This window comes from Onychomys torridus, chromosome 5 (genome assembly GCF_903995425.1).
Source record: "Onychomys torridus chromosome 5, mOncTor1.1, whole genome shotgun sequence".
In the NCBI taxonomy this organism is placed as follows: Eukaryota; Metazoa; Chordata; class Mammalia; order Rodentia; family Cricetidae; genus Onychomys; species Onychomys torridus.
In genome coordinates, this window is record NC_050447.1 from 64,106,499 (window position 1) to 64,394,856 (window position 288,358).

The 288,358-nt window shown below is 42.4% G+C and overlaps 1 protein-coding gene, 1 non-coding gene and 1 pseudogene across 4 annotated transcripts; 1 reads left to right on the forward strand and 2 right to left on the reverse strand.

Moving 5' to 3' along the window:
- Positions 1-12,477: 12,477 nt before the first annotated feature.
- On the reverse strand, positions 12,478-12,643 carry LOC118584950. Its single transcript, XR_004945116.1, has one exon. It is a non-coding gene; the product is annotated as a U1 spliceosomal RNA (small nuclear RNA).
- Positions 12,644-33,635: 20,992 nt separating this feature from the next.
- On the forward strand, positions 33,636-34,271 carry LOC118584587 (annotated as a pseudogene).
- A 15,843-nt stretch (positions 34,272-50,114) lies between these two features.
- Positions 50,115-179,286, reverse strand: Prkcq (protein kinase C theta). Of its 3 annotated transcripts, none has more exons than XM_036188605.1 (18): positions 178,910-179,286; positions 128,678-128,804; positions 123,655-123,854; positions 122,264-122,324; positions 114,566-114,728; positions 112,997-113,028; positions 112,821-112,906; positions 111,546-111,675; positions 107,113-107,222; positions 106,223-106,340; positions 104,272-104,432; positions 100,069-100,242; positions 77,711-77,802; positions 75,690-75,752; positions 68,830-68,968; positions 61,767-61,955; positions 51,850-51,978; positions 50,115-51,349 (listed from the first exon to the last, which is right to left on the reverse strand). In XM_036188605.1, exons 2-18 carry the CDS (start codon positions 128,793-128,795, stop codon positions 51,191-51,193), a joined length of 2,124 nt encoding a protein of 707 aa, XP_036044498.1. In that variant the 5' UTR covers positions 128,796-128,804; positions 178,910-179,286; the 3' UTR covers positions 50,115-51,190. The 3 variants fall into 3 exon arrangements, with proteins under 3 accessions (XP_036044498.1, XP_036044500.1, XP_036044497.1); XM_036188607.1 differs by lacking the exon at positions 178,910-179,286 and adding an exon at positions 140,408-140,429 and having other exon boundaries at positions 50,131-51,349; XM_036188604.1 differs by lacking the exon at positions 178,910-179,286 and adding an exon at positions 131,971-131,994 and having other exon boundaries at positions 50,131-51,349.
- Between the last annotated feature and the right edge of the window lie 109,072 nt (positions 179,287-288,358).

Genomic DNA, 288,358 nt, shown 5'->3' on the forward strand with positions numbered 1-288,358 from the left:
TAGTAAGTGCCATTCAAAGTTGATGTCTCTTTTATTCAAGTTTGGGTGAGTCATTCACAGCTAACACTATATTTAGTATTTGCCAAAATGGGCATAATGTTACATGGAAGCAAATAACATTGTAGTCACCCAGCCTCCCACACTGTGTGTCCCAGATGGGCTTCAGGAGGCTGTGATGGGTTTGCACATCTCAGACTTAGCCTTCTAACCCTCCCCAGCAGCTCCTGCCCCCAGGATATTGGGGTGACCTTCCTGTCCTTGTACACATCACACCCTCCCATGTGACTCTGGAATCTGAAGGCCCCTTTGAGATCTAATTACAGCCTAATCTTATGGAGGAGTTTTCTCAATTAAGGTTCCCTCCTCTTAGATGACTCTAGCTCATGTCAAATTGACGTAAAAAGTAGCCAGCATAACAATACTCTAAATATCCACCATGCTATGACAAATGACAAGATTCACGTATAAAAATAACCCGACTAGAAATAGAACTTCCACAACAAGGAATGAAATCAGCATGTCCAAAGGGTGCTGCTCCCCCCCCCCCCTTTATTGCAGTATGTCCCAATTTGCTTTTCTGTCACTGGGATAAACACCATGACCAAAAGCAACTTGGGGAAGAAAGGGTTAATTTCATCTTACAGCTTATAGGCTATGATGAAGGGAAGCCAAGGCAGGAACTCAAGCAAGAACCTGGAAGCCAGAACTGAAGCAGAGACCACGGAGGAGGCATGGCTTGTTTGTCTTGCCTTGCTCAGCTTAATTTTTCTATACAACCCAGGACCACCTGCAATGGACTGGACCCTCCCAGAAATATGCACTATTGTTACAGGCTAATCTGATGGAGGCATTTTCTCAGTTGAGACTCCCTCTTTCCAGGTGACTTTAGCTTGTGTCAAAGTGTCAAACAACAACAACAACATACAGTACTATTCACCAGAGCCAAGATCATCCTATGGAGAAATGCACAAAGAAAATGCTGTCTATAGATATAGTGCACATGTTATCAGTGGACTGAATCAGTGATGGAGTCCTCCTGAAGGGTTCCAAAGGGTGCTGCTCAGCCTGTTTACTGACAGCCTTATTCTCAGAGGGAGGCTGCTGGGACATCACCTATGTGATCAAATTTCCAACTACGTATCCCAGGGCCTCATGAGTCATTGAATTACAAGAAACTGGAAGCTTGTTATTGTTGTGATGAGCAAGCCATCTGTGGTCTACTCTCTGTCAGCAAAAAGAGATATGGTAACATCACACACACACACACACACTCACTCTCTCTCTCTCTCTCTCTCTCTCTCTCTCTCTCTCTCTCTTAGCATGTTTATGCTTCCTTGAGATATTAACATTTTTCTAATGAGATCCTAATTCTTGCCATGACTCCTTTGTACTCTTGGGGTTCTCAGTTGTGAATTCCAAGAACTCGGGATTTTTCAAAGATGGAGTAACAACCTTTGAAAGTAGAGAGCTTTCTTCTGCCTACTCATGGTGAAATAGAATTGTAGGCCGCAGGCATTACAGAGATCCAGCCATCATTTTATGGCGGTTACTAAGGCCTTTTGGAGATTGGCTGCTGCCCTTGATGTACTAAGAGCTATTGCCCAAGCAGGTGCTGGAAGCCAGTTTTACCAGGTTACCCATCATGCATCGCTTCCCTTAATCCATATCCTCATGCAGCCTCATGTCAGAAAGCTCAGTGAACCTTACATTTCATGTCCTGATCTGTGAACACTGAACTATTCCAAGAAAAAAGCATAATGAAGTTTTATAAACATGCATGTTACTCTGCCTTCTGTTGACATAACTAGTCAGGAGACTGTCACCTTACGAAGAGAAAACTTTGCTTTGGCTTACAGTTTTGAAGGTTGCAGCCCATAGTTGCCTGGCCCTGTTGCTGTCAGTGCTATGGAGAAAGTACCACATCATGATGTGAGCGTCTGGTGGAGGAAGACTTCACCTGCCTCATGGCCAAAAGTGAAAGGGGGAGAGAGAGAGAGAGAGAGAGAGAGAGAGAGAGAGAGAGAGACAGAGAGAGACAGAGAGAGAGACAGAGAGAAACAGAGAGAGACAGAGAGAGAGACAGAGAGAGAGACAGAGAGAGAGACAGAGAGAGAGACAGAGAGAGAGTGAGCAGGTGTCTTCCAGAGGAGGAGTGGCAGGCTAGAGAGTAAGTCCCTAATACTGGGGCCTTTGCTGGCATTCCAGATCCTATCTATAGTATCTACCCAGGAGAATATAGGATTTTGGTGACAAGCCTAGGAATCACTTGCCTCAGACATATACTGGTCCTATGAAGACAGCAAACACATTTTTTTGTTTGTTTTTGTTTTTGTTTTTGTTTTTTGTTTTTTTTTGAGACAGGGTTTCTCTGTGTAGCTTTGCGCCTTTCCTGGAACTCACTTGGTAGCCTGGGCTGGCCTCGAACTCACAGAGATCCGCCTGGCTCTGCCTCCTGAGTGCTGGGATTAAAGGCGTGCGCCACCACCGCCTGGCCAGCAAACACATTTTAATGTTATTGGGCACGTGGCCTGAGAATCCATCACCTCTGAATGGAGTGTACAGTGTTGGGATATGGAAATGTTGGACTGAGGGATGCTGTAGTAAGATGGCTCAGGCGGAATGTGTGAAGTGAGACAGCTTCGATGGCAGCTGACTTTGGAAGTGATTTTATCTGGCACTGGAAGTCTAGGTAAGACAAGAGTGAGAAGAACTTGGAATAAGCTTGAGTTGGCTTTATTTGACTTTGAGACCAGGAAAAGAGATACTTATTACTACAAGTGCAACTTCATTCCCTGCATTGGAACTATGTCTATTTCATTAAGCTTAAAAGTGCTTTTACAAGCCCACATGAGTGAGGTCACTTAACTAGAGAGGGGCATATTGACTGGGTGTGATGCCACACATCTGCAATCCCAGCACTCTAGAGGCTGAGACAGGAGCATCATGAGTTCTAACAGAGACTCCTAGTGAGACCATGTGTAAACAACAAACAAACAGACAAAAGCAGCAACACAACAAGGCATATTGGGCCAAATAATACCTACACTCCCCACTATTACTTGGTTCCATCTACTTGCCATCTGCTCTGCAGTGGGGCTCTTTTCCTCATCTCCATCTCTGCTCAATGGTGTCATGGGAGTTTTGGCTGCTCTGGCCACCACTGTGCTTCAAGGAAAGGCCAGGCTCCACCACAATACTGCTTTAAGGAGCTCCCACCCAACAGTGCAAAGATGCAGAGTCCCATGGAGCTCATTGGAGGAGAGGGGGTGGGGGCCTTGTCCGACTCTACTGAATTCAGTGGGAGAGCAAACTTCATACAGTACTAGTGAGTGTGGTTTCCTGTGCCACAGAGGCAGAGGCTCCAGGTCCTGGAGCTGTTCCTACAACTGGTTTGTTTCTATTGTAGAGATGGAGCTTTTTCCAAAGCCTTCCCTTTAAGAAAAGGCTGCAAGATGAGCAAACAGATTCAGAGGGGGGGAAAGCCGGGACCACTAGTCCCAGATGATTGAGACAGAGATGACAAGAATCTAGCTTCTAGGTGGTTCAAACAGCACCACTGTCTACTTTCTCTAGTTCTGCCTCAGCTCCCCTCCTACCAAGTCTTCAACCCTGAAACACTCTGTCTATGGGGAACAGAATGCTAAGGTCACTACAGAATATGCTTTTAATAAACAGTTTACTGTTGGTAGTGAAGCCTATGACCTTTCTGATAGATGTCCAAGACATAGCAACAGCATAATGCCACAATTGCCTGTTTACTGGATAGGTCACTGTGGATGAGCATCACAGACCAGTTTCACAAGCTTTATCAGAGTTTAAAAGATTAATATTAGGCTGGGCATTGGTGGCACACGCCTTTAATCCCAGCACTTGGGAGGCAGAGGCAGGCGGATTTCTGTGAGTTCAAGGCCAGCCTAGTCTCCAAAGCAAGTTCCAGGAAAGGCATAAAGCTACACAGAGAAACCCTATCTTGAAAAACCAAAATTAATTAATTAATTAATTAATTAATTAATTAATATTAACTATGTATTTGGAAATCCAGTCACTTATCTATCCATCCATCCATTTACCTGTCACTCATCCATCAATCCATTTATTTACCCATCCAACCATTTAGCCATCATCCATCTATCCACCCATCACCCGTACATCCAACTAACCATCCATTCATCCATCCAGCTATCTATCTTTCCATTCACCCATCCACCATTTTCTATCATCTAACTATCTGGCACATACCTACTGAGCTTCTGTTGTGTAGTATGTTGTAAAAAGAGTGATACCCTGAGTCAACAGTGAACAAAATAGGGTACTTGTGGTAGTTTGAATGTAATTGGCCACCATAATCTCATAGGGAGTGGCACTATTAGAAGGTGTGGCTTTGTTGGAGTGGGTGTGGCCTTGTTGGAGGAAGTGTGTCACTGTGGAGGTGGGCTTTGAGGTTTCCTATGCTCAGGATGCCACCCAGTGTCTCAGTTGACTTCCTGTTGTCTGCAAGATGTAGGACTCTTAGCTACTCATCCAGCACCATGTCTGCCTGCATGCCACCATGCTCCCTGCCATGATAATAATGGACTGAACCTCTGAAACTGTAAGTGAGCCCCCTAAATTAAGTGTTTTCATTTATAAGAGTTGCCACGGTCATGGTGTTTTTTCATAGCAATAAAACCCATAATTAAGGTAGTATTGTTTACAGGTTCTTAGATTTGTACCCTCATAACTACCAGTTACTGATAAGCATGGAACACTTGATTCATTTGCAGTCCTTACTGAGTAAACTGGTTTACTATACAAATACAATAAAGTACAATATCTCATTGATCATTTGTAATATCAACTACATATTGAACCAATAATATTTTGGATGTATTGGGGTAAATAACATATTATCAAATTAATTTCATTCTTCATTTTTCAAAAATGTAGTTTGCATTATGTAGTTTAATGTATTATATTTCCAGAATGGTACACATCTGGAAAGAAAGCTGTATTCCAAATAAATAGATGAATTTTGAGTGATTCTCGTGGGAAATAAAAGATACTCCTGAGTCAAGAGAATAGGATATACCTTGGTCTTCCCTACAGAGGTGGGAAGAATGTGTGAAAAGAAGTACGTGTTCCAGTAAGTGTCTGATTTTTGTCTTCTTGTGTGTGCGATTTTAATAAACAGGGATTTAAATTGTGATGCCATTTTAGAGTTTGCACATTTGTTCATTTTCATTGGTCATGGTCAGTTATTACATTAGTTGTGATGGCAATGATGCCAGCCCTGGTGGTAATTAATGAGGGTTGGACTGCATTTTGTGGAGAAGTTATAAATGGGTGTGTGTGTGTGAGTAAATGTGCATGTGTTGTGTGGAGTGCATGTACATAATACGTGATACCAAGTGCATACAGAGACTTGAGGAGGATGTCAGGTACCTTCCTCTATTGCTCTCTACCTTATTCTCTTGAGATGGGGTCTTACCCAAGAGGGAAGCTTACCATTTCACCTAGGCTGGTTGGCTGACGGGCTCCCAGGAACTCTCTGACTTGGCCTCCTAATGCTGGGGCTACAGGCATGGGCAGCCATGCCTGGCTTTTTATGGATGCTATGTAAACATAAGGACTTGAGTCCCAAACTCCTAGTACCCACAAGAAAGCCAGGTACAATGTGTTTGCAACCCCAACAATGAAATAGGGCAGAGACAGGCAAATTATAGGGGCTTACTGGCCAGCTAGTTTACATGAAAGAGTAAGCTCCAGGTTCACTGAGAGACCTTGCCTCAAAATAAGGTGGAGAGAGATAGAGGCAGACATCACAGGCATTGTGTGGCTACCTCTGGCTTCAGCTCATACACATATAGGGGATCAAACCTGTACACAGATGCACACACCCTTACACACACACACACACACACACACACACACACACACGCCTCAAAATATCTAGCTAGGATTCACCTTTCATGCATCCTGCATTATTGCTGGGACCTGCTGTGCTCCAGGCACTTAGGGTGGTGCTGGGGTTCAATGGACAAGTGAAACCAGGGAAGTCTCTGTGCCGGACAGCTGGTAGACATGAATCATTCCACTTGAAAGCCTTTGGTTACACAGAGAACTTCTAAGGTCTCTTGTGGCTCTCTAAAATGAAGTATTTCTTTTTCGTCTGGTGCTTATAACTGTCAAAGAAGAGACTCATCAGTTCCTGGCATCCAAGGACCCAGAGCAACAGGAATTTGCCTGTCAGGCTGTGGAGAGTGTCCCTGTCCTGGCTTTGGTCCACAATGCTCTCTGAAGCAGAAGTCACTCTGGGATCCTTGCCTCCTACCTTTCCTCATGCCCTTCCTCCCTCATGCTGGTTTCTGTGGTTATTGAGTGACACTTTTTGCCCACTGAGCTTCTCCTGAGCTTGCTGCTGCCTGTGCTGAATTGGATTTCTCTTGGCTCCAGTCCTGGCCTCTTCTCTGAACTTTCTGGCCATCAGCCTGGAGCTGACTGGTGCTGGCCTCAGGGGGTTTGACACCAACACAGCTACACCCCTCCCCCAGAAGAGCTGAAGAGGGCCTCCTGGCTGAGCCCATTCTTTCCTGCCTTCTCTTTCAGCCTCATCAACCGTGGTGCTGTCTGGGCCTCTGCAGAGGAATGTCTGCCCAGCTTTGGGGTCCACTCGTCTACCCAGTATGAAACAAATGGCATCTGTGTACTTGGCATTGACTAGAGGCTGAGACTCTGCCATCACAGCTGTAGAACTCCCTGCTTCATTAGGAAGAAAGGTGGCAAGGACATCCACCCCCATACTTCCCGTTTCTGAGAAAATTTAAAGGGAGGAAAGGATGATTTTAGCTCAGGGTTTCAGAAGTTTCAGCTCTTAGTTGCTCAGCCTGTTGCCTCTGCCGATATCTGCTTAAAAGACCTGCACTCCATGATAGAACTCTTTTCCATTAGTTTCATCTGCTGGTGTTTCTGACCTCCCCCAGGACACTCTGCAGGTCCCAGGGATCGAACTCAAGTCACCAGGCTTGGCAGTGGGTGCTTTTATCCTCGGAGCCATCTCTCCATCCTGTGTTTTCTTTTTGAGGGTATGGGAAGGCATGAAAACAGATGCATATGCTAAATCCACCATCCATACCTAAACCTTTGTTAATATTACACAATCCACGTTTTTCTCACAACATACAAACACCACCTTTCTCATTTACTAAATTCTTGCGTACACTGGGCTGTAGGTCAGCTGTTCTTTCTCTAGTAGTCTAACTTGGTCAAGCTCAAGCTTATTGTATCATAACACTTTTTTTCAAAACCATTCCTATTTGACTTTAAAAAAATATTTTTGATACCTTGGACAAATCCTCACCCTTCTCACTTTAGATGTTTCCATGTAAATTATTCTTAAATGTTTATTTTTTTCATCAAACTGTTAAGTGATAATAGAAACAATAATCAAATAGAAACCAATGTAATAAAACAACAACAAGAAAATCCCTTGACTCCATTGAGATGCTCATTGGAGAGTCAGCGACTTTGTATTAGTGAATGGGAGAATTGGTGTGTATTTATGCTAAAGTTTTTCATCATGCACTATGCTTCCAAATATTTAGAACATTTTAGTCCAGTCAGTCAGGTTTTATAGTTTTATATTTCTGAGGCCTTTGCTGTTCCGTCTTTTGAAACTTTGTTGTTGTTGTTGTTGGGTGGATTCTTTGGTGTTGTTTGTATTTTGAGTCAGGATCCTGGGCTGGAGAGATGGCCCGGCTGTTAAAGGTTAGGCTCACAACTAAAAATATAAGAGACAAGATCTTACTATGTAGCCCTGGCTAGCCTGGAACCAGCTAAGCAGAATAGGTGTATAACTCAAAGACCTGCCTCCCAAGTGCTGGCATTAGAGACATGTGCCACCAGACCTGGCCAAATTTCTATTCTTAGTACAAATTTTGGCAAGGTTTTTCTGTAATGGGCTTTATTGTCAAGATATCCTCCCTTGTGGGCATCTAATTTACTTAACTCTGGTGCTGTAGTGTAAATTTAGCCACAGAGGATACCTACATGAATGAAAGTGGCTGTGTTTCAACAAAACTTTATTTATAAAAGCAAATAATGTGCTGGGTTGCTGTACCTGGGCTATACTTTGTTGATTCCTGACTTTGGAGATGTTTCATAGAAAAACAATCAATGGGAGGCTGCTATGGCTGAGTGGGTGAGGTCCCTGCGGAGAAGCCTGATAACTTGGGTTCAATCCCTGGGATGCACGATGGGGAAGAGGAGGCTGATTCCTGGAAGTTGTCTTTGACCTTCATGGTAGCACTATGGCAGGTATATACACACAGAGCACACACACACACACACACACACACACACATACACAGACACACATATACACATACACGTAGACACATACATACACAGACCACACATGCTCACACAAAGACACACATGCACACACACATATGAACACAGATACACATGCACACACACATACAAACACAGACACACATGCACACACACAAACACACAGACACACATGCACACACAAAGACACAGAGACACAAGGCACATATACACTTACAAACACAGACACACATGCACACACAAAGACACACAAAGACACATGCACACACACGTACAAACACAGACACACATGTACACACACCAACACACACTAAATAAATGTAATAATATTTTTTTAAAAAAGTAAAAGGACCCATTAATATAAAAATAAAGGAGGAAGTACAGGTCTTGAATCAGTTGTCCTCAGGAAACGTCCCAGAATGAGGGGTGTGGTATTGTGTTCCCCCAAAATATTGTGTGTTCCCCAAAATAAACTTATCTGGGGTCAGAGAACAGACAGCCACTAGAACAGAGCCAGAAATGGTGGCTAGAAAATGGGTCAGAGTGAGCCATAGCAGAAGCTGGGCGGTGGTGGTGTACGCCTTTAATCCCAGCACTTGGGAGGCAGAGCTATCGGATCTCTGAGTTCAAGGCCACTTTAGAAACAGCTAGGCAGGTGAAACAGCCTTTAATCCCAGGGAGTGACAGCAGAGAACAGAAAGATATATAAGTCGTGAAAACGAGGCACCAGAGTTAGTTAAGCATTTAGCTAGTTAAGCATTTTGGCTGGTTAAGCATTCAGGCTTTGGAGCAGCACAGTTCAGCTGAGAGCCATTTGGATGAGGATTCAGAAGCTTGCAGTCTGAGGAAACAAGACCAGCTGAGGAACTGGCGAGGTGAGGAAACCATGGCTTGTTCTGCTTCTCTGATCTTCCAGCAGTCACCCCAATAGGTGGCCTCGGGTTTGATTTCATTAATAAGACCTGTTAAGATTCATACTACAGAGGGGTCTAGGAATTGTTTGGGGGAGCACCTTATTCCCTCACAACTTTATGCAGCACATTCAACTTGCATGGGGCATCTGATCTCATCCTATCTGTGTTCAAATTTCCCCCTTACATTATAGAACTGGTGAAGAGCCTATGCTTTGCCTGTGTCTGAAACCTTCTCAGCACACTGACATAATGCAGAGAGTCAATACACATCATTTAATGAGTACATGAAGTTGTGGGGAGAGGCGATTTCTAAGGACACACATGAGAAGAATCCTGTTCTGGTTCCTTAGTGGTAGCTATTGGGTTCTGGTTGGTGTGTCTATGGCCCTCTTCCAGTCTATCCCTTATCTTTGCTGATAACTGAGTTTAGCCTGAGTCTCCATTCTTTGGTGCTCTAAGCTTCCATTGTCTGCAGCGTGGAAAGCTGCTCTGTGCTGTGAGGCTAGACTGTGTTTCTGCGGTTTGCACACTGATTTGCTGATTCACGGGACATGTATTGCACCATGGATGGTGTGAGTCCTTGACCTAGGTCAGTCATTTTTCTACTCTCCCATTTCTCTCCTAAAATAGAGGAGAAGAATTAAAACACTTTTTAAAAAAATGTAGGACAGTCTCCCTTCCTTTTTTGATAATCAGCTTTCAGATTGTCAGCCTCAGCCAGCAGGTCCTTCCGACTGTGCACACAACATGGTACTAGCAGTGCTAGGTGCCAGGGGAATCCGTTTGCTCAGATGCATGTGGTAAATACATGTGCCCACGTGCTGGGACAGGAATACACGCAGAGCCATCTGCAGAACTGGATAAACACAGGAGCAAGTGAGGAGGATAAGTGTTACATTTGCAAAATGAGGAAGGGAAATCCAAAACCATCTAGCCACCAGAAAGCAGGGTGATTTTCAAAGCTATTTTCTCAGAACCAAATGCTGACTGGGCTGGAGTGAGTATGGTTGAGAGGCATAGAGTTGTGTTCTTTGTTCCAAATACTCTTCTGCTCTTTCTCCTTTCTTTTCTTTCTTTCTTTCTTTCTTTTTCTTTTTGTGCTTTTAATTGAATGTTCTCCCCCCAGAAGCCACCAACTATCAATAGCTCCTCAGCTAGAGGTGGGAGCCCACGAGACCCTCCCCACTCTCTACCAGAATGTTGACTGGCTTGGTCTTGGGACAGTCACAGGGGTGTATGAATTCATGAGTGCAACAGTCCCTGTCTTGTCCAGAAGACACTGTTTATCTCTGGTCCTCCTCAGCCTATGGCTCTTGTAATCTTTCCACCTCTTCTCCCGTGATGGTCTCTCAGACTTGGGGGTAATGGTGGATGTGATTCAGATGTCCCATTTGTGCTGGGCACTTCACAGCCTCACTTACTCTCCACATTGCACTTAATTCTCCACACTTTGACCAGCTGTGATTTCCTTCTTTCTTTTCTTTTCTTTTCTTTTCTTTTCTTTTCTTTTCTTCTTCTTCTTCTTCTTCTTCTTCTTCTTCTTCTTCTTCTTCTTCTTCTTCTTCTTCTTCTTCTTCTTCTTCTGTTAATCACTGTCCACTGATTCTAATGCTTTCCATGAATACTTCTGGAAGATCTCCCATGTGTTAGGATAGCACAATTCTTGCTAATATCCACTTTACAGAGACCGTCTCCTGATGCATTAGGCTATCCTTGCATTCAGAAATATCTCTGTGGCATCCTCTGCTCCCACGCTTTTAAGCCGTCACAAGAGGTCTGGCAGAACTCTTTGGTATTTTTCCAGTTTTCTTTAGAAATAAGACATAGGGAGACACAATGTAATCCTTAAATGCTGAGAACTCCTGGCCCAAGGGAAGAACTAGCAGATATGAAAACATCCCCATAGTCTTAACTCCACCTGGAAAGTGGTTAGTTACTCCCATGACGATCATGCCACTGTTGTGCATGTTGTAACACATGGGGCTCACAGCTGAGTAGGAATATTAGTAACAACTCTCTTCCAGAAGGCCACACAGCACCCTAGATACAATGAAAACCAGCCAACAAGGAGCAAAGATTTCTGCTTGGTCTCAGCCTAAAACCGAAGTGCATGGTTCAGCAGTAGTGCCTTACTGCCTATTCTGGTGGGCAACCAACAGCAGCGGCAATATGCTGCATTGTTTTGGATGACTCAGAAACCTCCCTGACCAGCATGGAGCTGATGTTTTTATAAACAACTTTTATTGAGTTATAGTCCTCATAAAACAATCATTTTTAAACTGCATTGTGACATGAATTGCTAAATGGTCTTTTAATAAAAAAACCCAGAGCCTGATATTGGAGTGACAGCTGAAAGATCAAAGAAGCAGAGCAAGCCACAGCCACCACTTCTTACCTCACCAATTCCTCAGCCTGAAAGAGCTCCAGCCGAAAGGGCTCTAGGCAAAAGGGGTTCCTCAGCCAAAAAGGCTTTAGTTCCTGTCTCCTCACGACATATACCTTTCTCCGCCCACCATATCACTTCCATTATAGTGCTGGAATTAAAGGTGTGTGACTTCCTAAGCAAAGGCATGAGATCTCAAGTGCAGCACCACTGCCTGGCTCTGTTTCTCTCCTAGACTGAGTCAATCTCATGTAATCCAGGGTGGCTTGAACTCACAGAGATCCATCTGGATCTCTGCCTCCTAAGCGCTAGGATTAAAGGTATGTGCCACCACTGTCTGGCCTCTATGTTTAACCTAGTGGCTTGTTCTATTCTCTGATCTTGAGTCAAATTTTATTGGTGTACACAATATATCACTACAGTACATAATTTATTGTTCTCCATACATTTTCAGAGCTATGTAATTATCACCATAACCTAATTTCACAACATTCTGATCACCCCTCCCAAAGTGTCTGTGTTCATTAGCGCTCATTTTCCCCATCCCCAGATCTAGAAATTGTTAATATATTTCTTATCTCATGTTGTACTGGACATTTCATGTAAATGAGTACACTGTGTACTCATCTGGGCCTTTCTTCTCCTACACAAGTTAGTGGTTTTGAGACATATTAATATTGTATAATGTATTAGCACTTCATTCCTTTTTATTGCTGAATAGTATTCTATTGTATGGGCATACCATATCTGCCTATCAACTGATGACCATTGATGTTTCCTTTTTGGCTATTATGAATAAAGTTGCAATGAAGCTTTGTGTATACCTTTTCCCCCCTTTCTTTCTTTTTATTTCAGGGGAGAGCACCAAAACACAGTCCCCCACTACCACAAATTATGCAGTTGAGTTTCCCGAATTTGGGGAAATCTCAGGGGTCAGCACATTCAGAGTGCAATGGACAAGCCTCGCCCTGGGAAAACCACCTTCATGATCATGGTATCTCCCCTGCCAGGTAAGCATTGTGTATACCTTTTTGTGCAGACATGTTTTCATTTCTCTTGAGTAAATGAATGTAAGAGTAATGGTAGCTCATGTGGTAAGTGTATTTTTAATATTTAACCGCCAGACTAATTTTTAAAAACACATTGCCTAATTTCTTCAGTGTAATGACTAATGATATTGAACATCTTTTCATGTTATTCCTGGACATTTGCACATATTTTTAGAAAAATATCTGATTACTCCATTTTTAGCTTGGGCTTTTCTTAGTTTCTTGCTGAGTCATGAGTCATTATGTATTCTACAGTGTCCACACAAGTAAAGGCCTGTGAATACAGTATCTTGCACATAGTAGGCCCTCAACAAATATCTGTTTACAAGACGGTATGAAAGTAAGTAGCTGGAACCTTTGGCTATGGATGTACAGAATCGTAATATAAAGAATAAGCTCAATCTTTTTTTTTTTTTTTTTCAGTACAGACTTTGAATTTAAAGGTTCGTTTGTGTTGTCTCCCTCCATCTATTGATGGAGCCTTGGGCTGCATCATCCTCGCCTAGCCCCGCAGCCAGTGCCCCGGAGCCTGCACAGGGCCTTTCATTCTCTTTCTTTTGCTTTGGCACAGAATGTGTCTTGCAACAGGTTGAATAAGGCAGCCTGAAGTTTTGCCAGAGTCATGAGATGAGGAAGCATAAGCAAGAGAAAGAGCAGCTTGGGAGGCTGGGCAGTCAAGGAGGGCCAGAGGAAGCTTGCCATCATGTGGTTTAGATGGTTCAAACATGATTAAATGCCAGAATTAGTTCAAGCCCTTTAGACTTTCGGGAAGCCTGGCCCTTCCCCTCAGCCATTTGTTTAGTACAGTCTAGTGGGCTTGTTAGGTCACTTCCCCAAACTCATGAGCAAGTAGTTTTTTTTTTTTTTTTTTTTTTTCTAGGTAGAAGAGGAATGTGGTCATTCCAGCCACAGAGGCAAGAGGTTCTAGGGGACCAGCATGTAATGTGAACTTAAAAACTAGCTCCAATCAAGTTGCCACTGTCAAAATAGCCTGGCACAGAGGGGACCATCCTGAGTAGAGCTTGCAAGAGAAGTGCTGGAGTTTTTTGTGCCACTAGTACGGAGGAAATAAATTTGAATGCATGTCTAGTTAGGTGCACATGGGAATTGAAAGAGAAAGCAGGTCAACAGTAGGAACTACGGTTAGATTGCTGGGGTTAGATTTGAGGCTGTGTTAGCGACCACATGGAGATGTTGACAGTGCCTCTCAAACTGTCTTCCTAAGTTTTCTCATTCAGTACTCAAATCTTCCATGCCCCAGCTTTCTTTAATTTACAACACTATTGCCTTTTAGTGTATTATGCAACTAGCTCATTTATTACGTTTACTGTCCACTGTCTATCTTCCTCACTCCCAGGTCTTCAGGGGAGAAACCTCATTGTGTGTTCGTTGACTCTAGAAGGCCTGAAACACACAGCAGGTGGCTACTCAGGAATTGCTGGTGGTGACAAATAACAGGGCCACCTCCTGGAACCGTTAGGAAAAGGAAATGACACGGTGTTGTAGACAACTTGCATTACAACACAGGAGGGTGAGCACGATCTCAGGAGGATGACCATGTCTCAGTTGGCCATGGACAATGCCATTCCTCACCTGTTCCTGGTAAAGGACAAGAGTGGGGCTCATTTTAGTTGGTAAGCTTATGAGTCTCCTGTATGTGAGCATTTTACTCATCCATTTAAGAAACTCAGCAACAGTTGTCTCCTGGTTGTGAAGTATCTTTGACACTAAAAGCAATGACCTAATTAGCTTGTTGCCTTCTAGAACCTTCCATCTGTGGGCTCTTATTGGGGAACTGTAAGAAGAGAACTAAGTGGATGAACTTGTGACCTAAATGCACAGTCAGCAACAGTACATGCATTGTCATCTGTAGGGTCCTTTGCTCACTTGGGAGAGGTTTTCACTGATCAGTTTATGGGACTGGAGCATTTTACCCAATGAATAGAATCAACACGATCCTTTTGTTGACGAAGAGGCTGAGCACAGGAGGACAGATAACTCTTCAAAGATACCTGTCTGCTGAGAGCCCTTGATCACATGACCTGAGAGGCTCCCTGTCGGACTTTAACTCAAAGTTCTGCATTTCTTTATGACAAGCAGACTTTTCTCATTATTTCCTACAATATACTCCATTCACTAGTGTATATTCATTGTACAAAACAACAATGGATTTCATTGTAACATTCTTTACCGCCATCATACCATACTTTGACCATATTCCACCGTCCCTACTATTGTTGCTGGTCTCCCTCGTGCCTTCCCTGAAGGACACCCACTGCGAAGGCAGGCAGGCAGGCTGAAGAATGGCATTCAGTTCTAATTCCATCTAGTCCACAGCAGCTGCATTTCTTGTCATGTTCCTTTGCTTCCCTCTAGTGGTGATCTAGCCTCAAATTACCTGTGCGGTGTGTATGTGTAAGTATTTGTGATCAGTATGGTGTGTGTGTGTATGTGTGGTGTATATAGTGTGTATAGTGTGTGTATGGTGTATGGTGTGTATGTGTATGCTGTGGAGTATGTGTGTGTATGAGAATGGTATTGGCATATGTGTGGTATGTACAGTGTATGTGCGTGCACATGATTGCTAATCTTTTTTTTTTGTTTTGTTTTGTTTTTTTTTTGTTTTTGAGACAGGGTTTCTCTGTGTAGCTTTGGAGGCCATCCTGGAACTCACTCTGTAGCCCAGGCTGGCCTCGAACTCACAGAGATCCTCCTGCCTCTGCCTCCCGAGTGCTGGGATTACAGGTGTGCACCACCACCACTCAGCTGATTGCTAATTGTATTGTCAACCTGATGGCATATAGAATCAGAATGGAAACAACTACCTAGGCTTGTCTGTGAAGGACTGCCTAGATTATATTAACTGAGGTAGGACCCACACTAAATGTGGAAACGTGAAATCTGTATTACTCTAAGAAGCTGACTGTACAGGGTGTCTTTTCTGTATGAGTTGAACTATAAGCAGATTTAACAATTGCCTAGGCCAACCTTTCTAGCTAATCTTGATCTTTTTGCCTTCATTCTATTGTCTTCTATGTAGGATGTAACAAACTTACAGAGAGGTAGAGGTGTACACAAAGGCAGCTAGAGAATTTCTCCAGTCCCAGCTGCATGCTTAGTGGCATGGTCTCTCATTATTTACACTTTTCTTTATTCTTGAACAAGGACACATGATCATTTCTAGTGTTATTTCCAGCCTCCAACTCCCTTTTTATCCCCACTAGACATCCTCCTCCTCACCCACGCCTTTTCTTCTTTCTGATAACCCACTCAGTCCAGTCAGTGTTGCCGGTGTGTGCACAGGTGTGGTACTATCCCCTGGAGCCTAGGAATCCTACCAGTGACACTCCCCCAGACAGAATGCGTCTCCTTTCCCAAGCAACGGTCAGCTGCCAGTAACTCCTCATTCAGGAGTGGGGCCTGAGTATGATCTCATCTCCCCAGCTGTGCTGGGATTTTGGCTGGTACTTGGGTTGGTCATATGCAGGTAACTATGAGTTTATGCATGTAACAGCCATGTTGTGTCCTGAAGGCAGTATTTCACAGTCCTCTTCCCCATCCTCTACTCTTACATTCTTTCCACCTCCTCTTCCTCAATGTCCTCCAGATGATGGTTGGGATGGGGGGTCTTCTTATATCAGTTTAAGTCTCCCCTCTGATGCCTTTGCCATGTCCAGCTGGTGTGTTCATGGTTCGTTAGTGCCTGGAGCAGTAAGGACCTCCTTTTCCTTATTCAGTTTCATTCTGACGGCACTAGGAAAATCTGCCTCTTTCCAGAATGAACAGGAACCACAAGAAAGTATATCTACGTCTTTCTATAGAGTTAATGCCCTCTCTTTTCTTAATTCTGGTGCCAAAGTCAGGTCTGTTACTCAGCTGAACAGAAATTCGGTCAGATCAATGTACTTGATATTTAACATTAGCTGTGGAATTGCACCTGTCAACACACCATGAAGGACCCTTTGGCTAGAGTGTGTCTAAGTTATTAGCTCCAAGCAGTCTTATGTTAGAAACTCCGTCATCTAACACATACAAGTTTAGACAACAATTAGGTTAAGTGTCTGGCAATGTGCTTAAAGTCAGATGGTACTTGTGCCTGGTCTTGTAACATTTATCTATTAGATGGTTGTCTTTCTTCAGAAGATTGGGAACCTGGCTTGAGGTCTAGATGGTCAGTGACTGTCCTGTAGTGCAAGTAGTAGATCTATTCTTTTTTCTTTCTTTTCTTTTTTGTTTTTTTGAGACAGGGCTTCTTTGTGTAGCCTAGGGATGCTAGGCACAGACTGGACAGCTCAGTCTGTCCTGTGGCTTGCTCCCAGGCCTGGAGAAATTACTCCCCTCTGAGCCACAACATCCAACTTCTAGCAAGCTGTAGATGGTAAACACTCAGAGATTGGGGAGAGGGGGAGTCAGACTTTTCAATGACCCTAAGGGATTTGCAAAAAGCATGCCAGTCAAAACAAGGCCAGACTCAGTGTAGGTAGAGCCGTGTTTGGAACTGGGGCAGAGGGAAGTGCTCTGTATGTTCTCATGCAAAGGCCCACACAGCTCCTTTTGATCTTCTGATAACTGTGGAGTCCAGCTCAGTGTCCAGGACTTTATCACTGCCATTCTGGATCATGAGTCTCTCGCTCACTCGTAGGTTGCTGCTGACCTTGTGAGATATCACATGATAACCACAGAAACAACTCTGAGTGCTGTGATGGTAGCCTGGAGGACCTAGGGTGTCTGACACACTGTCTCAGACAGTTCTAATCTAGACACACCTTATTCTTGTACCTGAGTGAAGTCTTTACTTCTCCTGCTAGAGTAGAAACAGCTAAGGGCCTCAGTGCTGCTAACTGATTTTTCTCTTCCCAATGTTTGGAACATGGTTGGGGACCAATAATTTCTTATTTCACATAGAAAGAAAAGAAGGAACGAGTTGGGCATGGTGGTATAGACCTGTAATCCTAGCACTTGAGGCTGAGGCAGGAAGGCTGAAGGTTTCAGATCAGCTCAGTGAGATCAAGTTTGGGCTATATAGCCACCCCAACAACCCCCCCCCCCAAAAAAAAGCAAGCACAAATAATTACTGGTCTCAGCAATATTTTCTTCTCTCACACAATTATTTTTTCCTAAGTAGAGTTGCTAGGTCAACAGGTATGTGCAGTATGAGGGCTTGAGGAGAGGCCTCTGTAATCTGATAAATCTCCATAGCAAGGTCTATGACATAAGAGAACATTTGAAGAGAAGGCAAAGGACACCAGGCTGCAAAAACCAAAAAGGGCCAGGAGACTGACTGGTAATAAAAAAAAAAGGAGGTGGGGTGTCATAGACTCTCCTGACTGAGAGACAGGGTTCAGGTCTAATTTTACCAACAGAAATAATATATAATATATATTATATAATTATATTTATAATATATAATATATATAGTGTGTGTGTGTGTGTGTGTGTGTGTATAAATTTCACATCATATGAAGTTAGAAGGGAAACACATTGTGGGTGTGGGGTGTTAGTTATGGTGGAAATAAGGTACATTGTATAATCTATGAAATTTCCTAAGAATAATTTTGTTTGTTTGTTTGTTTGTTTTTTGAGACAGGGTTTCTCTGTAGCTTTGGAGGCTGTCCTGGATCTTGCTTTGTAGACCAGACTGGCCTCAGACTCACAGAGATCCATCTGCCTCTGCCTCCCGAGTGCTGGGATTACACACATGCGCCACCATATTTTTTTTTAAAAAAAATACTGACTTGTCACACACAATGAAAAGCCAAAATCTAATGGGATTGAAAAGAGAAATATTCAGGAAAGAAGACTGTATGCATACAGTACTTTTCAAAAGCAGCTTAAGGAGTAATTGATTTTTGGATCTGATTTTAAGAAGGGATTGTGCCCAGTACGGTGGGGAAAGGTATGGAAGCCCCAGTGTGAGGTGATGGGTACGTCATGTCACTCTAGGAAGCAGGGCAAGGCTGTGAAGCTGCAAGGCTGCAGTGACCCGCTTCCTTTAGAGGAGCTGCATTCTAAAGGTTCCACAGCCTTCCCAAACAGGCCTCCAGCTGCTACACTGCCCCCTCAGAGGGCAGCTTGGCTATCCATCCTCAGCGTTGGCAGCAACTAGCTCAGCTTTTATTTCTGAAAGTGGAGAAAAAGAGTAACTTTTTTGAAAAAGAACTTTCTTTGAAACTTCTTTTGGTTTGTTTGTGAAAAGGCATCTAAATCATCATGGAGGTTTAAAATGTACAGTGCGGCCTGGAGAGATGGCTTCGTGGTTAAGAGCACTGGCTGCTCTTCCAGAGGTCCTGGGTTTGACTCCCAGCACCCACATGGAGGCTCACAACTGTCTGTCCCTTCAGGTTAGGTGGCTCTGAGTCCTCTTCTTGACCCCAAGGGCACGAGGCACATACATAGAACACAGACATTCATGCTGGCAAAACCCTCATGCACATTACAAAGTTGTTTTAAAGTAATAAAACCAACAACATAAAATGCACAACACGTTTAGAAAAATCCTTGTCTTAGAATTAATTTGTTCAAATTGGAAGTAGTTTTCCATGTTGACATCAAACCATCCTAACTAAAATTATTATTTTTTAATTCAGAAATACATTCTAAATGTTACTGATAAACCAAGCATTTTTATCTCTGGAACGTTTTTTTGTCTCTGGAAGGATGACTTTGCACACTGTGCACATATGTGGTTTTTTGGAGACAGAGTGTCATTCTGTAGCCCTGGGTGGCCCTGACCTCCTGCTGCCTCCGCCTCAGCCTTCTGAGCACTGGGACCCACAATCTCACTTTTTTTGTTGTTTGCTTGTTTTTTGGTTTTTTGAGACAGAGTTTCTCTGTGTAGCTTTGGAGCCTGTCCTGGAACTCACTCTGTAGACCAGGCTGGCCTCGAACTCACAGAGATCCACCTGCCTCTGCCTCCAGAGTGCTGGGATTAAAGCTGTGCACCATCACTGCCCCACCCATATTCTGACTTTAGTTATGAATTTGGCAGTTAAATAATGTTAAGTTGCCCCTCCCTGAGAGGGGGACAAAAATTAAACTTGCATATTTATTCTCTTGAAGTAGTAGCTGTGGTTGTAACAAAAACCTGGCAATCACATTTTTAAATGAAATAAGGCAAATAACAGCCTTCGTCATTCTAGTGCCCAGGAGGTGGCAAGCTAGTTCCTTTTTGTTTGTTTGTTAGTTTTTTGTTTTTTTTTTGAGATAGGGTTTCTCTGTGTAGCTTTGCACCTTTCCTGGAACTCGCTTTGGAGACCAGGCTGGCCTCGAACTCACAGAGATCCACCTGCCTCTGCCTCCAGAGTGCTGGGATTAAAGGCGTGCACTGCCGCCGCCACCGCCGCCACCACTCGGCCCTGGCAAGCTAGTTCCTTACACTTCCTGTTCCTTCTGTCTTAGAAACGCCTGCACCTCAGTGGAGAAGAAACTGACCACTGCTGTTCATTATCAAGTCACACTCTAGAGTCATCTGAAGGGAGGAGGCTCAGCAGTGCTAGTACTCAGCTCCCTCTCTCCTAATCATTCACCCCAGGTCCCAGACCTTGCACTGGTTCTGCCCGTATTCAGGGCAGGACTTCCCACCTCAGCACACCCAAGCAAGAAAACCCCTCACAGGAATGTCCACAACCCAACCTAATCTAGAAAGCACCTCATTGAGATACCCTTCTTAGGTGTCTTAGTTAGGGTTTCTATTGCTGGCAAGAGACACCATGAACATGGCAACTCTTATAAAGGAAAACATTTAATTGGGGGTGGCTTGCTTACAGGAGTTTCAGTTCATTATCATCATGAAGGGGAGTATGGTGGCATGCAGGCAGATGTGGTGCTGGAGTTGAGAGTATTACATCTTGCAGGCAACAGAAAGTCAACCAAGACACTGGGTGGTATCCCGAGCAGAACATAGGAAACTCCACCCCCACAATGGCACACCTCCTTCAACAAGGCCATATGCACTCCAACAAAGCCATACCTACTAATAGTGCTACTCCCTCTGAAATTATGGTGGCAAATTACATTCAAGCTACCATATTCATCTCTCTGGCCTCCATAAACTTGTAACAATATAATGCAAAATGCTTTTAGTCCAACTTCAAAAGTCCCCATAGTCTATCACAGTCTCAGTAATCTTTAGAAGTCCAAAGTTCAAAGTCTTTCCTGAGATTCATGCAATCTCTTAAATGTAATCCCGTATAAAATCAAAATTAAGAAAAAGGTCACAAACTTCCAATATATAATGGCACAAGACATATATTACCATTCCAAACCATAGGGAAGGGAGCATAGTGAGGAAATACTGGACCAAAGTAAGACCAAAAACCAGATGGGCAAACTCCAAACTCTACATCTCATGTCTGATGTCAACATGCTCTTCAGATCTCCAATTCTGTTTTTGTTTTTGTTTTGTTGACTGCAACACACTTCTTTCTCTTGTGCTGGTTCCACTTCCTTTTAGCAGCTATCCTTTGGAAGTATCCCATGACTCTCTGTTAAACCAGAACCATGTGGCCAAAGCTGCCAAGTTCTGCTGCTTGCTGGGGCTGGAACATGGCCTCCTAGCTCAATTATATCTTCACCAGCTTTCTGTCTTTTATTGTGTAAGCTTGGCTGTTCTGAAACTTGCTCTGTAGACCAGGCTGGCCTCAGATTCAGAGATCTGGCAGCCTTCTCAGTGCTGGGTTTAAAGGTGTGCCCCACCACATTTGGCTCTAATCTTTTCTTTAGTTTCTTTCCACAAGTTGGAAATGTAGCTGGGTGGGATCTTACCCTAAGGTCACCACTCCATTTATTCTATTTCTTAATCTGTTTATCTCCTTGAACACAGGATTTAGCTGCATTCTACTTCCTGGTGCTTTTTCTCTCCTTAAAATTCACATTTTGTAATTTACCCTGCTCAACATGCTCCTTTTCATGATAAATCTTCATTAGAATTACCACTAATATCCACATGACAGAGTCTATACTAGGCTGTTTTGAGATTTATTCTGCCAACAGAATTAATCCAAAACTCTTCACTTTAGCCTCAGGCAATAATGAAAAACTCTTCACTTTAGCTTCAGGCAGACTCTCAGACAAGGGCAAAATATCACAAGAACGATCTTTAGGCTACACACTAAAATTCCTCTCCTCTTAAACCTCTTGAGCAAGCCCCCAACAGTTCATATGACTCTTAGCACCTCTGTCATCTATGCTCCTACTAGTTTGGCCCATTAAGCATTTTAGTGTTTTTATAACACAAAGTACCAAAGTCCAAATTCCTTTGAACAAATACATGGTCCAGCCTCTCACAGCCATACCACAATTCCTGGTATTAACTTCTGTCTTAGGGTTTCCATTGCTGTGAAGAGATACCATGACTATGGCAACTCTTGTAAATGAAAACATTTAATTGGGGTGTCTCACGTACCGTTTCAGAGGTTCAGTCCATTATCATCATGAAGAGGAGCATGGCAGTGTGTAGGCAGATGTAGTGCTGAAGCTGAGAGTGCTACATCTTGCAGGCAACAGAAAGTTGACTGAGACATTGGGTAGTATCCTGAGCATAGGAATCCTCAAAGCCTGCTCCCACAGTGACACTTCCTCCAATAAGGCCACATCTGCTCACTCCAACAAAGCCACACCTTCTAATAGTGCCACTCCCTATGAGATTATGGGTGAAAATTACATTCAAACTACCACACCATGTGATTCAACATTGTATCAAGTTGTTAATCAAAATTAACCACCTTAGTTAGGGCCTGGAGATGGATCAGCAGTTAAGAGTGTGTCCTGATCTTACAGAGGATCCCACTTTCCATCACCCAGGTATGCTCACAATCACATGTAACTCTAGTTTCAGGAATCTGACACCCTCTTCTGGCCTCTGAGGACAGCAACTCACATACAACACTCCTGCCCCCCCCCCCATAACACATATTTAGAAATAAATAAAACAATAACCATCACAATATGCATAATAAGTTTTCAGTAGTGACATTTTATTCTGGGCTTGTCTTTCCCCCTTTTTAGAGCTTATTTATTATTTTTATTCTTTGGCAAGTCCACCTACATTCCCCTCTCACCTCTCTACCCCTTCCACTGAGCCCCATTCCCTTTACCCAGTGAGTCCTCCTCCTGGTTTATTGTCTTCCTGTGGCCCACTGTGTCTAATTAATGCAGCTTGCATGAGTGCAGATTGTTTGCAGGACTGTGGGCAAGTTCCTTAAAGTGACTGCTTTTGTCCTGGAGAAAATTACATTTTGAGCTTGAGAGATAGCTCAGTCAGTAAAGCATGAGAACCTGAGTTTGACCCCTGGATCTGATGTAAGAAGCTGGCAATGTCAGTGCTTGTAATCCTGGTGCTTCAGAGGGAGAGATGTCCAGGTCTCTCTGGCTCCCTGGCCAGCCAGCCAACCAGTGAGCTCTGGGCCAATGAGTAATCCTGTCTCAAGAAACAAGGTGAATGGCTCTTAAGGAACAGGGGATAACACCTGAGATTGACTTCTGGTCTCCATAAGTACAGGAGCACACCCACATGAATATGCACCCTCAACACATACACACACACACACACACATACACACACACACACACACACACACACACACCCCAAAAAGAAAATTTGCATTTTATTGCAGTCAGAGTTGTGCTTTACAGACTAATTGTGTGTATGTATATGTGTGATATTGCATGTGATATAGAATGTATGTGTGTGTGTGTGTGTGTGTGTGTGTGTGTGTGTGTATGTGTGTGTGTGTTAGCATGAATGGGAGTGTGAAAGTATGAGTAATGTGGATATGTGGAGTGGCAAAGTGTGTTTGTGTATAGATGAATAGGTGAGTGTATATGCTTGCAAGAGTGTGAGTGTGTATGTATGTAAATGCAGTAACCCCACATATCCACATGTTACAGAGTTTCAGTTATTTGTGGGTATTGAATGGAAATATTCAGAAATAAAATAATCTAGCTTATGCATTGTATACCACTCAAAGAAGCAAGATAAAACCTTTCTTTTCTTTCCTGGGACATGAGTTATTCTTTCACCTGTTTATATGCAGTGTATACATGAATTATTCTTTTACCCATGTACATGCAGTGTATACATGAGTTACTTTTTTACCCGTGTATATGCAGCATATACATGAGTTATTCTTTTACCCATGTATATGCAGTATATACACTACCTTCCCATTGGTTACTCAGCAGTCATTTCAGCTATAGTCTGGAAGTACTCATGTACCAGTAACTCCTGTCTTAGTTAGGAATGGTCCTCAAGTTCAAAAGTAATGATGATAGTATCTAACCTAAGCCTACATGATAAGCCTGTGCCCTAATCCAGCTTCTAACCCTATGCCCTGACCCTAACCTTATGCACAAACCCTATTCCCTGACCCAGCGCCCTAATCCCATACACTAACCCTATGCCCTAACCCTGCACCCTAACCCAAAATCTAACCCTATGTCCTGACCCTAGTCCTAATTCTAAGCACTAACCCTAACCCTAAAGCCCAATCCTAACCCTAAACCCTAATCCTAACCCTAAACCCCAACCCTAACCCTAACCCCTAACTCTAACCAAAGGATATACCAAAGAATCTGCAATGTGTTTCCTTTAAGCAAAAAGGTGAAAGTTCTTGATAAGGAAAGAAATAGTATGTTGAAGTCGCTAAGATCTATAGTAAGTGACTCTTTTAATCTCTTACTGTGCCTAACTCTGTGAGTGTGTGTGTGTGTGTGTGTGTGTGTGTGTGTGTGTGTGTGTGTGCCCTTGTGCATGTATGTGCATGCCTGCATGTGTACAAGTGCACGGAGGCCAGATCAGGATGTTTTCCTGTATTCTCTCTGCCTTACTGCCTTGAGACAGGTCTCTCACTGAATTAGCAGCTCACCGTTTAGGTTAGTCTGGCTGTCCAGGAAGTTCTTGGGATCCACTTGTCTCCATCTCTGGTGTAGAGGTTACAGGCATGCATGCATGTATTCTGGGGACTCCAACTTGTGTCCTTATGCTCATAGAGCAAGTACTTTGACCCACTGAGCCATTGCTGCAGCCCCCACAGTCCTAATTTTTCAATAAAACTTGACCATGTATATGTGTGTACAAGAGGAAGCAAACTGTGGAGAGGTTGGTACCACTGGCCGGGCAGTCACTGGGAGACAGAAGTGGACTCTTTGTAGGTAAAGTTGATGGTTATAAGGGTTGCAATCCATAAAATAGTGTAAGCATCCAAAAAGCCCATATAAATATATCAATTGGTAAATATCCACATAAATATAATCAAGAAGCAGTTGCAGTAGAGAAACCCGGTGTATTTCCAGTTTGACAAAATGTAGTTTTTTTTCTCTTTACTCTTTTCTCTTTACACCCAGATTCCAAATAATTATACACACATGGAGGCTTATTATTTCTTATGAAAGCCCAGCCCAAGCTTGACTTATTTCTAGCCAGGTTTTCTTAACTTAAATGATCCCATCTATCTTTTGCCCACCTTTCTTTACTTCTGTATATCTTTTCTGTCCTTCTTATTTCATTCCTGGCTGTGGGGCTGGGTGGCTGGCCCCATCTTTTCTCTCTCCTTGATCTCTATTTTTCTCCTTCTATTTATTCTCTCCATCCACCAGCCCCACCTATCCTTTTTCCTACTGAGCTATTGGCTGTTCAGCGCTCTACTAGACCATCAGGTGTTTTAGATTTAGACCATCAGGTATTTTAGGCAAAGTAACACAGCTCCACAGAGTTAAACAAATGGAACATAAAAGAATGCAACACATCCTTGTATCTTTAAACAAATGCTCCACAGCATAAACACATTTAACATATCTTAAAATAATATTCTACAACAAGAGCTCAAAGATTATGGCCAAAATACAGCACGTGCTGACAACTGTCTTCTACTCTAGTTTGCTGGAACCTACTTGAAAAGTAAAAAGACTGCCTGAAACAGTCTTTAGGTGGGTAGGGGGTACTTTTACAATTACTTTTAATCTCATTGCAGACATGTCACAAAGTGAACACACATACACTTTTTCTTGGTTTGGAGTTTTACAATGTTTTTGTCTGTCCACTGTAGTTTCATTCTGTTGCTGGGATAAACTCCACTGAGTATCTTGGGTAAGGAAAGGTGTTCTTTGTCTTACACTTCCAGGTCACAGTCCATCATGAAGGGATGTCAAGGTAGGAGCTCAAGGCTGGACTTGAAGGTTGGCCTGCTTGCTATTCTGTACATTGTTACCTTGAATTAAAGAACCCACTTCACAGCCACAGAAATACATCAGGAGCCATGGAGAATGCTGCTTGCTTGCTGGCTCATGGGTCAGTTTATACTGAGCTTTCTGATATAGTTCAGGGCCAGTTGCTTAGGGATGCTGCTGCCCACAGGGGGATGGGCCCTTCAACATCAGTTAACAATTGAGACAATCCCTCACAGACACGACCCAGGCCAGTCTGATCTAGGCAGTTCCTCAATTGAGACTATCTATCCTCTTAGATGACTCTAGGTTTCATCAAGGTGACAGTTAAATCTAATCAGACACTATTAAAAGAAAATCAAAACAAAACAAAATCCTCCTCACAGTTGTAATTCTCAGTCCTTTGACACACAGCTCAATGTGAATCTTCTTATGCTTTTTCCCATACACATATAATCCTAAAAAGGTACATAAACAAACCATGGTTTTTCTGATTCCAAATGGGAAGCTATTGCTGCTGAGGCAGGCAAGCCTAGGGAACAGCTCAGTAGCTGGGACTCCGCTTGTCTTGGGCTATGCACACATTGTTTTCTAACAGCGTACTTGACAGCCTGAGACAATTACCTAAACACACTGAGCACACACCCCTTTCTGAACTATGTACTGGGCAACTTGTTAGCAACATAGGACCCCCAGGCTGTATGCACAACCCTCTCTGAACAATGGGAAGTTTCTGCTTCCCTTAATGACAATCAAACAGCCAGATCCCATTTAGTTATACTTTAGTTATGTCTGGTTGTAAGGGTAGGGAGGACAATCTTGTCTGAACTGGTTTAGGTTACATGTAAAATAAGGGAAACTATCTGTAACATGTATTTTTTAAGGGGGATCTCCTACTTGCTGTTTTATGCATGTGGGCATACACATGATTAATCCAACGCATTATGGAAAGAGACATACACAGAGAAACGGTTATATAGCTGGACAACTATCAATCAAAATGGAGATGCACCCAAATTATACCCTTAGTAACCAAACTCCTCCTTCTCTTAAACCCCATAAAAGAATCCCCAAACAATAATCTGTGCCTTGAGTATCCCCACTCACAGCCTGCTATCAATTTTTAAATTGCATTTATTTATTCATTTGTTTGTTTATTTTCATTGCATGTCTGTGTGCATTCAGGTTAGAGGATGACCTTCAGGAGTTGGTTCTCGCCTTTCACCATGTGGATTCTAGGGAATTCAGACCATCAGGCTTAGAGGCAAGTGCCGCTATCCACTGAGCCACCTGGCTGGGCCCTGCTGTCAACTTGACAGCGTATTTCTTCTTTCTTTTCTTTCCCTCCTTTCTTTATTCACTTCGAGACAGATCTCACTATGTAGCCCTGGCTGGTCTACATAGTAAGTAGATCAGCCTGGCCTTGAACTCACAGAGATTGGCTTACCTCTGCCTCCTGAGTGCTGGGATTAAAGGTGGGTGCCACCAGGCCCGGCTCACAGCACATTCCTGATTTGCATTATCACTCTGCTTTGAACAGACAAAGTATTCATACTGCTTTTTGATCTGAGTGCACTTTTATTTAGTTCTTGAACAAGATACCAAGAACCTAGATATATCCAGCCCAGATCCCCAACACCAATTCTAAATAATAATAATAATAATAATAATAATAATGACATTTGAGTATAAAAGTGAACTTTGTTTGCGAAAGATCACATAAGCTACAAACTTCTGAAACAAACAAAATAAAAACAGAAGACGTAATATGAGCCAATAGAAAATGGGATAAATGACATTAATGGGAAAATATCATGGAAGACCAAATCCAAAAAGGCATAAAATGCATGAAAATTTCATAGCTCTCAAACAATTAGGGAAATGCAAACTACCAGCAACACTGAACTACCATGTTCTCCCCATCAAACCGGCAACAATGAAAAGCGCCTGACAGCTTGTAGGAACATTCTCTTCATCTGCGTTCTTTGAATTGCAAAGTAAGTTTCCCCGGCAAGCAAATGGCAGTATAGTCAGCCCAGAACTTCCTCTCCAGAACCTGACTCCTGCAAATTAAAGCAAATATATGAGGCTATTTATTATTACATTGTTAGCAGCAGGCAGGAATGGGAAAAACCTGAATGCCCATTAGTGAGAGAATGGCTGCAGAATTATAATTATTTACTGTAGGCTAGCCAGCCGTGAAAATAAACAAATTAAGAAATTTACCAGATGACTTGGAGAGATTTCCATGAGGAACTGAGAAATGCATGCATGAGCAGAGCGATTTCATGACTGTTAAACCAAGGGAGCCCCAAGCATTGTGTGTGTGTGTGTGTGTGTGTGTGTGTGTGTGTGTGTGTGTGTGTGTGTGTGTGTGTGTGTGTGTGTGTGTGTAGAGGCAGAGATCAGTGTTAAGTGAATGGCTTTCTCAATTACTCCCCCTTTTATTTTGACACAGGGCCTTGGTGAACCTGGAGCTCACAGATATATCTAGACTGTCTGGAGGCACCCTGGCTTCCCCTCCCCAGTGCCCAGGACTGCAAATGTGTGACTCCATTCCTGGGCTTTTGTAAAAATGTGGATCCTGGTGGTGGAACTTTGGTCCTTTTGATTGTGTGCCAAGCGCTTAACCACTTGAACAATCTGCTCATCCTAGAATCTTTTTGTAGAATGGTTTCTCTCTGCGGAACCTGGGCTGGCATTTTGAAGCTTCGGGCCATCCAGACTTTACTCTCCCTTGTCCATGTTCACCCTTTAACGGAGTCCAGCTCGACTTTCATCTCTACCGCTCAGAAAAACTTCTGTGGTCAGTCACCGTCACCGATCACCTCAGAGTCGCCAGAGAGAGCTGCCACTTCTCAACGTTTAGCCCAATAGCTCTCTAAGCAGCGAAGAATTCTGTTTTTTCACTCTGCTGATACTACATGCGTCTCCTGGCTTTCCTTGACTCCTTGGTTGATCTTTCGTGTGTGTGAAAGCATATGTGTGTGTATATGTGTGCATGTGTTTGGAGGCCCAAAGACCAAGTCTGGTATTGACCCTTAGGTGCCATCTATCTTTAATTCTGAGACAGGGTGTCTCACTAGTCTAGGACTCAGCAAAAAGGTTATGCTGGTTGGCCAGTGAGCCCCAGGGATTTATCTGTCTTTGCCCCTTATCCCAGTGCTGGGATTTCATGTGCACACTACCACACCAGGATGAAAACTAATTTTTTTTTTACGTGTCAGGATGCTTTGCCTGCACGTGCCTGTGTGCTGTGTGTGCTGTGTGCTCTTAGGGGACAGTGAGGGAATAGGATCCTCTGCAGCTGATGTTGCAGACCGTTGTGAGATGCCAAGCAGGTGCTAGGAACCAAACCCGGGTCCTTTGGAAAAGCAGTTAGTGCCCTGAGCTGAGCCATTTTTTATCAATCCAAGCCATCCTTTTAAGTACACCAACTGCTTTCCTTGGGACCATGCACAAGAATCTGGGGAACAAACACCGGTTCTGGTGGGTTCTCGAGGAAAAAAGTCTACCAGCTGAGCTATCTCCCCGGCTCTTTACTAATCTCTTGACCTCTAAACTAAATAATCTTGTGCTTAGTCTTGGGTCTCCTTAAGTCTTATTTTTCTGTAGGAAACACACTTCCCAAGGATTTTGAACAGCATCCAATACTTTCTTGGAGAAAATACAACTTGCGGACGCTAGAGGTCGCTACTGTACCATAAAAACATGGCCTGTCAGTGGAAACAGTATGTTCCTTGATAACAATGATGGTGTCTTATTCCCAGGGGTGGAAAGGGAGTGGGCTACGGAGAAAAACTACGGTTTGAGAAGAAAGGTGAGCAGTTTCTAGTTTCTGAGGGTGGCTGTCACCTGCGGGTGTTTTGAAATATCAACTTGAAATCTAAGTAAATACCGGGGGACTTAGAGTTTCCACTTGGTTTTCAGATTTTTATCTTTGGTCGAACATCCAAACCTTCTCACTGCCTGAAGCGCTGGAAACACAACAAAACAAAACTCAACAAAGACAGACTCTGTGGTGGTTGCTGCACAGACTGCTGAGAAATTATCACCCCTCTGGGTTTCATTTTGGTAGTCCAGAATTAGGCTTGAGGTAATTGAGTGAATGCTCTCATATTTAGAATGCATACAATTTAAGATTATTTGGGAGCTGTGGAGGTGTCTCCACTCACGAAGCATTAGGACCTGAGTGTAATCTCCAGAACCCATGTACATGGCCAGACATGGTGACATGTGTTTGTAATCCCAGTGATGACGAGGCAGGAGGCAGGCACGTTAGATCCTGAAACTCCTTGCCCAGCTAGCCTAGGCTGTTTAGTGAAGTTCCTGGCCAATGAGAGACCCTGTGTCAAACAAAAACTGGCAAATGCCTGAGAAACAGCACCCAAGGTTGTCCTCTGATGTCCACACAAGCACCCACACCTGCACCTTCCCCCGCCCCCGCCGCCACCACCACCACCACGATGCTCAGTCTCTTGAGATGATGCTCTGTCTCTTGATCCATCCATGCTGGTCCTGACCCTCCCTGTCACCTCAGCTGGTGTGGGAAGGGTATGTGATGATTTCTGTCCCGTGGGGTCCTTCCTGTTCCCACCCTCCCCAGTCCCTGCTCTTGCCTCCCTTTGTATCATCACTTTGTATCATCACTTATGTGCCTGACTGCTTGCTTCCTTACAAGGGTCTCAGGCCCTTCACTGTCTCCCAGAGAGCTGTTTTCATGTTTTACAAGCTGCCTATGATTCTCTCAAATGTGTTTATTCATTCTGAAAGCCTATCAGAGAGCTGGAGCTTTAAACTGTCATTTTCCAATGAACAAGGTCCTTGCTTTTTAAATTAATTATGTAGTATTTACATTTAAAATATCACATGAAAATGTCTGGTTCTAACTAACAATCCAGACATGTCCACAGACATGCCCACAAGCCAGTCTGATCTGGGCCATCCTCCCGTTGAGCCTCTCTTCTCAGATGACCCTAGACTGTGTGAAGTGGACAGTTCAAGCTAAACAGGACGTGTAGACAGCGTGAGAACCCAGGCTCCTCCCAGCCGCAGGTCTACCTGCAGTGTCTCTTGCTCCTCAGAGGAGGCAGGAGACAGCAAAGCCTGATTCCTTGATTCCATCCTCTGCTCTCCACCCCCTGCGAGCAGGTCTCACTGCCTGTAGCAACTCTCACTGCCTGCCCTCACCCAGCTCGTGGCCTGCAGCTCAGAAAGCCACAGGACTTTCCATCTGAATTCCCATGGCTACTTACAGAATCACAGAGGTTAGAGGGAAGATTAAAGATGAAATAAATTAATTATCATGCTTGAAAAGCTCTCTAACTACCTCTGACAAAAGAGTTATACTTCTGTACTTAATTTAGATCATAGAAACTTTGGCCTCCCTAGGAGGCTTATCTGTCACTTATCTATCATCTGTGTATATATATGCAAGATGCATACGTATTTTCTATCTATCTATCTATCTATCTATCTATCTATCTATCTATCTATCTATCATCTATCACCTATGTGTGTATGTATATATGTACATATGTATGTACGTATCTAGTTATCTATCTACCCATCTATCATCTATTACCTATCCATCTATCTGTGTGCCTCCTTCTATCCACAGAGGTTCCTTGACTCAGGTTAACATTATGTCCCAATAAACCCAGTATAGGCTAAATAATGCACCTAAAACACCTCACCCTGGGCTAGAGAGATGACTCAGAGGTTAAGAATACTTGCTCCTGTCCCAAGAGAATTTGAGTTCAGTTCCCAACATCTATATCAAGTGACTCACAACCACCTGGAACTCCAGCTACATGAGATCTGATGCCCTCTTCTGGCTTCCATGGTGTCTGGACACATGTGGCATACATTCTTCCTCATACATGCATAAAATAATAAGCACCTAACCTATTGAATGTCATTGAATGTCAAGTTGTCACTGAAGAGCATCTGTTGTTCCCCCTGTGACTATGTGGCTGGCTGAGATTGTGGCTTGCTGCGGCTGTCCAGGGTCATGAGAAAACATCACACCACATACTGCTCACCAAAGGAAAGACCAAAATGCAAAATTCAAAGTATGATCTCTATTGAGTGTCTATTGCTCTTGTCCTTTCATAAAGTTAGAAAATAGTAAGTTGGAAATTTCTATCTATCTATCTATCTATCTATCTATCTATCTATCTATCTATCTATCTACCTACCTACCTATCATCACCCATATATGTTTATCAACCATTCACCATTCTACTTATTTATCTAAAATATGAATCTTTCTATAGTCCATTTTATCTATCACTATTTCTTTGTCTTGTCTTTCCTTGTGTGCATCTATATGTTATATATGTTCAAAGTCATGAATGCACATAATTTAAAAGCTCTTCAGAGATGTCTCTTTTGTGCTCTCTTTCTCAGGTTCTGGATTTTGAGATTCTGTCTGGCTTTTGTTTAAAAAGATGAGAATATATCTCATCCACTTCTTCATACAGAAATCTTCTCTTCCCTTCTGATTCTGTTTGGTTAACTTTGCATTTATGTCATTATTTACGTGTGGGTATTACTTAGAGGACTCTACTTAATGTGTTATGATTACCATCTCTACAATTCACAGTTAGCTCCATTCCTTTCTGAAATTCATGACTCCATGAGGTAGAATTTCTCTCTTAACTATGCCAAGTCTTCCTCAACTTCTTGAAATCTTCTGAAACCTCCTAATATCTTTCCTCTGTTGTCACTTTTTTTCTCTTTGTCTTTTTAAATGATGTAACTTTCTTTGCAAAGCCTAGTTGAAGGTGGGAAGGAATTGAATAAATACCCTAATTTTGCACCAAGGCATTTTTTTTTTTAATTATTCCCTTAGGCAACTTAAAAGTAGAAGACCATTTCCATTTTAAAACACACTTAACACACATAGCTTTCTGGATCCAGGAATTTGGCCATGCTCCTGAATGTCATTGTAAAGGAAATCCTGAAGAAAAAGCCATCCCCGGCCACCATCACTTGGTGTGGTCAATAAAGGCTTCAGCTAGACCTTGGGAGTGGGTTAACTTTAGGGTTGTTTACAAGACTCACGGGGCCTTCTGGGCAGGCAGGAAAGAATGAGTAAAGGTTCTGGGACAGGAATGTACATATTGAGACATTGTGGAGGGAGCAATGAGTCACTCACATGACATAAATAGCTGAGTGCTATATTATGTAATCATTTCGTTGATCTCTCTTTATCTTACACACACACACACACACACACACACACTCACTCACAATGTCCTCTATTTCTCCTTCAACTCTTATTTCAGGAACATAAATGTGTTAATCTAGAACCTTGGAATCATTTCAATGAAATATTCTCCCCTCCTCTTGTTCAGGTGTGTTTCATGTTGGACGCTGTTGTGAGCTTCTTTGTGCCATTTTATTTCGTGGATTCAGTCTTCTCCTTAATAAATGGATAGCCATAGCTTCTGTTCCTCTGGACATCTCTCCCTTCCCCCAAGATGGGAAGGCAAAGTAAAGAAGGAAGAAGTGATGGAGGAGACCTTCCTGGATTTGAACTATTGTGACTGTATCCTGGCATTTCTGCATCTGGTAGGTGGTTAAAGCTGGTGCTCACTCATCATTGTGTCCTGGATGGGTCCATTTGAGAATGAGGTATCTCTCAGCGTTCTTGCTGTGGACAAAAACATCTCTTCTGCGATGACTGATTGTGAGTTTTTCCTCTTGCTAACTGAAAGATGAGCACATCCTGCATAGTACTCTTTCAATAGTCCACAAATTGTCCACAGGAAGTGCCTGTGCCCCTTTGTCCAAATGCGCAGAAGTAGTATAGGCTCTGTGAAGACACCCACTTTCTTGTTCTTTCTTGGCTGTGTGAAGCTGAAGCTGAAGATCTCCTCACCAGCCACCGGCTGTTGGAAACTCAATGAAGTGGAGGGTGACCACAAACTTCGTATTTTCTATGGGAAACGTGGGGTCACCGAAGTAGCTAATGGCACTCTGGATGAAGAGTGGAAGCGTTATATGGTCCGGATTAGTGGTGGGAACAGCAAACAAGATTTCACATGAAGCAAAATGTCTTGACTCACAGCAGACAGAGTGTGCCTGCTGTTGAGTAAGGGGCATTCTTTTTATAGACCAAGGGGAACTTCAGAGGAAGTGTGAGTTTGTTCAAGATCTAATGTGGATGCCAATCTAAGTGTTCTCAACTTGGTTATTACAAAATAAAGAAGGCTATTTCTGGACTGACAGGCACTACTGTGTTTTGGTGGTTAGGGCACCAAAGAGCTAGAAAAACCTGGAAGCTTTTCAAATTTCTCTAAAGAAGATGATGTCTGTCAACATGTTGTCAGAAAGCCCTTAAACAAAGAAGCTAGGAAGAAGCCCTGGAACACACCTCTTGTGACTTCTTCACCTGTGTTGCAACACAACACCCATGCCTTGCTCTGAAGAAACAACACACCAGGAAAAACAAGGAGGCTGCAGAATGTGCTAAACCTTTGGCCAGAAAAATGAAGGAAGCCAGAGAAAGAAATCTTTATCCCTTCAAAAGAAATAAGTATATCTCTCTTTCCAACATTTCTGGTTGGAGTCCAAGGAACAGTCCTCATCTCTGTTGGCAAGATGGAGTCTGAGCGTAAGCACAATGTGGGATAGGGACTTGGAGGTGTTCTGAGACACTCTACCAAGCCTGCACCAGACCGTGTCTCTGAACCAGTTTCCCCAGATGTGGAGCCAGCCATGACCTAAAGCCAGGAGAGCCCATAACTCTCTGCCCAGTCACAGTCAGTGATGGAAAGATACAGCTGGAAACCTGTATGCATATCATAGTGGAGCAGAACCTCGTGTCAAGAGGTTTGGGTTCAAGTTTCCATTATCAACTTTCTGGTATGATCTAAGGTTAGTGGCTGTCACCCGCCATCCCAGTTCTTTTGCTTTTCAAGTAAATACATTAATAAATGATTCCAGAGGTTTCTGTAAGAATAAGAGGACACATGTAAGAACTGTTTACTGTCTAAAATATAAAGCAGACATTAACATTGTTAACTGTCCAACAAACCATACAGGAAACATTTGTTATAAAACCGAGGGGAAATGAGGCACTGTTTTCAGTAAAGCAGAGAGGGAATAAAAGTGGATAGGTTGTTATTCCTAAAGGCTAAAAGTCTTCCTATACTTGTGTATTCTGGGGGTAGGGGGTGTCTCCGTGTGGCGGCAGGGGGAGGCTGGGTGCTTGGGCAGGGGTTGTGAGGGAGAAGAGAGCTGACAGGAACTGGGGTTGGCCCCACATCTGGAGAGTGGTATCAGTGGGTACCTGTGTGTGGAAAGAATTGCTCACTGACATTTTACCCCTTAGGATTTTGATTCATATTAGAACCAGAAAACACTCAAGTTAGAAGGGACCTCAGCTGTCTCCCTGCTGCCCCTCTTGGTTGAGGAGATGAAATGACTTTGCTCAAGATTGCAAAGCAAAGTCAAGAAAAGGCCATCCCTCCCCACGGGCTGTCCACCCCAGGCTATGGATTCTCTTTCTCTCCTGTGTGGGTGGATTTGGTCAACATCTGTGACCGTTTTCATCTGGAGCAAGGGAAACACAAGCGCTTGTTTTTGCACACAGCCAGAGGTTTAGTGTCCTGGTTAACCTTGACTGTCAGCTTGACACAGCCTGGAGCCATTAGAGAAGTCTCCATGGAGGAATTGGCTAGATCAGATCGTCCTGTGGGCATGTTTGTAGGGGATTGCCTAGAGTGGCAGGGAACAGAGAAGAGACTTGACTGGTAAAAATGAATTGAAATGCAGTGAGAAACAGGAAGGAATGTGTGCATCTGGTGACAAGCACAAAGAGTGAAAGCAGTAAACAGGCTACTCCTCTGTACTGTGTGTTTGTGTGTCTCTGTGTGTGTTTGTGTGCAGGTCGGTGTGTGCATGTATGTGCTTGTCTGTGTGTGTCTTCGTCTGTGTGTATATGCAAGTCAGTGTGTGAGTGCATGTGCGTGCGTGTGTGTGCGTGCGTGTGCGTGTGCGTGTGCGTGTGTGTGTGTGTGTGTGTGTGTGCAGGTCGGTGTGTGAGTACATGGTAGTGTGTATGTGCTTGCAGAGGTCAGAGGTAGATGTCAGCTGTCTTCCTATTTTCCACCATATTGTTTGAAACATGGTCCCTCACTGTACCTGGAGCTCACTGACTTGGCCAGTGTGGCTGACTGGAGAGTCCCAGGGAATCTACCTGTCTCCCCTATCCCCAGGACTGGGACTGCAGATGTGTACCAGTGTCCAGGTTTTACACGGGTCCTGGGGATTCAAACTCAAGTCACCTGCTTGCACAGTAAACTCCACCCCCTGAGCTATTTCTCCAGTCTTCAACTCTATACTTTCAATCAGTCTTTTAGCAGTATGAACTTTTTTTAAGTTATTGCATTCAAAACTATTATTCAAAGATAAGGGATGAACTAATGTGAAACACTCTTATTGCAGCCTAAGAAATAATTGATATACACTTCCTCTCATATTGTTGAATACTCTAGCAGGTTGTTGGTTAAATGTTGTCCTAGCCACTGTTCTATTGCTGTGAAGAGACACCATGACCACAGCAACTCTTATAAAGGAAAGCATTTAACTGGGGCAGGCTTACAGTTTCAAAGGTTTAGTCCATGATCATCATAGTAGGGAGCATGGCAGCACACAGGCAGACATGGTGCTGGAGAAGTAGCTGAGAGTTCTACATCTGGATCTTCCTCCAACAGTGTCATAGCTACTCCTAGGCCACACTTATGCCAACAAGGCCAGACTTGCTCCAACAAGGCCATACCTCCTAATTTTTCTCAAGTAGTGCCACTCCCTGAAGACTAAGCATTTAAATACATGAGCCTATGGAGGACATTCTTATTCAAAGCACCACAGTGTACTATCTTTCTGATGTGGCTGTCTTGCATGAGGAGGGTGTCTGGGTTGGGGGTAGGGACTCTTTGAGTTACATAGAGTACTGGTGTTGGAAGAGAATCATAGAGCAGATATGAGACCACACAGTTTCTTCCTTGAAGATCTATTTTATTTTTGAAAAACATCCCAGAGTGAGTATTGCTGGAAACTCAAGGGCAAGTTGCTCCTTGATGAGTGTTACAACTCATAACCCTAGAGGGATAAAGGTGGGTTACCTGACCTTATCTGAGTCATCCAAAAAAGGACCAAAGATTTCACTATGTACCATTAAACTGTCCTTAGACAGTTTGTTAGATTCTGGATACTAATGTTAGAAGAAAGGAAACTAACAACCCTTTTTGTTTAGTAGATATATTACTCCACATCATTTTCCTGCATTCAGGATTGATATTTATATTCCCAACATACCCTCATAGTCACTAGCCACCAGAATTGACACCAGTTCATAAACAATGTAGACAGACATACCGTGTGAACCCACTGAAAATTAGAGTCACATGGTGAGCATCCCTCTTTCACAGACATGCTTGACCTAAAAACACACAAGAGAGAGGAGAATGGAGATGGGCTGGGTAGACCCAGAGGGTGCCCAAAGCCATCTGTGGTAATGCAAATACTATAGCTATAAATAAACACAGCAAATCCAGCCTTAGAGGACATGGTAGGAGGAGTATGGATGAGTTCCGCCCCTGGAGGGTTTCACTCCAACAGCTCATTACCTCATTGACATTCTTGGTGTCTTGACACAGACAGGGCCCCCCACATTTGCAGAAAAATGGTGTAGAACATAACATGAATGTCACAAGAGAACAGCTGGTTACCCTGGAGAGAGAGAGAGAGAGAGAGAGAGAGAGAGAGAGAGAGAGAGAGAGAGAGAGAGTTTTTTGAAGGGGGGCCGGGCTGTGGGTAACATGGCTTCCTTGCACTTTCCTTTCCTGACAGCTGAGAGGGAAGTCAGGAGATGAAACCCATCTCTGGACAAAGATTAAGGCATCCATGGGGCCAGAAGGATACCTGCCAACAAAGAAACACGTTGTCTTTTCTGCAAGACTCCAGGCCCACACAGTCCCTTGACTTGTCTGGTCATCTGGGACCACTTGTTTTGATTCCAAGTAGTGCAGGGGAAAAAGTCTCCTGGCAAACTTGTGGAGTAAATGTCAATAAGTATTCCACCCCCCACTCCCACCTCCCAACCCTGTTAAACCCCTCTTCACTCTGAAAACTTTGAAAGGGATTAGCTAACATAGTAAAAGGAGTTTAAACCTGGCAAAAAGTATTAAAGCTATGAAATAATTAAGCCTCTGAACTTGTGTTGGACTCAGGATGAAAAGAAATAGCAAGGCCCAGAAATGGATGCCTCTTTCCTTGTAAACCCCTAGAGAATAGCTAAGCTAGTTTCTCACTGCATGGTTAATAGGATGGTGGGATGTCTGGGCTAATCATAGCAGGGGAGGTTGAATTACCATCTGTACCCAGGCACAGGATGGTGCAAATGAGCATGGGCTTGCCTGCAAGGTCTTTGCTTTTAATAGAAAAATATAATCACAATAAATATTTTCTAAAATGTTGACAAAAGAATGATTCTTTGAAATTTATCTTAAAAACACACATATAACCAGGCTTCATCATCTCTTCATTGTCATGGTACTGTTAATGGGATAAATTTCTTACCTTTTCAAATTGTTCATTTTTAGTGTATAGAAATGCTACTAAGGTTTTGAATGTATTTGAGGGGAAGGGAACAAGGCTCGTAGATGCATGTGGTGATCAGAGGTTGACCTTGGGCATTGTTTCTCCAGCACTATCCAGCTTATGCTTTTGAAGGAGAATCTCTCATTAGCCTGGGGTTTGCTGGACAGGCAGTCTAACCAAATCTGTGAGTTTCAGGTTCTGTAAGAGACCCTACCTAAAATAAAATAAAGACTGAGAATAATCAATGAAGATACCTCCTATCAGCTGCCAGCCTCCATATGCATGCTCAAAAACATTTTTAATGTAGAAATTTTCCCGTTTACACAGGACATGAATCTAGGCATGAACTACCCATCTCAAACATCTCTGGTAAGACTTCTGCCACATATTCCATTTTCCATTCTCCAAATTGTCCTTCCTTCCTTCCTCTTTTAAGACAAGATTTTTCTTTTTTTGTTTTTTTTTGTTTTTCAGACAAGTTCTCTCTCTTTATCCCTGGCTGTCTTGGAACTCAATATGTAGACCAGGCTGGCCTTGAACTCACAGAGATCCCCCTGCCTCTGTCTCCCAAGTGCTAGGATTAAAGGTGTGTGCCACCATGCCCGGCTGGCTCCTTCCTTCCTTCCTTCCTTCCTTCCTTCCTTCCTTCCTTCCTTCCTTCCTTCCTTCCTTTCTCCCTCCCTCCCTCCCTCCCTCCCTCCCTCCTTCCCTCCCTCCCTCCTTCCTTCCCTCCCTCCCTCCTTCCCTCCCTCCCTCCCTCCTTCCTTCCCTCCCTCCCTCCTTCCTTCCCTCCCTCCCTTCTTCCCTCCCTTCCTTTCTTGCTCCTTACACTTACAGGTCAGAAGAAGGCATTGGATCCTCTGGAGCTGGAGTTAGAGGTGGTTGTTAATTGCCCAGTGTAGGTGCTGGGAACCGAACTCCAGCCTTTGAAAGAGCAGCAAACCTTCTTAAGCACTGAGCCATCTCTCCAGTCTCTACCTCTTCATGTTGAACTTGAAGATTTAGAGTAGCCTTGGCGATACACCTTGGGACAGGTTTGTGAGAGTGTTTTCTGAGAGGACTACCCAGAATCCAGCCCTTCTTGCTTGCACTTGAGTTAGGATTCTAGTTTTCTAGATTCCCATTGGAATGACCTGTAGCACGAATCTTTTTTTTAATTAATTAATTTATTTTTCTATTATCAGCTTGATACAGTATAAATTCTTATCCTAATAGTGAAATGTTTCATTGAGGCTTGCCCAGGAATTGAGTAAAACCCAAACTTATTATAAGCCACAGTCATCCTAGGGTCCCCCCTGCTATATAGCCTCCCTGGTCTGTGGGTTGTAGCACAAATCTTAAAAGGTTTTATTAATAAAAACAAACCTAAGACCAGTTATTGGGGTGAATGCTGGAAGATCAAAGAAGCAGAACAAGCCACAGCCACCTCACCTTGCCAGTTCCTCAGCTGATCCTGTTTCCTCAGACTGGAAGCCTCTGAGTCTTTATCTGAATGGGTCTCAGCTGAACTGCTTCTCAAAAGTCTGAAGCTTAACCAGCCTAGTTCCTGGTCCTCACGCCTTATACACCTTTCTGCTTTCTGCTCTCACTTCCTGGGATTAAAGACCTGAGTCACCATGCCTGGCTGTTTCCAATGTGCCTTGAACTCACAGAGATCTAGGCGGATCTCTGACTCTGGAATGCTAGGATTAAAGGTGTGAGTGCCACCATTTTCTAGCCTCTGTATCTAGTGGCTGTTCTGTTCTCTGACCCCAGATAAGTTTATTAGGGTGCACAATATTTTGGGGAACACAACCACAATGAAACTCTTGACTTTCTCCAGTCCGCAGCTCCACACCCTTCACATTCCTTCTGAAAATTGGTTTCAAAGTCACAAGCCACATGGTCAGGTCATCCTGGCAACAACTCACTTCTCAACACCAGGTTTGTTTTTCTTTTATTCATTACTTTTTTGTTGTTGCTGTGACAAAACTTTAAAATAGTAATATAAGGAAGTAAAGGTTTATTTGTCTCATTTCTGAAGAGTGTCTTAATTACTATGAAGTTTCTGTGAAGAGACACCATGGCCAAGGCAAACTATAAACTATAAAACGATATAAAAGAAAGCATGTAATTGGGGATTTGCTTACAATTTCAGAGGTTAAGTCTGTGGTCATTGTGATGGGGAACGTGGTAACAGGAGGCAGGCATGGCCTTGGAGCAGTAGCTGAGAGCTTACCTCTGATCCACAAGCAGGACAGGGAGGGAGGGAGGGAGAGAGAGAGAGAGACAGAGACAGAGACAGAGAGACAGAGAGACAGAGAGACAGAGAGAAAGAGAGACTGGTAAAGGCTTTTGAAACCTCAAAACCCACCACTCTCATGACACATGGGGGCGACACATAGGGGTGTCTCCTCTCAAGGGTACATCTTCTAATCCTTCCTAAATAGTCTCCCAGCTGGGGACCAAGCATCGAAATCTAGGAGCCTATGGGGGCCGTTCTCATTCAAATCACCCCCAGCCAGAATAGCTCTAACACATAGAGAAGGTAGGAGTAGCCTTGGTCAGGATTTCTACTGCTGTGATAGATCACCAGGATCAAAGGTAAAGTGGGGAGGAAAGGGTTATTTCAGTTTACACTTCCATATCCCAGTCCATCATCAAAGGAAGTCAGGGTACCAGGGGCAGAAACTGAAGCATGTGGCCTGCTGAGCCTGCATCTTATATCATCCAGGACCACCTGTCTCAGGCAGCATCACTCCCAGTGAGACGGGCTAGTCCACGGCAATCATTAAACAAGAAAATACCCTACAGACTTGCCTACAGGCAATCTGATGGATGCATTTTCTCAGTTGAAGTTCATCTCCCCAGATAACCCTATCTTGTGTCAAGTTGACAAAAATGTTAGTGAGGGCAGGCAGCTGGTCACATGGCATCTGCAATCCGGAGGCAGAGAGAAATGAACGCTGGTGCTTTGCTTGCTTACCCTACCCTCTTTTTATTCACTTAGGATTGTACATCCCTAGTCACACATTCAGGTGTGCCTTCTCTCCTCAATTAAACCTCTCTAGAAACAGCCGCACAAACATGACAACGTCTCCTAGGTGGTTTTAAATCCTATTACAGTGAAGATGAACTATTTCAGTAATCTCTGCTGTCCTTATTCTTAATTCATTTATAAACAGCTTTCGAGTTGTGTTTTACTTGCTCTATAATGTAGAGGTATTTACAAGTGAGCTTTAAGTTTGCCAGATGGAGTTTTCTTGCCAGCCCTCTTGTTGTGACTCTGTCTTGTCAATACTGAAGTCTTTTAACTTATTGCTTGTTGAAGGTGTGTTGGTAGTTTTGTTTAGATTTTGAGAAAAACAATGTTCCCCACACTTTGCTCTCTTTACCACGTACCAGATATATTTTCCATATTTTGACTCATTAAACTTTATCAAATCCTGTGACATCGGCTATGTTTTTCTTCAGGGTATATATTTAGTGTTTACTGACTTGAATTTTCTAATAGCTTATGCTTACTGAATTTTTTTCAAGTTGCTAGTATCCTTTTTTACCTAACATTTTGATTTCTGAGGAAGTATTTCAAGGCCTTGCTCTATGATGATATTGTAAAGGTCTAGACTTGACTTTACAGGCTCCATGTTAGCAGAGGGCCACCATCTCAGACCACCTACTGTACTCAGTTCCAGGAAGGACCTCAGGAATGTGCCATGACAGCTCTAACAGATACAGGGGTGTACCCTCCTATAGATATCCTGTCTGCAGTTTATGGCCCTTAAAGATGTCTAGATAATCCTGCTGAGCAGTCCAGACAATCCTGTTCAGTGGGCTGTGGTTCTCCTCCAAAAGTCTAACCCAATGGTTTCAAATGTGGTTTCTCGACAAAAGTCTAGTTTCAAAAATCACCTTGCCCCATATCCCTTCTAAGTTGCCAATTCCTGGCTTGCGGTTTTTCCCTATAAAAACTCTCTATACCTGGCCTCTTGGCCACCACATTTCCTTCCATCTGCCATGCGGCGGCCCAGGTTGAACCTGAATAAAAGGATCCTTATGTGCTTGCATCAGAAACCGGCTTCTTGGTGGTCCCTGGGGGTTTTGAGAAACAGGTACAAACAATATACTTATCTGTTTTGCATTCTTATCTGGTTTTATTTATTATACTTTCAAAAATCTCTACATTTTCATGTATTCTGGATATTTTTTATTAAAATCAGATTTTTTAAAACTACATTCTGCCTGGTATTAATATTACTAAAACTGAGATTTTTCTTTTCATTTCTTCCCTGTGTCTTAATGAAGACTCTCCCCTTGGCCAAACTCTTGTCAGGAGTTTGGTCTCTGGATTCTCTTCCCAGCTAGTTCACAATATTTGGATTTCTGTGTTCATGTTTGTAGTGTATGATTTTTGCCAGGAACATATCAGGTTGGTTTAGCTAGAATCTGCCACTGTTGATATATGATCAAAGCCCTCATTTCTCCCCATCCCTCAGGAGAGGTTTTGTCACCTTGACTTTGGGTTCTCCCCTCACCCTTCAGCATCACTCAGTTCCAACTCATCTCTGTTTGCAGTTGAGTCCAGACTTAGCCCATGATCTCCCGTCCTTTATGGATTCCTGACCACCTTACTGTCAGGCTCTGGTTTTTCTTTGATAATTGTGCTTCTTCTCATCTTCTCCCTTTCCTCGTTTCCTTTATCTTTCTTTCCGACCACATTCAACTGCAATATCTTTTCTTAGCCATTTATTGTCAAAAGTTCTTGTCACCTAATTTGTGTCTGCTGCTAAATAGCACAAAATTAAAAATGTCAGTGGGAGAATGTCTTTTATTAAAGAGATTTAATGTATTGACATACTGATTAATGACATGTTTAAAAGTGGGCCTGTTTGTGATTGCTTTTACATATTTCTTCTGTGTTCTACTTGTTCTTTTAATTGTTTGGAAGCAAACTGACCATTTTCTAATCTCTTCATGCTTATGTTTACATTAAAGGAAAATAAGTCTATTGAATTTTCTGGATCTGACTTTCTGTAGACGTTGCCCAATGATTGCTGCCCTTTGCTGCTTTATAGTTTCCTTAGTGTTATCTACTCTCAGGCCACTTCATCTTTATTCCTGTTACAATCAATTTCCCCTGAAGTGATGAATAATGAGCCAATTGCCAAGGCTGCTCTATTGCCTTCATGAAGGCTAATTGCTCCCACGAGTGAACGAAGCTTTGGATTCATGGAGTCTATTGGCATTTCCAGTATGTTACAAATCTCAGAACAGAGATTTTGACTTGGTTAATATTTCACCATGTTGACTGACATCTTTAATCAAGTCAGTGGGCCTTTCTTCATTCGGAAAGAAATAATAAAATAAAAGACAACTTTCCTGAATCCTGAATTCACGACTTGTGTTTTCTTCTTCTAGGGGTCATCTCCATCAAAGACTATGATGAGCTCAGGAGACTCAATGGAGAGAGCACTAGCCATAAGCCCCTGGAAAAAAGGTTGACAGGCAAAAAGATCAAAGCAAATGGTTGAAAGAGAATATTGTCTTTATTGTAATTATTAATGCACACTAGTTGTACATAGCAGTAGGCTCACTGTTGCAGTCTAGACATGCAAGTAGTATGTTTTGAGTGCGTTCAGTTCCCAGCTTCCTTCTCCTACCTTAACCCTCCCTGACTCTGGTTTCCTTTCTGGCCCCTGGTTAGGTCCTGTTCCTGCTTTCAAGTTGCTTTTTAAAAAGTCTTAGTAGGGTTTTTAAGCTTATGGTATACCTGTTTTTCTACCTCTGACCTATCCTGCTTAACAGACTACCTCAAGCCCCATGTATTTCTCCACAAATGATGTGATTCAGCTCTACTGTGATGAGCACCATGAGGAACACGCATGCTCAAGTATCTCTGCAGATATTAATTTTGTGTGGTATAGACCTAAGAATACTGTGCCTGGGTCATTCTAATTTTAGTTTTTGAGGAATCACTATGATATTTTTCCATCATTGCTGGACTGATTTTCATTCCTGATAGCAATGTATAAAGTTCCTTTTCCCTGCATCCTTTCTAGCATTTTTTTCTTCCTCTCCTCTCCTTCTTTCCTTCCTTCCTCCTCCTCTTCTTCCTTTTCCTCCCTCTCACCATTCTATCTGGGGTGAGAGGATTTTAAATTTAAAGGGGGATTTTTCATCATATGGGTGTTCTAGTTAAATTGGTCCTCTTATGTTTATGCCACTATTGGTTGTTAATTGATAATTCATCTTCTGGAGAAAAGAAAGAGAAATAACATCTCCTGATACTTCTACTTAGTGTTTAGTATGTATGCTTGCCATCACTGATGACCACCCAAGATGTGTTAAGCATGTAGGGGCAAAGGGTACAGAAGAGGCTCTGTCTTTGTCCTCAAAGAGTTTACAGTGTAGAGACAGATATACAGTTCTGGGAAAAGTGTCATTGGGAAAGCTATGTGGAAGGGCATCTAATTTTGTCCAGGAAATGCATTCCCCACAAGGCGAATTTGGATTGAGAGTTTGTGGTGGTTTGAATAAGAATGGCCCTCATAGGCTCATATATTTGAATGTTTGGTCACTGTTGAGTGGTACTATTTGATTGAAAGGATTAGGAGGTGTGGCCTTGTTGGAGGCAGTGTGTCACTGGGGGTAGACTTTGAGGTTTTCAAAAACCCAAGCCAGGCCCAGTGGCTCTCTCTTCTTGCTGACTACAGATCTAGACGTAGGACTCTCAGCTACTTCTTTAGCACCATGTCTGCCGGCATGATGCCATGTCCCAACATGATGATAATGGACTAAACCTCTGAAACTGTGAGCCATCAATTAAATGTTTTTCTGTTGTCGAATTCTAGTTGAAGGTGTGCTACATTTGTTTACGCTGTGGAACATTTGTTTAATGATGCAATGATGTGTTGCATTCCTTTATGTTGCATTTGTTTAACTCTGTGAAGTTGTGTTACTTTGCCTGTCTAAAATACCTGATTGGTCTAATAAAGAGCTGAATAGCCAATAGCAAGGCAGGAGAAAGGATAGGCAGGGCTGGCAGGCATAGAGAATAAATAGAAGGAGAAATCTGGGAGGAGAGGAGAGATCAAGGAGTGAGAGAAGGAGGACGATGCTAGGGGCTAGCCACCCAGCTACACAGCCAGCCATGGAATAAGAGTGGAAGTAAGAATTATAGAAGTAAGAGAAAGACAAAAACCCAGATGACATAATTAGTTAAGAAAAACTGGCTAGAATCAAGACAAGCTAAGGCAGGGCATTTATAATTAAGAATAAGCCTCCATGTATGATTTATTTGGGAGTTGGTGGCAAGTCCCCACCCCCAAACAACAAATAAACAACAACATTTTGGCATTCTGATGTGGGGTCATAGAAAGCTAAACAACATTTTCCTTTATAAGAGTTGCTGTGAGCTGGGTGGTGGTGGCACATGCCTTTAATCCCAGCACTTGGGAGGCAGAGCCAGACGGATTTCTGTGAGTTTGAGGCCAGCCTGGGCTACAGAGTGAGTTCCAGGAAAAGGCACAAAGCTACAGAGAGAAACCCTGTCTCGAAAAACAAAAACAAAAACAAACAAAAAAAGAGTTGCTGTGGTTATTATGCCTTGTGGGGAATGCATTTCCTGGACAAATTAGATGTCCTTCCACATAGCTTTCCCAATGACACTTCTTTCCTTGAGCTGTATATCTGACTCTACACTGTGAACTCTTTGAACCAGTTCTTAGAACCCTGACTAAGAATTGGCTGGGTTTAAAGTAGCAAAGTCATTCAAGGCATACTGAACTGCATGTTTAATAGTAAAGTAGGGCAGGGAAATGTAGCTTTGTGGGGAAGTGTTCTGTTAGTGTTCTGGCTAGTTTTATGTCAACTTGACTCAAGCTAGAGTCATTGGAAAGAAGGGAGAATCATGTGAGAAAGTGTCTCTAAAATATTTGGCTGTAGTTAAGCCTGTAGGGCTCTCTCTCTCTCTCTCTCTCTCTCTCTCTCCCCCCTTTCTTCATTCTTTCCTTTCTTTTTAAAATTATTTTTAACTTTTATTGATTCTTTGTGAATTTTACATCATGCATCCCGATCCCACTTATCTCCCTGTCCCCTTGAATCCTCCCTCTGCCCTTGCAATGTTCCCCCCCAAAACAAAACAAAATTTGAAAGAAAAACCAAAGACCAAACATAACAAACAAAGCAAAGCAAACCAAAAACAAACAAAAAAAGGAAGAAGAATTTTGTCGTGAAAGCTTTAGTATGGCCCATTGAGTCACACAGTTTACCCTTTAGTCTATTCATCTTTACTTGCAAGTGTTCATTGCCAGGAGTCATTGGAGTCATTGGTCTGGCTCCAGTGAGGCCTCTGGCTTCTGCTACACCACTGATAATGGACTCTGACTGGGGCTCCTCTTGCATATCCTGTTGTCGGCCTGTGTCATGGAGATCCCGCTATTTTGGATCTGCAGATCCGGCCCCTCACATGCTCCAACAGTTATAGATGAGGTGGATGTTGGGGTGGGCTAACTCATAACCCTGGGCCTGGGCCTGGGTGGTAGCTGGATTGGTCAGCCCGCCAGCATTCTCTCATCATCACTACCTGGACAAGCTCTCCAGCATTGCCTTGGCTAGCTCACCCAGTGTAGCCTGCAGCAAGGGCCAGAGCTGATTCTGCACTCAGGTCCTCATAACTGGCTCATCCACACTCATACTACTAGGGGCAGCTCTGTTGTCATGCCCAGGCAAGGTGCAGGGCCCTCTCCCTCCATTGCTGTAGGGGACATATGAGGAGGCAGGGTCAGCTCTCCTGCCCTCATGCCTTCAGGGCTGCCTCACCTGTGTTCCCAATAACAGGGTCAGCTCTAGTGTACTGCCCAGGCAGGGTGCAGGGCCCACTCTCCTGTGTGCTGCAGCTGGTAAGGGGCAGGGCTAGTTCTCCCATTTTTATGACCCCAGGGCCAGCTTTCTCACCTGCCACAGGTAGCAAGGGGAATGGGGGGAGGGCATCGTTCCCTCACCCATGGGACTGCATGACGGTGGGGGGGGTCACCTGTGCCCCTAACAACAGGGTCAGTTCTAGTGTGTTGCCCAGGTGAGGTGCATGCCTGTGGTGAGGGCTGGGACCATCTTTCCCTAGTGTAGGGGCCAGCTCTCCCTTAAGGGGTGGGTCCAGCTCTCTTGCTGCAGTATCCAGCAAGGGGCAGGGCCAGCTATCCCAGGGCCAGTGAAGGGAGAGGCTGGCTCATCTGGTTCTAATAACTCCCTGTGCTAACATGGACCATGGACATCATCACAGACCCCATCTGCAGCAGGACCAGGGACCCAGGCATGGTCCTTGGTGGCAGCTTGGGCCAGATGTCACCATGGTGTAGGGCATTTTCTTAATTAGTGATTGCTGTAGGAGGATCCAGTCCATTGTGGTCCCTAGGTTGGTGGTCTAAAGTTCAACAGGAAAGCACACTGAGCAAGTCACATGGAGCAAGCCAGTGAGCAGCACCCCTCCATGTCCTCTGCATCAGCTCCTGCCTCCAGGATCCTGCCCTGTTTGAGTTCCTGTCCTGATTTCCTTCGATGATAAACTGTGATGTGGAAGTATAAGCCAAATAAACCATTTCCTCCCCAAGTTGCTTTGGTCATGGTGTTTCATTACAGCAATAGCAACCCTCACTGAAGCACTTAGCATGTGTAAGGTCTTGGGTCCAAACCTCAGCCCTACAAACAAATCAAAACAAAAACTAAGTTGCTGAAAAGACGAAAACTCCAGTTTTCAAAAATTAGGGAGTGGACAAAGGGTGGGAAATGAAGCCAGAAAGGGAAGGCGGGTCCCAAGCATGGGAGTCACTGCTTGCTTTGGAATTGGGACTTTTGTCCTGTAGGAAGTGAGAGGCTATAATATAATCAAATGTTACTGTACAGTAGAGCTATTTGAATGCTCACCTTCACTGTGGCAGTATTCACAGGAGTCAAGTTTGGAGTCAGCCTAGATGCCCATCCTTGGATGAACAGGTAAGGGGAAACGTGACACAGATATACAGAAGATCCATAAAACATATTTGTTTATTTATTCCTTCACCTAACAGCTCTTCCAGCACTGATGAGAAAAGGAGCTATGGAACATACAAAGACAAATTGGGCAAAGATCTTTCCCACTGGGGTTTATAGCTCACCAGAAAAATGATGAAGGTACCAAAGGAAGCAGCTGGTGATAGGGGAGCCTAGAGAGCTTGGGGCGAACTAGCTAAGGCAGGGGATGCAACATGGTGGGTCAGTCTGCATCTGAGAGACTAGGAGGTTTGGATAAGTGGGAATGAGACATTGGAGGCAAATAAAATAGTCTGGGCGGGGGCACACAGAGGTGAGAACCAATTCATGTGTCTGCACTATGCTGAGAAACTCGGGTGTTGCATCTGGGCTCGAGGTAAAGAGGGAGTCCAGGAACTAAGCCAGTGGGTCGATGGGGGCTTTAGTCAGGGAACATTACATAGAACATTTTCAACATATGTGTTTGCCACACGATGTCAAAGAAAGAAACCAGATGTCTTTGGGAAAAGAAAGCAGATGCTTGTTTCTGATTTCTTTCCTTTTCATAGAGTCCAAGACCCCAACTTAGCAAATGCTGTGTGTCTTCCCACCTCAATTAACCAAATCAAGAAAATGTCACAGGCTTATCTGAACTACAGAATCTCTCAGAGGTGCATGGAGGTTTGTTCCCTAGGTGATTCTAAACCCATCAAACCGACAGCGCTAACCATCACACTATGCAAAGGATCATAATCATAGGATTTGTTACCAAAATCAAAATCAAGGAAGTTAGAAGGAGAGAAGGGATTGTTAATGATAATTCTGGTTCTGGGCCCAGGTAATGGAGGCTGTGGTGGGGGGGCCATTAGTAGAACCAGGAAGTACAAGACAGAACTAGATCCTAACCATGGAATGGGTGCACTCTGGGCATGTTGGGTTAGTGCAGTCCGATGGCAAAGGGGCTACAGCTGGGGATGTTAGATTTGTGACTGATTGCATGGAGTGGCACTTACATGCCAGGAGTAGAAGGATAATACCAGGGGCAGTAAAGGTGAGGGCGGGGAGGGGCTTTCTGAGGAATGTAGTGAGGAAGGACAAGAAGTCAACAGAGGGTCAAGCAAGAGAGGATGCAGGAAAATGTCATCAGAAAATTCTAGAAGGTAGGCTGGACAGGAGCATTGTTCCTGTATAAAATGCTGCAGGAAGGTGACTGAGGAAGAACATTCAACCAGGGTCAGAAGAAATTGCCACTGGAGGAAGTGAGGCCAGGCACGGTGTGAAGGCAGTCTGTGCAGACCCCTCCATCAAGAACTCTTTCCGGGAGAGGAGAGAGTGACATAGTAGCAATGATGATTTATTTACCTGAATGGCTCACGCTTCTGAACATCTCTTTTTCTTAATTCCTCAGTTTTTTTTTTTAAAGATTTATTTATTTATCATGTATACAGTGTTCTGCCTGCATGTCAGAAGAGGGCACCAGATCTCATTACAGATGGTTGTGAGCCACCATGTGGTTGCTGAGAGTTGAACTCAGGACCTCTGGAAGAGCAGTCAGTGCTCTTAACCTTTGAGCCATCTCTCCAGCCCAATTCCTCAGTTTTAAAACATGGTGACATTGTGATGATCACCATGATGGAAGTATGTCTTTGAGGGAAATAGTAGAGAATCAGACTATTAAGAGGCATCTTTCTTTCTTCTTCTTTTATTCCATTTTACATATCCACCTTTTTGTTACTGTCACATCTCATCAGAATATACAAACAGCAGATATTTTAAGTGTACAGTTAGCACTCTAATCCAACAGGACTGACTGCTGCAAATAGCATGCATGGGTCATTTGTCTTGCAGGACACCTAAAGAGGGACTTATTCGTCATCAAATCACCAGGAAGAGCATGAGAAGGGATCGGTTTTCTTTATCTCAGAAGGATCATGCACTTCATTTCTTGTCTGATGGGGAGATGGTAATGAATGGCTATGCTGATCAAGAGATCAGCTGAGAACTGGGGAAGGCAACGCTCAATGGGCAGCGGCAAACTCTCCCATCCTTGTTGGCTATGTTGACGTCTGTGTGAACATGATGCTGCACACAGGCAACATACCCTTCCCTGTTGGCGACCTGAGCCCGGCTCGTTGCCACTTACTTTCCTCTGTTTCATGAAGGTCAGGGCTAGCCAGAATGAACAGATTTGTAAATCTCAAGTTCCAAGCTATGTTTATTGGAGAGAATCCCATCAAAACCCACTCAGGGCTTCCCCTTTCCTTCCCTTCTACCATTTACATTGCCACAGACATGCACAGAACAATGTGGATTAGTGGCTCCTTTTCCATGGTTGACTGAGATCCATTTCTATAAGAGGCAATCTGCTGCTCCAGTCTTGAGAAATGTGTTCCATCTGCACCTTGGCTCACCACCAACCAGCCGCTGCTATCTAGGGCAAGAGCAGAATTACGGTTCGAATCCTTCACAGTATCAGGAACCATCATCTTTCAAGTCAATGACTAGAGTTAATAATGGTCTAACTTCAAGGGCTGCTGTGAAAGATGCCGGGTGATATAATGGGGTGATGTCATTAGTGAAGTAGACATGGTTTCTGCTACAGGTAACAGGTCATGTGAGGAGATCAAAGGTCTCCCCACCTTTGCTGTTGAGTGTTTCTTTTCTTTTCCAACTTGAAAAAGAGACCCCCAGAAGCGATACTCAAACCAGTTCCCAGAGAGAAGGCAAATCCCTTCTGGTCGGGGGAGGGGTGAGGTTCAGGAGCAAATGAAAGTCTGCATCCCTGGGTTAATGAAGGAAAAGTTTCTGAACATGTTCTGGTCCATGCTGTTGATGAGTGCTCTGTCGGCGAATGACAGCCGGGGTTTCTCACTTAGGAATTCCTTGTCGAAATTGCTACAGTCGTGTGGTGATTTCTTGGTCACAGTTTAAGGAGGAGAGAAAAAAAAGGGGGGGGGGGAGAAAATTAGCCACCAAGTTTATTATCTTAACTTTGCTTATGTAGGCTATAGTGTGTGCACAACCCAGCGGGTCCCAATCCTGACTCATGATGTCTTTTATTAGAATAATTAATTTCACATTTAAGAATTACATTGTACAGGTTTCCGTCACCCATACTGTGACCATTAAGAATATAAGTGCTGCATGCAAAACCCCATCTTCTGAAAGTCCCTCTCACATGTTGGTTCAACTTGAGAATGTTCTGCAATTTCTTCTCCCTATAGGTGAATTTTGATGGCAGTTTACACCTGGCAAGCAACAGGAACACCCCCTCTGACCTCTCCTCTAGCCAAATGGTGTGGATTAAAGAAGCATGTTCCTCCCGAGAGTGGGGGTCAGGCCAGGTTTCAGGAACTGCTGTTCACAGGATGACAGCCTGTGAGCGAAGGAGACTGCCCAGATGGGGAGTCCTTACCACTTTTGGCCTGAAGGGTGGGTCAATCTCTTTCCTCTCAAGTTCTTCCCAGTTGATCTCTCGGAACAAAGGATGCTGGCGGATGTCTCCTCGAACCCCCAGCCTCTTTTCAGGTTCTCTCACAAAAAGCTGCAAGGGAGCAGAGAAGGGGTAGTTCACTTCCTCGGTGAGGCATTAGGTCAGGTGGGTGTGCACTCACTCGGGTGTGAGCAACTGGCTTTTTTTTTACTGACCGCTGTGGAGATGGAACAGGCTCACACTAACCTGACACACTCCCTCCATAGTCTGGGCTTCGACCCCCTTACTCTTTGCCCCAGGCAGGGTGTACTGTGACTTATACAAGCCTGGCATGATGTCAGCTTTGCTTTGGGTTACTTAAGTGGTCTCTGACAAGGCATGGTCTCTGAGTTAGTTTCATGACCTTTGATGTATGCTGTGCTGGTCACTTTTAATTGCCAACTGGACACAACCTAGAGTCTCCCTAGAAAAGAAAACCTAAGGGACCATTGCCTCTGTCACACTGGCCCATGTCTGTGTCTGTGAGAGATTAATTGCCATCCTTGGGCAAACAGTCCTGGGCCATATAAGAAAGGTAGTTAAGCATGAGTCAGGGAGCAATCCACTAAGCAGCATTCCTCCATGGCTTCTGCTTCAATTCTTTTTTTTTTTTTTTAAAGATTTATTTATTTATTATGTATACAGTGTTCTGCCTGTGTGCTAGAAGAGGGTGCCAGATCTCATTACGGATGGTTGTGAGCCACCATGTGGTTGCTGGGAATTGAACTCAGGACTTCTGGAAGAACAGCTAGTGCTCTTAACCACTGAGCCATCTCTCCAGCCCCTGCTTCAATTCTTATGTGAGTCCCTGCCCCGATTTCCCTCTGTAACGGACTGTAACCTTTAAGCTGAAATTAACTTTTTGCTTGTTTGTTTGTTTGTTTGTTTGTTTGTTTTTTGTTTTTCGAGACAGGGTTTCTCTGTGTAGCTTTGCGCCTTTTCCTGGAGCTCACTTGGTAGCCCAGGCTGGCCTTGAACTCACAGAGATCCACCTGGCTCTGCCTCCCGAGTGCTGGGATTAAAGGCATGTGCCACCACCACCCGGCTTGAAATTAACTTTTTCCTCCTCAAGTTGCTTTTAGTCATAGTGTTTATCAGAGCAACAGAAAATAAACTGGAATATATTCCAAGTATTTGTCTCACATTAGGATTAAATAAAACAGTGATATACACATATACAAAGATACACATGTATATATACATATATACCTTTACATAGAAAGGCATGCAAACATGCATATAATCACATGTAGGTGGACCTAAGCATGCATGCACACACATGCATGCCTATGCATATGGCTAAGCATATATGTATGTGTGCATAAACACATACCCACATATTGCAACCTCCCCATATTTGTGCACTGTAACTTCTGGTCTGTAATTCCCAACAACATAAGCCAGGCACAGTTGTGTGTGTCTGGAAACCTATCACTCAAGAGGCCAGGGAAGGAGGATCATGAGTTTGAGGCCAGTCTGGATGATATTAGCTTGGGCTTTACAATGAGGTGTCGTGCTGTTTGAAAAAAACCCTAAAGGGCATTGGGGGCGGGGGAGAACCTTCAGCAGGACAGAATGAGTGATTAACTTATTTGTCCAACTTAACTGCCCATCCAAGTGTGACATTTCTTATGAAGATGCCTTATCTTAGGAGTCCAGCATTGTAGAGCTTGTGTGTCATGTCAGCTAGTCCTTAACAGTCAACTGAGGTCTCTGCAAGGCCCCGGGTACAGTCATCACCCACTCCGCACAGACCTGCTGGCGATACCACTTAACACCATGCTCACCTCTCCAGCCTTTCAGCCAGTGTCATGTACTTTACCCTCGCCAGCACCCTCACTTCACCTAACAGTCACAATGGATGTCAGAAAGACTGCAGAGCAACCCAGAAGCATTTTACACTTTAACCTGTCCAGGGTTATGGAGCAGGAGAGGCTAAACATTGACATAGAAAGTAACGGGTTCTCTGGTGTCTCATGCAGTTACTTCTTATTTCTGCACCAGCAAGTTGTCTGCCTATAAAGTCACAGCTCAGGTATTTTAGGAGACTATGGCCTTTTGAGATAGAAAAGGTGGCAAAATGCAGGGATTTTTCCAAGTGTCTCCCCCAAGGGTTTCAGCCCCATTTCTCTCTCTCTCTCTCCCTCCTCTCTCTCCCTCCCTCCTCCCTCCCTTCCTCTTTCTCTCTCTTTCTTTCTTTTGTTTTTTGAGACAAGGTTTCTCTGTGTAGTTTTGGTGCCTGTCCTGGATCTAGCTCTGTAGCTCAGGCTGGCCTCACAGAAATCCACCTAGCTCTGCCTCCCTAGTGCTGGGATTAAAGGCGTGTACCACCACTGCCTGGCCAGAAAACCTCTTCTGATGATGTTATCTCATAACTTGAAAACCTTCAGAGCCTTGGCTCTCCCCAAATCACAAAAGCATGCTGTAGAAAACTGCAAAAGAAAACTGGATTCTTTTCTTATTGATTGATCAATGAACTAATTAAATAAGGAGGTTTTTGTTTGTTTGTTTTGGTTTTTCGAGGCAGGATTTCTCTGTGTAGCTTTGTGCCTTTCCTGGAACTTACTCTGTAGTCCAGGCTGGCCTCGAACTCACAGATATCCACCTGCCTCTACCTCCTGAGTGCTGGGATTAAAGGTGTACACCACCACCACCACCACCACCCGGAAAGGAGTCTTTCTTAAAGTTCCAAGTGCAGTCAGGCATGGTGGCACACACCTGCAGTCCCAATACCTGTGAAGTAGAGGCAGAAGGATCAGGAGCAAAGGGCTAGCCTTGGCTATAGAGTGAGTTTGATGCCAGACTGAGATACTTGAGATCCTGTCTTAAAAACAAGTGCCAAGTATAAAGTTTATGTAACCACTGCACATCCACTGGTAAGGCCTCAGTATGGTCCTGATGCTGCTCTCAGCATCACCATCTGGTGGCCATGGAGGACTCTTACTGAGATCCTGAGTACCTAGAGTATTTTATAAAAGTATTATGCAGTGGAAGTAACCCAAGGCTGTCATGTAAGAAAGCGAATACATTTGCATCACGGAATGAGTGAATAATCTATTTGTCTGCTTAGGGCTCTAGTAGCCTTGAGTAAGTTTTCTGAATCTTTATTTCCTATTTAGCCATTTTTCCATTACTGTAACAAAATACCCAAGATACTCAATTTTAAAAATAGGAAAGTTTTATGTTGGCACATGGTTTCAGAAGTTTCACCCTGTGGTCAGTTGGCTTCATGCCTTTTGGGCCTGAGATGAATCAGAACATTCAGGCAGGAAGCTAGTGATGAATCTCAGTGTTGTACCTCAATGCAACAGGGAACCAAAAAAGAGAAGGGGTGGAGGCTAGGGTCACACAAGCTCCCCAGTAACTAACTTCCTTGCATGATAATCTACCTCTTAAAGGTGCCGTTACCTTTCAAGCCTCTGTCACGTGGGCCTTTGGAGGGGTTATTTCAGATCCAAACTATAGCACTTCTGTCTGTAAAATGGAAGGTTAGTTAAGATGACCTCCAGGACTCAGAGAGTCCTGATGTTTTCATACTCCTACTAACATTCAAGACTCTGTACTCTGGTACTAGCACACCCGTCCTTTCTTCCAGGACAAATTTCATTGAATGGACTACTTACCCCTCTCAGTTTCATAATAATAATTCATCTTCTAGGAGGTAACTCAACCATTCTCCTAGTCATTAGTCTTTAAATTATGCCCCGTCCTCTCTTCCTTGACCACCTTCACTGTAACAGAGCTCACCTCCTTTTTCAAGGTCATCTGATTGGCTATGCTATTCATTCTGACCAATGTTCTCTCAGAGTCATGCTCAGTGCTAGCTGGCTCAGACAGGTAGGTCTGTGTGATTTGGTTTGATTATTCGAACTGTATACATTTATGGTATACAGCAGGATATGCTGATTCATGTGGAATGATTAATCAAGGTAATGAATATCCATCCCCTCACTTCTCTAGGGGGAGAATGAGAACACTGAAAATCTGCCCTGCACCTTTCAACCCTGCAGCTCACACGCTGGACAGCAGAGCTTCAGAACTCTGTCCTTGCATTTAAGTGATATGCTGCAACTTCACCCTAATTTTCAAAATACATTTAAACAAGAACTTGTGAGATGGCTCGGCACGTAAAAGACTTCCCATGCGGCCTGATGACGTGAGCTTGATCCCTGGAAACAGCAGTAGAAGGAGAGAACTGATTCTCCAAGTTGTCCTCAGATCTACACATCTGTGCGTTAGCACGCGCACATGCACTCATGTGCACACATAGAATAGTAATAAACAGAACAAAATTTAAAAGAAGAATAGAAGCCATATTACTGTCCTACTTGTTTGAGGAAACTGAGGCTCAGAGTAGCTCTGCCACTTCCTCAAGGCCATGAACGCAGCCAGCAGAAGGGGCGTCATGGTCAGTTCCCTCCCACTCTGGGAGCAGGCATTCTCTCTGCTGTACCCCACCCAACATTTTACAGTAGTCTTCACCTGCTGTCTGTTTGTTCAGTCTGTCTGTCCTGTGGACTGTAAGTTCGGGGCAACAGGCACCCACTTGTGTTCGTTCCCATTACCCACAGAGTCTAGCACCATCCCTGGTACTAAGAAGCTGCTGAGAAAATGTCAGATAACAGAAGTCTTCCCGGGTTATCTAAAGACCACGCATCCTCTGTCCTCACCTTCTCTCAGCCTCCTGTTTTCAGCACATTTGCAGTGAGATTCCTTTGTCTGTGGACTCAACAACCAGCGAGTATACAGATGGAAAACACATTGGACTTTTAAAAAAGATTCATTTTATTTTTGTAAGTGTGTGTGTGTGTTTGTCTGTCTGTCTGTCCGTCTGTCTGTCTGTGTGTGGGTGTGCATGTGAGTACAAGTGTTTGGGGGAGGCCAGAAGAGGGCATTGGACCTCCTTAAGCTGGAGTTACTGGAGTCTGTGAGCTACCCAACATGGATGCTGGGAGCTGAACTCTGGTTCTCTCCAAGAGCACCAAGTGCTCTTAAATGCTGGGCCAACTCTCCAGCCCTGATTAAATTTTTTTTTTTTTTTTAAATTTTAAGACAGAGGAAATAAGCAGTTTGCCCCCCCCCCCCCCATGATCATAATATGTGGCTGACCTCTGCCTCTTAAGGATATTTTGATGAAACAAGATGAGATAGATAGCTTTAAGTGTCTTAAGAATGGCCCCAGATCTAGCTGACATTGGTATAATGAAATGTTTTAGGGAATTAAGTTAGAAGTCACTGCCTTGGGCCAACTGTGAGCCACGCTCAGTTTTCCATTAGATTTTCTTAGCAAACATGTGACATTTGGACCAAGAAAATCCTAACAAAGAGCCATCTGAGCTTGGCTTAGGCCCCTGTGAAATAAAATAATGTCTTTTTAAAAGCAAAATGGGAAAGGAGAAGATAATCTGGTCTCCAGCCCCCAAGTTCAATATTCTTTCTGTCCTTATCTTTGTTCCCGCAGCAAACAGGCAGGCGGTCCAGAGGGTGAGGCAACCCCTAAGGACACCCAGGTCAAGGGCTCTGCAGCAGGAAAGATGCACCAAGGGCATGAAGGAAGCATTGCTTTTGCCAGTAAAAGCTTTTCTCTATTTATAGGAAGCAGCTCACTCTTACATAAAAAAGCTCGGACATAGTTGGAATTTGTTTAAATTTATTTGACAGCCCGGGTAGGAAGTTATTCGTAGCCACCCGCAGCTGTGGCAGGTTGTACCTGGATCCCCCTCTCCCTCCCAAGTCCCTCCTCAGAAAAATGGTTCTGCGAAAAGGGAGATGGATTTCTGTTTAAGAGCATTACTTTCCCATCATTTTCAAACACAAGGACCGGACATCCTGGATAAATAAACGGGGGAGAAAGGGTGCTTGCTTTTTATTTTGTCACTAGGCAACTGAACAGCAGCATCCCAGCTGTAACTCTTGATGGAACACAGCCTCTTCCGACATGCTCAGTGGGTTACATGTGCCCCTAATGAGAGTTCAAGGGGGACAGTCCGGTACCACTGCGCTACCGGGTGCCACACAGCGCTGCCTCGTTCAGCCCAGCCTTTCCGGAGAACTCGGAACTTCTTGGTTTTACATCATGGAAAAGTCCCCCAGAGGGAATTTCTGAGAAACAGTATTTTCTTTGGATTTTTGCAGAAGAGGGGGCCCAAGGCTGTGAAGGTAGTCGGATTAAGCTTTAAAGCGATCCAGGAGGAAAGATAAGCTGCAGATCAGCCTTGCTGGCAGCAAATTGTATAATGAAAATTAATTTTTATCAGCTGAATTGCTGCTGCAATGTGTGTAAGGGGAAGGGCAGGGTTTTTTTTTTTTTTTTTTTGTTTTGTTTTTTTAGAACAGCCTGTTTTCACCAGCTCTGGGATTCCAAGTGTGCACCACCTCAGCGGGTGTTTTGAAGTTGTTTATTCTTTGAAATGATGGCAGGTTCTGTTCCTTTTGCTATCTTTCATAGTCTCAGCCTGCCCCCATACCTGCTCCTTCCCCGGACTGGTCAACATGACTCCATCACTTTAAGGACATTGCAGAGACTGACTTTTTGCCTTTGCGATCCATGCAGCATGCATGAGGTGTCGGTATTTTGCTCTTTTCATTGAGATGTGGGTGTCTGTTACACATTCTCCACCTCCTTTCCCAATGCAAGCAATCCTTTCCTCTCACCCAAGCTTTCTTACCTTGACAACTAGCCCTCCCCACTTTCCTCCAAAAGTTACTTCTGTTTCTGCCTGCCGTCCTACTTCACCTGTCATAGTTGCCTGAAGATGTCCTGACGCTGTACATTCGGAAGGCGCAATGGGAGGGCTGGCTACAGAGCACCCACACGTGTTGGCCGGTTGCAACTAACTCTGGGGCCTCTGTCTGGTGACTTGTCTGACAGGTAGGTCCCTGACTGAAGGTGACTGCATCTCTAATGATGAGAAGAACAAGGCCCTTCCCCATTTCTCTTTCCCCAGAAAGCTCTCTTGGTCCCGGTGCCTCAGTATGGCTGCCATGTTGAAGACTGAGTGACGGACCCTTCAAAACTCATATATTGAAGTCCTAACTCCAATGTGACTGTGGAGAGGGACTTTATGGAAGTGACTAAGGTTAGATGAGGTCACAGGGATGGAACCCTAATCTCACAGGATTCGTATCCTTAAAAATAAGAGATACGGAGTATTTTTCTGACCTGTCTCTTCTCCCAGGTACAGCAAGGTGCCTGTATACTTCCTATGAAGAGAGCCAGCACCAAGGCTGACCCTGATGAACTTTGGTCTTGGATGTCTGACCTCTGGAATGGTAAGAACTAAATGTCTGCTATATGAGAGGCGTCCACATTCCAGTGTGCAATAAGTAGGACTTCCTGGGGGTGGGGATATCTGATTTGACAGCGTGCCAAGCAGTTAAGAAGCAGCGAGAGAGAAACGCTGCCTGATTAGTCTGGGTACATTTTGTTATGGCAGCTGGAGCTGACACGTTCAATTCACATTGAGGTCTTCATACAGCCAAGTGTAAAATAAATGTACTGATTGTCGTGAAATTTGAACTTGCCTTTACACAGTGAGACTTGGCATTGAAATCCCACTAGCTGCTTTTTGCTGCTGTCATTTTTTTTAACCTAGCTAATTTTTAAATTAGCTTTCACTCTCCGTGTGTTTTGTTTGCTCATTAAAAGTAAATTTAATTGGTCATTCAGGGAGTTTTCGGAGCTCGGTGCTTGTTTGGCTCAGAGTCAGGAGGTGCAGGCTGCATGGACCAGGCTCGGCTTTTAAATACTCACTTCCATTAACCCCAGGCTGAGTTTTCTATGAGGCTTTGTCAACACCTCTCAGATTCGAGACCCCGATTCCCAGGGAGAGCTCTGGAGTCGTCTCAAAATTTCTAATACCTCAGACAAGTTGTCACTTGCCTTAGGGACATGGAAGCATAAAGTCCTTTAGAGTTAATCCTAAATAGTTCTTCAAGAGAAAAAAGCAGACTAGTGAAAAGATGAGCCTGGAAATGCCTTGTTCTCTCTCTCTCTGTCTCTCTCTCCCTCTTTCCTTCCTTTGTTCCCTCCCTCCCTCCCTCCCTCCCTTCCTCCCTTCCTTCCTCTCTCTTTCATTCTTTTGGTATTGGGAGGGAAAGCCAGAACCTTGGTATGCTTAGAAACCCCCCTGTCACTGAGCTGTATCTCATCCATGGAAATGCTTTCAAATTTTTGGTTTAAAACTCATTAATAGGGGTTAGAGAAATAGCTTCTGATTAATAATGCACAATAGACTCATCAGGGTGTATACACACAGACACACAGGTGTGTGTATAGCAATAATAATTAAAGAAAAGAAGTTATGAATTTGAGAGGGGGCAGAGGAAGAAGAGTCAGTGAGTTCAGGCTCAGTTAGAAACCTTGCCTCAAAAAAAAAAAAAAAGAGATGAATTTCTTGTTCTTTAATTATTTCATACCCAACATATTTAAATAATTACAATAAAGAATTAATAATATTTAAATATCCTATCACATCTGTCTATCTCTGTCTATCCATATCTATCTACATCTGGATCATCTATATGTATCTCTCTTTATATCACTACAGGTCTAAGCAGAGACTCAAGGCAAGGAAGAGAACAAGGACGCAGACAACCTCAGTCCCCTCTCCACAGGCCAGAGGTGGGCAGCAGCCCTGACATGCTCACTGGGGCCTAGGGTTGCATGCTTTCGTCCCTCGATGGAGGTGGCAGAGATGGCATTTGTGACTGAGAGGTTTGCCTTTCACCAGAGTGAGCAGAGAAGCCTGCATCCTGCCAGGGATGGAGGAAGCATGGGCCAAGGGGGTATTATATACAAGAAACAAGATTGCTGTAAACTACATACTGTGAGTGCTTAAAGAACCAGCTATACCTCCACCCAGTACCCCAAGGCTTCCTCCATCCAGAGTCCCCTGAGGCTTCCTCCACCCAGACTCCCCTGAGGCTTCCTCCACCCAGACTCTTCCCCAGGCTTCTGGGGCATTTCTTTTACAAACAGTGAAAAGAGGATTTATTTGACTTCCTCCTTCTCCCCCCTCTCCTCCCCCTCCTCCACCCTCCTCCTCCTTTTTGAAACAGGGTCTCATGCAGTCATATAAACTGGTCTGGCCTCAAGCTCACTAAGCAGCCGAATGACCTTGAACTCCTGATCCTCCTGCCTCCACCTCCTAAGTGCTGAGAATACAGTGTATATCACCATCCTTGCCTGTAAATATTAGGTTTTTGTTTGGTTGGTTTGGATTTTTTAGCCATGGCTGTTTTAATTTTGCAAAGTTAAAATTTCTTATTATTTTAATTAGTTCACAAAACAATGGGTTTCACTGGGGCATTTTCAGACACATACAACATCATACTTAGTTCATAGTTGTGCTCCCATTACACTCTTTTCTCATCCTTCCCTTTCCAACTGGTTTCTTTCCTCCCTTCGAATAGTTTTTCTTTATTTGTGTACACACACACACACACACACACACACACACACACGAATAGTTTTTCTTTATTTTTACACACACTCATTCTGGAGTCTGCCTGCGTCTTTCTCCCCACCCCCCTTCTCCTGTCTTGATCCTCTGACCTTGACACCAGAGCTCATGACATCAGTGCTTCAGTTGAAATAGAGACAGTGACATCCCATTAAACCATTCACTACATGCTGTGGTGTTTGGCCATGTCTGAGTCAGAACCTGGGAGCAAATGGGACCACTGGGCAAAAACGGCACTGAGTTAAGAATCCCTTCTTAGGGTCATTTCCTCTTGCTTGTTTCTTTTCATTTCTCTTTCTGGTTTGCTTTTTCAGTGCCAGGGGTCAAACTCAGGGTCTGGCACATTTGAGGCAAGCACTGTCTCAATGCACTACACCCCAGGCTCTGACTTCTTACCTTCACTAAAAGATCCTTGGCCTCCTTCTCCAGCCACCGTGGGTAAAAGGGATTGTCCATGCGGATGGAGTGGAAAAGTTCCTCTTCGTCCTGCCCGTGGAAAGGCGACTGGCCAATCAGCATCTCGTAAAGGAGGACCCCGAAGGACCACCAGTCAACAGAATGGTTGTATTTCTGACCCAGCAAGATCTGCATGGACAACAGGTAGAAGCATCATTAATACACGGGTCTGACGACTGATAACACTTCCAAGTCTGGAGGCATTGGGTCTGTCTTCCAGGGAGAAGGGTGTAAAGGTGGAAATTCTACCTAACTTAAAACAAGAAATCTATTCTTTTATCAGTTTACTTTCTGTAGCAATAAAGATGTCCCTTAACTTCCAGCAGCTCCTTCTGCTGTTGGAACACCAAGGATGTGCAAGCCACTGAGTCATTGCATGTCACCCTAATGCCAGCAGGCCCCAGGCTTTGCTACAGCAGTGCGGAGTAGGCCCAATGACTGCCCGAATGACTGAAGATGGTGTGGTGGTGGGTGTATTGACAAAAATCAACCAAGTCAGCGAGCTTAAGAGACATGGGCACTCTGTTTAATATAGCACTGTTTATGGTAACTAAGACAGGGCATCAGCCCAAGATCCCATCAATGGGATGAATGCACAGAAAAACATATAGGAACCCAGAGCACTTCACGTTAAGTGAAATAAGCCAGATACAAAGACAAATACTGCATGACTTCACTTGTATGAGCTACCCCAAGCCCTGGGTCAGAATGGAGTGAGGCTTAGGGACATGATACAGTGCTCTACAGCCCAACAGTTATGATGGCTGTGTAAAGTCCCACGTGTTTTGCACGGGCTGAATCTCTCATTGTACAGCTTGAGGAGGACTCCTCACACCTTCAGAACCTCTGATGAAAAGCAGGAGTTCAAGGCGACTTGTGACCTGGAAATTGCTGTAAGGGCAACACTGAACAGCTACTTGGATGAAATTTATTCCCATGTATGAAAACAAAGATCATTTAGCAAACAGAATTTTGTAGTCTGCTACCATTATAAAATGCTACCTTATCAGGTAATTCAACATGGAACTATAAAAGCTCATCTTAAAGTTGATAAACAAAAAGTCAACTATATTTGCCTCAAGGAACAATGTAAAAGTCAACCCAGAGAGAGCGAGGAGGAAGAAAAGATGCACCACTAGTTTGTACAATCAGAGGGTTCCTTCCACTCTACACACAAAGGGTTTTAGGCACTAGGCTCACACGCAATTCCCAAGACAAGCCACAAGGTGGTGCCAAAGCAACCAGAACTGGTTCTGAACAACAAACATCTCAGTAAACAACTTCATTTTGGAGGAACAAATGAAAAGAAATTTGGAGGCTAGGAGACAGCTGTCATAGAAATTTGAGCTTCGAGGCTATGTGATGTTAGTTAAAGTAAACACAATCTTGTGCTAGGAGGGAGGAGCCGAATGCAAATTCTCAAAGGGAACAGGCTGTTGGAGAAGGAATGTTAACATACACTAGGTGTTTTTGTTGTACATTATGTTTTCATTTCTAAGAACACCTGGAACCTCTGCTGTTATCCCTGGAGGATGATGACTGGACTTGGGAGGCTGTATTTCTCATTTCAGGTCTCATAGTGAGTAGAGAGCTGGGTTCTGAAGGCCAGTCTCTGAGGATTTAATTTCACAGTTACTACTGTCTCCTGGTATTTCTCTCTCCCTTCATGGCCCTTTGTACACTGTTCTGTGACGGAGGGGGCAGTGAAGCTGTCTGTACTGGTTAGAGGGTCCAGCCCCTTTCCTAGCTCTGCCTTACTTCAAGAACTGAGACTCACAACTTCAAACCGGAGAAACTAGCCAAATAATAATAATAATAATGGCTTTGTCACTTTCTGCCACATACCCTTTGTCCCCTATAACAGTGACAGTTAACAGGTCCTTGGAGAGAATGTGTTAAGGTGTGTACATTCCTGAGATGATGGTGAATAGCTACGATTAACATGTATGCCATTAGTGAACACAAGGCTCTGGTAGCAAACAGGATGTTTGGGCTAGAGCTAGAGCTTAAATAAATAAAGAATGGTGGTGACATCATCTCTTTCAGACAGCTTGTTTGCCAGTCATGTGTGAAGTTAAACCAGTAGCCTCATCTCTGTCCTTTAGACCCAAAGGAAGCTTGCTTTAAAAAATTACGTTAAAAACAGTGCTTTGGATAATGGACTTACATCTGCTCTCATCAATGATATTCCTTACTAATATGGATGATAAATTCTGTTTCATATTTTACTTGCTAGCAGTCTTTACCATCCATGATAGTATGAGAACCAACAATTTGAAGAAACACACCAGACCTTTTAATACCAGAGCCCCAAAGTATTAAACCAAGGTTCTTTTAAAAAAATATTTTAAATAATACATTTTTTTTAGTGTGGGGAGGCATATGCATGCCACGGCACATGTGTGTAGGTCAGAGGACAACTTTCTAGGAGTCTGTTCCTTCTATCATGTGGGTCCTGGGATGGCTCTCAGGCTGTCAGGCTTGGGGTAAGTACCTTTACCAGCTGAGCCATCTCATGAATCCCTAAAGCAAGATTTTCTTTCTAAATTATCTCCTAAGTATAGTCTTTACCCTCAACAAGGAAATTTCTCTTTGCAACAGATGGAGACCATTACAGAAAAACAATCAAAATTCAGGGTGTGGAGCTCAGTTGCAGCTGATGGTTCTAGAACACACCTAAGACTCAGGGTTCAGTGCCGAAGAGGGGAAGGATGATTGTAGGAGCCAGAAGAACAGGGAGTTTGCTGTGAGACTGTCTCTCCCCAGAATGCCAGAAGCGACACTCATAACATTTCACCAACATGACTGTCTAAACACAAGCTGGACAAGCCCACACCAATAGCCATGTTAAAGTGGACAGGAAGAAGCTCATGAGGCCTCAATGTAGACAAAGAACGACAGGCAACTAAGGAATGCTGAGAGCAGGCAGAATAGTCTGACCTAGGGAAGAGCCACCAACTGGTCATCTAATACCAAATGGTTAGCCCGGAAAACACACACATGAGGATTATAAAGACGGAACAGGTTGTACTTATGTATTTAGAAACACACACACACAGACACACACCACCACCACCACCACCACCACCACCAACAACAACAACAATTAATAGAAAAAGAGGTCATGAATTTGAAAGAGCAAGGAGGTATGTAGAGAAGGTTGGAGGGAGAAAAGGGAAGAAGATAATGTAATTAAGTCTCAAAAAAGAAAAGAAGTAATTTTAATAAGTTATTCAATCTCCTAATTTTCATGACATATACTCACTTTCTACTATTAAGACAGAAGAAAATTAAGCTATTTAGTACCAGTTTTTAATCTCATTCTTAGTTCAATTTGATCATACATTTTAGAAATATTCTTTAACACGTGGACCATGTTAATTGGTAGCAATGCATGACATTCATATGTAATGGAGACACATACACATATCTTCAGAGTGTTTGTTTCACTGATAAAGAAACACCATCAGAAAGTCTGAGACTATGGGGCCACTGAGATGTCTCAGTGGGTAAAGGCGCTTGCTGCCAAGTTTGATGACCTGAGTTTGATCCCCAGGACCCACATGGTACAGGGAGAGAACTGACTCCTGCAAGTTGTCCTCTACCCCCCATGTAAGCCAATCTGACCCTCATGTGTGTGTGTATGTATGTATGTATGTATGTATACACATATATAATGACAATTACATGAATAGATAAATAATTAAATTAAATTAAATATGTAGAGGCTGGTGGTGTGTAGGATGGAGAGAAGCCGTGAGGAAGGGTATTGTCATAACTGGGACTTAGTGTATGAAATGATAGATATTCTAGAGTAGGAAATGCTCAGAAAGGATGGGAAAAACCTGGAGATTCTTTGGGGGACCAATTCCAAATGATGCATTGGAGGATAGTGTAAGAACAAAGGGAAGTCTTGATTCAGTCTCAGGACAGAGGTGGTGAGAGGTCCCATTTGAGAAAGCCTTAGATTTGACTGGATTTGGGGAAGGAAGGAGAGCACTTGAATATTATATTTCAATTTTTTTTGGTTGAGGAAACTGGTAGATGGCCCATGGTTAATCATGAAAGATATATTAAGGAAAAGAGAAAGAGCGGCCAGGCTCAACAGAGAAAGTGAGCTGGGGAGTATGATGTGTGAAGGACTTGTGATGTACTTAAGGCTGTGGTGTATGTAGGTCTGAAGTAAGACAAAGTTTGGGCTGGTCACACTGATTCTGGAGCTAAAACCATTGTCAGAGATAAAGTCACTCATTTGAGACTATATAGGAAGGGGCAAAGAGATGCTAAACAGTTAAGAACAAATACAGAGTCCCAGTACCCATGTTGGGACTGCTCATAACTACCTGTTGTTCTGCTCCAGGGGATCCACATCCTCTTTGTGCTTCTCTGGGTACCCCTACATACATCACATACCCCTCTCCTGAATGTATGTATACATAGCTAAAAAATAAAGTAAACTTGTGAGATAGATAGATAGATAGATAGATAGGTAGATAGATAGATAGATAGAAAGATAGACAGAATATGCAGTAAGAAGAGATGAGGACCAGGAATGGAGCCACAAGGAGACAAGCATTGGAGATAGAGGCAAGTTGAAAACCAAACCAAACCAAAAGAAGCAGATCACTGAATCTAAGGGCTGGAAGCTGTGAAAGGAAACAGAACCAGGTAGGGAAGCTTTGCTGCAGCAAGAACAAAACCTAAGAATTTGCAGACAGGGATGGACAGGAACAGATGCAAAAATATTTAGACACCCCAAGGTAGAGGGGAAAGAATTGCAGGCAGCTCATGGTGTGAGGGAGGGGGTTGGATGGAGTGGGCATGGGTGTGGATGGGGTGGGTGTGGGGCAAGACGAAGTCACAGGAGACCTTTGCTGAGATTACCCTGAAACATCTGAGCTGAGTCAACACAGTTTAGGATTGTCACTAAGGGGGTTTGGTGCTGAACAGTCTCTGCTCTGAGGTCTCCTACACTTGTGCCGTTATTAGCTTTGGTGTCTCCTCAAACTAAAGCTGGTTGATTGCACCCACCGTCTGTGTCTGTGCTCACATGCAGGTTCTAATATCAGGAAGATATCATAGCAATGAACTCGACAATTAAAATAGCCACAATTTCTTGACGAACAGCGGCCATCCACACCTTTCAATGAGGTTAAATTAAAACGAAAAACACAGTAGTGTGGGGAAAAGCAAGGTTCCTAAACTTCAGCTGCAGTGGTTGGTTGAGGGATTATGGGGATCTGCTGCTGACACTACTTTACCAGGGAAATCAGAGGTCCGTCCTTAGTAGACAGTCATCTTCCATTCACAAATTCATTCATCTATTTGCTTTTAAAAGGCTAATTTGTCTCACCTTACTGTGCCAGTCCTCTCACAGAGTAAAAGAGAAGACTACCCAAATCTATCCATGAGGGGAACTGGTGAGATGTCCCTCACAGTCTCAAGCATTTGGATACTTCGATGGCACTGTTTGGTGAGGCTTAGGAGGTGTGGCTTTGCTGGAGGAAGCGGGTGGGCTTTGAGGTTTCCAAGTCTCTCACTACTCCCTGGGTTTCCTGCTTGGAGTTTAAGATGTGAACTCTCAGCTGCTGCTCCAACAACCACACTTGTCTGCTGCCACACTTCCCCCTCTGTAATGGAGGTGGACTCTTCTCTCTCTGGAACTGTAAGCCTGAATAAACCCTTCCTTCTGTACGTTGCCTTAGTTATGGTGTTTTATATCAGCAATAGAAAAGTAACTAATGTATTTTGTATGTGTGGTCTGTGTGCAGATGCGAATGCATGCAATTGGGGGTGTGATACCCATGTCAGACGCTGGGTATCCTGCTATTTATCTCTCTATTCCTTGACACAGGGTCTCTCACTGAATTTGGAGCTAGGCTTGTAGCCAGCAAACCCTAGTGATTCTCCTGTCCCTCCCTTCTAAAACTCTGAGGTTACAGGTGTACATCTAGACCATTTTTAAATAGGTGCTAGAGATTTGAACCCAGGTCCTTATGCTTGCACAGGAAGATTCTTGCCCATTGTGCCATCTCTCCAGATCCTGAACCATTTGAGTTCTAACCAATGGAGGAAGCTGGGTGGAGGGTGCAGGTGTTTCTGTACTGCCTTTGGGACTTCTTACAAACAGATCATTACTTCAAAATTTGAAAAGCTTCTTAACAGTGAGCAACGGTACCAGACGGTAGAGCAAACAAGCAGCTGTGCAGGAGACCAAAAGGTAAAAATAAAATAAATGTAATGGCGCCAAATATTCCACACTATGACAAGGGCCACACGGTAAGGTGGTTTCCCATCTCCCTGGGGTGGGCAGTGCAGCTGGAGGAGAATTCCCCAAGAGGGGAAACAGTTTAAGTGAAAGGACAGGTGTCTGCTGAGAAAATGCTGGTCACAAGACCACCAGGACAATTATTTACTATTACTATTTTGGTGGGATTAGAACGAGGCATAGTTTTTAGAAGCCCCATTTTTCTTTTAAGGTTTTTTTTTTTTTAAAGCAATACATAATCATAGATAATAATGGATTTCATTATGGAATTGTCAGACATGTAGCTGCTCCCTCCTTTAATATCTACAATAACACTATGACTCCGAGTTATCCTCACTATGGAGGAGTCTACACTCATTTAGAAATGGGGTGTGAGAGGTGCTGACAAGCCCCCACCTTCCCCTTCTACCCTGGTGTTCTGACTCCATGTTTCAACTTGATTTTAGGTGGATCACAGCTTCTACCTGGCTTTTTGTCAGGTGCTCCTTCAGGTGGGTCTGAACAGGTAACTTTTTATAGCTAGGGTAGTTCAGAACCATAACTCAAAGGGAGTCTAGACCTCTAGCCATGAAAAAGATGTCATCAGTATGAAGAGCATTTGTTATAACACTCAACACACACACACACACACGGAAAACACTCCACAGACCAAACCAAATACTGAACCTTAGGGAGGAAATTACTTGGCCTCAGCACATCAGGTAGGAAAGGACCACGCGGGCATTGTGTCCCTACCTCCGGAGCGATGTAGTCAGGAGTCCCACAGAAAGTGTTTGTCTTTGCATCTCCTAGCATGTTCTCCTTGCACATCCCAAAATCTGCTATTTTGATATGTCCGTCTCTGTCTAACAGGATATTATCTAGCTTCAGGTCCCTGAAAAACAAAAGCGAAGTGAAGTCTCACGTGAATAAAGGCAGTTTTGTTCAAATGAAATTCTCTTGGAGGCGTGGTAGCTTGTCATCACAGCTGGGGGGGAGGGGGAGCATGAGGGGATGCTCTGCCACCTGATCCTCTGGACCAGGCATGGTTCTCAGTTGCTCACTGACTGCTGTCATGTGTCCCCATATCAATGGCTCACGTTCAAGGCTTCTCTTGAGACCCGCCTTGGGCCAGATACCACCACAGATTCTCCTTTCTTCCACGCCCTTCTGACTGCTTGTTGCACCTTAGGGGGCTTGATCCATATTTCCTATGTGGCTGTGTCAGCAGGAGAGTGAGTACATCAATGTCCCATGTGGATGTCTCAGCTGGAGAGTGACGATATTAGCAGCCTGAGTCATGGCCCCAGTGGAAGTTCTGACGACACACTAAGCACTCAATAATATTTATGGAATCACTTAAAAACCAACCAGTGATTACTAGCTGGGAAGCCCACCCGAGTAACAGTTCCAACTGCTAGCTCCACTTCTGCAAGCTTCCACAAGCTGACTAGAGAATCAGAGTGGTACCAAGCTCTGCTGCTGCGGCTGAGACTTAGCACATGTCCCTGGAGTTGATGTCTTCCATTTGGTCCAGTTTTGTCATCTCTACTACCCCCATGGCACCAATAGACTGTGTGACTGGGAATCCCTAGATATGTCTCAGATTCATGATAGCATCTGTTTCTCTCTGCTCCTGCCACACTTTCATGGTCAAGACAGAAGACGCCTGCTGTATTGGATTCTTCTCATTGGAGAGTGCTGGGCTTCTGCCTCCTGATCTTTCACTGGCGCTAAATACACGACTTACCAACTTTATCCATTCAGTCCAATTACAGGCTGATGTAAATTCACTGACTAACAATTTGGGCTTATTAGCTAATCCAATATGCTATACCATATCGAAGCCGTTTTTAGTTTGTCATTTATAGTTACGTTTATATAGTTTTAAAATTTGGCTGAAGATGATGGGAATCATCTCTAGAGAGCTAGCTGTCCAGCTGCTGTGCTTTAGAGAAGACCAGAACAATGGCCACATTATCTAATACTTTCACTGGGTTCTTTTGCTTGTACACACATTTATTTTATCATTTGATTCTCATAGTAGTGCTTTGATATCAAGTTATTATTATTTTGTGTTGCAGTGTATATAATGTATGTAGTGTGGTATACAGGCACATGTGTGTGGGAGTGCACACACTTATATGTGTGGAGGAGAGAGGAAGATGGTGGGTATCTTATTTTATCATTTGCCACCACTTCCCCTTGAGACAGTGTTTCTTCTGGACTTGGAACTAGGCTGGCAACCAGCAAGCTCCAGAGACCCTCCTGTCTCCTCTCTCTCCGTCACTGGGATTACAAATGCATGCAGTTACACTTGGATTTTTTTGTGGGGGTGTTGGGATTTGAACTCAGGTCTGTAAGCACTCTTTCCTACCCACTGAGCCATCTTCTCAATTTCATCAAATTACTACTAATGTAGTTTTCTTTTTTTCCCAGATAAAAGTTTTTCATGGATGACATTTATCCAGACAACATAGCCAGCCAGTGGCCTGGGATGCAAACCTAGTCTATCTCTCTTACATTCTTTTATACCAAGACCACCTGGTCTTTCTCATCAAACTGGCCTCATGAAACTGTACACAGATGTATTTTAACTGATTCTAAAAATAAATGTTCTCTGTGCCTCTGGCTAGGAAAAATAAGCTTCATGTCAAATTTCCAACCTTTTTTTTTTTTTTTTTTTTTAAAAGCAGGACAGATGTCTTTGTGATGGCGGGAAAGAAGGTCTGAGAGACCTAGTTGGAATGGAAAGGTCCTGAAAGACTTTTTTTTTTCAGAGATAGACCTCCATGAAAGTAAGTAATGGAGGCAGAAGACTAGCCAGGTTCTTTGGAGCCAACTAGAGACACTGTAGAACCTAAAAATCCAGAATGGTCTGAGGCAAATCATTCAACTTACTCTTCACTACAGGACATCAAGACTCAAGAGAAGCACCTGAGAGTCTAAGACCACTGTTTGTCTCTGTGGCACTTAGGCACCAAGTATAAGGGGAAATTAAGTGGAACCCTTTGGCATGTGGTCCACTGCTAGAGATCTTTTTAGAAACCAAGTCACAGCTGGTTTCATGGTGGACCTTCTCAGTGTTATCACTTGCCCTTGCTGAGCCTCTTGTTACTGACCAACAAACAAGGTCCATGATGCCTCGTGCTTATCTCTGTGGCATCTACTGAGACAGGCCATGCGAAAGCATTTGGAAATGGCCTCAGATATGAAGGTGAGGTGTTGTGGATATCACTCTGTGTGCTGTGAATGTGGTGCCATGATTGGTTAATAAATAAAGTGCTGATTGGCCAGTAGCCAGGCAGGAAGTATAGATGGGACAAAGAGAGAGAATTCTGGGACCAGGAAGGTAGAGTCAGGAGTCACCAGCCAGACACAGAGGAAGCATGATGTGAAGGCAGAACTGGGGAAAAGGCACCAAGCCACATGGCTAAACATAAATAAGAATTATGGGTTAATTTAAGTGTAAGATCTAGCTGGCAAGAAGCCTGAGCCATTAGGCCAAACAGTTTTAATTAATATAAGCATCTGTGTGTTTATTTGGGTCTGAGTGGCTGTGGGCCGGGTAAGCTTGGAGAAAACTCCAGCTACAGGGAGGTCTAGTTCATCATTCATATATGCAGTCACTCCTCAGCTACAGTATTCTCATAGCCCTTTTCTTGCCACGTCGGTATGTTTTCTGAGTCCTTGGTTTTCTATTACACCCAAATTAGAACTTAGAGCATCTCTTCAGATGCTGCTGTTTCCATGAGAAGGCTTTGCTAGATGGTGCTGGGAGATGAGCAGCTACCCGAGTCTCCCCATTGCATCACTTCAGTTTTGCACTGTCCGACCAAAGGCTCTGAACCAGTGAATTTAGTTTTGTTCCGCATAAGGTGGTAAGCAGCTCTAAGAGCTAACTGGCCTGTCCTTTCTGCTTGACTTCCTTCATGTGGGGTGTGAGTGTTGGGGGAGGGGGCTTCTCTGCATCACTTTTTCTATTTGAAAATCTTCTTCCCCTTAAAAACAAAACACTACCAGGAGAGAAGTTTTTGTTGTTGTAGTGCTAGCAGTTCTGACAAGGTCTCTTCTTCTCTGTCTCTTTAAAACTGGATTCCTATTTACTTTTTTGAACTTTTTAGAATGCATTGCCTCTATCTTTTCATGTAATTCTACTGTCCAAAATATATCTGGAAAGTGGCTTTATGTAGATATCTTAGAGTTGGGAATTCTACATATTTTCTGCCCATTACAATCTTCAACCAGGGACTACGCATTAGTGGACATTCATCCATCAGTTCATGAGACAGGTTACAGAGTAGTGAATGATGCCTATCACACACACAAACACACACACACACACACACACACACACACACACACACACACACGACAGCCACTCACTGTGTAGCTCAAACTATCCTTGACTTGTAATCCTTTTGCCTCCAGCCTCTTGACTACCAGGATCACAGGCATGTACCATCATGTCTGGGTTTGCATATTTTTTTAAGACAATAGAAAGGGAATAAAATCCATGTCCTACTTCATAGAATGCTGTGAGTGTAACCTCATTTAAGAGAAGGGGTATTTGCTGAGATAAGTTAAAGGTGTTGTGATGAACTCATCCTGAATTGCATGTGTGGTGAAGGCAGACTAAATTTATCATGCCTTCTTCTCATGCCACACAGAGGAGAGACACACAGGAGAGAAAGGCTCTGGTGGACACAGGGATTGGAGTGATGTAGCTATCAGCCAAGAATGCCTGCAGCCACTCCAGCTGGATGGTTGAAGAAGGGCCTTCCTCTAGAACCTTGGATGAAAGGGTGGCCCTGCCCATACTCTGATTTCAGCATTCTAGTCTCTAGAACTGTGACAGAATAATGTTTTGTTTTTAATGCGCCACCAGGATTATGCTAATTTTTTAGACAGCCCCTCAAAATGACTACAGTTTGTCAAACAGACAAATGTAATACTATGTGGTTCACAGAAGGAAATGAACAGACTCTCTTTACCAATTCAGTCACTGCATTAAAAGTTTAGGATAGTCAAGTTACACCTGAGCACTTGAAACGTCTCTTAAAATAGGTCAAGTTCATTGTCATCAGCAGCTGAAGTTTGGAGCTGACCTTCCCATCAGCAGCTTGCTGTCTTCACCAAGCAGCATGGAAGTAGGAGTTCATAGCCTCATCTCAATTTTAATTATCTTACGATGCCTGTCAAAGATCTACTGTGACCTTATCTAATGAAACAAATATTTTTCCCTGCTTGGTACATAAAAAGACTTAAAAACATGACTCACATATGTGGATAAAGCCCTAAAATGAGTGCATGCTGTTTATCATAGGAAGATATTTATTGGTCATTTTGTTCTGCATGTTCAACAGTATGACGAAAGGGAAGCCTCACGGTGGGTGGGAAGAGAAAGATTGGGGCATATGGATTTCAGCTTTATAGGTCCTTTTCAACTCTGAGATAGCCAGTTCTCTCTCTTTCCAAAACTCTTGACTTTTTCTCCCCCTTGTCCAGATCCATCTAGTCCATTCATCAATCCATTCATTTGTTGATCCATTCACTTATCCATTTATTAAGATATTCACTCACTCCATTTATCCACTTATCAATCTGCTCAGATTTAAACATACAAACTAAGCAATAGTGAGTACAAATGTGTTTTACATACTGCAGACATTATAAAGAAACTAAGAAAAGCATGAATTTTGATCAAGGTTTTCAGATAATGTTCAGGTGAATATGGAGATAGGACAGCACAAACCCATTTTAGGGCTGTTGATATGTTTAATAATATAGGTCATGAGTTTGTCTTGTGTTCTAATAAGGAAGAATACTGCATTTGTTTAATGTGCTCATGAGGTTGTAGAAGATCCTTGAAAGTCATCATCCATAATCTATTACCTTTTAGATAGCTAGGAAAATAATTCTGGAGAGATAGCTCAGTGGCTAATAGTGCTTGCTGTTTATCCAGAGAACACGAATTCAATTCCCAGCATCCATGCTGAGAATCTCACAACTCCAGTTCCAAAGAATCTGATGCTTTCTGCTGGCCTCTGTAGGTACTGCATATATGTGACACACACTTACAGACACACCACACACACATCATATACACACATCATACACACACACACACTACACACCCACACCCATACACACAGCCACACAATACACCCATAGAACACCCCCCACTCCCTCACCCCCCACCCAACTTAAAAGAAGTTTATACTTGGAGTGTGCTTAAGAAGACTAGCTTCCCAAGACATTCCTAGAGATGCACAGAGCACCCTCACCAGGACACATCTGGAAATTGAGTGATCTTATTTTATGACTGTTTTTTTTTCTGATAGCAGGATCATACTCTATAAAAACCAAAGCTTCAGTATTGACAAAGGCTCTATACAGCCTGCTGTCTGCAAAAAGCCAAGTGTAGGACAACAGAACTTTTAATGGTGACTCCAGGTCATGGCTGTCCCAGATCAACCCCTGGGTTGGCTTCTGGTGGATCAGCCAACTCCTCTAAGCTCCTTCTCCTCTCACCCTTCCATCCTCCATTTATAGTGAGTCTGGAAACTGGACGTCTGAAAACTAACTTTGGAAGTTGTGATGATATTGTGTTCCCCAAAATATTGTGTACCCTAATAAACTTATCTGTGGTCAGAGAATAGAACAGCCACTAGATATAGAGGCCAGGAAATGGTGGCACACACACCTTTAATCCTAGCATTCCAGAGGCAGAGATCCACGTGGATCTCTGTGAGTTCAAAGCCACACTGGAAACAGCCTGGCATGATGACTCATGCCTTTAATCCCAGGAAGTAATAGCAGAAAGCAGAAAGGTATATAAAGTGTGAGGACCAGGAACTAGCGGATTAAGCTTTTAGGCTTTTGAGCAGCCCAGTTCAGCTGAGATCCATTCGGGTGAGGACACAGAAGCTTCCAGTCTGAGGAAACAGGATCAGCTGAAGAATTGGCAAGGTGAGGTAGCTGTGGCTTATTCTACTTCTCTGATCTTCCAGCATTCTCCCCAATACCTGGCTCTGAGTTTGTTTTTATTAATAAGACCCTTTAAGATTCGTGCTACAGGAAGTTTTTATGTTAAATACGGGTCAATTGTGTTTTAAGAAGAAAAGATGGAGGTGTAATATCACATTCATCTAAGAGCTCTGGCAGCAGAGAGTGAAATAATACCATGCAAAAGAGAAAATTTGAATTCATGAAGGAGGGCAGCGGAGGTGGTCTGTGTGCTTCTGTACGGTGGAGTAGTGAGTTTCACAGATGCTGAAAGAGCTTCCATCTCCCATCCAAAAGGGACCATTGCACAAGCATTTCTACGTGACCTAATGTAAAAGTGGGAGGCACACAGGGGACACATGATGGGAAAGCAGAAATGAGGCTTCAGAGTCGACGCTATGGTGGTAAGAGGGGAGGGAGAGCCAAAGCAGGAAGAAGAGCAAGGGCCAGAAGAAAGGATGGACCAGACAGAACCTCTGGCTCCCCCGACTAGAATTTCACAGTGAGGATTCTGGGTGGTGACTCTTCTCCCATGACATTTTCCCACGTCAGCTGCAGCACTGAAATGAACTGGGTTGTGAAATCAAGTCAGACAGAGGACAGTTTACCTGTAGACAATTCCTTTGGAATGAAGAAACTGTAGACCAAGGATGATTTCAGCAGCATAAAACCTGTCAGAAAGACAGTCAAGACACAGCGTGAGTATAGGAACAGAATAGGGCAAAATCTCCAAGCCTTGTGATAGTTTATGTATATTCAACTAAATGGCACACATGTGTTTTCGCTTAATTCCAGTAAAGAAGATGTCATCCACTCTGCATTTAACACAAAGGCGGCAGCTCACCCAGTATCTTCCCAGAAAGCATAATTTAAGAGCTGGTGTATCTGCTGTTTGCTCTTATCTTTTGAAACTGCAATGCCCATACTATCTTAAAACCTATGCAAACATGAACTGTAATAAGCGTAGTAGGAAAATAGCTTTCTCCTTTATTTTAAATTCTGCCTGGATCTCACAGAGCTCTATGCCAGGCCATTCCCAACATATCTGGCTAGAATATTTTCATATTGATGATGTTAAGCATGGGCCAGAGCTATAGGCTGGGAAAAAAAAGGATATTAGAAGACAGATGGTGATAAGCTGGTCCTCATCTTCAGTGGTGACAGGCTTAAAGGAAATGAGTTTATGTCTCTCTAGTGGGATTAAGTCAGACATAGGGGAGAGCTTCCTGGAAGTGAAATTTGCTGGGTCCTGGGAAGAATGTATTTAGGACATGATTGGGGCAGCAGGTGTTCAAGTTAGCTTCATGCTTTATGGAACCCTTGGGGACAGAACGGATCATTCCCCCCCCCCTCTATCTCCCCCTCTCCCTCATGCAAGTGTGCAATGCCCAGTGATTTCTGTGCAATGCCACAGAAACCTGATAAAATAATCGTGCACGGGTGCTTGGCTGAAGGTGCCTGAGGACGTTGGGAATGGCCAGTGCTCCCTTCAAGAGTTGCTAAAATAGCCACATCACTGGTTTTTGCAGCAGCTGGTGGGCCAAATCCATTTTTCAGTCCCGTTCAGTCTAAACCACTCAAAGTCATTATGAAGAGGTACCTGATAGATGGCCAAACATCGAGGAAAGAAAGCTAATATGCAATTGCCTTTAGAAACCACACATTTGTTCATTTATTTATTGTGCATTATGGTGCATGTGTGCAGATTAGAGGACAACCTTCGGGAGTCTGGGATGGGTCTCAGGTCATGAGGCAGCACCCTTACCTACTGAGCCATCTTGCCAACCCTAGCTATCATTTGTAAATGATGTTAATGCCATTGCTTACTTTTGCTTGCTTGTCACTCCGGGTTTCTCAGGAGGGAAGCAGGACCCAAGGCTAAGGAAAGAGCACCTGCAGCTGACCTGTGGGACCCAGCCACAGTCCTACCAGGGAAAAGCTGGCTCCACTTGCATCTCTGGCTGCTTGATGCCAGAGAAGGGGAGGCTTATTTTCAAACACATGAAGGGTTGAATACTTTATAACTTCCCACTGAGCTTCCCCATGATAGGCTACAGCTCAGTGCCTCCCTCAGGGCCACCTTGGATATCTGTGTTCCATTTCACTGTTCGTTCCAAAGGATACATATTTGCATTGGTGCTCAATGAGTTAAGAGCTTGATGGACTGGAGAGGGTTCCACTGAAATGAATCAATGGTTTGTATCATGTTGAACATAAAATAAGACAGAAGTGGATTTCCATTTTACAAAAATGGGAAATTATTAGCTTCTTTGACCCTATTCCCAAGTATTTACCTTGTTCTGGGACTTAGACATGCCAAGCAAGGAAGTAAGAAAAATAACATATGAGGGGGCTGGAGTGGCTCAGTGGTTAACAGTACTTGCTACTCTTTCAGAGGACCCAAGTTCAAATCCCAGCACCCACATCAGGTAGCTCACAACTGTCTGTAACTCCAGTTCCAGGGCATCTGACCCTTTCTCCTGGACTCCAAGGCACTGCATGCACATAACCACACACAATCACAATAAATAAATAAAAAAGACCACATGAAAAGAGCAATCTGTGGATGTTGGGTGTACATAAACCACCAAGAATACAGAACATCCCAAATACCAAGTAGGGCTCTTACGTGGCTCTGGAAAGATCAAATTTGTGGCAACTTTGGATGTGGTACATTAAGTCTCCTCCATTGAGATACTCCATCACGAAAAAGAGGTTTTCCTAGGGGAAAAACAACCAAACACCAATTTTTAGTACTGACAGAAAGAAAAGAAAGTTGACTTTTCAAAGAGATTAGACAATTTTAGAGGAACCAATTCTATCATAAAATTTCTTATGAAAAGACTGTCCAAATACTTCAGCTGAACTCTATGTTTGAATCCCAGGGCATGTGTGGAATCTCTGTGGGAGGATGGGTAACACACTGATTGGCTAGTGTGCTGTGATCCATCCTATGGGAAGCAGTAGGCATAAGACCCTGATTGGATTTGTCTGCTGAACGATGGGTAGTGTGGAGCACATAGTGGGTGTGGATCATACACTTGCTCAAATAGACAGTGTGTAGGATGGTGTCTGGGTCTCTGACTCCAGGAACAGGATGGGGACCTCCATGTCATATGATGGTCAGCCAACAATCAACAAGCATGTCCTGTGGGTGATATTCCAGGTCTTCCATCAAAGAGGCCTTCAGTCTTTTCATCAAGTTTGCATTTTACTCTCATGTCCACATGTCACTTGAGGCAGAGGTAGCCAGAGTTTTTGAGCATGTAGCTCCTAGCATAAGATACCCTGCCTGGCATTAGAAATACAATGCTTATAGCTAGTGATCAACAGAATGCTGGGGTAATCCTCAGGGTATGGATGACAGTATCAGATATCAGAGGTCCCAGATTCCAAGCAGATCATGTTTCACCAATAATGTGAGACATAATTTCTTCAGGAAAAATAGTCACAGCTCCTTGAACACCTGGATGCTTAAGAGTTTTCAGGAGTCACAGAGTCACTAACCCATGAAACATGGAGACAGTGTGCTTGTGCATGAATTTGCACTTAACCTCAACTGAGTGATTTTTTTAAAAAAATAGAATAACTTTCTGTCTGGAACTGAGACTAATTAGGTGTCCAGGCAGACAAGGAATGGTTCAAAGTGTTCTGACTGCATGGTGACATTCATTGCCTGCCATCTGTATAGAGGCCACATTTCCCCAGGACAAGAAAAGCTAAATACCATGGCAATTATCTTGATAATTCAAGTGAAGTTAAGTATCCACCCACTTTTTCCAAAGTTGACCCAGATGTAATTTCTAAATTTCTCTACCTGAGCTGCAACACACACACACACACACACACACACACACACACACACACACACACTTTTTTTGGTCTGTTGTGCACAAGCCAGAATCGTCAGTTCAATCATTGTAATTATAATTTAGCCCTGACATTTCAAACATGACTCAAGAGTGGTTATTTCCCTCATTGGGAGGCACCTGCATTTCCTTGGCACACCTTACCCCCCCTGTGATTAATGTCCAGTCTTTACCATTTTCACTCAAAACTTGACTGGTCTTGAATAAGCCTCGGCACTGGCATCTTTCTTTCATATGGATGATTAAAATCACATGATAGGAGCTTGGGGAGATGGCTCAGTTGATAAAGTCCTTGCCTCGCAAGCACACAGACCTCAGTTCAAATACCAGCACACATGGGAAAAAGCCAGACATAGTGGTATGCATTTGTAATACCAGTGCCAGGGAAGTGGAGACATGTGGATTGCTGGGGTTCCTCAGCCAGCCAACCTAGCTTATTTGGTAAGGCCCAGGTCCTAGTGAAAGACTCTGTCTCAAAAAACACGGTAGACAGATCCTGAGGAGTGACACATGAGGTTGATGTCTAGCCTCCATAGGGATGTGCACACTTAGGACCCAAACACACTAACGTACATATTCACCCATACACACCCACCCACACATAAAACCAGTTGGTAAGCCAGGCAGTGGTGGTGCATGCCTTTAATCTCAGAACTTGGGAGGCAGAGCCAGGCAGAGTTCAAGAACTCTGTGAGTTCAAGAACTCTGTGAATTCAAGGCCAGCCTGGTCTACAAATCAAGATCCAGGACAGGCTCCAAAGCTACACCGAGAAACCCTGTCTCAAACAAAACAAAACAACCAAAAACAAAGCAAACAAACAACAACAACAACGACAAAACAAAACCTGTTGGTAAGACCATCTGTAAAAATGCAAAGGAGATAATTCCCTTTTAGTGTCTATGAATGGGGCCCTGCAATGTTTGTTTGGATTTCATAGTTTATACACCATCAATTTCGACTTGGAGAAAGTGGATAAAGGAGACTAGTGGGAAAATGTAAGTCCCACATATTCCACACATTACTCCTGTGACAGGGGCTTTGTGAAGTTGGGGTTTCAAGGAGGGCCTAATCACTGTTCTCTTGTTTCGCTCTTCCTAGTTCAGGAAGGACTTTGCCACTGGGCAAGGCTTTTTACAGCAACTCGGAAGGAGTCCAGGTCAGGTCAGCTAGACCTGACTTGTCCTGAGCAACATTCTGCTGTATTACTGTGTGACTCTGCATCCTTTAGATTTGCTGTGTGGTCAAGGATGGTATTGACAGTCTACTTCAAGCAATCATGACTTTTCCCAGCACCACCAGATCCCTGAAGAACCAGATCTCAGTAAAGATCAACCCAAAGAGTTTGGTCAAGACCACTGGCTGCGTGCTTCTGGTCATCTGCTTTAGTCTTTCTCCAATAAGATCCTTGAGCTATCAACAGTACTCTGAAGACAGAACTTTGAATCCCAGTGTGGTGACACAGACCTGTAATTCCAGCACTTAGGAGGCTGAGGCAGGGGATCACTGTGAAAACAGCCTGGGCTATAGAGTGAGTTCAAAGCCAGGGAGGTACCTAGTACTACATGGGATTTGGAGTTTGGGGATTCCACTTTTGAGCGTAGATAGCCCCTTTAAAATTTTAATCTCATTACTGAAAACATCTGTACAAATAACTTTCATCAGTGGCCAGAGAAGGAGGCTCAGAAAGTGACTTCTGGCTGACCTGGACCCATTCAGAGATGCTATCGAGAGCTCTGCCAACTAGGAAAGTCCAGCCTGAGCTAGGTAGAGCTATCCAAGAGCAGGAGAGTCAGGCTAACTGATAAAGCATGGGCTTTATCTTTCTTTAGAGCTGAGTTCAAACCACCTGTCTTTACAGGGTAAGTTCATTAACCCCTCCAGGGCTTCATTTCATTTCCGAAATGAGGAAAGTTAATGTTTGTGCCTCATAGGGTTGTTCTAAGTGTGAGATGAGAGGGTATTTGTAGAAAGTGAACTTAAAGTCAGCACCTTGCATGCATTGAGTAATTGGTAGCTGCAGTCATTATAAGAAAATTAATGGCTGGGTGGTGGCGACGCATGCTTTTAATCCCAGCACTCAGGAGACACAGGCAGGCAGATCTCTGCATTTGAGGCCAGCCTGGTCTACAGAGTGAGTTCTAGGACAGCCGGGGCTACACAGAGAAACCCTATCTTGAAAAAAAAAAACCAAAGCAAAGAAGAAAATAAATGAAATTAATTAATACTAATAAGCAGACATAAACAAATGTTTTTTGGAGAAAGACTGAACAGTCCCACAGAACTTGAAAGAAAGAAGAAAAGAGGATTGGATGTTCTTCTTCTAGGCTGGTCTCTTGACTCTGTTCTCCAGCTGAGAGACACACGAAGTAGCTCATTGATAGGGGACCCGGGGGCTCCCTTTAGGCCTGTGGATACCTTGACTGACACAAAGGTGTGCTGGAACTGAAGTTTTAACAGGCTGGGGATGGAACACTACAAATCTGCCCCAGTTTGGAGCTCATGAGCTCCTGGTGCAGCATTTACTAAGTGGAAGTTCTGTATCTGAGCCCAGCCCAGCCTGTTGCTAACCAGTTGAGTGATGAAGCCTGACCAAGCCAGAGCTTCAGTGAGAAGTATTTGTCAGAACCTTGACTAAACATCACATATTTTTATGTTTTTTTCCCTTTTCTTGGGGAAAAGATGAAATTAATAGACAGTGCCCACTCAGCACATTGTACTAAGATCTATGTAACACTTCTGGGTAATAAATATTAGCGAGAGGATGCCAAGCTTATAAACTCCCAGTAGAGATGACTGCCCAGCAATAATGCATATTTGATGTATAATTAAGAAAAAGGGGAATTGTCTTTTGGACATCCCTCAAGTGAGATGGGACACACAGCTAGTTTTCCTTAGAGACTACCCTGTTCCCCCATGGAGGATGGAAGGAAGGGCAGGGTTTCCTCTGCATAAGCTGCTCTTAAGGTGTCCTTGAGAGCCTGGCTTTTGGAGAGTGCAGGTGACTGTGCCTATTGCAGGTATTTAGGGTACTCAGGGCCCTGGATGAATTATTTAAATGAATTCTTCCATGGGCAAAAGATGGAGAGGCCAAACAGGTCCAAAGAGAATGTGTCTTGTGCTGTTTAGAATAAACAACGAAGGTGGTAGAGTAAGGCCATTTTGATTGGTCAATTTACTTGGTTTCTAAAAGGTGCATCTCTTTGAGAAAACAAAAATCTATGAGGTGCTCAGAGGACAGGACTGAAGCAAGGGAGTCAGTCGTCATCCCTGGGACCCTGGTCTCAATTAAGCATTCAGGATCTATGTAAGTACCAAACACAACACTTTGAAAGGGCGAACTCTATATTAGAAAGCTATCTTTGAAATGACAGATCCAGCCAGTCAAGGCACTTACTGCCAAGAGTGATAAACAGAGTTGGATCCCAGATCCCACACTGACTCCCAAGGGCTCCACACATATGCTATGGTACCCAAATGTACACACACACACACACACACACACACACACACACACACACACGGTAGAAAGATTTCTTTTTTCAATTTGCTCCCCACAGGAGGAAACACACTACAGTTCTCAGCACCACTGTTAGTATCAGATTAAACACTGGTTTGCAAAGAGAGTTCTTTTAAAGGGCTCTCTACTAATGCCATGCTCTTCAGAATGCATCCTCTGAATGTCCTTCCACTATCCACTGATTTTATTAACAGAACAAGAAAATACAGTGTTGTTCCCATCCTGTGGGTGAAGCAAGAGTCAACCCATTTGAGAGTGAAGGTGTCCCAGAAGCAGGAATTTATTGACTAATGTTGTGGGGGTCCTGGAGAGGGTTTGATGTGGCATTCAATGACATTTACTGACTGTCCAACGTCTAGTTTGCAATACAGCCATGATATGCATGAAGTCCTTAATGCTAAGGCCCAAAACTGAGAGGGTCACAGTGTTTCTTGCTTTACTGTGAGTTCTTGGAGTGTTGAAAGCAACAATCAACACTCATGTTCTGTTACTAGATGGCTACTCAAATCTCTGCAGCTGTTATTATTATTATTTTTATTATTATTATTGTTATTGTTATTATTATTATTACTATTATTATTAATTGTGTGTGTCTATGTGTGTCAGTGTGTGAGTATATGCATAACAGTTCAGGTACCCTCTAAGACCAGAAGCATTGTTTTCCCTTGGAACTGGAGTTACGGGTAATTTTGAGCTGCCTAATACGGGTACTCTGTAGGCAGTATGTGCTTTGTTTGTTTGTTTTGGTGTGTTTGCTTGTTTGAAACAAAGTCTTTCTATTATGTAGCTCTGGCTGTCCTGGAATTTGCTCTGTAGACCAGGCTGGCCTCAAACTCACAGAGTTCCACCTGTCTGTCTCTTAAGTGCTGGGATTAAAGATATGTGACACCTCTGGGCCTCCATCATTTCTCTAGTCCCTGTGGCTTTGTGTTTGATTGTTTCCTTGGTGCTTTAAAATGTGTTTATGATCTGTAATTCTCTTTCTTTTTGAGTCTTTCTGTGCTTTGGGTAACAGGGTGACTGTGGCCTCATAGAAAGAATTGTCAGTGCTCCTCCTGTTTTTAGTTTGTGGAATAATTTGAGGAGTATTGGTGTTAACTCTTCTTTAAAAGTCTGGTAGAATTCTACATTAAAACCATCTGGCCCTGAGCTTGTTTTGGTTGGGAAACTTTTAATGACTATTTCTATTTCCTTAGGGGTCTATTTAAATTGTTTATCTGATCTTTATTTAACATTGGTAAGTGATATCTACTAAGAAATTTGTCCATTTCTTTTAGATTTTCCAATTTTGTAGAAGACAAGTTTTTGAAGTATGACCTAATGATTCTACGGATTTCCTCTGAGTCTGTTGTTATGTCCCCTTTTTCATTTCTGATTTTGTTAATTCGGATATTCTCTCTCTGCCTTTTAGTCAGCTTGCATAAGGGTTTGTCTATCTTGTTGATTTTTCTTGAAGAACCAACTCTTTGTTTCATCAATTCTTTTTATTGTTCTCTGTGTTTCTATCTTACTGATTTCAGCCCTCAGTGTGATTATTTCTTGCTGTCTATAGCTCCGTAGAAGAGCTTGAAATCGGGGATGGTGATACCTCCAGAACTTCCTTTATTGTACAGGATTGTTTTAGCTATCCTGGGTTTTTGTTTTTCCATATGAAGCTGAGCATTATTCTTTCAAGGTCTGTAAAGAATTGTGTTGGAAATTTTGAGGGGATTGCATTACTCTTAGGTGTGCTTGCTTCTTTTTGTTCTAGAGATTCCAGGTAACAATGATGCAAAAATGCTCAATAAAATACTGGCAAACTGAATCCAAGAACACATCAGAAAGATCATCCACCATGACCAAGCAGGCTTCATCCAAGAGATGCAGGGATGGAGCAACATATAAAAATCTGTCAATGTAATCCACCATATAAACAAACTAAAAGAAAACAAGTGATCATCTTGTTAGATGCCAAAAAAGTCTTTGACAAAATCCAACACCCCTTCATGATAAAAGTCTTGGAGAAATAAGGGATACAAGGGACATACCTAAAAAAATAAAAGCAAATATAGCAAGCTGATTGTTAACATCAAATTAAATGGAGAGAAACTCAAAGTGATTCCACTAAAATCAGGAACAAGACAAGGATGTCCACTCTCTCTATACCTATTAAATATAGAACTGGAAGTTCTAGCTGGAGCAATAAGACAACTAAAAGAAATCAAGGGGATACAAAATGGAAAAGAAGAAGTCAAAGTATCATTATTTGCAGATGATATGATAGTATACATAAGTGACCCCAAAAACTCTACCAGGAAACTCTTACAGCTGATAAACATATTTTGTCAAGTGGCTGGATACAAGATTAACTCCAAAAAAATCAGTAGCCCTATTATATTATATACAAATTATATATTATATACTATATATATATATACACACACACAAATGACAAGTGGGCTGAGAAAGAAATCAGAGAATTGACACCCTTTACAATTGCCTCAAATAATAAAATATCTTGGTATGACTGTAACTAAGCAAGTGAAAGACATGTATGACAAGAACTTCAAATCTTAGAAAAAATAAATTGAAGAAGATATAAGAAGATGGAAAGATGCTCATGGATCAGTAGAATTAACATAGTAAAAATGGCCAAAATCGGTAGGATTAACATAGTAAAAATCTTGCCAAAAGCAATATACAGTTTCAATGCAATGCCCTCAAAATTCCAACACAATTCTTTACAGACCTTGAAAGAATAATACTCAGCTTCATATTGAAAAACAAAAACCCAGGATAGCTAAAACAATCCTGTACAATAAAGGAAGTTCTGGAGGTATCACCATCCCCGATTTCAAGCTCTTCTATGGAGCTATAGTAATAAAAACTGCATGGTGTTGGCATAAAAACAGATAGATTGATCAATGGAATTGAACTGAAGACCTAGATGTAAATCCACACACTTATGGACACCAGATTTTCAAAAAATAAGTCAAAATTATACAATGGAAAAAAGCATCTTCAACAAACGGTGCTGGTCTAACTGGATGTCTTCATGTAGAAGAATACAAATATATCCACATCTGTCTCTTTGCACAAAACTCAAGTCTAAGTGAATCAAAGACCTCAAGATAAATCCAGATACACTGAGCCTGATGGAAGGGAAAGTGGAAAATAATCTCTAATGCATTGGCACAGGAGACAACTTCCTGAACAGAACACCAACAGCATAGGCCCTAAGACTGACAATTAATACATGGGACCTCATGACACTGAAAAGTTTCTGTAGGGCAAAGGGCACTGCCAATAGGACAAAACAACAGCTTACAGAATGGGAAAAGATTTTCACCAACCCCACATCTGACAGAGGGCTGATCTCCAAAATATATAAAGAACTTAAGAAAGTAGATATCAACAAACCAACTAATTCACTTTAAAAATGGGGTACAGATCTAAACAGAATTCTCAACAGATGAATCTTAAATGGCTGAGAAACACTTAAAGAGATGTTCAACATCCTTAGCCATAGGGGAAATGCAAATGAAAACAACTGAGATATCATCTTACACCTGTCGGATGGCGAAGATAAAACACACACACACACACACACACACACACACAAGTGGCAGCTCATGTTGGAGAGGATGTGGAGCAAGGGGAACTCTCCTCCATTGCTGGTGGGAGTGCAAACATACAGCCACTTTGGATGTCAGTGTGGTGATTTCCCAGAAAGTTGGCAATCAATCTACCAAAAGACCCAGCCATAACACTCTTGGGCATATACCTAAAGGATGCTCAATCATACCAGTAGGACACTAGCTCAACTATGTTCATAGCAGCATTATTTGTAATAGGCAGAACCTGGAAACAACCTAGATGCCCCTTAACAGAGGAATGAATAAAGAACATGTGGTACATTTACACAACGAAGTATTACTCAGCTGTTAAAAATAAGAACACCAGGAAATTTGAAGACAGATGGTTGGAGCTAGAAAAATCATTTTGAGTGAGGTAACCCAGACCAAGAAAGACAAACAAACAAACAAACAAACAAACAAATAAATTCCTTTTTTTTTTTCCTTTCCAAGACAGGGTTTCCCTGTGTAGCTTTGTGCCCTATTTCTGGAGCTCACTTGGTAGCCCAGGCTGGCCTCAAACTCACAGAGATCTGCCTGGCTCTGCTTCCCGAGTGCTGGGATTAAAGGCATGCACCACCGCCTGGCAATAAATTATTTTTTAAAAAAGATAATATTATATTTTCTGGGTTAATAAAAATGTTCTTTTCCCTAAAAGAAAAAAAAAAGTGTGTCTATGGGCTGGGGAGATGGATGCAGGACATGAGGACCTGAGTTTGTATCCCCAGAATGCAGATTAAAATCAGATGTGGCATCCATGTGATCTCTGAGGAGATCACCTATGTGATCTTCTAGAATTCCTAGAAGCTTACAAGCCAGCTAGCCTGGAGTATGCGGTCATGACAATAGGACCAACACTCTTGTCTTTTGACCTCCATTCTACACACATGCCAACACATATATTTATTATATGTTTACAAAATTATTTAAGTACACACTTGGAGTCCTCTTAAAAATTAAAAATAGTCTGGTGGCTTTGCCAAGAATTATATGTGTCTGTGTGCAAAGGATCATATTACGCACAGCTTCTACAAATAGTTTTCATCCCTTAGCTGGAGGAAACATATGCTATCACTGGGGGAGTGGGGGGGGGGCTCTAGCACCTAAATTTCTTTGTGTTCATTTTCTTTGTTATATCCATATAAAATTTAGCTGTGAAAATGCTTTTTTTTTTTAGGTAATAATGAAGAAAAGGGGCTAAAAATATATATGAGAATATAGATTTTTAAAGAACTGAAAAAGTAATTTTTATATAAAAAGCTTTCCTCCTTTCTCTGTCTCCTCAAAGCGGGGGATTACAAATAGGTGCTTCCATGCTGGCTTTTTTAAAAAGTGGGTATCAAGGTTGAACTCCGGTCCTCATGCAGGGCAGACATCTATTCTGGACTGATTTTTTACTCATGTTCTTAGTACCCTCTTTTGTGACTTCCACTTTCTTTCGTTACTCTGTTTCATCCTTTTTTAAAATTACAGTGTCGGTACAGTGAGGCCCCATCAGCCTTAGATGAGCTGGAGATTCCCCTCAGCTGTGGGCCACCACAGTGAAGGCTTAGCTAGGTCTACTCACTACAGGGACTCAGATCATCGTGCAGAGAAAGGTTCAAGGTGAGAATGGAAAGGTTCAAGGGAGAACTGCTTTTTCCACACACACGTCTGCGGTGGGAAAAGAGAGGAGCTTCGTGTGCTTCACTATAGATCACGGGCTGCTCAAACACACGCTGGAGGGGAACCTGATGTTGAGTGGGACGAGATGGGGCTTTGGTCCCACTTTGACACACTCCATGCTGTCTTCGGAGGTCACTCCAAAATTTCTGCTGTGTTCTAAACCCTGTATTGGGATTGATAAATCAGTGTTCAGGTGTTCTAGTACTGTAGGAAAGTGGACCAATTCTGAATTTATCCATCCTCTCTTTGAAACAGGTGGTCCAGGTGAGTGGTTCCTACTCAACTATCTTCTTGCCACAGCTGTGGGAATTACAGGGCTGTTCCACCTCACCAGGCTCTTTCCTTCCTTTTTAATTTTCCCAACTACAAATTGAGATGTCCTACGAAACAAGGTTTATTTACTTTTCATAAATACACACCATAAAAGGCCTAATAGAAAACCCTTTGTACAATTTGATATATAAAGGTACAGTGTGTGTGTGTGTGTGTGTGTGTGTGTGTGTGTGTGTGTGTGTGAATGTGTATATTCAAAGGAGGCAGAGATAGAAAAGAGATAAATGACTCTCTACAAACTAGCAAGCTCATTTATTCTGGCCTGTTTATATTTCTACTGTAAACTTTAATTAGTAAAATTCACTATCTTTGTAGATTCATTAGTGTGTGTCAGAAATAACTGGCCTGAATTTCAAGATGTCGGTACCTTGCAACAGGGACTTGGGCTCAGTTGTATTTACTGGCTTAATTGTTCCGTGGGGTCTTCTTGCATTAACTAACCAATTATTTTCCTTTGCAATCAAAGTGCAACTAAAACTCCATTTCATGAATTTTAAAGCGGTTTCCTTGGTGTGTTTAGTCTCTGAGGAGAGGCAGTACAGCAACATCCTGGCTCCCTTGCTTCACAGCGAGCTGACCTTCAGTGGGGCTTATTCCTCTGGGGCCTCCATTCCTTTGTCTATCAAACATGGATGTTAATAATGTCTGCTTCCTAGACTGCTATGAAGAGTAGATGAGCTCAAACACATAATGTGCCCAGAACACAGAGTGACACATAGTAAGCGCTCTATAAATGTCAGATGTTTTCATACTTATAACTATAGTTATTAACAATAATCCTCACACACTGAGAACAAATGTCCCAGAAGCAGGCTGGATTTTAACACAAAAGGTGAGTTGTTTGAAACAGGGGTTTGATGTAAAAATGTCCCTTTTTGTTGACTATAGTTATTAAATTATTACTGATACGAAATTACAAAAATATTGGGTGTGGCACATACCTTAATCTCAGCACTCAGTAGGCTAAGGAAAGAGGGCTGCCATGACTTCAAGGCCTTACACACCAATCATTGTCAATGTCAATGAAGAAGGTTAAGCCTGAAGGTGATTTATTGACAAATTCATGTAACTATTGGCATTTCTAGAGCTGACGGGAAACAGTAAGATCCTATCCCTGAAACTCATCTAAGCCAATGATCTTATTACATTGAAGATGCTCAAAAGAAATTATGGCCAGACAGAATAGTAGAGTGGTCTATTGGATGTAAAAAAATCATGTTTGTAAAACAGGGCTGGGGAATGAGGTTGAGTGTTTGCCTCTTGTGCATAAAGCCCTGGGTTCAAGACAAATAAGGGATAACCCAGATGTATGCAGATAGACACTTAAAATCACAGCACTTTGAAGATGAAGGCAGGAGAACCAGAAGTTCAAAGTCAGGCTAAGTTACACGAATTGTTTAAGACCTGGGCTACAGGATACTGTCACACACACAAAATTTTGGGTTTAAAAATGCTTAAAAATTGTTTTAAATTAAAGTAAGACAATTGTAACAGTTCTTCTAAAAAAGAAAAGAACATAAAAGTTCTCAAAGGATAAACATCATTAAAATACAAATCTATTTACAGTACAAAGGAGAGACAAAGAGCAATCGAAGCAATTAATCTAACAAAATCAATTGCATAAATATCATAGGACCATGTTGTTTTGATAGGCAGTATTTAGAGAAGGTACAGGGCCAGAACTGTGAGAAAATGTCAGTATTTAAAACACAGACTCATTCTTAGAGGAGGAGGAGGGCACTCTGGGAACTTTCTAGCATTAGCCAAAGGGAGATTGCAGAAGCAGACTCAGAAGCCATTTGATGCCCTCTGGCTTGTAGAGAGAGCATGTTCTCCCTGCAATGTTCACATTTTCCAAGTAAACAGAGAATGGAAATCGCAGCCAGAGGAACCGTTGTCAAATGTTGGGGATACATGAGAATTTCACAGCATCAAAGGAATTAACTAGTGATTTTATCAAAGCAGGAACAATTGACTTTGCAAATGCATGGGGAACTTGACAAATGTCACATAAAGGACATCGAAAACACCAACCCTTTCACCAGGTAAGCAAGGCAGGAACAAAAAGCAAAGAATAATTATAGTTATTTTTTCCCAGGTATCATTTTTCTTCAAAGGCTAGGAAGCTCACCTAGTATTTTTTTTGTTTTTGTCTTTTTATAAATTTTTATTTAGTTTTGATAATTAAAAGTTAGAGAAGGAGGCCATGAAATTGGGAGGAGAGGTGATGGGGAGTCCTGGGGAGAGCTGGAGGTGGGAGTGAGAGATGAACACAATTGAGATGCATGAAATTTTCGAAGAAGAATGTAACAAAATTTATGTATAAGTTTTTCAATATATGAAGAAGAAAAGAAATCAGGACCAAAGTGCCTACTAAAATAAGATATAAGTAGATCTTATTCTTTTCAGAGTATCATAAGTTAAACTATGTGATAATGTTCTAATTTCAAGATTATGTAAGACAAAGATGGATATTGGAGAACAAAAGATATGTATTCATTAGTATATAGCCTGTGACAGTCAGTGGACTGAGTTGGGAATTCCACTCAGAAAACAGGAAAGCTACTATACCCATCTAATGCTAAATGAAACAGGCTTGGATGTAGTTCAGTTGGTAGAATGCTTGCACAGTATACACAAAGTCCTGCATTCCACCTCTAGCATCATATAAACCAGGCATGGGAATCCAAGAGCTGGCAAGGTGGAGGCAGGAGGACCAGAGGTTTCAAGGCCAATACCAACATCAAGATTGAGACCAGAGCTTGGGCTACTAAGACCCTATCTAAAAAGCAGAACCAAATCAAACTGAACAATACAAATAACAAAGAAATAATCCACAGAGAATTCTTAAGCCTGGCCTGGCCTGTAGAACATGCATATTCATTTTTATTATTGTGTATGCACTGAGCTTGAAGAAATAAGACAGTTACATGAAGACACCTGAGGGTTTAGAATGTGCAGGAAGCTTATGGCATTTCTAGTGCACTGGTTTTTGCTTTTTTACATGCCAAAGAATTTCTGCATAGCTGTTCATTAATTTCCCCTATTATCCTCTGTGACACTGGACAAAACACCATAAGCAAACTTTCCAAGCATAGTTTACCATAAATTAACTTTAAAGCTACCACATTTGATAAATTTGACCATGAATCCACCTTCTGAATCACAGTTTTGTGACATCAAGTACGGGGTTGGTGGGGGGCTGTTGAACATCCAAGTGAGTCACCATTTCTGAAATAATCTACCCTAGCACTTAGGGAAAAGAGGTTCATTGGTCAGGCTCAACCATGCAGTGGCCAACATCCATTCTGACCCAGTGCAGGGACAAGTCTCTTCCAGGATATAGTTTATATATGATCTTTTATTATTCTTTTCTTAGTGCTAAAACTGATGATCACCACGGCTCCCAACTCAACCAGAGGGTGTCTATATCAAAGCATTCTCCACAGCTTTAGATGAGGAAGCTTAAGTAACTAGAGATTTACCCCATGAGGTTTGAGTTTGCTTTAAATCATGTATACACCAGGATGACAAGCTTTGGGGAAAAAAAGTAAAAGGTTTTCCTCTTACTTCCAATAGTGATCTTTTTCCTCACAAAAGATTCAAACATCTCTACAATGTTCTCTTTTTCAGCTTTGTGCATTTGGAGGCAAGGAGGAAAAGCAAGGTTACCAAGCCATGTTAGAATCCTTTTCAAAAGATGGTGTCTCCTGCCTTGAAGCTGCAACCGGAAGCACAGTTCTGTGTGTCCAAAATAGAAATCAAAACGCAAGCTTCTTTTCATTTTACTCTTATTATTATTTCTTATGAAAGAGAAATGTCAAAGGAATTATGCTGACAGTGTTGAAGTAGCTCAGACCAGAAGTGAGTGTATAGTTTTGAACACTAGCATTCATCATGTGATAGTGGGGTGACATGTCTTCATGGAGACCTCTAACACTCATAGTGGCTGTCATTCAAATGCACTCCTAGGAAGGACCCAGAGCTGTGCTTATAGGATTAAAAGCCTCTTTGAGGTCTGTAGTTGTTAACTCTTCTTTTTTTAAATGTGCCTGCAACAACGTGCACCACATGAGTGCAGTGCCTCTGGAGGGCCAGAAGAGGGCATCAGATCAATTGGACCTGGAGTTACAAACAGCCTCCATGTAGGTGCTGGGATTTGAACCAGTATCTACTGGAAAAGCAGCCAGTGCTCCTAACCACAGAGCCATCCTTCCAGCCCTCTTAATGCTTCTTAAACTACAATTGCAGATTTGAATATGATGGGCCTTTCATTAACTAGTGTTCCCTTAATTTATAGGAGATTCAAATGAAGGCAGATCATAATTCACTTTAATGGCTAATGAAAAATAATTTTAAAAAATCAAAGCAAACACAGACCTCATTGTATTAGGTGCATCTTTTCAAACTAGTTTTGGAGCTACATCAACCTGTTTGAAATGGTTTTATGGGAGATGGAACAGGGAAACTTGGATTGCCAAGCTCAATGTTGTTATCATTAGTATTATCTGTGGCACTGGGTATGGAACCTTGGGCCTCATCCATGCCAGGCAGTCACTCTACCACTAAGCCACACTTTCAGCCCTTTTCTTATTTTTATTTTGAGACAGGGTCTCACAAACTTGCACAGGCTGGCCTTGAACTCATTCTCTAAAGCAGATTGGCTTTGAACTTGGTGATCCTTCTGCTTCAGCTTCCTGAGTGCTGAGATTTAAAGGGGCATGGTACCATGCCTTCATTAATCATGTTAAACTCAAGGAACTTGGATCTGGGGGTGGTGGTGGTGGTAGCTCAGTAGGGAAAGCATTCTATGTATAAGCCTTAGAACTGAGTGAAAGTCCAGAACTCACAGAAAACCCAGATGCAGAGTGACCTGAAATCACCATGCTCCTGGTGAAATGAGAGGCAGAGACAGGAGAATTCCTGGGAGGTCGCAGAGTGTGCCGCATGACAGACATGAAGGAGAGACCCTACCTCAACAAGGGAAAGGCAAGAACTGACTCTGAAAGTTGACCCCTGACCTCCACATGCTCATCCTGGCGTGAATGTGCTCCCAGTAAAGAAAGTGAAATAAAATGTAAATTAGACTTCAATTTAAAAATGAAAATCAAGGAAGCAGAATATTATTCTTCCAAATTAGGTAGGTCTTTTCCCCCCTTTTTTACTAATTAAAGAAAAAAAAAAAGTAAAAATAGGCAAAGCTTTGTAGTTTAGTCCCAGGCAGTGCTGAGTTTTGCGTTTTTTGAGGAAAAACACAGAACTCACAAGTAGTAGTTCCTGAGAAGCATCTGTGGTTTAATATAACAGGGACTTTTGAAGGAAATTCATGAGACAGAGTCTCAAAGTTCATATTTAATTTATTCCAGTTGTTTTTAATTCACTTGTGGGTTTGAAAGTTTTCTGTGTAACATTTTCCAATTATTCTTAATTCATTTGTGAGTGAATTCAGCTGAAAGATTCATGGCAATTTTTTTAAAGATGGTTTTTCTTATATGTTTTCTCATCTTTTTTTTTTTTTTTTTTTTTGAGCTGAGGACCGAACCCAGAGCCTTGTGCTTGCTAGGCAAACGCTCTACCACTGAGCTAAATCCCCAACCCCTAAAGATTAATTTATAAAAATAAATTGTATGTGTATTGGTGTTTTGCCTGCATGCATGTCTGTGTACCGTGTGTGCTGTTACCAGCAGAGGCCACAGGAGGAGGATGGATCCCCTAGAACTGAAGTTGCAGGTGGTTGTGAGTGTCATGTGAGTGCTGGGAATCGAACCCAGGCTTCTGGAAGAGCATCCAGTGCTCTTAGCTGCTGAGCCATCTCTCTAGGCACCGCCTTGTACATCGTAAAAATTAATAAAGAAAAGTAGATATTGCATCTCTTCCCTTCCTTCCTCTTCCTTTCCATCCCTCCCCTCCAGCTTCCTTCCTCTTTTTCTCCACCCCTTCCTCCTTCCAGTCTTCCTTCCTGACCTTCTTTTTATTTCCCCTTTCTGCTGTAGACGGAACCAGAGCCTTGTGTGTGCCAGGCAAGTGATTTTATATTAACCCACCCAGCTCCACGCAGGACTAAAATTCAGTGTCACACAGGTTTGCACACATTAAGAGAATACTGAGAAGGGATTGTGCAATTATAAGCCTTGTGGACTTCTGTATGAGGCACAGAAAATACAAATATGAAGAAACAATACAGAAATGTAAGTAAAAAGTAAATCAGATAATATAAAAGCTGTTCTTTCCTTTATCTATCACACCATTGTACTGTGGGGCCAATGGCTCATGGCAGAGATTGAAGGGAGTATAAAGTCACCTTGATTAATCTGGAAGATTCTTTTGAGCTTCCTCCAGGTTCAGGTTTGGGTTCAATGGAATGCTTTGTGCCTCTCTGGCTTCAGCTTTCCTGTAGGGTACCTGCTCCTACCCTGATGCCCCTCTGCACACTGATCTTTCCTTGTTATCCTGAGCAAAGAGGCGAGAGAATGTCAGAGCTGAGGCTAAACCTCATAATCCAAGTCCACAGCTCTGTCCTTTTCACAGAAGCCTCCCTTTCTTTCTTACCATATTTTTACCCACCTAAACTCTCATAAAAGTGTGTGTGTGCGCACACATGGGAGAGGGAGAGAGAGAGAGAGAGAGAGAGAGAGAGAGAGAGAGAGAGAGAGAGAGACTGAGACAGAGAGCAAGCACAGGTGTGTGGGTGTAGAGGTCAGAGGTCAACCTTGGGTGTGGCTCCTCAGGACACTGCCCTTCTTGTTCTTTTGAGACAGCTCTCACTGGTCTTTAGCTTTATTTGGTAACATTGGCTGTCCAGGATGCCCCAGGGACCTCCCTGTTTCCAATGCCCCAGTGCTGAGATGAAAGCGCACATTCCGAACCTGCCTTTCTACACGCTTGTGTGGTAAGGGTGTAATGTACTGAGTTATCTCCCTAGCCTGACATTAAACATCTTTAATGATCTGATCCACATGTGCCTGATAAATAACAGCTGAACAATCTCAACACCTGTCAACGGCTCTGACGTTCAACAGGAGCCCTCTTTGGAGATGGAGTGAGAGCCAAAGTCCTGTTTTAGGTTTTAATAACTATGTCTTAGAGATCCATGAAACAAAAATGCCTCTGATCTGCAAACCTCTTGCCCAAGAACAGATAGTTCCTAAAATGCTAAAGGATACTGTTTATAGTTCCTGAAATGCTGGAGGATAGTGTTTATGGGAAACAACAAGTTACATATTTTCACTCCCTTAAACAAGTTTGTTTGACCCATCTACACTGATGTGCTTGATCTCATAAGGGTGAGAGGTATGTAGGCAGGAAATACGTATGTCAGGATATATGCTTGCCCATGACTGGACATGATGGGAAATGCAATGAATTATGGGTTTCCTTTCCATACTTGATTCTGGGCTATTTCCCAGGAACCTGGCAACCTCTACCACCAAGCCACACTGTCAGGCGGCCCTTCTCTTACTTTTTATGCTGTGACAAGGTCTCACAAAGTTGCCCAGGCTGATCTTGAACTCATGCTATAGCCCAGGTTGGCTTTAAACGTGGTGGGCCTCCTGTTTCAGCCTCCTGAGTGCTGAGATTACAGGGGTGTACTCCCGTGCCTGCATTAATGGTATGTTAAACCCAAGGACCCTGGGCTGGGGAGATGGGTCAGGAGATGTGTCCTGCAGGTGCAAGGCTGACGCCTGGGTCTGAGGAAAGGCTCTTCCTGCCATGTTCCCAAAGGGTGACACAGTTCTGTTGCTTCTTCTTCACATGGGCACTTAGTCATTTCCTTTGATAGGGCAAGAGCTGAATAATAAATCAGGACATCTCAGAAGCTCAGGGTTCTGGGACATCCAGTGTTAGTACAGCTTTTCTTTTATCTCTTTCTAAATGGACTCAAGTCCTTAAAGTCCAAGTGAACCAGCTACATTTACATTTGATGTGCAAATTCTTGGCCACCTTTCCTCCGTCCTTCTTTGTTTTTGTTTTGTTTTTCCTGTGGCAAGGGCAATGCTGGTGCCTTCATTTTCTCTGGTCCTGTTAAAGTATCAAAGCTGCATGGAGTCTGAAAAGTATTGTCTTGTGGCTCTGATAGACAAAGTGAGATTCTGAGTGGTGTCCTCATAAAACAGGCAAACAGTCACACATGGAGTCATACATATATATATGTATCCCCATAGGGTACTTGATACATGATGCATGTAAAAGGTGCTAAATTAATCTGGAAGGCTCAAGCATCCCTCAAAGGCTGTGTGGAGGGTACTTTGCTACAAGTAAGCATATGGAGCAAATTACTCAAAGTTTGCATACCGCCATCCTTTCAAAAAGGGAGGCCTCAATTTTTATTTCTTCCATTTCCTACAAATACATTCTTGGAGATAAAAATAAAATTCTTGGAGGAAAAATTTCAGTGGGTAAGAAGGCTTGTTGCACAAGCGTGAGGACCTGAGTTCAAATCCCCATTACCTCTGTAAAAAGCCAGGCCAGTGCTAGAGGGGTGGTGGTGGGCAGAGCCCAGAGGGTTCCTGGAGCTTGCTGGCTAACAGCTTAGTGCCAGGTTCAGAGAGAGACCCTGCTCTAAGGAAAGAGGGCAGAGAGCGAAAGAACAGAACACTAAACAGCCTTCACATGTACATACAAGCATGTGCACCTGCACACACATACACATATCTGTGCATAAGCCACACACATGTGCATATACCACACACACCACTTTTCAGGAAAAATACAAGAGGGAAAGTGCAAGTACATCACTCCCAGGGGAGACACAGTCTGGGGTTCACCCTGGCAGATAGGGACAGAGTCCCTACATCACCCTGACAAACAGGAAGACTCCAGTAGAAACTTTCTAGCATTCATTATTGGGAATCTCACCTTCCTTTTTGCTGAATCAAACAAACTTACTTTCTCTTAGAGCAGAAGTTCGTAACCTGTTGGGGGGTCAAATGATCCTTTCACAGGGGTTGCATATTAGATATCCTGCATATCAGATATTTACATTATGTTTCACAAAGGTAGCAAAATTACAGTGATGAAATAGCAATGATTAATTTTATGGTCAGGGGTTACCACAACATGAGGAACTGTATTAAAAAGTCACAACATTAGGAAGGTTGAGAACCACTGTATTAGACCCTTGTTATCGTCCCTCAAACTTTCCACACCCTTGTACCTGCCAGGCCCAACTTCCTGTCCTTTCTGAGTTTCAAATTCTAACATCTAGTGTCTTCCTGATCTGCCATGTCAGACCTGCATTCTGAATGGATTTACAAGCTTGGTGCTGTTGTCGGCTAGCTAGGTTGGCATTATCAGGCTTTGAGACACTGAGGCCAGACACCCCTCATGACTGATTTTGGACCCCACCTCCTGTCTCCCAGGTAGTGCTAGCAAGTGAGTGGAAGCATGCAGGTTTTATGAGGGGTCGCTAAGGGGAAGCTGTTTCTTTCTGATCAAAGGAATGGAATCTAGGTCCTACCTATGGCCCTGGGTGGAGATCTGACCTCCTGGACTACCCAAAACATCACGTAATACTGTTTTCTTTTTGAGAGCTAATCTGGCTGGGTCTGTTGTCAATCACCTGGCTAGTAGCGGTAGCCCCACCACCTTAGAAGTCTGATTCATCCAGAAGCCATGCTAAGGAGTGGGGAGGGCTAATTATCTCCTTTTCCTCTTCCTAAGCAGCAGCCTGAAAGACTTCTGGTCTGTGTCCCTGCTGAGCCTGCTCCCTTTCCTTGGTCTTAATTCAGAAAATCATTATTTTCCTTCTCCTTCCTTCTCTTATTCTTTCAGACCAGCCTAATGCTTTCCCTGGGCATTTCTCACTCATGCCCTGAAGCCTGATTCCTTCCTGCCATACATCTGCTGCTGACTATCATAGCTGAATTACTAATAAACAAACAACAACAAAAACATCAGCGCCTATGGAGAGTCTGGTATGTTGCTGAACTGATAGCCTAATTAAAATGCCTTTGGGGCTGTCTTTATACCCTAAAACCATTGCTTACCCACCTCTGTATCAGACCTAACATCCGGACAGGTAGATAGAAGCCTTTGCAAATGTATTAATTTCACAAAACTGTGTTCTCCACCACTGGCAGTGCAGAGAATGCCGTCTGGTATCGGGTGAGGACTACAGGAGAGAGTCCACCCCACTTCTGCTGTGACATCTCTCTGTGGTCTCCATCAATGTATCTTTAAAAATGTCTCCTTTTATGACTTTCTTTGTCCTGCTGCCATAAGCTTCAAGAATTTGCTTCTTCGGTGGGGACATCAACCTGGCTCTTTGTTTCCTGGGCCAGGGTCATTCAGATTTGGTTTTAGAATAAACTGTATCTTATTCCCACATGACTTCCTGGCTTATTCTCCATTTCCTTCCTACAGGCAACTGCAAAATTTACAGCTTGCCTGCCATGCTGTTTTTCTCCCAAAGACCATTAAACTGGTCCTTGTACTGCTTTCTGAGTCCTTTTCCAATTTTTTTATTAATAATACTATGAACCCAAAAAGGAAGGCCCAGTTTCCTCGGTAACAGTATCAGTATTGTCCTATAAAGTATGAAATGTTTCTGGGTCAGGAACTGTATTATATGTGGGCTCCACAGTGCTCTGGACAGAGGATATACTCAGTAAGTCTTCGTTTTAATCTGGACACATGGAGAAATATTTACATATTTGAAGAAATGAATACGACAAAATGTTAAAAATGGATGTTATAAATTGGTCGCTAGATACAGTGAATTGTTACTTATTTGAAGGAACTCATGGGGGTGAGGGAAAATCTAGAAGGATAGAATTCAGAGTATTAATGCTGAGTCTATCCAGGGATAGGATTATAAATCTTTGAGAGTCTTCCATATTCTCTACAATGGTAGGAGTCAGAAAAAATAATTGAGTTTTTGTTCATAAGAGAAAAGGTGATGGGCAGAGTGCCTCTGGAATGAGGGCAACGTCTGAGAAAATCCACATGAGGGAGGGGACAGTGTTCAGTGTCCGTCATGACATGCGAGCATCTTATCTCACCCCTCTCACCCACGAACCTCATGCTAACACCCACCTTTCCTGACGGCCTTTAAAGGATGGTAATAGAGATCATACTTTTTTTTTTTTTTGTCTGTTTCCCTTTTTCTCTGCCTCTACATTTACAGTAGACTTAAGAGTGGCCCATTCTGTCGGAGCCTGGTTCTTATACCAAATTAAATCAAAAGACACAATGTGCATACACACAGACCTGGAAGTGTCTCTCCCAACACACAACGTTTACAATTCTAACTCATGCTTCCATGGTGCTTAGAAGAGGTGAAACTTTTTGAGATGGGTTTGTGGAGGGCAGACTGAGAGGTAAGAAAACTGTGGAGACAATATCCCACTTCCCCGAATGTGGGCGTCACTAGAGGCGGCACTTGGGATAAGCCAAAGGGAGAGAAAGTGCATCTGAGCAGAAAGTGAGGGGCTGGGGGAGTCACACAAACTCTCTGGTAGGCAGGGAGAGGAGTCATGGCTAGGTACTGAAGGTTGTGAACTTCCAAGATGGCTGGCCTCTTCCTCGACTTCTTGACCTGAGACTAAAGCCTGGAAGCTTAAAACAAAGGTCTTGTGGACTTTTTCTCCTGCTGGCAGGACTCGCTACTGATGGACAGACTCAAGAGTTCAGGGGGTCAGGACATGTTTACACCACAGTTTTTATACAACAAACTGACTAACCCTAAATCAGAGGAAAACCCTTCGGAAACTTAAAAAGCTCCAGGCCTTAAGAAGAGTCTGGATTTGTTGGCTTCCCAGTCCCCTCTCTGCTTTGCAGAGGGTCTTTCTCTGTGTGTCTGCTGCATGTCTGTGTTTTCTCAGCCCCAGCAAAGCCTTCTGCCTGCTGATTCTGCCTGCTGCTGCTTGTGGGGTTTGAAATTTCTCTGCTGCTACCTGTTGAGCTCCAGACTTTCCATGCCTTTTAATTCTTTAACTGTCAAAGAAAAGGAACCCAATTAGGACCCCTAGAGTGTAACGAAAAGCATACCTTGGTCTGGAACGTGCAGAACATGTGTGTTAGAAACGGATGCTCCCAAGCCAAGGACAGAACCCTCTTCTCCACCATGGTACACTCAACATCATCATCCATCAACACCACATCCTTCTTTAAGGCTTTTATTGCGAAAAATTGATTGGTTCTCTTGAACTCCGCTAGAAACACCTAAAAGGAAGCAAGACAGCACTTTGTTTTAGAATATGGATTTCCACACACTGAAGAAGAAGAGGTAAAAGCAGGATGCGGAGAGATCTACGCTGGGTGAGAGAAGAAAGGCCTTGGGCTTCTGTCCTGGATAGTGTCTCTAGAATGTCACTTAAGAGTTTCAGATCAGCTTACCTTTCTAAGGGTTTCACCAAAATTTTATGCATTTGCAAGATTATTCTTTTTTGTTTGTTTTTTCAAGACAGGGTTTCTTTGTGTGGCCTTGCCTGTCCTGGAACTAGCTCTGTAAACCAGGCTGGCCTCTAACTCAGAGATCCACCTGCCTCTGCCTCCCAAGTGCTGGGATTAAAGGTGTGTGCCACCACCGCTCAGCTTGGAAGGTTATTTATTCTTCATGCATGAAAATCTTGGGGCTGGGGTGTAGCTCAGAAGATAGAGTGCTTGCCTAGCATGCATGAAGCCTTGGGTTTGACCCTTTGCACTTCATAGACACAACAGGGTGGGCTTGCCTTTAATCTTAGCATCTGGGAGGTGAAAGAAGGGAGGAGAGATCAGAAGTTAGAGGTCATTTTTGGCTACATGGTGAGTTTGAGACTATCCTGGGCTACATGACAGAACTCACAACAATTTGCAGTTCTGAACACTGCAGGAGGGGTATTAATTATAATGATAAAGATAAGAACAATATCCTTGAGTTCAAAGTACAACTTGCTCAAATTCATGGAATTACTCAGGGGACAATCTAACCCTGGAGTTTACTTTCCCATTTGACTTCCTGTCTCAAATTTTGACACCAGATGGTGTAATGGAGAATTTCAACCACTGTAGACTTGTGAAGGAGGCAGGAGAGGACTCTTGGCAGTTGGGAGGACATGGCATTTATACAGCTATGGACATGTGAGCAAAGCCATTGACCTCCCTGGGCTTCAGGTTCTAGAGCTTTAAAAGGTGTGTTTGTGGCAGGGTGATTGGGTGGGGGGCTTACTTATTCACTGATTTACAGAACTATGGTGACCACCAAATGATACATGACGAAGTAAAGTGCTTTCTATTTGTTTTGTTTTTGTTTGCTTGTTTGTTTGTTTTTGTTTTTGTTTTTGTTTTTTTTAAGACAGGGTTTCTCTGTGTAGCTTTGCGCCTTTTCTGGAATTCGCTTTGGAGACCAGGCTGACCTCAAACTCACAGAGATCCGCCTGGCTCTGCTTCCCGAGTGCTGGGATTAAAGGCATGTGCCACCACCGCCCGGCTGTAAAGTGCTTTCTAAATGTGACTTATAAGAGCTGTTTTATTATTTTAAAATTTATATGTTACTTTTATATCTATGCTAATGTGTGGTGTCTATGAGTATGGTCATGTGTTGCAAGTGCCCAAGGAGGCCAGAAGAGGGTGTCAGATACTTTGGGGCTGGAGTTACGGACAACAGTGAGCTGCCAGATGTAGGTGTTAAGAACTGAACTCCAGTCCCTTGTAAGAACAACACGTAGTCCAGGTTGGCCTCGAATTCAGAGATCTGCCTGCCTCTGCCTCCAGAGTGCTGGGATTAAAGGCATGCGCCAAGCCCAGAGCAACACCATTCTTAAGGACTGAGCCGTCTCCCAAGCCCTGAGACTTACATAAACTCATAACATTTGTTTCTTCTATTGACTTTTAGGAAATGTCAAAATCAATGGTGCCAAACTGAAAACGCAAGGGTCTAGGGTTAAAATAATCTATGCATGCAGTGCTGGGAATGTAGACCAGTTGGTAACGTGATAGCTGAGCACGCAGAAACCCCTGGGTCTGACACTCAGCACTGCATAATCCAGGCATGGCCAGCAATCTTGTAATCTCAGCATTATAGAGGTGGAAGCAGAAAGATCAGGAGTTCATGGTCGTCCTGCTGTGCAGTGAGTTTGAGATCAGCCTGGATCACATGAAACCTTGGGAGGGGTCTGTTTGTTTGTTTGTTTGTTTGTTTTGTTTTAGAAGAGATACACAGTTGCCTCTGATAGCTGACTTGGTGAAGTGATTGCAGCTTGGATGAGAACTCAGACTCATAAATAGTGTTCATATCTCCAGAAAACATGTAATTTGTTAGCATTGACTTAAAAGCAGATTGAAAACAATAGCAGACTACCATTTTGGTTAGAAGTCATGTTTTCCATGGAGAGCCAAAAGAATGATGAAATGTAAGTTCTTGAGAACTCTTAGTACTCTGAGAAAGAGAAATGGATCAGCTGAGTTTCTGCCTTCTCAGTGTGCAGAGCCCAGCATCTCAGTGCAAAATGGCACACCATGAATTCTGCACAGAGTAAGAAGGTACCTAGAGCCCAGGATGTCCTCAGGGATACTTGCCAAGCCATGTATGTTTAGCTTATTAACTTTGTTCAAATGTAGAAATCCACATGGGAACAAAGAAAGATAAACATTCCATTAACAAAAGTACCCTGTTGGTAATTGTTTCTTTTAGTAAACCATCCTAAAACCAGCCATAAACTAAGAGCCAAGAAGGCAATTGCCATCTACATAACGTCCTTTCAATTTTTTTGTATCAGGTTATAATTGCACATTAATTGCTGCTAAATTATAATAAAGACTGGCTGTAAAATTGCCTGTTGCACTCAGATTAACACTGAATGAACTGTTGTAGTTCATGTTATTGAGGAACTGAAAAGGATTCATGGATCTCAGCTAGCGTTTGCAGGGCAGAGGAGGTTTTATGAAAAGAAAATGCATTAGTGTTCAAATGCAAACATGCTGGAACACAGTATTACTCAGCCATGGTGGAGGCTCGGGTGCACTTGAACGTGTTTGTTGTTACATAAACTGGATAGATGCTGCTGCCAAAGTCTGAGCAGCAGGTGCTTACTGTAAGCTGGCTTTGGATTCCCACAGTCGTGGCATAGTGGCCCTTGGTTAAAAATTTCTTAAGTGTTCCATCTAACACTTTAAAAACAGTTAGGAACCCTAGTAATAAATTACATGTCTGCAGTGTCTAAGATACCCAAAAGCCTGTATTCTGTAACGTTTTCCTTTGCAATCATTAACTTGGAAATTTTCTGCTGTCACTGACGGTTGACAAGTGTTTGCATGTGCTGTGGAGCATGACTGTGGAGTCTAGAGGCCAGCCTCACGCACTGTTCCTCAGGAGTGACCATCTCTTTTTGTTTTTTGAGACAGAGTCTCTTGTTTCCTTGGGACGGACTAAACTGGCTAGGCCGGCTGGCCAGCGAGCCCAAGGGATCTTCTGGTCTGTTTGTTTCCAGTGCTTGGATGACAAATCCATGCCAACAAACGTGACTTTTTTATGTGGGTTCCAGGACCTGAATTCAGGCCCTTCAGTCTGCAACTTAAGTGCTTCAGCAACTATCCCCAGCCCTGAGGATAACTGCTTTCTCCTCATCTCTCTCCTTTCTCTCCTTCTCTTTCTTCTCCTCATTCTGTGCTTGCCCTCTATGACTGACAGAGACAAGTTGTTTCCTCTACCCCTGCCCAATGCGTGGCAAGAAGGACAGAGAAGGAGAACTTTCCTCAAGGTCCATTTTCCAAGACTTTCTCGAACTACAGTGTTAGTGTCCGAGCTGTGCTTCCTCCCTTCTTGTGCTTATGTGTCAAGGTGAAATCCTGGCCCTCGTTATTCAGAGTATGAACCTGTTTGGAGATGGGCCTTTAAATGGGTAATTGAGGTTAACTGAGGTCACTCTCTGGGCAATACTCTAAGCATGGGGAAGAGGCAATGAAAAAAAAAAATAAAACAACCAATGTGAACAGGAAATGGCCACTTCCCTGATTCTTTGGTGTTCAATCGACATCAAACTCAGTCGCATGTGATGTATGTGGACTTAAAGCAAATAAATGGCTCTGGGGCCAGAGATCCATAGGAAACACAGGCTAATATTACCATTGAGTCACTCAGCTCCCCATTTAATGCTGGACACTCTGTTCTCCCACCACACATTGGGGGTACCCTCTTAGCACACATCCACACCATCTGGTCCTAGGAATTGAGTGTCACCCACTAGGGGCTGTAGTATGAAGTTCCTATCATACCTTGCCGAAGCTTCCTTTCCCCAGCATTTTGTGCAGGACAAAGTCGTCAATCTTCAGTTTCAGCTGCAGAGCGGCTCTTTGCACATTAACTTCAGGTTCAGGAGGATGGTCCGCTTTATCCATCCCATCCACAGGGGACTCCCAGGAAATACCCTGGGGCTCTGAAAATGGTAAATCAGTTGCTTGTGAAATGTAAACAGGTAAGTCACTTAGACACCTACCCACTGTTTTCTTCCATGTCTTATTCTGAGATTCCATCTAACTCCGGTTAACTCCTCTCCACCTGTCTGTAAATTGGGTATGGACTGTCTCTGTATCTAGCCAACGGCCTGAAAAATGGGCTAACTTAAGAAAGGCTGGACTCAGTCAAAGGCTATGTATGCAAGGGGGACAGACAAAGAGAGTCAGAGACAGGGAGAGAACTTTTAATAACTTCAGGTCATCGGGAAATACAAGTTTTCACAAATCTGGGGGAAAGGGGTTTTCCACTGTCTGTGTGGCTCCCAGACACAGTGACATCACTTTCCATGAACCACAATGTGAGCTCTGAGGACAAGGCATCTTGTAGATGTTGTTAAAGATTCGGAACCACATTAGTGTTGTGGTCTTCAAGGCAAGATGCTGTCCGCACTAAGATCACTGAGACTGATCTTCTTTACTGCTTAGAAATCCTTCCAAGATGGACTTTCAATCTTTCTTTAAAATTTTTATGCCAATTTGGTCCTTGAATGATGCCAGAAGTACAGAAAATGATTTTAGGAATCCCTCTCTTAGAGCTATTGCCATTAGTATTATTTTTGTGTGTGTGTGGGTATGTGTATGTGAGGGGGTACAATACATACATGTGTGTGTGTGTGTGTGTGTGTGTGTGTGTGTGTGTGTGTGCATATGGAAGCCAGAGGTCAGCTTCAACTACCATTCCTCAGACACCATTTACCTTGTCTTTTGAGACCGGGTTCTTCATAGGCATGGAACATACCAATTAGGCAAGGCTGGCTGGCAGTGGGACTCCAGGATCCACTTGTCTCCACCGCCACCTCATGCCACTGGGATTACAAATGAAGACCACCATGTGCAGCTTTTTTTTTTTTTTTTAAATGTCACTTTGGGGTATTGAACTCAGATCCTTGTGCTTGCAATACAAGCACTTACCAACTAAGCCATTGCCCCAATCCTTAAGATTCTTCAATATTCTTGAAGTCCAAAGAACATATTTTATAATGTTTGCTGATAGGATTCAGCTACCCGGAATCACGTAGCTGCCTTTTCCTATAAGTACCTTCAAGCAGTAGGCATGACAAAGGTTAAGGCTTAGGACCTTTTTTCCTTCCTGTCTTGAAACCTCACAGAAGAGTCTGGAAGGTGCAGAACAACAATGCTGATGCCCTGTCCTCGTCTTGCTTTACAGAGACTAATGTCATAAAATCACTTAACATGGGTAGGAAGTGACACTCTAGTACCCCCACCAGCAACCCCCTCACAAAGAACTCCTGGTTAGGTGTGTTTTGGTTTTACTCTTAAAAAGAGGAGTACGCCTGGTGGCAGTGGTGCACACCTTTAATGCAAGCCCTAGGGAGGCAGAACCAGGAGGATCTCTGTGAGTTCGAGGCCAGCCTGGTCTACAGAGCAAAATCCAGGACAGGCTCCAAAACTACATAGAGAAACCCTGTCTCGAAAAACAAAAAACAACAACAAAAACAAAAACAAAGAAAGAAAAAAAGAGGCGTAGAAGAAGGAGAAACTGTAATCAGGATATATTGTCTGAGAAATGAATGTATTTTCAGTTAAAAAAAAAAAGTTGGGGCTTCAAAGTTGATAACTGGATTTGCAATCTTTAAATAGAGAAAAAGGAATCTTATCAGAGTAGGCACATGAAGAACTCAAATCCAGGGTCAAATTGATCCTGACAAGAGACTGACATTGACTGACAGTCAAGCACAGCAATAGCTACCTCTTTTCCCAGGTGTTGGTACGCATGGTGGCCTGGCTTCATTTCGGATGGAGCACGGGAGACCGATCTCAACTGGTCCTTCTCGGAAGATGTGTTCTGAATCTCTTAAGGAGCGAGCCTAGATCATAAACAGGGTCAGACCTGTGGTTGCTTCCATCTCCCACCCACAGAAAGCACACTGCACACCTGTCCCTGAGGTCAAAAGGCATTTAAGACTTTGAAATGTGCAGGACAGTCAAAGCTTTTCTTCCCTTCAGTGCTCTTAGGATTCTTGGACTTGCCAGCATCTGTAGCATTTCATGCCCTCAGCAGCAGGCACTTGGTTCCTTTTCACACTTCAAGGGATTAGCTGGAATCTTCCATACAAGTAGCCTCATCCCATAACAAGTAAGGATAGGAAAGAGGGTCAATGGCAAAGTAGCTTATATAGAAGGTAACACTAAGCCTCAATGAGAATTGGTTCTTAAGAGATGGGAATTTAACCTGTGACAAGGTGTAAATGGCCAGGCAGAAGTCACTCAGACTCAGTGTCCTGAGACAATTCTGGCAATGATTCTAGGAAGCAGAGCTTTGCCCTCCAGCTTTCTAGATAGCCCTAAAGTATAGATATAAAGCTGGCAGTAAATCATCAACAATTTTAAGGAATTCATTTTTTCTCTACCTGCTCATTCTATGAAGAGTTTAAGAGACTGTAACTAGTCACACAGATTTATGAATTCAGTAAGCATCTCAAAGGGCAATATGGGCAGGAAGATGAAAAGCCCAAGGCAAGTGTTCAGAAGGACACCCTGGGACATCCCGTAGGGATGACAGAGTGAGAGAGCAAAGGACTCAAGTGGCCCTTGTTGAGGGGACACAGGGAACATCTCATCAGCCTCTTGAGGCTTCACCTGTTGGGTGCTTTCAATCATTGCTAGTGCTTCAGCCATTAGCTTCTGGTTTATACCACAGAGGTTGGCGACCTTTGTCTGGCATCGGTGGTGGACGTTCATGCCACATGCTGAAAGGAAGAAAGCAGTCCGTAAGGAACAGGAAAAGGAACTCTGGGAGCTACAAAGCTACATCTTCTTGAGGGAGCATTACAGTCTCGTGTCTAGGGAAGGAAGTCTGTGGTTGGCATCCCATCTGAGAAGGACTGTGGAGAGAAGCACCAAGCTGACATCAATCGGTTCTATTGGGGCATCTATTGATGTTTCTATTGACCAGGAAACGCTAGGATAGAAGAGGGTGCCCTTCCACTCCAGTCTGGAGACTGAGTATTCCCTTTCCCAGCTGCCCTGGGTGGAGCTTCTCTAGGACGAAGCCTAAGCTGAGGCCTCAGCCTGAAGAAGGGAAATGGATAGGGATGAGGTGGTACTTGTGGAAATGAAGGGCCAGAAGTAGGCAGGGGAAGGAAGCCCTGAGACCATGGGCTCACTTTAGGAAGAGGCATTGTTATTAAACTTCCTGACTGGTGATGATAGGGCCATGCAATGAGGGCATAGGTCTGAGCCCTGGCTAGTGGGGGACATCCAGGATGGCTGGGTCTCCTGTGAACAGAACTTAGAGACTGAATGGCACTTTAGAAGGGTGAGTCAAACAATTGTGGACCCAGGAGTGAAGGAAGCTCTTTGATGGACTGCAGAACCCCTAGCAGAACTGGAGCTAGGCACTAGGCCTCAGATTTGATGAAATCAGACAACTTTCCACAAAGCCTTAGGAAGAAAGCCACAGCCTTCCTCACTGAGGTTCTAGATGGGGATGCCAATACCAATCTGACAGCTGAATGGGGGTTTCAGGCCCCCAAATACCCCTACATATAACACAACTACAGGGAGGGCAGAGGACCCCTACAGTTATTGGAATTGTGCTTAGGTTAATATCAAGGTCATGAAGAAAACGGTGTTTCTTACATGTGAGTTAATGTCTTAACTTTACACCTGTGGCATAATGGACAGAAAGAGGGAAAGAAGAGAGGACACATTCATCCTTGCAGGTCTGCCAAGATGTGGTTTATAGTTTTTCAACAGAAAAAGAAAAAGAAATGGTCAATATGTGAGTGGGGAGGATGGTGTTCCTGGTCACAGCTGACCTTGCACAAGCTTGAACAAAAAGCCCCAAGGGTTTCTGAGGAGGATCTCTAGCACTATATACAAATTCTCTCTTCTCTCTTCTCTCTTCTCTCTTCTCTCTTCTCTCTTCTCTCTCTCTCTCTCTCTCTCTCTCTCTCTCTCTCTCTCTCTCTCTCTCTCTGAATGGCTCTGATGTTGTCTACATAGGCTTCTAGCACTTAGACCCTACAAACACCCTGATTCTCAAGTCCTGATAACATCATCCTGTGACCTTGGGATCCTCCTTTTGTCTGTAGGGGGATGTGTGTCCTCATGAGTCTATGTAAAGACCACTATTACATCATGCTATTAGTTTTTAGAAAAATTTCCTTTTGAAAGGTCACCATTACAACCAACAGAAAACTAGTATAAAGACTCAAAGCTCCAGCAGATGAAAGCTCTATCCTCAGGTGCCACTTGCTTCTACCAAACCACGTAAGCATTGTACTAATAGAATTAGGCAGTTAAGACCCTAAATTTAATCGTCACTGCTTATTAGCAAGTCATGAGCAAAGAGTTTCACACAGGACTGTAATTCAGCACATACAACTTCTCTTTCACCATTATTATTTACATCATCACATATAAAAAACATCTAGGTGGGGCTGGAAGGTGACTCAGTGGCCAAAAGCACTTCCTGCTCTTGTAAAGGATCCAAGCTTAGTTTCCAGCACCTACGTCATATAGCTCACAACCTCCTGCGACTCCAGCTCCAGAGGATCCAATACCCTCTTCTGACCTCCATGGACCTAGACTCACAAACACACACACACACACACACACACACAATTTAAGATAGAACTAAACTTTGAAATATCAAGATGAAATTGTGGCAGCCTTCACCTTTTAAATAGTGCACATTTTTCTAGACAGTTCATCATAAAATAAATAAAACATTATCTATGAAAATAAATTTCATTTGCTATAAAATTTGTTTAAAGTAAAATCTTTTAGGCATATTTAAAACTTTCATAGTGGCAGTAAAAGCTCTGCATTGTTGATATAGCTACACTGGATTTATTTAGTAGGTTTTACCGCTTCTATTTTGTTGCTGTTGTTGAGACAGAGTTTTGCTATGTAGCCTAGGCTGGCTTTGAACTGGACATTCACCTGTCTCAGCTTCCCAAGTGATGGGAGTACAGATATGTAAGTAAGACACCAGTTGAGAATTAGGTACATTGGGATTTTTATTTTACTTTGCTCCTTAAAATTGTAGCCAGGTCTAAGCTGGACTCTGCTGCTCAGTCAGGAAGAAGGACCTTCATTCCCATTGTAGCACCACGAGTCTTTGTTACTAACCTATCAGGTGGAAACTTGACCTCTGTGAGCGTAGATAGCCCCTTCTGATGACTATTTTCATGGGAATTATCGTGTGCAAGGGAAGAAGACAGCGTAAAGGTCGAGGATGCAGGGCACGCAAGGAAATGACTGATGAGTTGAGGTAAAAGTGAGGCAAAGAGAGAGGGATAAAGATAACCAGAGGAAGGGATGGGAAGAGTCAAGAAGTGAGGACGAAGCCTGGTGGAGAAAACAGGAATACTAGGGAATATGAAAAACAAAAGACGGAAGTTGAAGTGGGGAGGGGGAGGGACAGAGGGGAAGGGGGAAAGGAGAGGGAATAAAAGAAGAGAGGGAAGGGGGGGTTATATGAAATCCAGAGAGTAGGAGGGGGAGGGGATGGAATGGGAAGGAAGGAATGTTAGAAAGAGTAAAGCAAAGCACGTGAGTGTGAAATAATGCTAAGGAATCTTCAGGGAAGTTCTAAGCTTTGCGACCATGCTGTCAAGATCAGCTAACTCTGCCTTAGCAAGTAGGCACCAAGGCTCCTAGGAAATGAAACCTGACTATGAGATGGTCACAGGAGTAGCAAGCAGTGAGAGTTTTGTCATTTGCCTTTCTGTTTATATAATTAGGATATTTGGATATTATTGCTACCTAAGAATTAATAACATTTTCCATAACCCTATATGTCACAGTTTTCTTTATAACAGGCATATGGAGAAAAGGACACAAGTAGGACTTTGTGACCTGTAAAGGGATTCTTAAGGTAAATTCCGATGGCCAGTGACTACCATGGGTAATATCGGTAAACCTAACTCTTCCTGTTTCCACTAAGGTGCCATTCTTAGGTCCCCCAGGTACATGGACACTACTAAAGCGAGGAAAGGAAGACAGAACAGGATGGTCTTCCAATTTTAGGAGGCTATCTCCAGCTCTTAAAAGAGAAGAGAAAATAAGTAATTCTGCAAAGTAAAATAAAAGGCTGATATATTTAATAGTTCATCACCAGAAAGGTCTTTTTATGTGATTAAAAAAAAAAAAAACACCTTGTGAATCATCTAAGTCCCCCCTCTTTCTCACCTGCAAGGCAGAGTGCTTTGTTAGTCTTCGTTAGACATTTTTGCCCTCATGACTCCCTAGTCACAGCATTTCAGTTTTTAAACTTAAGAGTTTTAGATCAAGATGCCTCATTTCTCTTTTCAGTGTAGGCATGAGCACCTCCACTTTCAGGGAACAGTAGCAATGTATATAAATACAATAAAAAGAAAATTATAGCTTAGCTCTACTATAGTCCAAACTCCAGAGGAAGGGTGTTCCGTCTGGGCACTTGGAGTTCACAGCCATAGTTTAGGATACACTCTGCAGCTAATGTCCCAGAGTTCCTCTCACTAGAACCATCTACTATTCAAATAGACACATATGTTCGCTCCTTGATGGAACGACAGAAATAATCTCATTAACTGGTGCTAAGGAGGAAGGCAGGGGTTCCACACAACTCAGTCTGCTAGAATTAAGATGGGAGGGCCCAGAATCTAAGAGACAGCAGATTGGGTCCGAGTGAAGAGTCCTTGGCAGAGGGGCCAGTCAAAGAGAAATGCTGTCCTTTCACTCCAGGACTGAGTATAACATTGAAATATGGGGTCAGGATGTTTGACCCTGACTGAACTGTTGAGCTTTGACCTTGACCTGTTGAACCTTGACTTTCACCCTAAGCTATTGAGCCTAAACCTTGAATCTGACCAGTTGTGCACGTTCCTTGGATGTGAAGATGGAGACGTGGCAGGGTGGAAGGACAGGAGTGGAAGTCTGTTTCTCAGGGAGGTGGCACTCATCTTCAGCGGCACATAAAGACAGGTACAGAGGTCACCATTCTAGAGCCTCTCCTTCCCTCCATGATGCGCGGGCAACACTGGAGCTGTGCACAGGACCCGCACCGACCCCTCTGTACTCACTGTCGCACTTGAGTCCTTGCCTCGCCAGTCCCCACAGCAGTGTCCCACAGTGCTCACAGAAGGTCGGGCTCTTGTAGTTGTAGACTTTGAATCTGTGTGGCATGTCGATCTTGAACCTCTCCTTGTGGAACTGAAAGAATGACAGAAGGCCTAGTTGCATGTGTGTCTCTAGGTCTCAACTTCTGATAATCTCTTTGATGCATGACACACAGCGATTGCATTGAAAACATGTATAGCACGGGTCCTTAACCACCTTCCAGAGGTATTTGAAGAAGCCTGCAGTTCTCCCAGGGGAGAGTGCACGTGGCATCCGCATGTGTCAAAGCATGTGCCAAGCACCAGGAGGCCCACAGCTGATATCTGAGGCAGCTGTCTTGACGGATGGAGTGGCCATGTCAGGAAGAAGGGATATGGATACTTTTTTTCAGTGGGAGCTAAGGAAACATTCATTTGGTATTGCACGATGCCATTATGAACATTAGGTCAAGATCTAGGAACATCTGAATGTGAAAAGGTGGCCCAATGGACTCAGATACAACAGTTGGAGACTCTTGATCTGATCTTGGGATATGAAAACCAAGTAACCACACAGGGTAGGTGAACACCTGTAAGGTAGAGAGCTAGAATTGAGAAGCACGTGCAAATTACATAGTAGGATTTGAAGACTTGTTAGGGAAAAATAGTGTAAAATATTTTATATTGATTACATAATGAAATAGTAATAGACTTGGCTCAATTAAATATATGACTCAAATTAATTTTACTTGTTTATTCTTTAGATAACTTTATTATTTATTATTGTGGCATTGGGGATTGAGCAAGGGCCTCTCACATGCTAGGCAAGTATACTACCACTAGGCCATATTGTCAGCCTACTTTATACTTCTTATTTCTAGATGGAGTCTCACTGCCTCAGTGCCCTGAACTGCAGTCTTACGGCACCACACCATGTCTGGTTCTTCTTTACTGTGGCCACTTGAAAGGTTAAAACAACATACATGGCTCTCATTGTATTTCTATGGAACAGTACTATTTCAGGGTGAGGTGAGTAACAGAACTCTGATGATAATGTCCCCTTGAATGTGCAAGAAATAAAGATAACCCAGAGAACAAACTATTATTGTCTAAACTACATACCCATTTAGCTCACTGCTTCTGGATAGCTTATTTTTACCAGAGGTTTTAGTAGCTATTGAGGTTAAGAGTGAGGCTGACAATCTGATTTGCTGGGAAAAGGGAAGAGAATAAAGAAATGGAATCTAAATACATCAATACCATGGTTTCTCGGCTATTGATAGCTGATCCTGTGCACTTGGCTATCACTTTATCGATACACTTCTTGTGAATTGCTGCATTACATTCTGAAAAGAAACGAATGCCATTTATAATTTCTGGAGGAACAACCCAATTCAAAGAACACTGAGGATACAACTGAAATGCTTTGTACTTACGTCGGCACTGGTAGCCCTGTTTGTTCAGTCCCCTGTAAGAAAGCAATGTGAGATTCAAATGCATGTTCATATTGGCACCAGCAACAGAAACGTTCTATAGCTAAAAGAGACTGCAATATTCCTAAGACCACAGAGGATTCTCTCTGGTTAGTCACCCACGTGTACTACTTGCCAAGAAGGTATTTTAAGTTTATGTTGCTTTACTTAAATTTTATAATCAATTGAGTGAGATTAATTTTATTCTCATCTTTGCATATTCAAACAAACTGCTTACCACACCAGACCAAAATGTATCACAGGCTCCTGGCAATAAATTTCTATGTTCCTCACTGAAAAAGTCACTGCCTCGCTTAACTAATGAGTGAGTCACTGACTTGCTCATTCTTGGTTTCTACACAGATGAGCATACTCATCTGTAAAGTATTTCATTTCCTCATTCTGAAAGTCTGAGAATATCTTTTACCCATAAAGCTTGACAAAAAGACAGGTTCCTGGGCGGCTCTGTTGATAGGAAACAAAGGAAACAAAGGGAGTCTGGGTGATTAGAGGAAAAACACTTAATGGAAGTTCACCATAATCTGCTGGCTTGAGGATGCTGGAAGCGGGAACTTGTGCATTAATGGTTCTGCAGGAGCCCGAGGGGACCAGCATCTCTTAGCGGGCACAGACGCTGAGATCAGAAACAGGCATCATTTCACCCCCACTCTACCATAGCTTTCGCTGTGTGGTTACACTGATCGCTGAGGCTAAGACACCCAAGAGCTTCATTTCAGTCATTTGTTACAGTGGGAGAGTGCTATCTGGTGCAGTGCACAGCAATGCTGCAGTTGGGCTACTGGGATGATGAAGGTGTTGACTATAAAATTACACAGCTTTGCTTACAATAACAATCCACCCTCCTCTGTTCCTTCCCTCTTGTACCAGCAGCCTCTCATTTAGTCAGGAACAAAACTCCATTGGACCTTTTTACGGTTTGGATCTGAAATGCCCATAGCCATGTGGTAATGTTTTGGAACTAGCCAGTGGTGATATTTTAACTGTAAGGAGGTGGGATCTGGTAGAAGGAAGTGAGGTCACTGGAGTGTGCCCTTGGATGGAATGCTGGGCCCCTGGTGTTTTCTCTCCTCTCTTGTTTCCTGGATGCTTTAAGGTGCCTTAAGCAGTTCTGTCCTGCCTCAGTGTCTTGCCTTGTCATAGGCCTAAAATAAACGAAATTGACAACCTTTTTTAGAACTGTGAGACAGGCAACCTTTTTTGGAACTATGAACCCCGATAAGCCTTTTCTCCTATAAGATTGATAGTCTTGGGTATTTTGTCATAGTCAAGGAAAGCTAACTAACAGAAGACTCTTTCTGGAGTGGGTCTCCCTCTTCCAGAGCCACATTATAAAAAAAAAAAAAAATCTCACGTGGAATCAAGCTTTTTAGACCTTTTCAGTGCTGGTGAGCCCACTGACCACCATCCTACAGTACTTAGTCCCTCACACTCCCTCACAGTGGGGCACCCAGGGCATAGGAGTGACAAAAGGCAGATCTTGAAGCTTGGGAGGAAAACACAAGGTTATTGTACCAGACAAATTCATGGCAGACAGAGCAAAATGTGGGCTGAGGGAAAAAGGTGGCTGTGAACTCGTGGCACTTCACGTGGTGGACCTTGGCCTGTTTGATGGCTCCTCGGCGATGATGCAAGGCAAAGAATCCTTCATTCTCAAAGTCACTCATGTCCTTTGTGTCTGTAGAGAGAGAAAAGGGGATGCAGTGAAGCAATAGGATGGTCACAGCTGGCTGGAGAGGGTGGGGACCTACCTGAGAAACAGAAGCAGTAAGTGTTGAGTGGACACATTGACCTCTCAAGGGCTTGTGAAGGTGGGGATGATGGAATGGAATCACCACAGGAAGCATTACTAAAGGATTGGATTGCTCCATTGTTTACTTCTCTAGCTCAGCTAGCCCTCTTTAGTCTTTTAAACCAGAATTCTGACATTTCAAGTCTGTAATAACACAGAGTAATGTGACCAACAGCGATGTGAGAAGGGCAGAGAACTCTGGTGCTGGGATGCTTTGCATAGAGTTGTGTTTTGTCAAGGTACCAAAGATTGAAAGGAGCTGCCTGGCTCTTTGCATGAGGGCAAAAGAACTTTGGGGAGAAGTTTAATGTCCTGGTTCCTGACGGCTACAGTGGTAAGACATACAAGCTACAGCCTTTGCTGTAGAAAGTGCCAGAAAATTAATAGTTCAAAGTAACTTTTTCAATGTCTAGGGCATCCTGTGTCATTTACATCAAACTGTCAAATTTGAGCGTATTCACTCAGCCCTGGGCTTTGGGTCGTCATTGTCCAAAACATGCTCAGATGAAATCTTCCCGAAGTGTTGAAGGAATCTAAGATGATAGACTCCTGAGAATATCTATAATGCCTAGGCTGATGCTCAAGACCCACAAGGAACACAAAATGGTAAGTCACTAAGTAGCAAAATGAACACTTCAGCAAACTGAGAGAATTAACATAGTAAATAATAATTAAATAATGAGAACTCTGACCTGTCACTAAAGCAGGGATAATACACTTAATGATTATAACACTTAGAATCATAATTTGTAATAGGTTGGAGACTGTTGGATCACTTGCTGTTTCTTTTTATCTACAAAAATGGAAATTCAGAATTCATGCTCATATTGCAAATGCATGAAGAACTAACAATAGGGAACTAAATGCTTCTATTATGGTTTAGCAGCGAGAGGTCTAACCACACACTTCAGGTGGGTGTATCTGCTAAGGAACCTTACTTTGCCACTGTCAACACTGGCTGGCTGGGAAGGCAATAGCTAGACAACTGAGATTTTGTGTAGGTAGAGGCCTTCTCCTATGAATCCGTCTGAGTTTTATGACACAGTGTAGGACTCACATCTTCTTGACAGCCGTTTCTGGGTCTATTTCATGGAGTTTGCAAGCTCCTATGTGCAGGGAATTCCCCATACTTTCCTCACAGTTCCTCAGCTGGGCCATCAAGCTCTGCCTACTACTTTCAAGATAGACTTGTCAGGTCACTTTATTTGGAATTAGGAGGGGGAATAAGCAAGGCTTGGTGAGTGTGAGTGAGAGACGGTCACTACGTTAATTTTCTTCCTCAAGGAATAACTATACAGATAAATCTATAAATTGTGGCCTGTATGGGTCACTTCTTAATAAAAGCAAACATTTCTGTTTTAGTTCAGAGGCAATGAAATGGAATAAATGAAAGTATAAGACATTTGTAATTTGAGGAATAAAATGTATATTCTAGAGCCCTAACTGTATTATTATAAATATGTATATATACCTCTCTCATCTAAATCTATACCTATATTATTTGTGTCTATGTATGTCTATAACCTTCTATATGTTAGACTGTAGTAAACTTAAAAACATTAGAATATTTCAGAAACGCATTCTTCCTTTCAATTTTCAGTGGTTTCCTTTAATCTCTAATCTTTTCAGTCATTAGAAGGGGATACCTATGTACGAACATAAGTTTTGTTTAATTCTTTTGGTATTGGCAGTGTTTACCTCTGAAATGACTTGTTTGGCCATTTCTTTTGTACAAACAACTCCAGATCTTTTATTTAATTGGATCTTTTATTTAATTGCCTTGTTTTCAGTCAATCAAACACTGATGTTTCCTGAGCATCTAAATTTCTGTGCTGAGCATCCTACAGCATTCCGAGGTGTTCTTCCTAACCACTGGGCGTCTACAGCTAAGTCAGGGAGACAGGAAAAACACAGAGACAGCAGAACTATCTAGAAGAGCCAGGGTGTGACAACGTAACATAGATTCAGTTGGTTTGGGGATCTAGGAAAATAAATTACTGAAGAAACCAAGCAGAGAAAGCTGAGAATGTAAGGGAAAATATTAAATACTTACAGATTGAAAAAAGGACTCTTTCAACATTGACAAATGTCAAAGAAGTTGAAGGGTGAAAAAATTGGAACGTGTTCAGCAGGTTCAATGTCTCAGAGAAAGCCATGTTAGCAAATTGATCAAGATACACGCTGGGCTTTAAGAGTTTAGGAGTCAAAGGAGCTGGGTACATGCCCCATCCCTAACCCAGAAGCAGTCTCCGAGTGATAATCACTTCCACATGAAAACTGAGTTTCCTCTATGGGAAACAAACTGCTCCTAAGGGTAGGCTGCATGCCCTGCACCAGATGGTCAACAGAAAAGGAACTCAATGGCATCTTTGGAGGTTCCTTGTCTCATAATGTCATATCAGGGCCCTTCTTTTCTTAAAAAAATTTTATTATTTTTTACCTTTATTTATATATATTTTCTTCTCCAGTTTTACTCTACAGGTCCTGTGCACATATATTATGGCTTCCACTTTAGTATTTTGGTGGGATTCTTGAGTGTGTAAATGAGTGGGTCTCTGTTTCATGTGCCTTCTCTTGGGCTCTATTCCTTCTGTTTGTTTTGTCCAATCCCAATGTGTTGGGTTTTGTTTCATCTTATTTTATTTTATTCTGCTTTATTTTGGTGCCATCCCATAGAAGCCTCTTTTTTTTTTTCTAGTGAGATCTAGAAGGGGTGGGTCTGGATGAGAGGGAGGAGGGGTGGACCTAAGAGGAGCAGAGGGAGGGGAAGCCATAATCAATATATATTGTGTGAGAAAGACAATCTATTTTCAATAAAAGGAAAAAATTGGAAAAAACTCAAAGGAGCAATGAGAAAAGAATGACTAACATGTATGAACTATATCTTCAAGAACTGCCAGGGAGGGTTGGGGCTGTATCTCAGTTGGTAGAGTGCTTGCTTCTAATTCACAAAGACCTAGGTTAAATTCTCACTATAGCATAATACCAGTACAGTGATACATGCCTCTGATCCTGTCCTAGCACTTGGGAGGTAGAGGCAGGAAGATCAAGAGTTGAAGGTCATCCTCAGCTATATATCAAGTTTGAGGTCAGCCAGGTCACCTGACATCATGTCTTAAGAAAAGAAAAAAAAATGAATAAAACAGAAATGTCATGTCAGGGAAAGATAAAAGAAACACCCAGAAAGGCCAAAAGGTTAATATATGTATTTTTCAAAATAGGAAAAGACATCTTAGCAATCAGGAGGAAACCACAGAGAAAAGGGAAAGTTGACATTAGAGAGGAAGTGTATTGATGGGGCAGAGCTGCCAGGGATGAAGCATGAGGGCAACAAAAGGAGGGACTTTCTCTAGGACAGAAGAACAGGAAGAGAAAACTGCTGCATCCTAAAGCACACAGGCAGAAGAAGCTGCCATCAATCATACTGGGCCAAGGCCCACCTTCAAGGTGGAAAAGAAGGGTAAGATAGCCCAAGAAACCAAAAGCTATGAACTTGTTAGAAGGTAGATAGGTCTTTGGAACAGCTATTATCTAGGAACCCATAGAATTGAAAACTACTGAATGTCCAGGGGAGCCCAACCAAGCCATCTAATTATCATGTATTTCTGCTTATGTGCCTAGCTTATAATTTAGTCATGAAGTTAAATAAGAGGCAGTTCAACCAATGCTGCCCTAGGGCTTGTACTGGAACAATGGCAAAGTACACACCTCTGCTCCTGCCCAACTAGACTCTATCCACCCATTTAAGGCTTCAACTTGTAGAGATCTAAATTCATTCATTTAAAAGGAGAGAACTTGAAGAGAGAATGCTGATGAAGGGGTTTCCTGTTGGAAAACAACTGTGTAGGCAAGCATTTTACCAGGTTTGCCTGCAAAAGGTACACAGAGACTGTCAAGAGCTGTCAAGAGCTGTGGTGGGAGCCACATTTCAAATATAGAATTTGTCAGAATCATTTACTTGGTGCTGGTTTTGTAAGCACACAAGAGCTATGGGGTCATGGGGGATTGCACCAAGTTTCCAGAAAGCCACCAAGGCCTGGCAGGGTTGGGTTCCCCGCAAGGAAGCCCTGAGAGTCCATTTCATGAAGCTATGATAATGAATCCTAAGTTGAAATGGAGGCTCCAGGATATGGGAAATAATAGGATTGTGGAATGTCTGCCAAGGAAAGCAACAGGCACAGAATAGAACATTCCAAGGCAGGCTACACGTACAGGCAACAGAATTATCAGGGAAGGGCTAACCAAGCCTATGTAAGCCCAGATGCTGCCACTAAAAGCTTTAGATACCAAACATGGAGCTGCATGGAAATGTAATTTGGTATTTCCCTTGCTGAGTTTGATTGTTATTTCTTTGCTATAACCCCAGATCTCTTATAGAATGAGAACGTTTACTCTACACCATTGTATATTGTAAGTATATAAGTTGCCTTTTGATTTTACAAGGGTTCATAGCTAAGAGATTGCTTTGATACTCAGGAGAGATTTTGGACTTTGGGATTTTGAACTACGTTGGAACTATTAAGTCATAGGGGGCTCTTGGAGATGAACTAAGAGCATCAGAAGATGGCTATGGGCATTTGGGATGCCAGAGGTAATGTTCTGGATTAAAGGGATGTGTTTGGATCTCAAGTTGATGGGAGTTACCTTGTTCTGATTAGTCTTCACTGTCAATTTTACCAGATTTGGAGTTATCTAAGAGGCATACCTCTGAGAATGCCCGTGAGGGTGCTTCTGGAGAGGTTTACCTGAGGAGAGATCCACACCAAATGTGGACAATACCACCTCACAGCCTGGGCTCCCAGACTAAGAAAAGAGAAAAAGGAGGAAGCAAGCTGAGCACTAGCATTTAAACTGCACACTAGTTTTCATCTTTTTCTGCTTCTTGCCTGAAGACACCAAGTGATCAGCTGCCTTGTATGATGATGCCATATTCCTAAAATATCTCTTACTTTGTAAGAGACTGGAATTGTTGCTGGACCTCACATCCAGAGTTAATAACACACCATGAGATCGTTTAAGATTGATATCCTACTGTGTACAAAATCTCTTTGTTTAACCTGCCTTTAAGAGAATAATGTAACAATCAAACTTACCTGCCTTGGATTTCTCACACAACTTTTACAACTTAATCTGAAGCGTAGCTACAGTTACATACTCTTCCTTGCCCCAGAGTAATGCATGTGAATTATTTGCAAATACAGAAGTTGAAAGTAACTTCCTGAAATCTACTATAAAGGTTGAATGCAACTATTAATGGACATTGGTTGATAAATAATGATGTTTGCTGTCTGGGTTAGCTGGGATCAGTTGGAGTCAGTGATGTAATCTCTTCTAAAATTCAAAGATTTCTGTAAAGCATCCCATTCCATCCCCATGTGATGAATTCTATGCTTTTCAATAAAGACAGAATGAGGCCCTTTGTTAGAGACAGACAGTCACACCACTCAGGCAGATACCATTCACACATACAGACATATAAGGCACATACAGACATATACACAACCCATAAACACACACACACACACACACACACACACACACACTGAGGCACAGACACAGACACAGGGAGAGATTCACAAGACAGCATTCAGGCAGGCACAGAGTCAGACTCATTCAACAGACAGAGGACAGAAGACTCTCTAGAGCATGGAGTAGAGAGAATTCAAATGTGGACTCGCTCTTGACTAAATGACTCCAAGGAGAAGTGCTTTAATTTTTCCGTAAGGTGGCACTGATGTGTTACTGGTGACTTAATCACCAATGAATTAGAATCCACACAGCTTTGAGTCTTTGCTGCCATGACACCCACCCCCACCCCATGGTCGACTATATCACCTCAATTTTGAGACCAAACAAATTCTTCCTTAAGTTGCTTTTTTAGAACAATGAGAAAAACAAAGCACACAGCTATAACCTCATTAGCAGACCTAAAAGGTCTAATAACCATGCCCTAATATTTCCAAATACTTGGTAAGTGTTCCCTATTTGTCTCATAATGCTATTTGAATCTGGGCATCTTAGGACTTACATATGTTAAATAAAAACAGTGTAAATCTCTTAACTAAAACTCATTTCTTGTTGGTACAGTTTGAATATCCTGAATCCCAAAGTCCAAAATCCCAAATGATAAACATATTTTGAGCACAGATAAAATACACAACTAGAAATTTCTATACCACAAACCATTGCCTCATGTACAAAATTATTTGAAATATATAATATTATCTTCAGGTGGGTGTGTAACACTTTTATGAAACATAAAAGAATTTTCTGTTTAGACTTGAATTCAAATCTCTAAATAACAAATACCTCCAACTCCCCAAATAATTCAAAATCTGAAACCCTTCTGGTCTTAAGCATTTTTGGATAAGAGATACTGAACCTGAAGTACACATAATTTACTAAAAACAGTCAGTTTGTCATTAAGTTCACATGCTTATTCTGTGGCTTAAAATTTTTATAAACAGTAGTGTAGTGGGTAGCCATCCCAGCATTGGCCTGGAAGTTCCAACCCCCACTGAGGCTTCGGTAATGGTCACGCCCACAAGGCGGGGCAGAGGAGGAAGCGGAAGACGAAGAAGGATCGGGAAGAGCTCGGGCTCTTGGTTCCCGGACCCTGGACGCTGGAGGTAGACTGAGCAGAGTTCTCCAGCAACACCGCCGGACTGCGCTATACCCTTGCCAGACCCTGTAACCTACCCCTTCATTTGTAAGTTACCCCACAAAATAAACCTCCCTTTTAACTACGTGGAGTGGCCTTAATAATTTAACCAATACAGTAGCATTTAATTCACAGAGACAGTACAGACTGGCTGGCACAGGCACCCAGAACACAGTGCTTGTAAGCTTAACTTCCGGGACCCAAGTTTATGTGTGACATGGAACTGAAACTCTTTGGCAATGCGTTTCTCTTCTTTCCTTTTTTTTTCTTTTCTTCTTTTCTGTTCTTTTTTTTTTTTTTTTAGGCCTTCACATTTGATAGTAGTTTTATAGAAGATATTTTCAAGTTCTTATTTTGTATGTAGGATAGTGGGATGCTGGGTATAGAACATTGTTTATAAATAGGCAATGTGCTTACACACAACAATGCAAGAGCAGCCTTTTGTGTTCACATCAAATCCCAAACTAAAATAGATAGAAAAGCACCAGGCCTGTGAATTTAAATCATTGAAAGACCAGCTCGGTAAAGGTTTTATGTTTACATTTATAACATGCTCATGTGTTCGTATTTGTTCTTTGTTTGTCTAGCCAGGACCGTTGTTTTCAATTCCTGCCTGAGCACCATTGAGAATTTTAATAGAATTCTTTGCATTTCTCCTTTCTCCTAATTCTTTTCTAGGATACTGCAGAAGCAAAATGAGCCTGCACTGAATAGGCCATGCCCTCCTCACCCCCAAACAGGAAGAAGAAATGTCACTTGCCGCTCATTTCCAGAAAGTATCTTGCATTCATGAGCATTCGGCCTTGAGGTTTCAGCTCTAACTGGGCGAGAGAAGGAGAGAAACATCGTCAGAATGGGAAGCCAGCCCCAGCTCTAGGACCTCCTAACTAGCTATGTGGCTGATGGCAGGTTTCCACTAGAGAAAAGATCTCAGCTCTTCTTTGCTCAAGATCATCATCACGATGCTCACTATCACCAGAATTGTGCAGTACCTGGGACAGTGGCTGTCCTTTTATGGAATGCTTTGGCAATTCACTCAATTTACTTGAGGATCAAAATTGACAGATGAACGGCCTGGTGGTGGTGGTGACGCACGCCTTTAATCCCAGCACCTGGGAGGCAGAGGCAGGTAGGTCTCAGTGATTTCGAGGCCAGCCTGGCCTACAAAGCCAGTTCCAGGACAGCCAGAACTGTTACACAGAGAAACCCTGTCTTGAAAAACAAAACAAAACAAAAAACCCAACCCAACCCAAAACAAACAACAAAAAGACAGAAGAAACAAAATTCAAAAACAGATTCTGTTTTTCTTCAGGGTTCTTACTGAAGAGCCTAAGAGCATAGCCCAATATATCAATCATGACAGAAGAATCCTGGATGCCCAGACTTGCTCACTTGAAAAAGTAGGTCTTAGATAGTAAAGATAGATCCTGCTCTGAGGGGCTTTCTCTTGCTATATGGGCTACTCATCTAGTAGACATATGTCATCTGTTTTTTGTATCCCAGAAATTCTCATTTGCTTGTTTTAATTTTTTCATGTATTGCTTTCCTTTTTCCTATTTCTAAACATCTACTGCCCACACAGTTATAACCCAGATTTTCCAAAACTTAATGTGCCATCATGAATTGTGAATGACATATTTCTTAGTATGAGATAAGTGACTTCGTTATGGCCGCAAGAAACCTTAACAAGGGGTTGAGAGAGAAAATCAGATCTGAAATGAGTTTTGTTTCTGTTCTCTCACATCTGGACACGATGAGAAGTGGATGAGAACCTCTCCAATGAAGGAGAGTTCATGATATTTCCAGGAGTACCTTAAGAATAAGAAATCAGTATCTGTTATTTGTAACCTAAGACACTCCTCTCCTATATAGGCATCGAAGAGATTTGAGGTTTTCAATACATTCTGACATTCATGTGTAGTCACTGTAAGTATCATATCACCAAGCAGTATGAGGTAGGGTGCCTGCTTATCCACAGCTAGTGTCCTCACACCTTAAGGATGACAGGGACATGTCAAACTATTCAACAGCTGTGTGTGGTGGCAACACCTGTAAACCCAGCACTTGGGAGATGGCGGGGGAAGGGGGGAGAGTCAGAAGTTCAAGGTTTGGGTGCATACCCATCATACAGTTCACAGCTCTGATATTTACCCATATTTCTGTCCTTCCATTGTTCTTCCGGCATCTCTCCGCCAGGGAGTAGAGCTCCACGGTTGTTTCTGATATGAGGTCCACATTTTTGCCCTTCACGATGATCTGCATCACCCTTCCCTTGTTAATGTGGGCATCAAAGGTGCTGTCCCAGGGTGGGTACATGGTCGGCTTTTTCTGGATGTACATCTGCCCATTTTCTAGGAAGAGAAAATACTGTTCCGTTACTCTTCTGCAAACTCTGGAGGATAATTCAATTCCATTTAATAGTGAGTGCCATTCCCACTGCTCTCATATACATAATTCTGAGGCAAAGGCTCAAGTAACTCACTCTGAGATAATCCAGGGCAGAACAAGACAGGTCCATGGTTAGACGCAAGGTAACACATTGCGTCTTATAAATTCAATATAGATGGTTTAAAGCAGCAATCATCTGAGAACTACTTATGTTCTTCTAATGTTCCTTTCCTAGTCAGGGTTTCTTTGCTTTGAGAGTGAGCATCTGAGGAAATAACCTTTAAAAAAATCCTTTATGGCTGGGCATGGTGGTAGACCTGAAACACCAGCACACAGGAGTTGAGTCCGGAGGATGGAGAGTTCACAGCCAGTCTGTGCTTTGTAGCAAGTCCATATCTCAGAAAAATCACAAGGAAAAAGAAAAAAACCCAAGAAACACAACCATATTCATGTATCTTCTCTTAACACATCAATCAAGAAAAAAAAAAAAAACGTTCAACTTTTATGCCTTTTAAAACCTTCGTTTCTTATTCTATGATAGCTTAGTTATATGACTGACTAATTCCACTGGCATCTGATAAAAGAGAAGTCCCCATAAAACTACTGAATTTATATGAAAGACATAATGATATAAGTTGAACTCATAAGGAATCCTTTAATTAAAAAAAAATTTTTATTTGCCACAAACACACAGAAACAGCAGCCTTTAAAACAAATGAGTCCTTCCTTCTTCCTCTTCCCTACCCTCTGTCCCCCGCTCCCCTCATTTCTTCTAGGCAGTGTGTCACTAGATAGCCTCAGGTTGGTTTCAGATTCACTGTGCAGCCCATGCTGGCCTTGAGTTCTCTCTTCCCACATTAGCCTCTCAAGGGCTGTGATCACAGGCACGTGTCTGCACGCTCAGCTTCCTCCTCTAATCCTTGAGTGAAAATACATTTTACACTACTGAGGCACCCTAAGCAAAGGCTAGCAAGGGATGCAGAAGGACAGCAGAGCCAACAGCAGACTTGCATGGGAAGAGAGGCAGGAAAACAAGGGTCCTGCTCACAGGAACAGGAGCTGTGACCTGGTGGATTTCTTTACAAGAATCTTTTCCAGAAGCTGCCTGGCAGGGACAGGAGTTTACAAAAGGAATTAAGTCATTTCTTTACATCTACCCACAATGGATTTTTCTCTGCTTTATAGTCTTTGATCATTTCAGTAGCAGAGAACTGTATCAGTATTTGATTGTTTCTTAGGAGAATAAGCCCATTAAATGTCATATTTAGCAATTCAGAAACATTGGTAGTACAAAAGAAAAACAAATCTGCTTAAAGTAGGAATGTGGAGTTATTCTGACATTCTTTTATAACACAGGAGGCTAAATAGGATGGGCATTAGCAGTAGCTCGTATTTATCTTGAGGATATACAAAGAGTTGAAAAAGCTGAAATTTCAAACGTTAGGGAAACTTAGCCAGTAGAGGTATAAACTATGGCACTGTTAAGGATTGAATAGGAAGAAGGTGGTTAAAAAATTAATATATATTTTCATTAATTCTTTGAGAATTTCATACATGAATGCAATGTATCATAGTTTCTGCCTTCATTTCTCCTCAAATTCCCCCCAGATCCACCTCTGATCCACCCTCCTCACCCTGCTCCCTCCCAGCTTTGAGTCTGCTCCTCCTCCTCTTTGTCTTCTTCTGCCTCCTCCTTCTCCTCATTGTCTTCCTCCTCCTCCTCCTCCTCTTCCTTCTCCTCCTTTTTGTAAATACTCCAGTAAGTCCAATTTGTATTCTCCAGATACTCGTTAGTATGGAGACATCTACTGGAGCCTGGTCAGCCTACTAGGAGCCACACCTTTAAAGAAAACTGACTCATTCTCCCTCAGAAGCCACCAACTGTCAATAGCTCCCCAGTTTGGGGTTGGGAACTCATGAGCTCCTATGAAGTGGGGGGATTTTTATGGTTATGTTAAAAAAACAAATGATAGATTGGGATCTTTGAAAATCAATTATGATATTATTGATCACAGTCTCTAATCTTCCCTATTAAATTATTCTCCTTTACTGTAAACAATCTCCATGCTTGGAGAAGGGCAGGCATCCAGGAGTCAGCCATTAGGCTAAGACTTACTTAAAAAGTAGACCAGCACTCAGAATCCTGTTGTTCTAGCTTCTTTTCTGTTGTTGTGATGAAATGCCCTGACAGAAAGTGACTTAGGGGAGAAAGGTTTATCTGGGTCGATGTGGTGATATTATGTTCCCCAAAATATTGTGCACCCTAATAAACTTATCTGGGGTCAGAGAACAGAACAGTCACTAGACAGACATAGAGGTTAGGCAGTGGTAGCTCACTCCTTTAATCCTATCACTTGGGAGGCAGAGATCCATGTGGATCTCTGTGAGTTCAAAGCCATGCTGGAAACAGCCAGGCATGGTGACTTATGCCTTTAATCCCAGAAAGTGATGGCAGAAAGCAGAAAGGTATATAAGGCATGAAAACCAGGAACTAGCTGGTTAATCTTTTAGAGTTTTGAGCAGCACAGTTCAGCTAAGAGGCATCCAGTCTGAGGAAATAGTATCAGCTGAGGAATTGGCAAGGTGAGATAGCTGTGGCTTGTTCTGCTTCTCTGATCTTTCAGCATTCACCCCAATAACTGGCCTCAGGATTGATTTGATTAATAAGACCATTTAAGATTCATGCTACAGGTTGAAATCCCGGGTTACAGTCTATCATTAAAGAGGAAGTCAAGCCAGGAACTCAGGCAGCTAGTCCATAGCACAACCATAACCAAGAGCAGAAAGCAATATAAAATATACTCTTGCTAGCCTATTTACTTGAGTGCCTGCTTTTGACTAGTTTCCCCCCTCTTACACTGTTTGTGAACCCCTGCCTAGGGGATGGTGCCACCCAGTGGACTGGGTCTTCCTACATCAATTAACAGTCAAGATAATCCCAAAGACTGCCCATAGGCTGACGTACTCTAGGTAATTCCTCATTAAGACGCTCTTCCCAGGTGATTCTAGACTGTCAAATTGATAGTTAAAACCAACCAGCATGCCTGTCTGTATGTGTACAGCGAAGGCTGCTGTTTTCAAAGGGTCCCAGGCTGACAGCACTGTTTCCTGTTTACTTCCATTCCCCTGACTCAACATGAAAAATGCAACCTCACACCCTAAATATGGCAACCTGTTTAAATTCTGGAGAAGGAATCTTTTAGTTAGGTAGTGCTGGAGTGATTTCTTTTTAGAATGTAACCGAACAAAAATAAAAAGTAAATATCCAAAGCCCACTGGCCAATCTGTTGGAAAAAGAGTTTTCTTCTTTTTCTGACAGGGCCTCTTGATCCATTTGGCTGATGAGATCAAGTTCAAAAGCAAGGCCAGAAGAAGAGGAAGGGGAAAAAAAGAAGAGAAGAAGAAAGATTGGCAGGAGGCAAATGTCAGTGAGACCTGAAGCTGGAAAGAGGACCCGATCTACAAGACCCATTAAGTCAAAAGCAGCTTTGAAAAACTCAGCCATTTTACACTTCAAAGATGGCTGTGACATTTGAAAGGATTGAGGTGGGAGCAAGCGGCATTTTCACTTTTAAGACAGTCGAGAACTCTGAGTAGAACAGAAATCAAGAGCATCCAGACGGTCTCCTAGGCTTTGATGCACTCGGAGCTGCTAGAGAGATGAAGTGAACATGAAGGGAGATGGGGGTGGGGGACACAGCATGATAAAATTTGGAAACTCAGAATTCACAATTTCCAGCCTCTAGCTAGAGGCTCTCAATGCATGCCTGCCTAGGTTTCCTCTGGTGTCCACAAATGCTCTCAACCTCTGACAAAGACCCTTTGAGGGGCATACCATTGAAAGTAATGTTCAGTTCCCTGGCTTCTCTCTCCTCTTGCCGAGCTTTATCTTCTCAGCCCTCTTTGCTAGTGGTCACACTGTAACTTTGCTCCCCACTCGCCTTCCTCTGTGAGACTGGAAAGTCTGAAGAGAGGGCGGGCCCTCCATGTGGACACCTTTAGTGCACTTTTCTGTATGCTCTGGCCCCAGGGCCCTCACAGTGGCTCTCCATAAGCGAGTGTGTGTGTGTGTGTGTGTGTGTGTGTGTGTGTGTGTGTGTATGTAAATGAGATACATTCTCCACAACTACCCTTCTGTATGCAGGGACATAGAATAAGGCAGGAAGGCTGGGAAGGTCTTGGGATAAATGGCTTTCTATTTTTCCTTTGGAAGAGACTTAAGAACATTGAAATGAGAGGTGTGGATCACCAAGGGATTCCTTGCCCAATGGGATTTTGACAGAGTTCTCTAAACACACAAAATCATTCTTAGACCCAAATTTCCTCCTCATCACAAAGAGCCAGTATATAGTCACAGTTAATAAAACAGAAATAGTCTTTTATTCATGTAGACTGCTAGTTGATCCTTCCTTTCTCATCTGAGGCAATGATACAATAAGCAGTCTTTAGAGTGGATCTCAAGATCTCTAAAGACAGGCTTAATTTACTTGTAGTCATTGAAAATAGTGAATTATTAGTACAGGTAATACATAATCCTCCTCACTAGATTTCTTATCTAATTTCCCAATTTAATATTCTCCTTATCTCTGTTTGACCTGGTCATAATCCATCAGTAAACCTGAGTCCTTAAGAAATTATTTGGCCTTTGTCAGGTAACGGTGTCCTAAACTGTGAAATTCAGTTCCATCAGATGTCCTGGAAGATCATGGGAGGTATTGTCTCCCACATGATTGTCTAGCCTAGCCCCCTCTTTTTCCTCCCCCAACCCTAACCCCAATTAACTTACCTGATTCCACATACTCTTTGACAAGCACAGCGCAGTAGGGGTTCACGGCCTCGCTCTGACAAGACTGGCAGGTACCACAGTCAAAGTTGGATAAACCAATTCGAAGAAATGGTGACATGGTTGTTCCCTAGAAAAATGACAAAAGACAAACGCTGTGTTTACGGAGCCCTAAGACGGATTATTTTTAGAGTTCCATCTCCACTTAGTGTTTTATCTCGGACAGCCAGCACTTCCAAGGGGCCTGCTATCCATCTGAACAAATGTGCTTATCCTGCTCTGAGAAGCATAATGCTGGGTCCTTCCTTAACTGCAGACTGGCTTGTAGAGGAAGAGCTCTCTCTGGAAAGTCTGTGGCTAACCTCTATAGAGAACTAAGGGTTAATTCTGCCCAGTCTAACAGTCATGTTTGATAGCTGTACAGCAAGGCAAACATTTTCCAACTTTTTACTTCTTCAAGTAGGTGTCCAGAACACAGTAACCAGAAAATGAGTGTATAAAGCCTGACTCTATTTTAGTCATACCAGTTGAATATGACACCACAACATTCTTACGTAGTCTATTTATGTGTGTCAGGAATTGGCTCTCAGCAGTTAGCAGCTGATCCGTATTTATTTTGGATATTTTCAATATGGTTTGTTCTTGTCAGAGACAAACACACACTTAAACAGATGCAAGCAATTAAGCTACTGAATGTTCAAACCGCTTTCAAAACCTCTACACCATTGACCATTGTATGATTGTGTCTCATCCTAAGGGCAAAGTACTTCATAAACTCCAGGGTTTGTAATATGTCTTTTCGGAGATTTAAATGGAAATTACCACAGTGTTGGCTGCAGGTTTTGAGAGTTTGTGTAATTCTTTTTTTTATTATTATTATTATTTTAAAAGATTATTTTTATTTACGTGTGTGTCAGCGTGTCTGTGTGACCACATGCACATATCCAAGGAAGCCAGAAGACAGAGCTGAACACCTGGAGCTGGAGATATAGGCAACTATGAGCCATCCAGTTTGAGTGCTGGGAACCTGCCTCTGGTCCTCCACAAGAGCAGCATATGCTCTTTACCACCCAGCTGTCTCATCAGCACCCTGAATCTTCATCTGTAGCTCCATCTCTGCTTGCTCTCCCACTTACTCCAACTAACACCTTTTCCTTTATAGTTATTTTCTTGCATGTATGTATGTGTGTGAGTGATGAGCATGTATGTGTATTTGGGTGTTCATGTGTGTGTGGGTACATGTACTTGTGTGTGCATGTACATGGGGAGGCCTGGAAATGACACTGGGTGTCTTTCTCAATTGCTCTCCACTTTTATTTGTTGAGGGAGGGTCTCTGGCTCAACCCAGAGCTCATGAATTCCTGCAACTCTAGCTAGCTGGCTTGTCCCAGGATCTGTATCTCAGCCTCTTGAGTGTTAGCATTGCAGCTTATTGCCACACTTGCCTAGCTTTGGGGTGGGTGCTGGTGATTTGAATTCCTGTCTTAGCACTTGTGGGGCAAGCACTTTATCTGTGGCCCTGTCTCCCTAGCTCTACTTTTTCTGTCTGCTTCTTTGTACGTTCTCGTAGGTCTGAAACTGTCATCTAGTGTTCAGTAATAAAGCAATATCCTTGCTTCCTCTCTCTTGTTCCAGTTCACAGTACACTAGTAAAGGGAAGGAGGCCATTTTGACTTGAACCTGGAGGAATCCTTGACTCATAGAGCCCAAGTTACTACCACCCTAACCTCTGGTGACTCATCACAGGCTATTTTGGCTCCTAACTGGGCAGCAGCAGCTCAAAATGAATCCGTCTTAGGAACAGATGGAAATCTCTAGGTCTGCCAGGGTTAGTGTTACAGTGTGGTAGGTGTCTATTACAGAGTGGAAGGAAATTGCAGTGAAACCCTTTCTTCTCCTGGTGTTCTTGTGTAGGTAGCTGAGATTTCTTATTTAATAAGTGATGCAGATTTGTATGTATTTCTCTGGATTTATTTATTCTGCAACCTCACCCAGAGTATTTTGACAGTTTACTCAATGCTAGTGTCTGTTTTCCAGCTTAGTCAGAAGGCCTGGCCACAGTGACATGATAAGACATACATGTTGACGTCTAGAAGATAGAACAGGCATTATGTGGACATATATGTCAAGAATAAAGAAGCTCTATGATAAACCCTGGGGGATGAAATTAACATAGAAAAGTTTTATGAGTTCCTTTTGGGGACTCAGAACTCATGGAGAGAGGAGGGGAAAATTCCTGGGTATTGAAATAGGAGAATTCCTTGTTTATAAACAAATGAGCATGAGGCACAGGATGCCTGAGAACTGGGCTTGCAAAGTTCTGTTTGGCGAACTGTAAACATCAATTTCATCTTCCCTCACCATCCATAAAAGTCCTACAGGTCACAAGACGTGTATGGAAGATGACTGACAGGCCAAGCTGTTTCTGACAGGGCAGGGATCAAGTCCTTCCCCACATTAGCTGAGCAACAAAGTCACACATGCAGCCCTCTCTCCTGTTTCCATACGCATCCCCGTATGTACCCACCAAGCACCATCTGGAATATGCCATCTAAATCCGCACCCCCCACCCCCTTTATAATTAAAAAATGTTTTTGAGATAGGGTCTCACTATACAGCCCTGGTTGACCTGGAACTCACTATGTAAACTTAGCTGGCCTAGAACCCAGAGACCGTCCTGCCTCTGCCTCCAAACACCGGGATTAAAGTTCCTTCCCACTACCCTCCAGCTATCTTGCTCCTTCTTTTACTCTTCCATTTCAGTGACTAATGTCATGGTTACTGGTCTCTGCTGTGACTTTATCCTGCTCCCATAGCTCCACAACCTAGTTCCACGATCTCTGCCCCACCTCTTCCCCTTTCTTTACAGCTTAATTCTATACCACCCTTTACTCTTACACTGAGCTAGATCGCATCCCCACACTCATCTGATCTTGGCCACTTATTGTTCCCTGACATCTTCATCTCCATGCTGCAAACTATCTCCAAGCAGCCCGAACTAACTTAGGATCCTGCAGAACTACAGCTGTTGCACAGCTATAGACTTGGAATAAAACTGTGCCTTGTCCCTGAAATATCTTCCTATTTCATCCAATTCTGGAGATACTCTGTCATAGTTCCTCACCCCCATATATATATTGTTCCTGAATGCCCTTCCTACCAAGACAGGATTCTATATGCTTCCACAGCGAATTCCCCCATCTCATCTGTAGTATGTGTTCAATACAATTTTGCCAAAGAAGTTACTTCTCAAAAGTAACGTTGCACATCATTTCTTCTTGTGTATTTCTTTTTACCTGCAATGGCATCTGATGTTCAAACTGAGCCCAGACAGCTGTAGAGGAAGTGCACCCCTAAGGAGACTTCCCAGTACTTGTCACAGGCAGAAGATGGATGTTCTCCTGAGTTCAGCTGCTGGAGTTAGTTAACCTCTCTAAGCCCGATTGCTCGATTGCTCATTTGAAAGCAATGCTGATACCATTAGCACGCTCAAAAGGCTGCGAGAATTAGATGGCAAACACATGAAAGGTGCTTAGAATGGGATTGGCACCCGCTAGACTCTCAATAAACATTAGTTATTAGTCTTAAAACCATGATACATTTTCTGATAGTCTCTCTCCTCTTTATTGATTTGTATCAAATAGGGCAGGAGGAGAGGGAAAAACAGTCTTTTAGGGGCACATATTGGGTGAGTTATGTGACCTGTGTCTGCACTTTGCTAGCATGTCCTCATAAAACCCTATATATATATCTCATACAGTGCTTACAACCCTCTGATACGATAATCTTGTTTTAGCACTTATCATGACAGATAGTGGCTCACTCATGCAGTTTTCCATGTTTTTGCTATCGAAGCTGAAAAATGCTATCATTACATATATATACTTGAAATTTCTGAAGGATCTTCACTCTTCCAAACTTAATGTTTTCCTGTTAGATGTGATCAAATTTGTCTCTGGCTTATAGATTTGATGCTATATAGAGTCAGATATAGTTGGCAGTAGGTGTAAGCTAGGTCCCAGGAACAGAGGAGACTGGTGTTTTACTCATGTATTTCTCTTACCTGTAAAGATACATGATGCTCAAATGGAATGCAAGAGAGTTGTAGAGGAAGTGGACAGCAAGGAAAGTTCCCAGCATTTGCTATAGACAGAAGACTGATGTTCGATGTTCTCATGAACTCAATGGCTGGAATGACATGACATGATCTCCACAGCAGGGGGTGGGGGAAGAGGCTGATGCTGGTAAATTTTCTTCAATTGTTCTCTGCCCTATTGTTTTGAGACAGCAATCTCTCATTGAACTCAGAGCTCACCAAGTTTGCTAGATTGGCTGGCCAACAAGTCCCTGGAATCTTCCTTATTGTGTCTCCCCAGCACTGGAATTACAAACACAGGCATGGTGCTAAGATTTTTTTACCCAGGTGCTTGGGGTCTGAACTCAGGTCCTCATATTTGCATAACAAACACTTTACTGACTGGGCCAACTCCCTAGCACTTAGCAGATTTTTAAAATTTAAAAACAGACAATATTTCATTGCTACACTTAAATACCAACCGTTTATTTATTGCTCACAATTAATTGCCTTCAATTAGAGATGTGCTCAGTTGGACAGCTCACATCTTATGGCATGTGAGCTGGCTCAGTGGGGACAGCTAGGCTAGCTCAGCTTCTCTCTCCAGGAGGTCCCTCATCCTCCTGGAAGTATCCTGGGCTTGTTTGCATGGCAGTTGCACTAGAAGAGCGTGAGAGGGAAGGACACTGCTGAGCCTTTCAAGGCTGGTCATGGAACTCAGTCAACATCCTTCTGTCACATATAACTGGTCAAAGAAAATTCCAGGCTAGCTTTGACTCCAGGGGTGGGAGTATGCTCTCCCTATTCTCTTAAAGAATCTGCAGTTTGTTTTAATACCCTACCATGTCTATCTTCCCAAATACTGAACACTAAATACTGCAAAAAATTATTATTTTATAGGCAAAAGCCTAACATTGTCAGGTAGACTAGAACCGAATGCTTTCTTAGCACCCAGAATTTTTATTTTAAACTTATTCAGAGTTTTCTTTAATGTGTGCCTTGTGTATGTTTGTGTGTAGGGGTGTATGTAGCTTATAAGCAAGTGAGTATTTGAGTACATGTGACTGTGCACCTGTTCAGAGGTCAGAAGAGGATGTCCAGTGTCCTGCTCTATCTCTCTCTGGCCTTTTCCCCTTGAGACAGGGTCTCTCACTGAAGCCAGAGCCATGCTGGCAGCCAGCAATCCTGTCTGTGAAAAGACAAGCATGAAGATGCTGCTGTGTTAGGGAGCACACATAATTTAAGGTTCTGTTCCTCGTGTCAAGTTGACCCTGAAAAGATGATCTCTGTGATGCTATTGTGTCAGCATCCCTGAAGCTACCTCTGAGATGCTGTGACTTCGCCTTCTTCCTGATGCACCAGACCAGCGTGACTTCTCCTCTTTCCTCCTGCTAAGCTGATGCTTGGTGAAGAAAACTGCACCACGTGGAACAGGTAAGCCAAACCTGGGCCTGGGCCCAAAGACACCTGATGAGAAGCTGAGGCTGAAGTCCCAGAGCACAGGGTTTCACTGTCATCTAACATCTGTTTCTCAATATTCACAGGGGCACAGGGACCCTGGGATGAGTGAAAACATGAAGCTGCTCATAGGTTTGCAATGACACTACCACAGGATAAAGTCAGCTCTATCATATTCCAACCCCCTACCTTAATCCAATGTCTGCAACTCTGTGACTATGTGTACATATGTGCAAAATGAGGCATATAGTAGACCCATCTCCTGGAAATCTCCAAGGGATTGGGTCTGTCCATGTTCTGAAGATTCAAAGAATTAATGCTTATGAGTGGCCAGTAGGGGAAGTTACTTGTGATCCTGTAAGATTTCCTGAGATATCCTTTGAAGTGCTTCTTAATAAAAATATAATACCTCATACTATGGCTCACTTCATAAGCTTAGAACAAGCCTAAACTACTGACCAAGTGGATGAGGTGACACAAACATTTATTCAATCAACATTGGCTAACCCACCAACCAGGTGGTAAGGTGCTGTACTGGATCCATGGATCTGATAGGGACTTAACTCTAAATAAGCCATGAGGCCCCAGTTCGGGGTTGGCCTCTTCTCTTTGAGGGAGCAGGAAAAGAAGCACTAAGACCCCAACCTTCACTTTCTGGCCTTCTTCTCCTGTGAGCAGAGAGCTGTGACGTGGTGTCGGAGACAGGAGGAGAAACAGCAGAGTGAGCTGTCACTGCAGGGCACACCAATGGCAAAACACTCCTGTGTTTACTGCTGCATTAACACCACACCCCACTTCCTCCTGAGGGTGTGTGACACTTTTCAGAGAAAATACAGTGTGCGCTGGTATTGCCACAGTGAGCGGAAATAGCTGTCCTCAGATGAACCGATGGTGTTGCACAGAACAGTATCAGGTGGAGTCCTCTCTGCACTAGTGTGGACAGATAATGCTGATGTGGGTCATTTCTGTCACATAAGGATACTGCAGGTACACAGACATGATAGCCCAGGGAAGGGGATCAGAAGGAAAGAAATGTGGACAGATGTCTGTGCTTGGGTCCATGTGACTTGCCCATGTCTTGTTCTTATACTGAAATGTCCCTAATTATAAACAGATTGTAAAAACTTGGTGTCAGAGTTTGAAGCTTCAACTCCATGTAAACTATAAAACTAGGCAACATCCACATTTCTGGGTTAGCCTGTTCACTACTACTGACTTGCTAATTAGAAGGAGGCCAAGATTAACGTGTTAGAGAAGCCCATTCCTTACTGCTGCTGCCCCAACTTACAGGAGTCTCTACTTTTTTCCTCTGACATCTCGTGAATTGTGGTTTGACTAATCAGTTCATCTCTTTTTCAACGTTTTTTAGAAAGACATTTTAATTTTCTATTTGTATGTATGAGCACATGCGTGGTTGGGGAGGGGTCCACATGTGCCACAGTATGTGTGTAGAGGTCAGAAGATAATTTGCAGGAGATGGTTTTTCTCTTTCCCCATGTGGGTCATGGGAGCAAACTCAGGTCGTTGGGCTTGGCAGCAAGCCCCTTTACTCACCGGGCCATCTCACTGGCTCCCGAGACCTAATTTATAAAGTATAAAATATGAATTGGCATGAGTGAAAGAATTAGTTTTACTCTATTTTTGGCCACAGATGCAGCAGGTAATACCTCCCTAAAGGATGTAGACAGAAGCTCGGTAATACCTAAAATATGTCCCTGGGAGATCCTCCAATATCAGCATCACCTGAAAAGTCTCTAGCAAAGCAAACCTTCTAGCCTTCTGGATCTGCCATGTTAAAACTGCCGAGCTTAGCAAGTCGAGCTTCAGTAAGAGCTCCAGGTGCCTGGTGCTCACTCAAGATACAGAATCTGCACTAGAGTGAACCACCCAGGTGAGGCCTGCATCTTCCTGCTCGTTTGTTTTGCACAGCATCTAGCACAGTGCCTGTGTCTTAGGAGGGTCTAAGCCTCAACCAGTGGACATTTGTTCAAGTTTAAAGACAGTAAGTAGACGTGGCTGTCATAAATAGAGGGAACAGATGCTGTTGGCTATAGGTGAAGGCCAAGGATATTACTAAGCAACCAACAATGCCCAGGGTGGTGCTCCATAGTAAATATGCCAGCATAGCTGAGGATGAGAAGCCTCCTTCTAAATCAATGTACCAAAGTGGCAATGGTTAAAACATTACCCTACTCTGTGCTCCTCATCTACCATCACCTTGTCAAGTTCAGTGACTTCTGGGCTCACAGTGAGAAGGAATCACAGGGAATTAGGATAATCTGTCTCTCTCTGTTTCCCTCATTCCCATTCCCGTACATTAAGGTTACAGAGAACATAGGGACTGACTTATAATATGTTCACAATGAACAAGTGAATGGATGAATCAAGTATACTACAGCAATCATACTAGTTACTTTTGTTTCCCTGTGGCCACAACACTTGACAGAAACAAGAGGTGAATGATTCATGTTGGCTTACAGTTACAGAGTTTTAACCCATCATAGCAGGGAGAGAGAGCAGAGCAGCTCAGTGCATGTCAGTGGAGGCATGCGGCAGATGCCATTCACATCACGGCCGGCCAGGAAGTACAGACAACAGGAACCAGGGATGTGGTATAACCTTCAAAGAACTGCTCTAAATGACCTTCTGTCAGCAACCTGCCCACCCCGTACAGCCTCCCCAACTCACATTACCATTTGTTCTAGTTTTATTCTGTTGCTGTGACAAATACCATGAGAAAAAGCAACTTAGGGGAAGAAAGGGTTTATTTGGCTTCCACTTCCAGGTCACAGTCCATCATCCTTGCGGGGAGTCAAGTTGGGGACTCAAGAGGAGCTTGAAGCAGAAATCATGGAGGAATGCTGCTTTCTGACTTGCTCACTCATGCTTTCTTATATAGACAAAGATCACCAGCATGGGGAATTGTGCCACCCACAGTAGGCTGGGGCCTCCCGGTAGGCATCAATCAAGACAGTTTTCCACATGCCCACAGGCAAACGGATCTGGGCAATCCTTCAGATGAAGCTCTCTTCTCAGGTGACTGTAGGCTGTGTCATGCTGACAGTTAAAACTAACTGGGACACGAGGGAGGGACATTCATTCAAAACATGAAACTGGGGGAAATTTTAGATTCAAACTATAAGAGCAGTGAATAAGTCAGAGTAGGAATTCCCTAATCTCTCTCCCATTTTGAAAATTTAAAGGTCCTTAGTAGCCATTTGGTCTAGATTCTCATGTAACAGATTAACAGACAATAGAATTGAAACTCAGAGAAACCAACGTAAGATATCCATATTATCTGTCTTCTCTGTGAAGTGGTACAAGGAGCCTAGAGTCCACCATCTTCCTATTCCCTGAATCCATTGCTCTGACATCATTCACCTATGAAGATGACTGAGTGATGGATTGTGCTCCTGCATGGAATATTAGAGCTGCTCAGCCTGGTTCCTTCCATGCCTTTTCTGTGCTTCTTGGCTGTTAGGATGGGAACCGTCCAACTTTGTCCCTCCCAGCTATGATGGATTGAAATCTCCAAAACAAAGGGTTAAAGTAAGTCCTTCCTCCTTTAGGTTGCTTACACAGGCATTCTGCCACAATGGACAATGTAACTAATCCAAGTGTAACAAATAGATTTCCAACTAAAAACAAAGATAGCTGAGCTCTTACAGAAAATGGGGTTTTCTAAAACTTAGTCCTTCACTATAGAGTTTGATAAATACTATTGTATAATAACCAAGTATTTGAATCATAATTCTTGCTAAAACACAATCTAGCTGATGCTCTATTTGCCTTTTTCTATTCCTCACTGGAATGGAGCCATGATTTCAGCAGCATTGTCTAGTATTTGTTTCATTTAATGTATCTTATTTTATGGAACAAGTTTACAGCCAAACTGAGCAGAGAAGTGCAGAGGGTTCCCACCAGTCCCATTCCACTCACACATAGCGTCCCTAGCCCCCATATCCACACTGGAGTGGCGCATCTGTTTCAATCACCATCGTCACACAGAAGATTCAGTTTTCAATAAGGGTCATTCTTGATGCTGAACTTTTTATGGGTTTGGATAGACAAATAAGGCCACGTTCCCACAACAATAGAATCCACGTGGAGCATTGTTACTGTCCGAAAAATTCTATGTGCTCTACCCGATCATCTCCCCCTCTCCACCAGTCCTTATGGATAGAGAAAATTCTATGTAATCATGGAAAACACCAGTGTAGAACTGGTGTTAAAAGAGAAGGTCAGATAAACAGAACAAAATAGAAGATCTGAAATTGATTAAGATATGTATACATGTGTATATAAGTTCTGTATATAATTAAAATGATATTTAAAGACAATAAGAAAGGGAACGTAGCCGGGTGGTGGTGGCACACACCTTTCATCCCAGTACTGGGGAGGCAGAGGCAGGTGGATCTCTATGAGTTCGAGGCCAGCCTGGGCTACCAAGTGAGTTCCAGGAAAGGCACAAAGCTACACAGAAGAAACCCTGTCTCAAAACACAAAAAACAAAACAAAACAAAAAAACAAAAAGAAAGAAATGGAAGGTTTGTTAGTACACGGGACTATGTCCTTTGATTAAAGCCTATGTCAAAGCCAACATCAAATTAAAATTTGGGTGGCTAGAAGACATATAGAAATGAAACTAGTCAACCAGGAAAGGTACTACATAATGTCCATTAGTGATTTGAATCATTTGAAACTAGGAAGGACTCCCCGGATATGACACCAGAGGGAAGCTCCATAAAGAAAACATGTCAGCACTTTTTTATGTAAAAGCCAATTGTGATGAACACTAAGAAAGCATTTTAAATGACAGACACAATTTTGTAAAACATGTGACTATACTTTTGACTCATATGTAAAACCTCTTAACCATCAGGAAAAATACAAACACCCTAAGAAAAGTATAGAACAAGACCAACACAGGCAACATATGAAAAATGATATGAATAGCAAATAGAATACAAAGGGTTAAGTTTCACTAGAAACCAAAAATATGTAAATTAGCCAAGTACATAATCCCATTTATACAACTTCAAAACTTATAAAGCTCTGAAAATGGAAAAAGATTTATCTTGTGATACAAATTAAATTTGTAGCAAAATTATCTGTGAGACAAATGATTAATATGACCCCATGTGTAGTTTACTGGTAATATAATTTCATCTTCTTTATAATAGATGGATTCTGAATCAGATCTGGCCATAAGGGATGTACAATCTCTATAACAGAAAATATGGGGACTGGAGAGATGACTTATCTGTTAAGTATATGTACTCCTCTTATCAAAGGCCTGAGTTCTGTTCCCAACACCTACAAGTGGTGGTTCACAGATCCTGCACTTCTAACAGTAGAGGATCTGATAGCCTCTTCTGGTGGGCACCCACACAACACACACACACACACACACACACACACACACACACACACACACAAATGAAAGTAATAAATCTTATGAAAAGGAGAGAAAATATGTATTAAGTAATTTAAATAATATAGTTAAATAATAAAGAATAAGGTGCATTTATGGAGATATACCTTGCAAGAATGCCTATTGCAGAATTATTTCATAATAACAACACTGGCATGAACTAATATAAAAAAACATGACATTGCTTAATCATATGGTCTGTACTACAATGGGATATTTTACAATGAACTAATTATGACTCATTAAAGTAAAAATATTTGCATAATATGTGGCTATATCAGAGGCATATAATCATAGTATTTATAACAAGAGCTTATTTCTAAAGATGTATGCATAAATTTTAGTGGGAGAAAGGTTGGATCAAAATGTTATCTTGGGTGGATTTGATTTTAGGTGATTTTATATGATTATTTTTAGAGTTCACAATTCTGATTTTTACAAATGATTAGAATAAATAAATATACATGTGTGTAGGGAATGAAAGTAGAGAGGGGTAGGAGCCAAGAGGAAGAAATCTAGGGAGGGAGGAGAGGGAGAAAAAGGCAATGTAACCCACAGGGCAGGAAAGCAGAGGGTGTGGGACTCTTGGGGAGGAGAGCGGCAGGGAGGATGGGGCACCCGAGGGGCAAATGAGAGAAAACTTTCATTTACATGTGCAAATGCATTCATGAAACACATCACTTTGTATGCTAACTTAAGAATCCCTGGAAAAGTGATTTGCTGGTATAACTAATACAAGAAATTTTAAGAAAAGGAAAATCCTTACATCATCATCCTTTTTGTCAAGTAGGATGGGCCAGTCCTGTCAGAAAGCAGACAGGAAAGGAGTGTTGGGAAGACTTCTCAAGTGACGACTTCTGCTCATGTTGAAGTGGCCTGCCTGCCCCAAGTCCTCTCACTGAAGTCCCAGCCCGTCGTCCCTGTGAGGCCTGCTTATCCAGTGCCAGGTCAGTGTCGCACCCATTGAGATCTCCAGTTTTGATAGGAGTTAGTAATATGACAGGTTGCTGTTCCGTTGAAGGCCAATCCATCATGATGGTTTATGTGTGGAAAGTGATTTAGGCAACCACGGAAGAATCCTGCAGGCCTCACAATGGGAAATTCTCAATTCAGAAAACTGAAGTCATCCTCAACTTCAAAGTACACAAATTAACAAATACATATTTCCCCAGGGGACTGTCATCCACCATGCTGGATTCACACATGGTCAGTTTTTAAAGTAGTACATGGTGCTAGGAAAACATTTTGTGGTGGACTTACAGTGGATTTGCTGTGCCTAGTAAATCCTCCCACATTCCACTTGGGGGTTAGGTACACCATCATGGGGCGGCTGAGAGAGTGCCTGCATTTAATGGAGAAAGGTTTTATTTGGCTCCGAGTTCAAGGTTACAGTCTATCATTGTGGGAAAGTCACAGCAAGAGACTTGTGAGAACTGGTCACATTACATCCACTGTCAAGAGCAGAGAGCAATGGATTGATGCATATCAGTGCTCAGCCAACTTTTTCCTTTATTCAGTCCAGGACTAGGCGCTCAGGAAGTGATGCTGATGTAGCCCAGGGTAGGCAGATCCTCCAACATAAATCAACAATATGAAGATAATCTCTCAAGACATTCGCAGACATTTGCTTTTCCCTTGTTTTCTTTTTCAAAATGAAATTTCATATTTTTCTAATGAAGAAATAATTTTTATTCATCTATACCTCAACTTACCTTTTAGGAAAAAAATTATGGCCACAGAGGCTAAAAATTACAATATGTAGTCAAAGCAATTCTTCATTTCTCCCATTTCAGTGACTCACATGTTGGGGTATCTTGCTGCTGTTTTACAGATGGAGACCTTGACTCTGAGAGATGAAGTTGTCTGCCCAGTTCTGCAGCGTGTCACAGTCAAGTGAGAAGTGAGACCATTGTGCCACAGAAGCTCCCCCAGGCACAATGCAACAAATGTTCCTTCCTCCCTCGGGGTCTATTCTGGAAGCTCGCAATTATTTGATCTTCAGTAAGCTAAGTGCTATTCTATAACTAATTATTTTGAATGACATCCTCCTGAGGGAGCTGGGTTGAGATCTTTGTCAGGGTCCTTGGGCTCTCACTGCCTGCTCTGCAGCTGTTCCTTCTAGCAGAGGCATGGTGATTAAAAGATGACTTTTGTCTTTCACGATGATTGTCTATCTCATGTTTCTCTAGTCTTCTCCAAAGATACTGTCACCCTGTCACCCCGTCACCCCAGTTGCTCCCAAAGATGAAGCCACACCCTGTCTTCAGGTTTTTATACCAGACATCCAGGAAATGCAGAACACACACTATTTCCTCTGGTTCCACTTCTGCCCTTCCCGTACTCCTTCTTCCCTAAAGGCTTCTTGGTTGAGAGCTTCCTCACTGGGGATGTGACAATAAAAAGCAAGCAATATAAATGAGAAGTCTAGCCTCTAGGCAAAATAGGGGGGAAATCGGAAAGCCAGTTCTTGGTAGGATTAATTCACTTGCTGCCACCAGGAGTTCCTGCTGCTTTCTCAGGCTCTGTCTTCAGCACCTGGCTGAAACTCCTCTTTCCCAGATTCCTGATGTTGCTCCAGGGTGGCGGAACACCGGCAGCTCCTGTGGTTGAGTCTGGAGACAGCAGAGTTAGAAGGAACTAGAATGCTAGACTAACCTGTTTGTTCCAACATCCAGTTCTTTCCTTGCTGGAACTCCGGTGATGAGCTTGGGAAGCCAGGTTCCGTACAGACTGAGGGTGTACAATCCACGTCGGAGTAGCCTTTTAGGAGAGAGAAGCACTGCCATTGGGAGCTGTGAAGCCCAAATCCTCCATTCCAATCTTTGGCAGCACTGCTCGGTTGGAAGGACACTGGGAACAGCTCTTTAATTCAGGGCACATTTGCATTAGTTCACCTGCCCTCAGAATATCCAATCACCATTTAAAAATGGAGAATTTGCGTTGTTTTTCCGTATCCTTAATGTTATCAAGGCCTTCTGGCTCTCTAATCATGGGCTCCACGGAAGGTCAGAGGTTTTTTTTCCTACTCTGAAATGTCTGTCATTTCCCCCATATATCACTTCTCCCACTGATCTTCGTTCTGTCACCATGCTATGCTGAAAAGGTACCCAAGGGTAATGACTCTGCCACTGTGGATCCTCTTAGTTCATGAAGGGCTGTCACGCTGTTTCACCCGTGTTTCCCCATAACAAACAGCCCCAACCCATCTAGGGAGCTTTTCTTTCTCCAGTTGTCCAGACTCATTGATTGTGGTCACCTCTGCACAGGCAGCAGTTAACGGTCAGAGTAGTGAGCATATACTAACTAGGTTTTGTGTTGGTGACACACACTAAACATAAACTTTACCATGCTAATTTTGAAGCGCACAATTCAATGACCCTAGCATGTTCAAAGCACTGCCCAATTACCACTGCAACCAGTTTCCAGAACATTTTTATCCTTCTAAGCCCAAACTCTGAATAATGAACACTAACATCCACACACCCAGCACTCCATGTTACTGCTTTCTAACCCAATAGACTTGGCTGCTCTAGGTACATGTTGTTGAAACCTTTTTCCCCCTACATATATGTTTTTAAGGTTCATCTGTTCTGCAGTATACGTGTGCGCACATGTGTGTGTGTGTGTGTGTGTGTGTGTGTATGTGTGTGTATGTGTGTGTGTGTGTTCCATGTGTGTAGAAGCCAAAGGTAAACCTTATGTTGTTTCACAGGGCACAGTCCACCCTGTTTTTTTGAGACAGGATCTCTTATTGGCCCAGAACTCACCAATTCAGGAACTCACCAACTTAGGTAGGCTGGCCAGCCAGCAAGCCGAAGGGACTCACCTGTCATTTTCATCTCCCAAGCTGTGGAATTAAGTGTGGAACACCAAGCTTGGCCTTTTAAGACAGGTTTCAGGGGTTAAACCCAGGTATCATGCCTGCACAGCAATCCCTTTCTTGACCGAACTGTCTCCCAAGTCCCCTGCTCCTTTGAAAGGATGGATAATATCACACTGTGGATATGCCACATTTGTTTGTCTAGTCTCCTCTTGATAAACAGCCCCTACTTTTGGGGTACACTGAATAGTGGTGATGTGAAGAAGCATCCGAGTCCTTATTTCAATTCTTTTGGGTGCACTTAAGAAGGGAACTGCTGGATCGGGTGATAATTCTGTTCATCTGGTTGAGGAACCACTGTATCATTTTCTGCAGTGAATGTACCATTTATATTTCTGTCAGCAAGGCATGGGGTTCTATTTTGTATAGCATTCACCCTTATCTACTTCCTTCTTGGTAACAGTTGCTGTAATAGTTGTGATGTACAACTTGTTTTGATTTATATGACCTTAAAGGCTCAGTGAAGGCAGACATTTTTCTTTGTGCCAATGTGCTTATAAAACATATCCAGAATAAGCAATATTCTTCAGATATTATTTGAACAGAAGTTAGAGTAGAACCCACTAAAGGTGCATCAGTGCAGGCCAAGAACAAATGGACTTTTGAGGAGGCTGCATTCAACAGTTAACTCATCTGGAAATAGAAGCTGACTAAAATTCCCCTGTTCTGTCCATCACAACATTCTAAAGTCCTAGCTCCCCAGTGTGCTCATTTTCTTGTAATGGTTTATTTTATTTATAATTATGTGTATTGTGTATGTCGGTGTGTGGACAAGTGCATGTAAGTACAGACAGCAGCAGAGCCCAGCAGGGGGCTCCTGCTCCCCTGGAGCAGGAGTTGCAGGTGGCTTCAGACATGGGTCCCACTTTGCTCTTGACCTTTTGAAGTGCTGAGTATGGATAAAGGCTTGTACTGAAGCAAGATCTCAGTTTGGCCTTCACCTAGTTTACCAGCAGCCTGTGTCACCATTTGGCTCTGACATTCAACTGACCCATCCTGTTCTGTGTAGTCAGCTGGAAATTTGGCCTGATTTCTCAGTCCTCTTTTGAGACGTAGACCCATACAAATGCTAGTGACTAGAGCAGAAACAAGTACTGTGAGGGTTAATGTTGATTTTCAGCTTGATGAGATTTAGAGTTGCAATGGAAACAACCCTTCGGATAGGTCTGGGAGGGATTTTCTAGATTAGGTTAATGGAGTTGGAAAGACCCACCCTAAATGTGGGAGGTACCATTTCATGGGCTGAGGTCCCAGCCCGAATCAGGAATCAGGAGGAGAAAGTGAGCTCACCAGCAGCATTCATCTCTGTTGGCTTCTGACTGTGGACTCGGTGCTAAGCTGGCAATCAAGGAGCCTCATCTGCTGCTGCCATGACCTCCTTGCCATGACGGACTGCAGCCTCACACTATGGCCGCAAATGATAAACATTTCTGCCTTGAGTGGTGTTTGTCAGAGCAACATGAGGAGTGATGGAAACAAGTCTGAAGGCCTCCTATTTCCGAGGTCTGGAATTTGATCTCTGCTTCCTAAGTTCTAGCTGCATGTTTTCCCGTTCCTACCCGGAGCACTGTAGGCCACGCCAGCAAACATTTCAGTGAAATGGAAGTAGACGTTCACTAACTTAAGAGCTCACTAATCCAGCAATTCCACAAAAATGGAAATCTGGTGAGGCCGAGGTGAATGTTAGGATGCCTAGATTGAGTCTTTCTCATTACTACCATTTATGTATTTCTTAAAAAACAAATAAGCGGAAATTCTCCTATGTACTCCAAGCTGTTATTCTTTTCCCTTCTTATTTATTCTCATGTTTGTGCTGCATATTAAAATCACCTCCAAGCTTCCCTTTCCAAGTGAAGTAATATCTACTCTTTGCACATTCACCAAAATATATTCATATTTAACTTGCAAATGATTTCTCCTATTCTCTAGGTCATATCTCATTGCTACATGAATTTATTAAAATGCTGAGCTCAAAGCAACTCTACTCCATTAGGTTTAAAATCACGGGGTGGGAAGAAAACTCAGTAGTGTTTGCAGGGCAAGTATGTGGACTCCAGTTCTGGTGTATGGTTCTAATTCCAGCACTGAAGAGTTGGAGAACAGTGGATTTCTGACCAGCTTAGCTTTTTTTTTTTTTTTTTTTTCTTGGCAAGTTCTAGGTTCAGTGAGATACTGTGTCTCAAAAAATGATGTGGATAGTCACTAAGAAAGATGTCTAAAATTGACCTCTAGCCTTGACATGCACATACCCACTTATGTATACACACACACACATACACACACACACACACACACACACACACACACACACACACACAGAGAGAGAGAAAGGGTGCGGGGAAGATTAAGGTTAAGGAAAGCAATCACATACTTTTCCAGGGCACTCCTGACAGTAGAGGCAGGGGCAGAGCTACACAGGTGCATGGTGGCTCTGGCCGTAGAGCATGCTCATGCATCCTGAATGGATGAAGAAGCCACTGCAAGGCTCAGAGAGGAACTGAGGAATATCACTGTACCCCTGAGGCCCAGCTTCTTCACCATAAAATGACAGGGAAGAGATCAATCTCTACAGTCCATTTGTGACACCCTCAGGCGCAATAGCTGGGCTCTCCGTGATACTGAGGCTAATGTACTGACAGAAAGCTGCCATCTTGGAGAATCATCATTGCATTCAAATTCTGGAAATATTCCGTAAATAATCAGTTCAGTGACAACAATTACACTGTGGATATTGATTGAGTATGGAATATGGGAGAACACTGGTGGGAACAGGAACGCCATCCTCAAAACACGTGTATTTCAGTGGAATTAAAACAAACAAACGGGCTGGCAGGATGGCTCAGTAAACAAAGGCACACATGCGACGCCAAACTTGACAGCTTGAGTTTGATCCCCAGAACCCACAGAGTAGAAGGATAGAACTTGAGTTCTCCTCTGACTTTCATATCATGGCATGTGCATGTGTGTGTGTGTGTGTGTGTGTGTGTGTGTGTGTGTGTGTTACACACACACTAAATGTAAAGAAATTAAAACCAACAGACAAATGCAACAGCTCCAGGAGAAACCACGAAGACTTGAAGAATTGACAACACAGCATCTACACAATCAGAACGCCTACCTTTCCTGAGACAAGAGCAAGCAGGATTTGAGTTTAACTCTATGGATTATCAGGTGCACTTCTCCGTCTTTTTGAAATGTTGGCTCTACACTACAGCTGTAGAGGTAACACGGGATGTCAGATCAGCTGAACTTTGGATTTGATGTAACAAGGTCACTTGCTTGCTTTTTTTCTTTGAAATCTAAGCCATGCTTTCCTTAGGTATTTGCAGGAATACAACAGGTACACAGGGAATCTATGGATATGGGCAATGCAAATTCCAGGTCACAGAAGGCTTCTGTCAAACCAAACAAAGTAATTCCTAGCAGGTCAGAAGGCATAGGGCTATAAACGAGGCTACTGGGGGACAGAGGGTGCTGAGGCAGGAGGATCACAAGTTCATGGCTGTCCTAGTTTGCTCAGCTCAGTGGTAGAGTTCTTGCCTATTATGCCAGAGGCCCTGGGTTCAATCCTGCAGCAACACACACACACACACACACACACACACACACACACACACACACACACCCTTTTAATTGAGTTCCAAGGTTCCCAAAGCTAGAAGGAAACTTTATCACCTAAGTGTCCCTCACCAGCATGGAATTCCTTCTTTAAGGCTCTGAGAACATTCACAGGTTGGGAAGCAAGGTTTCTGGAACCCCAGTTGGGGCTCCTGTGAAGACAGCGTGGCTCTCAGAGCAGGCAGGAAGCAGGGGCACCTCTCCACCCCACTTTGAAGTACTGTTCTCAGTTAGCCCCACAGTTCCTGTACTTCTGTGTGCTAAGTAGTCAGTGAGCTCACATCCTGCTGTGTGTACTTTTGAAAAGAAAGAAAGAAAGAAAGAGAAGCATCCCAGTGGTGGAGTCCAGGCATTCGGAAATACTCATCTGTGGCAGAGCAACGCCCAGTCAACTATGTGTCCTTGTCTGTGAGCCCCATCCAGGCTCCTTCTGTATCCAGGTGGAAGAAAAAATAAACAACCAAATGGGCAAGGGGGGTATTGTGGGAAGGTGGAGAGGCAGACATGAGAAAGCTGTCACTGCTCTGAGGATCTCACTGTGCCCTCTCCAGTCTCTCTGGTCCCTGTGGTCTCCATCAAAAGACATGGAACCTAGCACAGAAGACACGCAGAGTTCTTAAAACGATATGAGGGACTCTCGAGGGTGAGAGGAGACAGTGACCAAGCGACCACTGTTGAGGAAAGCCCTCTCACAGCATGAGAGCCCACAGTCGCCAGAGACCCTTGTGCTTGCCTTCATGTTGAGGTTTATACTGTTTCTAAAGTCCCTAGAATGAGTGGATTTACTGAGGGCCATTTTCCTGATCAAGGGGTTGAGAGGCCCACTTGGGTGAATTCTTAAGGAAAGGGACAGTGGGTCTTTGTTCTTTGCCAGAAAGCCCTCCTGCTTGATAGTAATCTTATGATCTTCTGCACAGTTTAGAATGTTTCTACTTAGGGCCAGAGACAGGACTTAGCTCACAGTCTTTGGATCAGTGATGAGTGAGAGTCATGTAACTTCAGTTCTTGGGTTTACAAACTGCTGATTGTAAGGCGTACGACCTTCAAGCCAACTCATACCTAACTAGCTACCAACATCATGACTAAATCTCCGGGTATAGTCTCAAAATAAAGAGTTCACTGGCATTTGAAGGCCAGCCTCAGCTCCTGTCATTCTTATCTCTAAGAGAGAAACTAACCACTACTTTGTGGTTACATGAGGAAAGCAAACAGACGCCTCCAGAACCTGAAAACACCGTCATCCAATGAACTTCCTCCTAACAAAGCAGGCTCGCTGACAAGGTTACTTGCTTCCCAGGGAATTGTTCTTCAGAGATACTCAACAGGGCTGAGTGAGGTGCTGGGTCTGAAGAAACACCACCATGGAACAGAAACACAAGCCATGCTATGCTGTTCAGTTAGTTCTCACCACTGTCCTGAGCTTTGCTTTCAGACACAAGTCTAACTAACTAGCTTAGGCTGGCCTTGACCTTATGGCCTCCTAATTCAGCCCTGTCCCACCCCCAAGGCTAGCAATTACAGGAATGGACCATCACACCAAACCTCATTATTCCTTTTGTTTATTTGTTTGTTTTATGAGACAAAGTCTTGCTCTGTAGCCCAGGCTGATTTCGAAGTCAATGTTGTTGCCTAGCTTGGACTCACACTTGACACACTCCAGCCTCTGTCTCTGAAGTGCTAGGATGACAAGCATTCACCACCACACCTGGCTCTGTCACTCATTATCAACTACACTGCTCTCAGTTGAACTGGCAGGGACTTGGTTTTGCTTGTGTTCTGTGAAGGCTCTTGGCAAGATTGAAAAGGATAGCAAAGCTAGCATTCTGGGAGGCAGAAGCAGGAGGGTTTCTGAGTTCGAGGCCAGCTTGGTCTACAGAGCTAGTTCTAGGACAGCCAGGGCTACACAAAGAAATATGTCTCAAAACAACAACAAAACAAAAAGAATATCAAATATATCCTCCCAGCTGTAGGAAGTATTTGAGTTGTCTCATAGTGCTAAATGTTACACTTTATTTTGCATACAGCCTCAAAGCCAGTACCATTGTCCACCCCCTTGCTCCCCTGCCCCCCCTCCCCCGCGCGCACACACGCGCGCACACACACATCTAGATAAGACAAACTGATCACATCATTGAGTTTATGATACCAAAATTACCGTCTTTGGGGAATTCTGGACAGAGACATTTGGGAGAAATCCTGCGTTCGGGCTGGAGAGATGGCTCAGAGGTTAAGAGCACTGACTGCTCTTCCAGAGGTCCTGAGTTCAATTCCCAGCACCCACATGGTGGCTCACAACCATCTGTAATGAGATCTGACGCCCTCTTCTGTGTACATAATAAATAAATAAATCTTAAAAAAGAAAAAAAAAAGAATCAAAAGATCCAGCCTGGGAAGTGACTCAGTCAGTGAGGTGCCTATAGACAACCCTGGGGACTAGGGTTAGATCCCCAGCAGCCCCATACAAAATGTTTGGTTTGTCTGAGCTGGGGAGCTGAGAGCAGAGGATCCTCTGGGATCCAACAACAGTCAGTTTAGCCAAATTCGCAAGACAAGCTTCAGTGAGAGAACCTGTTTCAAAAAATGAGATGAGAACAACTGAAAGAAACACCGGAATTTGAGCTCTGGCCTCCACATGAACGTGAATGCCTGTGCTCCTGTGCGCGCGCGCACACACGCGCACACACACACACACACACACACACACACACACACACACACGCAAATCAAAATACATTTTTTCATTGAGTTGAACCAGTGGAGACATTCAATCAGAAACAAGGTGAGCTATTTGCCTCAGAGTCACAGCTTTGGGGTTAATTTCTGTCATTTGGCATCCGCTATGGAAAGTGGCTTTGTATTTCCATCCAGATTAGCATCACTCAAGCTTCCTCATCGGGCAGGCTTGCCTGTGTAAAGATCAGTCACCCTGTCCACTCTAATAATGCAGTGATGGCAGAGTATGCTGTTAACAGCATGATATGTTGTACTATAATTAATTCCATAGTGATGAACTCTAATTAACTTAGGCCAAGGACAACAAATTAAGATAATGGAAAACCAGGTCCTCACACGCTGATCGGATTCATTTAACCTGGCATCAGTATCTTAGTGTAGCCCAAGACAGGTCAGCCTTCTCTCTTACCTAAGCTACCAGGTAAGAGTGCAACCCGCAATGCATTCTGTACACTTGGTTTTCTTGAGTGGTGGGGCTTGCTATAATTTTCCTTGTTACCAATCTAAATCAGTAGGGATAGTGGGAAAGTGTAGGTAAGAGGCATAATTTTATAATACTAGTGCTCTGGGAGCTGTGTTCCAATTTACTAAATAATGAAGATCTCCCACTCCTTCAATTCGGCACAACAGAAACTCTAGAGTCTCCACTAAAGTGTGACACCAGGAACTAGGGAAGTGAGAATGGCATATGTTTGCCCTTGTTCCTCATGAAACCTACAATTTAGAAAAAGAAAGGAAGGATGGCGCTGGAGAGATAGCTCAGTCAGTAAAACACTTGCTTTGTAAGCATGAGTACCTTATCTCAATGTATAGGAATAATGTGAAAACAGCAACAAAAAGCTAGGCATGATAGTGTGCTTTTAGCCCTAGCCCTGGGGAAATGGACGTGGCTAGATCCCTGAGGTTATCTGCAAAGCCAGCCTTGCCTACCTGCTGAGCTACAGGCCAGGGAGAGATCCTGCCTCAAAATCCAAGATGGACGTGATCTAGAAATGATATTCAAGGTATCATCTGGCTTTCATATGCCCATGTGAACATATATGAGGGGGGTTATGGGAAGAAAAGGGAAGGGAATAGAATTCACATCCAATATGTGATCCTTGTGCCATCTCTTTCTCTATGTGTGTTCTCACTAACTCTAAACAGTGCCCTTTGAAAAATGGACTATGTCTAGTTCTACAGAAGAGGTAATTGAGGCTGAAAAGGGTAAAGCAGACTGTTACAGTCAGTAATACATGTACAAACATACATGTGTGTATATGGTCACAAGTGTGTGTCAGTGCATGCACAGGCATGTAGAAGCCAGAGGTTAACCTAGGATTTCTTCCTTTATTTATTGAGGCAGGATCTCTCACTCAGTCTTGAGTTCACCATTTTGTCTTGATTCAACTGGTTTAGTTAGCCAGCTTGCCCAGAGGAATCTGTCCTTACCTCCTAAGAGTTCTAGAATTATCAGGAGGTCTCAGCTTTTACATAGGTGCTGGGCATCCGAACCTCAGCACCAGGAATATTCAGACCTAAAGAAGAAGGAGGTTTTGACACACACTACAACACAGATAAACCTTAAGAACCTTGTGCTAAGTGAACTAAGTCACAGCGACAAAGGTACGGACATTTGCACATGAGAACTGGACTGGTGAGATGCTGAGGACAGAGAGGGTGCTGAGGCCAAGGGGATTACTTCCTAATGGGCACAGAGATGCTGTTTGGGAAGATGAAACACTTATGGAGATGGATAGTGGCCAGAGTTGCAGAGCAAGGTCAATGTCTTTAGGGAACCAAATCATGCACTTAAAAGTATTTAACATGATGTGGCTTAGCCAGTAAAGGCCTTGCCTCACAAGCCTAACTTTGATGGTCAGAATCCACATAAAAAGCTGGGCACACTGACAAGTACATATAGTCTCAGGGATGTGAAGAAGCACTAATGGGGCTATAGGAATAGTGCCATCAAGTTCTATACAGAGTAGCAGCACCCTAGTTCACAAGGCAAGAGCAATCCAACATGCCTAAGTGGACTCCTGACTTCATCAAACAGAAAGCAATATTGAGCGAGAATCCTAGAGTGGCATTTATTAGTGGCTTTTATTGCATGTGTATACGTCTACAATGTGCATGCCCATGTGTACATATGGTCACAAGTATGTACTTGTGCATGCACACATGCATGTGGATACAGCAGTTGACCTTGTGTGACTTCCTCAGTCACTCCCCACTTTATTTATTGAGGCAAGATCACTTGTTCAACCTGGAGTTCACCCTTTGAATTTAATTTAACTGCTTAAGCTAGCCAGTTTGCCCACCTAAGAGTTCTGGGATTACAGCCAGCCACTACCCAAGAATTCTGGGATTACAAGGAGGTCTCAGTTTTTATGTGGGTGCTGGGGATCCAAACCTCAGCATTCATGCTCAGGTGACAAGCACTTTATCCTCTGAGCCATCTCCATAATTCCTCATCAGTGTCCTTTGGAGTAGGGTTATGCAGGTGGAGAAAAGTGTGAAATATTCTAAAAGTGAAGAATGTTTACTATAAAATCACACCAAGACTAGACTGATGTGCAGAATCTGGGCAAAGATATTCAATTAGATAACTAATTCATTTTTATGATAGTTACATAACTGAAGGGAATCTGGAAATCTCATGTTCGCACAAAATCTTGTTACAGCTAATATGATTTCCCTTTTAACTGTGGAAAAAATCCACATAACATAAAATTCACTATTGAGATCATTTGCACTTTGCACTGAAGTAGTAGTATATCTGTCCATAACACTATAGACCCATTTCCAAATGTTTTCATCTGGAAAATTTGAAACCACACCTATGAAACTTCAACTTCCTTCCCAGCCCTTGGCAACTAATATTCTACTTTGTTCTGATGAAGTTCACAACTTCCTGTTGGGTGCTCAAAACTCCCCTTCCTCAGGGTCTAACTGCTGAGCCACCACCCTAGGGCGTTTAACTAACAAATAATCATAGAGTGGCTGGCATTTGGTGAGTGTCTTCCTCAGCATCATGTTCTCAGGGGGTTGTGCTGGAGCATGAGAAGGGATTCCTTCCTTTTGCAGAGTCAGTAATCTGTATACATCGTCTATTCATCTGTTAAGGATATTTGGGCTGTCTCTACCTCTTGGCTGCTGCAAATAATGCTCATATGAGCATGAACATGCAAATATCTATCCAGGTTCCTGCTTTCAATTCCTTTGTATATGTTCTGATTAGACATGCTGGGGTTTCTATTCTATTTTCATTCTTAAATTCTGTTTTTATTTCTTTTGTGTGGGGTGCTGGGGATTGACCCTCATGCATAGTAGGCAAGTACCCTACCACTAAGCTAGATCCCAGAGCTCTGTTTTTAATGTTTTGAGGAACCACCTAACTGCTTTGCCTATCAGCTACACCATTTTACAATTCTGAAAACAGTGCACAAAATCACCAGGTTTCTATTTCTTATTTTCTATTGTTTTTCTAATAGTCATGGTAATGGGTGTGAGATCATGGTGGTTACAATTTGCATATTTCTAATTATCAGTGAGGCTCAGAATCTTCTCATGTGTTTGTTGGTTATTTACATATCTTCTTTAAATAAATGTTTACTCAAGACCTTTGCCTACTTTAAAAATCAGCTTGCATTTCTCCTTTTGAGTTATACACAAGTATTAGTTTTACCTTATACAATAAATCCATTCAGTTATACAAACCATTCAAAAAAAAAAATCTTCCACGAACAATATACCTTTAATTCCAATTAAAAGAGAAAACATAATTGATACATTTGACATTTCTAATGTCTTTGCTTTTGTACCCTCAACTAGCCTCTATTAATTACTAGGCTGAATTTGGAGTTCATTATCTCCCAAACTTTAGACATGATATATATGTGTGTGATGCTTAAAATATGTATTCTACATATAGCATAGCTCTGAAATCAAAGCAAGGTACTGTTTACACTCCTCTGCACCTCTATCCAATGTGTGCAAGGTGCACTCTAGCACATGGGTCTCCATTTGCTCATTTTTGCTAAGTGGAAGTTTATTCTCACATTTTGCCTCAAGATTTCTTTCCTTTCTTCCTTCCTTCCTTCCTTCCTTCCTTCCTTCCTTCCTTCCTTCCTTCCTTCCCTCCCTCCCTCCCTCCCTCCCTCCCTCCCTCCTTCCTTCCTTCCTTCTTTCCTTTCTTTGGAGCCAGGGTTTCATGTAGCTCAGGCTGATCTTGAACTGTCTGTGAAGTTAAGGATGATCCTGAACTTCTGATCCTCATGCTTCTACCTCCCTTCTCTCTGTCTTTCTGTCTCTCTCTGCCTCTCTCTCTCTCTCTCTCTCTCTCTCTCTCTCTCTCTCTCTCTCTCTCTCTCTCTCTGACAGTACTGAGGACTGAACCTAGGGCTCTGTGCATGTTAATCAAGTGACCTATATCACCAGACCCTTTGCAAATCTTTTACATGTATGGCTTAAATGTATGGCTTTAGAGAAGATGGTGTGAGCTTCTCATATGGGTTTTTATGCTCCGCCTGCTGCAATCAGACCATGGAGCTTCGAGAAAACTTCACTATACAAAAGAAAAGTGAAAAGGAAAAGCAGACCAGGACAGTAATTTCACAAACTCTCTGGAGGAGCTTTAGAAATGCAGGGTTCCCTGGCCTGGACTGTGAGAATGATTTACTCCATTGAAATAGAAATGAGTATATCTGCTCTCCTGGGGTGCCTAGTTGCTTTTGCTGCTGCTGTGATAAAATACTCTTACAAACGCAACTTAAGGGAGGAGGGTTTCTTCTGCCTCACATTTCAAGGGCATAGTCCAGCATGATTTCCAGGGAAGTCAAGGTAGCGGGAACTCAGGACAGCTGGTCACATAGCATTCTCAGTCAAGAAGCATACAACGGACCCGTGAAATGGCTCAGAAGGCAAAGGCACTTAATGCCAAACCTGACTACTTGAATATGAGCCCTGGAACACACATGATGAAAAGAGAACTACCTTGCACTCTGTTCTCTACAGAGGACCATAACACACACACACACACACACACACACACACACACACACACACACACAAATAAATGTGAAGAAGGAGGGGGGAGGAGGAAGAGGGAATGGGCAACGAAAGCATATTGCTGCTCATTTCTTCTCTGCTTATGCAGTTCAGGATCCCATCCAGGGGATGATGCCACCCACAGTGGCCCATCTCTGCTAATGAAACCAAGATAATCTCATACTATTTTCATCTAGGATTGGATTAGGGAAGCTAAATTTGGGGAAGTGAGAAGATAGGAAAGTAGTTCCCCTTTTTGATAAGTTGGGTCAGTAATATTTAGAGGATAGTGGTGAGTTTTGGTGTCTAGCTGGCACTGTGATTGCCACAGTTGTATCTGTACCTATCAATTTGAAAGGTGTTAGGAGAAGCCTTGTCCAAACGATAGGCCCACAAGAAGAGGTCCCTTTTGTCATTCCCAGTTCAGGAATTTTGTTATCTTTTGTTGAACTTCCATAGACAAAAAAAAAAAAATGAAAATGTGATTCTACAGAAATGACCAAAACATCAGACAATTCCTCCAATGGAGTTTCTTGCTTCATAGAGTAGGAAAACATTTCCATTAAAAATAGCTGAGTCTGATACTCTAGTCGTTCATCTGAACCTCTTTTAGAGGCCTGTTCCCATCACCCACATATGACAAAGAACAGAGGTTATTTGTTTGCATAATGCTTCATTTCCCTAAATGATGCACAAACAGCTTTTTTTTTTTTTTAGGGACTTCTGTTTTAGTAACTCATATTCAAATGACTCAAATAGTTTTCTGAAATGAACTGCCAAATAGGAAAAGTTCACCAGTGTATAAATCTGTGTTATCAATTTGATAGGAGGAAAGAGAAAGACATCCACTGTTGTGGGCACATATATGATAAATGAAATACTCAGTGCAAAGTAGTTACAGGGTTCAATGGATATAGCTATTTTGAATGCACTGGGTGTTCACATTACTCTAATGTTGTACAATTGTAGAAATGAGTTCTAATCCATATTGTGTGGTAGATTAAGTGGAGAGAGTGCGATTTAAGAAAGACCCATGGATCTTGTGCAGGTCACCACAGTTGCCATGGGTTTATGATTGCAACAGCTTTGCCATGTCCCAAAAGATCAACCCTGCCAAAATTAAAGCACAAACAGGGGAGGAACTTACAAGACCCCACCCCTAACTGAGGGGTTCCTGGCAGTTGAAAGCTGCTGGAGGAGGAGAATCATTCTTCTTTGGAGGTGTGGCCACTGGTATGTGCCTGGCCCTACACCCCTGTATATATGGGCAGCACTAACTAAATGTAGTGCATTGTTATTTAAAAGGAACAAAGGAAAGAAGGAAGGAGACAAGAGAATGAGAGGAGGGTTTGGGAAAGATCCAGGGAGTGGGTGGATACAATCATATTCCACTGTATACATGTGTGAAATAAATTAAAATTACAAATGGAGTCTTCATTCATAGTAAAGTCTTCATTCTGTAAAAATGATGACCTTTTATCACTTCCTTTTTCTTGTTTTATGAATCATACTTCAAAAGCAAAAAATAATATCAACTATTTGGAACAGGCATCTTCTCAAGGACACAAAGCAGAATGGGATTATCAGAGGCAGAGAGCACGGAGAAAGGGGAAATATTATATTGGCTAAGGATGCAAAGGTGCTATACGGGTGATGAAACCATTATGAAAACAGATGGCAGCGAAGCAGGGTAAGAATCATGAGTAGCAAATGCTCTTGAACTGTATACTTAAAAATAGTTAAATGAGCTTTGGCTAGTGGTGCATGCCTGTAATCCCAGCACTCAGGAATTAGAGGCAGAAGGATCAGGAGTTCCAGGACAGCCTTGACTACTTAGAAAGTCCAAGGCCAGCCTGGGTTATGCAAAACCCTGCCTGAAACAAACAAAAGCAAACAGAAAGTTAAGTAGCAAATGTTGTTATATCTCTTTCTACCAAAATTGCAAAAACAAATATATAATCTAGGAATCTGATTTTTTTTTATTGTACTGGATTTGCCTATGATCTTTTTTCTTCTTTTAAATCTCATCTTGGTCTGTTTCCTTTTGAATTTCCTAAATGGGCTGTTTCACAACTGCTTTTCTCTAGTTTCCAAACCATCACTCCTCCTTCTCTACCCTAGGCAGACGGGCTTGTCTATTTTGGAGAGAAAACGAAAGCCACAAGACATGCATTCGCTCAGCTTCCTTCTCTCTGTTCTCTCCCTCTGCCTTCCTTGTCTCGGTGGAACCTTCCGCACACTGGCTCCTTCCCCCCGGTTCCCCTCACTGTCATCCTTTCATTGTGTCCCTTGTCTGTCATTCTGTGGCTTCGGTCTCCTCTACCCCCAATGACAAGCACAGTGCAAGGGTGCCATTTCAAACAACTAACTTCAGACACCGTTTCTCCCACAGGGTGGCCCACCCCTTCCTTTCCCAATAAGCTTCCTCGACCATCCCTTTATCTTCCATCACTGCTCCACCCTCTGCCAGTTGGGTCACCTGCCCACACTTGCCCGTCTTGCTCTCTGGATGACACATGCACAGTCTCTTCCTTGTTTCTTTTTCTCCAGTGTCAATCACACTTGCCTGCGCAGGCGGACTCCCCTGCTGGCCTTGCAGCTGACTCCTGCTTCTCTTGGTAGTCGGTTGTCCTCTTAAGAAGCATTATGAGACCCATCTCGGTGTTTACTTTACTCCCTTCTTCTCTGAGAAACATTTTGGCCAATCTTACCTATCTTGATGGCTTGACTGACACCCTACTTGGTGATGAACCTGGAAGTACAGTTTTCTTAGATCAGATACTAATTTCTTTCATTCTCAAAATTTCAACTAGAGGCCATCAGACTTGTTCAAGTGGTTCACCAATCTCATAAGCATAGCCAAACCAAATGTGGCTTCTACTTTTTCCTCAGATACTCATGTCTCTCTTCTGTCTCTTGTCTTGAGCAATGGAATTATTGCCTACTAAGTCTTCCAAGCTGGAAATATTAGAACCTCCCATGAATCCCACTTCGCCCTCATCTCCCACATGTACCTATGTTACAAATTCCATACATTTTTTATCTTGTTATTTCTGTTGCATTCAACTATTACTGGTTTCAATCTGTTAGCTTGAGAATGTTATATATTCTTCCTACATCATAGTAATAGATCTTAAAATAGCTTTTCATGTGGCCTGCTCCTTTGCTACATTGGCTATGTGACTTGTAGTCCTCAACAATTGCTTTTTTAGGCTAGAGAGATGGCTCAGTGGGTAAAAGCACCTGCCATGCAAAACTTATGAGTTTGGATGCCTGAAGCCCATGTGAAAAAACCCTCCTTATGCAGTTGCAGGCACCTGCAATCCCAGAGCTCTTTAAGGGGAGACAAGACAAGAGATGGAGCCGGGAGGTGAAGCAGGGAGGTGGAGACGGAGGTGGAGACAGGAGGTAGAGATGGGAGGCAGAGATGGAAAGGGGAGACAGGAGAAGCCTGTGGGGCATCTGGCCTGGAGTGTGCAGCACAGAGCAGCAAGAAAGGCCATGTCAGACTTTGTCTCAAAACAAAAGGGGAAGGCATGAAGTTGACCTCTGACCTTCACAGGTGCACTGTGGCACACACACACCTACACTCTCACACAGATCATTTACACACACATCCACACAAAGTTTAAAAAAATTAAAAAGGTGAAAGTTTAAAAATTTAAAAGGTGAAAGTTTAAAAATTAAAAATAAAATTAACAATTACTTCCTTGCTTAGAAAACCTAAACAGATCTTCTTTGATCAAAATATAAAGTCTAGACTCATGAACTACAAGGTCTTTTATGTACAAACTTAAATTTAAAAATAAAATTAAAATTTTGATCATTATTAAGGATACATTTTGGGGGCTGAGAGAGATAGCTCAGTGGTTAAGAGCACTGACTGCTCTTCCAGAGGACCTGGGTTCAATTCCCAGCACCCACATGGCAGCTCACAACTGTCTGCAACTCCAAGACCTGACACCCTCACACAGATAGACATACGTGCAGGTAATGCATTAATGCAAATAAAGTAAAATAAATTATATAAAAAAAGATACATTTTCACTACAGAGCTTATTTCTGGTTCTTAACAGTATGTCCTTCTAAATAGCCTCAAATTTGTTTGAAAGAACCCTGAGCCAAATTCATCTTCCCTCACACAACCGTCAAGATGAAAACAGACATACAATATTTTTAAAATAAAAATGCTTAGTAAACACAGGGAGGAGACATATGCAGAAACCCACAACGGATTTAATTTGCAAAACCACACAGTCTTAGCTGGACTAGAGTGAAGATGATTTAGATAAATACAACCCGAAAGCGGAGGTAGAAGACACAGGGGAAACAAGAACAGCTAAGGGTTTAGCAGTAAACATCACGGGTGTGATGTGAAGATCTGAGAAACTGATTTACTTCAAGACACTGGAGGCAATCACTGCTCGTTGGAAGAATGCCCTAACTTGTATCTGTGGGAGAACTCTCACCTTGACACAGGAAGAAAAACAAGACTTTTTAAGTTGAAGCTGCAGAGTCCAATTCTATATCTTGCTGCCTTTATCTTTGTGTGTGAAGACGTGAGGAATTTCTCAGAGATGGATTCTATCTTGAGAGTTTAAGAAAAGAGGCCAGGAAAGCAGACTCTGTATAGAAATGAATGAGGGTGGTTCCTTTCCCAGGAAGTATTTGGGGAGTGGAGTACGCTTGAGTGACCACAACCACAGAGCAGGGCAAAACACCCCCAGAGGTGACACAGCCAGAAGGTCAGAGGAGAACAGGAAGTGAAAGCTTTGGGGGGGGCCCAGCTTCAAGAGTCGGAATTAATGAAGCCATTCTTGAGATTTCTTCTGCTCATTTTTTTTAGCTGCAAAAAATCCAGTCATAGGCAAGGAAAGGCTAGAGACTGAAAATGAAAGTGAGATTAACCTTATGCATAAGCAGCTGTCATCTTAGATATGAAAATATTCACCTAGGAGCCAGCCTTTGCTGCCCAGACTAAGAGCTGGGCACTGCAGAATAACAACAGAATGCAGTGTAGTAAGAGAGCAACCCATGGCTTCAGCCTTCCTGGAGGTCAGAACACTTAGCTGGAAGCTCTGTGGGTCCAGCAGAGGGAGGGCTATTCCTGTGCTGCCTAGTGACTCATGTGCACCTTCTTGTTTTTTTGTTTTGGTTTTCTTAACCATGATTTTGTGGCAATGAACGTGTATGAGAGATTTTTTTTTTTCCTGAGTCATACATTTAGCAATCTAAAAGCAGGCCAGGTTGCAGAAGTTCCCCGAGCTCTCCACCTTTGTCTGTATTGTATGGTGTTGGCCATTCCTCAGCCTTCTCTCTCTGAGCTGGTGTTCACTCCATTAGTCTTCCTGCTCCAAAAGAAAGCAGGCCTCCTGAGGGCTAGCATCTTCTCTTTCTATCCCTTCATCTTTGGAATCCAAATGATGCTGTGTGGTTAGGTGCCGGATCAACACATGTTTAACTCAGTAAGATGAATTTAAAATTTAAATTAAAAATTTCCCACTTTTCTCTGACTAACTTAACCAGTCTAAGGTATAGAGGAAATTCAGCAGCGTTGAACTTTTAAAAGGATCCTTGTCTTTCAAAGTCCTAAATTGGCAAAATTTCAGGCATTGGAAAAGAGTGTGGTGAAAATTATCTAAAATATTTTATGGGGAGCAATGTTCTAAAGGGTTTCTCCTCAATAGTTTAGTCCATATATACTTATTTTATACTTAAAAAAATAGTTTCCTTCTTTCCTCTATGACTGAATATATACATCATCTAAAAGCACTGTATTGGACCTGGGATCGGTGGGGGAGGAGAAATATAAGCATGAAGACTTGAGTTCCATGATCCCCTGCACCCACTGGCTGTGGCCAAGCACTTGGTCCAGAACTCCAGCACTGTGGGGGTCAGAGACTGGAGGATCACTGGGATTCCTAGACTACCAGTCTCGTGAGGTAGCTCCAGGTTCAGTGGGAGGTCCCGTCTCAAGGCAGTAAGGGAGAGATACTAGAGCAGGACACCAGCGTCCTCTCCTGGCTTCTGCATTGGCATGCACCCTCACATGTATGCAGACACATAAGACCACATATGCCTCCTCACATACAACAGAACAGAACACACTAGTCACAGTGAGTCTGAATATGGCAGAATGATAAAGCTAAATGGAAGGAAGCCTTAGTAACCAACTGCCTGCTAGATACTTGGTTTCTGCTCCCTGGAAAGAGGGTCATGAAGATTCTCTACCTAGGCAGCTATTTATAGTTATTTATTCTAATTAATTTTCAGGGCTAATATTTTTGAATATATATATATATATGTGTGTGTGTGTGTGTGTGTGTGTGTGTGTGTGTGTGTATGTATGTATACTTACTTACTTACTTTTGAGACAAAATTTTATGTAGCCCAGGCTAGCCTGAACTCCTCATGTAACTAAGGATGACCTTGAACTTCTCACCCTCTTTGTCCTGTCTTCCAATTACAGGTGTGCACTAGAGCACAGAGCTCAGATCATTGCTGGTGACTGATACTAGGGCTTTGTGCATGCTTCTAAAACACTCTACCAAATGGGTATATATCTCTGGCCCATGGCTAATAGTTACATTCAATTAATTTGTTTTGCTTTTGAAAATTGTTCATTTTCTCAAACGTGAATACTCCATTGCCATTCTGATTTTGTTTTGTAACCAATCAAAAACAAAACATAATATTGTTAATATTGTGTTTTAGGTAATGCATTTGTTTTTAATTAATTATTTTATTATCGTTTAACTAAAATGTTTTCATACAATATATTTTATCCATGTTTTCTCCTTCTCCCAACTCCTCCCAGATCTACCCCACCTCCTTATCTACCCAACTTTATGTTCTCTCTCCCTCTTCCCCTAACAAAACAAGAAACAAAATAAGCAAGAAACAAGCCCTCCATAAAAACCACAAAAATGAGAATCAAAAGAAACAGATAAAAGACCAATAAGATTTTAAAAATGCCAAAACAAAACAAAAAGTTCACAAAATGCTACTGAGTTCATTTTGTCAACAATTCCTAGGCACTGGGGCCTGCCCTTGAGTATTGTTGCTATACTTAGTGATACTCCATTGGAGGAAAGTTTTTAAATGATGCTTTTAAAGACTGATCTATCTATCTACCTATCTATCTATCTATCTATCTATCTATCTATCTATCTATCTATCTAATCTGTCATCCATCCATCCATCTATTTATCTATTTATCATGTGTATGATGTTTTGCCTGTGTCTGTCTGTGTATCGCTTGAATGCCGGGTGCCAGTGGAGGCATCAGATCCCGGGGCATAATGTCCCCTGGAATATGGTGAGTGTGAGCCATTATATAGGTGCTGAGGATTGAACCTGGGCTTTATGAATGCTCGGCAAGCATGCTACCAACTGAGCTTCATCTCATATCTCTAAATGATACTTTTGAAGTTAAAGACAAAAGAAATAGTTCTTTGAAGAAGGGTATCTTTTTTAGTGTTTTGAAACCAAGTTCTTCATGAATCTGTTAAATAATAAGCAACAATCACAGGAAGCATCAAGAGTTGACACGAATTTACTGATACATATGAAAATCTCCTGACTCAAAGGCAAATTAAAAGCACTGTCAGGCACAAACTAAAATAATTTTAAGATGTCCCATGGCACATTATTTTTTCAAATTCCCAAAATATTTCCATAAAGTTCAAACGTCTTGGTTATTGCTCAAGAATGTTAATCAGGCTGCATTCTCACTCATTTTAATTAAAAAAATCAGTATTTCTCTGCAAAGTACAATAATCAGTATCAGTATTGCCCTGTGTGTGTATGTGTGTGTGTGTGTGTGTGTGTGTGTGTGTGTGTGTGTGTGTATCTGTGTGTGTGTGTGCTTATGGAGGCCAGAGGAGGTAGTCAGATCTCCTGGAGGCAGAGTTACAGGTGGCTGTCAGCTACTTGATGTGGATGCTGGAAATGAATTCTGGTCTGCTGCTCTTTCAGAAGACCAGGGTTCAATTCCCAGCACCCACACTGGGGGCTGTAACTCCAGCTCCAGGGATCTAATGCCTTTTGGGTCTCTCTCTCTCTCTCTCTCTCTCTCTCTCTCTCTCTCTCTCTCTCTTCTCCCCCCCTCCCCAGGAGTGAGCAAAAATTAAATTTGAGGCAAAATTAAAGGGTGTGAGGCAAGAGGATTTCACGTTTGAAATCTGTTTCAAAGACACTAATAATACCAAGAAAAACTCGAGGCATTTTAAAGAAAATGTACGGAGTTGGAGAATATGATAAGCAAATTAAGCCAGACTCAGAAAGACAAGCATTGCGTATTTTCTCTCAAGATTTTTTTCTCTAGTGTAAGCTTTAGGGAATGAAGAAAAAAAAAAGAAGAGGTAAAAGCAAAACAGAAACTATTTTCCTGAAAAGGAAGTGATCAGTGAAGGGGAGGGGAAAAGGGAGAGAATAAAATGTGCATGTATGACGTCACAATAAATCAGTATTCTGTATAATTAATGTGTACCAGGAACAATCTCAAGAACAAAAAGCATAGACTGCAGAAAGCCGGGTGGTGGTGGCGCATGCCTGTAATCCCAGCACTCAGGAGGCAGAGGCAGGTGGATCTCTGTGAGTTCCTGGAAAGGCTGGAAAGCTACAGAGAAACCCTGTCTCAAAAAACCAAAAAAAATAAAAATAAAAATAGGAAAGATTGCAACATCAGACCACCTGGGTCCAACTTCCAGCTCATGGCTTTGAGCAAGCTATCTAACCTCAGTTTCCTTGTCTGTAAACTCAAGATAACAATAGGACTAACCTCAAAAGTAGTTACAAGGGTTTGATGAGTCAATAGCTGTGAAGAGATATCAACAGTACCTGGCGGACAGGAAAAGCCCGTTACCTGTGAGTTATACCAGTTCTGGTTCAGAGTCATCTGGGCAACCATATGCTTTCACAGTATTTAGTAGAAGCTCTTTCTCACGTCAGTTAGATTGCTTTCTTTATATTCTGTCTCCCCTATCCCCCAAATAAGGCTAAGAGTTCTTTCCAGGTAGACCTTCCTTGGTTGGCTCTTGACTGCCACATCACCTCTCCTCAGTTCCCCAATGAGACAACATCCCCTGTACCTTGTCAGCTAGAAAGCAGGATGAAAGCATGTGTCCACCGGCATGCAAGCACACAGTGTCACTTCAAAGCTGTCTGGTCAGTTTGGCCCAATGAAGGGATTTGGTCACATGGAACAGATGGACAGCTTGGGTTTCAGTGTTCTACCTTTGGATTAGGGTGCTTTCCTGGTGCTTCTTGCTCCATTCACATGGATGCTCACAATCAGCTCTGATGCTAAGGCACATCTATCTTTCCATTGCTTCTTTCTTAACTTTTACCACGATTGGCATCTCTCCTGTTGAAGCACATGTTGTTTTACTTTCTGTCCTTGTCCTGTGTCCTTTGTTTTCTGGAACATTCTCTTCATTGCTCTTGCCCCTTCGATGCCAGCTTTGGCTCTGTCTTACTACTGCTTGCCCTCCACAGCTCTGACTTTCTTTATCACACCCACCTTCTTCCTGTTTGGGATTTTCTGGTCTCTCTCCCAGTTACTCTGATGCTTGGTTATGTACCTGCACTAAATTGACAGACAGTCCATGTTTCCTGACCTCTTGTTATATGTAGTGTTCTTTGTTAATGGTGGTCTAGACTGGGGATAGACAGAGATCCTGCTCTCCAACACAGTGGGGACAGAGCTAAGGACTGCCATGTCTGCTCAGATATCTATGTGTATAAGATGTCATGGCACACAGAGAAGGAACATGGCCTGTGCAAAGTGTCCGAGGGGGTAAAAAATCAATGTGTTAGCAAATGGCCAGGTGGAAGAAGGTGAATTCTAGGTTTAAAACTCATGATGGAGCTGTGCAATGTAGGGAGTATCCTAGGAGGGCAATACATGGAAGGCCATGGAATATGCATGTGTCTGGCCCAGGAAGACTTTGATTCACCACAGCCAGATTTTCACATGGGTCTGGGAAACAAACTCAGGTCCTTGTATTTGAACAACAAGCGCATTTTGAACATAGTTTTGTTTTAGTAGAATCCTCTGTAAGCCATATCATGAATGGAACAAAGGGAAATCCAAGAGGTGTTCTTTATGAGATGATATACTAATTGTCTGAAGTTTGTGCTGGATGGTACTACAAAAACAGCTATCTCAGCCTGCCCCATCTGAGTGCTCATCCGTGATGCCACTCCACACTTCCCATTCCCAGATCCTGCCTGTTCTGTGACCTGTTTTGACCAATAGATGTCTGTAGAAATGATACTATATAATTTCCTAACTTGGACCTTACAAAGTGGAGCCTTTGGTTTTGAGTATTCATAACCCTCACTTTTAGTATCTTAATTGCTGGGAAAAGAAGCCCAAGGTAGGTACTTGGCAAGAAGGAAGATGAGGAGTTGTCTGATCTTACCCTTCATGGCCTGGTCCATGTGATTAGATCTGGCTACCCCCAGGAATATGACAAGTTATAAAGTCACTATGCCAGAACTACCCCAAATTCTTGACCTGTAAAACCACAAGCAAGTAAAAGAAAGATGCTTTTAGTCACTAACGTTGGGCAATTTGTCCCACAGAGATTGATATCCAAAGCCATACTCAGGGTCAAGTAAATATTTGTCCAAGAAACAATGAGCTGCATCCTGGACAATTCCAGAGTGATAACGTGAGTCCACTGTCAATTTATATCATTCTGAACTTCATTCTTAATTACTTGACACCAAATCCCATTTTCAGGCCTATGTCACACTTAACTGATTAGGGCTTAAGCTTCTTAGAAATGGGTTCGTAGAAAATGCAATCCTTTGATTCTATCTTATAAAAGACTAAGAAAATGTGCATGGCACGTGGATTAAAATTCCCTGGAATTTGGATTGACTTTTCCTTCTGGCCGCTTTAAGACAAATGTTCAAACAAATTAGTGTTTCACTTTTTGAACTCACAGAATGCTTGGTGATTCTTCATATTCTCCCTTCTTAGCTTATGATTTAAGGGTGATAGACACATATTTGAAAAGTGCATAATCTTTCCCTTGATCTTCGACAGTTAAATATAGGGGATCCAAATTATTTTTCCACACGAAGATATGGACAGCATTTTTCCTGAAGAAAACTGTTGCCCTATTTCCATGGACAGACATTCTTTTTGTTCCGAATTCTTCAGCTTTTGCTCTCTGAAGAGAAGGGTTTTGCTTTTCACCTGTCCTTTCTGTTGAATTAATGAAGTTGAAAATAATGGACCTTGTTGACATTTCTCTCTGGCAGCTCTAACTATAAGGGACTGCAAATGGATGTGCTTTACTTCATTAATTTCTAACACGATGTGCTAATTTAAGTTTAGCCATATGAGCCCCATCTTGGTCAGACAAGTTGCATTTATTTCATTTTAATAAGCAAAAAAAGATGTCTTTTGTTTCTCCTTCAGATGGTTTACATTCTTGGAGTGCTTTTAGTCACAGACCTCAGATACACTATAAATACTAACAAACCCACATGTCCAGGAGCTGGGAGCGAGTCTCAGAGGTGTAATCCTTGCTCTTACTGGAACGACTCAGAAAGTTGGAAGACTCTGGATTGTGCCTGTGGCAAATACCTCAGCTGCTTACGACCTTGGAAGTCCATGAGTCAGGTCTCATTGACTTATTTTCATCAACATTAAAGGAATTTTTATGAAATTGTGTACAAGCGTATCGTTCTATTTAAGTGCGAGGGCCATTTAGATTCTTTTTATGAGGGGGTTTATTAGCAGCTGTTCTGAATACTGCTGTAAGGACTGAGTGATTTGTGCTCTTTTTCTTTTGTAGAAATAAGGAATTCCCATTCTTAATTATTCGGTACTAATATTCCACCTCTTTGTCCATTATCATCATTTCTTTTAGAAAAAAACTCACCTTGTTTTTTTTTTTTTTTTTTGGAAAAATTTGGTTATTATAACACCCCTTGTATTATCATCACAACCAACACAATAGAAGGCACTTCTTATCATAGTATTAGACATTTTAAATTGTGTGTATGTGTGTGATGTGTGTATGTCTGTGTATGTATGTGTGTTTATGTATGTGTTAAATATATTATGATTCGGAGGAATTTTAAAGACCTGCCGTGATGGTCTGTATTCAATCTCAAGGTGACTGGATTTGGAAACACTTCTGGGTGTGTCCATGATGGTTTCCAGGTTTAACTAAGGCAAGAAGACTCTCTCTGAATGTGGCAGCACTGTCCCTTTGGCTGGGGTCCCAGACTGCATAAAAAGTAGAAAGTGAGCCATGTACTGACATTCGTCCTTCTCTGCCTCCTCAGTATGAATTCAATGTGACCATCTGCCTCATGCGCCTGTGCCATGCCTTTACTGCCACTGTGGACAGACAGTACCTTCAACCTGGGAGGTCTGAGTAACCTTCCCTCCTTATGTTCTTTTCCTCAGGTATTTATTTTATCATAGCGATGAGAAAGGTAACTGATACACCATCTAACCTGGCCCATTAATGTTATGATCAATACATCATCATGGCTGAGGAGGACTGGGGCAGATGAGGGACACAAGAGATGGCAGCCTCCCTTCAGCCTCTTCTTGAGGAGATGATCTTTGATGTCCCCAATTAGTGGGAGGAAACTAGACAGCAGTGAGGTGGGGAGAGCTTGGGAGGGGAGCAGCAGATTTCCCAACACACAGTGAACAACCAGAAGTCAGTGAACCAAAGGCTTCCATGGACTTGGCCCCTAAACTATTATTTTCAGGCATATTCCTTAAAACTTAGCTCTAAAATATAGACACAATTTGGAGTGCTTAAAGGTCTTAATACTAGTTATGAAAATGTGATCTGTGTGCTCAGAGACCTTCACGTTTGTGACTGGAGGAAATGAAACATCTTCCTTAATTGCAGAGGTTTTCTATTAGTCCCTTTCTTGAGAGTGAAGTCCCTCGTGGATGGGAAGGTATAGTAGCCGGAGCTCGAGGTAGGTGGTCACACCTATCCACAGTCAGGTGGTACAGCGTTAGTGCTCAGCATCCTTTCTCCTATGTATCAGTCCAGGACCCAGCACAGCACATGGTGCCACCCACGTTTAGGTTGGTGTTCCTGCCTCAGTGAGCCTAATCTAGAAAGCCACTTACATACGTATTCAGTGATTCATTCCTAGTTCACCAAAGAAGACCTTTAGACTGAGATGGTTGGAATGAAAAAGAACACTGGGTCTTACACAACAAGAAGTGTCACTGTCCCTCTGCAGGCCAATAGGAGGGGGTCCTTTGGCTTGCCTTCATGTGACCTTGTGCAGTCACCTCTCAGGAGAGAACTGTCACGTGAGTGCGCATCACCTCTGTGTACCATCGTGACCCAGCCTTTCATGCCAGGAATAAACGCTAGTGCTAACATTGCTCCAGCTCTGCTTTGATTACTAGAAATCTTGACTAGGATGTTCTTCTGCCCTTCTCTCCCCCCCCCCTGCTCCTCCCCCGAACTGCCTCCCTCCTCCTTCCCTTCCTCCCCCCTCCCCCTCTCTCCCTTTCCCACCTATCCCCCCCCCCATTTTTGTTAGGATTTATTTTTAATCTTCTTTGAAATACTTTTTCCCTTTTTCTCTTTTCAGTTCATGTTTTTGATTATTCTAAACAGCATTTTAAAAAATCTTTATGGGAGGGTTTAGGGGGCAGGGGCGGGCTATGCACTCCACAGAACCTATATGTGGGGGTCCGGGAATTCTGGGAGCCAGTTTGTGCTCCACCATATTTGGGGAGAGGGTCTTGCTTCTGCTGCCTCTTCTCTTATTCCAGGCTAGCTGAGGGTTTTTGTTTTGTTTTGTTTTGTTTGAGGGTGTGTGCGTGATTTCACTTATTTTTTCTTTGGTGTATACCTATCACCCAAACTCTTGAATTTATTCCTCTACTTTTTCCTTTTCTTATTCTGAATTGCTAAGTAACCCTGATTTCATTTTGAAGACACCTTAAGATCTTTTAAATTTTAGATTAGAAAGTACTTCTTCCTTTTAATCCTTTTTAGAAATTAAAACAGGTTCTAGTTTTCAGTACATCTGTATTTTATGTTTTTCTGATTTATTTATCCTTTTGCTTGTAATGTATTTCCACATTTTAATATTTCTTTTCTTTCTCTACTCTCCTTACTGTCTTGTCTTTCTTTCTTTTTCAATGTCAGGGTTCAACCCTGACTAGATAAGTGTTCTGCCACTGACCTATGCCCCTAACCCCCAGGTTTTTGAGACAGGGTCTCCCTGTGTAGCCCAAGGCTGGCCTCAAACTCATAATCTTCCCGTCTCGCTCCTCCTTCCCAAGGCTGGGGTATCACCAGGCCCAATTAGGACCTTTAATTTCTTGATCATCTTTAAGCTAATACTTTCTTTTTCTTTTTTATTGGCATTTGAATTGTCTGTCAGCAAAGTGAGGTGCACGAAGGTGAAAAGGAGAAAATACAACACATACAAGAAGAGACAAACCTTTTTCTTGTAGCTGCTTATTTCCTAGAATTTTTGGTGTAAAAGTCCCTAGTAACAGAGTTGTAAAGGGTTTCATACAGTAAATGTTTTCTATACCTTGAGTTCAGAGTTTTACTGGAATTTATCCAGAAGGTTCCAGAAATTCACAGGCAAAAGTTTCCAGGAAAATAATGATTCCATTTGTGCAAATATTTAAAACACATTGGACCCATGTCCTCTAACATAGTGGATGGTCCCCTGGGCATTGCAGATTGTAAACTTTATGGCCATTTATTTATGGCTAGTATTTCTTGATACTCTCTATCAGATACATGTGTATATATTAGAGATTCAATGAGTGATAAGAGACGATGTAGACTCAGTGTTCACACAGGCTATAATACAGGGCAGGGCATCTAAACGCAAACATTGACTATCCACAGTGCTGTTACTGCTAACAAGTTTGGACTGGTTGCTACAGGCTCCATATTCTGCTAAGTACCTTAGAGAGATGATCTGACAGGTGCTTTGAATCCTCATAGAAGGAAAGCAAATTCTGATCCATAGGATCACAAAAGCCTGCAGGAAAAGATGATTATGTGAAGTCTGAGATTGATAGGAATTTGAGGAAGGAGAGGTCAGAGGCTGGGCAGAGTGGTCCACATGGTAAGCTTGGGTTCACATGGGTTCCCTGAGGGACTTAATGAGGCTCAGACATGGAGGAATGTGATGTGTAAGGCCAGAGAAGAAAGGATTAGAACCTTCTGGTGCCTGTTAAGGAGGTTAGGGTTCACCCCAAGAGCACTAGTATCCATGGAAGAACTTAAAGTAGGGGAGTGAGACACCCAGACTTGGTTTTAGAAGGCTGCTTCCTGCTGCAGACAGAGAACCATCAAGAGTAGTGAAGACCAGTGCGGCAGTTCAGGCTGGAGTTAGGTAGCAGAGGTGAGAAAGGGTAGAATAAGGAAGCAGATGTCCAAGTGGGTAAACTAACAAACCCTGGCTCTAGCTGAGCTCTGGACATGGAAGAAAGAGTCCACAGTGGTCCATGCTAACCACCAAAGCCAAGTCCATAGTATTACGGTCTCAGTATTCCACCACATGCTCTCCTTAATCAGTATGAAAGGCAGGGATGGCTTTCCATTCTGGAGGATCAAGATGGTACTCTGAGCTCATGCCCCAACACAAAGCTAAAATAAATGTCAAGTATTTGAGTCTATGTTCTCATGAAAAATGATGAAACTGGCCCAAGACCTTTAAGAACAAGACCTCAAGAGTTTAAGAGGGAAGTTTCTTTGGTTAAGTGGCCAGAAATTTCAAACAGTTCAGCTTGGTGACAGTGCAGACTGGCCTTGTAATACTTTCTTGGCTTCTGCTTCTCCTTAGTCTAAAGCAGTAGTTCTCAACCTTCCTAATGCTGTGATGCCTTAATACAGTCCCTTATTGTAGTGGCCCTCAGCCACAAAATTATTTTCATTGCTACTTTATAACTGTAATTTTGCTATTGTTACGAATCATAATGTAAATATCTGATATGCATAATATCTGATATGCAACCCTTGTGGAAGGGTAATTTGACCCCCCCCCCCAAGGGGTCATGATTCACAGATTGAGAACCACTGGTCTAAAGTAAGTTGCTTAATCTAGTGCCAACATACCTTGGGGATATGGACTGAGTCATAGTCAATGGAAAACAGGCGCTAGATATAATCATGAATTTTAAAAAGTCACTTTCGTGTGCATTTTAGGGTCCTCAAGCTGGGATTTTTCTAGAGTCAGAACCATTGTCCCTTCTATGTGAAAAGACAGCTTGTTTTTCTTTCACTGGCTACAGTGAATTTACACAATTCTAAAGTTCTCCACAAGGCCAGGGATACTTGAACAGAACTGATAGCCACAGACAGAAACCAAGCATTAGCAGAGTTCTTGTGCTTAGAGAGTGATCAATAGCTTTGTGTGCCTTAGATGGGGGCTGGCTGTAGGGACTAAGAAGATGGTAAAGTGTTTGTGCTGCAAGCATGAGGATCTGAGTTCAATTCCTCAGAACCCATGTAAGAAAGCTAGGTGTTGGTAGCATGTGTCTGCCATCCCAGTGCTGGAAAGGTAGGGATAAGAGGAGCCTTGGAGCTTGCTGGCTATTGGACTCAGTGAGCTTCAGATTCAGTGAGACACTTTGCCTTAATAAACAAGGTAGAGAGTGATTGGAGAAGACATCCGGCGTTGGCTTCTGGCTTCCAGAAACACACATGTTGTGCATATGCACCTACATACACGCATGCACACATCCATACAAGCAATGCGCACACACACACACACACACACACACACACACACACACACACACACACACACACATGCTCTTTCTCTGTCTCTCTCCATATACAAACACACTCATATGCCCCCCTCCACACAAACAAGAACACACATGCATTCATGAATATCAACCCCTCCCCCAAAGTAAGTTAACTCTACTGATCAGTGTTCCCAGGAAAGCTGGGTTTATAGCTGTTGTACTAGTTTAGTTATTAATAATGTCTCCTTGCATTCTCCAAAGTGCTCCAGGCTGGACACTAGGATCGTTAACCTTTCCAGCTCTACCACTCAACTGACCTGTGAAGTCTTTATCAGTTTTTACAACGTTACTGCCACTGGCTCATTTCACAAGTAGAGAGAATGAGAGTCCTAAAAGTTAATTAATTAAGGTTATATGACAAATTGGTAAGGGAAGAAGGTTCATCCTGCTCGCACCCCCTCATGTGCTAGACCCCCATCATACTGTGATAGGATGCCTGCTGCCTGCAGGGTCACTCAGCAAATGCTGTTCCTGTCTTCTGCAATGCACTCACCTGGCTCAGGGTCACTCATCCTTTAGTGTCATCTGAGCCAACACTGACAATTCTGGGATACTCTATCAGACACCCCAAGTGTTGGTGCTCTTACAGGACTGCCCTCTATATAACGTGTGCATAGTCATTCTATGCCTATCTGTTAGGAACCTGTGCCACCCTGCTGTGGTGACTGGGACAAAACTCTAGTCTTTGTACAGACGTCAGGAAGGATGTAGGCAGATAAGTAATAGAGTTGCACCCTCACTTACAAAGATGCCCAGCCCCATAATTAGTTTTCCATAAATCTCCATTCAGAGTCACTGAGAACTGATACCATGCCACTCCTTCTTCATGACATCCATTTCTGCATGAGACAGTCCTGCACAGAGACTGGGATAAGAGCCTTCAGTTGGCCTTTTAGGGGCTCCTCTTGGTCATGATTTCCTGGTCTGTCAGGGCTTCATGAAGAGCAGTCCTTCCAGTGAATTTGAGCTAGCCCAAGGCATGTAAATACAAGATGAGACAGGAGAAGCAATGGAGTGAGGGGCAGCCCTGCCTTGCAGATCCCTGGAACCAGGCAGCTAATGATTTAATTTAAAGTTAATTGGTTAGCACAGCAGGCCTGTTAGGATGACTACAACCAAAAGCAGAAACTAGCAATGGTTGGCTGGGGTGAAGAGTGATTAGAACAGCGTGGTATCATTGGGGAGAGTTCGAAGTGGTCCAAACAGCTATGAGAAACATTGCAGTGGTTTCCTTATACTTCTCAAATACGTGCAGAATTGCCAGAAGAGTCAGAAATTCCCCAAAGGAAGTAGCAGCAACATCTCAAACATGCTTGCACATCTACTCTGACAGTTAACACTTGATTGTTAATTCAACGAGATGCAGAATCACCTAGAAGACAAATCTCTGGCATTTCCAGGGATGCTGAATGGAGGAGGGAAGACTCACTCTGACTGTATGCAGCACCAGCCTATGGGTGGAGTCCCAGAATGAACAGAAATGTGAAAGAGAGTGAGGCATCAGCACCCATCACTCTCTGCTTCCTGACTGTGGATGCAACATGACCACTCACCTCTTGCTCTGTGCTCTGTTGCCAACCCCTTCCTGACATGATGAACCATGCCTTCAAGCCATGAGCCAAAATAAACACTTCCTTCTTGAAACTGCTTTTGACAGATACTTTGTCATAGCAACAAGAAGGGTTAATACACCGTCTTTTTGCAGCACTATCTACCACACTCCAAGGTGGAAGCAACAGATCCCACCCTCAGCTAATTAATAGCTAAGCAACTGTGGCACAGGCCCACACTGAAACATTCAATCTTTCAAAAACAGGAAGTGTTTAACATTTGTTGTAACATGGATAGAGAAGACAGTGAATAAGCCAAGTGAAAATAGCCAGTCAATAAAAGACACATCCATTTATAAATACCCTTATAGACAATAAGTGGAATTGTGGTTCCCAGGTGCTACAAAGTGGGGAATGGGGAGTTAAGTGTTTTGTGTATAGTTTAGTAAGACAAGAACTGATGGGGTGAGTTTAGAGAGAGAGTTCAGTGGATAAGAAGCTTCCTCTGAAAGTGTGAGACCTGAGTTCCTATCCCCAGGACCCACTTAAAAAGCCAGAACAACTCTATGCTCTCCTCAGCACTGGAGGCAGAGGGTGGCGACAGGGAGATCTCAGAATTCACAAGGCCACCCAGCCTCATCCAAGATTAAGCTTTTTGTTCAGTTAAAGACCTTGTCTCAAGGCAGTAACACAGAGTATGATTGAGAATAGCACTGATGTCTTGCTCTTGCTTCCACATGCATGAGAAAGGGTGCACAGACACACAGTTGTGTGTGTGTGTGTGTGTGTGTGTGTGTACACCACATGCAGCATATCCCATACACACAAAAGAAAAGGTCTTAATGGATGCAAGTGATGAGCACACAATGCTGTCGAATCTTACACTCAAAAGTGGTTAAGAGGGGGGGTGGAGAGATGGCTTGACAGTTAAGAGCACTTACTGCTCCTTCAGAGGATCCTTCTTCAGTCCTGGAACCCACATAGCAGCTCACAATCTGTAACTCCTGTCCCAGGTGATCAGACACCTGCTCTGGCCTGCTTGTGGTACACAGACATGCATGCAGACAAAACACTCATATACATAAAATCAAATCAAATAAATCCTTTGTAAGAGGTTAAGATGGTCAACTTTATGTGCATTTTTTCAATTGGTAGGTGGCCTGACATGCAGTTTATAGCAGGGCTTAGTGGTCAGTCACTCTTCTCTACCTCTTACAAGTTTATAAAACCTGGGCACATGACTCAGCTCTCCTGAGCCTCAGTTTCCTTTCCTGAAAAATGAGAATAAAAATATCTAATTATATGGATTTTGATGAAGATGAAATAAGACAATTTATAATAAGCATAAATCATGAATAATGAAGCTCCTTTGATGTTCCTTTTGTTTTGTTAGGGGGTGTCTTGTATCTCAGGGTGGCCTTGAACTCACTATGCAGCTAAGGACAACTTTGAGATTCTGATCTTCTGTCTTCCACCTCTGGAGTGCTGGGATTACAGGGCTGCATACTATCGTGCAAGGAACCCAGGGCTTCCTGCATGTCAGGTAGGAGCTCCACCAGCTGAACCACACCCCTTGCCTGAACTCTGTTGCTTTTGTTTGTTCTGGTTATGATTCAAAAGCTAACACATTCTAGCAACCTATAGAAGGATGTGCTGCCAACACAAGGACTTTAATTAAATGACAATTTAATCCCAGAACAGAAATCTATGATTCTAGACTGATTCAGAGGAAATAGTTCCGACTTGTGAGACCTTGGACTTTCAGAATATGTTGAAATGACATGGTAATCAGAAACTGACTGTGTACAAATGTCTGGCAGGTTAAGATGAAAGAAGGCTCCAATCTTGCCAGGAAACATCTTTGAACTCACCTTTTCTGGCTCTACATCATGTGTTTCTGTAAATCTCTTGTGACTTCTGTATTAACTACTGGAATAGATTTGAACAGGCTAGACGGGCTGCAAGGATGCTTAGAAAGGAAATGCTGGAAGTCTTTGAATAATGACTGGGGCCAGGAAGAGTGAGCTTCAGTCAGAAATGGGATACCAATGTCACACCTCCTCCCCACAAGGCTTGGGGGCCATCATGGCACAAGGGGCAGAAAGACTGTAGGACCCACAGGATATGACATCCAGGGCAAAGCCAGTCTTCAGAACATAACAGAACTGCTTCTCTAGTAACTTCACGGGAACTCTGGCTGTCAGGACAAAATCTGCACAAGGTGAAGTCAGTGCAGGACATTCCAGCAAGGAAGAAGGGGAGGTCGCCAGACCCTGCCCCCATCTAAGGAGCTATCAGCAAATTAAGGCCCGAAGGGGAATCAGGACCAGTTTTCTTTAAAGTTGTGACCTTTAGTAGGTTATTGAAAAAATACAGGTTAAGCAAGTTATATTTAGGAATATATATGTTTATACATATATACATGCAATAACAATTACTGAAAAACAACCACAAATTTGAAGGAGAGTGAAGAGGGATACATGAGAGAGTGGGGGGGGGGTGAAGCGGAGGGAGAAATATTTTAATTATATTGTAATTTCAAAAAGAAAACAAGGGATACACGAAGTTGAGGGGACTGGGGGATTAGTATGGGAGTGGCTGAGGAGGAACAGGGGCAAATACGATCAGAATACATAGTAAGGATGTGAAATTCTCAAAGAACTAATAAGAACAGTATATTAGACTGAATGAACTCAATGTTATCTTATGCTATCATAAGACTAACCTAGCTACTTTTAATTACAAATTCAATTTGGGGCGTGTGTGTGTGTGTGTGTGTGTGTGTGTGTATACATGTTTCCTGACTTCTGTGTCATAGACATTTTTCAATGTGCAATAAAAATATCACTTGAGGTCAGGAGTTGTGGCATTCACCTGAAATCCCAACCCTTAGGAGGTAGAGGCAAGAGGATCAAGTGTTGAAGGTCAAGTGTTGAGTTTGAATCTAACCTGAGCTACATGAGACCGTGTCTCAAACCAAAACCAAAACAATGTGTCATATTTCATCTGATTTAGGGGGAATTATTTTTGAAAATTAAATATTTAGTCCTATAAAAAAATAAATTACCTGAAGTCAAATACAAATTTATTAGCAAGCTGTCACATTTGGTTAATATTTGAGCAACATTCATGGGGCTAACAACATAATCAAAACATTAAATTCATTAAAAATAGAGGTTCTAATTAATTCTGATTTCTATTTCAAAGAGAGGCAAATGCACCATAATTAATACTACATTAGAAGGAGTACCCCCAGTCCCTGAAATGATAGCCTTAGACCAGAAGTCTACATTCCTGAAAGGAAATCCTGGGTCTTGACCCCAGGGACATCATTATCCAGAACTCTGGTCTTTTCCACAGATGAGAGAAGGGATTATGTCATACTAGAATGAGAAATCTTTATAGAAATGAGCAAAGGCCAAAGCTCTCTATTTCAGAGAGATTCCAAGGCCTGCTGTGAATTAGAGAAGTACAGAGGAGTGTTGAGAAAGATCTTTGGGATTTTACAAAAAGTAGGTTTGAATCAGTGAACAGCATCCTTGTAAGCCTTGGAAACGAATACAGAACAGTTGCACTGTGTGGGTACACACACAGTGTCCATAGAGGCTGTCTGTGTGGGTACACATATAGTACATAGAGGCTGACTGTGTGGGTACACATATAGTACATAGAGGCTCACTGTGTGGGTACACATACAGTGTACATAGAGGCTCACTGTGTGGGTACACATACAGTGTCCACAGAGGCTCACTGTGCGGGTACACATAGTGTCCATAGGCCCTGCTGTAGTAGGTTGTGCTGGTGGAGGAACAGGTGTTGGGAGTTTGCCACCACAGCAGAAGGCAATGGAAGAGTGAACCAGACAAAATATCGAGCAACAGGGATTTTCCCGAGAACTTTGCATTTTCAAGTGCAGATGACAATCATGGGACTCGGAATTAAAAACTACTGATGCCAGAAAGGTTACCCTTGGGACAGGCAGGAAGAGTTGCTAAGAAGAAGAAGAAGAAGAAGAAAAGACAAACAACAGTGATAAACCCTAAAACAAAACCCCTTCATTTAGACTGAATCGTTCAACTTGCAGGGAACTGTGCAGGTTTCGGATTGTCCTAGGCTACATCGTCAAATGCATGTTCATTCAATCAGCAACAGAAACAGCCTAACGAGATCTCTCTGTGGTAGACACCTGCATCAAACAATGGCACTCATCTCTGAGGGATTTTAAACAGCTGTGCATAAACTTCAAAAGTAATTTGCAACCAAATTAGTAAATGTCAGCCTTCTTCCCACAAGACACAGCATTTTCTTTAAAGAGAAGAAGCATCTGCAATAGGCCTACCATTTTACACATTATCAAAGGGAGGTTGGGGGGTGTGAAGATGGTGATTCACAAGGTTGAGGTGTGGGGTGGGGTGAGCTACTTAAGATCCCAGGCAACCAAACAACCCCTGGAGAGGAAAGCTGTGGTCGTGGGCATGGCGCCTCAGGGAAATGAAACAAAGGAAAACGTGTGGAGCCACCAAGTTCTTGCTTTCTTGACACCCGAGTCCTGAGACTTTAAATTCTCTTTGCTAAATAAAAGGGAGAAATTAGTAGAAGCTAAGAGGGCAAAGCAGACTCCTCCTCTGATCTTGTCTGAGGTTCATCACACAATTCCACAGTCTCAGTTTGTGTTCTTCAAAGGCACCTGCAGCTTGAGGGACTGGGGCTTGGGCACAAATGGTCCATTTTTCCCACTGACTGACAACCCGAGTGCCCAGTCTCGTTCTCTCCACCCTCCCATCTTCACACATACACAGTTGTGCCACTACTGAATAATCTTTTATTAGCACCACGTCCAGCTACATAGTTGCAGGACAATCCGGAGGACAGGGCAGCCCTGTGACGCTCCCCGTGCACAAAACACCAGCATCACAGGCTCAGCCAGACATTAAGACCTCTCTTCATGCCCACAGGGAGTCACTAAAGTCACCCTCTGCACATTGATAATTCTGGCTCTTCAAACTCCAGTGGAACAAAGAGGTGACATGTAACAAACTATATTTTGATAACATGTGGCCCTCAAGGCTGGAAAACAATCTCTTTCTCAAGGTTATTCACTCTCAAGGAGTGAATATCCCAACTTGGAAAAAAAAAAAACAAAAACAAAAAACAAAACCTTAAACCCACCCCTGGCCCCTGAAAAAAAGCAAAAATAAAACAAAACAAATAAAACAAAACTAATCTAGTGCTTCAACAAAATCCCAGAAAACGAGGTGTTTGGGATAGGTCGCTAGCTCCAAAAAACACTTCTTACAAGAATGTTTTTGTTTGCTTGTTTCTTTTCGGAGCATATAAAGTTACCACTGTTTTCCTTTTCCTTGCCTGCCTTTCCTCAGGCTCTAAGGAAGGGCAGAAGGAAGAAGGAAGTGCCCCTCCATCCCTGACCCTAGCCTCCACCTGGTCAAGGTCGCCAGCAGGCAAGAAACCAAGGACGAGGGATGGGGGTTGGGGGGAAAGTTTGCTTTTTTTCGATTTCGTTCTCACCCCTGCTTACCCCGACAGCTCTCTGCCCTTTTCTGGAACAGTTGCAAGGGACAGTCGGGTGGCCCTTCGGGCCCCAGTCCTTGGCACTTGCAGCCTGCTCTCTCCTCGGTGGTGACTCGGGGCCCCGGGTCCTACCTGGTGTCGCGGCCGCGGTCCCAGCGCAGCGCGGTCGCTGTTGCTCCGATGGCGGGGATTAGCGCGGGCCTGGCGACCCGTGGGTGCTCCCGGCGGGCGGCACCGGCCAGAGGGCGCTCGCCACGCCGGCTCAGGGACGCGCGCCTGGTTGCGTTCTGAGAGCGCTCTCTGCCTTTCTCCTGCTGGTCCTGTCCCCACCCTCCATCCTCACGCCTCACTGGCCACTTGTCGCTTCGCCGCAATTGGGACCCCGAGGCTGCGGGAGGCCTGGATGGTACAGTCCCCCGGCGGGCAGCGACGCTGCAGGCAGCACGAAACGGGTCGGATGCTACAGTCTCAGCAGCCCGAGTGCCAGGAAGAGGGGCGCGAGAGCAGTCTCTTCTCACTGAACTGAAAGACCGTAAATGAGCCGCCAGTGGGAAGGGCTAAGGTCACCGTAGAAAGAAGTGTTTTATTTAATCCTTTTTACATCACAAAGGACTGGCAAGCATTGCTTTTTGTTTTGGTTTGCTTTTTAATTACCCACGGAGCGTGTTTGGGCACAGCTTTGTCTTGGGATAGAGGCTTCTGGATTGTGATTTTGATGTTTTGGATTGCTGTAAACTTCACGGCTCTCCGGCAGCGATTTTGTGCCCCTACAGTGTCCTTGTCGTCTAGGAGTTGCTAATTTTCATGATGATAGCAAAGAGTGTCGATAAAAAGGTGTGGTGGATTTTTCCCACACTCAATAGCATTACATTTTTATTACTGTAGTGGAGGAAGACCAGATTAGTCTGAGAAATTAAATAGTAATCCATTTCTTCTCTCCACCCCTTCTCCCTGTTCTCAGTCGGTAGACTTCTGATCACTGACATACAAAACGCCATCTTTAAATGACCCCAAGGTACTGACAGTTTCGACTGTCTACAAATGAAACACTGAGCAACCTGGAAGTGCTTGGATGACTTAATCAAGTGACTCTCGGGATGTGCTAAGAAGCCACCTATGGCGACTCTTTCCTCTAATGTAGATGAACCCATCAAAGCCAATGCACACATTTTTTCAAGGATACAAAAATGTTTGGTCAAAATTAACCCACTTTGCCATTTGTTGATTCCTAAGCACGGAACTGGCCCACAAGTCAGGATTTTACACTACGGAAGGCTGCACTTCCAGTCCTGAGGTATAACGGCACTGTCTCATCAGGGCACCATCAGAGTCTGGCACATAGTAGGCCTTCATTATGTTTTGGCTGTTACATTTGATAGAAAAGTGTGTGGTGCCTGGGAACAAGGTCACAGAGCTAGAAGAATGGTCCCCACTTCAGCCGGCATCTGTATCTGTGACCGCCGAGGAATCTCTCTTTCAAAGGCAGTTTACCTGGCTTCTCCAGCCAGCCTTCAGTGGAACCTGTTGGGTTCGGGAGAAATGGCAGAGTGGGTCACACAGCTGTGCCTAGAAGACAGGAAACATCTGTTTCTCCAAGACTGTTTCTCACTGAGCGTTTTAGGAGATTAAATAAATGCAGGGCCTCAAAGAAGTTCTTATTAATCTTTAAAACACACTCTGAGGATTAGACTCAGAGCCTGGTTGATGGCAGGCAAGCACCCTACCACTGAACCCAGCCTCATCCTATACATCTATACACCCCTAGCCTCATACTATACATCTATACAACTATACATTTAGCTGCTTAAGGTTACAAAGGATAATGAAGTTGGCAGCATAGTAAATATTTATATATAGTAGGTACAGTGGAGGGCAGATTTAGATATATTGTTCATTTTATCTACATAATCTAATGAAGTAACTAACATCACCACCATCATCATCTCCACTTACCTTATGAAAATAATGATGTTTTGAAATATTATACAGTATACTCAGGATTACACAATTTAGAAAGGTTCAGAATCAGGATCCACCCCTTGAGCAAACTGTAGCATCCACCTTAAGCACAGCTGAATATGACCTCCATCCTTACAGCACTGATTTTAGTATTTGTCCTCCATCTCTGCTGAACATCAGGATTTAGAAGGCCTGTGATATTCTAATGTCCTATAACCATAGAGTTCATCAACAGTTAGATGTTCATTACCCTGAAAGCTGGATCTTCTGAGGTAATATTCTCTCATATATCTTAGGAAAAGAATGATTTTATTTTGGCCTTAAAAGTGTTTTTTAAAACAAAAACAAGTAACTGTATTCTAGGTCTGTGTCAGGTAGGATGGAAACATGCAGACTGTTTGACCTCTATATGCTGCAGGACCAAGTCTCCATTTGCCCAGGCTTCAGAGGTTTCCTTTCTACCAGACATTGTCTCCTTTGATTCAGAACACACAGCTGGTGCTCAGAATTCTCCACACCTTTGTTTCCTGGAAGAGGAAATGGCATTTCCGGGAGAGGATGGTGTGTGGGTGGCTAGATTCTACCCATTGTGTTAAAAACACCCCAACTTTCAGTGGTGTGTTTCTTTTCTCCTTCAGTGTCCGCCCTAAAGTTTCCCAGAATTACATTGAGTGCCGAAGGAAGGCAGTTGCTTCATTCCAGCAGGGAAAGATGCGGTTCTGTGGTTCTGGCCCTGGACCCTGAGAGCTAAGGAATGAAGGATTCCGGAGTGACTTCTTCCTGGACCTGGTGCAACTTGGAATTTGGAAAAGAACCCAGGCATCACTTTTCTTTTTTCTTGGATTTAGCTGAGGATTAAGGCTTCATCTCCTATGGACACCACCTCTTGCACCTTCTGTGAGATTAGCTTTCCTTATGGGATTCAGAATAGAGAGGACCAACAACATGCCCTAGTTTGAGCCTCAGTTTGAAGGATGGTGCTGTTTCTCAGAGAAGCAGGATGTGGCCAGCACAGACAACTTGAGGACTGTGTCATGAGACAAGGACATTTCTCTCTACAGAAAACCACCACGTGAAGGACATCAATCCGGATGATTTTGTGAGGACTTTGGCATCCAGACATCCTCTTTCCAAAGCCTGGCAGAGACTGTTTGCAAAGTGGCCTACCTTAGTCCTCTGAAAGAATTGAGAGGATGAGGACAATGAACTACTTTAACCAAGAACTCAAGTAACACGTGAAAGCTCGCGTAAATTTATTCAGAAAGTGTGAAAGTTATGGATAGGTAAAAGTGACAGAAACATAAACAAAATTGGGCATTTGAAACTCACAACATGGCCAAATGCTGTTTTTCTTTTTAATCTTACTGTACAGTCTGCACTGAAATTGTATTTATTTATTTTACCAAAAATCTTTAAACCTGGAAGCAAAAATTGAATTTTGTTGGGTGTAACTAAATGGAGTTTATTTATTTGCTTAATTTTGTTTGATTCTTGAGACAGGGTGTCGTGAGGCCCTGCCTGGCCTCGGACTCCTTATGTAGCTGAGGATGACCTTGAACTTCTGATCCTTCTGCCCTCGAATTCCCGAGTGCTGAGCCTAAAGCTTGCATCACCAGTTGCTGATGATAATGAGGTTGCTGTCAGCTTTGCAGACTGTGACTTGGAAGAGTGAAAAGTGAAGGCGGTCTAATCTGCGGTAATAAAAAGTGGCATCTTTGTAAAAGTTTTATCATTTGGATACTTATTCATTCTATATGCTTAGTGATGTTGAAGGACTTTATAATCGTGGGCAAGGTAAGACAGGTAGGTATTCTTTCTCCATTTAAGAAAAATATAATAGTCATGAGGAACTATTAACTAATGCTGATGGTGCCTTTCCTATGTATGTCCGGGCATGGGGTCTTGTCAAAAACCCCCCGACATGTAATGTCCTCTGTATTTTATAGATTATACAGTGCATCTGTGGAGTTAAACAAATAACTCCACCAGTTAATAGAGCCAATAATTTATAAGATAGATCTGGTCAACTTGACCCTCAAACTCATGATAAACTTTCCATCATACCCGCAGAAAAGAAGTTTTTGAAATTACATCCTGGCTTGGATCAGTAAAAGAACCATGTTCCAATGAATTCATGTTCCAGTGGATCGGATATTGTGAAAGCAAAAGAATTCCCATATGCATAGATGGCTAATCTATGAATTATCCTGTATCACACTGCTCAGCTTAATGAAACCATAGAAAAATGAAACAGTGTCATTGTCCATAGTGCAGAATGCCCAGAGGAGATTATTTTCCCCTGAAAATCAGTTAGCATATTACAAAAGAAGTTGAAATTGAACATGAAAAATGATTTTTTTTTAACAAGTGGAGGTATTACAAAACCACGATCCTGGCATTTTGTGTTAGTTATAACATGAATGTCTGAGTTGGAGAGTCAGGGTACTGATATAGCCAACCTCGTTGACCTTATTCTATGCTGTGGGTCAGTAGAAGATGCTTTGTTCCTGGCCACAATTTAGTCCCCACTCTCTAAATGTTCTGTTCTGCGCCCCACATGGCAAACCTCATAACTGGTTGCTCATTTCGACTTGAATTCACACATAAAATTATCTTATTTTCTTGCTTTTGCCCACTGCCTGTCACTATACATAGACAGCAGACAGAAGAGGAAATGTCCTATGTCAACCTGTGATTCAGAGAGGAAAGGTTTTATCTCCATTTTATTCATTACAAAAAATAGTAAGCCAACCAAGCATGGTGGCACATGCTCTTAATCCCAGCACTTGGGAGGCAGAGGTAGATGGATCTCTGTGAATTTGAGGCCAAGACCGGTCTATACAGTGCATTCTAGGACAGCTAGGGCTCTCAAAATGATGATGATGATGACAATAATAATAATAATTAAAAGATCAATTCTGGATTTTCCAGCACACAAAAACATACTGTAATAATAGAGGAAAAATGTGAAATATGTAAGCAATCATATCAGCAGCTCATATTTGTACATTTATGCAACCTTAAAAACAATGAAAAGCAGATGAAAAGTCCTTTTATATGTCATGAGAACTCAATGCAGATCTGATGCTTGAAGATTAAAGATATCTAAAACCAGAAGAGATGTTTATTTTTCTAAATAAAACTCAAATGCCTCATATTAATGCACAAATTCCCGTTTTCACAGGTTTGGTTTAAAGTCAGTGAAGGGGGTGTAAATATTACAACAGGATTTCAGAAGGATGATGGAGCAGCCAAAAATCACTAACTCCGTTGTTCTTGACCTTCCTAATGCTGCCACCCTTCAATACAGTTCTCATGTTGTGGTGACCCCCACTATAAAATTATTTTCACTGCTACTTCCTAACTGTGATTTTGCTACTGTTATAAATAGTAATGTAATAACTGTGTCCTCCAATGGTCTTAGGGGACCACTGTGAAAGGGTGTTTGAGCCCCAAAGGGGTCTCCACCCAAAGGTTGGGGACTGCTGACTGAACTGCTCCAGCCCCATAGCTGTGACTCCTTTGAAGCAGTTTCTACTGCAGGGGGGAGAAAACTGGTTCAAGTGCTTTCAGCTGGAAGAAAGGATCTGGTTCTGGACCAGAGCAGTCACTACTGACCTACCTGGTGTAGTAAGATGGTGTGTGTGTGTGTGTGTGTGTGTGTGTGTGTGTGTGTGCGCGCGCAGAAATTTGGAAGGGCTGTGAAGATGGGGATTAAATCTTACACTAATAAGGTTTCTCTTCAAACAGAAGTCAAGGTTTTTTGAGAACCTTTGCATCACATTATGTGACCTGCCCAGGGGGCTTAAACATACTTAATTTTTTTTTTTTTTTTTTTTTTTTTTGGTTTTTCGAGACAGGGTTTCTCTGTAACTTTGGAGGCTGTCCTGGAACTTGCTTTGTAGACCAGGCTGGACTCGAACTCACAGAGATTCACCTGCCTCTGCCTCCCTAGTGCTGGGATTACAGGTGTGCACCACCACTGCCCGGCTCCATACTTAAAGATTTTAACTCAAAATGCACCAGTGGCACCAAGCCAGGATCCCTACAGCTGTGCTACTAAGCTTACACTTCCCCCCACCCAGGAATATAGTCAGAACCTGAGCTAAACACACACACACACACACACACACACACACACACACACCCCAAACTGAAGCAAAACATAGGCTAAAAGCCAACCAACCAATAAAAACACACAATGAACTGAAGCCAGTCTTGAGTTCTTGGCCTTTTGCATGCTCCGTAGAGTGGCAACATATTAAAAGAATTTTAAGGAATTATTATGTGTGTATTTGTTTCCCCAAACCTCTCTGCCATCCTTCCCTTTTGCAGAAACACATGTTCTTTCTTCCTTGCCCCTGCATTTGGATAGAATGCAGGTCTCTTCCATGGTTCTACACTTAAATTATCCCATGTAATTCTGTGCTATGAGAGAAAATTCCAAAAATTTCATGCTCTACTTTGTAACCCCCTGGACACAGTGGGTGTATTATGCATATTATGCGGAGGATGTGGAGAAAGTGGAATTCTCATGAAAATCAGTGAAACTTACCAAAATGTTTTCACAATAGCCACTAAGGCAGAGCATAAGATTAGCCATTGACCCAGGCATGTTGTGGGTACACAAAACATAGAAGTGTGTCCATATGCAATTGTGAGGCTTGTGCGGCATGTTCACTACATCATTGTTCAGAATCACCCCCACGTGGAAGCAATGAGAATGCATCATAAAATTGTGGGATGTTGAACAGCAGTTAACATTAAGGAAGGACTGAGGTAGGCCACAGCCTGAAACAAGCCTGCAAATACAAGGAAAGGCAAGGTCAACAAGGATGCATTCTATGTGCATTCATTTATTTGAACTAAAAAACAAGTTAGACCAATTCACAGTGTGAGGTCAGAACAGTAGTTGTTACATTTGGGGAGATGGGAGGCAAAGGACCATCTGAGGAGATGGGAGGCAGAGGACCATTTGAGGAGATGGGAGGTGGAGGACCATTTGAGGAGATGGGATATGGAGCCTAGGAAAGAAATGGCATGCTTATGGTGACTTCCCCCCCCCCCCCCCCGTACTTGTCACAGAGGATGGTCACTTTGTAAAAGTTCATCTAGGTGTCTGTTTGTGATTTATGTACTTTTCTGTGTATGCCTATTCAATAAACAGGATTTCTAGGGGCTGGGGAGATGGTTCAGTGAGGGAAATGCTTGCCGTATAAACATGAAGCCTTGCATTAGGATCCCTAGCACCGAGGTAAAGACCTGCGTGTGGCCCTGTGCATCTGCTGTCCCAGCACTGAGAGTGGAGGGAGGTGTGCTGGAAACAGGAGGACCCCAGTTCAGTGGCCAGTCAGTCTAGCCAATAGGTGATCTCTAGGTTCAGTGAAAAGACTCTGTCCTCAAAAGAATGCTGGAGAGCAACAGAAGGTGCCACCTGCCTTTGTCTCTTTGGCTTCTACATACAGATATGTGTATATTCACCCACATACAGGAAGAAGTCCAAATACAAGCACTACACACACACACACACACACACACACACACACACACACACACACACACAGGAGAGAGAGAGAGAGAGAGAGAGAGAGAGAGAGAGATTAATTCTTCCTTCTCTCTGCTATTCACAATGCTAATGAGTCAAGCTTAACCCCAGCAGGATCTCAGTAGATCACTGAAACATTCTGCATAGTTTTGATCCAGTGGGAAAGAGTTCTACATGATGCCGCCTCTGGCTCATTCTGACCCTCACTGCTAGGGTGCTAGACATTTAAGCCTCTGCCAGCTCTATAGGGCTTTCCCAACCCCTCTCCCTCTCTGTCTCCCCACCCCTACCCCCATTTGCTTGTGTTAGCCTTCTGTCTTTTCCTTTGTCTTAGTGCCGTGCCTTGCACAGAGCATATAATAAAAATGCAAAATTGCCCAATATCAAAGAAAGTTCAGGATATTTTGAATTCCACATTAGAGTCAGAGGACAAATGCCTCTAAGAACTTAAAAAAAGGGGTGGGGGACTTATTCCAACTGGAGCAAAAGACTGCTCATGTCAGCTTCTAGCTGGAGCAAATCACAAAAAAACACACAAAGGACAATTGGGCTCAGTGGTCACTGAGTACCATCATTTGGAGGGGTCATATCTGTAGTTGTGGAACAAAGAATAAAGTAGAAAAGGCCTTTTAGGAAATGTAATGAGCTGGGTAGAGAGGTTTTAGGAAGATGAGTCTTGGAGACTGATAAAGCTACTTTAAAGAAGAATTGGATGACTGGAGTTTGCCAGCTTGTGTCCAAGACCCTTCAACTGCTCTGACTTGTACTTCTTTTTGTAAAATACAGTTGTTTTTTTTTTATTAACTTTGATATTTTCCCACATGCATACAATGTATTTTGATCATATCTAACTAACCCAAATCCTCCCTGTAATTTCTCTGGGGTCTGCCTCATGCCCAACCCACCCCAACTTCATGTCCTTTTTGTTTTGTTTTGAGTATAACTCAATGAGTCCAATTAGCACTGCCCTTAGAGGCATGGGGTGGGGCTGTCTACTGCAGGGGGTGGGGCTGTCTACTGCAGGGGGTGGGGCTGCCAGGAACCACACCCCTAAAGCAAACTGGCACTTTTAACAGCTATTAATTGTCAATAGCTTTTCAACCAGGGGGAGGGTCCTGAGCCCCTGATGCTCCCTGTGGGGATGACCCCTGGCTTGATTGCATTTCTTTTTGGGAGGAATTAAAAGTGTTGCAAAGCTGCAGAGGGTTTGCTTCCTTCAACATGCATAAAATAGTTATTCCTTTCTCTCTCTCTCTCTCTCTCTCTCTCTTTCTCTCTCTCTTTCTTTTTTTCTTTTCTTTTCTTTTTTTTTTCTTTTCTTTTTTTTTTTTTTTTTTGAGACAGGGTTTCTCTTTGTAATAGTCCTGGCTGTCCTGGCATTTACTTTGTAGACCAGGCTGGCCTTGAACTCACTGAGATCCACCTGCCTCTGCCTCCCAAATGCTGGGATTAAAGGCATGTATCACCACCACCTGGGTTGTCTTCTTATTTGGGGATTATATTTTCTCCACACTGAGTACCATTTCATCACCAGTTTGGTTCCTTTTGTGACTAATGAGTGCCACCTATCTGGTAAGACAGGTCTTCTATGATAGATGATAGTCTACTCAGACAAAACTGAGTTTCTCAAAGTGCCCACTGCAGAATCAGTTGCTGTAATATAAATCTCCCAAGAAATAGGACTTGGGAGAAGGTTCCATCAATAAAGTACTAGCCATGCAAACATGAGGACCTGAGTTTGATCCATAGCATCTACTTGAAAGAGCCAAGCATGGTGCTGTGCCCTTGTAATCCCAGTAGAGACAGGAGCGTGCCTGGGGCTCACACTTGCTAGTCAGACTAGCTGGATGGTGAGCCCTAGATCCCAGTGAGAGGCTGAGTCTCAAAACACAAGGTGGGTGGCTTCTGAGAAATGACACTGCGGGTCATCCTTTCACCTCAACACACATGTACACATGTGAACATGCACACCCACACATGCCCAAATACATGATACATACTTGAATACACACATGTATCCTCCATCCCACACACAAAAGGAATCTTTGTGTAGCAGCCACCCAAAGATGCTCCCCTGTATTATGAGACCCCATTCCATCTCCTGGCCGTATGTTCAGCCTCTCTTGCTTCCATGTGTGACTTCTGAGACACATGTGCCTTATTATAGTGAGCTGGCCATCACTGTACACCAGGGTGCTGAGCAAACATGTCATGTGGCTAAGGAAGACAGACATGGAGGGAGTTTCCAGGTTGTGCTTTTAGAAAAACAGAAACCAAACTTGTTTAGTTTCTCATGTCCGAAGAGTCATCATCACCTTCCCTTCCTCATCACCACCAGAGGCCATCACCTTCCTCATCACCACCAGGGGCCATCACCTTCCTCATCACCACCAGGGGCCATCACCTTCCTCATCACCACCAGTCACCATCACCTTCCTCATCACCACCAGGGGCCATCACCTTCCTCATCACCACCAGGGGCCATCACCTTCCTCATCACCACTAGTCACCATCACCTTCTTCATCACCACTAGTCACCATCACCTTCTTCATCACCACTAGTCGCCATCACCTTCCTCATCACCACCAGGGGCCTCACGTCTGTGCAAAGACCTGTCTCCATCCACAGGAGCAGTGTCTGCCGTGCTGAGGAGAGGCACATGAAGTGGTACACCACTTGCCTGTTTCTATTGCTAATCTTGTGGGTGAGAATTGATTTAAGCAAAACAGACAGATGTTCCTAAGTAAATCTTACCTCCTCTCCCAGCTCTTCTGATGCTCTGTGCTCTACAAGGACAGAGCCAGGGGCCAAACAGCTGGCTCAACTGGTAGAGGGCTTCCCATGCATGCATGAGGACTAAGTTTGGGTCTCCAGCACCCATGTAAACAGTCTGGCATGGTGGTGCTCATTGGTAATGAAACAGAATTAGGAGAATACCTGGGCCATTCTGGCCAGACAGCCTACCCAAATAAGTGAGTTTCAGGGTCAGTAAGAGACTCTGTCTCAATAAATAAATAAATAAATAAATAAATAAATAAATAAATAAATAAAGTGGAAAATGACTGAGGAAGATACCCATTGTATGCCCTCTGGTCTCTGTATGTACACAAATGCACATGCACCTGCAAGCACATGTGTACCAGCATGCACAGGTACACACACACACACACACACACACACACACACACACACACACACACTTACAGAAAAATCCTTAAAATCCAAAATAATGGAACATGGACACATATTTTTGCTTTTTTTTTCACTCTGGATAATGAAATGCAATTTGTGTTCAGCTGAGGCTGACAGGCAAAAAAAACGACATCTTCCCCTAGTCACCTCACAGCAGCAGAAAGGAAGATATTTCCACTTGCAGTGACAGGCACCTTTATAGCTGAAAGTCTTCCATTTCATTGCTTGATTTAATGTTTTCACTGAAATGCATGTGGTTTTCAGACACAGGAAAGAAAACATGCCAGCCTGTGGTTGAACTTTCCACTAGAGAACAGACAAAGTGCAGCTCAGAACCAGTGGTGGTAGGGAGATCCTTTCTGCTTAAATGTGAAAACCCATGCGGGAAAAATTCCTCTCTTGAGAAGAATGTGGTGGATGGCTTCAGATTTTGAAAGTTTTGGGAACGAGGTCTTATGGCATCTGGTACCATGATTGCATAGATTGTGGTCAGAGAACTGGTGTGCCTTCAAGGTCCTTTCCACCCCTTTTCTCTTCTAATTTGAATTCTGGGAAATCAGAAGATGGCATCTTTCTGGCTGACACTCCCCACCTCCCATCTACTCTAAATGTCTTACCAGCTCCCGCTCGAAGCAAATTGGCCTTCGAAAATGTCTTCCTCTGGTAGCGTCTGACCTTCACAGCTATTTTCAAGACCTGTTCCTCTGGGTGTGACCTCTGTAGTTCATTTTATAGGTGAAATGAATTGTTCAATAAATATTTACAATCTGTCAGCTGAATTTAAAGTACGACAAGTTGGAATTTCATAGTCAACCAGAACTCAGGCATGGATGAAAAACGTCATTTAAGTTTTCTGCTTGAAATGTAATTATCAACTAGCTCATGACACCGAGTGAGTTTTGTAGAAATTCTCTTTGTAAGTTAACTTTGGAAATACTTTTCACAGATAGTTGTGAGAAGTGTCTAACAGTACAGGGGTAGACACCCGTGGCTAAGTCTCGTGAACTTTTCCAAGAAGCCATATGCCTGACCTGCAAGAGAAGAATGAGCCCATAGCATCGCAAACACGTGGTGACTTGATTCTGTTCCTGCTGCTGCCTGGCTGGCCACGGTAAGGTAAGGTTATAGTGAAGGAGCCTCTGTAGTGTACGGAGAGACATTGCTGCCAGTGATGTTCACACATGAGTTCAGTTCAGAGAGATTGCCCCCATTGCATAGAGGAAGTCGGAGTGGGCCTTTCTCACTCTCTTATCTAGGCAGGCGAGGTCTCATCAGCATGGATGTGGTAAACATGTGCACAGTTGGGGTCTGTAAAAAATGTGTTTCTAGCAGCACTGGGTGTTATGGGAAGTGTTCTCCTGACTCCTTCCCACTGATGTCGGCCCTCAGTACTACAAGAGCCAGAACAACCCTATGCAAACCTCTATTTGGGTTTCTAGAGCTCCCTTCTCCCTAGGCAACCTGACCTAGCACCCACTTCCCAGATCTGTTCCGACTCATCTTCCTCACTCTGCTTGGGTCACACAAGCCACCTCACTCCTTGGCACACCTAACAAACAGTAGTAGCCTAAGGCATTTGTATAAAGCCTCCTTCAGGTCCTGACCTCCTCAATTTCTCAGTGATGATTTTATTACTGTTTTGGGATATGAGCTGCTATCTCGAAAGCTTGAGTGATTATATATAGCTAGGAATCGAATCCAGGGCTCTGGGCATGGTAGGCAAACACTCAACCGCTGAACTATATCGATAGAAACTTACAATAATTCCAATGCTATTTTTAAAATATAGTATGACTTACTAGATTTACTTAAAATTGTAAGATTATTTTAACATTAGCAATAAATCCATGCAAGTCATTATGAGAACTAGGAGAAAAAATATACTCATTTCAAGAGACACAAAGAAACAGGACAAAACTTAGCTTAATTATAGAAAGATACTTCTTTAAATTTGATAAATAGTATCTAGAAAAACTGAGAGACATCCTTCTTAATGAAGAAGCCTTGAAAAGTTCACTAGTGGCATCAGGAACATGGTGAATATACTTTTAATAGTTATTAACATTCTACTACAAGTCCTTAGCCAGCAAGCAGGGCAGGGAAAAAAATAAATGTACAAGGAATGGTTAAGCAAATACACCAGGCATGAGCTGTAGATAAGACATATGCATGAAAAGACTAAAAACAATTTACAAGTAAATTATAAGACTAGAAATTTGGGAAGTTTTTTTAAAAATCAAAATGAACAAAAAAAAAAAATAATATTAATACAATGTCAATACTACCATTGTAGCTAAAAGGTTGTCATTAGAATATTATTGTAGTTGGAATAGAGACTGGCAAATTCTTTTTTAAATACATATTTTAGATTTTCTTTTTATTTATTTTTTGTGTCTTTCACATCATGCATCTGGATCCCATTCATTTCCTGTCCCTTCATATCCACCCTCTGTCCTTTGCAAACCGCCCCAATAAAAGAAAAGTTAAGAGAAAAAAAATGGAAAAAAGGAAAAATCTCGTCATGAAAGCTGTAGTGTGACACACTAAGTCACACAGCAAATCCTTTTATCCATATATCTTTACTTGCAAGTGTTCATTACAAAGAGTCATTGATCTGGTTCGAAGCCTCTGGTTTCTGCTGTACCACCCTGCGCCCTCACTGGAACTCCTCTTGGATATCCTGTGTTTTCCTTAAGTCATGGAGATCCTGCAGCTTTGTGTTTGCAGGATTGGCCCTTTCACAATGCTCCAGCAGATCACAGATGGGGATGGATATTGGGGTGGGCCAACTCGTAACCCTGGTTCTGGGCCTGGGTAGTTGCAGGGTTGGTCAGCCCACCAGTTCTTCCCTGTCTTCTTTACCAGGGCGAGCTCTCCATCACTGCCCTGGCTAGTTCACCCCTTGCAGCAATGAGCAAGGGTTGGGGCCTGTTCTCCCACTTTCATATCCTCAGGGTTGGCTCTCCCACACCCACACCTTCAGTACAGCTCTACTGTGTTGCCCAGGCGAGGTGCAGGTGCCACTCTTCCAGCTGCTGCTGGTGAGGGGCAGGGTCAGTTCTCCAGCTCTTAGGACCTCAGGGCCAGCTCTTTCACCTGCTTCAGATGGTGAGAGATGAGGGGAGGAGGGCTCCTCTTCCTTGCCCACACCATCATATAGCAGATGAGGGGTGGGGCCAGATCTTTCGTGTTCATGTTCTTGGCATGGTTCACCATCACCCAGGGTCAATAGGGTCAGCTCTACTGTGCTGCCCAGGTGATGTGCTGGTAAGGGAGAGGGTCAGCTCCCTTGTCCACCACAGGAGGAAGGGGTAAGGGAGGAAGGCATCTTTCTGTCTTCACCACATGGCAGATGAGGAGGGTATGGCCAGCTATCCTACTCTCACATCCTCAGCGCCAGCTCACCCACTCATTCATACCTCTGCCAACAAGGTGAGTTCTACTGTGCTGGCCGGGCAAGGAGCAGGACCCATTTTCCTGAGTGTTGCAGCTGGTAAGGGTGAGGGACAACTCCCTTGTCTGTTGCAGGCATGAGGGAAAGGTGTAAGGGGGGCATCTCTCCCCTGTCCACACTGCTGCATGATGGATGATTAGTGGGGACAGCTCTCCCACACTCACTACTTTGAGGCTGGCTCACTCACATCTCTACCAACAGGTTTGGCTCTGCTGTGCTGCCCAGGTGAGGTGCAGGGCCTGCTCTCCTGAGTGCTGCAGCTGGTGAGAGGCAGGGGCAGCTCTCCCACTCTTATAACCTCAGGGCTAGCTTTCCCACCTGCCTCAGGTGTGTGTGGGGGCATCTCTTCCCTATCCATGGCACCACATGGCAGATGAGGGGTGGGGCCGAGACCAGCAAATTCTAATTAGTCTTCCTCTCCTTCTAGGTGTATAGTTAGACATGAACCATAAAGTCACTTAAGTTATGTTTAACCATATGTCTAAGTAAACAAAAGGAATCAGTACTAGGAATTCAATTTCTTTTTCTTTGTATTTGGATGTCACTGTTTATTACTAGTATTGCTGCAATGTGACACCTTTTGTTATTTACATCTCTGTCTTTCCAGTTACAAAGAAACCTCTATTTGGTTTTGCTGCTACCTGGCAGTATAGGGCTCAGTTCAGGTCTAGCAGTATTGGCTTTTAGTAACAACACAATCATTTTTCAGCAAAGCCAGATTTCAGAGATCGCCTCACTACCTGCTATGGTTTGATTCTGAAATGTTTTCCCCATGGACTCATTCATGTGTTGAATGCTGTTCTCTGTTGGATGGGGCTGTTTGGCAGCTGTGTTCTAACCAAGGTACTCATTAGTGATTTTTCCCACCATCTTTCTTGTTCTTATAGGAAGCCATAACACCTAGTGCTATGACATGGGTATAATTAGTTCTCAGTAATTGCTAATACATTTCACACATAAATCAAGATTTTGTGAAGCCAGAATAATCATTACAAAAAAGGAGTATAGATTCTAAAATAGAGGACTTAGGAATTTATCTCAGGGTTTTCCTAATCCATCTAGAGGGCTGGTATAGTTATTTCTTCTTCTTCTTCTTCTTCTTCTTCTTCTTCTTCTTCTTCTTCTTCTCCTACTTCTCCTTCTCCTTCTTCTTCTTCTCCCCCTTCCCCTTCTTCTTCTTCTTCTTCTTCTTCTTCTTCTTCTTCTTCTTCTTCTTCTTCTTCTTCTTCTTCTTCTTCTTCTTCTTCTTCTTTGTCTTCTTCTTCTTCTTCTTCTTCTTCTTCTTCTTCTTCTTCTTCTCCTCCTCCTCCTCCTCCTCCTCCTCCTCCTCCTCTTCCTCCTCCTCCTCCTCCTCCTCCTCCTCCTCCTCCTCCTCCTCCTCCTCCTCCTCCTCCTTCTTCTTTTAAAAACCTCCTCTGGCTTCCAGGCATGCACAGGTGGATTTAAGTACATACACCACACACATAGACAAACACACTAGATTTAAAAAGACCCCAATTTTGGGTTTGGGGGTTGGGGCAGAGGAGACACTATTTAGCTTGTAACAAAAGGTCAATGGTTAGCTGTACACTGTTAAGTTCTTTAAGAGAGGCAGGGTGGATGTCTAGAAAAACATTCTAAGGGAAGCAAGGAGTAAACAGGATCTGGAAGAGTGGGTAGGCTTTCTCCCAGAAGAGAAATACAAACAAGCCATTTTAAGGAGAAGCAACAGCAGGAAGAGCTGCAAAAAGTTCCTAATGTTTGTGGAAAGTGTGGAGGCCATCTTTTTGAGTGGAGTAGCAGATGGGATGTGGGAGACATGGGGTTACAGTAGCAGCCACAGTAGTCAGCTGTCTGTGCATTGGAAGGAAACTGCAAGCCCAGGGGAAGTGTGGGGGATAGTCTGAATAATACTATTGCGTTACCCTGGTAGCCTATTCCACTCAAAGGGGCTCTCTCTGGACTCATTTACTTTGCTTATTTGTTTGTTAAATTGCCTCCGATTCCTGCTGATGGGTTTGCAGAGGGATTCACACATGCTGCTGATAGTTCCAACCCAGCCATTTTGGCTTTGAACAGTGACTGGGTTTTGCCTTTCATGAGAGAAATACTTGCTTGTATAGCAGACTTTGAAGGAGACTGTATAAGGTCAAATATTTTTGTTGGGTGCCTCAGGCTATGGTTAGCAGTCATACCTCACTATACACCTTTGCCTGGCCTTCTAACTGATGGAGACATGTTGACTATGGGCAACTATGGTAGATTTTTTTTCCTCTTCACACAAAATTAATACTTGAAACTAGAACTGTTACATTTCTGGTGTGTTTGTTTCCTTTGTTTTTATTTTTATCAATATAAAAAGTGACATCTGATAAGGTCACTCTTAAATATTTTCTTAACTTGTTCCAAAGATTTTATTCATTAGAAGCACCACCATTGTGCTATGAATGTCAACTTGTAATTGGATATTACAAATTTGCTAACTTATGAAATTTGTATCTGTTGTATTACCTGCCTACAGAATCTAATTCAGTTTTAAAATATTTTTAAGGATTTATTTGTGTGTGTGTGTGTGTGTGTGTGTGTGTGTGTGTGTGTGTGCATAGGAGGGGTGCAGGAACCCACAGAGGTATCCAGAAAAGGGTGGCAGATACTTCAGAGCAAGAGAGGTACAGATGTGAGCTTCCTGTCTTAGGGGCTGGAACTCAGACTCAGGGGCAGTACATCTTCTTTTTGAGACAGAGTCTCTCATTGGCCTGGAACTCTTGAAGTAGGTTAGTATGCCCTAAGTATCTACCTGTCTCTGCCTCCACAGTGCTTTTTTAAAATGGAGATTCTGGGGATTTAATTCAGGTTGACAAATTTTCAAGGCAAGCACTTTACCAACTGAGCCACCTCCTTGATCCCTGGATATTTCTAACACCCATAAACTCCCCATATTTATCCACAGAGGCGAGACAATTCAAATATTTCTTCCTGTGGGTTAAGGAGAAATCAAGCAAAGCAAAAACACTCACGTAGAGAAGGGGAGCAAATAGTTTCTGGTAGTGGGTGGATGGAGGGAAGACCTCAGAACAGCTCCTGTTTGTCACCCATCACTAAGTCATGGCTTTCTTTGCTTATTTTAAAATTCAGGGCTTGGGGATTTAGCTCAGTGGTAGAGCGCTTGCCTAGCAAGCATAAGGCCCTGGGTTCGATCCTCAGCTCTTAAAAAAAAAAAAAAAAAAAAAATTCAAAATTCAGAGACAGCCTGGTGATTTCAGTGTAGAAGAGCAGCACACAGCTTGAAAACGCTCCAGGAAGTGGAAAAAGGTAGAGAAGACAAGAGCTGGCTTCGTCAAGGGAGAGACCTTGCCAACACAGCCTTTTGGGGCTTCTCAGAGATCACTGCCCTTCTGTCAATCAAAAGGCTCCAGATGCTTACCAGGAGCACTCCCGTCCCCTAACTCCATCACATATGTGCAGCCCAATTTAAATGTTTTATGATTTGATTTAAAATTAAATGATTATCTTTCACAAGTTCTCTCAGGGATTAATTGTACAGTCCTAGAAGTTAGAGGTAGACATGAATGAAAGCACCATCTCCTAATTTGCAAATGCTAATTAATTTTGCATAACTAAGCATTACCCTGTGAAAGACTGATGGAAATTTCATAAACTCCCCATTTTTCTTGCAGCTGTGATCAGTGAGTATCCAGTAGTTGAGACAAACATAATTTGCATATGTAAACCCGGACAGCTCAAACAATGTCTTAATTGTTGTTATTTAAATGAGAAGTAAATAATTAGCATTTGCATAGCCAGTTAAGTTTTGTTAATTGTATGTATACAAATTCCACAAGGAAAACAATACATATCTGGCTTCCACTTGCCAACTTCAACATCAGCCAGGGGCTTCTTCAAATGAGAAGCCAGTAGAGGAATTCTGTGGCAAAAAACAATTCTCACTTTCTAGTGCTTGCAAATCTGGGTACAGGGCGGCAATCTTTGTCCTTCTCATTCTCAGATAAAATCCAATACATTGTAGAAATAAGGTAAAAGTGACTGGGAAGAAATCTGAAGGTTAAGTAAGTTTTCGAAAATATTTTGGTGCTAGGTGTGAAGCCAGGGGCTTTGTGCACAGTAAACACACACCTTTCCACTGAGCTGCACATGCCCAGTTCTTTAACTCTGGTCCAAGTTATGTCTCTGTTGAGGCTGAATTGCCTCACTCACTTGCAAGACAGGGATGTGGTCCCAGTTCTTCTCATCACTGCAGGCTTGCCTGCCAAGAAGAATCCCAGGGTGTCCTGAGCTCACCAGTGCAGATGTTTGCTATGAGTGCTCTCGCTGCGAGGTTTTCCAGATGGTTCTTTGATGGTATTTCATTCAGGAATCCTTGAGGGAGACAAGCCAACCACATGGGTTGACTTCCTGGTACAGTGACTGGAATGCTGAAGTTTGTGTCTGTGTGCTCTTGCAGTTCAGATCTTGGGTAAGAATGTAGGCTCTGCTGAGAACCGTTGGCATGAGGTCTGAATCTGGGGAGAGAATGGGTCTCCTTCATGTGATGATGAATCTTGGTAGAGGCTCTGGAGCCAGCAGGTGTAGAGACAGCTTTTGTCCTCCAGCAGAAGTGCCCTGACGTCTGGTTGTAGGAGAAGATCACAGTCTTAACTGGTAGTGCAATTTCAATGTTGGTTCCTTCCATCTTCCTGGTGAGTCTAAAACTCATGGTTTACTTGCAGGTGACAGAAGCCAAAGGACTACCTGAACTCCTTAGAAAGGATGCTTATCTCCCTGGGAACTGTTGTCTTAATGGTAACTAACTGTTTCACACACTCTAAAGAAAGTGGGGGGTTCAGGAATAAACTCTTCTGTGATTGCATTTAGACGCAACATGGACATTTTACCTTCAGAACAAGACTTGCAATTTTTAATCATGTCAGAAAGTTTCATGCTATAAACAACCACAGCAATAACCAAACATCAAACCCAATAAACTCAGAATTCATTTTTTCTTGTTAAGAAACAATCAGGAGGGTTGGGGACATGGCCCAGTGGGTGAAGTGCTTGCTGTAAAAGCATGAGACACTTAGTTTGGATGCTCTGCACCTGGGTAAAAACCAAGTGTGATAGCATGCCCTTGAAACCCCATTGCAGGGGTTCAGGGACAAGGGACTCCCCGGGGCTCACTGGTTGCCCTTTCTAGTCAAAATAGTGAACTCTAATTTCAGTGTGACACCTTGTCTCAGAACATAAAGTAAAGAGTGATGTGGGTAGAGGAAGACATCCAAACTCAAACTTTGCCTCTGTGTGCACATACAGAGATGAATGCATCTGTCCACACATGCATATACACACATAGATACAGCACATACATGCAAAAACCACATAGAAGCATATCCCTACATATACATGTACAAAAGAAACAATCAGAAGACCAGACATTTGTGTGGATGTCCTCACAAAACAAAACAAACAACAGCAAGGCCCTAGCCACAGAGCTGACACAAATGAATTAGACAGAGTTGTCCTAGGTGTTACCGAGCTGAGGTCTAGATTGTCATTAGACATGGGACAATTCTAGGAAAGAGACAAATGGATGAAGAAGGACAGCACAGGGCAGGTTCCTGTCCAACAGAAATTCCCTACTAGTGGAGGCAGACCCCCCCACACACACACACACTCGTTGCTGCATGTAAAGGTCTCTCATGGATGGTCACTCACTGCATCACAGCTTTCCTCGGACAACCATTCTTTCATTGTCTCCATGCACCTGATTGCTCTATTCTAGAAAACTGTGGAGACATATCCTAGCAGGGTTCAGTGGGCATGCAGAAAATCTGACCTGAGAGTAAAAGCTTGCAGACTAATGGATGGCAAAATCCTGCCAAGGTATCAGTAGAGGCAGGTGACGTATGGGTGAGAGTGGGTTCTGCAGGTCTGAGACCAGGAAGATAGGAACATCAAAAGTCATTAGCCCTCACCAGGGATCCTGGAATTTGGTGTCTTGCAAGTGGACAGACAGAGGATGGTTTTAAACCCTTGCTCAGAGTATCACCTAGAACTTGGACTCTGGTGTCAGCAGTCCACAAAGGGCTGGGAAAGCCAGGCATCTTATAAGGGTGAAAAGAACTCAGGAGATTCTACCAACTCAGTAACAGTGGGGAGAAGTGTAGAGAATCTTGGCCTTGACCCAGCTGTGTCTAGATAAACTGGAAATGTGCCCTGACTTTTTTTCCCCTTCTATTGTGAAAGGCAGGGCAAAGTGATGTCACTGGGGCATGCAGATGTCTCTGTCCTCTTCTTTGAACGCTGCCAGCAAAACTGATCATTGCAGTTGAGAGATGCTGCTTCCCCCAGTCCAGACCAAGTGGTCTGCTATTCTATACCTCTCGCCTCTGGCCAGACTAACGGAAACCCAGGAATCTCCTTTCTTTGGAGAAATATTGTCATTCCACTTCCGAGTCCCAAAGGCAGTGCTGATTTACTGCTGGGAGTTTTCAGACAGACTGGCTTGCGTCTCAGCTCTGCTGTCAAAGAATACACAGAAAAGCAACTTAGTCAACTCTTCTCTCTCTCCATCTTCCCCCAATCCCCTTTCTCTTTGAGAAGATCACTGTGTAGCACTGGATAGCCTGGCACTCTCAATGTAGACGAGATTGGCTCCAAACTCACAGAGATTGCATGCTCTGCCTGCTGAAGGCTGAGATTAAAGGCATTTGCTACCTGCTGGCCCCGTTTTCTTTTATTCACTCATATATTCATTCCTTTAAGAAGCAAATGTTTGTTGAGCATCTAATGAGAGACTGCAAAAGCAGAGATTATTGCCATATATCGTGCTTTAAGGGTAAGAGCAGGGAAGAGAGGAGAGATACCAGGATGTGGCTCAGCACTGGACCAATAAGAGAGAGATGGAGCTCAAGGAAGAGTCACTTGATGCAGAATGGTAGAAGGACCTTGGAGAATATTTTAGAAAAAGTCACAGAGGGTAAGTCTTTCTGTAATGCTTTTATTAACATATATTAATTATGCACAATATATGGTTTTGTTGTGATATATATACAACGCATCTCTCCTTCCCACTCCTGCTGATCCCCTCCACAGAGGGTCAGGCTAAAGGGTAATTGGAAGTCTGCCAGATGAAAAAGGGACAAAATTCAGTGTTGATGGTGGAAGATCAAAGGGCTTTGAGAACACGTGATGCATTGTGGGTCCTGCTGGGACAGGTGTGTCTTGCAGTGACAGCAGTAGGTTGACAGTAATTAGGATAATGCTTGTCTTGTTTTCCTGGGATAGCACACCAGCTACAGCAACAGAATCTCCCACTATTTATTACACGCTCGCTAGTGTACCTGGAGGTTTCCAACACGGTGTTGATCTCTGTGAAGCTTCACGTTACAGCAGCGGAAACAGTCTAGACAAGGGTTGACCTTGATTTGTCTGTCTCCTGTGGTCTTCCCTGAGTGCTGTCACTGCATGGGATTCTGAAGCTGTCCTGCTTCCCTTAGTACCCCGGGTGAGCTCACATAGTGCTGGTATGTGTAACTACTTGAAGACTTAGCAAATTCTTCGAATAGAAAACCTTGGGGATTCCAGTGGGAGTCTTTAAGAAGAAATCTTGAAACAGTAGTGATACCAATGATCCTTACTGTGTCGCTTCATTTACATGGATGTCCGGAATAGTTAAACCCATAAAAAATGAAACAACAGATTATTGGTTGTCTAAGAATGGAAGGAGCACAAGGGGAACTGTAGAAGGGAAAGGAGACATGGCTGATTTGGGAGTGATGAAAGTATTCTAAAATTAATAGTGGTGATGGTTGCATAGAAAATCATTAAATTGTATACATCAAATCAATTATTCTTGTGCTATATGTTAAATTTCAATAAAGTGCCTACTATTCAAAGAAAATATTCTTGCAACAAAACAATGGAAGATGGGGATGTTGGAATTTTTATGATGTCACGAAGGGGTGACATTAATTAGGATAGGTCACATATTTAATCATAGAAAGACAGCAGTCCCTTTGAGAAAAGCCAGATCCAATGAGGCAGAGGGTTGGAAACTCTCAGGGCATGAAGAAATGGGAGTGCATTGTACAGGGACATTATTCAAGTGGTTATGATGCATGAGGGTCAAAAATATGGGTTGACCTGGATTTGAGGTTCAGGTTGATGGGGAGGTGGAGCTAGCTTATGGCATGGACCCCTAACATAGAGTTCCTATCCTTCCTTGGAGTCACATAACTGGCTGAGTTCTCTTATGTTTTACCGATTGCCTTGTCTTTGTGTCTGCTCAGAATTCCATGGGACCAGATGAAGCACTGGGTAAACTTGGCAAAACTGAGAGTTCTATATGTTAGTTAGAAAGACAACATAGATTTCACTCTGACAATTTCATGTGGTTTGGGGATTTCTGTTCTGTTGTTCATTTTGCATTCTATACTTTTGTTTATTAGGATTTACATTTGTAAACATGTATGAGGGTCCAAGTGGTGACTTTTAAACCGAAGATGTGAGAAGAGAGAGGAAAATCCGACGTCTAGACCTGTTGACATTTCAGATAAATTGGTGACATGATGAGCAATTACCATCGTGTGAGTCATTCCATTGTATCAGTACAACAAAGGACTCCCAGGAAAGAAATCTGTGTGCTCATATTGACAATGGCAACTGCTCATCAATGGACTGTATGGGTCATCAAGGGTGGCTTACTCCAGTTTGCATCCTCCCTGGAAAACAACTTATGGCTGCAGCAATGGCACCTGCAGATTGTTTCAAAATACGACAAATCAATGTGCTGATTGCTTGAAATAACCATTATTGGGCTCCAAAAATAGTACAAAGCATTTCTTAAGAAGAATCTCTTTTAGAGAAACGTTTAGGTCAACATCTAGTAGTAAAACTCACCAGCCCCAAAGAGAAAAGCCACACATAAAATTATTAAATGTTCTACTCTCAAGCAGTATAGGTTGACATACTGATGCTGTAATAGACTGATATAGGTTGCTTCCTCATCTAGCTTGAGATACATTACGTCATTTGTAAGGGTGATGCTTAATATTGATTCTCAACTTGATCGGCTCTGGAATCATCTGGGAGATAAGTCTCTGAGTGTGTCTTTGAAAAAGTTTCTAAATTGAGTTAATTGAAGGGGGAAGACCAATCCTAAATGTGAGTGACACCATCCTATGGGGTGAGGTCCCCGCTGAACAGTAAGAAGAACTCTTGCTGAGCAGCAGCTTGTCTGTCTCTCTACATCGTGACCGCAGATGGCATGTGACCAGCATCTCATGCCCTACCACACATTCCACACTATGACGGACTGTATCTTCAAGCTCTATTCAAAACATCCTCCTACTTCCGTAAGTCGCCTTTGCTAGGTATTTTGTTACAGCAGCATGAAGAGTGACACATGAAGTAAGGTTCCTGGGAGAAAACTCAAGAGATATTTGTCCTGTTTTGATTGCCAAACCAGAACTTGATGGTAAGATCCTACTGCTGAAGACAGCATACACTTTAGTCACAGGTCCAGGAGAAATCCAGCTGGTGCTAACCCGAAAGCTCCTCTGGCTGGGTAGCTTGTGTAGTACTGGAAAGAACTATGCAGACTGCGAGGGGAGAAGAGTCATCAGCAGCCTTGCTCAGATATAAACTTAGTGAGATATAATAATAACTGGCTTGGCATGACATGGCCACAGGTGCCATAGTGACATGAAGTTTTTGGTGGTAACCAACTTCTTTCTGATTGGACCTAAGGCCTGCTCCACAAGGAGAAACTTATTCTTGTTACTGAACATTTGGCCAAAAACCTATGGCTCACAGGCCCCAGGAGTGAACCTACTATAATTTGTTTGCTGAATGGACATAGTACAAAACTGCCCTCTAAGTATGTGTCTCTCTCTGTACCCATATGTCTTTGTTAGGGTTTCTATAGCTGCAATGAAACACTGTGACCAAAAAGCAAATTGGGAAGGAAAGGGTTTATTTGGCTTACACTTCAGCATTGCTGTTCATCACGAAAGTCAGGACAGGAACTCAAGCAGGGTAGGATCCTTGAGTCAGAAGCCATGGAGGGGTGCTGTTTACTGGCTTGCTTCCCATGGCTTGCTCAACCCACCTTCTTAGAGAACCCAGGACCAGCAGCCCAGGTATAGCACCACCCACCATGGGCTGGGCCCTCCCCCATTGATCACTAAGTGAGAAAATGCCTTACAGCTGGACCTCATGGAGGAATTTCCTCAACTGAGGCTCCTTCCTCTGATGACTCTTGTTTGTGTCAAGCTGACACACAAAACCAGTCAGTACACCACAGAATACAGAGATTTACAAATGGTCAAAAACAGCGAATTAGTGACTCTGGTGTTCTCAGCCCTAATTTAGACATCTGTATCACATCCCCTTTCTCCCACCTTTTCTCTGCCACTCAGCCTCAGGGGACACTATAGGAGAGAAGGTGGGGATATTTTAGGAACCAGAGGATGGAGGGGACTGCTACTAAATAGTCTCTAGACACTTTTCTTAACAGGATCTCTCAGTGCTCAGGAACTCACCAAGCAGGCTAGGCTGGCTGTTCAAGCATGTACCATCATGCCCATTTTTGTTTGTTGTTTGTTTGTTTTATTTTAATGGGCTCTGGGGATCAAACTCAGGTCCTCACACAAGCAAGGTAAATACTGTATTGATACCAACTCAGCCCCCAAATCTTGTTCTTCTTATTGAAAAAGTTGCAGAATAAAACCAAATTGTACTTTCTTCCTTTGTAGACACATGAGCAAGAGCTGGAGCATGTCTCTGAAACTTGGTCCTCTTGGGAACATTCTGGAAGGATGGGGAATAACTTTAACTATAGCGGGATTGTTCTGTCTGGATTGGACCTGGGATCTCTAAAGACCAGCATTGAGTGCTAGGATTACAGATGTGCTCCACCATGCCTAGCATGTGCAATGCTGGGGATTCAGCTCAGGGCTTTGTGCATGCTAGGTAGGTGCTGTACTACTGAGCCACATCCTCAGCTTATTAAGCCATTAAAAAATACAAATTCATTGTTTGTGTTATGCTTAAATCTTTTTTGAAAATGAAACCATGAACTTAATTTGAGAAATTAAACTTACTTATCATTTTAACATTTTTCTCTAAGATTGATCAATTAAAGACACATTATCTGGGCTAAATAAGATAAAGTTCCACTTAGATATGCCATGTGATATATGTATTATAGAGCATTATTGCATTTTTACTTTTGAATAAGGTATTATGTGGCCCAAGTTGTTCTTGAACTTACTGTGAGACCAAGGCTGACCTTGAATCCTGATCCTTTTGCCTCTGTCTTCCAAGTGCTGGGATTACAGGCATGTACCACCATGCTTGTGTACACCATGTTTGTTTTATCCATAAAAGTTTAAATTTTGTAGCCTGAAAATCATTCAAAGGGTTCCTCTAGACTGGAAGATCTGAGAAAGTCTAGACTTAGGAACAATCATTTGTTCCTTCAGGAGAGTCAGGTTAGCCCATACTCCACAGGCATCTGTCACAAGACGTTTGACTCCCTTTAACGTGATCAACACCAGACTGTTTACTAATCAGCATAGTTAAATGTTAAGGATGCATTTTAATTTATAAAGTTAGAGGCTCATAAATTGACATGAGTATTGGAATGGGCTTTAGTAGTGAAATCAGCAATATTCCAGGTATTTGGGTGGTCTGAAAATTGTAGACTTTATTTTCATTTATGAGAGCAAAATACATCCCTATATGGCCTGTGTCTAGACATAAGTCTGAGGCTTTCTGGGGGCCCAGTGGCAAGTGTTCAGATAAGCAAATGTTGTTTCTGAAATACTGTGTGTCCTTCCAAGGTCTTAGGCCAGATGCCACCAGATCTCTAAAAGGTCAGTGAGTTGAGTCTCCACCAACCTTTCAGAAACTTCCACATGTGTTCACCAGTGACCTACAAAGGTCTACAAGTGTGGCAACATTTGATCTGTGACTTGGTTTTATTATGACAAATGTATTATTGTCTTGTGAGAAGGAAGTGAATTCTCATCTACTTCATACTTTCCGTATTATGGTTATCTATAAAAAATAACTAAGAATTTTGCATGGTCAAGTTCAAGGTAACAAGGCTTCCTGCTCACCACAGATGGCTTCATCTGTGGATGACATCTTGCAATGTAAAGAGCACTTAGGAAGAAGGGGGTAAGTGATTTGCAGTGCTAGTGAAGGGACCGGCTGCACATCTGCAGAATGTGATATGAACTGGAAGGGTGGTAAGTCTATGTGGATCTTTAATGCTGAGAAAGTGCAGTGGAATCCGTAGCTGATAAAGAATCAGCACCATGCTCTCCTTAATGTTTTGTTTTTTTTTTTTTTATTCTCCTCGGAAAAAAAAGCATTTTAGCAGTGTGCCCCAAATTAAACCAGAAAGTCAACCCAAATAAATGACAACTTCATGGCATAATCCTTTATTCTTCACGGTAGTGACTTGCTTCTTGATTTTGCAAACATGGATTCTCTGAAGAGAAATTTTAATGTAAGCCTCCATTTTGTTCGTCATGGTTCATTTTCTTGCATGATTAGATGGCAAGTAGTCACTGAATACAAAGTCTCAACAGTACTTACTACAAAATAGCATTTGCAATAGAGGTTTGCTGCTGGAATTAGTCCTAGCAAGTTCTCTGTGGGGAAGCCTTTCCAGGGATCCTCTACACTGAGACTAGAAATGCACACATCAGTGTGTTTTCATTACGTCATGTGCTCATCAAGGCAATTTTGCTATTCTGGGAACCTCTTGCATGGGAAATAAAACCTTTGGATTTTCAAATAACCTTGCTCATTTTGAGACTTGAAAGGTCCACTGACTCTACACTGGGAAACAGCGAATAACCATTCACACCCTAAGACTATTTGGACTCCTTGCCTGGAAATGTTTATGTTGGTGAATCCACCAAGCCTAGATGATTTCATCTTTACCTTCACTCATTCCCTCTTAAGCTCTCACATTAAAAGACCTCTCTTAGGGATAGGGCTCAGCTGGTACAATATTTGTCATACAAGCATGAGGACCTGAGTTAGAGGCTCAGAGACCACATAAAGAAACAGCATGGTGGCTTATAATTGTAAACCTAGTGTTTGGGAGGTGGAGACAGGAGGATCCCTGAGGTTCACTGGTCAGCCAGCCTAGCCTAAATTGGTGAGTTTCAGGCCAATGAGAGACATTGTCTCAAAAGATAAGCTAGATGGCTACTTAGGAAAGATGCCCAAAGTTGACCTCTGGCCTCCACAAGCTTGCATACCTGCATACTCACACCCACATGCACACATGTACACACACACACACACACACACACACACACACACACACACACACACACACAGAGGGGAGGGGGGAGAGAGAGAGAGAGATTAAATCAGAATTAAAACCCTAGAAATATCCTGAGCCCTTAGTTTGAGGTAATGCAATTAAAGAAAAGGCAAGGGGTGAGTGTGATTGTGTTCTGACTTAACTTCTTCACCATGCCCAGCAGACCACACAAACAAATGTCGCATAACTACGGAGGTGCATAGATCCACAAATAGGTGAGATTTCCTCAAACAGGTTTCTGTTTATTAGAGTCAGCGCCATATGAGTCTCCTCTCCTTTAACCCTTAGCAAACACCATGGTGGATGCTAACCCATCAGCTTCTCCTGTTTCATGGTTCCCACGTTACCCAACCGTTGCCGGTGTAACTTTCATTCTGTTCTAATTCAGGAATCTCAAATAAAAGCCAATTAGATCTTTAACTAAATTTGTTGTAATTTTGCCCTTTAAACAGTATTAAGGCTGCAGTAAGGATAAATGAAAGAATAAGCTTATTTACATTAGTGTTCATTTTTCTAACAGATTGCCATAATCCTTTTCACAAAACCATATGCTAACAGTTGTTGAGCATTTGTGTGCTTTGGGCTGAGAACTTTTGTTGGCAAGGAGTATTCATGAATTATGGTCCTGGTTCTGTTTCATAGAATGGGAAAATGAGTTTTGAAAAGATCATATAGGGCTAGGGAGATGGCTCCATGGGTCAAGTGCTTGCTGCACAGAAGAGGGGGGGTCTGAGTTTAAATCCCCAGAACCCTTATAAAACTGGGCCTGGTGGCCTGTACTTATACCTGTAATCCCATGTGCCTGTAGTGATATGGGAGACAGAGGCAGGAAGATCTCCAAAAGCTGCTGCACCAGGTATTAGAGTTTCTAGCAGTAACAAGAGACACCTTCTCAAGCAAGGTCTAGGAGGCAAGCACCGATGAGCCAAGGTTGTCCTTTGATTTCCACATGTGTGTACCTTCTGCACACACACACACACACACACACACACACACACACACACACACAGATCGTTTCATTCTCTTTTCTCTTGGCACGCACAGTTTCCCACCATACTCATCATGCTTCATGAAATCATTTTTTTTCCCTCAGATTCCTACCCTCTTCTTATCTGTACCCTGTGTATCCTGTGCCAGCGTGTGACTCTAATGTTGAAAATGGATCTTATGCTGCCTCAGAAACTCAATTCCCAGAGTTGTGAGTCATCTCTTCTCCTTTCTGCGCCTTCAGGGACCAAGGAGAAAAGAGAACCACTCTCATGTAAATCTCATGTAAAATAACTGGTCTTTCGCTGAGGGCTGAACTGTCTTTGTCTTAACGCAATTTACAAAGGAATTGGTGGGCCAGTCCCCACTCATTGATGAGCACTGGATAATTAGTCACATTAATCTAGTGAATACTGGCAAAATGCTTGGTAATGATGTCTAACTGGGGCATTTCCAGAGACCCTTTGTTGTCTAATTAGGAGAAAATGGATGTGTGTGTAGAGGGCAGAGGGTTATAAAAGGCACTGTCATGTCAGTGTGCTTATATGTAGCACGGTACAATGACTTTTGAAGCCAACTATTCACATAAATTGACACCATTATGGCATATGAATTTAAAAGGGGTCATTATTCATTAACTATTTTATTTTAACACATACTTAGGGGCAAACAATTGCTTCCAGGAATTATAGAAGATGAGGAAATTCACTGGATACAAAGATGATGTTTTCTAATCCTGCCCAGGTCTTCACTTACCCACCATTTTTCCATAGGGTCATATGTTGAGAAAGCTATTCTTCTTCTAAGTGAAACACAAAAGTGTGATCACTTCTAATTGCAGTTCTTCTGGTTGTGTTTGCACTAGTTTCTTCTCCCCAAGAAGAGCATATTAAAACTTACATTGCTGGGCCAGCAAAATGGCTTAGCAGGTAATAGTGCTTGCTGAAGCCTCATGACCTGCATTCCATACCCCAAACCCATGTGCAGAAGCTGAGGCATGATCTGTAATCCTAGCACCCCTAAGGTGAGCCTGCAGCCAGAGAGAGGAGGACTGCCCAGACTCTTGTGGACCAGCAAGCTTGCAGCACACAGCAGTACACAGCACACAGAGATAAGAGAGACACTGTCTCAACACAATGGAAGGCAGGAACCAACTGTTGTCCTCTGGTTGCCTCATGCTTTTCATGTCATGCACACTCCCTCAATCAATCAATCAATCAATCAATCAATGTTACATTTAAGTTTGGATGCCTTTCATTGCATGTAACAGAAAAGTCAATTCATTTTTTATTTTAATTTTGAATATTTTTTTTTGTTTTCAGTACATCCCAACTGCAGTTTCCTCTCCCTCTACTTCTCCCAGTCCCCACTCCCACCTCCCCTCTACCCCAGAACCACTCCTCCATTTCCTTTCAGAAAAGAGCAGGCCTCCTAGAGATGTCAACCAGCCATGGCCTAAGAAGTTACAATAAGACTGGACACACTCTCATATCATAGCTGGGCAAGGCAACCCAGTGGGAGGAAAAGGTTCCCAAGAACGGGTAAAAGAGTCAGAGTCCACTCTCACTGTTAGGAGTCCCACAAAAACACCAAGCTAACAACCATAACCTATTGCAGACCCATGTAAGCTCCATGATTGTCACTTTAGTCTCTGAGCTCCTATAAGCCCTGCTTAGTTGATTATGTCTTTAGGCCTTGTTCTCCTGATGTCCCTGATCCCTCTGGTTCCTATAATTCTTCTTTCTCCCCCTCTTCTGTGGGGCTCCCTGAGCTCCAAGGGGAGGGATCCAATGGAGATCTCCAATTTGGGTTCTCTCTCCACCTAATGTTTGGCTACAGGTCTCTGCATCTGCTGCCATCAGGTATCAGAGGAAGCCTCTCTGATAACAATTTGAGCTAGGCACTGATCTGTGAGTGTAGCAGAATATCATTGGGAATCATTTTATTGAATTTTTTTTCTATCCCAGGTCTCTGGGCTATCCAGCTCCCTGGTTCCTGATCATCCAGAGAGTGTCAGGCATGGGCTCCCTCTTGGGGCATGGGTCCCAAATTAGACCAGTCATTGCTTGACCACACCCACAAGTTCTGTGCCTCCGTTGTCCCAGCACATCTTGCAGGTAAGACAGATTATATGTCAAAGGTTCTGAGGCTGGGTTGATGTCCTAGTTCCACCACTGAAGCTTTGCCTAGTTACAGAGGATGGCTAATTCAGGGTCCATATCCTCCATTGCTGGGAGTCCTCACTACGGTCTCCCTTGTAGATTCCAGGGAATTTCTATTGCACTAGGTTTCCACATCGACCCCCAATGTCTCCAATTTCAGTCATCTCTTCCTATACTCTCCTCCCACACTGATCCCTCCTGTTCCCACCCACACCTGCCCCCAGTACACTCACAAAAATCTTTTCTATTTTCCCTTCCCAGGGAGATCCATACATCCCCCCTAGGGCCCTTCTTGTTACCTAGCCTCTCTGGGTCTGTGGAGTGTAGCATGATTATTATTTGCTTAGTAGCTAATATTCACTTATTAGTGAGTCCATACCATGTTTGTTTTTCTGGGTCTGGGGTTTTCTAGTTCCATCCATTTGCCTGCAAATTTCATGATGCCATTTTTTTTAACAGCTGAGTAATACTCCATTGTGTAAATGTACGACATTTCCTTTATCCATTCCTTGGTTGAAGGATATTCAGTTCTGTCTGTCTCTCTATCTGCCTCCCTATCTCTCTCTCTCTCTCTCTCTCTCTCTCTCTCTCTCTCTCTCTCTTGATGTATCTATCATCTATCAATTTATCTATCATCTATCATCATTATCTATCAAATGTAGCTGGTTCTGGATTAGAGATGTAACTTAAATTTGTTTTGTATAATCTTGACTTTGTAGTCATGAAGAAATACACATACATATGTATAACATAGCTGGTTTGATAACTGAAGTTCACCTTCCTTGTCCCTCATGTACGGGTTTATTTTAGATCACTGAATCCCATTGACATCAGTCTCCTGAAAATTCCCTGGAGGTAAGAGGATCTGTCTCTTCAGATGGAGAAGCAATGAGGAGACGAACCTCTCTTCTATTGGTTTTGGGGAGTTAAAACATCCAAGAGTCTCTAGGGATCTTTAGGCAGTAAATTCATGAAATACTCATATCAATTATGTATTCTGTCAATGATCTTCAGTCAAAGGTCACTCAAAATACTCCCATTTTTAGAAAGGACAGGCTAATTACTTATTGCAGTGAGGGAAAATACACACTATGGAGAAAGCATGATGGTATGGTCAGAGAGTTTACAAAGCACCAGTAAAAGGACACGGGCTTTGAGTTGTTTGGAAAAGAGTGTAAGGAAATATATTTGTTTTGGTTAAATGAAGGCTGTGAAACCAGTACAAGCATCTGAGGGGAGGGGAGACCGGCAGAAACCACAGTGCCTTGTAAGGAGCAGTTGCCACTCACGTGGGCTGAGGACGGGTGTTTGGTATTGTGGGTGACTCAGGGACTTTATCTTTTTTGGCTATGCTCAGATGAAATTAGGAAGTGGGCCTACTTTGTGTCACTTTACAATGGTCTCAGAGTAGTCATCTCTGAGGTTGGTCTCCTCTGAGGCAGTTTATGTCTTAACAAAAAAACTAGCATGCCCTAGCTGAGATTCCAGGCCAACTTTGAAGGCCAGGTCTTTTCTCCATTCCCAATTCATTCTACCTTATGAAATATTCATTGTGTGCTAGGATATTAATGCTCATCCTAAGTGGTTCTTGTATTTAAAGAATCTACAATGAAGTAGGATGAACAAATAAGAAAGAGATTAATGACATTTATTCAGTCAACAAATGTAGAGTGGGTCCTTATGAGGGCCAGGTTTTGCTATGGACATGGGATAGATTAGTAAAAAGATATCTAATATATCTTTATTTTATCTAAGGGACAGACAATAAATAGTAAACAAAATAAAAAAGGGGGTTGGAGAGATGGCTTAATCAGCCAAGAATTGCTGTGTAAGCAGGGGTACCTGAGTTTGAACCCCAGAACCTCTGTAAAAAACACACGGTGGTGTGTTTTTATAATCCTAGTGCTAGAGAAGCAAAGACAAAAGGCTCCCATGACCTTGCTGTCCAGTCAGTCTAATCAGTGAGCATGAGAGCTTCTTGAGAGACTCTGCCTCAAAAAATTAGGTGACCAGCACCTGAGGAATAACTCTGAGGTTGACCTCTGTGCATACATATGCGTAAGCACCCAAACACACATGACCTCTCTCTCTCACACATACACAACATAGGAGTATATCATCATTTGTGTTTGAAGGCAATAACGGACAAAAGAAAAACTGGACAGAGCTAAAGGGAGCGACCTGTGTGAGAGAGGCAGACTATAGTAGTATGCTCAGTGACAGAGAGTGTGCTACCAGCATGTGGAAGATATTGATTTTCACCACTAAGTGAGGGAGCCACATGACCATTCAGGTGATGTTTTGTTCCATGTTTTCTTTGGCAATCTATGGAGCCAGGGAAAGGTGGGGCTGAGGTTGTTGATGTCACTTTGCTTTTTCAAGCACAGGTACTGGATTCCACCACCGTCAGACTACCCGAGTCTCTGTAGCATTCATGGCCTGGACTTATTTGCCTCTCAGCAACTCCCACTCCAGTGTCTCTTCCTAGTTCTTGTTAGGCCATGATATGCTCTTTCTTTTTGGCCCTTTGGCTTGGTTGGGCCAACAGAGGGTCTTTTGTTCTGTTAAGATACTTCTGAGATGAGGAATGAGCCAATGATTTTTTTTTTTTTTTAATTTTCAGTCTTTGACAGGAGTGTGGTGGGCCATGGAAAGAAAGTGTGGGTAAAGGCTAGATCTCAAAATTGTAACTGTACAAAGTATACTTGGGAGATCTTCTGCAAGCTGGGAGGGAGATAGGGAAACTTGTCTTTTGATGTATCATCAGTGTGATTCATTATCAGTTGTTAAGTTTTCTTGAGGACAGCAACACTAGCTTTCTTTCCGCCGGTTGGTGCGTCTCTATCTCCAAGATACTGCCTATTTTTGGGATTTCAACATAAAACATACAGCTTTGATATAAGAGACAGTATATTTTCAAGTCAGTCTTCTGTTCCTCCAGCTTCTAGAGTCCTCTCTTAGCACAGAGCATATTTTAATGAGCCTTTGGTCTCCTGCTCTTAAGAACACCCAAGACCCTAAGTTGGTTATGGGATTCTGTATTGAATGAGAAAAAAAATCTGTTTTCACCCAGGGTGCCTATTTGCTTCTTGTTACATTCAGCTTGTGTGTTTGTGTGTTTGTGTGTGTACTCAAGTGTGTGCATATGCATTATTATGTGCATGCATTTCTTTTCCTCACTAATTGTGATTTGAGTACTTGAAGGCAATGAAGAAAAATGCTTCAAGTTGGCATTTAACATTCTGAACGAAGGAAAACTCTTATGTTATGTTTCATTATTCCTTTACCTACAGTTGCAGGTTTTTTCTCCTCCAGGCATAGCACCACCTGGCTTTCATCTTCTTATAGCTACCAAAATTGTCTTACTCCATATGATGTTGTTTTACCAAAGACTAAGTAATTTACAATGAAGAGACATTTACTGAGGCATCTTTTCTAAGAAGCTAGGAAGTAGAAAATCAAGGAGCCGGTATCTGGTGAGGGCTTTGCTGTTGTATTATAACATGGCAAGGGAGAGAGGAAAATAGGACACCAGAAGAGTTAATCTCATCACTGAACCCGAGGCTCATTGTGGCTGACTGCTCAGTAAGCACTGATGATCTATTGTCCCCTCTCCCACCATGTCCACACACACACACACACACACACACACACACACACACACACACACCAACAGGTGCACTGCTTCTGCCCCTGGCTTTCACATGGATGGGAAAATCTGAACTCAGATCTTCATGCTTGCATGGCCTGTACTTCACCCACTGAGCCAGCAAAGAAGAAGAAAATGAAACTTCATAAATTAGAAGTGTTGTCTAATCAAATTCACTATAGCACTAATGAGAAGAGTAAAATTGATATCGATGAGAGAAAAGCTTATTGTACTTAGGAAAAGCTTGTTTTCAATGAGGGAGATGCTTACACAAGAATAAACACCTTTTGATATCCACTGTATCCTTACCCTATGGATTGTATTTCTCTTGTACATTTTTACATTTATAAGTCTAATGGAAAGCAACAGAAGAAAGCCTGAGCTCTCCCCATTGTTCTGTGTGGACTCTCTTGTCCTGTGATTAAACTGTGGTAATGCTCTTTACTGTTGACCATCGTCCATTTCTCTTTATATTCCTAATCACCAATGTCTTTATCTGGAAAGCATTTAGATCTGGGGTGGCTCCCACAGCAAGCAAAAGGAACTGACTTCTGTACCCCAGAACACACGCACACACACACACACACACACACACACACACACACACACACACACACTTTCAATTTTCTGGTTAAATAGGAACAGATACAAGCCCTTGCAAACTTCATTATTCTCTTATTGTCTATAATAGCACATCCATTATCTATAATCATGAGTCTTAATGCTGAGCCAATGACTAATAGAATCATGTAAGGTTTCCTTTTTATTCTTACATAAAATGAAATGTAACAACATAGATTCATTTTTATGCCTAATAAGGCCAATGTGCTAGTAATTTAATAATAGGAATTTAAAGGATTTCTGACATAATATAGATAGCAAAATGTTTTAATAGTGTTGGTGAAAAATATTTCTAAATACTACATACATTCATATTAGTCTGCCTACACATGTTGATTTATCAACATAATTATTTCAACATGGGCTAATATTTGTCTCATGGGCTTCAGAGCTTGCATGTATTAAAATCATATTTGAAGAACTTACCTTGTAAGTCTTGGCTAGCATGACCAGACCCTGAGTTTGATCCCTAGCAACTCATAAACTGGGCATTCTGGATTTTAGAAGGTGGAAGCAGGAGGCCAGAAGTTCAAGGTCACACTTTACTACATAGCAAATTGGAAGCTAGCTTGTGCTAGAGATTATCTATAAACAAAATGGCAATGAACAGTTGTTTTGTAAAACACAGATTCTAATACAAATTTACAATATCTCACTCTGGAGAAAGTCCCAGCAGGAGAAAATGCTTCTAACCTCTTGCGTGGGAGTCTCTAAGGCACAGCATGGAAACTTGAGGGACAAACAGCAGCACTCTTTTCCTGGGTCCAGTCAATTAGCTCCTGAGTACTGATCTCTGAGAACCTTCCAGAGACTGAAAGTAACACTGGCCAGATCTCTGAAGTGTTCAAGTCCACACCAGGCATTGGCAAAGCTATAAGAAGGGCCCCTAGTATTTCCTTTAAGTGAGGTTTGCTACAAAAAATGTTTAGTCGTTTTTCAGTGAGGGTATTTCTGCCTGATGGATAGCACAGGGGGAAATTTGTACTCATATCAGTTAATAAAGAAGTTCTGGAAAGGCGTTATATTTCCAGAAAATAAGCCAATTTGGCAGGGCCAGCAGCCTCTTTTGTACTTGTTTTGAATTACCTGTACCCCAATATAGTCTAGGTGAGAAACCAGGGTGGTAAAAGAATGCTTTCTGATATGAATCAGTTTTTCAAGTTCCAGAAGGCTCTTCATGAGCTCCCTCAGGGTTTTCTGCCTATGCTCACCATGAGAGAAGGCTGTTTGTCTTTAGTCAACTTGCTCCTCCTCTTTGGCATTAAGCCTTTCAGGTGGTCTTGGGGCTCTTAGAACAGCCTGCACTTCCCAGTCTTCCTTTTGGCTGGTGTGGCCAAAGGGCTGAGTGTAGAGTAAAAGGTCTGAGCCTACTTCTGGGTTTGAAAATCTACCCAAACCCAGGTACTGGACCAAAACCCTGAACTGGAATCCTACCAGTCCCTGAGTTTGGCTTGAAATCCCATCAATTCCCACCCTGGAAAACTTCTCCAAGAACCCCTAGGTGAGCCTGCCTCCTGCTCAGTTCCCCACTGTTTCGTGCCAGAGCAGAGGCAGTGGTCCTCTTGTGTCTCTCCCAATAAATCTCCTGTATGAAGTTGGCTGTGCTGTGTGACTTTGCTGTATGTCCTGGCTCCCGACAAATAGGGTACCTTTCCCCTCAGAGCTGTAACACTTAAACCGAGCTCTTCCTGAAGCTGTGTGGCTCTGCTCTATAGAGTGTCTGCATCGGTGGGAGACAATCTGGCTCCTCATCTATATTTATTCCCCTCCTCCCTGGGTTCAGGGATACAGAGGTTCCAGGTGGATGGGGCAGAGACTAAGGTGTTGGAGGGACAGGAGAGAAGGTTTCACAGAACAGAGAAGCTATCAATAGACTTCTGTCAGTGAGAGAAAGAAACATCCATGTCTTACTTCATTCTTATTTCTGTAGCAAAATGCCATGGGCAGGATCATCAACAAGAGGAATTTAATTCTGATAGCTCTGGAGGCGAGAAGGATAAGATCAAGAAAGAAGCATATTTTGGGTCCTGAGTCAGGTGGCACCTTTTTTCTCTCTCTCTCTTCGTATGTTGGCAGGGAAAAACTCCTCCCTTTGGATCCTTCTGAGAGTGCTAATCTCTCTCACCAGGGCTCCACCCTCCCTCAGCGCTAATACCCAATGCCATCAGTGTGGGGATTTGCCAAGGGAGCCAAAGCTCCCCCACACAGCAGTCTGTCACATAGAAGCTGATACTGCTTGGTTGCTCTCACACACTGCCATCCTTGTGTTCTGATCTGTGAGTTGATATCTCAGTCATCACTCATATCTGCTCCAGCTGGTTCTAGGCTACAGGGGCTTCCAGTATTGTTGAGGCAGTCTGACTGGCACTGGATGCCCAATGGGCTTATTAATTGTTCTGAAAGAAATTACATTAGAAGCCAATGCCCTCAGGGTCTCCAGTTGCCCATCCAGCTCTCCAGACGTTTCTTCTTTAATGGGTAGGTGAACTTTTCTGGATCACTGCTCAGACCTTGAGACTACCAAGACAGCTCATATCGCTAACCTGCCACCTCAGAAACCAGATTGGCTGTGTTATGATTCTGAAGCCAACATGGTAAGCTTACGGGTAGTTAGTCGATGAACAAGTAACTACCGTGTGGCCACTGTATTGAAATTCTTACCAGGTTCGAGTGAAAGAAAGAAAGGAAGGAAGAAAGAGCAGGGCTTTGTACTTGAAAATCTTACTTGAGAGACGGTGTGTGGTAGTGTGGAGTAGGATAAGGCAGGATAGATGCGCGCGCGCGCGCGCGTACGAACGCACGCGCGCACACACGCACACACACACACTCACACACTCACACAGGATGAGAACATTAAACAGCCCCATAAAGATGAAGGATGACTGAGAATGGTGGGAATGAAAATGGAAGTGGAAAGTTGAAGGGATTAGCATCATAATCAAACTGAAAGGCTAACAAAAATGAAGCTTGCTCCTTCCTCCTTCCCGCTTGCCCCTCTTTCTTCTCCCACTCCTTCTTCTTTATCCTCCTGACCTCCATATATTTTTTTCCCATTGTGCTAGGAACCTATTTTGAGAGAGGGTGGTTTGGGAGAAGAGAACAGTCACCTCAGAACATCGACGCTGGAGAGCTTTCAGAGACCCCCAAGAGGAGGCTGCTGGCTGGGCACATTTCCCTAGCTGGTCTCACAGCAGTGCCAATTGGACTGGACCATAACTTCCGGCACAGGATCTGGTGGGAGATTCCGTCGTATCTCCTGGATCTGAAGAAGAAAACGTGGCTCATTTACATTCTTCTTCTTAGAAAACCCAGCCGAAGCTTTTTAGTTTCTTTGAAGCCTTACCCACCCAGTGGCTGTGCTCCAAAGCCAGGGAGGCAACGTGAAAGATACCAATAGGACACTCTGTTCTGTATTTTGGCACAGTGCTCCCTGGTGATAAAATGTGGAACTACACCCAAAACTCCTAGAAAAGAAAACAGCCCTAGGCAAAAGAATAGAATACATTGTCGTAGTTAGGGTTACTATCACAGTGATGAAACACCTTGGTCAAAGGCAATTTGGGGAGGAGAGGGTTTATTTCCCTCACAGTTCCACATAACAATTCATCATCAAAAGCAGCAAGGGCAGGAACTCAGGCAGGGCCAGAACCTGGAGGCAGGAGTTCACGCAGAGACCATGAAGAATTGCTGCTTGCTGGCTTGCTCGTCATCATGGCTTGCTTTCTTATAGAGCCCAGCACTACCAGTACAAGGATGGCACCACCCACAATGGGCCGGGTTCTCCCCCATCAATCACTAATTAAGAAAATGCCCTACAGTTGGGTCTTACAGAGACGTTTTCTCAGTTGAGATTCCCTCCTTTCAGATGATTCTCGTGGTGCCAAGTTGATATAAAACTAGCCAGGCACACTCCTTTTACAAATGCACCAAAGTCTTCAGGAGTGAGGATGTCATAGGGTTTTCAATACCAGATCAAAAACATTTTCATCTTCTGTAATTTTTACCCACTGGTTGCCATACAAGAACCGTGTCTCCTTTGCACACAGACTCTGTTTCAGTCTTTCTGTCCTCTCTCCTCTTTCTCCTCCCTCTCTCTCCTCCCCTCTCCCCCAACTCCCTCTGTATTTGGGGGACAAATGGGCAAAAATGCCAAGCTCATGAGGTTGGATTTGTGAAGGATAAAGGAAAATATAACTTTTTTTTTTTTAACCTGAAGAGTACATACCAGCTTTTTTAAAGGGACACATTTAGTTTCCAGCAACTTATTTTAGTAAATACAGAACTGAAGCTGACTGTGGCAGTCTATGCCAGCACTCAGGGGTTGAGGCTGGAGGCTGGAGAGTCTAGGCTATGTAGTGAGACCCTGCCTCAAAATGAACAAACGAACCTAAAACCATATGAAACTGAAGCAATAGATTGGCATTGTGTTCTTTAAAAAATATTATTGTTATATGTGTATGTATTTGTATGATGTATGTATGTGAGTGTGAGTGTGTAAGTGTGACAGTGTGTGTGTGTAGAGGCCAGAGGACAACTTTATTAAGTTACTTCTCTCCTTCCGCCTTCCAGTGTGGGTTCAGGGTTGACCTCAGGTAGTCAGGCCTGCATAGCAAATGCTTTTAACCACTGAGCCATCTCACTGGCCCTCCATCCACATTTCTGTTGTAAAGTGATGGATACTTCATCAAAAACCTTTAGTTCTGCAAAATCAGGTACCAACCCATAACCAGACTGAGTGCAAAATAATGTTGGAGCTGGTGGTTAACTCATAACCTGTGTAAACTTGAGTAACTATTCATAAAAATATTAGCAATCCTTGTAAGAATAACAGCACAGTTAAAATTACAGCCTCAGGCCTTAAAATTAAAGCAAAAGAAAAAGCACAGATGGCTTAACAAAAGAAGTCCAGGAGAAATCAGCTGACAGCACTGAGCTGAGAATGGTGAGTGGATAGTGAAGAAGCCAAAGCTTAAACCCTAAAATGCAAACAAGGAACCCAGAGGCGTTTTGATGAAGATTCTGATTCTGTTGGCCATGCGAAAGGCCTGGGACTCTGCATTTCTGATATGTTCTCCAAGAGATGCCTTGAGGTGCATTCAGGTCCTTAACATCTTTAGCAGGATTCTTTCATGTTCAACTGTGTTCTGTAAAGCTGGAGTTTGCATGAAGCTGCTTGCTGGTTATGTGGAGGGACAAGGCATGGCATGTGGGGAAGGCTGTGAAGATTGACATATCTCTTCTGGTTTCTGGCTATTCCCAAGTCCCCAGCCAGGAGTGAATTAATTTGAATTACAGGAATAAGCATTCAGGGTGTTGACTCTCATCTGGTCAAATGTTTCTTTAGGGAGATCTCTGCTCTGTTGTTCCTGAGGGTCAAGTAACCATAGCACTGAGAAGGAATGTGGAAACTATTCCATTTGACACTGGGATTTCGTAGGTGAAATAAGTGAAGGCCTTGTGTCTTCTGGCTCATAAAGGCACAGCTGGATTAACCAATTTCCAATTACTTTCCCACTCTGCCTATGGACCATGGCTCTTTCCAGGGACAGAATAGATTTTGCTAGAGGTAATTTCCAAATAATCTTTTGTTCTATGATCATCCCCATTTCATCTAAATTACAGATTACATTTCTGCAGGGGAGGCATGTTCAGGAGGCTGCAAGAATGCTACCATCTTCATAAATTAGGCTTGTGTGTCCTGTATGCGTGTAGGTAGATATGTGTGTGCTTGTGCATGACTAAGTGTGCTCCTGTGTGCATGGGGAGGCTAGAGGGCAACCTCAGCTGCCATTCTTCAAGGGCTATACACCTTATCTTTAAAACAGGGCCTCTCACTAGCTTGGAGCTTGCCCACTAGACAAGGCTGGTTAGCCAGTGAGCACCAGGGACCCCCCTATCTCTGTCTTCTCAGCACTGTGATTATAGTGATTATAGGGGTGGACCCCTAGGCCTGACTTTTTGACCTGGGTCCTTGAGATCAAACTCAAGATCTCAGGCTTGCAAGGTAAGCAGTTGATTGACTGAGCCATGTCTCCAGCCCTGTGTATACCTAATATATATATATATTTCTTTATTCATACATTATATCCTATCTGCAGTTTCTTCTCCCTCAATTTCTCTGCACCACTCCTTGCTACCTCTCCTCTACCCCAGATCCACTCCTCCTTAATTTTCCTTCAGAAAGTAGCAGGTCTCCCAGGAATATCAACTGAACACAGCATAACAAGTTACAACAAGACTAGGCACATATGCTCATGAAAGGTTGGAAGAGGCAATCCAGTAGGAGGAAAAGGGTCCCAATAGCAGGTGTAAGAGTCAGAGACAGCCTCCACCCCCTCTGTTAGGAGTCCCATAAGAACACCAAGCTAAACAACTTTAACATATATGCAGAAGACCCATGAAGGCTATGTGACTGCCACTTCAGTCTCTGTGAGCTCCTATGAGCCACACTTAATTGATTCTGTGAGCCATGTTCTCATGGTGTCCTTAACCCTTCTTGCTCTTATAATCCTTCTTCCTTCCCTTCCACAGGATTCCTCAAGATCCACATAATGTTTGGCTTTAGATCTCTGCATCTGCTCCCAATAGTTGCTGGATGAAGCCTCTCTGACGACAAAGTGGCCAGGTTCCAATCTATGAGTATAGCAGAAATATCATTAAGAATTATATCATTCATATATATATATATTGGCCAGTAGTGTTTGGTTCTATCCTAGGTCTCTTGGTTATCAAGACTATGGTTCCTTCCATCCACACAGGGTCAAGCGTGGGCCCCCTCTCATGATGTGGGCCTCAAGTTGGCCACTCCTATAAGTTCTGCTCCACCATTACCCCAGCACATCTTGCAGGCAGGATAGATTGTAGGTCAAAGGTTTTGTGTTTGGGTTGATGTCCCAGTTCCACCACTGGAACCCTTTCCTGGTTACAGAAGATGGCCAGTTTATGCTCTGTGTCCCCCATTACCAGGAGTCTTCCATAGGGTAGTTTTGCAGATTCAAGAGGTTTCCACTCACTAGGTTTTCACATCACCTCTGAAATGTGCCCCAATTCCAGTTGTCTCTCCCAGTATCTTTCTCTCCATCCCCTGACCCCTCCTGATCTCTCCTGTTCCCATCCCCACCCATCCCAAGTCCAAGTCCACTCACAAAATCTATTTTCCCTTCCCAGATAGAGACGTACACGCCCCCTCCCATGTCCCAGAGCCCTCCTTGTTCCTTACCTTATCTGGGTCTGTGTATTGTAGCGCGGGTATCCTTTACTTAACAACTATTATCCACTTATAACTGAGTACATACCATATTTGTCTTTTTGGGTCTGGGTTACCTCACTCAGGATGATCTTTTCTAGTTCCATCCATTTCCCTGCAAATTTCATGATGTCATTTTTTTTTTTAAACAGCTGACTAATACTCCATTGTATAAATGAACCACATTTTCTTTATCCATTTTTTGGTTGAGGGACATCTAGGATGTTTCCAGTTTCTGGATATTATGAATAAAGCTGCTATGACAATAGTTGAGTAAGTGTCCTTGTGGTAGGTTGGAGTGTCCTTTGGGTATATGCCCAAGAGTAGTATAGCTGGGTCTTGAGGTACATAGATTCTCAGTTTTCTGAGGAACTGCCATATTGATTTCCATAGTGGCTGCATACATTTGCATTCTCACCAGTAATCACATCCTCAATAACATGAACCATCACTTGTGTTGTTGATCTTAGCCGTTCTGAAAGGTCTATAGACTCTCAAAGTAGTTTTGACTTGCATTTTCCTGATGGCTAAGGACGCTGAACATTTCTTTAGGTGTTTCTCAGTCATTTGACATTTCTTTATTGGGAATTCTCTGTTTAGATCTGTACCCCATTTTAAAAATTGGATCATTTAGTTTGTTGATGTCTAGTTTCTCAAGTTCTTTATTTATTTTGGGTATTAGTCCTCTGTCGGATGTGGAATGGTGGAAAACCTTCCCCCATTCTGTAGGCTGCTGTTTTATCCTATTGATGGTGTCTATTGCCTTTCAGAAGCTTTTAGTTTCATGAAGTTCTATTTATTAATTATTCATCTTAGTGCCTGATCTATTGTTCTGTTCAGGAAGTTGTCTCTTGTGCCAATGAGTTCAAGGCTGTTCCCACTTTCTCTTCTATCAGGTTTAGTGTATCTAGATTTATGTTGAGGTCTTTGATCCACTTGGACTTGAGTCTTGTGCAGGGCAATAGATTTGGAACTACTTGCATTCTTGTTCATGCAGACATCCAGTTTGACCAGCACCATTTGTTGAAGATGCTTTCTTATTTTAATTGTGTATTTCTGATTTCTTTATAAAAAATCAGGCATCTATAGGTATGTGGATTATATCTTGGTCTTCAATTAAAATCTATTCATTAGCATGTCTGATTTTAGACTAGTATGTGTGGTTTTTATTACTACAGCTCTTCAGTACAACTTGAAATCAGGATGGTGATAACTTCTGATGGTGAATCCTCTTATTGTACAGGATTGTTTTAGCTATCCTGGATTTTTTTTTTTTTTTTTTTTTTTTTTTTTTTTTTTACATATGAAGGTCTTTCAAGATTTGTGAAGAATTGTGTTGGAATTTTGATGGGGACTGTGTTGAATCTGTAGATTGCTTTTAGTAAGATGGCCATTTTTACTATATTAATCCCATTGATCCATGAGCATAGGAGAGCTTTCCATCTTCTGATATCTTCCTCAATCTTTTTCTTCAAAGATTTGAAGTTTTTGTCATATAAGTCTTTCACTTCATAGTTAGCATTGCCCCAAGATATTTTATTTTATTTGTGGCTATTGTGAATGTTGTTGTTTCCCTGATTTCTTTCTCAGCTCATTTGTCATTTATATATAGGAGGGCTACTGATTTTTTTGAGCTTATCTTGTATCCAACCACTTTACTAAAGGTGTTTATTAGCTGTAGGAGTTTCTTGGTAGAAATTTTGGGTTGCTTATGTATACTATCATATCATCTGCAAATATTTTAGATTTTCCATTTTGTGGAACACAGGTTTTGTTGTTTTTTGTTTGTTTGTTTTTGTTTTTCGAGACAAAATTTCTCTGTTTTGTTTTGGTGCTTGTCCTGGATCTCGATCTGCAGACCAGGCTGGCCTTGAACTCGAAAAGATCCACCTGGCTCTGCCTCCCAAGTGCTGGGATTAAAGGCATGCATCACCACCACCACGCAGAATACAGGTTTTTAAAGTATGTCTTTATTGATTTCCTCAGTTTCTGTTCTTCTGTTCCCCCTTTCATTTATGAGTTTGCTAATTTGGATATTCTCTCTTGGATTTCAGTTAATTTGAATAAAGGTTTGTCTATCTTGTTGATTGTCTCAAAGAACCAGTTCTTTGTTTCATTGATTCTTTGCATTGTTCTCTTTGTTTCTATTTTATTGATTTTGGCCCTCAGTGTGATTATTTCCTGCTCTCTGCTCCTCTTGGGTGTGCTTGCTTCTTTTTGTTTTAGAGCTATCTGGTGTGCTGTTAAGTTGCTAGTATGAGATCTCTCCAATTTCTTTATGAAGGCAGTTAGTGCTATGGGCTTTCTTCTGAGCACCACTTTCACTGTGTCCCATAAATTTGGGTATGTGTACACTCATGTTCACTGAATTCTAGGAAGTCTTTAATTTCCTTCTTTATTTTTGCCTTGATCCAGTAGTCATTCAGTAGAGAGTTGTTCATTTTCCATGAGTTTGTAGGCTTTCCATTGTTTCTATTGTTGTTAAAATCCAGCTTTAATCCATGGTGATCTGATAGAGTGCAGGGGCTACTTCAGTTTTCTTGTACCTGTTGAGACTGGCTTTCTGACCAAGCATATAGTCAATTTTGATGTAAGTTTCATGAGGTACTGAGAAAAAGCTATATTCTTTAGTGTTTGGGTGAAATGTTCTGTAGATATCTGTTAGGACATTTGTTTCATAATGCCTGTTAGTTCTAGTATTTCTCTGTTTAGTTTCTGTGTGGATGACCTATCCATTGGTGAGAGTGGGGGTATTGAAGTCTCCCATTATGAATGTGTGAGGGTCAATGTATGGTTTAAGCTCTGGTAATGTTTCCTTTACAAACATGTGTGTCCTTGCATTTGGGGCATAGATGTTAAGAACTGAAAAAAACATCTTGGTCGATTTTTCCTTTGATAAGTATGAAGTGTCCTTCCCCATCTCTTTTGATTAATTTTGGTTTGAAGTCATTTTGCTAGATATTAGAATGGCTACACCAGCTTGCTTCTTAGGTCCATTTGCTTGGGAAATCCTTTTTCAGCCTTTTACTCTGAGCTAATGTGTATCTTTGATGTTGAGGTGTTTTTCTTGTATGCAGCAGCAGGATGGGTCCTGTTTTTGCTTCTGTTCTGTTAGTCTTTTTATTTGAGAATTGAGTCCATTGATATTGAGAGATATCAGTGACTAATGATGGCTAAATTCTGTTACTTTGGTGTGTTATTTTTATTGTTTTTGTGTGGGTGCATGTGTGTGTGTGGGTGTTTCTCCTCTTCGGGTTTTGCTGGTGTGAGATTATTTATTTCCATGGGTGTAGTTAACGTCCTTGGGTTGGACTTTTCTTTCTAGTATCTTCTGTAGGACTGGATTTGTAGATTAGACATTGTTTGAATTAGACTTTATCATGGAATATTTTGTTTACCCCTTTTATAGTGATTGAAAGTTTTTTTTTTTGGTATAGCAGTCTGGGCTAGTATCTGTGGTCTTCTGGAGCCTGCAGTGTATCTGTCCAGGCCTGTCTGGCTTTTAGAGTCTCCACTGAGAAGCTGGGTGTAATTCTAGTAGATCTTTCTTTATATGTTGCTTGCTCTTTTCCCCTTGAAGCCTTTAATATTCTTTCTTGGTTCTGTATGTTTAGCGTTTTGATTGTTATGTGATGAGGGGACTTGTATGGTCAAATCTATTTGGTGTTCTGTATGTTTCTTGTACCTTTATAGGCATCTCCCTCTTTAGGTTAGGAAATTTTTCTTCTATTATTTTGTTGAAAATATTTTCTGGGCCTTTGAGCTGATATTCTTCTTCTTCTACTCCTTTTATTCTTAGGTTTGGTCTTTTCCAAGGGTCTCAGATTTCCTGGATGCTTTGTGTTAGGAATTATTTTTTTTTTTTAACACTTTCTTTGACTGATGTATCTATTCCTTCTATCATGTCTTCAATGTCTGATGTTCTCTCTTCCATCTCTTGTATTATGTTGGTGATGCTTGTGTCTGTAGTTCCTGTTTGCTTTCCTAGATTCTCCATTTCCAGAATTCCCTCAGTTTGGGTATTCTTTATTGCTTCTATTTCAATTTTCATGCCTTTAACAGTTTTATTCATTTCCTTCAACTGTTCTTTTTTTTCTTGGTTTTCTTTAAGGAATTTATTCATTTCCCCTTTAAGGACCTCTATCATCTTCATAAAGTTGGTTTTAAGGTCTTTTTCTTGTGCTTCTGCTGCGCTGGAATATTTAGGGCTTGCTGTTGTAGGATGGCTGGGCTCTGGTGGAGACATTGCCCTGGCTGTTGTTGATTGTGTTCTTACACTGGTGTCTAGGCATCTGGGTTTAGGGTGATTATAGGTCCAGGTGCTGATTTCTGAGTTTGTCTTTGTTGTATGAGTGTATTATTTCTTGGTTTCTGTTTCCTCTTTGGTCTTCTGGTCTGTTTGGCCAGGAGTTCTGGCAGCCTGAATGGCCTCTGGTTCAGCAGGAGTTTGGGGCTGGGACATGGTGAGGTGGAGGTGAGTAGGAATTGGGGATAACATGGGGGACACTAAGAGAATGGAGGAGGTCTGAGGGCAGGCAGCCTATTCTGGCAGCTGGTGTGGCCTCTGTCAGCAGTGAGTCTCCTCCTGAGTTTGCCTCCCTGTTCTTCTGGCTGGCACCTGAGCAAAGGATGCCACCTGAGTTGGGGGCAGGAGTACAGCAATGGGGAACAGGTAGTGGGGAGGGAAGGGTAGGCAGTGGATTGGATCTTTGTGAACTGAAGAGAATGGGAGAATTCTGTGGGCGGGCAGGTGGCTTACCTGGTTTTCTGACTGGTGTCCCCTGTATATATCTTTAGAATGCTTTTTGCTGCATGCTGACCTGGGTCATAGTCTTGCCTTTACTTCTCAGTTCTGTGGTAGTGAAAGGAGTACTATTGGGGAGACTGAACTACATGGGATGGCACTGGGCAGTGATCAACAGGAAAAGTCTCTTTATTGTTCATGGCTCATGAAGCAGTCCACACAGAGTCTTCTTGATATCTCCACACCAAGAGCACCCTGTCTACCTTGCAGGAATGATCTGTATTCATAGCAAAGCAGAGTGCGGAAAGGAGCCCATCATCTGGGCAGGCAGCTGAGACCAGCTACTATATGTGGCTTCTGACTGATTTTTCTAGCTAACCAAGTGAACTGAGCCTTTCTCTTCATCTGTCTGAGCTTTGTGTTTGCTTTTTCATGTCTCCTTCCTCAGAGTGATGAACACATTGTTTCTTTATGTGTTAAGACTTTGATTCTTTCATTCTTTCCTTTGCCATTGGTCATTTTCCACAGTTTTCTCTTTCATACTAGACAACGAACCATATTATATGGACAAGCTCTTAACGATCAGCTCTAATTTTTGGTTCATTATGTGCATATAAGTATACATGCATATGAAAATTAATTACTTGTTTTTTTCTTAAGTGTGTGTGCTTGTGTTTGTACATATATATTAAACCAGAGTCAGTGAAAGAAACCCTCTTTGACCCTGAAACCAGAACCAAAGAAACACACCCTGACCCTGAAACCAGAGCCAAAGAAACACACTTTGTTTCTGAAACAAGAGCCAAACCTGCCTCTGACCAGCTGAGCATGAAACCAACCAATCCCTGATCACAAAACCAACCAATCCCTGGGCATGAAATCTAACCAATCTGAGCTGTCCAAGCTCAAGGGGATTGAAATCTGACCAATTCCCTCCCTGAAAATCTTCTCCCTGGAAAAACTCCACCCCTTGGAAGCTCTGTACAAGTCCTGTGCCTGTTCAGTTGGCAACTGCTCTTCTCCACCCTGGCAGAGGCAGCCACTCTCTGGAGTTCACCTTTCCAAATATATCTCTGGAAAGAGTTTTGGGTGAAGATCTTCTTTCACTGGAGTGGAGCAGAATCTCTGCTGGGAAACTCTCTTTGCAGAGTGGAGCAGAGCTCAGCTATAATGGCTCTATCTTGGAGAGGAGCAGGATTGCGACATCCTGTGGGAGACCATCCCCCACCAGAATCCAGCTTTAAGGATAGCCTGTTTTCCCAACAAGTCAGGATACCTTTCTCCTCACAGCTGTAGGTATCCAGGATACCTTCCCTTCATAGCTGTAGATATTGTCTGACTTCTGACAGTCAAGGGCACCTCTCCCTCCAGAGCTGTAACACTTTCAGGTGTAGCCTAACTTCTGACAGTCAGGGTATCTTTCCCTCTGGAGCTGTAACAATATATATATATATACACACACACACACACACACATACATATGCATACATATTCTCTTTCACTGATCTGGTACTCACCAAATAAGCTATGCTGGCTGGCCCAAGAGTCCCGCAGACATGTCTGTTTTCATCTCCTCAGTGCTGATATTATACCTGTATACCATGTCTGAAATTTTTATGTGGATAGTGTGGATGGAACATGCAAGATGATCATGCTTGCAAGACAAATGTGTTACCAACAGAGCTATCTTCCCGACCATACAAAATTATTTGTACAGAGGTTCATTTACAAATTTTGTTCATTGAAAAGACATATAAGATACAATGGACAAATAATGAAACACTCATGGAACTCTTTATTCAGTCCCATTTAGTCCCTTGATTCTCATGAATTGCTGTCACAGCTACTCACAGTTCACTCCTATTGTGGGAGCCTATCACTTCAGATGAAGAATGGCTGTAGTTCTGATACAACTGTTGACTGATGGTTTTATTCACAATAACAAAACACAAACAACCAAAACAGCAAAGAAACAGTTGGAGCCTCACTTACCGTCAGCAACATGAATGATCTCTTTGTTGCACTCAGTGACAGTTCCCAATTCTAGAAGGATGTTACCTTAATTATGTGCTATTCACAATATTGTGGCTACCTAAGTGCCACTCACTAAAGTACAATCTACATTATTAAAATGTGCTCATTTGCTCTATTAAAATAACTAATCAAAGCCAGACTTATAGTAGTTGAGGACTTCCATGGTGAAAACCCTCTTTTTTTTTTTTTTTTTTTAGCTGAGGATCGAACCCAGGGCCTTGTGCTTGCTAGGCGATCGCTCTACCACTGAGCTAAATCCCCTACCCTGGAAACCCTCTTCTAAAGCCCCATCCAGTTTATCAATATGAGGCCACTGAAACAGAGTTAGAAAGAAATGTACAGTAGCCCGCCATTATGCTGTGCTTCCACCAGATAGTGGAGATGTAAATATCCTGTGAAGGCAGCAACAGTGAAATGTAACAGAATAAGCAGAATATGCCTCAAGTTATTGAGCTACAAAACACATATATCAATATTTTAGCAGAAGATTGTTACCATGTGAAACACTATAGCCAGGATCTTTTTTGGGATTGATTAGAACCTTTGATGGCATGTCCAGAAATTTAGTTGTGGACATTTCATTAAGCCCTACTAATTCAAACCTACATTTTTATACAAGTCAACTTTGGGGATTCTACTTAGAATAGTTGGTAGGGTTTATTGGTAAAGGTCTTCAATACTGGTAAGTTTTGAGGAGTGTTCTGTGGACTTGTGTATTGAGCTTCTAGATGGGGGCAAGGAAAAGCCTTTGGAAATAGAATTGGAACTGATGTATAGTGTGACTCTGCTCAGCTTCAGCAACAGTTCTAGAGACAAAGCCCTAGGCTTAGCTCTGTGTTTGCAAAGTGTGCATTGGCAGAGGCATTTATGGGTAGAGGCTAAGGGTAAGATACTAGCTCCCTTACTGTGTGCATCAGTTGAAGAACCATTCTTCTGTATAATTTCTTTGAGAACCCTTGTCAATGTTCATATTTGAGGAATCAAGGCTTATAAACAGGAGTTTCATAGCCTCAATTGTATAAACTAATGGATGCCCTTAGGTAGATTTGGGGGCTAAAATCCTCTTGCAAATTTAATCATCTGAATTCAAGCAATATCACCTTTCCATTTAAATTTTCTCAATGGAGCCTTTCCATGTAGTTTATTTTGTTAAGAAAGTATTTATTATTTTGTGTGCAAGTGAATGATGTATGTGTTCACATGCACATGCCACTGTGCACATGTGGAGATCAGAGAACAGCTTATAGAGGTGGGTTCTCTTCTACTTCTACATAGGTTCTGGGGACTGGACTCTGGTCATCTTGTTTGCATGACAAGCATGCTATTCACTGGGCCATCTTTCTGGCCATTAGCTCACATTTTAATTCTCCTAATAAATTCTTCTACTCAAACATGAAGTTTCTGTTTGGAGACCCTTTTACCCCCTTGTTTTCTGTTGTTATATCCGGTTTCAAATCTAGGACTTTTGGAAGGCAGGATTTCTATTTTCCAGGCATTCCTCTGCTCTTTGGCCCTTTTCTTCCTGGGAATTCCTTTTGTAGAACCAGAGTCCTCTGTGTTAGGCCTTCTATGAGAAAAAGGAGAGAAAACATGAATTCATCCAATTCCTTCTTTGCAAATAAGGAACCCAATCCCCGTGAGGCAAAGGTTTTAGGTCCTCACTAAAATGAGAGGGAAAAAAGCAGGTCAAGAAAACAGCTCTCCCCATTTCATTTTACTCTCTCCATGGCCTTTTGTAGATCAACTTAAGAGAGCAGACTTCTTTTCCACAGCCTTCGACTTCTCTCATTAAACCCAAACTTTACTTCCTTCTTTTGAAAACCTGGGGCCTTCTATTAAGTGAAATTGATACTGTCTCTTGCATAAACATTTTATTTCTTATAGTGCTGTGTTTGTAGGAAAAATATCTTTACACATCATAATATTAATTCAACTGACTAGTTTAAGTGTTATTTGCAAATAAAACCAATATGTTACTTACCCCATTTTATTTAAATATAAGTCCAAAAGCTACACTAGATTGACTTCAGGTAGAAATACAAAGGAATGAAAAATGTACCTTTCAACTCAAAAGTTTATTAAGTCAAATCTGTTAGATCTGCTTTAGGATATGACTGTGGATTTGTGGATATGATATCAAATCACTCATCTGAGCACAGATATCTAAAGATTCAAAATATCCATAGTTTAGTGAATCTTCCAGTTCTCATAAAAGAAGTGGTCCCCCTGCTACCCCAGTAGGTGGTAATTAATACACAGACCCACAACTGGTCAGCATGCAAAGGATCAGAGCTTTGGAGTGCTTAGCTCTAAAGGGACATCTCTATCACACTCCTCCCAAGGTTCAAGGGTCATCACAGCAGAGGAGGCAGAAAGACTGTAAGAGCCAGAGGGATCAGATGGCTGTAGCAAACTGTTATTGGCTGGGCATGACAGTGTAGGAGCACACGTGAACTTACATTCCCACCACATATTAATGCAGAATTAAATCTAGCTGTGCCTTATTTCATGCTCAGGCGTGCACAAAACACTACATCATTTTGCACATGATCATAGCTCGTGCCTCCAAATCGGTAGCAGAAGTTCTGATTATCTCATTCTTGAGGTCTGTTGAGGGAGGCAGTAGTTGAGAACGGGGAAGAGTGTGGCTTTTGAAGATGTAGTAGAGAAGCCAAAAAAGCAAAGTCAGGAATCAGGTCCTGAAGGGACAATTCATCTACTCAGACATGGTCAGTGACTTGGGGGGTTTTCCAAACATCAATGTTATAGATGAAGAGGTTGAGCCCCATTGAGATAGTGGTATTAAGAATGATAAAAAATAGGGTGATATGGTTTCCTTAAGGAAATGACATCAATTAAGCAGTGTTCAATGTAAGTGTGTAGAAGATGTCCCTAAAGAAGGGATCATGAGCACTGAAGGAGACAGACAACAGTGTGGTGAAACAGTAGGGTGGTGGTAGTGTTAGGATCATATAGAACCTTTTATGACATGGAAGAATTGGGCTCTGTCCTTAGTGCATGAGCTGGCTGTTTGGAACCTTGGGCTTACACAGGGACACTTTGCTCAGCCTGGAAGGAGGGGACTGTACCTGCCTGTATTGAATCCATCAGGTTTAAATGAATCCCCAGGGGAGTCTTGGCCCTGGAGGAGATGGGAATGGGGGGGAGGGGAGGGGGTGGGGGGAAGATAGGGGTGGGGGTGGGAGGGGGGAGGACAGGGGAACCCATGGCTGATGTGGAAAATTAAAACACAAATATAATAATAATAAAAAAAGAAAAAAAAAGAATTGGGCTTTAATCAAGTATTAGTGCTTCACCCATTGCACACCAATGCCTCAGTATGTATGTCAGGTAACAGGAAAGTCTAAGACCTGTCCTATTATGTACGGTGTCCTAGCTTTTTTTCTGTTGATGTGATAAAATAATAACCCATAGAAAAGCAATTTAGGTGAGAAAGGGTTTATTTTAGCTTATTCCAGGTCACAGTCCATCATAGCAGGGGACAAGGTGGCAGGGACTTAACACAGCTAGTGACATCACATCCGCATTTAAGAGCAGGGTAAAGGATTTTGTGAGTGCTCAATGCTCAGCTAGCTTACTCTACTCTCATACAGCCCAGTGCCCCAAAGCAAGGAGTGCCACTGCCCACTTTCAGTCTGGGTCTCTTCATACCAGTCAAGGTAATCAAGACAGAGTACTGCAGACACACTCACAGGCCAAACTGCCGTAGACCACCCCTCACCGAGACCCTCTTCCTGTCTGATTCTAGGTTGTGTCAAGTTAACAATTAGAACTAATCTTCACACATGGTAGCAAAACTGTCAACTAGTATTTCATGGGTTGTTCTTGATGAAATGGGTTGCACTGGGGAGAGGAACTGTGATTTTAGGGGATTGGATCTTCTGAAATAGCCCACCTTGTCTCAGAAGGGAGGATCCAGTCTTTATTGCCAAAGGTGGTTGGGTCCAAAATGACATTTGAAAAATCATCTCTAACAAAGAACTCTGAAGAGATGCAGAAACATTCTTCACAGAAATGACCTCTCAGAAACTTGCTGTAATTTGCTTCATCTCAAAGATCCATGGACATCCATGACCGATATATTGTATGCAAACTAGAATGTCCTCCAACAGACTGCCAGAAATGACTAAGAAATACAGAAAATTATGTTGAATTGCAGTGGCAATGCCTCATGGCAATCTTTCTTCACACACACACAAACACACACACACACACACACCACACACACAAACACACACACACGCAGACATGGAGCTGCAATATTGATGCTTACTAAGCAAGTGGAAAAATAAAATAATTCTGTATTTTAAGTGACAAGACTAATCCCTTAGCTGGAGAAAGTTGATGGGGCATAAATAACTTTCCTTGTCTTTTACTTGTTATGGACTTATATATGTTAGATTTTATCTGAAGAGGATTGCTTATTTTTCTCACAGCTTACAAAGTGATAAAAATTTTATTTCAAACAATGTACCGGAGTAGATAGTTGCATACTTCTATTAAACTTAAAATGTAGACTGACAATAAAAAAAAAATCTTTTTATAAATTTAAATTCCAGATCTCAGGAAGAGGAAGCTGGGTCAGACTTTAAGTACAACTTTTGAGCTGTAGGAATTGTTATGCTGAACTTTTAAAAGTGTTTTTAAAATTATTTTATGTGTTTGGATGTTTTGTCTGCATGTATATTTGTGTGCCCTATGTGTGCTGAGTTCAATGAGGCCAGAAGAGGGTGTTTGATTCCCTGGAACTGGAGTTAGCCACTTTATGGGTAATGGGAATTAAACTCAGGTACTCTGGAAGAACAGCCAGTATTCCTAACCACTGAGCCATCTCTGCACGGAATTTCTTTTTATTACTTATTTTGTTTTTGAGATTATAATTATATCATTTCCCCCTTCCCTTTCCTCCCTCCAAGCCCTCTCCCATACTCCTTCTTGCTCTCCTTCAAATTCGTGGCCTTATCTTTCATTAACATGCACATTTTTTCCTGAACTGTAGCCTGCTTGGTTGTAGGATGTTACTCGTACTACCATTTTTAAGGCTGAGCATTGGACATTTGATAGGCAATTGGTGTGTTCTTCCTTGGGGAAGACTGTTTCTCAGTGTTCTTTAGTTGTTCTTGATGTTGAGTCTTTATGGCCTTTCCCTGTCCACTTTGGCATGTCTATGGTAGTCATGTTTTTGCAACTTTATAGGCATAGCTTTTGAATTTACTAGGAGCCATAATCTCACAACAATGTACTGGATCATCTGGCTCTTACAATCTTCCTGCTTCCTCTTCTGCAATGTTCCCTGAGCTTTAGATGCAGGGGTGTTTTGTAGATGTGTCCATTAGGACTAAGCTCACAACTCTGCATTTTGATTGGTTGTGGTTTTTCTGTAATGGTTTCTGACTATTACAAAGAGTAGTTTTCTTTTTCTTCCTTCCTTCCTTCCTTCCTTCCTTCCTTCCTTCCTTCCTTCCTTCCTTCCTTTCTTTCTTGTTTGTTTTTGTTTGTTTTTTAGAGACAGGGTTTCTCTGTGTAGTTTTGGAGCCTGTCCTGGATCTCGCTCTGTAGACCAGGCTGGCTTTGAACTCACAGAGATCCTCCTGGCTCTGCCTCCTGAGTGCTGAGATTAAAGGCATGCTCCACCACTGCCTGTCGAGAAGTTTTCTTGATGAGGGGTGAGGACTACACTTATCTCCAGGTATAAGGACAAACATTTAGAAAATAGTTAGGGATTACATTGGTTTAGTAAAGTGGTTATAGGTTCTTCTCCAAAATGCATGCATGGCTTCACTAGTTTTGGGTAGTTGGCTAGGTTCCTAGTACTAGGGACGTTTTTTCCTTTTGTTGAATGGGTCTTATATGTTCAATTAGTGAGCTGTTGGTTACTGCCAAAGTATACATGGCACTATGGCACCCCTAGGGTATTATGCCATGCTGGTCACTGTTATGGTTCACATGTTGTAGCTGGGTAGGGCTGTTGGTTGCTTCCCTCCTTTGGAAGCTTGCATAGCACCTCAGGGAGGAGGCATTCAGGTTAGTTCCATCTCAGGGGCATCTTTAGCAGTAAGGATTTCCCTTCTGCTTTTGAGGGCCAACCAACAGCAATAGCAATAGGCTGTAATGTTTCAGGAGTTGAAAACCTTGATCAACCACTCAAAAGAATGTTTCTAATGCCTGGTGTTGTGGGTTTGTTGCAAGGTCTCTGGCTCTGGGGGTAGCATTCTCAGCCTGGATGAGAGAAGTTCATTAAAACTTTCTACATATATTTGTACACAGGCTTGTTTATACTATAGTTTTTTTGGGGGGTATATAGTTAATAGAATGATTCCTTTTGACTTTTTCAGACATCCTATTATTTTTACCCTTCTCTCACCTTCTTCTGTATTTACCTCACTTCCATTCCTAATTAGATGCCCCCCTTCCCCATTTTCCCATCAGGTCACTTATACCCTGCTCTCCCCCTCTCTGTTATCCACTTCCCTACACTGGGAACAGTCCTGTTTCATTTTCCTGACTTCTGTAGTTATTGCAGGATGTGTATTCACATTTGAAGATTTGGAGTTAGGAGCCTCTGATGAGAGAACACATGTAATGTTCGTTTTTTGGAGTCTGGGAAACTTTATTCAATGTGATCTTTTCTAGCATCACCCATTTATCTGCAAATTTCATGATTTCTCTTTTTTCAACAGCTGAATAGTATTGCATAGTGTAGATGTTCCCTATTTCCATCTCCACTTGTCAGTTCAAGCACATTTAGTTTTTTTTTTTTCCTCTTCTCATTTCTGAGATATTATAAATACAGTAACCATGAACATGGCTGAACAAGGATCTGTGCAGCAGGATATCAAGTCCTTTGGGCATTTGCTAAGGAGTGGTATAGCAGGGTAATATGGTAGATTTCTTTTTAATTTTTTTTTGAGAATTCTTAACACTGATTTCCATAGTGGCTGAACCAGTTAGTAATCTACCAACAGTGAATGAGACTTCCCTTTTCTTAGAACTCTCTATCTAGCATTTGCTGTTTGTTGATCTTTACCATTCTGACTGGGGTAAGATAAAATCTCAAAGTTGTTTTGATCTGCACATTCTTAATTTCTAGAGTTGATGAACATTTTTTGAGATATTACTTTTTCCCCCTTCTTTTGAGAATTCTCTGTTCAGATCCCTGGCATGTTTTTTTGAATGAGTTAATTTGTTTCAGTTCTTCACATATTCTAGATATTAACCCTCTGTTAGATCTACAGCCTTCTGTGGACATCTCCTTCACCTGGTTGATGGTTTCTTAAGCGGTGTAGAAACGTTTTAGTTTTATGAAATCTGACTTGTCAACTATTGGCCTTCATTTTTTTTTATTATATTTGTGATTTAATTTTACACATCTGCCATGGGTTCCCCTGTCCTCCCCCCTCCCGTCCCCACCCCCACCTTGCCCCCATCCCCTCCCCTCCATTCCCATCTCCTCCAGGGCCAAGACTCCCCTGGGGATTCATTTAAACCTGATGGATTCAATACAGGCAGGTCCAGTCCCCTCCTTCCAGACTGAGCAAAGTGTCCCTGCATAAGCCCAAGGTTCCAAACAGCCAGCTCATACACTAAGGACAGGTCCCAGTCCCACAGCTTGGATGCCTCCCAAACAGTTGAAGCTATTCAGTTGTCTCACTTATCCAGAGGGCCTGATCTAGCTGGGGGCTCCACAGCCTTTGGTTCATAATTCATGTGCTTCCATTCATTTGGCTATTTGTCCCTGTGCCTCTCCAATCTTGGTCTCAACAATTCACGCTCTTACAGTCCCTCCTCTTTCTCGACAACTGGACTCCTGGAGCTCCACCTGGGGCCTGGCTGAGGATCTCTGCATCCACTTCCATCAGTTATTGGATGAGAGTTCCAGCACGACCGTTAGGGTGTTTGGCCATCTGATGACCAGACTAGGTCAGATCAGGCTTTCTCTCGACCATTGCCAGCAGACTACAGAGGATGTATCATTGTGGATTTCTGGGGACCTTTCCAGCACTCTGCCCATTCCTGTTCCCATGTGGTCATCATTTATCATGGTCTGTTACACTGAGAGAAACAATCAATCAATGGGATCTGTTGAAACCTGAGAAGCTTTTGTAGAGCAAAGGACATGGTCAACAAGGCAAAGCGACAGCCTACACAATGGGAAAAGGTCTTCACCAACCCCACATCTGACAGAGGGCTGATATCCAGAATATATAAAGAACTCAAGAAATTAGACATCAAAATGCCCAACAGTCCAATTAAGAAATGGGCTATAGAACTAAACAGAGAATTCTCAACAGAGGAAGTTCAAATGGCTGGACGACATTTAATGAATTGCTCAACATGACTAATTATCTGGGAAATGCAAATCAAAATGACTCTGAAATACCACCTTACATCCATAAGAATGGCTAAGATCAAAAACACTGAAGACAGCTTATGCTGGAGAGGATGTGGAGCAAGGGGAACTCTCCTCCACTGCTGGTGGGAATGCAAGCTTGTACAGCCACTTTGAAATCAATATGGTGCTTCCTTAGAAAATTGGGAATCCATCTCCCCTAAGACCCAGCTGTAGCACTCTTGGGCTATACCCAAGGAATGCTCAATCATGCCACAAGGGCATTTGCTCAGGTATGTTCATATCAGCATTGTTTGTAATAGCCAGAACCTGGAAACAACCTAGATGCCCTTCAACTGAAGAATGGATAAAGAAAACATGGTACACATACACAATGGAGTACTACTCAGCAGAGAAAAATAATGACATCATGAGGTTTACAGGCAAATGGATGGATCTAGAAAAAAATCATCCTGAGTGAGGTAACCCAGACTCAGAAGGACAAACATGGTATGTACTCACTCATAGGAGGATACTAGATATAAAACAAAGATGACTAGACTGCTACACAACTCCAGGGAGGCTACCTAGAAAATGGGACCCTAGGAAAGACACGGGGATCACCCAATGACAGAGAAATGGATGAGATCTACATGAACAACCTGGACGACAGTGGGAGTAATGAAGGGCAAGGTACAAGGGAAAGAAAGCTTAGGGGAGCAGGAGATCCCAGTTGGCCTTCATTCTTGAGTAAACTGAGTCCTATTTAGAAGGGCCTTTTGTACATCTAGATCGTGTAGGGCACTGCCTGTGTTTTCTTCCAGCAGTTTGAGTGTTTCAGGTTTCAGGGTTAGGTTGTTGATATATTTAGAATTACTTTTTGTGCAATGTGACAGATACAAGTCTAATTTCATTCTTAGCACCATTTGTTGAAGATGCTTTCTTTTTTCCAGCGGATATTTTTGGCATCTTTGTCAAATATTGAATAGCTGGAGTTATGTGTGCTTATGTTTGGGTCTTTGATTTTGTTCCATTGGTCTACATGTCTGTTTTTATGCCAGTAGCATACTGCTTTTATTACTATAATCTGTAACCCAGCCAAATATACTCCCCTCCCCCAGTCCAGGTTTGGACCAGTAGTCACATCCTGATAACACACTATCTCAGTCTCCTCTGTCATCCTGATTTCACTCCTAGGCCTTATCCACCTCCTTTCTTCTATCTCAACCTGCTCTATTCATATCAGACAAAAGAAGTCCACATGCCCAGGTCTCATCATAAAAATACAAACACTATGAAAGATCAAACCAGTATATTCTCTCCCAAATCTACCAATCCTGTAGAAATGTCTGCCAATGAGAAGTACATGGACGAACCCCAGGATACAGAATTTAAAAGAATAATCATGAATTTCATCAAAGAATTCAAGATTTAAACAAGTACAAAGAAATCAAGGAGAAATAACTTAAGGAGAATAAGTGCTCGAGTGGTGCCCAAACACAAACATAAGGCCGATGGAAATGAACAAGAGAAGCCAGGATTTGAGAATGGAATTCAATCAGGTGATAGAAGCATTGAAGAGGTCCCAAGTGGAGTGAAATGGAACTGAAAAACCCAATAGTCCAGGTAGAAAATTCAATGGAAAGCCTTCCAAGCAGAATGAATCAAGGAGAAGATGATAGCAGGACTCAAAGGCTCTAAACCAAATAAGTAAGGACTATGACCAAAAATGAACAGACAAAACAAATACAACAATAAAAAAAAACAGGAGAGGAACATACAGGAAATGGGGGTGCCATGAAAAAACCCAAATCCTGAAATCGTATGCATGGATGAGGGAGAAGAAGAATCCTGAGTCATAGCGTCGGCCAGATCTTCTATACTGAATTTTTAATACTGGGATTATTTTAATATAGATAACCTGAATTCTTGCAGCAATATAAATATGTACAGAGTAAATATACAGATTCATTGTCCCTAAGATCTTCCCAGGTTAATGGCCACCTTGTAAGCGATTAGATGTGGGTTTTAGATTTAACCTATTATCTTCCATCATTTTTTATGCATTTAATTTAAAAAGGAAGGAAGAAGGAAAGAAATCACAATTCTACCATGTGAGAGGAGATGTGTTTAAAGGTGAGTTAGGACTGTTCTGCGATGTTAGCAAAGGAGGATGGCACATGTGACTGATGCTCCACCCTTCCAGGTTCCCTGAGGCACTACCTCTTCTGGTCTGCAGATCTAGACTAGAGCCCGCTATCAAGCTTCCTTAGAGGAGACAAGAAAGAGGTTCAAAGACAGTGGGAAGTGGAGGGAAATGAGACAGACTTCATCTGTGTTTACAGATCCACACATTTTGATGTGTGTGTGGGTCCTTCGTTCACGGGTGTGTGTGTGAGGGTGTATGCATGTGTGTGGGTGCGTGAGCTTGTACTTCCCTGGATCTTACAGGGGAAGTGACTTCTTCAGCCTAACCATGCCACTCTGAAGCTTGCACTGTTTTTAGATTCCCTCCTTGCTGATGTCTTCCTGTGAGCTGCTCTTTGGTTGGTTGGTTGGTTGGTTGGAAGAATACACAAAAGGACTTTTTATTTTATAGGTTACACAAGTCAGTGTATAATGTACTTTTAGAGTATCCTTTCTAAACATGCTACTCCCTGTCTTCCCACCCTTTCCAATGAGTTCCTTTCTTTCCCTGGACAATTTTGTTTCTACTTTGATGTCATCCGCACACACATATGATGAGCCTCTAATGTCTAGATGAGAGAGAACGTCTCTGTCTTTCTGATGGGGACTCACCTGACTTGCTGCGGTTATCTCCAGTTGCGTCCAGTCTCCTTCAGAACTTCTTTCTCATTCACGGCTCAAGGAACTCCACATACAATGCAAACCACATTTCCTTTATCGCTTTGTCAGTAGACACCTAAGAGGGCTTCAAGACTTAGCTCCTGTCTATGTGCTCACAACCATTTCCCGTTTGTTTTCCTTGAGAAACACACCTGCCAGTTCTGCAGAGTGCTTTGCTGCGGTCTCTACTGCGCACTCTGCTGGTTCATGACTCGACGCCCCCTCCTCATGCCCATGAGTAATTAGCAGTTCATGGTTCAGTTGTTCAAGTTTGGGAGCGTTGCCTGCATTCTCATTTAAATGTGACATTTTTTACTGTTGATTATATTAACAAGAATTATGGGCAAAGTGATGAATAGTTTATGAGATCATCACAGACACTACTACTCTGACAGCTAAAATTTATGTGTGACCAGTTTTCACAGGACTGACTTCAGTTTGAAGTACACAACCTTTTAAGGTGCAGGCTACTGCTCCTCTGTTACAAAGAAACTGAAACTAAAGGTTAAATTGTAAAACAGAGAAGGACATATCTACAATAGTAATGTTTCTGCAGGCAGGAGCCTTGGTCCTCCATCATTATGGGAGAAGCTTCTGTATGTATAAAGGTGGAAGAAGTTTGGAAATGACCCATTAAGAGGCAATTTCTGTAAAGGTATTTCCAGGTTTCATTACATGTCATTGGATCCTAACAGGATATCTGGATTTACCACCCCATTTATGAGAATGGTGCAGATATCCCTGTTTGTATCACTGTCTCCAGCTGGACAGAAACAGGAAGGCACCTGTTTGGTTTATTAGTTGAACTCTTAGCAGCAAGGAGAAATTTACAGGGATTCCACAGGACGCAGACACCAACGCTTGGATTCTGGAGCAGGAAGGTCTACACTTAAATCCCCATTTTACCACATACCAATCGTGTGACAGGGTAATTGCTTAATCTTTAGTGCCTCCATTTTATCATCTGGAAAACAGAGATAGTAATAACTGGTAACTTCAAATGTCACTTGATGGTTTGCAGGACACTTACAAGTGTGATCTGTCACTATTGCACAATTCCAGAACTGGCTTGTCAATCTCCAAGGAAATTTCAAATACATTAGCAATCCTCCCTCCCTCCCTCCTCCCTCCTCCTCTCCCTCCCTTCCTCCTTTCCTCCCTCCCTCCTTCTCTCCCTCCTCCCTCCTCCCCTCCCTCCCTTCCTCCTTTCCTCCCTCCCTCCTTCTCTCCCTCCTCCCTCCTCCCCTCCCTCCCTCCTCCCTCCTCCCCTCCCTCCCTCCTCCCTCCTCCCCTCCCTCCCTCCTTCTCTCCCTCCCTTACCTTTCTTCTCCCCTCCATCCCCCTTCATTCCTCCTATCCCTTTTCTCTCCTTCCCTCTCTTCTTTCCTTCCCCTCCCTCCCCCCAGGACAGGTTCTCATTCTGTAGCCCAGGCTGTTTTTGACTCAGTATGGGTGGTTTTTTTGAATAAGAAAAAGTCCCCTAGAGGCTCAGCTATCCCAGCACTGGGTCCTCAGCCGGTAAATGCAGTTTGGGAAGGTTATGGGACCTTCAGAAGGTGGAGCCTCACTGGGGGAAGGGTGTTCCTGGGCGGGCTTTGAGAGGATACAGCCTCAACACACTTTCAGCTCACTCACTGCTTCCTTGTGGGCATTAGAAAGTGACCACTGAGCTTGCCGTTTATGCTGACAGGCCTGCTGCTTGCTGCCATGACTCTGCTGTGATGACTTATATCTCTCTGAAACCCTAAGCCAAAATGAACCCTTTCTTCCATAAATTGTTTCTGGCCATGTATTTTATCAAAGCTATGAAAAGTAACTGATACATTGTGCAGCCCAAATGTGCCACAAATTTGAAGTGATCCTCTGGTTGCTTTTGGCCATGTATTTTTTATCAAAGCTATGAAAAGTAATTGATACACTAGGTAATGGGCCCCAAATTTGAAGTGATCCTCCACCCTCAGCCTCCTAAGTGCTAAGATTACAGTGTCAGCCACCATGCTGGCCTAGTAATCATCATTTATGTCCCCTATTTACTCCGGCTCCTGGCAACTAGGATTCTGCTTTCTCTCTCTGTTTTGGACATCTCATAGATGGAACCACATAGCATGCTGCCATCACTGTCTGCCTTCACTCAGCATAGAGCTTTTCCATTTCATTTCGGTTCTTGCTTGTGCTGGGACTCCATTTCTTTTTACATCCTGAATTACATCCTGCTGCTCTACTATCATGTTCATGCTTGGTTTAGGCATTCATCTACTGAAGAACTGGATTTTGTCCCCATGACTTTGCTTTATAAGGAATGCTTCTGTAACGCTGTGAACAAATTTTTATGTGGATATATATGTTTAATTCTCTTGAGTATATGACTAGGAGTGGAAGAGTGAGCCTAAGTCAAGTTTTGAGGACCAGCCAGGTAGTTTTCCAAAGCAGACACCCGTTCCTTGTACTCCTGTCAGAGCACGTGAGCTCCAGCTCCACGTTAGTTACTGCCGCAGCTGTCTCCCCACAGGCACAGAGTAGTTGGCAGGCTCCTGTGTTTGGATTTGCCTTCCTGATGTCCAATGGCTGGAACGTCTACTCACAGATTTACTGTAGAAGCAGAAAAGAATCTGTTTAAACTCTGGCTGTTAAAACAAATGCCCTGTTCGTCTTTCTATTGTTGGAATTCAGGAACTCTTCATATATTCTAGAAACAAGTTTCTTGTCAATCTATGAATTGCCAATATTTATTCTTGTTCTGTGGGTTATTTTTATTCTTTCTTGAGGCAGTCCTTTGAAGCACAAACTGTCTCAATTTTGATGAAATACAATTTATTTACTCTTCCGTTCATGGCCTGTGTTTTCGGTCATATCTAAGAATTATCATCCAATTCAAGATTATGTAAATTTTCTTGTTTTCTTTCAACACTTTTGCATCTTTAACATGTTTAGGTCTTTGTTAGGTCCATGTTTTAACTAACTTTATGTGCCACAAGTACATATCCAACTTGCTTCTTGTGCAAATGGACATATAATTTCTAAGCAGTGATTATTTGAAAGACTATCACTGGGGCTGAAGAGATGGCTCAGTGGTAAGAGCGTAAACTGCTCTTGCAGAGGATTTGAGTTTGTTTCTCAGCACCCATTCGGGGATGCTCAGAAGTGTCTATAACTCAGCTCCATGGGATCCAATGGCCTCTTCTGGCCTCCTCAGGCATCAAGGTACCTGCACTCACATGCATATAACCTCTCACAGACACACATGCATCCACATAATTTTAAAAACTTAAAATACATCTTTAAATGTAGACTACTCTTTCAGCTTTAAGAACAAGTGTCTTGGCGCTCTTTCAACCATCCAGCTTTAATGGCTGTTTCTAGACAGTCCTATTCCATTTGATGTGCATCTGTTTTACATCAGCACCATATCCTCTTGACTATTATAACAATATAGTAAGTTCTGACTTACAGGAAGGTGAACCTTCCAACTTTGTTACTCTTTCAAAAACTGCTTAGCTATTCCAGGTCCTTACTAGTTCCATGGTTGTTCAAAAACGCCACCTGTGAGCTTGGTAGGATTTCAATAAATCTATAGCTCAAACTGAGGAATATTTACCTCTTAATAATATTAAGTCAATTAGTTCATGAGTATAAAATGTCTGCATATTTAGATTTTAACCTATTTTAATAGTTTTTGAGTTTTCAAAAATAAGTTGTTTGAATTCATCTTCATTAAACTTGTCCTCATTTTTGTTTTTGAATATAAAATGCATCTGTTGCAGACAACACATTGTTGGATTGTGATTTTTCTTATCTTTTTTGTTTTGTGTTTTGAGACAAGGTTTCTTTGAGCCATATATACTAAGACTTACCTTAAACTGGTGGTCTTCCTGTTTCTATCTCCCAAGTGCTGGAGAATAGGCATAGGCATATGCCAGCATGCTTAGCTTTGGATTGTGATTTAAAAACCCAAACCAATCTTTATTATTATTATTGTTGTTGTTGTTGTTGTTTGGTTTTCAAGACAGGATTTCTTTGTGTAGCCCTGGCTATCCTGGACCTCAGTATGTAGACCAGGCTGGCCTCAAACTCACAGAGATCTGCCTGCCTCTGCCTCCGAGGGCTGGGATTAAAGAGCTATACCAGCATCACCCAGAATCCAGTCTATTATTTTGATTGAGTTCCTCAATTCATTTGCATTTATTGTAACTACTGATTAAGTGGGACTTACATCAGTATTTTGTATTTGTTGCTAGAATTCTAGTCTTCCATTGTTGCTTATTTGGTTAACTGTGTTCCCTTTATGTTTCTATGCTGAAAACTTATTGCCCAAAGAACTTCATTAAAAAGTGGGACATTTAATAGATTTGGTCACAAGGTCTCTGCCTTGGGTTGTTTGTTCTCTTGGGGGTGAGAATATGCTTTAAAACAAAAGCAAGAGTGTCCCCATTTTTTTCTTTTATGTGGTCTTTGCCACATTGTGATGCAATCAGAAGATCCTACCTGATTGTCTTTCTGGTGATGGAACACCCAGAATCTAGACCCAGGAACCAAATGAACTTCTTCCCATTACAAATTACCCAGACTGCAATGTCCTCTTATGGTAGCAAAAAATGCCAGACAGTACCTTCATAGTTTCTGATGGAAATCAGAAGGCTCTCTTGTGTGTAAGAGGTTACATTTCCCTTGGTCCTTCTGGGGTTTTCTCTGCCTTGTCTTCCTCCAGTCTGATTAGTAGAATGTCTTTAGGTGTGAATCTCTGAGTTTTTCTCACATGTTTTTGTTGAACTTCTTGTGACTATACATTGTAGTCATTTCATAAAATTTTAGATGTTTTTCAATTGTTATTTGTTTCAATGTCATTTTAACTACTCTTTCTCATTTTGACAGTTCCTGTATGAGTGTATTGATACACTTCATGCTGTCTTACAGGTCCTCTGGTTTATTTATTATTTTTTAAATGTGTTTTTCAGACTGGATAACACAGTTGACCTGTTTTTAAGTTTGCTGGCCCCTTTCCCTAGTAGGTCAAATCTGATTTTGAACACCCTTAGTAATGTTTTAAAATTAAGTTTAAATTCTGAAATTCCCAGTAATTCATTTTAAATAATTTCTTGTTCATGCATTGATAGTACGTGTTTAGTGAGACAACCTTCTCAATCTTGCTTTCTGTTTTGAAGAAATGGTTTCATTTGTTCCTCTGAACATATTTGAACTAGCTTGCTTAATGCATCTAGGCTTCTCAGGGATAGTTGCTTGCTGGGGAATTCTTGTTTCTTTTTGTGAATGGCCAAATTTCATCTGTGCCTGTGCCTCACATTTTGTTGTTGAAAACTGAACATTTAAAGTAATAGATGACTCCTCTAGGAATCATATTCTCTCTCCTCTCCTGGGTTAGCTTGTTCTGTTTAGTCAGCTTCTTAGCTTTTTGTTTTGTTTTTGTTATGTTTGCTTTTGTTTACTCAGACAGGTTATCTCCCTGGTTGTTCTAGAACTCACTGTGTAGACCAGGCTGGCCTTGAACTCATAGAAGTCTGCCTCCTGAGTGCTGGGATTAACCCCTTGTAGCCCTGAGCTAACTCTTGAAAGCCTTCATTGTGTGCTCCATATAGACCTTCAAATTGCTGCTTGCTTATTTCAGTAAGCTAACGGTAGCCACCAGCTAATGGTAGCAGAGTAGTTTTCCTTTAATTCCTGGGTCCCTAACTTCCCCAGTTTGTGATGAGGGACTCTGCATGTGTTGAGAGGTATTGGATTCTTGGGCAGTATGATGGTTTGCAGTATGTGTGAACTTGATGTGATCAAGAATCACACTAAAGGCAACTCTTTCAGGCATTCTGGCAAGGGATTATTTAGATTACACTGATTGAGGTAGAGTCACTCAACTATGGGTGTACCATTGCATGGACTGGGTCCCAGATTGGAAAAAGAAAGAGAGTGGGAGCTGAACACCAGTGATTCTCTCTCCTGCCCGAGTAGACACAGTGTAACCAACTGTCTCCTACTGTCATGCCTTCCCTGGTGTCTTAGGTTTCCTATTGCTGTGAAAGGACACCATGACCATGCAGCTCTTATAAAGGAAAAGGAATTTAATCGGGTGGCTTACAGTTCAGAGGTTCAGTCCATTATCTTCTTGGTGTGGCGTTGCAGCACGTAGGCAGACATGGTGCTGGAGAGGACTCGAACTGAGATACGGGGCATGGCTTGAGCCCACCCTCACAGTGACAGACTGCCTCCAACAAGGCCATCCCTACTCCAACAACACCTCCTAATAGTGCCACTCCCTTTGGGGGACATTTTCTTTCAAACCACCATACCTGCCATGGCTGATACCCTGAAACCATAAACCAAGACAAACAGTCCTCCTTAAGGTGTTCCTCTCAGGCATTTTGTCAGAGCAAAGAGAAAGGTGACAGGCAAGTCACTTGCAACTCTACCATCACCTTTATTTCCTGTTCCTGTAGTTTTCAGGACAGACAGAGGTATGACCTTGGGACCCTCTCAGATCTCTCTTGGGTTTATGCAAAGCCATTGGTTTGCATGCATATCCTGTGGCATGTGCATAGCCATTTAGATTTCCAAGGACACAGCAGAACTTTACAGTTTTTCAATATACCTTGTTCCTTGGATTTCCCTCTTACATTCCTTAGTTATTTTTGTCCCAAACATTCTAACTATGTCAGGAAGCTTCACTGTAAACCAATTACTGCTGATCCTTTCTTGACAGATTCTCCCAGAGAAATTCTGATATGCACTGGCTGTGGACATGAACTCAGCCTTCTAAGTGGGGATTGCTAGGGAAGTACAGGGTAAATAATTGCAATTCTGGGGGCATTGTTTTCTGGGGAGTTCCAAATCCATTTTGCCTCCCTTGGGGTTTGAGGATGATTTTGATTGTTTTTGCAAGGATATTCGTTTTCAAGGCAATTGTGGAGGTAAGGAGAGGAGAATGGGTAAAATGCAATTAAAATGACATAAACCTCCATGTTAGTACCAAGGCCATTTCCCCCAAGGTTAAATTCCCCTTTATCTGTTGCAAGACCTAGGATTCTGAAAATGAGGACCAGATCCCTTTTTTCAAGTGTTCTCATTGCTTCTGTGAAGGAGTGGGTTTTCAAAGGTTTATTCTCTGCCATGCCTGCCTATTCACTTCATGTGCTTTTTTTTTTTTAATCAACTATGCTGTGCTAATTAACATAAATTGTAACAATACCTGGAATGCAGCAAATTATACATAGTGAATTTATCTCTAGTTCAGCTAATCTGAGTCTGCTGACCTAGAAATAAGGATGTGATAGTTTTTGTCATTTATAGGAAAAAAATTTATAACCAGCACCACAAATTTTGTAAAACTCAGTAATAGCTCTGGAGTTTTATGTATGTATGCATGGGGAATCTTTATATGATCATGAACATCTTTATTTTTTCCTGTGTTTCCCATGAAGACTTTCCCACTTCACACAAGGTTTCTGATCTGACCCAAATCTGCCTCCAGAGCCTGCATGCTTTCCCATTTCCAGTAACCTATGCATAGTTTAATGCTTTCATTTTCAAGATCTCAGAAATAAAAGGGGAGTGTTGGTAAGAATATTAGCCCTACACACATGCATGTAGGAGTAATAATAACTGGATTCAGTAGGTTGCATATATATTATGAATCCTGGATCCACATTCATTGTTCAATACTTTCTGATAAAAAAAAAAAAAAAGAAAGAAAACACTTAAGTGTTCTCTGAGACATCCAGGAAGATGATCTACACCTCAGGACATTGGCATATCACATCTGATTGATTACCCTATATTCTATGCCACTTTTGCATTGGTGTTCTGGCTGTTTCTTTTTAACTAATGAGCCAATATAGGTAGATTCTAGTTTGTCATGGCCTTTTGCCTTTTTTTCAAGATTTGAGAATTTCCTTTACTTATTTTTCATCTGTGAACTTAAAGACTAGAGAAATTGACATCTGAGTTCTATCCCCAGGATCGACATATTGAAAGGAAGAATTGACTCTGGTCTCCACATATCCTTAAATTCACACACACACACACACACACACACACACACACACACACACACACAAAACAAACAAGCAAATAAAATGTGCCATAGGATGTTGTGGCTTAGAACTACCTGGTCTAGCTTCTTCTAGGTGAGAAAGTTCAGAGTCTTTTTGTCTCAATATTCTTTTTGCCTAACTGACTCAAAGCTGTTTTTTTTTTAGAAAGGGTGATGGTTAATTCTGATAGTCAACTTGACCCAACCTTGAAGCATCTTGAACCATATAGGAAGAGAGTCTTAATGAAGGATTGTCTAAATCAAGTTGGCACACTTGTAAATAATTTCCTTAATAGAATTAATTAAAATAAGAAGCTCCACCTTGAGTGTGGGTAGTGTCATTTTATGATCTGGTTTCTGAAAAAGAGTGAAGGAAGTGATCTGAGGAAGTGAACAAGTGAGCCCAGCAGGTGTTCAAGTGAGCCGAGCAGGTGCACCATGCACACACTTATTTCTCTCTGCCCAGTACTGTGGGTGAGTAGCAGGCAGGTTCCCGCCTTGCCTTCCTCACAGTGATGGACTATAACCTGGAATTGTGAGCTAAAACAAACTTTCTCCTTTAGTATTATTATTATTTTTGGTCGGGGTGCTTTGTCACAGCAACATAAATTAAACCAGGACAGAAGGGAACTTGGGCCGACTTCTGAATGAACACAAGAAGCCTGCAATTTTGATATCTCAGGAAACCAGAGAGTGGAGTGTGCCCACTTACTGGTTGATAAGCTCCCCTCTTTTGGTTTCTGTAATGGATCTTTCACAAGTACCACAGTATTCTTTAAATTCTGAGTGTACAGTCTCTAACACTTAAAAAAATTCATTACAGTATCTTAGAAATCTGCTTAAAAAGCAGATTTTAAAACACACATTTAGTATTTTAGTGAGAAGGCTTTTTTTTGAAATATTAGATAAGAAAATATTATAGCATCCTAAATTCACGAAATAATAAAATTGATGAAGTTAATGGCAACCCCCCCAAATACTATAAGCAACTTCTCAAAAATCTCCCTATAACTCCAATACTAGAATCAAAATGTGAATTATGGCTTTGCTACCTGTGCTTGATACTTGTGGCATTTACATGGAAAAATAATATTCAGTGAAATTCCTCTGAATATTTTTGGTTTCTTCTCCCTTTACCAAAGTGATCCATCTATAGTGTAGGAGTAGCTTGCCTGTTGTGTCTTGTACTTCTCCGTCTCTGGATGTAATTCTGACCTTAAATAGAATAAAATTATGGCAGGTAAGTAAATATTTAGAGTTTTGCAATTCTAAAAAGGAATATACAGGGGAAATCTTTTGAAAGTTGGATTTGGGGGACATTAGAGCAAATAAATGGAAAACATGGAGCAATAGGATGAACTTCTTTTTTCCTTTTTGGCATGCGTGCACATGTGTGCCAGGTGGGATGCAAGTTGGGGCCAGGAAAACAAAGAGAAAAGGAAGACAGGGTATTTGCTATTCTCCTTACAGCCGAGACACAGTGACAAACAGGTCAGTGAAGAGATGGACAGTTTATTTTGGCTCAGGGACAGCAGTCCATCTCGGCAGGGAGAGTCTGGTGACTGGAGTTACTTGGTCTGTGTCAGCAGCAGCTTTCCAGTTTGCCTTCATCTTGATGGGCAGGCCATAGAGATCTGGGGTTAGAGCCAGAAATGAATACACCTTCCAAGTCCACCCCCACACCCCACTTCTGTTACCTAGGGCATGTTCTCAGAGGTTCCACAACCTCCCCAAAGAGAGCTACTAGCTAGGATCCATGTACTCAAACCCATGACCCTGTGGGAGAAAGTTCTGAGTCAAACTAGAACAGAGAGGGGTTAAATGCAATGGTTTGGGTGATAATTGTTTTATGAGCTAGGGAAAAGTTCAGTGGTTAGCACCAACTGCTACTATGACCATTTACAGAACGCCTTTTGGAAATGTAAGGTGAACATGAGTTGAACAGTTTCAGTGTATAAAGAACACAGTAGTTCATACTATAAATATTAATTAAATATTAGAAATGAGTGACATGACAAGGATCATTATCTACTAATGAATAGTGACAATGCATGTTTACAGAGCACCCTAGACTGCCACAGAGTTAGACACACTGAGAGTCACTGCATTGCCTTAGAGAGGCCAGGCTGTTTGAACAGAAGAAATGTAAAATAGCTCATCCATTTTATTCTCAAAGCTGTGATATTAGGCTCCTATGCCCCAAACTGTAGAAAAGGAGAGATTAAAAAAAAAAAAATCTATCCTGTACTAGTCAGCAAACTTTGGAGGAGAGAGTTGCTCCAGGGAATTCCCAGAAGCAAAATTGGATGGCAGCTAAAGCCCTTGGAGAGACTCTCAGGCTGGTGTGACAGCTTTATAGGCTGTTGTAATCATCAGGTCAGCATCTGTACCCTTGTAGAAATAGATGTTTGGGGGTAAAAGTCTAAGTGCTGTATGGACATTCATTACATGCTGAAAACAGACATTGTATGCTTCCTTGGGATAGAGTGATAGCTCCCATTCGTGAGATAAAGGTGCTGGAAGCCACCACAGAGAAAAACATTTAATATGGCCCCGGGTGGCCCCAAGTGTTAGACCCTTCTGCCTAGCTGGCCAGACTGGCTGCTTCCTTTCACCTTTCACCTCCTAAACTAGTTAATTTGTCCTTCCAAATTTTGTAGACCACATGTGGGGGATTGCTGGCTGAAGGAGAAAAAAGATATCACTAAAATAAATATTTAAGTCAACAAATGCCTAGCTTCTTCACCCTATTTTTCTTAGGTCTGTCCATAATTAAGTCCAGATTTCTACCTGGCACAGCTCAAGGTGTCAAAGGTCTTTAAATTCTTCCATAACATGAGGAAATATTCTGGGTTAGCTGGAAATGGTCTGTGTTTTGGTTGGGGGCATTGGACATACTGATACACACACACACACACACACACACACACACACACACACACACACATATGCTAAACTTCATCTAATAAGACATTTGAGAGTTTTCCATATCACTGTGTCCATTTTTTGCCTCAGTTAATAAACTACAGTATTGACTGCATCTCTTTGAAAACGTCTGCTCTGTGTTAAAATGAAACTGGAAGGATGGGGAGTGAAGCACAGAGGTAGAGCCCACTGTCTGTATAAGCCTGGGTTAGACCCCAGCATCGCAAACACATGCACTGGGGACTGAGATTGCTGAATCACTTCCTTAGGGTCATAGTCTATCTTAGTGTGAGAGCCATGGTTAAAATGGAGGCTCTGGAATTTGATTTCAACACCCCATATTCCAAAACATATCACTGAGGTTTTTTTTTTTTTTTCTTCCATGATGTTGGAAATCATTTTGTTAAGTAGCTACCAAATAAGCCATCTCCAATTCTTTAAAGACAATTTCACTGCATTTCTTTATTAATTGCTTGTTTTGTGTATGTTATGTGTATGTGCACATGTGCTGTAGCATGTGCTGGTGGAGGGTAGAGGACAACTTGCAGGAGTCAGGTAGTCTGTCCTTCTACCATATGGGACCCAAGGGTCACACTCATGTCATCAGTCTTGGTGGCAGCTGCTTATCTCTATTGAGCCATCCTGCTTCCCATCATCATCTCTGGTGAGTCATCATCTGATGTGATTTCCTTGCTGATAGATGCACAAGAACATGAACACTTTGAAAGGGAGATGGCCAATGTCTATGGATTCATCTAAGGTTGATGGTTTTCTCGAAAGCTCCAATTTATTAGGGTCCTGTGCATCATATGTCAATGAGGAATATTTGTTAAGAAACAGCATCCATTTTCACCTTGTTGCATATTTTAATGATACTGTATATTTTCATGTTTACGTTTCAACATTGCCTTCCGCTCACAGCCTCACTCAAAACATTTGCTACTGTGCTCTTTTTTTGACAAACTAATAGAGCCTCATTAAGACAGCAAGTGACTGTGGTTTGAAATAAAAATATACATATGGACACAGTGTCTGTGGTGCAAGGAGATAGTTAAGAATATCTTTGGAGAAATGAGCAAGTAAGAATCGAATATTTTTTCTTTTTAATTAAAGCTGGAAACATACGGCACACATTGATTGAGCTTGGTGACTCACGCCTGCAATCCCAGCTCTTGGACACTGAGACAGGAGGATTGCCATGGGTTTAAGGCCAGCCGGAGCTACATGAAAAGACTGTCTCAAAAAGTAAACAAACAAAACAAAAACAAATAAAAGAAAAAAATTGTTAGTCATTTTAAAAAATCTGTGGTATGAATATTATGAATCTATAATATGCTGTTTAGCATTCTAAAGTATGGTTTTGTAACTAAACAATTATTTGAGAAAGGAGATGGGCTTAAATTCAACTAATTATTTTAGAAAACTCAAAATCTCCTGTGTCTTGATAATAATTGCTTATTGTCTAAACGTCCGATCAAGCTAACAAAAAAGTAACTAGCACAATAGAGAGACGGGAAAATCCATCCGTGACAGTTTGGGCTCTTAGCTTTAAGGAGAAAGGATCAATTGAGAAAACAGACAATATGTCCTTCTGCATGTGCGTATACATACATGTAACAAGACACACACACGCACTTGACAAAATCCTTCACAATTACACACTCATTGGAAAGATGGCACGATGCTCATTCATGTCCAGGGTTGGCTTGTACAAAGATGAAACCTGGTCCAGGCTGGCTCACGAGTCTCTTTCTAGGGACATTTGATTTGAAATTCAGATAGTCAATTGGCATCTTCCTTGTGCTGAAGCGGAAAGATAAAATAAAGTGATAGAGGCAGTGTTAGCTGTGTTTCCTGTCAGGCGGTTCTGTAGAACAAGAGAGAAACATAAATCAGATATGCAGGTATGTCAGAGAGGAGGCCGAGGAGGAATGCCTCTTCATTTCTGTCTCTAGTTGTAGTTTCTTTTTTTTTTTCAGATGAGATAGGACCTCGCTAGGTTGCCCAGGCTGGCTTCAAACTCCCAAGATCCAAGACTCATCCTGCTTCAGCTTCACAAGGATCTAGGCCCACTCTTATACCACAGCTCCTGGCTTCCAGCCATCGTCTTTCAGCTCTACCAGCAATTACATTCCCAGGTTCTGAAACACACTGATAATCTCATACGGGTTCTGTTACCCACAGCCAGCTTGATAATAGAAGCGTCTTTAAAAATGCATGTGTGTTTGCATGTATTTCAGCACATCTGAGATCTGTGCTCTGGTGGAAGAAGTGAAGACCAGCCTAGCTTGTTCAGTAGGCGCTGAGCATCACTGCAAACGTGAAGTTGCTCTACCTTTGACAGCCCAGTGAACAGCCAGTTCATTAGAGACACTTCTGAGAGCCTGGTTCTGCGGGGGCAGGGACAGAGGACAAAGGCGGCTGAAACAGCTCTCATGTGGTTTAGGGATGTTCTCACTGCTGTTATTTTTAAAGTAAGAGCTAATGAAGCACTTGCCTGGTGCTGGAGGAGGGGGGATTCACAAGGTAAACATTTTGTTCCTAACCCACCAAGGCATACATCCTTTTCAGCTTCCTCATCTATGCAGGGGGGTTGACAGTAGCTACTGGATGACTTATTTTGTCTTCTGCTGTTTTGAAAACAACAACAACAACAACAAAACCCACCCCCCAAACAGATGTAACTATTCCAAGTGCCTTAAATGAATGTTTCTGTTTACTAGGCTTGTTTAAGGTAGGATGATTTCTATATTTGTATATTTAAATGAAACCATTCAGTAAAAAGAACACAAATATGCCTCACTGAGCATGCCCCCAGAGACCTGAAGAACTGGCTTCCATCCTCAGCCAACCTCCCCTAAAGAAGAGTTGCAGTTTTCCTCAGGCGTGGGTCTCATGCGGCTGATGAAAACGCTTTGACTCTTGCCTGCTCCGTTAGAATCAAAAGAGCCCTGAAGTCTCTAAATATATGAGCTGACCTCGGGAGGGTGATTCCTCTGAGTGGATGGACTACTCCCCATGCACGGGCCCTGTACTCCCAGGGTGGATGAGCCTGGTACCTATTTTCCTCTAGGAGAGACTCATTAATCATTGGAAGGCACCAGAGAACCATTTAGGGAACTGCAGTACAATTTACTAATTGGGACTATCCTGGTGGTGTGAGTGGGGAGTCCGCCTCATTATGGGCTTTCTCTTAGACCCTTTCTTCACTCTTTTCATCCATCAACTGGCCCTTCCGCTGTAGTAGTTTAGAAATGGGAGATGGAGAAACTACCCATGGTACTCATTCATAGTCACTGCCTTAAGGTCACTTTTGTATACCGAATTAATATCCCAAACTGTTCCCTGTATGTTTTGTTCTGTGTGTAGCCTTGTGAAGTGTATGGTGTTTTCTGCCTACTTTGAGGTGACTCAGTGATGGTTTTCCATCGACAATTCATCTGTTTTTCACTTTTTTCTTCTAGTACTTCTAAGAAGTGATGGTATTGCAAGAGTTTGAGACACTTGCAAACACTCCATCACTTCGGCAACACCAACCTTCTAGTTTAGTGTCTTGGTTTGGTTAGAGCTGAGTGGCATCCAGTTTTTAGTGGGGGAAACAAGGCAGTCTTAGAGTTAGAAGGTCAGAGCGCCCCCTCCTGGTCCTGTGTGATTTAAAAACATCCCACTTTAAAAAAAAAATGTTACTTAACCTATATACTTTGGGCTATTGATGATGATCTGGTCAGAACCAAAAAATTTCATGAAAAATGAGGCTGCCCAGTCCAGTACTATGGTGATAGAAAGGCTCTGTGTCTGTCTCGTCTGTCTCTCTCTCTTTGTGTCTGTCTGTCTGTGTCTCTCTCTGTGTCTATCTGTCTGTACATGTATACATACATATGTATATGTTTTATAAACAGTGTCTGATATAGCTAGGCTGGCCTCAGGCTTGGTTTATAGTTGAGGATGATCTTGAACTTCTGATTCAGCCTCCCAACTGCTGAGATTACAGCCATGCACCACTGTGCCCAGTTTGCCCTGCTGTGGATGGAACCAACTGAAGCTTTATGTATATTAGGCAGGCTCTACCACCTGAGCTGCATCGTCGGCCTTTGGTATCTACGTTGTCCAAGATGGCAGGTAGAAGTCACAGGTGGCTATTGAACACTTGAAATATGGTGGAATCACCTGAGGGCTGAGGAATGTTTGTTTATTGCTGTAGGGACTCACTGTGTATGTAGCTCAGGCTACCCTGGAACTCACTATGTTGTTCAGATTGGACCCCAAACTAGTGACTCCCAGCTTGCTGAGTGCTGGGATTATGGGCGTAGACCATCATGATGGACTCCAGATTTTTAGATGTTTTAATTTTGATCAATTTAAATTTAGATAGCCATATGTGATTAAGGGCTACCATATTAGATGATACAGTTTAAACACCAAGGACTTATCTCATAAATGACTCCATTCTTTGAAAGTACTGTCATCTGAAGTAAGTTACCAATCTTTCTGACCAAGAGGGAGAAAGGGCAGTTGAACCAGCCTAGGGCAAGTATGTCCATTCACTTTCCTGCTGGGAGCGCTTGGAAGTACCCACTTCTCTAGAGAGACAATGAAGGCTCAGTGACACACGCAGTTTATGGCTATTTCCTGCATCATAGTATAGTTCTGCTTTGCACATTTCAGGAAACAAAGCCAGAGCTAAGCCTTTCAGTGTAGTAGCCTGCAGAACAGTGTTGGCTCTGTATGTTGAGGCATTGAGAGAACTGGAAAAACAGAAGTAATTTGGCTGGGCATTTGATTCATGACAGTCGTGTGTGTGTGTGTGTGTGTGTGTGTGTGTGTGTGTGTTCTTTTTCTCAGAAGAAAACCACCAGTCAACAACAACAACCGAACAGTCATTTAATGTATCAATACATCTTTTAAAATATGAAAATTCTAGTTTCTTAAAGTAAATGTGATGCATAGAACATGCATTTTTCAGGTAGCTCAAAGTGGGAATTTTAAAGGATTAATTTGTGTTATCTTTAATTATGTGGGTGTGCAGTTGTGTGCATGGGAGGCAGGTGTCTGCAGAACCAATTGGAGCTGGAGTTACAGGTGGCTGTGAACCACATGAATGTTGGAAACCAAACTTTGGGTCCTGTGTAAGAGCCATATGTGTCCTTAATCACCAAGCCATCTCTCCTGCACCTAAAATTGGGGGCTTTAATTTCTTTTAAAAGAAAAGTCACTCATCCAAGTTTGGCTTGGATGTAGAAGGCCTTTCTAAAGTACTGAATGATAAATACAATAAATAATATTATAAAAGAAAAAAGTAACATAACAAATGTAATAGCTTATAAAAGACAAAACAAGAAGAAATTCAAAGATCCATCTGCATTTTCTGAACCAGAGACTATAGCTCTGAAAGAAAGCAGAGCCCATTGGGGCCCAGTATTCCTCATTATTGCCCAGTATTCCCTCGGGTTCCTCTAGGGAGCTGCCAGTAACTCAATAACAGCCATTACTTAAGACCTGAAACTGATCTGAGGCGGTTTGTGTGGAAGACAGGAGACAAAGAAAGCTATTGCATTGTGTTGTACTGATTTAATTTTATTCCATCACATACTGAAATTATTGGTTTTAAGGAAACAGACACATTCTTTTCTCTTTTACTGAGAGTTTAAGGTGAGCTAAGATATTCTCTGGAACAGATTGAATTTCAGAATTCAGACTTCGCTCGGAGTGGCATGATTCTCTGGATGAATAAAAGGAAAGAAATTAAAGACAGAAGCCAAGGTACCTGTCTCCTCATAGGATGTCATTACTAGTCTCAGACACAAGAGGGCAGCAGAAATTAACTCAAGATTCCTGTCTGTTCCTCAGGCACATAACCTTATGGTAAAGTGGACAAACAAAATAGTTTTAACACTCGCATTATGAAACCACTCACTCTTATTATATCGTTGGAAAGAAAACTCAATATACACATTTTTGAAGCCACGGGGAGTGTATGGAAATCAATATGCACACATAATTTGAGCCACTAGGATTGAAGCCAAGTGAGTTTCGAGTTAAGTCAGGTTCAGGATTATGCTGGTTGGGTAACCTTGACCTTATCACTCAGCCCCAGCTGAATTGGGATTCTCCTGTCTGTCTGCATCCAAGAATCATGGCAAGACTCACATGAGTTAACAAGTGTGGGGTCATTTACCTCCACTTTGACTTCTTACGTTCCCTTCTCTACTAAATGGAGACATTCCAAAAGATGTGGCAGATGTTCAGTTCTCTCCCTGAAAGTGCATTATCAGGGGAAATGAATCAGTACAAAAAAGATTGAAGGTGGTCAGCACATCCTCCTGGACAGAGGTACACCTGTTCCGAAAGGCTGTCCCCCACGGGACTGCTATTTGTGTAGAATACAGCCACGGTGGCTGTGTTGCTCCATGTGTCCCCATAACAGTTTGCACCTTGGAGGAGCTTTGTCCAAGGTGTTGTCCATTCATTCTCTCCAGAAATCATGTGCTCTTTCTCTGAAATTGCTTCTCTGTCTGCTTTGAAGTGGAAAAACTAAGCCTAAGCCATCAGGCACTTCCTTGAGTTTTGCATCTTGTGGGGCTCCAGTGTTCATGTGCAGCATGAGTGTGGGCTCCAGTGTTCATGTGCAGCATGAGTGTGGGCTCCAGTGTTCATGTGCAGCGTGAGTGAGGGCTCCAGTGTTCATGTGCAGTGTGAGTGTGGGCTCCAGTGTCCATGTGCAGCCTGAGTGTGGGCTCCAGTGTTCATGTGCAGCGTGAGTGAGGGCTCCAGTGTTCATGTGCAGTGTGAGTGTGGGCTCCAGTGTCCATGTGCAGCCTGAGTGTGGGCTCCAGTGTCCATGTGCAGCATGAGTGTGGGTGCCAGTGTTCATGTGTAGCATGAGTGTGGGCTCCAGTATCCATCCATGTGCAGCATGAGTGTGGGCACCAGTGTTCATGTGTATCATGCTCCTGTGTGCAGTGGAAGATGAACTTGAACTTCTCATGCCTTCCCCCCTGGGTGCTGGGATGGCAGACTTGACCCACTAGCCACTATACCTGGTTTATGTAGTGCTGGGAGTAGAACCCAGGGCATTGTGCATGCCAGGCAAACACAGTAACAAACGACCTACACTCATAGCCCCTGGGTTCATTCTTGAACAAGACTTCTCTGATTGTTTATGGTTTTTCTGTAGTTCCATATTTTAGAGTTTTAGAATTAGTCTTCCCTTTTTCTGTAAATCTATCATTGGGTATTTTGTTAGACATTATATTGAACCTGTAGGACTTTGTAGAGACAGACCATGGACATTTAAACAATATTAATTATTCTAATCTGTAAAGACACGGTGTCTTTGCTTAGCAATGTGTAATTTCCTTTATCAATCCTTTACAATATTCAGTTTATGGGTCTTCTACCTCTTTGGTTAAGTGTTTCCTACCATTGGGTCCTTTTTGTTGATATTGTAACTGGCATTACTTTTAAAAAATTCTTTTCAGATATTTTATTATTTATGTGGAGAGATGAAACTATTGTGTAATTTTTTTTTTTTAACTATAACCTTAGTTTCTTGGCTGAGTCTCTAGAGTTTTCTTTTTCTTTTCTTTTCTTTTCCTTTTTTTTTTCCAAGACAGTATTCTCTGTGTAGCTTTAGAGCCTATCCTGGAACTCACTCTGTAGCCCAGGCTGGCCTCGAACTCACGGAGATCTGCCTGATTCTGCCTCCCGAGTGCTGGGATTAAAGGCGTGTGCCACCACCGCCCACCAGTCTCTAGCGTTTTCTATGTGTTTGATTTTGTCACTGGAAACAGTTCTACTTTAAACTAGATGTTTTAAATGTATTTTTCTTGTCTAATTGCTCTCACTAGATTTTCTAGGATCTTGTTGAACAGAAGTGGTATGAATGGGAGTCTTTGCATTGTGGTGAGTTTTGTGTTGATTATAAAGTTATTTCTGGGTTTTTGCTTACAAAGTCTATATGAAGTTACGATCCTCCTCTGCATATGTTGTCAAGCGTTTTAATCACAAAGGGAGTTGAGCTTTATCAGTGTTCTCTGTGGATTCACTGAAATGCTGTTTCTATTTTTTCTTTCACTCTTTAAGATGTACTGTGTCACATTGACTGACACAGGTTTGGCACATTTTCATATCCCAGGAGCAAATCTCACTTGGTCATGGTATATTGATCTTTTAGTATTCTACTGACTTTGACTTGCTACTGTTTTATGGAGGAGCTTTGCATTAGGGATATTAGTTTGTGGTTTCCTTTTCTTGTGATATCTTTAGCTTTGGTATCAAGGTACTGCTATCTCATAGAGTGAACTTTGGAAATTTTGTCTTATTTCTTGGAAGTGTTTAAAAAGGAATTAGTTCTGATTGTTTTAATATTAGCTGGAATTCATAGATGAAGCACTCTGGTCCTGGGATTCTCTTGTCTTTCTCATTATTGTTTTACTGGTTTTGATAATTTTTGCATTCCCAGGAGCCTACTCGTCTTTTTCCTGATTACCGAGTATGTTGGCATCACAGGGGCCTTTGTCATCTTTTTATTTCTGAATCATCAGTGTCGTATCTTCTTTTTCATTTCTGATTTATTTACTTGAGCATATCCTCTCTCTTTTATTTTTAATCTAGATTAGGGTTTGTCAATTTACGTTTCTTCAAAGGGAACCAACTGCTCTTTGCTATCTTTTTCTATGTTTAAATTCAAGGTTTGATTTATTTAGTGCTAATCTTTATTACTTGCTTTTTTCTGCTAAGTCAGAGATTACATTTTTCCTCTCTTTATGCTTCCTTAAGATGTGAACTTAGATTATTTAGGACTTTTTAAAAATTCTTTCATAATATTGTTATATATATCACACATATAAATATATATGTCACATATCTATCATATATATGATTATATTCTCCCCTCTCATCTTCTTTCATCTCATTGAACCCTGACTTGAACTGGAACTGAGGCATTTCTGGCTAGCTTTTACAGTGTGGGAAAGCAATATGCATGCTGTCCACTGGGAAGAAATAGTCATCAACAGTCTTACTCAGCTGCGGGTCCTGACAGCTACAACATCAACCTCCCAGGTAGATGTACCCATGGTAATAGTGGCATAACTATCATGCAAGTAACCAATTGCCTTTTTTTAAAGATTGGATTTTAGACCAGCTGTATAGAAGGAATTCATTCCTGGTGCAGTAAACCTGGTAAATGTTTGTGGTTTGGAAGGTCATAAGCTGTAGAGGGGAACCAACTACTATTGTTTTGCTATATGATGTGATGCCTTCTAAATATTTATGCCTATACCCATAGAGTAGTGCCTTGCTCAGAGAAATGTCTGCTTGAAGTAACCAATGGTTAATGCAGAGATCCAACTTGTGAAAGTTCTGAGGACAAGTGACTATTGAGTGCTCAGAACTAAATAGGACTAGATCCACCACCACCCCTCCTTCAAGGCTTAGGGAACATTGCCGAAGAGAAGGCAGAAGGAAGGAAGGGATGTAAGAGCTGTATGACAGGAAGGGGGTGCACTCAAAAGCAGACTTCTAGACATGAGATGTCTATTGCACACATGGAGTGACAGCAGCTGGGGTTACCGGCATAAAAAGTGGACCCATCACGGAGCTGAGAAGGGCTTCCTACCTCTCCTCGGGGAACTATAGGTAATAATGGTTGCTGGGGGAAGGGGAATCATATTCCTCAGTGGTATGTGATTGCCCTTGCTTAAGTAAACAGCTCTACCCATATTCATGCAGTCAGCCTTAAATACAGCGGAGCACAAACAAAAGAATGAAAAGATGTGAAAATGGGTGGGGACAGGGATTGTCTGTGTCCTTTTTATATTGTAGGTAGCTATTACTTCCAACTTTCATCTTCAAAAGTTTGCCTTGTTCTGTATGATTTGGGAATGTGCATTTTCAGTTTTGTTTGTCTAAAGGTATTTTTTTTTTTAATATGGTTGAGTTCATCTTTGACCCAATGATTGTTTGTAAGTGTGCCATTTAATTTCTATGTATTTGTAAACTTTGGGGTTTTCCTGTTTCTGTCTTCATTTATTTATTTTTTTTAAACCTAAAATCTGTTATGTCTGGTATAAGTAGAGCCTCCCTGGCTCCTTCCGGGTTACTACTTGATGGTTTCTAACTGTATGGAACATTCTTTTTCATTCCTTCACTTTTAGCCTTTTTGTGTTCTTAAAAGTTAATCTCATATAGAATGTAAGTTCGTGTGGGGTGTGTGTGTGTGTGTGTGTGTGTGTGTGTGTGTGTGTGTGTGTTAGCTATTCACTGACTTTACATCTTTACATTGAAGATTTTAGTCTAGTTTCATTTACATTAATCTTTTTTCCCCCTTGGGATTTTAAAAGATAGTTTGGTATAGCCCAGTCTGGCTTTGTACTTACTATGTGGCTGAGAATGACTTTGAACTCCAGATCCTCTGTCTCAGCCTCCAAGCACTAGGATTACTGGCATATGCCACCACGCCAAACTCTTTTGTTGTTAAATTAATATTTTCTTTATAACCCAACTTCTGGTAAACAAAAAGAAATTAGGTTTTCATTTTCATCAATAGGTAGTTATATGTTGTCTGGGTAGAGGAGTATGTATCTTTTAAAAATACAAGCTGTGATTTATATCCAGAGGAGAAAATTGGGAAAATGTGGGTTAGTGAATTAGCATTGCTTTGTGTAAAAGGAAGAGAAGTTAAGCACCTGTGGCCTAACTAAGCTGTAAACACATTTCACGATTAAACAAAATGAACAATCCATAACAGTTTAACGTGAATTTTAAACAAGAAACACTTCATGTTCAAAACGAAACTTATTTAGGCCTTTTAAAATTACTTATGTTATTTCCTCCTTTGTAGAAAATTCTTAGTTTATTATGTAATAAAAATTATATGAGAGCAGAAAAGCCTCCAGAGGACATATTTAAAATACTAGAAATAGAAATTATTAAAAACCACAGTATGCCATTATTCAAGCAAAAAGCTTTGAATATTGCTTTTCTAAACATCAAAAGAAATCATAGACAGAGCTTCCTATGTATAGCTATATGAACATGTTGGTCACTGTAATTGAAATGAACTATACAGATTTCTTTAAAATATAGCAAGTGCTCTCCCATTTCATTCACCTTACTTTTCATATTTAAGTTATGAAAAATTGCATTTTCCACCTTCAAATATTTTCTGGGTCTATCCACACCTACTATCCCTCAGCTACTGACCTGAAAGAGCTATCTAACTAGTCTGTCTAGTTTTATACTCTTGAATCTCCAAAATTTCCTCCAACTAGTTCATTTCAATCATATTATTCCAGTTCTTATAACTGTCTCCATTTAGTACTACTACTCTTTGAGGAAGTTGTGCATAGTTTGGGGAGTGGAGCCTCCTAGGGGAAGTGGGTCACCTGGGCTGTGCCTGGAGGGATATGTCTAGTCCCAGGCACCTTCTTCTCTCTGGGCTGTGAGGTGAGGACCTTCTCTATCACAAGCTCTTTCTGTCACGATCTTCTTCCACATCAGACACACCACACACTTGTGAGAAAGCCCACTAATGCATTCTCCTACTTGTCAGTAGAGGGTAGGAAGGATGTGTTTCACTTCAGCTGCTGGCACCATGTTAGAGGGTGACAGATACAACACTTCTGGGTAGCATACAGGTTCTCATAATATAATACTCCAAATGTCCTCAGTATCAGAGAAAATCACTTCGTACACCATGATCAGGAAAATCTCAACTCACCCTGAAACAGACAAGCACCAGATACCCACATCAAGGGGACATAGATGGGCTGGAGATGTAGCTCAGTTTTTAGATGCTTGCTTAGTATTCACAAAGCCTGGGTTCAACTCCAGCACTATATGAACAAGACGTTGTAGCACAAATTGTTAGAAGGTCTTGTTAAAATTGGCAAGAAAGAGGAGGGATTGTATGAGCAAGAATTGTTGAGACCAAGACTGGAAAAAGCACAGGGACAAATAGCCAAACTAATGGAAACACATGAACTGTGAACCAAAAGCTGAGGAGCCCCTAACTGGATCAGGTCCTCTGGATAAGTGAGACAGTTGATCAGCTTGAACTGTTTGGGAGGCACCCAGGCAGTGGGACCTGGACCTGTCCTTAGTGTATGAGCTGGCTGTTCGGAACCTGGGACTTATGCAGGGATACTTTGCTCAGCCTGGGAGGAGGGGACTGGACCTGCCTGGACTGAATCTACCAGGTTGAGCTGAATCCCCAGGGGAGTCTTTGCCCTGGAGGAGATGGGAATGGAGGGGAGGGGGTGGGGGGAGGTGGAAGTGGGGGTGGGAGGAGGGAGGACAGGGGAACCCATGGCTGATATGTAAAATAAAATTAAATTATAAAATAAAAAATAAAAAAAGGATAAAAAATAAACCAAGCCTGGAGCCAGGTATTAGGGTGAATGCTGAACAATCAGAGACACAGAACAAGCCACAGCTTCCTCACCTCGTCAATTCCTCAGACTGGAAGCCTCTGTGTCCTCATCTAAATGGATCTCAGCTGAACTGCTGCTCAAAAGCCTGAATGCTTAACCAGCCAAAAGCTTCTAGTTTCTGCTCTTCACACCTTATATACCTTTCTGCTTTCTGCCATCACTCCCTGTGATTAAAGGCTAACTTTCTGGGATTAAAGGCGTGAGTCACCATGCTTGTCTGTATCCTTGAACACACAGAGATCCTGGTAGAATTCTGCCTCTGGAATGCTAGGATTAAAGGTGTGTGCTACCACTGCCTAACCTCTATGTTTAATAATGTGGCTCTTCTGTTCTCTGACCCCAGATAAGTTTATTAGCTGCACAATATTTCGGGGAACACAAACCACCACAAGACGTGGTATATGCCTGCCTGCAGTCCTGGATCTTGAGATATAGAGGCAATAGGATTCAGAGTTCAAGCCCAGCCTGTGCTACGTGAAACTCCAATCTCAACAACAATAAAACACACAAATGTCAGAAATATCTAATGAGACTGTTATAGCTGATATCATAAGCGTTTGAAAACAGTTATGAACACACATGAAACAACCCAAAAATAAAGTCAGAAAAGAAATAGGAGAAGCACATGGAGACTTTCTTTATATGATAAAAGACAGCTAATAAATGAGTTCAGTAGGTTTTAAAGACACATGAGCAGATCGATTGCATTTCTACTCAAGTCCAGAATCCATCTTATTTATCTACACAACAATGGACAACCGAGGTGAAGAGTCTTCATGGCTTTATATGTAGCTTTCATCTGACAAACAGCTCTAAGTGGTATTGTTGGGATCAAATGGGTTCATGGGGTGGGAATGTCTCTTTTCAGCCGTAGTTTGGAAAAGGTCATGGTAAGCAGGCTGGTCGTAGTCAGGATGATCTTCCTCAGGCAGCAGAGTTAGATCATTTGCCAATGATCATTGATCATCACTGAGGCTGCATTGGATTGTTAGACAGAGACACTGAGATAGATTCCCAATCTTGTGGACTGAGTAAAATAAATGATAAGGAATATATGATATGAGCACTCTTGCTTCCTCTTAGGACCACTAACCTAAGGGTGTTGATTGCAAGAACAGGGATTCTGGCTGCTTCTGCCCTTGTTGGGAACAGTCCAGATTCTGCAGGCAGACCCAGCAAGAAACGCTCAGAGAAACTAAGCCGGGGGATATGAACGAGCCTGACCAATGCGCTGCAGCACTTGCTACTGTCCTGAAGATTGGTTTGCCTAATTAGTTTTTCCCGCAGGATAATCAAAGGAGCTCTTAATTTTTATTTGTAAAAAAATACAAAGAATTTAATTTCTTTCATTAGTGGTCAAAGGGGAAAAGGAGGAGAAAATGACTTCAGAATCACCCTATAAAACACAAAAAGATCTCCCCGTTGCAAGAGTAGAGAATTTCATTTTGCTTGGCGAATGCTTCTTGTTCAACAACAAGCCAAAGCTGCATGTTTCAGGTGAGGCAGGGGCTACTATAGAGCCCAAAGTGTCACCACAGATCACATGGGACTGAATTCAGGGTTCTGAGGTATGGGGATGTAGCTCGGTGGCAGAGTACTTGCCTAGCATGCTCAAGGACCTGGGTTTGAAGCCAGTACTGAAAAAGAGGTCAAACAGGTCATTACTCATTACTCAACTATGTGGGCAGGGTCTTGTAAGTAAGTTTATTTATAAATAACCCCGAGGGTGGGGGTGGAAGGGAGGGAAGGAGGAAGGTGGGGGTTGGGGAGTGGCCAAGGGCAGGGAGGGAGCTAGAGGTCTACAGTGGTCCTCAAGTGCTCTCCACCTTATTATTTTGAGACAGGGCCTCTCAACTGAGAATAGAGCACTCAGTGAACCTGGGGAAAATCACTTTTCCTTCACTCAGTGAAGCTGGACTTTGTCATCCAGTGTAGAGAATATGCTGTCCCCGCAGTTCTTGCTAATTACCTTCTGCCTCCGCCGCCGCTGCCGCCGCCTTCCACTCTGAAGAGGAAAAGTTACTATAATTGGACAGTGGGTGATTTCCAGTGGGTCAGAGGTAGTCATTAGTTTTAGCTAGAGTGGTTTTATAAAAGCTGTCTAAGACAATGCACTGGGAAGCCATTTCGTTTAGTGAAACATAGTATTGTTTTAAATTTGTTTTCTTGTTGTCTTGCTGAATATTATGTCAATTGTAATAAAATATATATTCAAAGCAAAAGATGGCTTCATCATGAGTTATGTCTTAAGATATAACTGTCACTTTACTTGGTTGGTCTGAAAAGCCACACTGAGGCAAAATGAAATCGGGTGTGGAAGTGGAGTCAAACTAGAACATGGCTGAGCCAAGCCCCATCTGCAGGTTTGTTCATAAATCATCCAAGAATAAGTATACTTCAAAATCCCCTTTCTGTGAATACTATCAAAGTCCATGATGACTTCAGTTTGGATTTCTGGAAACATTCAGGACTGGTTCTATGTCTGAGAAGAAAAAACCATGTGAATTAATTAGAAGTGTGGGAGGATTAGGTTTTTCTAACTGTGAAAGCTCTTCTAACACACAAGAAAACATGCAAAACCTGTAAAGATTTAGCAGGACATCTCACTGGTGTTTGGAAGGGCAGGAAGATAAAGCCTGCAAAGGGTTCATTGTGGGAGATAGTCATAGCCTTGAGTGTGTAACTCCACACCAAGCAGTTAGCCACACCTGCACACAGCAGCTCCAGATCAGCTGAGCCATTGCACTGGTTTTAGCCGGCCCTCAGACACATTACAGTATAGGCACTTTTTCTAAAATGTACTAGGGTTGCTTAAAAAAAAAAAAACTTCACATGCAATTTGAATCTAAAATAAAAGACCCTGTCCCTTCACCCACTTCTGCATCTACTCCCATCTACCTTTGCAGTTTCTGGCACATATGTGTTGTGCTGAATGCCAGGTTCAGGTCAACAGATGTTGTTATGGAAAACAGGAAGTAGAAAATTAGAAAAGTTCTCTGCTTTGCAATGCTTATTAGCACGAAACTGCAGCAATATGCTCTATGATTTTAGGAGATGGCTCTTGTGGGCAATCTACTTACAGGCTTGCAGACTTGTTCTTACTTAGAAGTGGGCCATTCTGTATAGATCCCTTTAACTCATTAAGATATGTATTTGTGAGCTTATTAAGAAAAAGTTGGACTTGGGCATATAATTCCTGGTATACTACCCAAAACTGAACAAATCCAAGTTAAGTTAATTCCTGTTGACATGACATCCAGTCTCTTACCAAGCAAAGATTCTCTTACAGACATCACATATCCTTGACCTTCAGACTTGGAAGGGACCTTAGAGGGAGACTAGGCTGACTTCCTGAACCTGATTTCCCCACTTTCTTTAGAATATCCCAGCTCCATTGTGATTACATTAATTATTTTTCTCCCTACAGTGACAAGCACCTGACAGAAATAACAACTTAAAGGGAAAGGATGCCTTCTGGCTCACAGTTTCATAGACTCCGGTCTGTCCCATCAAGGAAAGAACAGAGGCTTCAGAAGCCCAGTCCATCATGGTTGGCTGCTTGCTTGCAGTATAGCTCTTGTGCATTTCAGCAGATCAGGAAACAGAGGGCCTAGGCTGGAATCTCTCAGGACCCACCCCCTAGTGGCCTGTCACTTCCAAAGGCTGTCATTCCTAAAGGTTCCTCAATGACCCCCAACAGCTCCACCAACTAGGGGTTCAACGTCTAACAGACACATGAGCCTGTGAGAAACATCTCACCTTTGAACCACACAGTCAGTGAGCAATAATTTATTAAATTCTCTACAACAGATATCCATGAGATAAAACATTACATTTTGATATATATATATATATATATATATATATATATATATATATATATATATATATATCTTATGTTAATTTTAGAGAGTTGGTTTCTAAGTTCTTGATAAATCCATGCATGGCTTTGCCCATGCATATTCAGCATTCTGGTCTCTTACTTAGATATCATCCTTGGGACAGCTTCCACATATTTCTCCAGTGCCAATCCATCTTAGTTCCTCCATCTAACACTCAGGACTCAGGGCTTCTTTTGCCTTCCCTTGCTACCATCATGCTGCCTGTTCTCCTGTGTATCAGTCTGATAGCTCTTCTCCTACAACAACATCTGAATTTTTCATGGGTAGGAAATGTATCCTGTTTGAAGGTCTACTTTTGTTCTGTTGAATTTTAAACACGTTTCTTAGATGACAGTTAACATTTGAAGAATACTTCTAGAATGCTAATGAACCTGTATTTGCTAATTTGTTAATGAACCTGTATCTCTTGCATAGTTTATTGAATGTCATTTTGCTTTTTATTTTTTTCCTTTAAACCTAGTTCTTGCTAGATAATTGACTGCTTTGAGGGAGAATATGACTTACTTAAGGAGAGCTCTGGAAGTTCAACCATTCCAGTGGATCAGACTTAGTAAAAAAGAAAACAAGAGGAAAGATTTAAGGTGACATGTGGATGTTAGGATCTGGAAATGTTTGGATACAGGACACTTGTGGCTGATGTCCATTTGTGTAAGTGAGTGTTGTAACTTTGGGGGTGGGGGAAGGTATCCTGACAGCTTGGGGAGTCAGGCTATACCTTGAACTGCTAGGACAGCTCTGACAGCTGGAGCTGCAATAGGACAGCTCAGCTCTGGAGGGAAAGGTATCCTGACTTTGAGCATCAGGCTGTACCTGGTGTGGTGGGGGATGGTCTCCCCGAAGAATATAGCACTCCTGTTCCTCTCCTGGAGAGTCACTACAGCTGAGCTTTGCTCAGGCTCCACTTGAGAGGGTTTCTCAGCAGAGCTCTGCTTCTTCTCCAGCCCAGGCTTCTTTTGCTTCACTCTGATAAAGGGAAAACCCCTGTAGAAATGTAGCTATCTTCTCCAGCTCCAGGGAAATGTTGTTACTTTTTCTGTTAGTCTTGCTCAGTCCCCTAAGGGTCACCTCAGCAAGGGTCTTCTGTTCAGCTCAACCTTGCTCAGCTCCACTAAGGGAACATCTCTGCAAGTTTTTTTTTCTGCTCAGTCCCCTAAAGGACATCTCAGTAAGGTTCTTCTTCTCTGTATCAGCAAATGAAGATCTCCACATTTAAGACTCTTTTGAGAAAGATTTATTTGGGAAGGAGGAGTCCAGGAGAAGGGCGGCCTCTACCAGGGTGGGAAAGAACAGCCCACAACTAAACAGGCAGGTGGTTTATGTAGGATTTCCTAGGGGTTGAGTTTTTCCAGGGGGGTGATTTTCTGTCCAGGTATTGGTTAGTTTAGTTGGTTAGGGGCAGAGATGGCCCTGATTTCAGAGCCAAACTGTGTTTCTTTCACTGGCCTTTCTTAACTTTTTGGCTCTAATTCTAAGGCCAGGACATATTTCTTTCACTGACTCTGATTCTATAGGCAAAGAGTGTTCCTTTGGCACTGGTTTCAGAGTTAGGGCATGTTTCTTTGGTTCTGGGCTCAGGGATAAATTGTTTCTTTCACTGGCTCTTGGCTCCAGGGGCAGGGTGGATTTCTTTAGCTGGCCCCCTTTCCCTACAGCGTGGCCACATCACTCTTGCTGCAAGGGAGTCTTCAGTGAGGTACTAAGGGTTCACTTTATATCTCTGGGAAAGCTAGTTTCCCTTGTCTCACTATCAGCAGCAATATTTGACTACTTTTGAAAATTTAACAAATGGTCAAGTGGAAGCCTTTTTGACCGTATCTCCCAACAACATGTTGGTCAACATGTACTTTTTCTCAACCTACAGACTATTTTTAAAAGGAGCTGCCTTTTAGTAGGAATTTTCTCTCTTGAATTAAGCACTATTTCTTAACTCTCACTCCCTGAAACTCCCTTCATTCTCCGGTTAAAGCTAGGACTCTGGGTTCTTGGAATTTACATCTTCCTCTCTGCCCAGGGAAAGGTGGGTTGGGCATGGTGCCTCTGGAGACTCTAACACATGCATGCGATCTTGAACTGAGAACTGTTGCCTGGGAAACAAAGCCTTACAACAAACCTCATTTTTGTATGCATCTTCAAATCTTGTAACAGCAGGTCATGCTTCCGTGTTTGAGGGAGGTATGAGAGTCCAAAGTGAAGACTCATAATGTGCCCATGCATCGCTTAGGGATTCTATGGATATTGTCCATTCTATTCATATAGGAAAACATTTATGACAAATTAATCAACCTAAAAGATTAACTTACTTTTCTTGGGTCATGGGAGTTGAGGGGGAGGTAGAAAGGACCCCAAAATTTGACCACAAGTCTCATCTTCTGAAAATATCTCTAATAGGTAACTCAAATTTTAACTTACAGTAAGTGCTTGGATTATATATCATATGTTAATATGCTTAGGCCAAACTTCTTGACTAAAAATGAGATGTTTGACGTTTTTAACAAGACAGCAGCTCTCTTAGTGCCCCATTCTTGTTCTAACAGCTGCCTGACTCTCAGAGGTAATCTTAAGGGGGGCTGTCGGTGCCTTACCACAAACTTTTATTTTACACTGATGGTGTCACCTTGTAAGGGAGAAAGAATTTCCCTTATCCTTTAGTACTGTGTACCTGAAGTTTGTAAATTAGACAAAAAAGTTTATCCTCAATATATATACGAGAACTGTACTGGAAAGAAGCAAAGGCTCTCAAGCAAGCCGTCAGGCTTGAGAGCTTATGTATCCCCTTCATAAACAAGCAATAAATTGTAGAGAAACAATTAGACAAACATCACAGAGTTTTGGTTTCTAAGGGTAGCAACTTATGGGAATATATATATATATATATATATATATATATATATATGGACATATATTTATGTATATGAAATTAATGGATGATTAAAGTTACTTAGTTCTTTATTTTTGGCATACTTAAATCTCCAGTGGTAAGCATTAACACCCCTATCACCTGTACCTCTATGATTAAGAGTCTATCTTCTCTTTTTTCTAAGAGAGAGAGGAAACATCTTTACAATTTCAAACCTATGCTTTGCTTTTAGGCGGAAAATGAGAGGGAGTCTGTTCTTTTTCAATTGCCTTCAGCTCAAAGTAAGTAAGTACCAGGCCTATGTGGAATATTTAGAAGTGGCGTATTTATAGGTGGCATATTTAAGGGTGGCATATTCAGGAGTGGCATATTCTGATTCCCTTCATTAGCAATGCACTAATGTTTTCTAACGTCATTGCCTTTTGTATTCTGGCCCTCCTGTGTATAGGCTGTGTAGTGGCCCATTACTGATTAATCAAGGCCATTAATTACAAAAGCAGAGTTTTTCTCTTAAAGAATCAAAGGTACCAATTTTTTTCATAGAGTATATCATCCCAAGTGTTCATATTAGAAATATTTTCCCTCAGGAACACACTCAGTTGGGTAGTTTATTAAATAATTATAAAGAATATTCATGTTTGTGCATTTGTACAAAGCCATTATTTGGGTGGGAAGTAAGGGATTCCCTCTATAGTATAGTAAGTATTATGTATTTTAGTCTTCAAAAGCATAATCTAGTAACCAAAAAGCCTCATTCGAAATCTGTTAAAAGAAGGGCAATTACCCAGCCAGTTCTATTGTTACTATGCAACAATTTGTTCGGCGCTATGTAAATATAAAGCATTTTTTCCTCAAGGGTAGCCTCATTAGTCAGTTCATTATTAATCACTAAACAGTTTGCATTTCTGTGAGTAATGTGTCTTTTTTCCTCCCTTTATGTTCCTAGAGTCACGGACATGTAATTGGATGGGTCTAAATTAGCAACACCAGCATTCAGCATGAAGAACAGCTGACTTCATTCAGATGAACCCAGCTTCCTCTGCCTGGCATTCCTGTGCCTCTTACCTCAAAATGTCCAAGTCTACCTTCTGCTTACGATCTGTGTGGTGGTTTGAATAAGAATGGCTTCCTAGGTTCATATATTTGAATGTTTAGTCACCAGGGAGTGACACTATTCGAAAGGATTAAAAGGATTAGTAGGTGTAGCCTTGTTGGAGGAAGTATGTCACTGGGGGTGGACTTGGAGGTTTCAAAAACCCATGTCAAGCCTAGACTCTCTTCTTTTGCCTGTGGATCAGGATATAGAACTCTCAGTTACTTCTCCAGCACCATGTCTGCCTGTGTACTGCCACACTCCCTGCCATGGTGATAATGGACTAGCTTCTGAGACTGTAAGCAAGGCAACAATGAAACACTTTCCTTTATAAGCATTGTACTGGCCATGGTGTCTCTTCACAGCAATTGAACACTGACTAAGACCGTCTTGTAGCTAGATAGCTTCCCACCAAGCCCCTGCAGTCCCACAACCCACGTATAAAATAATTACTCAGACACTTATATTACTTATAAACTGTATGGCCATGGCAGGCTTCTTGTTATCTACTTCTTCTGTCTTAAATTAACCCATTTCTATTAGTCTATACTTTGTCACGTGGCTTGTGGCTTACCAGTACCTTAAATCTAGCTTGTCATGGCGGCGGCTGGCAGTGTCTCTCTACCTCAGCCTTCTACTTCCCAGAATTCTCTTCTCTGCTTGTCCCACCTATACTTTCTGCCTGGCTATTGGCCAATCAGTGTTTTATTTATTAACCAATCAGAGCAACACATCTGACATACAGAACGTCCCACAGCACTGTCTGTCTCACTTGTCCAGGCCCATCACTTCCTTTGATGTTTCCCTTCCTTCTTTGAACTGACATTCCAACAATTCCTTCCATGACTTTCACACTAGGTGTAATTGCTTTCCTCCTTCAACTGCCTCGTTTGGAGACTATAGGTGTGCAACTGGCTTTTGTCTAGTGCTAGGAATAGAACCAGTGCTTGATACATGTTAAACAAAGGCTCCCAACTCAACTTGATCCCCAAGTCCTACATGAGAATTTCTGAAGATTCAGAGAGGCCAGTATAAAGTCTAGCTTGACTACAGTTGCTTCTGGAAATATTTCAAGAATGAATGAAAAGGTAGGAAATTATATCTGGAGTTCTTGACAGTCCTGCTGCTAATGGTTGAGAACCCTTTCCTCACTTATTTTGAAGGACACGGTTTAAGATTAACAATGACTGAAGCTGGAGAAAATAGTATAGTGAGTTTTAAGCAGTATGATCAATGGCCAAGCCAAACACATAATTTTATCCAGTGTAAGATATAATTTAGAGATTGTTATCCTCTTTGGGATTGTTTCTTTGATTCTTCTGTGTGTATGGAGATTTTGAAGGCAACAATTTGCCTGTAAGATCGATGTTGGTTTATGCTTGAGCTGAGCAATTGCTGTGACCCACCAGAATTCATGATTCATATCTGGAAAGCTCCTGGTGTGACACAGTCTTTAGAAGACAACCAAGGTTAAATTAGGTCAGAGGGCACTTGTTTGGTAGAACTGTAGCATCAGAAAGAGGACTCATCCCTGTGAAGACAAATCTAGAAAATGGCATCTGCAGGCCAGAAACTGAGTCAGCCAGCAACTGACTTGAACTTGGACTTCCAGGCTACGGAACCGTGAGAAAATAGTGACTGTGTTGTTTATACCACCCAGCCTGTGGGGTTTTGCTATGGCAACATAAGCTCAGTGAGGAATAATCATCATAGAAGTGAAGCAGATGAACTCATTCCCCAGGACTGCTTGCATCCAGGAGATAAGATGCTTCTGATTTACAAACGCCAGGGGAATAGCCAGAAGTTACTTTGGTTAAACCTTTCCAGACAGAGTTCCAGAAGGAAGGCCATAGAGACTCTTGGTTTTCTGGGCATCCTTACCAGCGAACTTCCTGAACAACTGAACCCAGGAAAATAAAGCCTTCATGTGAACAGAAGTTAAAGTCATGACTCTCTCAGAGTCACCAAGAAAGATAAGCCACTCAGATGGTGCAGCCTGCTTTCTAGAAAAGAATGAAAAGTAGAAATTCCAGGAGAATCAGTCATCATTGTGACTGAAGTGAAATCTTTTAAAAATAATAAAAAAAACCTCTGAGCTTGGTAATAGAGAAAGCTATGTGGAGCATGGCATATCTTCTGCAGATAGAAGGATTCTGACTCTGTTTTTCAGCAGCAAGACAAACCATTTTGAACAAGAGCGATGATTTCTTGTATCTGTCTGTCAAACAGAGCAAGCAACCAAAATACTGGCCTTTATTAGGCCCCTGGGGATTAGGGGCACTCTTTCTTGTAATGAGGATTCTGGTACTGAGAGAATTTTCAAAAAACCTGAAAATAGACTGCTCCTAATAGACAGCTTGGCACATGCAGAGGTGTCACTTAGAGATTGCCTCTGAATGGAACATTCCCTTTAGGAAGGAGCGGGAGGCTCCTGAAACACACCTTACATGTTTAGGAAAGCTGACACTTACAAGGTAAGGTAGAGGGGCTGCGGAGAGGACACTCTCAGACCCGTGCAGCTGGGCAAGTCTTGCAGAGGGGTCCAGAGCTCCAGTTTTTGTAAGTTGTCATGCATCTAGGGGTAAGCTTCTTGTTGATGCAGTTTTTCTGAGTTGTCCCTGGACCTGTAAGTACCCCCTTAACTGTAGTTGTGTAAGTTACCCCAAAAAACTCATTGGCTCACCAAGTTGGGCATTGATGTAACCATTACTTTGAGATGTGACCTTTTCACATCTGGGCCCCAGGCAGAGGTGTGGAATTTGCTCTCACCAGTGAATCCTCCTTAGAAATTCCCTCACTGACCTGCACAGAGGTGTATCTCATAGTTGATTCCAGGGCCAATGATGTTGACTGTCAAGATGAAGTCCTCACCCAGCATAGAAACAAGGAATGTAAGAATTTTGACATGTGGTCATGAGATTACTTTGTATTTACCAAATTAAATTAAAATATATTGTTGAGTTAATTGCAACTGTCTTGTGCATAAACATTTTATTAATGTATATTACTTGAACAATGACGTTGCATTATGATTTTTCACATATATGTATATAATATACTTTGACCATATTCACTATTTGCACTGTTTCTTTTGACTTAGCATTTTTAACTTAGATTTTTTGTATATTGCACATATGAATACTGTATTTATATCATTTCTACTCCCTTATGACCATCACTATCAAATTCCTGACCTCTTCTTCTATAATTATTACTGTTTTACACACACACACACACACACACACACACACACACACACACACAATCCAATTAGAGTTACTCTTATGTACATGTGTTTAATGTTGACCTTTTAGGATTGAATAACTTATTAGGAAGTTGACCTGGAGACAACTGGTTCTCTCTTTTAGCAGCCATCGATTACTCAAAGGCTCTTCATCTAGGGGATGGACCTTGTGAAATTTCCCCCTAACCATGTTATCATGTTGATTGGTGTTGTCATTATGCAGTTCCTATTTAGGAAACCACACTGGAGAGACTTTGTGGGTGCGTTATCCACATCATGTCTAGAAGCCCCCATCTAACAACAGACATCCTGGACTTCTTATTCCTACAGTCTTTCTGCTTCCTCTTCTCTGATGTTTCCTTAATCTTAGAGGTAGGGATTGCTTTGCAGAGGTGTCAACTGGGATACTACACCCCATGGTCAGTTCTCTCCATTTGAGCAATTGTGGATATTTGGAATAGTTTCTATGTGCTACAAAAAGAAGTTTCTTTGGTGATGAGTGAGAGCTGCCCTTATCTATGGGTGTAAGGATAAATATTTAGAGTGCAGCTAAAAATACACTGGTTTAGGAAAGTGGCAGTGGAAGGTTTTCCTCTTTGGTCCACAACAGGTAGTTGGCTAGGTTTGCAGTACCAGGCATGAATTCCCACCTACTGAGTGGGCCTCAAGTCCAATGTGATACCCCCAAGGTATAAACGACACTATTGCACTATTGGGGATATTTGCTGGGCCTGCCATTGTTGTGGTTTGTAGGCTTTACACCTAAGTAAGACTGCTGATTGCTTTTCTCCCTTGGCAGCTTGTAGCACCTTCCAACGTGAATCCCTGGGGAGCTAGTGCTCAGGGAGACTTCCAGGTCAGTTCCATCTTGACTCCTCCAATCCCCGTGTCTGATGTACATGGTGTCTTCAACCACCAGGTCTTAGCTTCGAGTGCTGGGAGGCAATGATGGCAGTCCATATTGTCTGAGGAGTCTCCTGCACCTCCCTGACCAACAACTTGAAGGGAGGCTTTCTTTGACTGGCACTAAGGATTTTGTTAGATAGTCTATGGCTCTTTGTGGGGAGTATTATCATTCCTGTATTATAACTCCACTTAGGATTGCATACACAGACACATCCACTACATTATATATATGTGTGTGTGTGTGTGTGTGTGTGTGTGTGTGTGTGTGTGTCTTATATTGCATTTTTTAAAGTAAACTTATAAACTCCGTGGGTGGCTTTAGTTAACATAACTACTAGAAAACTTGAAATTATATCCACGCTGCATGAATGCCTTGCATTACATTTTTACTGAATAATATTTAAATGGGGAAATGACTTATCTTCAGATAAAGGTCTGAAACCACAACTAGGTTCCATGTCATGTTATTAAAATTGTCCACTTCTAGATCCAAGAGGCTGTTGGAAAGCCTGTTGTAATTGGGGAATATGAATGAGACACACAAAACTAGAGGTAAGATAGTCACAACTGGACTTGTGATCTGTTCTTTTTCTTTTCCTGAAAAGCTTAAGAAAAATTGAACTCCTGGCTGGGCATGGTAACACATGCCTTTAATTCCGAGACTTGGGAGGGAGTCAACAATAGAAGGATCTCTGTGAGTTTGAGGCCAGTCTAATCTATCTATATACCAAGTTCCAGGCCCACCAGAGTGGTGTAGAGAGATACCACCTTAAAAAAAGAGCTGAACTCCTTTAACAAAAGCAGTGCATGAAGACATTATGCAAACAACTGTATTTGTTTCAAAATTTCATTTTGCCTAGAGTCTCTCGGGCTTGAGATGTAGCACTTTACTCCAGCAATATATTTAATGCCCTAAGGAGTGGGGCTCAGGATGCTGTGTTCTCATTAAAACAAGCTGAATCCATGATGTTAAACATTGTGCAACTGTGACTGAGTCAGTGGCCAAGTAACAAGTGACTAAGTGTTAGAGATTTTTGTTGCTGTAGTTCTTCCATTAATCACTGTGCTCTTAATGAAACCCTGGAAGAACCCACACTTAACTGGTGCTATCATGTAGGTGTCTGGTTTTCGAGTAATTCACAATCTGCAACACACCGTAGTAGAATGCATTTAGTTTGCTTTATACAAAAGCCTTCAGAAATAGGCACCAGATATATTTAGTGTGGTTGATTACTCAAGTGTTGGTCAGTTTATCCTACATGGCTCTTAAATGCTGAAGCCTGGACTTCAGGTTAATGCTCTGGCTTTGTTTAATTGTTTTTTTTTTTTTTTCTTTTTCTTCTCTTTCTACAAAATGTAGCTGGTTGCCATAGTACTGTGGCTAAGAACGTGGCCAGAGACACCAACTGCGTGGTTGTGGACTCCTCCTACTAGTTATGGCCTAAGAGGCCACCCTGTTGAGCACTTCTATGCCTAGCCCAGCTTACCAGCGAAGTCTCAGTAGTAATTGCATCAATTTTGAAGTAGATCCACTGGGCAGCATCCACTCCATCATGTCAGCTCCCTGCATCCAGGCTGCCATTTCTATCACAGGCACAAGTGCAGGAAGACAGCAATTCATGCAAGAAGTTAAGCAAAGCAACTTTTATACATATGGGAGTGCAATAAGGGACAGTTGAAACCTGGGTTTCAAGGTTCAGGAAAGTTGTTAAGGTACCACACTGGTGGAAGCCAAAAGGCATCCTGCTTCTTATTTTATGCCCCCGAGGGAACTTGGATCCCTTTCACTGAAACTTGTAGGGCATCCCATTGTATAAGGGGTAGGAACAGTGGACCACTGCTATTCTGGCCAATCTGTCTAAATTATGTTACCTAATAAAGACTTCTTCTTAGTTCTTGTCTCCTTCAAGGAAAGGCTTCAGCCAAGAAACACAAACACTTGAACAGAAGTTTGCTTAGCAAAGTCACAGAGCAATCTGGAGAGAGCTTGAAGCAGGCTGACTTGGAGGAAGGGCAAGAGCTGAGTTCTGCATTATGAAATTTGAAAGTTTCAACGAATATTTATGAGGTGTGTGTTCCCAAATTATGGTAGAGCATATATACCTGATTTTTTTCTTCCCACAATCCTCTAGAAAAGTCCATGACTGGAAGGTGGGGTCAAAACCACACTGCAAGTGAGATTATAGCAAAGTTAGAATCTTTTGTACCTGCAGAACCCCAGTTAGTGCGCATGTGTGACAGTTGGAAAAGTGCCCTGGGCCCTTAGTTTCTGACGCAGTGAGAAACCCTCACTATGGTTTCAAGGATGCTTCCTCACGAAGGGGCATACAGAACATAGGAGACGCAGCTACAGAGACATGGCAGGCATTTTCCTGGCTGCCTCATGCCTCTGCTCTTGCCTGCCCTGTCTCAGTCAAAGGATGATGCATGCCTAATGCTTTCTCTTTTTTTAACTGGATGTGAGATTTATTACTGAACAGAATTTGCTGGGATATAGGAGAACCCAGTGGAGGCTCTTGGGAATGCATGGCCCACCACTTGCTCAGGGGACCATGACTGGGGATATATTTGAACCCACCGCCACCGCCATCATGAATGAGCCACTTCTCAGCTACCATATCTTTAAATTCATCTGCATTAAACTTGGTGAAGACCCACTTCTTTGAGTTGTAGACCTTCTGGAGGCCAACCTCTAGCACTTTTATCATTATTCTTGAGTGTGTATATGTGTGTGTGTGTGTGTGTGTGTGTGTGTGTGTGTGTGTGTGTGGCAAATGATAACTTCAGGTATTGTACCTCAGCTATTGACTACCTTTTTATTTTTTATTTTTTTTGAAACAGGGTCTGTCACTGGCCTGGAGCTTTCCAGGTAGACTAGGCTGCCTGGCTGGCAAGGCAGACTCCTCAGCACTGGGATTACAAGTGTGTATCACCACGGTCAGATATTTTTTCAAAAGTGTTCATTCTGGGGATTAAGCAGAGATCTTCATGCTTACAAGGCAAATGTTTTGCTGAATAAGCAATATCTTCAGCCCATTACTATTCTGAGCACTACAAAGGAAAGGGGGGGGTGTATCTGGGTCATCAAGGCCACCAAGGACTTGTCCTTCAGATTTCTCATAATAAAATCATGAGGATGGGAGAAAAACCACATTAACACAACACAACACAGAATCAATGCTGTGATACCTGAAGGAAGCTTGGGAAGAACTTGCACTATACCCAAAGGATGAAACCTCCCAGCGACTGGGAAGGGGAAGCAGGGACCTCAGGGAAGCTGTTGGTAGCTACAAGAAAGAGTTCTCCTAGGAATCATGGCAATCCCAGGCAAAGGCTGTAGGTGGGAGACTGTGTGGTATCTTTACAACCTGTAGCAGGTGGATGGTTTATTACAACTGAAGAAAGGTGTCCAACACCTATATCCATACCTCAGGTTTCCTGGGCCTGGGCTGATGGTCTAAAAGAGCTGTCTCTTCATTTTGTTCCTTTTATGATGAGCAAATTCTGTTTGCTAAACATTCAGCTCCATGGATGAAAAGGTAACATGAACACCTTCCACGTATGTAGTAATCACCTGCAGGCAAGATTCTGTCTCTGCACTGCGACTCATTTCCACACTAAGTGGGAAGAAGCAGTAGAGTTTAGTTGGCGGCGTTTGTACTTTTTAGGTGAGTTGGGCTGAAAGCTGCAGACTAGACTGTTTATCCTGAAGTGAAATGTATGAAAATAATGCTGAGCAAATACTGTTTGCTGTGGAAGGGAAAGCTTTTAATGAAGCATCTATTTGCATCCAATTTCTGTTTCCTTTTATCAGGTTTGTTTAATCTGACAGATCATCTAAGCCTCGGTATAACATCATAGAGATCTAATAAAGATGTACACTGCTGTGTGAGTTGCTTGTATTGCAATGCAGGCCCTGTGGTTGGGGTAGTCAATACAGCTTATTGTAGGCTGTCTTGGGCTGCTGAGAAACGTGCAGACAGGATGGCTTTTGATAACAGAATTTATTTCTCCCAGTCCTGGGGGCTGAAAGTCAAAATCAAGTGCCAACAAGGTGAGTTTCTGGTAAGGCCTTTTCTCCTTGACTTGTAATTATCTACTTTCTTACTGCCATGTCCTCACAGGGAAAGAGTAAAGAAACACACACACACACACACACACACACACACACACACACACACACACACACACAGAGAGAGAGAGAGAGAGAGAGAGAGAACAGACACAGAGAGACACAGAGAGAGAGACAGAGATAGAGATAGAGAGATCTAAATGCAGCCACAGTCACATTAGGGGTCAGGGATTCATAGAAGACTTGGGAGGGACATAATCCAGCATGTAAAGGTGCAAAGGGCTATTTACAAACATTTCCTTTGTATAAGGTTTCCCATTTGAGCTTAGATGAGGCTGTGTGATTTGTTTTGTTCAATTAAATGTGTGAAGCGACTTGTGACATCTGGGAAGGAGCTTTCAAATGTAGGACACAGATTCCGGAGTCTTTTCCCGCCTAAAGTAGAGGGATATGCAGCAAAGGGTGGAGACTAGGGAATCTTATAAGCAGAGCATCACAAAGGGTGGAGACTAGGGAATCTTATAAGCAGAGCATCACAAAGGGTGGAGACTAGGGAATCTCATAAGCAGAGCATCACAAAGGGTGGAACTGCAGTGGTGTCTCGTAAGCAAAGCATCAAAGCACGTCCATTGACTGATGTTCTCCAAACAGCTTAAGTAAAAAGAAAAGCTGTAGTATGTACATCGACAGACACAGATACACTTTAAAGCATGTTTTGCTATGAGATTTGGTGAATGCTTATCACTTGTGTGTAATCAAGGCCAGCATGAGTTATACAATGGATGTTTTGTTACTTCCTGTTGTTACAATGACCAAAAGCAACTTAGGGGTGAGAAGGGCTTATTTCAGCTTACAGGTTACAGCCCATCATTGAGGGAAGTCAAGACAGGAACTCAAGCAGGAGTTCAAAGCAGAAACCATGGGGGAATACTGCCTCACTGGCAGGCTCAGGCTCAGCAGCCCAGGAATACCTGCCTAGGGTGCTACTGCTCCCTCCTGATGGGCTTGGTCGTCTTGCATCAATAACCAAGTAAGAGTATCTCCCATTGACACACCTACAGGCCAGTATGAGCTGGGCAACCACTCAACTCAGACTCGTTTCTCAGATAACTCTAGGATCTGTCAAATTGCCAATTAAAGCTAAGTGGGGCCACAGACAAGGATTATTTGGCATGACATTTGGGGTTGATAAAACTAAATATGCATCTCTACACTCTTCCTAGAGGATATCAGAAAATGGTGTGCTGTGGCACTTATTGTTAGATCTAATTACTTGTTAGTTTTTTCATGTGACCTATTGACATCTGCAATATAAGCTATCTAAACTGGAGATTCTCTAATACCAGATTATTTGAAAATATATCTCATGCTGTAGGCCAGCATTTGAAATGGTTGATTGATAATTTCCTATGAATTTTCCATCAACACATTACCTTCTTGGTTGTCAAACTTCATATGTATATTAATATTTACACAAGGTCTCATATAGCCCAGGCTGGCCTCAAACTCACTATGTAGCTGAGAATGACCCTAGACTGCAGATCCTCCTGCCTCCACTTCCCCTTCTGCCCACCTTCATCCCAAACCACTCTCCTCAGTTCTCTAGTTATGAGGCTGACCCTTCTGTAGCATTTTGCTGCATTTTGTGGATTTTGGGGTGGTGGTGGTGGTAGGGCAGTGTTCACTCTATAGTCCAGGCTAGCCTGGATTCACTGTGTGGTCCGGGTTGCCTCATCCTCTGGAGTGTTGAGCTTGCAGGTGTGAGCCATCCTGCCTTTTCCTTGTGCTGTATGCTTCTCTCCAAAGGCCTTGCTGTTGGGCCAAGTTCCAGCCACCAGAGTCCTTTGACTCTCTGTAGGAGAAGCTGTTTGTTGATTGTTTCTTTATAACTATACCAAATGTGCAAATGCACACAGATCTGTAGGTTGTACTGGACAGGAAGAATTAACAATAAACTCAAATCATGCTCATTAAAATTAGATACTGATTTAGAGGTCTATATGTTTAACTGTACTGATAATCTATACATGTGTTTTATAGATGGCACTAAAATGTTCATATTTTTCTGGATCACTCAAAGGAATCTACTCTGCCTGTACTCCATTCCCATTCAGTAAATTATGCCCTTTTTCTATCTGCAACTTCTTTTTACACCAAGTTTTCACATTTACTTCAGTCCACAAAGATTTCAATTTTCTAAGACAGATACAGCATAATAGGGTTACATGTAGTTTGAATATATATATTCTGACTAACCCACCAGGCTATCTCTTGGAGGATAGCAGTTTTGAAAATCAACTTTCAGGAAAACTTACCCATGTTTGCTGGGAGCAACTGGGGGGAAGTGTTTCCCTCACTTCACAGTTCTGTACACTGAAGAGCCTGAAGGAAAAAATCAGGTCAATAATTTGGATGCTTGTTGCTATGACAACGAGTCCAGGACATGGACAATTATGCCAATGCAGGGATTCTCAGCTGCACATTCTTGAATCATGTCATCAAATGAAACTCACCCCCTCCCCACTCTATAACACAAAACCCTAAATCAAGCATGCCGGAATTCCCATCCAGTTTGAAGGGAAATACCTGTGATAGATTCCATGAAGGAGAAGGTTGACGAATAGTAGCAACCAGAACCAAATGCCTGAGTACACCAGTAAAGCATGTCAAACCGTGAGCCCATTGCTCAGGGGAAGAACTCAAGCCATGCCCAATATCACATCTGGGGGGGGGGGGTTCTGCTTATATTCTCAGGGAAAAATGACTATATTCTTACCTCCTTGTGAGCCCTGGAACTTAAGGTGATGTTTCCCATTTGACAGTAGCCGCTTAGAGAAAATTTTGTCACAGACATTGAATAAATGCAGCTCCCTGTTTTATTCCGAATATTGGGATAAGAGGCAAGGCTAGACTACTAGCTACATCCTCTGTGTCACTCCTGAAGGATTTGACATGATGGGTAGTTTCCTTGAGAACCTAGTTGGGATTGAAATTTAATATCTCCACTCCATATTAACTCTCTAGGGATAAAAAAGGTCAGCGTTATTTCTCTCTCTTTGTCTGTGGTATTTTGTGTGCATGTATACCTTCCAGCAAGCATGTGGAAACCCAGAGTCAACTTTGAGTGTCTTTCTTCCTCTTCACTTTTATATTTTGACAGGATCTCTCACTGAACCTAGAATTCACAGATTCAGCTAGGCTGTCCAGCAAGCTCCTGGCGTTCTTCTGCCTCCACACCCCTGGGTTACAGTAGTGCATCTCTTTCCCTGGCTTTTTATGTATGCTCTGGAGATTCAAATATAGGTCCCCTGTTTGCACAGGAGACACTATACTGAAGAAACACCTTCTAGGTCCTACTTTTCTTTTAAAGTAAGGAAAATGTCATCTTTAGAATGAACAAAAGTCAAATTTCTGACGTGTAAACAAATGACTTCCATTTTTATTTCAAAAATAGCAACAAGTTTGAATATCTGTCTGTCTGTTTGTCTATCTATCAATTATCTATTTGTCTATCTGTCTTTATCTATCTATCTATCTATCTATCTATCTATCTATCTATCTATCTATCTATCTACCTATCATCTATCTATCTATCTACCTATCATCCATCTATCTTACATCTCCCCCTTTCTATCTTTATCCTCCCCCCCCCCGTGAGTGTGTGTGTGTGTGTGTGTGTGTGTGAGTGTGTGTGTGTGTGTAGTCCTGGGAGGGTAGAGCCATAAACTACTGGATGGATACAGGGTACAAAAACGTTGTAATTATTTTCTTTCCTTGTTTTTTTCCTGAGGTGCTAAATTTCAGCACAGCTCTACTTGTTTCTTAATTAATGATTAAACAAATTCAATTCTTGATTTAACTTAATTAAACAAGTAATGAATTTGTGTATGCAGGAATCATTAATGTGGTGTCTGAGGCAGGCCCCCAGGGCACAGTTGGTTCTGTTCTTCACAGCTCGCTAGTTGGTATCCAGAGCTTAGCACACATCTCTTAGGGTTTATGCACTTGGTTTTGAGCTGGCTTTATGCAGAGACCATCTCTCTCTCTCTCTCTCTCTCTCTCTCTCTCTCTCTCTCTCTCTCTCTGTGTGTGTGTGTGTGTGTGTGTGTGTGTGAAAGTAACAAAGGTATACTTTTCCTAAGGTTGTATATTCTGAAATATATTTCTAATAAAGATCAGGTAATTTTTCTCTTCTTTCTAAAAGCTACGTAGGGACAATTTAAAAAAAAATGCTTATGGGAAACTCACATTAGAAGGAAGAAATAAAACTTTCATCCTTTGTGTGTATGTGTAAAACCTAGAGGTTGATGTTGATTATCTTCTTCAATTCCTTTTCCACTTTGTTATTATTATTATTGTTATTATCATCATCATTATTATTTATTATTACTTGTACTGACCCTGGAGCTTACCATTTTGGCTAGACTGGCTGGCCAGGAAGTCCCTGAGATGTGGCTGTCATATACCTGGTTTTTACTGGGTTCTGGGGATCTGAACTCAGGTCCTCAGTCTTACATAGACAGTGCTTTACTCACTGATTCACCTCTTAACCCAAATACAATGTCATATTTTTAGATATCATCATTTCACTTTCAAAATAAAACCACATTTTACCAACTTCACAGTCACTCTGCAAAACAGGGAATTTGGAAAGGAACAGTTTTCATTATTTCAGGCAGAATTCCCTATTTTGGACTAAGCAAATACCTCTCTGCTGAGTGGAGGAATTCTTTGGATCTTTTGGAATAAGTGGAATTTGAAGAAGCAGAAAGACAGTGATGTTTCATGGAAACTCAAGATCCATCCAGTTTTGCTATAGGAGTTCTTTGGACACATTTTCATTTTGACTTTTGAGAAAACTAGGGCTTAGTAAGGTGAAGTACATGGCCCAAGGTCACTTGGCTACCAAGCAGAGCTGCTGGAATTGTTCATTCTCACATCTGCCCAAGACTGCCACAGGATCCATTTAAAGTATCTAACATGCACCTAATTGATGGCTGTAGGTCCTAATGCACATGTCAGCAGCTGGTCCTTGCGATCTCATTGGCACTATTAACTTAATTGGTGAGCCATTTTATCCTTGAGTGGCACTGAGAAATTCTCAGTAACTTCCTATCTTAGCCGTCACTGACTTCAAATTGGTGAAGTCCTATTTTAAAAGATGAGACTGTAGATCTAGCCGAAGGTCATGGATGCTTGGTTACAATATCTTTTTCTTCTTTTTTGAAATAGAATATCACTCTGTAGTCCAGGCTAGTCTGTCAATCTTATGTAGCCAAGGCTGTCTTCAAACTCACGGTAATCTTCCAACTCCTGTGTTCTAAATGCTGGGGTTACATGCATGAATCACCATGCTTGCTTCTGTTTGAGACATAGTCTTGCTATGTAGTCCAGGCTTGATCTCATACTTATGAACTTCTGTTTGCCTCCCAAGTTCTGGGATTATAAGAGGGTGCCACCATGCCCTGGATAAGTAGATATTTCTTGAATTTCATGACCAAATCTAGCATAAAAGTTTGATATGATAAAACAAAAAGTAATTGGCAATTTCTCCACGAGACAAACAAAGATGTAAGTTATATCCTTGACTTTATAATTTGGGAAATTAACAAATTATATGCATGTATACATATGTATACATAATGTATGTATATGTATGTATATGTATATGCATGGTGTGTGTGTGTGTGTGTGTGTGTGTGTGTATTTGTACATAGTAAAGAGGCCAGAGGTTGATATTGGGTGTCTTTCTCATTATCACTCTACTTTATTTATTTATTTATTTTACAAAATCTTTTTAAAATAGGGGCTCTCAATGAACCCGGATCTTACAAAGTGGGCTAGATAGGCTGGCCAGAAAGGTCCAATGGTTCTCTTGCCCCTGTCTCCTTAAGGTTAGGAATACAGGCATGTGCCAGTATGTGGGGCTTTTTGTGTGGTGATGGATACAGGGTAAAAGAATAGAAAAAGATAGTCTAAGCAAATGGACTTAGATACAAGACAGTGTAGTCATTTTAGTATCTGACAAAATTGACTTCAAACCAAAACTAATCCTAAGAGATAGAGAAGGATGCTACATATTCATCAAAGCAAAAATCCTCCAAGAGGACACTAATTTTTAACATCTATGAGTCAAACACAAAGACACCCAAGTTCATAAAAGAAAGACTGTTACAGATTAAATCATGTATTGACCTTCACACAGTGGTGGTGGGTGACTTCAATATTTAATTCTTGCTAACAGACAGGTCATTCAGACAAAGAAATGCTGGAGCTAACTGACATCATAAACCAAACAGACCTAACTGTTATTTCCAGAATGTTTCACCCCAAACTCAAAAGAATATAACTTCTTCTCAGCACCTCATGGAACTTTCTCCCAAACTGACCACATACTCAGACACAAATCAAGTCTCAACAGATACAAGAAAACTGATATAGCATCTTGCATCCTGTCAGACCACCACATGTGAAAGCTGTATATCAACAACAAGAGAAAGAGGAGAAAGTTTGCAAACTCACAGACACAGAACAGTTCTCTACTGAATGAAAAGGGGTCAAAACAGATATTAAGAAATTTTCTAGAATTGAATGAAAATGAAAATACGACATACCCAAACTGATGGGACACAATGAAGGCTGTTTTAACAGGCATATTCATATCACAAATTGCCTCCTTTAAAACATTGGTGATATCTCATATTAATAACTTAACAGCACACATGAAAGCTCTAGACAAGAAAGAAGAAATAACATGCAAAGGGAGTATATGGCAAGAAAAAAACAAACCCAGGGCTGAAATCAATAAAATAGAAACAACAACAACAAAACAATACAGTTGATTTGTTGAGAAAATTAATAAGATTGACAAACCCTTATCCAAATAACTAAAAGTCAGAGGGAGACAATCCAAATGAACAAAATTGTAGATGAAAAGGGAGACATAACAGAAGACACCAAAGAAATCTAAAGAATCATAAGGACATACTTTAAAAACCTGTACTCCACCAAATTGGAAAATATAAAAGAAGTGGATAAATTTTTCAATATATACCACCTACTAAAGTTAAATCAAGACAAGATAAGAAATTTAAACAGACCTATAACCTCTAGTGAAACAGAAACAATAATTAAAAATATACCAACCAAACATACCAGGCCCAAATGGTATTAGCATAAAATTCTACTAGACTTTCAAAGAATGCATCTTCTTCTCAAATTATTCCAAAACATATAAACATAAGGAACATTACACAACTCTTTATGAAGCCACAGTTACCCTAATACCCCAAACCACATAAAGACCCAACAAAGAGAATTACAGATTGATTTCCCTCATGAACATAAATGCAAAAATTTTCAATAAGATACTTGCAAACCAAATCCAAGAACATGTTTTAAAAAATCATCCACCATGATCAAGTAGGCTTCATTCCAGACATGCAGGGATGGTTCAAAACACATAAATTGATAAATGTAATTCACAATATAAAAAGACTGGAAGACAAAAACCACATGATTATCTCATTAGATGAGGGAAAGGCTTTTGACAAAATTCAACACCATTTTCATGATAAAAGTCTGGAGAGATTAGGGATACAAGGGACATACTTAAATATAATAAAGGTAGTTTACAGCAAGCCCATAGACAACATCAGTTTAAATGGAGAGATAATCAAAGCATTTCCACTAAAATCAGGAGTAAGACAAAGTTTTCCACTCTCTCCATACTTAATCAATATAGTACTTAAGTTCTAGCTAGAGCAATAAGATACCTGAAAGAGATCAAGTGGACACAAATTAGAAAGGAAGAAGTCAAAGTATCTTTATATGAAGATGGTATGATACTATATATAAGTGACCCTAAGAATTCCACCAGGGAAATCCTACAGCTAATGATCACTTACAGCAAATTAGCAAGATACAAAATGAACTGACAAAAATCAGTGCCCTTATATACATGAATGAGAAATGGACTGAGAAAGAAATTAAGGAAACATTGTATTTCCCAATAGACTCAAATAATATAAAACATCTTGGGATAACTTTAACCAAGCAAGTGAAAGATTTGTGTGACATTGGAGAAAAAAAACTGAAGGTAATATCAAAAGAGGGAATGGTCTCCCATACTCATGGACCAGTAAAATTAGACATAGTAAAACTAGTCATCTTACCAAAGGCACTCTACAGATTCAACCAAAATTCCAATACAATTCTTCACAGATCTTGAAAGAACAATTTTCAACTTCATATTAAAACAAACAAACAAACAAAAAACCCCAGGATAACTAAAACAATCTCAAATAATAAAATAACTGTTGAAGGTATCACCATCCCTGAACTAAAATTGTGTTACAGGGCTAAAGTAATAAAAACAGCATGATATTGGTACAACAAAGTCAATAAATGAAATCAACAGCATCGCTCTGTGTAAATAAAGTTCTGATTGGCCAGTGGCCAGGCAGGAATTATAGGCGGGACAAGACAGTAGAGAATTCTGGGAAGTAGAAGACTGGAGGGAGACTCCGCCAGCCGCCGCCATGAGAAGCAACATGTAAAGACACTGGTAAGCCACGAGCCATGTGGCAAAGTATAGACTAACAGAAATGAGTTAATTTAAGATAAAAGAAGTAGATAACAAGAAGCCTGCCATAGCCATACAGTTTCTAAACAATGTAAGTTTCTGTGTGCTTTCTTGGTTGGGTCTGAGCGACTGTGGGACTGGCGGGTAAGAGAGATTTGTCCTGACTGGGCCAGGCAGGAAATTCTAACTACAGACCTAGGCATAAATCCACTCTTGAATGGATACCTGAATTTTTTGTTTTGTTTTGATTTTTTGAGACAGGGTTTCTCTGTGTAGTTTTGTTGCCTGTCTTGGATCTTGCTCTGTAGACCAGGCTGGCCTCAAACTCACAGAGATCCACCTGGCTCTGTCCCTGGAATGCTGGGATTAAAGGCATGTGCCAACAATGCCCAGCTGGATACCTGATTTTGATAAAGAAGCCAGAATTACACACAAGAAAAAAAGGCAGCATCTTCAACAAATGGTCCTAGTCAAACTGGATGGCTTCATGTAGAAGAATGCAAATAGATCCATATTTATCATCCTGCACAGAATTCAACTCCAAATAGATCAAATATCTCAATGTAAAATCAGATAGACTGAAGTAACTGGAAGAGGATGTGGGGAATAGCCTTGAATGCATCGGCACAGAAAATAAACCCTCTCTTAACAGAACATTGAAAGCACAGGATTTGATCAACAAATAAGAAATAGGACTTCTATTTATTAAATAAACAATTAGCTTCTCATGAAACTCAGAAGCTTCTGAATGGCAAAGGACACTATCATTCAGACAAAATGGTAGGCTACATAATGGGAAAAATATTTTTACTAACTGCATATCTGATAGAGGGCTAATATCCAAAACATGTAAAGGATTAAAAAATTGGATATCAAGAAAATAAATAACCCAATTAAAAAGTATGGTACAGATATACTCAGAGAGTTCTCAAAATTGGTAAACAAATGGTTGAGAAACACTTAAGGAAATGTTATACATCCTTGGCCATCAGGGAAATGCAAATGAAAACTACTTTGAGATTTCCTCTTACACCAGTCAGAATGGCTAAGGTCAATAAAACAAATGACAGCTCATGCTGGTGAGGATGTGGAGTAAGGGGAACACTCATCCAAAAATGGTGGGAGTGCAAACTTATACAGTCACTATGAAAATCAATGTGATGGTCTCTCAGGAAAATGGGAATTGATCTACCTCGAGATCCAGCTATACCACTCTTGGGCATATACCCAAAGGATAATTTATCCTACTACAGAGACTCTTGTTCAATCATGTTCATTGCTGCTCTATTAATAATAACCAAAAATTGGAAACAACCTAGATGCCCTTCAACAGAATGGAATATTACTCAGTTGTTTAAAAAATGATATGGTGAAATTCACAGGTAAATGAATGGAACTAGAAAAAATCATCTTG

Coding starts and splice junctions, on each gene's coding strand:
- Prkcq (XM_036188604.1), bottom strand. Junction 122,325..123,654: donor ATGGAAGGACAGAAATATGG/GTAAATATCAGA, acceptor TCTCTCGCCCAG/TTAGAGCTGAAACCTCAAGG. Junction 104,433..106,222: donor ACCAACACCTGGGAAAAGAG/GTAGCTATTGCT, acceptor TACCATTTTCAG/AGCCCCAGGGTATTTCCTGG.